The sequence below is a fragment of the Budorcas taxicolor genome, chromosome 5, assembly GCF_023091745.1.
Source record: "Budorcas taxicolor isolate Tak-1 chromosome 5, Takin1.1, whole genome shotgun sequence".
Lineage (NCBI taxonomy): Eukaryota > Metazoa > Chordata > Mammalia > Artiodactyla > Bovidae > Budorcas > Budorcas taxicolor.
Genome location: NC_068914.1, coordinates 72793036 through 73081393, shown reverse-complemented (window position 1 = coordinate 73081393; position 288358 = coordinate 72793036). Strand labels below are relative to the sequence as shown.

At 45.6% G+C, this 288358-nt stretch overlaps 5 protein-coding genes and 1 non-coding gene across 6 annotated transcripts; 3 read left to right on the top strand and 3 right to left on the bottom strand.

Moving 5' to 3' along the window:
• Positions 1-11202: 11202 nt before the first annotated feature.
• On the bottom strand, positions 11203-11275 carry TRNAE-UUC (transfer RNA glutamic acid (anticodon UUC)). Its single transcript has one exon. It is a non-coding gene; the product is annotated as a tRNA-Glu (tRNA).
• Positions 11276-58440: 47165 nt separating this feature from the next.
• On the top strand, positions 58441-181333 carry SCN8A (sodium voltage-gated channel alpha subunit 8). The gene is made up of 26 exons (XM_052640752.1): positions 58441-58716; positions 87872-87990; positions 89789-89878; positions 90726-90854; positions 92649-92740; positions 102134-102355; positions 103845-103908; positions 104999-105140; positions 106644-106850; positions 108107-108400; positions 120067-120462; positions 135911-136043; positions 141219-141457; positions 150761-150934; positions 152814-153170; positions 155961-156431; positions 157167-157284; positions 157808-157962; positions 158744-158917; positions 164344-164466; positions 170261-170545; positions 172324-172377; positions 172851-172988; positions 173986-174090; positions 176599-176869; positions 180186-181333. Exons 1-26 carry the CDS (start codon positions 58441-58443, stop codon positions 181331-181333), a joined length of 5976 nt encoding a protein of 1991 aa, XP_052496712.1.
• A 6221-nt stretch (positions 181334-187554) lies between these two features.
• On the bottom strand, positions 187555-188448 carry TMDD1 (transmembrane and death domain 1). The gene has a single exon (XM_052639340.1). It carries the CDS (start codon positions 188446-188448, stop codon positions 187555-187557), a length of 894 nt encoding a protein of 297 aa, XP_052495300.1.
• Positions 188449-193860: 5412 nt separating this feature from the next.
• On the bottom strand, positions 193861-196593 carry FIGNL2 (fidgetin like 2). Its single transcript, XM_052640989.1, has 2 exons — positions 196560-196593; positions 193861-195842 (listed from the first exon to the last, which is right to left on the bottom strand). Exons 1-2 carry the CDS (start codon positions 196591-196593, stop codon positions 193861-193863), a joined length of 2016 nt encoding a protein of 671 aa, XP_052496949.1.
• Positions 196594-257241: 60648 nt separating this feature from the next.
• On the top strand, positions 257242-260366 carry ANKRD33 (ankyrin repeat domain 33). The gene is made up of 5 exons (XM_052641333.1): positions 257242-257330; positions 257672-257923; positions 258132-258261; positions 258440-258580; positions 259651-260366. Exons 2-5 carry the CDS (start codon positions 257717-257719, stop codon positions 260364-260366), a joined length of 1194 nt encoding a protein of 397 aa, XP_052497293.1. The 5' UTR covers positions 257242-257330; positions 257672-257716.
• Positions 260367-273237: 12871 nt separating this feature from the next.
• On the top strand, positions 273238-287808 carry ACVRL1 (activin A receptor like type 1). Its single transcript, XM_052641411.1, has 11 exons — positions 273238-273268; positions 273753-273944; positions 278638-278706; positions 279253-279501; positions 279687-279898; positions 280151-280250; positions 280609-280755; positions 281039-281314; positions 282035-282232; positions 285001-285131; positions 286351-287808. The coding sequence occupies exons 3-11, from the start codon at positions 278643-278645 to the stop codon at positions 286483-286485; spliced, it is 1512 nt and encodes a 503-aa protein (XP_052497371.1). The 5' UTR covers positions 273238-273268; positions 273753-273944; positions 278638-278642; the 3' UTR covers positions 286486-287808.
• Positions 287809-288358: the final 550 nt, after the last annotated feature.

Below are 288358 nucleotides of genomic sequence, written 5' to 3'. Positions count from 1 at the left end.
AATATTACTAATATTTGAAAAGCTTTTGAAGTTCTAGCTTATGTTTGGCAAATATATATATTTTCCTTTTTAACATTTTTAACAGCTTTGGTTATTTTTTATTGTTGTTTTAAAAATTTACAAGAGGACAGTTGAAAAAAATTTTGAACTAGAGTTCTGAGTTTTAATACATGTATATATTTATGTAACCAGGACTACAGTCAGGATACAAAACAGATCCATCCCCTCAAAAAGCCCTCTGCTGCCCATTTGTAGTCAAGCTCTCTAATGTGTGATCTCCGCCAGCTCCCAGATGGCTTTCTGTTCTGTGGTTTTGTTTTTTTATAATGTCATTTAAATAGAATCATGCTATAGAATAGAATCTTTTGAAATTGCCTTCTTTCACTCAGCATGGTACCTTGGAGATTTATCTATGTTGTTATGTTTATCAATAGTTTGTTCTTTTTTGTGTGTAGTGCTGTCCCATTGAATGGTTATATATCAGTTTGTTTATCCATTCATTTGTTGAAGGATATTTGAGATATGTCCAGTTTCAAGTGATTATGAATACTGCTGCTATAAATGTATAGGTTTTGGTATGAATCTGAATTTACAGTATTCAAAGATATCTGTAAGGGTGAATTGCTGAGTAATAGAAACTATTAAACCATTTTTTTCAAAGTGATTATACCATTTTGCTTTTCCATCAATAGTGTGTGAGAGTTGTCGTTAATATCTTCATTTGCACTTGGTATTGTCAGAATTTTTGTTTATTTTTTAGTTGTATTGTGGTAAGAGCACCACAGAGATCTTTTCTCTTAACAAAATTTTAAGTGTACATTGTTATTGACTATAGGTCCAGTGTTTTACATGGATTTCTAGACCTTATTCATCTTGCTTAATTGAAACTTTCTGTCCAGTGATAAGCAACTTCCTATTTCCCTCTTCCCCCAGCCCTGGCAAACATCATTCTACTTGGATTCTATGAATGTGACGATTTTGTATGTCTCGTATAAGGGTAATTATGCAGTATTTCTCTTTCCATGACTGGCTTATTACACTTAGTATGATGTCCTCAAGGTTCATCCATGTTATAGAATATGTCAGAATTTCTTTCTTTTTAAAACAAGCTGAACAGTATTCCTGTGTCTGTGTATGCCGCATTTTCTTTGTGTGTTCATCTATAGATGGACATTTAGGTTGCCTCCCTATCTTGGTAACTATTGAACGGTGCTGCAGTGAACATGGTATAGATAATATTTCTTCAAGATCCTGATTTTAATTCTTTTGGAGAACTACCCAGAAGTGAGACTGCTGGATTGTATGGTAGGTCTGGTTTTCATTTTTTGAAGAATTTCCATACTGTCTTCCACAGCAGCTACCCCGTTTTGCATTCCCACCAACAGTGTGCCAGGGGCTCCAGTTTCTCTGCATCCTTTTTAGGGCTTGTTACCTTTTTTTTTTTAAATAATAACTGTCTGACAGCTGTGAGGTGATTGCTAACTGTAGTTTTTTTAATTTAATATTTCATTAGAAGATAATTGCTTTACAGTCCTGTGTTAGTTTCTGCCGTGCAACAGTGTCAGTCAGCTGTACGTATACATATATCCCCTTCCTCTTGCACCTCCCTCGCTCCCGTCCCCTCCCACACCTCTAGGTCATCACAGAGCACCAAGCTGTGTTCCCTGTGCTATACAGCAGCTCCATGCCAGCTGTCTGTTCTCACTGTAGTTTTGATTTCACATTCTCCTGATGGTTAGTGATGTTGAGCATTCAGATTTTTTATTTTGACTATTTTAACAGGCATGTAGTGGTATCTCATTGTGGTTTCAATTTGCTTTTCCCTAAGAGCTAATGATCTTGAGCATTTTTCACACATATATTGTCATCCATGTCTTTGGTTAAGTGTCTTAACCAAATCTTTTATTCAAATCTTTTGCCCATGTTTTAAAATGAGTTATTTGTTTTATTACTGTGAGTTTTGAGAGCCTTTTAAAAAAATCATGTAGCCTGGATATCAATCGTCAGGTAAATTACTTGAACATGTTTTGCCTTGGTGTGTAGCTTTTCTTTTTCTTCTCTTTACAGTGTCCTTTATAGAGCTAATGCTTAAATTTTAAGTAAGTTTAATTTGTCAGTTTCTTTCTTTGATGGGTCATGTTTTTGATGTAAGTAAGAATTCTTTATATAATCTAAGCTTGCAAATATGTTCTTTGCTTTCCTCTAAGAGTTTTGTGGTTTTGCATTTTACATTTAGATGTATAATTCATTTGAGTTAATTTTTGTATTGAATATGAAATTTAGGTAAAAGTTCATTTTTATGTATTTATTTTGCAGATAGATGTATGATTGTTCTAGCACCATTACTATTAAAAAGACTATCCTTTTCCCCTTGAATTGACTTTGCACTCTTGTCAAAACTCAATTGGCAATATTTGTTTTGGCCTTTTTCTAGATTATTCTATTTCATTGTCATATATATCTGTCCTGTCACCAGTACCACACTGATCTGATTATAGATATGTAACTTTACAGTAAGGCTTAAAATTATGTAGTGTGAGTCTTCCAATTTTATTTTCTTATTTCAAAATTGTTTGACTATTAATAGTTCTTTTGCTTCTCCATTGAATTTCATAGTCAGCTTGTCTATGTCTGCAAAAAACACTGGAGTGGTAAACCACTTTCATATTCTTGCCGCAAGAACCCCGTAAACAGTATGAAAAGATAAAAAGATAAGACACTGCAGGATGAGCCCTCCAGGTTACAAGGTGTCCAGTATGCTCCTGCTGAAGAGCAGAGGACAGTTACTAATAGCTTCAGAAAGAATGAAGTGATTAGGCCAAAGCAGAAATGAAACTCAGTCGTGAATGTGTCTGGTGGTGAAAATAAAGTCTGATGCTGTAAAGAACAGTATTGCATAGGAATCTGAATCAAGGTAAATTGGATGTGGTCCAGCAGGAGATGGCAAAAGTGAACATTGACATCTTAGCAATCAGTGAACTAAAATGGACCAGAATGGGTTAATTTAATTCAGATGACCATTATATCTACTACTATGGGCAGGAATCCCTTGGAAGAAATGGAGTAGCCCACATAGTCAACTGAAGAGTCCAAAATGGAGTACTTGGGTACAGTCTCAAAAAAGAATAATCTTGGTTCATTTCCAAGGCAAACCATTCAACATCACAGTAATTCAAGTTATGCCCCTACCACTGATGCTGAAGAAGGTGAAGTTGAACAGTTCTGTGAAGACCTACATGACCTTCTAGAACTAACACTAAAAAAAGATGTCCTTTACATCATAGGGGATTGGAATGCAAAAGGAGGAAGTCAAGAGACACCTGGAGTAACAAGCAAGTTTGGCCTTGGAGTACAGAATGAACCAGGGCAAAGGCTAACAGAGTTTTGTCAAGAGAACACATTGGTCCTACCAAATACCCTTTTCCAGCTACACAAGGGATGACTCTACACATGGACATCACCAAACGGTCAATCCAGAAATCAGATTGATTTTATTGTTTGTGACCAAAGATGGAGAAACTATACAGTCAGCAAAAACAAGACCTGGAGCTGACTGTGGCTCAGATCATCAGCTCCTTGTTGCAAAATTCAGGCTTAAATTGAATAAAGTAGGGAAAACCACTAGGCCATTCAGGTATGACCTAAATCAAATTCCTTATGATTATCACAGTGGAGGTGATGATTAGATTAAAGGGATTAGATCTGATACAGATTGAGTACCTGAGGAACTATGGATGGAAGTTCGTAACATTGTACAGGAGGCAGTGACCCAAACTATCCCCAAGAAAAATAAATACAAGAAGGCAAAATAGTTGTCTGAGTAGGTTTTACAAATAGCTGAGAAAGAAGAGAAATGAAAAGCAAGGGAGAAAGGGAATGATATACCCAACTGAATGCAGAGTTCCAGAGAATAGCAAGAAGTAAGAAGGCCTTCTTCAATGGACATTGCAGAGAAGTAAAGGAAAACAATAGAATGGGAAAGACTAGAGATCTCTTCAAGAAAATCAGAGATACCAAGGGAACATTTCGTGCAAAGATGGGCTCGATAAAGGACAGAAACAGTAAGGACCTAACAGAGGCAGAAGAAATTAAGAAGAGGTGGCAAGAATACACGAAGAACTACACAGAAAAGGTCTTAATGACCAGTATAACCACGATGGTGTGGTCACTCACCTAGAGCCGGACATCCTGGAGTGTGAAGTCAAATGGGCCTTAGGAGGCATTACTACAAATAAAACTAGTGGAGGTGATGGAATTCCAGCTGAGCTATTTCAAATCCTAAAAAATGATGCTGTTAAAGTGTGGCACCCAATGTGAGCAGCAAATTTGGAAAACCCAGCTGTGACCACAGGACTGGAAAAGATCAGTTTTCATTCCCAAAGAAGGGCAGTGCCAGAGAATGTTCAAACTAATATACAGTTGTGCTCATTTAGCATGTTCGTATGTTAGTAAGGTTATACTCAAAATCCTTCAAGTTAGGCTTCATCAGTACATGAACTGAAAACTTCCATATGTACAAGCTGGGTTTAGAAAAGGCAAAGGACCCAGAGATCAAACTGCCAACATTCACTGGATCATAGAGAAAGAAGAGAATTCCAGAAGAACCTCTTCTTCTCCTTCATTAACTACACGAAATCCTTTGTGTAGATCACAACAAACTGGAAAATTCTTAAAGAGATACCAGACCACCTTATGTGTCTCCTGAGAGACCTGTATGGGGGTCTAGAAGCAACAGTTAGAACCTTACATGGAACAACTGACTGCTTCCCAGGTGGGAAAGGAGTACAACAAGGCTGTATATTGTCACCCTGTTTATTTAACTTCTGTGTAGGGTACATCATGTGAAATGCTGGGCTGGATGAATCACAAGCTGGAATCAAGATTGCAGGGAGAAATACCAACTTCAGATATGCAGATAATACCACTCTAATGACACCGTGAAGAGGAACTAGAGAACCTCTTGATGAAGGTAAAAGAGGAGAGTGAAAAAGAAAACTCAGTATTGAAAAAACTGCTTATAACTCAGTATTAAAAAAATCTAAGGTCATGGCATCCGGTCCCATCACTTCATGGCAATTAGAAGGGGAAAAAATGGAAGCAGTGACAGATCTTATTTTCTTGGGCTCCAAAATCACTGCAGATGGTGGCTGCAGCCATGAAATTAAAAGATGCATAATCCTTGGAAGGAAAGCTATAACAAACCTAGACAGTGTATTAAAAAGCAAAGACATCACCTTGCCAACAAAGGTCCGTATAGTCAAAAGTTATGGTTTTTCCAGTAGTCATGTACAGACAGATGTGAGAGCTGGACCATAAAGAAGCCTGAGTGCCAAAGAATTGATGCTTTAGAACTGTGGTGTCGGAAAAGACTCTTGAGAGTCCCTGGGACAGCAAGGAGATCCAACCAGTCCATCCTAGAGGAAATCAACCCTGAATATTCATTGGAAGGACTGATGCTGAAGATGAAGCTCCAGTACTTTTGCCTCCTGATGCAAAGAGCCGACTCATTGGAAAAGACCCTGATGCTGGGAAAGGTTGAAGGCAAAAGAAGAGGGCAGCAGGGGATGAGATAGCATCACCGACTCAATGGACATGAATTTGAGCAAACCCTGGGAGATAGTGAAGGACACAGTAGCCTGGTGTGCTGTAGTCCATGGGGTTGCAAAGAGTCAGAAATGACTTAGCAACTGAACAGCATTATAGTTCTTTTGTCTTTCCACTGAATTTCCTAGTTTGCCTGTGTCTGTGTCTGCGAAACTCCCGCTAGCATCCTGCCTGTGTGTGTGCTTTGTCTCTCAGTCATGTCTGACTCTCTGCAGCTCCATGGACTGTAGCCCCCCAGGCTCCTCTGTCCATGGAATTTTCCAGGCAAGACTGCTTGAGTGGGATGCCATCTCCTATTCCAGGGGATCTTCCTGACTCAGGGATCGAATGTCTCCTGCATTGGCAGGCGGATTCTTTACCACTGAGCCTCCTGTGAAGCCCTGTTTTGCTTGGGACTGCATTAAATCTGGAGATCAGTTTGAGAATTGATAATTGTGTCTTCCAGTCAATGAATATGATAAATGTCTTCATCATTTATTTAGGTAGTATTTTATTTCTTTTATCGCTTCATATGGTTTTTCCATTAGTCGTGTACAGATGTGAGAGTTGAACCATAAAGAAGGCTGAATGCTGAAGAACTGATGATTGGACGTGACTTAGCGACAGAACAACAATCATTTTATAGTTTTCAGCATATAGGTTTTCATATATTGTTAGATTTATACCTAGTTTTAAGCTATTGTAAAATTTAAATATTAAGTTTCAGTTTCTAATTCATTCCCAGGATATAGAAATAGGATAGATTTTTTTCGTATTGAAGTTGTGTCTTACAGCCTTATTAAACTGTTTAATTCTAGGAGCTTTATTTATTTATTTATTTTTAATTTTTTTACCATGATGCTTGGTATGTAGGATTTCAAATTCCCCAACCAGGGTTAAACCTGTGCCCCCTGTAATGGAAGCATGGAGTCTTAACCACAGGACTGCCAGGGAAGTTATGTCGTCTGTAAAAAATGAGTTTTATATCTTTCTTTCTAGTCTTTGTCCTTTTTATTTCTTTACCTCCTCCACCGTTAATATAGCCTTCTAATAAGATATTGCATGAAAGTGTGAAAGTGGACCTTCTTGCTTCCTTCCTGATCTTCGGGAAAAAGCATGTAGTTTCTCCCCATTAAGTATGATGGCAGCTGTTAGTTTTTGTAGATGCTCTTTCTCAGGTTGAATAAATTCCCTTCTGTTCCCAATTTGTTGAGAGTTTTTTCAGGAATGGATGTTGAATTTTGTCAGATGCTTTTATGTATTAGTTGATAGAATTATGTGATTTTTTCAAATTATTTAATCTGTTAATATAATGAATTATACTGATTGATTTTCACATATTGACCTACCCTTACCTTCTTGGGGTAAACACCCAATTGGTTGTGATGTGTTCTTCTATATTGTTGGATATGATTTGCTAATATTTGTTGAGTTTTGCATCTGTGTTTATGAAGATATTAGTACTAGTTTTGTTATTTTTTTCGTGCCATCAAGTTTTGGTATCAGGATAATGCTGGTCTTATAAAATAAGTTTAAAAGTGTTCATTTTGGGGAAGAGAAAATGTAGAATTCCTTTTTAAAATATTTGGTAGAATTGTTCAATGAACTGTGCATAGGGTTTTCTTTGTGTGGGAGTTTTTAACTATAAATTAAATTTCTTTAATAGATACAGAACAATACAAGTTGTCTAATACTTTTTGGGTAAGTTCTGGTACTTCGTGGTTTTTAAGGAGTTGGCGCATTCATCTAAGTTGTCAACTTTATGTACATAGATTCATTCATGGTATTTTCTTAGTATCCTTTTAGTGTCTGCTACTGCTGCTGCCTTCTGCTAAGTTGCTTCAGTCGTCCCTGGGATTCTCCAGGCAAGAACACTGGAGTGGGTTGCCATTTCCTTCTCCAGTGCATGAAAGGGAAAAGTGAAAGTGAAGTCGCTTAGTCGTGTCTGACTCTTCACGACCCCATAGACTGCAGCCTACCAGGCTCCTCCATCCATGGGATTTTCCAGGCAAGAGTACTGGAGTGGGGTGCCATTGCCTTCTCTGCCTTTTAGTGTCTGGGTCTATATTAATATCCTTTCATTCTTAATATAGATAATTTGTATATTCATTCTTTTCTTTTTGTTTTGCTAGAAGTTTATCAATTTTATTCATCTTTTCAAAGAACCTATTTCTGATTTTATTGATTTTTCCTCTATTTTTTTCTGTTTTCAATATAATTGATTTCTATTCTTCTTATTTTTTCCCTTCTGCTTACTTTGAATTAATTTACTCTTTTTTTAAGGTGAAAAACTATGTTTTTTTAGATCATTGATTTGAAACCTTTCCTTTTTTAAAATACAAGCTTTTAATACTATGATTTTCCCTATAAGCACTGCTGTGGTTGCATTTGTACAAATTTTGATATGTTGAAACTTCTTCTTTGACCAACGAATTCTTTAGAAGTGTGTTGCTTTGAGTGTTTGGAGTATTGGGAGATTTTCCAAAGTCTTTTGTTTTATTGATTTCTAGTTTAATTCCATTATGGTCGAAGAACATACTTTGTATGATTTCAACATGTTTAAATTTGTTGAGGTTTGTTTTATAACCCAAGATATGCTCTATCTTGGTGAATGTCCTAGGTGCACATGAGTAGAATGTATATTCTACTGTTAGGTGGAATGTTCTATAAATGTTCATTATAGGCAATTGGTTGTTCAGTTCCTTGGTATCCTTGATTTTTTTTCCTCCCAGTTTTACTCAGATATAATTGATGTGGAACACTGCCTAAGTTTAAGGTGTATAGTGTAATAATTTGACTTATATACATCATGAAATGATTATTGCAAAAAGTTTAGTGAGCATCTGTCATCTTCTGTAGGTATAAGATTAAAGAAATAGAAAAAATTGTTTTTGTTGTAATGAGAACTCTTAGGATTTACTTTCTTCATGGCTTTCATATATAATATATAGCACTGTTCATTATATTTATCATGTTGTACATTCTATCTCAAATAGTTAAGTTCTTTTATAACTGGAAGTTTCTTCCTTTTGATTGCCTTCATCCAGTTCCCCCTCCTTCCACCTGCTACCTCTGATAACCACCAATTGGATCTTTTTCTGTGTTTGTTTGTTTTTGAAGAATAATTGACCTACAACACTATGTTTCTGTTACACAACATAGTGGTATACTTCTGTACATTTCAAAATGATCATCACGGAAGTCTAGTTACAATATGTCACCATACAAAGATATTACGTAGTTATTGACTGTATTCCCTACATATACATTTCATATCCATGACTCATTTATATAGCAACTGAAAGTGTGTATTTCTTAATCTCTTTTACTTCTTACTTTCCTCCCCTCACTCTCCTATAGCCTTGATTTTTTTCCTTCTCCTTCTTAAAAAAATTAAAATGTGATTTATTTATTATTCAATTGCAACATTATATCATACCTCTTCTTTATTTTTTCAGACTTATTGAGGTATTATTGACAAATAGGAATTATATATATTTAACATGTCCATGTTTTGATATCCTTGACAATTTTCTGTTTACTTGTTCTATTGAGGACTGAGAAAGGAAGACTGAAGCCTCTAAAATTGTAGATTTGTCCGTTTCTTCCCTTAGTTCCATCAGTTGTTGCTTCATATATTTTGAAGCTCTTTTCTTAGATACATACACATTTAAGATTGTTTTTTATTTTAGTGAATTGACCCTTTTATCATTATTTACTATCCTTTTTATCCCTGATAATTTTCCTTGTTTTGAAGTCTGCTTTATCTGATATTAATATAGCCTATTAACATACAGTTAATATAGTTCTGATAGCTCTCATTTTCATAGTACATTCTTACCTCTTTCTTTTACTTACATTTTTTATAATAATTTCACATTTATAAATGAGTTGCAAAAATAATACATAGAGTTTCTATATGCCCTTTACTTAGCTTTCCCTAATGTTAACATACTATATAAAACCATACTACATTTATCAAAACTAAGAAATTAACATTGGTATATTACTCTATTAAGTAAGCTACAGAATTTCATAGATTTCACCAGTTTGTCTACTAATTTTTTTTTCCTTTTCTATAATTCAGTCCAGGCAGCCATAATAGCATTTAGTACCCTTTCATTTTTTAACCTGTGTATATCATTGTATTGAGCAGGTTTCTGGTAGACTACACACAGTGTGTCTTTTTTTGCAAATCCATCCTGATAACATCTCTTTTAATTGATGTGTTTAGACCATTTACATTTAATCTAATTATTGATATTTTAGATCTAGGTCTGCCGTTTTGTTATATTTTTCTGTTCTTTGTATTTTGTGTTTCTTTGTCTCCCTTTATGTCCTTCTTTTGGATTATTTGAACTATTTTAGTATTCTGCTTAGAGGGCTTCCCTGATGGCTTAAAGCGTCTGCCTGCAATGCGGGAGACCCGGGTTCGATCCCTGGGTTGGGAAGATCCCCTGGAGAAGGAAATGGCACCCCACTCCAGTACTCTTGCCTGGAGAATCCCATTGACGGAGGAGCCTGGTAGGCTACAGTCCATGGGGTCACAAAGAGTCGGACACGACCGAGCGACTTCACTTTTACTTTAGATTTCTCTGTTGAGTTTTTGGTTTCCCTGGTGGCTCAGATTGTAAAGAGTCTGCCTGCAATGTGGGATACCTGGGCTTGATTCCTGGGTCGGGAAGATCCCCTGGAGAAGGGAATGGCAATCCACTCCAGTATTCTTGCCTGGAGAATTCCATGGAGAGAGGAGCCTGGTGGGCTACAGTCCATGGGGTTGCAAAGAGTCAGACATAACTGAGCGACTGACACACACACACACACATTGAATTTTTACTGCTTTTTTATTTCAGTGTTGACTAGGAATTACAGTACACATATTCAAGTATTATACTTAAAACTAATATTTATCACTTCAAGTAGAATATAGAAACTTTAGTACCATAAAGATTGGTTTGCCCTCTTCCTTTTTGTCTTGTAGTGGTCATATGTGTAACATCTATAGTCATTGAAAACCCCATCAGACATTGTTATAATTTTTGCTTTCAATCATCTTTCATCTTTTAAAGAACTTAGAAGTAAAATAGGCTGTATCATTTACTCAGATATTTATCATTTCTAGTGCTCTTCCTTCTTTCCTGAAATTTTGTTCCCATGTTGTATCATTTCCTTCCATCCAAAGAACTTTCTTTAGCATCTTCGGCAAGTCTGCTAGTGATGGCTTCTCTTGGTTTTCTTTGAGAATTTATTTCATCATTTTTGAAAGCTATTTCACTGGATATGCAGAATTCTGGGTTTGGCCATTGTTTTCCAGCACTTAAAATTCTTTTCCCACTGTCATCTGTTCTCTATGGTTTCTGATAGGACGTTCACAGTCATTTGAATTATTTTTTCCCCATATGTAATGCATTATTTTTCTCTGACTGCTTTCAAGATTTTTTTTTTCCTTTGCTTTAGATTTTACTTGGCAAGAATTTCTTTGAGGTTATCCTGATTGATATTCACTGAATTTCTTGAATCTATAAGTTTATGTCTTTTACTAAAGTTGGGAAGTATTGAGCTATTATTTCTTGAAATATTTTTCTTTTTGACCACACCACACATCTTTTGGGATCTTAGTTCCCCAACCAGGGGTTGAACCTGGGCTCATGGCAGTGAAAGTGCCAAGTCCTGACCACTGGACCACCAGGGAATTCCCTCAAATATTATTTCTGTGCCATACTCTTTGTCCTTTACTAAGCGGCCTTTGATGATACAAATGTTAGGCCTTTTGATATTGTCCAGTGGGTCCTCAAGGCTCTTCATTTTTGTTTTCCAGTCTTTTTTCTCAGTTGTTCAGCTTGGATAATTCTGTTAATCCATTTTCAAGTTCACTGACCTGTCATTTCAGTTACACTGTAGAGTCCAACTAGTGAATTTTTAAATTTCTGTCATTATATTTTCTAGTTTAGATTTTTAAATTTGGTTCTTCTCCTTCTTCTTCATCTATTCTTTGTCAAGACTGTCTACTTTTCCTTTTACTTCAAGATCATTTGTCTTTATTTCTTTGAGCATGATTATAATATGTGCTTTTAGGTCAGTTCAGTTGCTCAGTCATGTCCGACTCTTTGAGATCCATGGACTGTAGCACGCCAGGGTTCCCTATCCATCACCAGCTCCCAGAGCTTGCTCAAACTCATGTCTCTTGAGTCAGTGATGCCATCCAACCATCTCATCCTCTTTTGTCCTCTTCTCCTCCTGCCTTCAATCTTTCCCATCATCAGGGCCTTTTCTAGTGAGTCAGTTCTTCACATCAGGTGGCCAAAGTATTGGAGCTTCAGCTTTAATATCAGTTCTTCCAATGAATATTCAGGACTGATTTCTGTTAGGATTGACTGGTTTGAACTCCTTTGGTTCAGTTCAGTTGAGTCACTCAGTAGTGTCTGACGCTTTGTGACCGCATGGACTGCAGCACGCCAGGCCCACCTGTCCATCACCAACTCCTGGAGTTTACTCAAACTCATGTCCATTGAGTCGGTGATGCCATCCAACCATCTCATCCTCTGTCGTCCCGTTCTCCTACAGCTTTCAATCTTTCCCAGCATCAGGGTCTTTTCAAATGAGTCAGTTCTTCATATCAGGTGGCCAAAGGATTAGAGTTTCAGCTTCAGCGTCAGTCCTTCCAATGAATATTCAGGACTAATTTCCTTTAGGAGGGACTGGTTGTATCTCCATGCTGTGCAAGGAACTCTCAAGAGTCTTCTCCAACATCACAGTTCAGAAACATCAATTCTTTGGTGCTCAGCTTTCTTAATAGTTCAACTCTCACATCCATACATGACTGCTGGAAAAACCATAGCTTTGACTAGATGGACCTTTGTTGGCAACATAATGTCTCTGCTTTTTAATATGCTGTCTAGGTTTGTCATAGCTTTTCTTCTAAGGAGCAAGCATCTTTTAATTTCATGGCTGCAGTCACCATCTGCAATGATTTTGGAGCCCCCCAAAATAACTGTTTCCATTGTTTCCTCATCTATTTGTCATGAAGTGATGGGACCGTGTTCCATGACCTTAGTTTTTTGAATGTTGAGTTTTAAGCCAGCTTTTTCCACTCTCTTCTTTCACATTCATCAAGAGGCTGTTCACCTCCTCTTTGCTTTCTGCCATAAGGGTGCTGTCATCTGAGGTTATATAATTCTAACATCTTGAAGTTGGTATCTGTTGATTATCTTTTCCCATGTGAGATGTTGAAATTTTCAAGTCTTTTTGTACAGGTTGACCCTTGAACAGTGTAAAGGTTATGGACACCAGCCCCCACGCAGTCAAAAATCCACATTTAACTTTGTCATTTGCCCTCCATATCAGCAGTGCCATATCTGTGGGTTCAGCCAGCTGGAGATTGTGTAGTATTATTGAAAACAATTTGTGTATAATTGGAGCCACACAGTTCAAACACATGTTGTTGAAGTGAAGAAGTAAAAGTTGCTTGGTCATGTCTGACTCTTTGTGACCCCATGGACTGTAGCCTTCCAGGCTCCCCTGGCCATGGACTTGTCCAGGCAAGAATAGTGGAGTGGTTGCCATTCCCTTCTCCAGGGATCTTTCTAACCCAGGGATGGAACCTGCATTGCAGGCAGATTTTTACCATCTGAGCCACAAGGGAAGCATGTTAAAGAGTCATCTGTATATCAGTTTGGATTCATATTCTGACATTTAAAAAATTATATGAGACTTTGGATCTTGTTCAAATCCTATAGATTTGTTTGTTTATGCGATCAGGCAGTCAGTCTAGTTAGGTTCAGGCTGCAAATACCTGTTTGCCTTCTTTGGGCTGGAGTTCAATATCAGTTTAGTTTTCAAAGTGCTGTTTGCTGTGTTATTTGTATCTGTTCCATGTACATACCAGCCAGTGGCTAGTCTCCGACTTGGGCAGTGGTATACCTCATAGATCAATTGTCAAAATCTTCAGTGTGTTGTTTAGGGTCAGATACTTTCATGTGCAGCCTGGGGGTGATTCCTGAAGTTCACATACAGCTTCATTGAGCTCCCTCTTCTTTCTGTTGTTAACCCAGACTTTCCAGTTCCAAAGGCTTCTCCTTCTTGCTTCACTTGCTAGAAAGCTGAGACTTGAATTTCTCTGCTCTGCCTTGCACATCCTGTGATTACCTTTCCCTCGAGAAGCAAGTGACAGGAGGCTCAGGAAAGTAAACAAAGCAACGGAGTTTCCTTCAAGGCTCCTGGGATCACAGTTCCTCTGGTCAGCGAAAAGGTTTTCCTTTCTCACTGCTGTTGTCATTGCAACTGCTGCCTAGTTGCCTTGAAGGTAGGGCAAGAGGACAGAAGGGAAACAGACAAAATCGGGGGTTGCCTCTACTCCCTTTGACCTTTAGGGAATCCCTTTACTGTTTCTGGGGCCAAAAATGGAGGTCTACTTGGAACTTTTTCTTTCTGTACCTGGTGCACAGTTCTGAGTTTGGGCTGCCCTTGAGTCCAGGCCAGGAGATACTCAGGTCAGTTCAGTTCAATTTAGTTGTGTCCGACTCTTTGTGACCCCATGGACCGCAGCACGCCAAGCCTCCCTGTCCATCACCACCTCCCGGAGTCCACCCAAACCCATGTCTATTGAGTCAGTGATGCCATCCAACCATCTCGTCCTCTGTCATCCCCTTTCCCTCCTGTCTTCAATCCCTCTCAGCATCAGGGTCTTTTCCAATGAGTCAGCTCTTTGCATCAGGTGGCCAAAGTATTGGAGTTTCAGCTTCAACATCAGTCCTTCCAATGAGCACCCAGGACTGATCTCCCTTAGAATGGACTGGTTGGATCTCCTGCAGTCCAAGGGACTCTCAAGAGTCTTCTCCAACACCACAGTTCAAAAGCATCAATTCTTCGGCGCTCAGCTTTCTTTATAGTCCAACTCTCACATCCATACATGAACACTGGAAAAACCATAGCCTTGACTAGATGGACTTTTGTTGGCAAAGTAATGTCTCTGCTTTTTAATATGCTATCTAGATTGGTCATAGCTTTCCTTCCAAGGAGCAAGCGTCTTTTAATTTCATGCTGCAATCACCATCTGCAGTGATTTTGGAGCCCAGGGGATACTAGAAGAAGCAGAAAGGGAAACTCCATAGGTTTTATGATATTTTGAGCCATGATTTTTTCTCTGTCCACCAGCTATCAGTTACTTTTTAATCTTGAGGTAATGTATGGAGCAGCTCTGGAGTTTAGCTGAATTCCCTGGGAGGAATACTGTGGAATGTACTTACTCCATCTTAATTGGAACCAGAACCTTTGGCTATTTATTAGACACATTTTAAGAGAGGACCAAGATAGACCGGGGCAAAAAAGGTGGTGGCTTCAAGGCAGGTTATCAGTCTTGAAAGATCAAGTGACTGGACTAACAGGGCTTAGGGTCCCTAATGGAGAAGACACCCCAAGGAAGGACTAGAGTGTTTTTGGTTCAGGGTGCTCTTTCTTCCTTCTTTTTAATTTTTGAATTTAAATTAAAATTTAAAAAGAGATTGTATTTGTACTTAGTATAAAATCTGGAAGTTATAAAGGGAATACAGTTAGAGGTACTCTACTTACTTATCCACTAGCCACCCAGTTCCTTCCCCTGGAGGCACCCATGTACTAGTTTCTTCTGTGTCCTTACAGAGATATTCCACACAATACCATATATAAAATGGGAATAAGTGTGCATATAGCAACAAAAACAGTCGTGTGCTATGCACACTGCTCTATGCTTTGCTTTCTCACTTAATTTGTCCTGGAGACTTTCCATAGCAGTGTCTACAGAAGGCCTCATTCTTCTTAGCAGCTGTGTAGAATGCCATTTAAAGAATATATTATGATTCATTTAATGAGTCCTTTATTGATAGACTTTATTCCACCAATAAATGTTTATTCAGCCCTTTGTTATTACAGGAAAGTTGCATTGCATATCCTTGCCTACCTATTTGACACATGTGGGGCAGTATCTATAGAATAAATACCTGGAAGTGACATTGCTGGGCAGGAAAGGATGTGTGTTCACTGAAAGTTACCAAGTTGTTAATAGCATATTGATATCTTATTTCATACAACTGCAGTTTTTTAAATCTCAGTAAGGAGAGGACTATTAGATGACGAAATAGAAACCTTCATATAATCTTAAGTCTTTCTCTATCTCTGGCTGATATCTAACTCTGATTGTGCCTGGATTTTTACCAACATGATGTGGAAGAAAAGGAAAATGTGTGAATTGGCATTTTTCTTCCTTCTCGTCCTTGTTATTCTAGTAAGAGACATGCCAACAAGCTGTGGGAAAAAAAAATATTGTAAAATTACTAAATGGGAAACATCCAAAAGGAAGGCTGTGACAATCCGGAGGATGTGGGTGACCGACTGATGGGCAGTCAGTTCCAAATCCTCAGATGTTGGTTTGCGTTAAAGCCTTTCTTCTGAGGAACATTTTGTCCATCGTGTGTGCTTACGTATATAACCATGTCTGTATAGGTAGGTAGAGAGGGCAGGAGAAAGCTGTTATCATTCACTGTACTGATGGTGAAACAGAGGCCCTACAAATATAATGATTGTTTTCTGACCCCTGGATCACCACATTTGATGTGAAAAAGTTGAATGTGAGGCAGTCTTGGAGACATATTTAATATAGATACCAAAGAGTTGTCACTTCAGGGTTTTTTGATGGTTTATGGTGTTTATTTCCAATAAAGCAAGGCTTTATTGGAAAATCTGTATGTCAGCTTTTCCAGTATGATGGAGCATTTTGCTAGTAACCTTCCTTTTGATCCTTTTGACGTGACACCTGAGACTAGAAATCAGATCAGTGGGGTGCTCAAAAATCTTCATAATTACTTGGCTTTGACTGTGTCATTATCTGCTTCAATTAATTTTAATAAAATAAAATTAGCTATAAAATTGATTTTAAAAAAAGACTTAAAAAAATCTTTTTGGGGTTTTTTTGGTTTGGCATCTGGACAGGGACTTGAAAAGACTATTTTTAAAGTGAATGATGTGTGGCTTTCCAAGAGAGAACTCTAATTGGGTAGATTATTAAGTGATGAAACTGGTTTGGGTGGCTCTTCAGATAATCATCTTGTTTTTAATTTTTATACCTTTAAACCTAGATTGTTTGAAATTTTTGGATGGGCATGTATAACTTTTTTAAAGAAATGTAATATACTAGAAAACAAAGGAAAGCAGCTATCTTGGAAGGCTGTGTGTTTAATACAGTGAAACAGTTGTTCCAGAAAACATTATTGGTATTTCTTGTTTGAAATTGCCCTTCAGACCTATTCTACATCAGTCAGAAAAAAAGGATGGGGGCTGTAGAATCAGATAGCACTGTGGGGCAAACTGGGAAAGTAAAGTGTGACCCTTCTTTACAATGACTTGAGTAGAGCGGGCTTACTGGAAGATGCTGAGGATGGCTCATGGCATATCCTTGGTCTTTCCTCAGATTGTAGCTTTCTGGAGCAATGCAGTAGAGGAAAGACTCAAGAAACTTTTGATTGTTTAAATGCTTTATCTTTTACTTTTTATCATCATAAAGTTTTGTGACCTTCTCTGCTTATCATATAAAAAGTTTATCAAGAGTGCTTATCACAAACTCGCCATGTCTGTTTGGGTCTAGAAATTCTCTTTTGAACATTACAAAATTTGGATTTAGAGATCAGAGTCAGTATGCATCTTTCTGAGAAGTCAGCCTGTGCATTCTCTGAATTCTAAATCATTATCCTAAATACTGCGGATTTTCACTTCACTTCAGTTCAGTTCAGTCACTCAGTCGTGTCCAACTCTTTGCAACCCCATGAGTTGCAGCACGCCAGCCCTCCCTGTCCATCACCAACTCCCGGAGTCCACCCAAACCCATGTCCATCGAGTCGATGATGCCATCCAGCCATCTCATCCTCGGTTGTCCCCTTCTCTTCCTGCCCTCAGTCTTTCCCAGCATCAGGGTCTTTTCCAATGAGTCAGCTCTTCACATCAGGTGGCCAAAGTATTGGAGTTTCAGCTTCAACATCAGTCCTTCCAATGAGCACCCAGGACTGATCTCCCTTAGGATGGACTGGTTGGATCTCCTTGCAGTCCAAGGGACTCTCAAGAGTCTTCTCCAACACCACAGTTCAAAAACATCAATTCTTTGGCACTCAGCTTGCTTTATACTCCAACTCTAACATCCATACATGACCACTGGAAAAACCATAGCCTTGACTAGACGGACCTTTGTTTGCAAAGTAATGTCTCCCCTTTTTATGCTGTCTAGGTTGCTCATAACTTTCCTTCCAAGGGGTAAGCATCTTTTAATTTCATGGCTGCAGTCACCATCTGCGGTGATTTTGGAGCCCAGAAAAATAAAGTCAGCCACTGTTTCCCCATCTATCTGCCATGAAGTGATGAGACTGGTTGCCATGATCTTAGTTTTCTGAATGTGGAACTTTAAGCCAACTTTTTCACTCTCCTCTTTCACTTTCATCAAGAGGCTCTTTAGTTCTTCTTCACTTTCTGCCATAAGGGTGGTGTCATCTTCATATCTGAGGTTATTGATATTTCTCCCGGCAGTCTTGATTCCAGTTTGTGCTTCCTCCAGCCCAGTGTTTCTCATGATGTACTCTGCATATAAGTTAAATAAGCAGGGTGATAATATACAGCCCTGACGTACTCCTTTACCTATTTGGAACCAGTCTGTTGTTCCATGTCCAGTTCTAACTGTTGCTTTCTGACCTGCATACAGGTTTCTCAGGAGACAGGTCAGGTGATCTGGTATTCCCATCTCTTTCAGAATTTTCCACAGTTGATTGTGATCCACACAGTCAAAGGCTTTGGCATAGTCAATAAAGCAGAAATAGATATTTTTCTGGAACTCTCTTGCTTTTTTGATGATCCAGCGGATGTTGGCAATTTGATCCCTGGTTCCTCTGCCTTTTCTAAAACCAGCTTGAACATCTGTAAGTTCACGGTTCACATATTGCTGAAGCCTGGCTTGGAGAATTTTAAGCATTACTTTATTAGCGTGTGGGATGAGTGCAATTGTGCAGTAGTTTGAGCATTCTTTGGCATTGCCTTTCTTTGGGATTGGAATGAAAACTGACCTTTTCCAGTCCTGTGGCCACTGCTGAGTTTTCCAAATTTGCTGGCATATTGAGTGCAGCACTTTCACAGAGTTATCATTCAGGATTTGAAAGAGCTCAACTGGAATTCCATCACCTCCACTAGCTTTGTTTGTAGTGATGCTTCTAAGGCCCACTTGACTTCATATTTCAGGATGTCAGGCTCTAGATGAGTGATCACACCATTGTGATTATCTGGGTCGTGAAGATCTTTTTTGTACAGTTCTTCTGTGTATTCTTGCCACCTCTTCTTAATATCTTCTGCTTCTGTTAGGTCCATACCATTTCTGTCCTTTATCGTGCCCATCTTTGCATGAAATGTTTTGTTGGTATCTCTAATTTTCTTGAAGAGATCTCTAGTCTTTCCCATACTATTGTTTTCCTCTATTTCTTTGCATTGATCACTGAGGCTTTCTTATCTCTCCTTGCTATTCTTTGGAACTCCACATTCAAATGGGTATATCTTTCTTTTTCTCCATTGTTTTTCGCTTCTCTTCTTTTCACAGCTATTTGTAAGGCCTCCTCAGATAGCCATTTTGCTTTTTTGCATTTCTTTTCTATGGGGATGGTCTTGATCCCTGTCTCCTGTACAATGTCATGAACCTCCATCCATAGTTTATCAGGCACTCTTTCTATCAGATCTAGTCCCTTAAATCTATTTCTCACTTCCACTGTATAGTCATAAGAGATTTGATTTAGGTCATACCTGAATGGTCTAGTGGTTTTCTCCACTTTCTTCGATTTCAGTCTGAATTTGGCAATAAGGAGTTCATGATCCAAGCCACAGTCAGTTCCCAGTCTTGTTCACTTAGGAATGCAAAATACATTGTAATGATGACCTGGTAGATAGTGAGTTGTCAAAATTGTGATAGTAATGGTGGATGCCAGGTGTTGCTCATCAGTTCAGGTACTTTATGCAGAACCTATGCAGTTATTTGACTGCAGACTAGGACATTGCTACTATCAGTTTATGTACACAGTGATGCTTCTGGGAATCATTTAATCTGGACACAGAAAAACTGGGATAGTTCAGCTTTCTTTAGTCCTGTGTCAGAGGCAGTAGTGAACAAGAAGGAAGGGGCGGAGTCTTAGTCACAGCTCTAGGCCTTTTATAGCAGGCCGGGGTCCAGACCAGACAAGTAAGAGTCCCAAAAGAGGCCAGAGTTCTGCTACATGGGCAGAAATGGCCAGGGAAACCTACTTACTCTCACCGGACGTATGGGAGAGAAGGAAGGCGTTCTTAATCAAAGATAGAACTTGTAGCCCTATGTGTGCTGTGCTTAGTCGCTCAGTCGTGTCCGACTCTTTGTGACCCCGTGGACTGCAGCCTGCCAGACTCTTCTGCCCATGGGGGTTCTCCAGGCAAGAATACTGGAGTGGGTTGCCATGCCCTCTTCCAAAGGATCTTCCCAACCCAGGGACTGAACCGAGGTCTCCTGCATTGCTGGCGGATTCTTTATATACTGAGCTACCAGGGAAGCTCGTGTAGTCCTGTACCTGGAGGATTATTTCTACCTCTGGTAGAGAAGCACCAAACCATGAATGTGCTATGGGAAAGCATTTTCTTCATTAACAGAACCATCATTACAGTAGATTCAGTTTATAAGATAACATGTCAGGGGCACTTCATTTCCTCTCTGTAAAAAGATACACCCAACAATGTGACCCTGTATTTCTGTTATATGGAACTCTTGCAAATAAAAATTTAATTAGTAAATTTTTCCTCGCTAATTTGACCCTACATTAGCGCTGCCGTTATTTAGTTGCTCAGTCATGTCTGCGTCTTTGCGACCCCATGCACTGTAGCTGCCAGGCTTCTCTGTCCGTGGAATTTCCCAGGCAAGAATACTGAAAGGGGTTGGCATTTCTTTCTCAAGGGGATCTTCCCAACCCAAGGATTGAACCCAAGTCTTCTGCACTGGCAGCAAATTCTTTACCACTGAGCTACTAGGGAAGCCCTATTAGATTATTTTTAAAAATCAACTTTTAATTTTGGAATAACTTTGGATTTACAGAAAAGCTGCAAAGATAATTCAGAGAGTTCTTGCATGCATCACTCACATTTCCCGCAGTGTTCACGTCTAACATCACTGTCATGTATTTGTCAAAACTAAGAAACCAAAATTGGTGCATTTACTGTTAAATTCAACACTTTGGATTTTACCCGATCTTTCACTAATCTTCTTCTTCTGTTCCAAGGTTCAGTTCAGTGTACCTCATTGCATTTAGTCGTCGGGTCTCTGTCCTTGGGCTCCTCTGGTCTGTGACAATTTCTCAGACTTTCCACGATTTTTATGACTTTGGCAATTTTGAGGAGCACTGGTGACTAATTTTGTAGACTGCCTGTCTGTTGGAGTTTCCTGAAGTCTTTCTCAGGATTAGACTCGGGTTGTGGGTTTTGAGGAAGAACACCTTAGAGATGAAATGCCCTCTTCAGCATATCCTGTCTGGGGATATGACACTAACATGACCTATCACTGGTGGTGTTAACCTTGATCACTTGGTTAAGGTGGTATTTGCCAGGTTTCTCCACCATAAAGTGTTTCCTTTCCATATTCTTTGGAAATGAGTCAGTTAAGTCCAGCTCACTCTTGGGGGAGGAGGAGTGAGGATTAAGCTCCACTTTCTGGAGGAAGTAATATCTGCACATATTATTTGAAATTTTTCTGTAAAGGAAGACTTACTCTTTTTAGCCGTATGTTTATTAATTGTCATTAGTTTATATCAGTATGAACTCGTATACTTTAGGTTATCATTCAGTATCATGCAGTTTATTTTATTGCTCAAATTGTTGCAGTTTTAGCTACTGGGAACTATTCCAGGTTGGGTCCTCTATCCCTTTGACATGCCCACGTCCTTTTGCCACTTGAGCACGTCCTTACTTTCTGAAACTAGGAGATGTTCCAAGCTCCTCTTGTATTTTCCCTGCCCTTGCTCTTGAATCAGCATTTTCTTCAGGAGCCTTGGTTTTTTTCTTTGGAGAAACCAGGATCTGAGCATTGGGTGTAGACATTGCTAGAAAGCCCTCAGCAGAGAGAGCTAGGAAATACACATATGTGGACTAACCCATGTGTATATACATATGTAAATTACTCCTATATATCCACCTGCATACACACTGAAGTAAACACGGATCCATACTCTCGTCTCTGATGCAGTACCACAGAGTTTATTCTAGCTTTCCCCTCTTAATATCTGAAATTCCTTCTCTGACAGCGAGAAACCTGCCTGTCACCATCCACCATAATAGATGGTGGGTTTCCTTACTTATTTAATTCTGTATGCATGTGAGACAGGTTCAGAATTGTTAACCCGTATTTCTCTGAGCAACAGATTTGCTAACCAGGGTGCAGTGTTTATGTATAGTTCCTTTTGTCTTTAGCCTTATAGTTTCCTGTTGAAACATTTTCCAGGGTTACTTTGGTTTCACCTCACTTCCTTCAGTGAGTTTTTTAATTATATTATTACTTAATTATTATATTTATTTAATAAATATAGTTTTATATTTATATTTATAGTTTTTTATTATAGTATTACTTAATTTATATTAAGTTCATTTGTGACAGTCTACGTTCTATCTTGGGATCCCTTGACATTCTTTTTGATTTAAAAAAAAATTATGTATATTAAGGTTCACTCTTGGTAAGGTATGTTCAGATGGTAAAGAATCTGCCTGCAATTCAGGAGACCTGGGTTCAATTCCTGGGTCAGGAAGATCCCCTGGAGAAGGGAATAGCAACCCACTCCAGTATTCTTGCCTGGAGAATCCCATGGATAGAGGAGCCTGGTGGGCTACAGTCCATGGGGGTCACAAAGAGTCAGGCACAACTGAGCAACTAACACACACAAGATACAGTTTTTAGGTTTTGTCAAATACAGAAGTCATATGTTTACCACCCTTGTACCATGTAGAACAGTTCCATCTCCCTAAAAATTTCCACGTGCCTTCCCTTGTAGTCAGTCACCTCCCGTCACTTTGGTTAATCTGTTTAATGCCACTTGTCTGTTTTCTACACCTGGAGTTTTGCCTTTTCCAGAATGTCACATGAATGGAATCTTACAATTTATAGTTGTTCACTTAGCCAAAATGCATTTAAGATTCATCCATATTGTTTCATGATCAGTAGCTTGTTCCTTTTTGTCACTGAATAATACTCCATTCTGTAGGTACATCAGAATTGGTTTATCCATTCACCTGTTGAAAGACATCTTGGTTGCTTCCAGTTTAAAGTCGCTGGACCTTTATAGATAAAGCTGCTGTAAACACTTAAGGAAATTGCCACGCTGTGCAGCATTAGAGAATGGTCACCCATTTGAGATCAGAGGGGATCATTAATAATTGATAAAGATTCGGACTGAAAAAAGTCAACTAATTACTGACTTATCTTTGTAACATTCACCTTACAATGTGGCTGCCGTGTTTATAGCGTTAAATTTGGTGAGTATGTAATATAAGAGACAATCTTGTTTAAAAGGAGTTTGCCGTCTAATAGGGAAAGTAAGATTTTTGTGAGCCGGCCTATAGGTATAATCTGGGTTAGGTTCTGGTTTGTTGTGTCTGGTGGGATGGTAATAATAGTATTCAACTGATTAGTGCCTAAGTCTTAATAAAGTCTTTATAAAGGCATGGAGAGGTCAATGCCATTAAAAGAATTTATCATTTACATTTCCGAAGAGAAGGGGACATGCCCCCATCACATGGGGCCCCAGGGAGAAGCACCAGGTTTGGTCAGGAGAGCAGAGCAAGGAGGAAGCATGGCCAAGAGCCTTTATGGTTTTCCTTTGCTCTACTCTGGGAAAGGCACGGCAGGGCAGGGGAAGCGGCTTAGGATTGGCTAGTTTGAATAACTGCTTGGGTCTTCGGGCGTGGGGATTGTTCCTTGTGGTCTTGTACAGACGTCTGTCATCTGTCGATTAATTTAGGGCCTGGGAAACACTAGCCTTGTGTGTAAGAGTTAAAGGAGACAGTCTAGAACATGGGGTCTTGCTGGCAGGGGAGGCATAAACAGTGCTGGCTGTTAGTCTGGTCCTGTGATTAATGAATGCCAAATAGACAAATACAAGCTCTGAGAGATCACAGTACTAACACAGCCTTCCTACATGGCGCTCTCTCTGCCCACCAGTCGAATAATCTAATTCAGTGTGTTGCTGACTGATGACTTTGAAACAGGAATACAGAAGCGTATGAGATGAAGTCTTTGCCCACAAGGAGCTCATGATATATCAAGAAAAACAGATGCATGCAGTCACACTGCTGTGTGCCAGGCACTTGCTAGTCTCTGAAGACACAGGGCTTAATCTAAGAGATGGAAAACTCATAACCAGATAGAGTGCATTTCTCTCCTTTATCAACATTAATATCTCATACAAAAATACATCCTCTCATTTTGCTCTGTGTCTCCAAACTCCTCCTACTACCCCCCATACTCCACTTGTTTTCTGAATATCCTTTAGAGGAGCTTATTTTATGGATTTGAGTTTTCACTTTCATGACAACTATAAGGAAAGGCGTATGACTGACAGATTTTCTTTTAAGGATCTGGAGCAGATATTTTAAAAACTGAAAGCTATGTTTAGGTAGTTGTCTTTTTACCATTGCATCTAAAAAGCAGTGATGGGGGAAGGAGTATAGTTATATATGTGTGGCTGGATTGGAAGAAAAGTTATGACCAACCTAGATAATATATTCAAAAGCAGAGACATTACTTTGCCAACTAAAGTCCGTCTAGTCAAGGCTGTGGTTTTTCCTGTGGTCATGTATGGATGTGAGAGTTGGACTGTGAAGAAGGCTGAGTGCTGAAGAATTGATGCTTTTGAACTGTGGTGTTGGAGAAGACTCTTGAGAGTCCCTTGGACTGCAAAGAGATCCAACCAGTCCATTCTGAAGGAGATCAGCCCTGGGATTTCTTTGGAAGGAATGATGCTGAAGCTGAAACTCCAGTACTTTGGCCACCTCATGCGAAGAGTTGACTCATTGGAAAAGACTCTGATGCTGGGAGGGATTGGGGGCAGGAGGAGAAGGGGACGACAGAGGATGAGATGGCTGGATGGCATCACTGACTCGATGGACGTGAGTCTGAGTGAACTCTGGGAGATGGTGACGGACAGGGAGGCCTGGCATGCTGCGATCCATGGGGTCGCAAAGAGTCAGACACGACTGAGCGACTGAACCGAACTGAACCGGATCAGGGAAGGAGGGGCTGTGGGGTGCTGTTTGGGACTGTGAGGACTAGGGTTCAGGAGACTTGTTCCACCTTTGGTTTTGTTGTTAACATGAGCACCGGGATTATAGAATGGGGTTGATGATTACCACTTTGTCTACCTATTTTTTATTCTTGTTAAGGATGAAATGAGATAATAAGTATAAGACTTGAAGTACAGTATAAATGTTAGGTATATTATAATGTCTTGTACATAAAAAGCCTCAGAAAATATTGAGGAAATGAATGAATATATTTCTTTTTCCTTTTGTTTCTGACGTTAGCTCCAAGGAATGAGAACTGAGCAACCTTGATCTTATTTTCTGAACTTCAGTAGTATTTATCATCAATAGCTGTAATTTAGTAATTACGTTCTTTCTTATATTTAGTCATTGTTTTGAGTGAGTTCCGGCACTTTAATGAGAGTACGTAAAGAGTATAGGTATATATTTCCTATCTCCTATGGAACCTAGAGTGAAAAGTTCATTGTAGGTACTTAATAAATATTTGTTGATTCGTTGATACTGGTTCAGTGTTTAGGGTATCTATTATAAGTAAACCCTTTGGGGACTAATTCTAGAGCAGAATATACACACGTGAAGGACAAGTTGGTGTACAGCCTGGGAGGCATCATCATGGAAACAATTTAATAAAACAAACTTGGTAGAAGGTCTGAGGGAGATCCTGATATAGAACTTAAAGACATTGTAGGTTAAATTTGGGAAACAAAAGAAGAAGGGCATGCCTGGTGGAGGTTAGAGGTCAGAATGAGAATGGTGTACCAGTAGGTGCATGCACCCGTAGAGCAGCTGTTGAGATTTCGAGAGTCGTTTTAAAATTGCAGTTATTCACTGTAGCTGTACCTCTGTCTCAGTCAAACAAGCAACCTTCAAACTTGGTTCAGAGGTGAGTCCTTGCCATTGTATAGAGTAGCTCTTCAAGGTTGAGACTTAATGCTTACGAAGCCTCTTGCTTCTGCAGAGCCAATCTCTTAGACTGCTGATGTCATTAATAATATAATCCATGTAGAGTGTCAGAGGTTTTTAGCAGTTTTGTAGCTCAGCTAAACAGATAGGCCATGAATTAGCAGCCTTTTATGGAGATTTTGGTTCACTTTCCTTCTGGAGGGTGAAGAGGATTCCTGCTGTGTAGGGATTCTCACAGGCTGGGGGATGTGTGTGTGTGTGTCTTGCTGGCCTGAATGGTAGAGACTGTTTCAAGTGGAAAGAAGAGTCAGGTATTGGTATCAATAGGCCTGTTCTAGTAATGGCATGTCTCCCCTAAAATAGGGTACCTGTCTGATCCAGAGGGCTTCCCAGGTGGTGCTAGTGGTAAAGAACCCACCTGCCAATGCAGGAGATGCCATAGACTCAGGTTCGATCCCTGGGTTGGAAAGATCTCCTGGAGAAGGAAATGACAACCCACTCCAGTATTCTTGCCTGGAGAATCCCATGGACAGAGGAGCCTGGTGAGCTACAGTCCTTAGGGTCGCGGAGTCAGACACGACTGAAGTAATTTAGCACGCAGCACGTCTGATCCAGGAATTATATCTGGCTGGCATGTTTCCTTCCTGTTTACCATGTTTACTAAACCTTCATCTTTAGTTAGTGAGTACTAGTTATATACTATTAAGTACTGGTTTGGATATTTTTACTGGCAAGCTGAGCAACACAATGCAGGTATGTTACCTGCTCTTGAGAATTTCAGTGCAGGACTCTTATACCTAACTAAGCATAAAAGCAGGTCTAGACAATTATATAAATGTCCATCGACTGTGTTTATAAGATGTGGTAACTGTCTTCTGACTCTGAAGGGGTGTCATGTAAATCAGAGGCCTGACTACTCAAGAAGTAGTTAAGGTTGATAGGTGAAAGGTGGCAGGGCCAAATTCTGATGGAATGTGTGGAATGTGCTTATTTGTTCACAGATGAACTGCCTCGGGTCAAAACTCTTCCTGTGAACAGCAGAGCTGCTTTTGTCTCTTGGCAGTTTGTAAAGGCAGTGCCTGCGGCATAGAGTGGCCGGGCCGTCAGCGCATCTCCACCTTGGCGCTTTCATTGGGAAAATTGGGAGAATTCTCTGTTTTACTGGTGGGCTGTTCTGTGCTTTGTAGGATGGTTAACTGCAACCCCAGCCTACTGCTAGGTGCCGGTAGCACCCACTTCGGCCCCAGTTGTGGCACTCAAGAACGTGTGCGCGCGCGCGCTTAGTTGCTCAGTCGTGTCTGACTCTTTGCAACCCCAAAGATGAGCCCACCCGTCCATGGGATTTTCCAGGCAAGAGTACTAGAGTGTGTAGCCATTCCCTTCTCCAGGGGAATCATCCCGACCCAGGGATGGAACCTGGGTCTACCGCATTGCAGGCAGATTCTTTACCGCTGAGCCACAGGGAAGCCTCCCAAAATGTCTCTAGACAATGCCAAAATTTCTGTGAAAGGCAAAACCTCCCCAGTGTAGAACTTCTGGGTCAGGTAAACAAGTTAAGGTGCTTCAGAACTCTAGCAGTTTAAACTTTCTTTTGCTTTGCAAGTGAATTCTGCACTATAATTTTTTCAGCAAGTAAGAACTGGTTAGAGGACCTACATACCTGGAGTTGTGATATTCAGTTCCTTTCCAATTCAGGGAGTCTTTTTGGGTTGGAAGGTTGTCAGAATCTGCTGGGTGGTGATGGTGAGCTTGGAATATACAGGATGTTCCCTAAGCAGGGTGTACTCCTGCGAGAAGGCTATGAGATGAGAGAAGATTAGACAAGGTTGTAGTAAAGACACCTGAATGAGAGACCAGCAAGTGGGAAGGGAGTGATGTGGATTAGCCATCATAGCTTGGTCAGCTGTGGTCAAGCAAGGTTCTCTTCCTGACCCTTTTCCTTCCCTCTGAGAGCCTGGACTGTTCTGTGGTGGAGGAGAGGCAGGCGTGCCCGTGCAACTTATAAGCTTGAATCTTGGTTCCTCCGTTTACTAGTTTTGATCTGACATGTTTCTTAACTGTGTTTCCTATTACATGTTTATTTCATTTTTAAAAAATTGTGGTAAAATATGCATAACATAAAGTTTACCACTTTAACCAATTTTCCCCCTGCTACTTATTTATCTTATAACTGGGAGTTTGAACCTTTTGACGGCCTTCATCCAGCTTCCCCCTCCTCCCACCCTTTCACCTGTGATAACCACAGATCTGATCTCTTTCTATGAGTTTGTCTGTTTTTGGAGTATAATTGACCTGCAACCCTAGGTTAGTTCTTGTTACATGACACAGTGGTTCAGTATCTCTATAGATTTCAAAATGATCACTGTGTGAAGTCTAGTTGAGATATGTCACCATACAAAGATATCAGTTATTCACCATACAAAGATATCACACGGTTATCGACTCTGTTCCCCACATTGTACATTTCATATCCATGACCCCTCTATTTTGCAACTGGAAATTTGTACTTCTTAATCTCCCTCACTGATTTCTCTCCTCCCTGACCCCCACCCCTCTGGCAATAAAATGTTTGTGCTCTGTGACTCTCTTTCTTTTTTATGATGTTAATTCTTTTTAGTGTTTTTTAGATTCCACATTTAAGTGAAGTCATACAAATTTGTCGTTCTCTGTCTGATTTATTTCATTTGGGGCAACAGCCTCTAGGTGCATCTGTCTTATTGCAACTGGCAAGAGTTCGTTCTCTTTAATGACTGAATGTATTCCACTGTATACATGTGCCACACCTTCACTCATTCATATTACTCATTCATCTACTGTTGGACACCTAAGTTGCCATTTTAGCTGTTTTCAAGCGTGCAGTTCGGTGGCATTAAGTGCATTCACGTTGTTGTACAGCCATCGCCACCATTCACCTCCAGAACTTTTTCATCTGGCAGGACTGAAACTCTACCCATTGAAAAATGGCTCCCCTTTTCCCCTCCCCCTTATCCCCTGGTAACCACCATTCTGCTTTCTGTCTGTTAGCTTGACTACTCTTGGTACCTTGTATAAGAGAAATCACATAGTATTTGTTCTTCTGTGATGAGCCTGTTTCACTCAGCGTATTTTCAAGCTTCCTCCATGTTGTAGCGTGTGTCAGATTTTCCATTTTAAGGCTTAACAATATTCCATTGTATGTGTATGCCACAGTTTCTTTATCCATTCATCTGTCAGTAGACGTTTAGGTTGCTTCCACTTTTCTGCTACTGTGAATAATACTGGCTTTTTTTTTTTTTTTTTTTTCATTTAAAAATGGCAACAAATAATGCTGCTTTCGTACTGTGTGTAAAGGCTCCTTGTGGAGTGCTGGGCATTGGCACCTGATAAGTGACACTTCCTTTTTTTCACCTATTTTTATGCCAGCTTCTCTACTTTTGTTTCTTTTAGGTCTCCCTCCTAGTACTGGTAATCCAACCAAAGCAGGGGCTAATGGATTTTTTTTCCTGCAAGTTAAAGTCCCTTGCAAGACTGACATCTGCAATCACTGTCCTCTGAACTCTCTGTGTTATTTCAAGACTAGTCAGTCTCTGAAAACTGGAGTCGATTTTGAGGTTGCCTTAAGTGCTCAGGTTCTCTTTAATGGCTCTAAGAGTCCTTCACTAAGCTCATTGTCACATTTTTTTCCCCAAGATAATTTGTTCTAAAACCTTGCTAGTGGCAGCTTGTTGTACCCAGGGTCCTGAGGTCCCTTCATCAAAGGTTTTGATTCATTTGTCATTCAAAAGACTACTGATAGCCTGAGGGTGAGTTTTAGATACACTTGGTGAATTTCATTGCTTTGTTCCTTTGACTCCTTTCTTTAAACACCCAGGCTCCCTCCCTGTGTGGGAAGAAATATTTTTGGCTGGCCCTTTTCTGTCTGTACTATGCCATCTGTCGCAGGGGTCATTGCTCAGAGGCTCACTTCTTCCCTGCTGGGAGCAGGTGGTCAAAACCAACGGCTATTGACAGGGTCGGGTTGGAGCAGCTTACCGGTGTGCCCTCAAAGCTGTGTGTGTAGTTGTTATCTTCAGAGGAATACGAGAAGGCCTTACTTTGGGGTGTTTTTTGGATTAAAGAGGAAGAAAGGCAGATATGATCCTAAATTGTTAGTAATTCCTATAGTCCAGCCGCTTATCCACTGTCCTCTCTTGTGCTCCTGCCTCTCTCCACCTCAACTGATCCTGAGTTCTAAGACTGCTACCTGAGTCAACCTACAGAGTGCAGAGAAAGTACATCCATGAAAATTGTGGACAATATAATTAAACTGATTCACACCTCAAATGTAAGAGGTGACATCCTGATCTATGTTCAGCCAAAATGAAATACCCCTGAAATCTTCCAGTGCTCCTGGGTGGTGAAGACCTTAGTTTTAAAGTCTTATTTAAAGAGTGTGTGCTTCCAGCCACTCAGGATTCTGGGCCTGACTCACGGGAGAGCCAGCCCAGCGCTGAGTCACTTAGCCAACTTCATTCATTGATCATGTGCTTATGCACAGCTTGGCTGCAAGGTGGGAGAGAACTACTATTTTCAAATGTTCCTTCCTGAGGTAGCATGGTCCAGAAGTGAACCGAGAGACAGGATGCTAGGGTTCTATTCTTGGCTCAGCTCTGCACCTTCAGCAAGAGACAGCCCTGTCCCCACCCCTACCCCACTGTGTTAATGTGGGAAGATCAGGGAAATAGGTAAAACCAGCAAGACAGATAAGGGGGAAGACTTTTTTATATATAAAATGATTTTCCCAGCAAGATTATGAGGCAGTATGGCCCCCTGCCCCGTAACTCCTGGTTCACCAGGCTTTGCTCAAGTTACTTACCGTAGCCTCCACTTTTAAGATAAGGAGGAATTTCTCCTCCAAGATAAACCCCAGCATTCTTAGTCTCCGTTCTTTTTCCGCCAGTCATGCTTCTTTCCCACAGGACTCACTGGATTGTGCTTCGGTGCATTCAGCTGTTTTAAAAGGCACAAACAATTTTTTCTGTTAAGTGGGGGAAATTCAGAAGAGTTTGCGGAGTAAGTTTGTCCTGGGTGTGTGGGCTCAGGCTGCTGGAATCTCCCTAAACCAGTGTAACGTATTGCCAGCTTCTTTGGAGACTCCCTGGTTCCCCTCTAGGCCTGCTGCTTGCATAACTATGCTCTCTAGCTTGTGTCCCCTTATGTCAGTTTCAATCCTATACTTGGTTATATCTTTCGCCTCTTCTGATCCCTGGAAAAGTAAGACCTTTTCTACCTCGGCCTTAGATACTATGTACTCCTTGTCATCCTAAGTGAAGGTGAAGGTGAAGTCGCTCAGTCATGTCTGACTCTTTGCAACCCCGTGGACTGTAACCTACTAGGCTTCCCCGTCCATGGGATTCTCCAGGCAAGAATACTGGAGTGGATTGCCATTTCCTTCTCCAGGGGATCTTCCTGACCCAGGGATCGAACCCGGCTCTCCCGCATTGGAGGCAGACGCTTTAACCTCTGAGTCACCAGGGACCTCGATATAATAGTATGTCAATGTATGGCAAAACCAATACAGTATTGTAAAGTAAAATAAAGTAAAAATAAAAATTAAAAAAAATAAAAATAAATAAACTTTGCCCACAGAATTCTTTCATTTTTAATATGAAATTGTTTAAGAATACAGAAAAGCGTAGAAAATAATTTAATATTTGCTTTAAGTCTTTTTGCTTCCCTGGTGGTGCAGAGGTTAAAGCGTCTGCCTGCAATGTGAGAGACCTGGGTTCGATCCCTGGGTCGGGAAGATCCCCCGGAGAAGGAAATGGCAACCCACTCCAGTACTCTTGCCTGGAGAATCCCATGGACGGAGGAGCTTGGTGGGCTACAGTCCACGGGTTGCAAAGAGTCGGACACGACTTCACTTTCACGTTCACTTTCACTTGTCTTTTTTTGAATGTAAGAAATCCTGGGTTCATTTGAAGCCCAGAATCACTGTGTGCAGCCCCCAGCCCTTTTGAACAGACTTTGCAGAGTGTCCTCCCTGCGGGTTTGCCTTCCATGACCTGTGTTCATTATTCTGTTTCCTCAAGCACTTTCACAGCTCGCTCCCCATCCCTTGCTGTGACCTTGGGCAAATTACTTTACCTCTCTGAGCTTTATCTTTCTCTTCTGTAAAATGAGAATAGCAGCAGCACCAACCTTTGCCAAGTTATTTTGAGAATCAAATGCAGTAATATATGTGGAAGTAGTGTGTATAGCTCTGTGTTACGTGTTGCATCAGTCATCATTATAGAGAACCACAGCAATGGTTTCCAAGGCTGTGGGTGAGGGAGCCATGGGAAGGGAGATGCCGAAGGAAATGGTGTATCAGAATCCCCAGGGGCTTTTTCATACTGTAACCTATCTACCTTACCCTTGGATGTGTTTACATGCATATATACATATACATAGATAATAGTTAGAAATACGTTGAAGGTACAGGCCAAGGGGAAATCATCTCTATATTCCCTATCATTTTCAAGGTTCTCAGCTATTTTCTAACCTGTTGTTTTGCCGTGGAATGTCTGTTTAAGAAAATCAATTTCTTAGTCTCTTTTCTCTTTTAAAAATCTTTTAAAAAAGGGAGTCTCTCTTTTAAAAATCATATTTTCAATAAGAATCTTCATCAACTGTTTGGCTAAGGAGGTTTGCTTTTACCAATATGCTTTGCAAAATTTCTGTTACCTATTCTTTATGACCCCAGAATACATCCTTCTCTCCTTTGTTTTTTTATATCTCCTGCTGAATGTAGTCTGAAGAGAGTTCTGGTAAGAGTTAAGGATGCCTCAGCAGTTCCTTACTGGAGAAGGAAATGGCAACCCACTCCAGTGTTCTTGCCTGGAGAATCCCAGAGACAGGGGAGCCTGGTGGGTTGCCATCTATGAGGTCGCACAGAGTCGGACACGACTGAAGCGACCTAGCAACAGCAGCAGCAGCAGCAGCAGTTCCTTGATAGTGCATTATTTGAAGATAGTCAGGTGTAATTACTGTTTAATCATTTCTGTAACACTGTGTAGATTCTCTGTGTAGATCCTGGTTGCTGCTCACTGTCTCTTAGCCGTCCACGTTTACTCATTTGATTTTATTTAATTATGGTACCGTAACCAGGAGATCCAACCTGGGTGTTCAGATCAGTAAAGATCAGTGTAAAGGTGTAAAGGTGTAAAGATCAGTCCTGGGTGTTCTTTGGAAGGACTGATGCTAAAGCTGAAACTCCAATACTTTGGCCACCTCATGCAAAGAGTTGACTGATTGGAAAAGACCCTGATGCTGGGAGGGATTGGGGGCAGGAGGAGGAGGGGACGACAGAGGATGAGATGGCTGGATGGCATCACCAACTCTATGGACATGAGTTTGGGTGAACTCTGGGAGTTGGTGATGGACAGGGAGGGCTGGCGTGCTGTGGTTCATGGGGTTGCAAAGAGTCAGACACGACTGAGCGACTGGACTGAACTGAACTGAACCCTGACCCAAACTAGAGAAGGGATATTTGGATGAAGATATTCCTTATAATTGCTTTGAAGAACTATTCAGTTTTATTATTTAAAATATTTAATGTTCAAGTATAGAAATTAAAAATGCTTATACTCTAGAACCTAGTATTTGAACTCCTAAGTATATATACCCAAGAGACTTTCTCATATGAGTGCATGGCAGCCGGGACAAGAATGTTTATGGTTGTTGATAATAGTATGACATTTTTGGAAACAAAGTTTCATCAATAGAAGAGTAGATAAATTGTGGTGTAGTCAACAATGAACCACTACTATGAAACTGAGAATATGCATGAATTAGAGGAAAATATGTCAAAGGTAGGGCTTCCCTGGTGGCTCAGTGATAAAGAATGCACCTGCAATGTAGGAGAGGCAGGTTCTTTCCTTGGGTCGGGAAGATCCCCTGAGGAAGGAAATGGCAACCCATTCCAGTATACTTGCCTGGAAAATCCCATGGACAGAGGAGCCTGGCTGGCTACAGTCCAGGGGGTTGCAAAAGACTCAGAGATGACTTAGCAACTAAGCAACAATGTCAAAAGGAATAAATGTCAGCTTTAATAGGAAATGGGATAAGGCAAGTTTCAGATTATGGTCAATATTTTGCATTTATACAAAGTTTCAGAACATACACAACAATCCTTTATGTTATATTGGATATATGTTACATTGGATACTTTGTGGTAATAGTACAAAAATAATAAAAAATAATAAATTTTAGAACAGTGCAGAACAGTCCTTTATAATGGGTACATTGTTTATGTGGTAATAATATAAAATAATATAAAGTGCAAGAATTTGAGAAACACCTAATTCAAGATAGTGGTTGCCTTTGAGAAGGAAAGAGAGGAATTATATAGGAAAAATTACACATGGAGCTTCTGTTGTATCTGTAAAGTTCTATTACCGTCTGTGTGGTTTTTTAAAAAATACTTACTTATTTATTTACGGCTGTGCTGGGTCTTTGTTGCTGCTTGAGGGCTTGCTTTAGTCGCGGTGGCCAGGGGCTTCTCTCCAGTTGTGCCGTGCGGCCTGCTCCTTCCTGGTGGTGACTTCTCCTGTTGCAGAACATGAACTCTTGAGTGTGGGCTCAGTGGTTGCGGCACATGGGCTTAGCTGCCCTGCGGCATGTGGAATCTTCCTGGACCAGGGATCAAACCTGTGTCTCAAGGGTTCTTAACTGTACCATCAGGGAAGTCCATATCTGTTTGTTTGTTTGTTTTAATACCTGAAATAAGTCAACTGTAACAAGAATTCAAAATGTACGTCTTAGTTTGTTTAGGTTGCTGAAACAAAAATATCTTTCTCTAGGTGACTTGTAAACAACCAATACTTATTTCTCAGTTCTGGAGTCTAGGAAGTACCGGGTCAGGTTGCTCGCAGATTGAAGTCTGCCCTTGCCTCCTGGTTCATGGAAGGTTGTCTTTTTCACTGTGACCTCACATGGCAGGGGGCAAGGGAGCTCTCTGGGGTTTCTTTAATAAGGCACTCTATCTTCTATAATTCAACATACAAATTTTGGGAGGACACAGATATTCTATAGAAATGTATATAGACTGTGACCCCCAGCTTTGTAAAATTATGGACAAAGGAAAGAACATTTAAGGATTTAACAGTCATTCATATCTAGATGATTTTCATTTTTAATATTTTTCTGTACTTTTCAAGTTTTCCAGCTGGAAATGTGATAATAAATACCATTTATTTAATATTTATTTATGAGATCACAGAATATCAAAATAAGACAGTAAGATAGTATTGACAGCCCCTCACAGTTTTTTCTCCAGTCGACCTGAGAGTATTTTTCAGTTACCTTAACTAGCTATAATTTTCAAACACTTCAATTTGATGAGTGCTTTACCGTTCTCTTTGCTTTATATTTTTCTTTACAATAAAAATTAAATTTACAGAAAAAAACCTGGGATTTTTAAAGACAAAGGATGTTATTTAGTATTATGTAAAATCATGTTAAGGCAAATAATGATTTTCAAAGACTGACAGCATAATTAACAAATTGACTGCTCCCTAGTTAGAAGAAATTCTCATGGGATTGAACATGGTCTGGATCAGACTACAGAGAAATAAACTTAATTTTAATTTTTTATTCTTCTTTTCTCTTTGTCTTGTCCCTAGGACTTCATATTTCACATTCATAGAACAAACTTCCTTTTCTTCTCAGCTTAGATATTACTTTTATAGGAAATCCTGCATCTACCCCACCCACACCCATCTGCCCCTCATGCTGGGTTAGATGGATCCCTAGTACTTTATCCTTAATACTGTTGCCACTGCATTGTAATTGGAGGATAATCTGTCTCTACTGGAATTTAAACTCCATAAGGATAGGATACAGATATTTTGTTCATTATTCAACTAATCCCTAGTATTTAGCACAATGTCCAGCACATAGAAAGCACTGGTAATTCTTGAATTAAAGAGTAAACGGAATGAACCAGTTAATGCAAAGGTCACAGCTGAAGGGAACATTCTGGAAACTGAACCATTTGATAAACTATATTTTCTGCTCATAGGTACAAGAGAAGTCATTAGATTGAGTAATAAGAATTCCAGAATTTTCTCTGGAACTTTTAAGTGGAGAAGTGAAAAGCTAGAGTTTTAAATGCTGGTGCCTTACTTGAATTAATGAATGAGGAAGTACTGAAATGAAGAAAGTATACCTGGGATTGAAATAAATAAATGAGTTTTTAAAGTTTTAATTCATTCCTCCTTCATCTTATCTGATTTTCAATGTTATTTTCAGACCTCGCTTTAAGCGGTATGCTTTTTAATATTAGTTAAGTTCTTTAGTCATCATTCATTTTATAAAAAGTTCTTACTGCAGTATAGCATGCATATAGAAAATGGCAGAAACCGTGACTACATACTTGATAAGTTTTCAGCGAACATGCCTGTAAAACTAGCAAGTCAAGTCTCCGCCTGCCTCCACCTTTCCGCAGTGGAGCTACTGTCCTGAGTATTCATCTCTTTAAGAATCCAGTTTCTATAGACTGCCTCAACCTATCATATTTCTATTACTTTCAGGAATCAGTCAGCCTGTTGGGCCCAATGATTCAGAGCTGCTACCATCTTCCACCTTGTAGTCTGAATGAAGGCCACTTCAGCCCAAAGGCGATGTTTCATTTTATTAACAAGTGCCACATTCCCAAACCATCACTTCCTTTTATCACAGAACTCTTGGACTATGGGTATGTGGAAAGATAGTTAATGGAAAAGTTAGTTATATAGTTGGTTTGAGCCCTAGATCTCTTGAATATTGACAATCTCAAGACATATGGGTGCATTATCTTAAAGGTATTAGAGTCACTTTGCTTCGCAGCATGGCCATTGTCTTACTTAAGACAAAAAAACTGGAGGTTATAAATGCCATAATTATCTGATGTCCTACTGCATTCCTCTCCATGGGCAAAGCGCAAGGCGAAGCGTTTGGAGGATGCAGTGATTAGTAAGTGTGATCTTTGCGCTTGCCGTGCTTATGATCAAGTAGGGGGAAAGAAGCAGAAACGGAGAACTTGACATTGTACTTTAGGAGCGATATGCTGAGGGGAGAGTGGACTGTTTTTGACTAGAGGGAATGTGCCTGGCAGAAGGAGTGGCACAGCCACAGGTGTGGGAGTGGAAAAATACAGGAGTGAGCAGTGGTTTATGAAGCATAGGATGCCAGCAGAGAATGTCTATTAATAGGCTGTAAAGGGCCCTGAGTGCTCATTTAGGGATTTGAAATTTTAATCAAAAGCAGTAGAGAGTCTGAAGAGCAGTGGAGAACGAGAGTCTGAAGGTTTCTGAGCAGAAGACCATCAAACCTAAACTTCATACCACTTTCAGAGTATATCCACCAGTTTAGAATTACCATACTGTCCAGAGGTTGTATGGGTTGTGCCTTAAGGCTTAGTCAGATTCATTTATCCTCAGTGAGGTGGTTGACAAGACTTAAGGCACCATAACAGCCATGAACAATTTTTTCCTTTAATTTTTCTACAGGATTTTTGCTAATCTCATCATCTCTGCGTAGATAAGAGAGAGAACTTTGAACATCTTAGGGAAAAGCATAAGATTAATTTTTGTTAATGCATTACAAATGAGATTAGAAATACAGTTCTTATCTTGTTGTCACTGTGCTTGTCCCATTATAACGTTTTTTTCCTGAACAAGAAGCATCAACCTACAGAAAAGCACACTGAATGAAGAGTTAAGTCCTGGCTCTGCTCCCTGCTCTCTTTGTGACACTGAAGGCGTCCTTTAACTTCTGTGAGCCCATCTTGGGGTGTAGTTGTAGGATTTCATTTGAAAAAATAGCATTACGAAAGCATTACTAACAGTGTTGAGATACATGTTGCTGTGCCATATATTCGGAGATGATATTTACAAATACTTCTGAAAAGACTGTCCACATCAAGTCCATAGTGCTTAAACGCAGTGTGTTGTCATAGAGAAGCACTGGGGTAGAAAGCAGAAGCACGGAGTCCCAGCCCACACCCTGCCACTTGCTGTTGTAATTCAGATGTAACTGCTTTTGTAAGCTACCCTGCTTTTGTCTTAAGGCACCATCAAAACAGAACAGCAGCAAAGCCTCCGAGAACAAAACACACTTAACTCCAAGAGACTTAAGTGAGTAACTGTCTTCACTGCATGCTTCTCGAAGAGGTTATCAAAGTGTGTGTTGGCCATTAAACCGCTAGACTTCCTGAAGAGTATTCTTTAGCCACTCCATATAGTAGGTCCTGTCTCCTCTTTTTCTTTCTGTCCCCAAACTTCCCATCTGCACGGACAGCTGTCTCCAGTTCAGTTGCTCAGTTGTGTCCAACTCTTTGCAACCCCATGAACCACAGCACACCAGCCCTCCCTGTCCATCACCAACTCCCGGAGTCTACCCAAACCCATACCCATTGAGTTGGTGATGCCATCCAATCGTCTCATCCTCTGTCGTCCCCTTCTTTTCCTGCCTTCAATCCCTCCCAGCATCAGGGTCTTTTCAAATGAGTCAGCTCTTCACATCAGGTGGCCAAAGTATTGGAGTTTCAGCTTTAGCATCAGTCCTTCCAATAAAAGCCCAGGACTGATCTCCTTTAGGATGGACTAGTTGGGTCTCCTTGCAGTCCAAGGGACTCTCAAGAGTCTTCTCCAACACCACAGTTCAAAAGCATCAGTTCTTTGGCGCTCAGCTTTCTCTATAGTCTAACTCTCACATCCATACATGACCACTGGAAAAACCATAACCTTGACTAGACGGAACTTTGTTGGCAAAGTAATGTCTCTGCTTTTTAATATGCTGTCTAGGTTGGTCATAACTTTCCTTCCAAGGAGCAAGCGTCTTTTAATTTCATGGCTGCAATCACCATCTGCAGTGATTTTAGATCCCAGAAAAATAAAGTCAGCCACTGTTTCCACTGTTTCCCCATCTATCTGCCATGAAGTGATGGGACTGGATGCCATGATCTTAGTTTTCTGAATGTTGAGCTTTAAGCCAACTTTTTCATTCCTCTTTCACTTTCATCAAGAGGCTCTTTAGTTCTTCACTTTCTGCCATAAGGGTGGTGTCATCTGCATATCTGAGGTTATTGATATTTCTCTCAGCAATCTTGATTCCAGCCTGTGCTTCCTCCAGCCCACCGTTTCTCATGATGTACTCTGCACAGAAGTTAAATAAGCAGGGTGACAATATACAGCCTTGACGTACTCCTTTACCTATTTGGAACCAGTCTGTTGTTCCATGTCCAGTTCTAACTGTTGCTTCCTCTCCAGTAGCAGCCACGTTCTCAGGGTTTTCCTTCGTGACCTCTTTACCATCACCATCATTATTATTTAAAGAGTTTTCCCTTTTCCCTTCTTATGTTCTCTTTGGCATACAGAAGATAGCTAGTTTTAACAGGTAAGGAGTTCTCCCTCTTTTGAAAATGGAAAAGTGTGTGTGTGTGCACGCATGTGCGCACACGTGCATGTGTGTGCTGTCGTGTCTGACTCCTTTGTGACCCCCATGGACTATAGCCCACCAGGCTCCTCTGTCCATGGAATTTTCCAAGCAAGAATACGGAGTGGGTTGCCATTTCCTCCTCCAGAGGATCTTCTCATCCCAGGGATCGAATCTGCATCTCCTCCATCTCCTCCATTGGCAAGCAGATTCTTTAATACCTTCTCCCTGTGACACTGGCATTTTGAATCAAGGCAAGTCAGTTGGTCTCTCTAACCTCAAGTACCTTTTCTGTGAAATTTGATCTAGCAGTATTTGCTCCTTTTACCTCACTAGTGAGGCTGAGATGAGGTAAAGGAAAGAAAATGCTCTGTAAATGTTACAGCCCATACAAATATGAGGTTGCATTAATTTGTAGTCTCCGCAACTGTTTGCAGAGATTGTCCCTCTGTCAGCTCAGTCTCCTAGGATTCTTGACAAGTCTAAAATCTTGTTCAGGAAAGATCTACCCTGGTTTTAATTGTGGCTGACCACGCTGGATTGTTTGCTGCAGTGACCTCCTAGCAGTTCACAGGCAGGTGACTGTGTACTGGTGTATTGACATTTGTATAACACTTCTAGAGCTCTCGGCAGATACCCTCCCTTCTGCTCTTCATGGTAACCCTGTGAGGTGGGTTTCGTTACCCCGTGGTTGAAGCTGTGTCTCAGACCCTTCTGTTGTGTGTGTGTCTCCCTGCTTGTAGTCACTGTGTCTGAGAGCCACAGCAGATACTTGGGTGACCTGTCTTCCCTTCCCCCGTAGAACCTCACGGAAGTGTGAGCCTTGCTTCTGAGTTAGGTAAGTAGGTGATATTCTAGTAACCATGTAATGGATCTGCCTGGGTATTATTGATTTTTTTTAAATTTATGTTTTATTTTTAAGTGTAGGATAATTACAATATTGCGATGGTTTTTTTTTTTTTAACATATATTAACATGAATTAGCCATCAGCATACATATGTCTCCCTCTTGAACCTCTCTCCCAGCCTCCTCCTCCTCCCACCCCTCTAGGTTGTCACAGAGCACCGGCTTTGGGTTCCCTATGTCGTGCAGCAAGCTCCCACTGGCTTTCTATTTCACATGTGGTAATGTGTATGTTAGTGATTGATTCTGCAAGTGAAGAGCAAAAACCATAGGTGGTGCCCATGTTCCAACCTCTTAGCAAGGCTTTGGTGTTCAGTGTTGCTTGAATGCCCTAGGCCTGACCCAGTTGAGGTGCTAACCTTTTTTTTGACCAGTGAAGCAGCATGTGAGTTGCCTGCGTAGCTGTCTGTTCTTGTGTTGCCACTGAAAGTCTTCCTCCTGTTTGCAGAACTTCTTTGGAGTAGACAAGTACTTGACCTTAGTCTATAGGGGGAACCCTGTGGGCTTTGGAAGGGGGCTCTTCCCATATGACCTTGGGAATTCATATTTTTTATATAAGTCTTACTTTCTTCACTTGTGAAGTGAAACTGTTAATACCTGCTTAATTTGGTGCTGTGAGAATTACAGGTAATGTTTATAAAATGCCTGACAGTGTTACACTGCTGCTGCTGCTGCTGCTGCTGCTGCTGCTAACTCGCTTCAGTCGTGTCCAACCCTGTGCGACCCCAGAGATGGCAGCCCACCAGGCTCTGCCATCCCTGGGATTCTCCAGGCAAGAACACTGGAGTGGGTTGTCATTTCCTTCTCCAGTGCATGAAAGTGAAAAGTGAAAGAAGTTGCTCAGTCGTGTCCGACTCTTCGTGACCCCGTGGACTGCAGCCCACCAGGCTCCTCCATCCATGGGATTTTCCAGGCAAGAGTACTGGAGTGGGGCACCATTATAGTAATCTCTATAGACATTGCACCAACCTTGCATACAGGCATATAACCACGTTCGTATATTTCTGCATGTCCATGTCAAGTGAACTTTATTAGGAAACAATCACTGTCCGTTGCTGTTAGAGATATCCACTGAATTCTGGAGTTGCTAGAGACTCACTGTTGTGGTTAATAGCTCTAGAGCCATCTTGACACTCTGCAGACATGTCTTTACGGTGGCATGGGTGGAGCGAGGGTGGGCTCCAGGCTCAGTGCATTCTTCAACCAGAACAGAGATGCTTTTGTCTGTATTATATATTGACATTTCATCTAAGATTGCATTTGAGAAAGACCTCTACTGCCTGAAAACAAAACATGCTTTAAAGTTTTCATCCAGCTTTCTACCATCCAGTGTGGAAATGTACTTTGCAATATGGCTGCCAGATAATGACTTAGGAGAATGTGTTCTGATGTCAGTTTTCTAAGCTGTAAGCTTTCCAGTGCTTGCCATATAGTAGATACCCAAGAAGTGCTTATTGAATGAATGAATTCCTGGTCATGGTTCTGGTGAGGATCAGCCAAATAGTACTTGACCTCTTTTTAGCCTCTGTGTTCATTCCTTTATTCAACACATAATTATTTGATGATAGGTATTGAATCAGGACGCAGTTCTTTCTGATTGAAGCCTCCATACATTTAGAATTTTCGTAATTCTCTCAGAGAAGCCAACTTTGCTTAGCCTGTCAGAGTCCAGGGTAGCTAATTAGTCTATTTTTATGAAAGCAGAGCTGAAAGGGATCTCAGAAGAGGTGCAGAGAAGGGGGAAAAGTGCTGATAACAAGAAGTAGTATAGTGAAATGATTTAAGAACACAGACCCTGAAGCCAGACAGCTTGGGTTTGAAAACCATTCTGTGATCTTGGGCAAATTACTTAATCTCTGTGCTTCATTAATATGGGATAGTAATAGTACTACCTCACAGGATTGTAGGAAGCGTCAAAAGAATTATTATAAAAGCTCTTAGAGCTGTGCCTAGAGCATGTAGTATATACTCCATATTAACTATTATTATTGTTAATATTATGATTATCATATATTTATTGAGACCTACTTCACATTTATCATCTCATTTAACCCTCAAATGAGGAAATGGAGGCTCCGTAATATTGTGTAATTTTCCCAAGGTCAGTTAGCTGGCAAATTGCAGAGCCAGCTCTAGAAATCATTTCATGCATTTCCCTTCTTTTATAAATAAGACCAAAGCTTGGATTGATTTATTAAAGGCCATACAGCTGGTCAGTGACAATGTCTGAATTATAATATCAGTTTCTTAATCTTGGCCTCAAATTGTATCTCCTTTGTGGTGTAGTAGAGATCTTGATCTGATGTCTTAACTTTAAAAAAACTATGGCAACGGTGATGTCAGCTGTCTACAGCTGACACAACCATGTGCACAGCTATTGTTTTGACTGTAAATCATCAGGCTTTACAGAAGCATATGGGCGAGGGTCTTACCAGTGGAAAACAGAAACCTCATAATAATCATTATAGCCAAATGCTATATTTTGAAGATGGAAAAGTCAAAGCTAGCTGTAACATCTCATGACTTAATTTCTGAATTCTGAATGCAGTGAAAAAAGGTATATGCAGATGAAAGTAATATAACCCTGTGATGTTTTGTTATCATAGTCCGTATCTTAATCCTCAGTTGTGAAAGGTAAGTCCAGTAAGCGTTTCCACCGTCTCTTCCTCTGGTAAGAGTGAAACCGTCTTCATTCCTCACTTAAACTTAGCAAACCTGCCCCTGGCTGTGTGTAGTCTGTGGTGTAGTAGAGAGTACGTACAACTTGCCTAAATTGTGCACAGCACATTTGGATTTTTTTGTATCAGCTGAAAAATGAACATTTTTAGGTTAGGTTTCATATCATAGATTACCCACCAAAAATGAATATCTACAGTGATGGCATCTTGGTTCAGCAGCATTTATGCAATGATTTGCTAAAATTGTTTTTAATTTTTACTTATTTTATGAAGCTTGTGTGGAAAAAATTAAACTGGTGATACAGATCATATCGAGAGCTAGTATTTACTGTACCCATTTGCATGTCAGGCGCTGTATTAGCCCCTGTGTTCTCTTTGTCACAGTCGTAGGTCTCACAGTCATTATGTAGCAGAGGCAGAGTTTAAAGCTATTGGATTTTTGGTCGGAAGCAGTGAATCTCTACCCCAAATCGTATATTCAGTGGACTTAAGCTGATTAACTGTATCTATTAATAATAGTAAAGGGAGAAAACAACATTAAGTATGAGATTTGTGGGCTTCCCAGGTGGTGCTAGTGGTAAAGAACCTGCTTGCCAATGCAGGAGGTGTAAGAGATGCAGGTTCAATGCCTGGGTTGGGAGGATCCCCTAGAGAAGGGCATGGCATCCCACTCCAGTATTCTTGCCTGGAGAATCTCATGGACAGAGGAGCCTGGCAGGCTGCAGTCCGTAGGGTCACAAAGAGCTGGACACGACTGAAGCAGCTGAGCGCACACATGAGATTTGTTGATTTCCTCAGTTATAATTAAGAATTTTATAATGTTTGTGTGTGTACAGCTACTTCCTTGCTCCACTGCCAACCATGTTCCTTCATATGGAGGGGTTTTCCTGTCTCCACCACTCCCAGCAGATCTTTATGGGAGATGGTATAAAGCGAACATTTCTCATCCAAGCACTGGAGTTGTACTGAGGAGCCTGCCTTAGATACTTGAGATAAAATATGGCTGCTTAAACACTTTGGTCTTCCCTTGGAGTAGGAACGCCTGTTAATTGAGATTTCTTTCCTCAGTGTTAAACATATGTCAGTCATTTAGTTCTCTAGAATACGTGGAGACAATCTAGTGGAAAATAAGACAACATCTGCTCTCTTTAAACAACTGCATGGGGACGGGAGATAGGGACCACATAGGTGAGAGGGCAGTCTCAATATTACTGCGAAAAAGATTCATAGGATACTGAGGGTAAAATCTAATGTGCGTGTTGGAACTGAGGCAAAAAGAAGTAGAGAACCACAGATCACCAAAACCCTTTTCGGTTATAAAGCAATAGGCAAGAAAAATTGTTTGCCTTGAACAACTTGAATCAGGAGACTTGTGAAGAGGATGACAATAGATGAGAGGGCGACAACCACAGTCTACAAAGGGATGGAAAGGCGAAGGCTCCTGTACCTTGTGGAATGAACTGGACGAACAGGGAAGGACAGTTAAATTTGTGAAAAAGAAAGCTGGTGTTGGGGAATAGGTGATAAAATTGAGGAAAAATGTGACTTGTAGTGTCAGTAGAGCCAGGGAGATGGAAGTCTAATGACCTCTTGCTTGGGCTGTTTATTGAGAAGCAGATGGAAGGCTAGGCTTGATAGTTGTATGGCTACATAGACGAGGAGATCTGACTTCATTTTGGGCTGATGGGACCTGCTCAGAGGAACTTTTGGTTCCATTTAAGATCATTGTAATCATTGATTTCGACTTCATTTAAAAGCATTTTTAGATCAAAATATTCAAGTACTCAAGTCTGTGCTTCACATGTACCTCCTGATAGAGTTACTTACTTATGATGGTTAATCTTAAGTTTATATCCATATCAGGCCTCTTTCAAAATATTCTGTAAACAAGATCTTGGGTGTCTGCAGGAAGACAGATGTAAATCAGCCATGAGTGACTCTCCTACAAGGATTAGGAAGAGACCACTTATTGAGAATCATAGTCAAATAGCTCAGCTTTGGGAAAGTTGGGTGGGTGTGAGGCTTAAGAAGAACAAACTTTGAAGTGGCTTCACAAGGTAGAAAACCTGTGAGGCAGAAGAATGCACAGGGCAGCTATCAGTTAGCATGGGTGCTGACATTCACTGGGGGTAGGGATGGGTCAGAAGGTATTTTAGGAGGGAAAACCAGATTTTGATGTTATCAAGAAAGGCCTTAGGACTGTAATGTTATCTGTTTCAAATGAGTAAAATTAAGATTTGACAAAATTGCTTTTATTTCAATGTCTAGAATTGTTACAGGATTTTCCAAAATGAAATCTGTACGTGACAAAGGAGAAAATTGGCCGCCTAGCATCTAGTTGTCATTGGAGGAAGGGGGTCCAGGGAGTGGGGACAGTGTAAACTCTATCCATCTGGCTGCTTTTCTCTCTTCTCCTGTGATAAGAGCCGCCCACCTTCCTCCCAGTGCAGAGCTGCTCCTCTGGCTCATTCCAAGTGAGCTATATATCAACTTGCAAAGACTGGCTGGCAGTCCTCAGAGTCTAGCTATAGTTCTGTCCCAAGCTGCTTCTCTCCTTTCAGCTCTTGTCCCTAAGTCTTTCCCTTGAACTTCAGAACCACATATCTCCTGGCTCTTCAGAGCTTCCATGTGAATGTACCAAAGCAACTGAAACTCCCCATGTTATAAGTGAAGTCATAATCTTAAGCCCAGAGCTGTGCATCACATCTTACTCCCTGTCTCTGAATTTTACTACCTTGCATTGCCCTTGGCAAATATCTGGGCCTCTTAATTTTCCTTCTGCCTTACCTCCCACTTCAGTTAGTTGACCTTCCATTCTGTGCATAACCCCTATTGCTGCTGCCTGGTTCAGGCCTTCGTTTTCTCTCAGCTGAACTGCTTCAGCAGTCTTCTACCTGGTCGTCTTCACTCTGATCTTGCCCCACCTCCACCTCTTCTCCCCCTGCCTGCCTCATTCTTTGCACTGTAGCTGGAATAATCTTCCTAAAGTGTAACTTTGATCAAGTCATTTAACCTTCAGGATCTTCATATTGCCTTTGGGATAAAATCAAAACCATTTCACATGATCATGATTTTGCCTCCCTGATAGACACCCGTTTACCTGCTGTTAGTTTTCTAAAGGCCAGTTACGCTGAACGCTTACGCAGCACCTAAGGGGCCCGATCTCCCTTGTCTGTGGTCTGCGTATGCTCTTTTTCTTCCTGCAAAGCTGTAACCATTTTCCTGCCATCTTCTACTTCACCAGCCTTGGGCTTTAGCTAAGATGTCACTCATTGCCGGAAACGTACCCTGATCTCTCTGAACTAGATTAGATGTCTTGCTTGTCTTTGGAAGCCTGTTGGATTTATCTTATTGTACTTTGCTGTTTACTTGTCTTCTGCCTCTGAAGACTTTAAAGGTCCCTGAAGACAAGGATCTATATTGATGAGCAGTACAGTTTCTGGCATATAATAGGGGTATAGGAAATGTTTCAGGTTTTTTCTCTTTAAAAATGGTAAAATATACAAAATGCAAAACTTTCCTTTTTAACCGTTTAAGTGTACAACTCAGTAGACTTGAGTGTATTCACTTTGTTGTGCAACTATCACTTCTATCCGTCTTCAGAACTTTTTTGTCATCCCAAACTGAAACTCTGTACTCATTACACAATAACCCCCTTGCTTCCTCCCCCCAGCTCCTCGTAACCACTATTCTACTTTTTGTCTCTATGCATTTGATTATAGGTACCAAATATTAAGTGGAATCATACAATATTTGTCCTTTCATGTCTAGTTTATTTTACTTAGCATACTGGCGTCAAGGTTCATTCTTGTTGTAGCATATGTCAGAATTTCCTTCCTTTTTTAAGGCTGAATAATATGCCATTGTACATCTGTAGCCCATTTTGTTTATCCATTCATCTGCCTATTGATATTTGTGTTGATTCCACCTTTTGGCTATTGTGAATACTGCTGCTGTTAACACGAGCCTATAAATATTTGTTTGAATCCCTGCTTCCAGTTCTTTTGGATATGTACCTAAAAGTGGGATTGCTGAATCTTATGGCAATTCTGTTTAATTTTTTGAGGATGCATCATACTGTTTCCATTAACAGCACACGGGTTCCAGTTTCTCCACATTTTCTAACGCTTGTTATTTTCATAATATCCATCTTAATGAGTTTGAAGTGGTATCTCATTGGGGTTTTGATTTGCATTTGCCTAATGATAAGCGATGTTGAGCATCTTTTCATGTGGTTATTGTCCATTTGTATGTCTTTTTTGGAGAAATGTCTATTCAAGTCATCGGTCCCCATTTTTTAATTAGTTTGGTTTTTCGTTGTTTTTGAGTTATAGGAACTCTTTACGTATCCTGAGTATTAATCCCTTATGAAATACATGATTTGCAGATATTTTCTCTCATTCCATGTGTTGCCTTTTCACTCTTGCGTCCTTTGATTCAGAAAGGTTTTTAATTTCGATGATACACAATAAATCCATTTTTTCTTTTGTTGCTCTGCTTTTGGTGTCATATGCAAGAAATCATTGACAAATTCAACTTTATGAAGCTTTCCCCCTGTGTTTTCTTCTGAAGAGTTTTATATTTTTAGCTCTTACATTTTGATATTTGATCCATTTTGAGTTAATGTTTGTATATGGTATAATAAGGTGAGAGTCCAACTTTATTCTTTTGCATTGGGTATTGGATTTTCCCAGCACCATTTGTTGACTGTCCTTTCCCCCATTGCGTGGTCTTGGCACTCTTTTTGAACATCATTTGACCATATGTGTGAGGATTTGGTTCTAGGCTGTCTAATGTATTACATTGGTTTATATGTCTGTCTTTATGCCAGCACCACACTGCTTTGGTTCTGTAACTTTGTAATAATTTTTGATATCAAAAAGTATGAGCCCTCCGATTTGTCCTTTCTTAGGTCTGAGAAGGTTTTTTTAAGATTTTTTTTGGCTGTTCTGTGTCTTCGTTGCTCCACCTGGGCTTTCTCTAGCTGCTGCAGGGGGAGGGGGTGGGCAGGCTTCTCATTGCAGTGGCTTCCCTTGTTGGGGAGCACAGGCTCTAGGCACGTGGGCTTTGGTAGTGGGCTTCGGTAGTTGCGGTGCATGGGCTTAGTTGCCCCACTGCATGTGGGATCTTCCCTGACCAGGGATCAAACCCACGTCCCCTGGGTTGGCAGGTGGATTCTTGACTGCTACACCACCAGGAGGCCCTGGGACAAGTGTTTAATACTCCTTGCTGTTTGATCCTTGTTGTGTACCCATGCCTGTAGTGTTTCTCTTAGCAACTCCTCCTTGGTGACTTCTTTTCCTTCATCTATGTCATAGCCTAACTCCAGGGCCAGTTTTCTTTTCCTTTTCTGCCCCCTTTTCTTCAGAGTCACCTTTATTTGTGTGTTTTCAGCCTACAACTGATGTTTTAAGGTCTCCGTACTCCTGGATGACCAACAGAAGGGAGCCCTAATCACCGATCTCTACCAACTTTGAGTCTGGTTCAGTCTCTCTCAGAGCTCTCGGGGCTAAAACTTGCACTTATTTTTATGATGGGTGAGGTGCATTGCCTCAGAGACGGTGTGGCATAGTGAAGAGAGCCTTATACTGGAGGCCAGACCTGTGCCCTCGCTCTGCATCTGTCACCAATTGATGAGCAGTTCCATAACTTACTGTTAAGTTTTTTTATCTGTGAAGTTAAGGAAAGTTGGGCTAAATGGTCTCCAATTACCTTCTAAATCTAAAAAGTTCATTTTTACTTTTATTCCTCAGAAGGAGGAGGAATTTAAGCTGGTTTTATAGATGAACAGAATTTAGATGAGAAGGAAAGAAAGAGTTTAGGAGATTTAAAATAAGAAAATGAAAGTGTGTTTAGGAGTCAATGAAAACAACAGTAATCAGACAATTAAGTGATGCTGAGTCAGTTGAATATCCATGTAGGGAAAAAAAAATGAACCTTGACCTCTATCTCACACAATATACAAAAATCAATTCCAAATTATATGAAGTCTGAGTAAGAAGGTAAAACAATAAAGCTTCTAGAAGAAATTGTAAGCTTGTTGATGCATGACCTTGGGATTAAAAAAAAGATTTCTTATAACAACAGTAGCATCAAAAACACACACACATGAAAGGGAAGATTGATAGATTGAATTTCAATAAAATTAAGAACTACTTTTTATCAAAAGACACCATTAAGAAAGTTAAAACAAGAAAAATATTTGAAATATATCTGACAAGAGACCTGTATGCAGGATGTACAGAGAACTCCCACAAATAAATAAAAAATGAAATAAATAGAAAAGTGCTGATGACTCAGTAGAAGAAACTGGGCAAACACTTAAACTGTTATTCCACAAGGGAGATTATCTAAGTGGTCAATAAACATATGAAAAGGTGTTCAGTATGATCATAGAAAAGCAAGTTAAAACTCCAGTGAGCTAACAAACACACAAAGAACTGCTCAACATCATTAGTCATTAGGAAAATGCAAATCAAAACCACAATGAGCTACCACTTCATATCCACTAAGATGGCTGTTAAGAAAAAAAAAGAAAAGGAAAATATGTGTTGGCTAAGATGTAAAGAAATTGGAACCTTGCTGGGTGAGAATGCAGAATGGTTTTGCCTCTGTAGAAAAACGGTTTGGTGTTTCCTCAAAAAGTAAAATACAGAGTTACCATATGACCCTGCACTTCTACTCCTAAAGGTATATACTTGAAAGAACTAAAAATAGGGACTAAAATAAGTACATGTGCATGTTCTATTCACAGTAATCAAGAAGTGGAAAGAACCCCTCCTGGCTCTTCCTCAGTGGATGCATGAATGAGTAAATTATGATACATACATGTAATGAAACATTATTCATCCGTAGAAAGGAGTGAAGTACTGGCACATGCTAAGTGTGAATGAAAGAAGCCAGACATGAAAGGTTACATATTGTATGATTCCATTTATATGAATTTCCAGAGTAGATCAATCAGTAGATTATAGAAACCATGCTTGCCAAAAGCTGAGGAGGATGGGGTTGGGTGGGTATAGGGAAGAGGGATGGAGGAAAATTGATTAACGAGTAAATGGTTTTACTTTGAAGTGATGGAAATGTTTGCTAGTGGTAAAGAACCCACCTGCCAGTGGTGCTGGGAAAACTGGTCAAAAGTTTTCACGTGTAAAAGAATGAAACTAGAACACTTTCTAACATCATACACAAAAATAAATTCAAAATGGATTAAAGATCTAAATGTAAGACCAGAAACTATTAAACTCCTAGAGGAAAACATACGCAGAACACTCTCTGACATAAGTCACAGCAAGATCCTCTATGACCCACGTCCCAGAGTAATGAAAATTAAAACAAAAATAAACAGATGGGACCTAATTTAACTTAAAAGCTTTTGCACAATGAAGGAAACTATAAGCAAGGTGAACAGGCACCCTTCAGAATGGGAGAAAATAATAACAAGTAAAACAGCTGACAAAGAATTAATCTTCAAAATATATAAGCACTTCATATAACTCAATACTAGAAAAACGAACAACTCAAACAAAAAGTGGACAAAACAGACATTTCTCCAAAGTAAACAAAAGAAAAGATGCTCAACATCACTCATTATTAGAGAAATGCAAATCAAAATCACAATAGGTAGTAACTTAATGCTGGTCAGAACAACCACCGCCATTGCCTTCTCCAATCAAAAAGTCTACAAACAATAAATGCTGGAGAGAGTGTGGAGAAAAGGGAACCCTCTTACACTGTTGATGGGAATGCAGACTGGTACAGCCACTATGGAGAACAGTGTGGAGATTCCTAAAAAATCTAAAAATAGAATTGCCGTACAGTCTAGCAATCCTACTGCTAGGCGTACACACCAAGGAAACCAGAATTAAAAGAGACACATGTACCCCAGTGTTTGTTGGCAGCCTGTTTGTGATAGCTAGGACATGGAAACAACCGAGATGTCCATCAGCAGACCAAGAGATAAGCAAGTGGTGGTACGTATACACAATGGAATATTACTCAGCCATTAAAAGGAACGCATTTGAGTCAGTTCTAATGAGGGGGATGAAACTGGAGCCTATTATACAGAGTGAAGTAAGCCAGAGAAACACCAGTACTGTATATTAATGCATATATATGGAATTTAGAAGGACGATAATGACAATCCTATATGCAAGGCAGCAAAAGAGACACAAATGTCTTGAGAAAGAAGAATGGAGCTGGAGGAATCAACCTTCCTGACTCCAGATTATACTACAAAGCTGCAGTCATCAGGACAGTATGGTACTGGCACAAAAACAGAAATATAGACCAATGGAACAAGATAGAAAGCCCAGAAATAAACCCATGCACCTATGGGTACCTTATTTTTGACAAAGGAGGCGAGAATATACAATGGGACAAAGACAGCCTCTTCAATAAATGGTGCTGGGAAAACTGGACAGCTGCATGTGAAAGCATGAAGTTAGAACACTTCCTCACACCATACACAAAGATAAACTCAAAATAGATTAAAGCCCTAAATGTGAGACCAGAGACTATAAGACTCGTAGAGGAAAACATAGGCAGAACACTCGATGACATGAATCAAAGCAAGATCCTCTATGACCCACCTCCTAGAGTAACAGAAATAAAAACAAAAGTAAACAAGTGGGACCTGATTAAACTTAAAAGCTTTTGCACAGCAAAGGAAACTATAAGCAAAGTGAAAAGACAACCCTCAGAACGGGAGAAAATAATAGCAAATGAAACAACTGACAAAGAATTAATTTCCAAAATATACAAGCAGCTCATACAACTCAATGCCAGAAAAACAACCTAATCAAAAAGTGAGGGAAAGACCTAAACAGACATTTCTCCAAAGAAGACATACAGATGGCTAACAAAGACATGAAAGATGCTCAAGATCACTCATTATTAGAGAAATGCAAATCAAAACCACAATGAGATATCACCTCACACTGGTCAGAATGGCCATCATCAAAAAGTCTACAAACAGTAAATGGTGGAGAGGGTGTGGAGAAAAAGGAACACTCTTGCACTGTTGGTGGGAATGTAAACTGACACAGCCACTATGGAAGATGGTACAGAGATTCCTTATAAAACTAGGAATAAAACCACCATAGGACCCAGCAATCCCACTCCTAGGCATATACCCTGAGGAAACCAAAATTGAAAAAGACACATGTATCCCATTGTTCATTGCAGCACTATTTACAACAGCTAGAACATGGAAGCAACCTAGATGTCCAAAGACAGATGAATGGATAAAGAAGTTGTGGTACATGTACACAATGGAATATTACTCAGCCATAAAAAGGAACACATTTGAGTCAGTTCTAATGAGGTGGATGAACCTATTACACAGAGTGAAGTGAATCAGAACGAGAAAGATAAATATTGTGTTCTAATGCACATATATGGAATCTAGAAAAATGGTACTGAAAAATTTATTTACAAGGCAGCAACAGACATACAGAATAGACTTATGGACATGGGGAGAGGGGAGGAGAGGGTGAGATGTATGGAAAGAGTAACATGGGAACTTATATTGCCATGTGTAAAGTAGATTGGCAATAGGAATTTGCTGTATGACTCAGGAAACTCAAACAGGGGGCTCTGTATCAACCTAGAGGGGTGGGATGGGGAGGGAGATGGGAAGGAGCTTCAAAAGGGAGGGGATATGTGTATACCTGTGGCTGACTCATGTTGAGGTTTGACAGAAAACAACAAAATTCTGTAAAGCAGTTATCCTTCAATAAAAAATTAAAAAGAAAAAAAGACACAGATGTAAAGAACAGACTTTTGGACCACGTGGGAGAAAGCGAGGGTGGGATAATTTGAGAGAATAGCCTTGAAACATGTGTATTACCATATGTAAAATAGATGACCAGTGCAAGTTCAGTGCATGAAGCAGGGTACTCAAAGCTGGTGCTTTGGGACAACCCAGAGGAATGGGGTGGGGAGGGAGGTGGGTGGAGGGTTCAGGATGGGGGGACATATGTGCACCTGTAGCTGATTCATGTCGATGTATGGCAAAAACCATCACAATATTGTAAAGCAATTATCCTCCAATTAAAATAATTGAAAAAAAAAAAAGAACCCTCCTGCCAATGCAGGAGACATAAGAGACGCAGGTTCGATCCCTGGGTCAGGAAGATCCTTTGGAAAGGGGGCATGGCAACCCACTCTAGTATTCTTGCCTGGAGAATCCCATGGACAGAGGAGCCTGGTGGGCTACAGTCCATAAGGTCACAAAGAGTCGGATACGACTGAAGTGGCCTAGCACACATGCAGAGGCGGTGGTTGTGCGTGTATTAACTGCCACTGAGTTGTTCCCTTTAAAGTGGTTAATTTCACCTCATCAAGTTTTTTTTAAAAAAAAACAAACGAAAAACCGTGAGATATCATTATATATATGTTCACTAGAACTGGATAAAATTAAGGGGACTGTCATTTCTCAGTGTTAGTGAGGATGTGCAGCAACTGGAACCCTCTTGTCTTGCTGGTTGAAGTGTCACTAAAGCTGAATAAACACATGCCCTCTTCTGAGCCCAGTATTCCACTCCCTCCTGTATGCTGGAAAGAGAGGAGCACGTGTAGCTCCCAAGAGGCATGCCCAGAAAGGCTCTGAGCAGTTTTTACTTACGATGGACTGAAACTGTAAACAGCCCAAATGTCTACCAGAGTAGAATAGATGAATAAATTGTGCTGCATTCTTAGGTGGAATACTATGGAGCAATAAAAAGAATGAACACTGCTACACCACACAAAGGTAAATTTCACAGAAAGAAACCTGAGGTTTGAAGAGTATATTATATTCTACTAAAGTCAAGCTAATCTATGATGATGTATGTCAGAATAGCTGCTGCTGGGCAGGGATGGTCACGGTGGTTATTGATAGGGGAGCACAAGAGAGCCATTTAGGGAGCTGGGAATAAATCTTCTGTATTTTAATCTGAGTGGTGGTTACACAGATATTATATTATTATGTGGTGTACACATATTAATACCTAATATACATGTTACAAAATAACCAATCTGTGCACTTAAGATTTGTATACTTTATTGTCCTACCTTAAAAAAGAAAAACAACTAGAAAATTAAAACAAAAATGAGTCACCAGAGTAGGGAAGCAGTATAAAAGGGTGTTTGAGAAGTATAAAGTTGTAGGTGAGTATTTGAGAAGTGTAAGTTTGCAGAAACCTTGAATGACAGTGAAATGGCAGGAGTTTGGATTCTGTTCTATAACTCCACTAGATTCAAGGGAGGGAAATGACGTAATGGAAGCAGAGTTTTAGGGAAACAGATCTTTGGAGATGTGCCTAGTGGACTGAGGACTGGTCCACAGGTGGGACGGTATTGCAATAGGACCTGAATTAGGTTGAAAATGAAAACTCTGAAGGAAGAAGAAAGACTTAGTGAGGCTGATGACTGATTGGTCAAAGTAAAGATGACGGGGCAAAGAGGACCGAGGTTCCACACTAGATGGCTGGAGAAATGATGGTCCAGTAACAGAATTAGGAAAGCCAGGTTTTGGGAGTAAAAGGATGAGTGGTTTCAAATGCTTTAATTGTGAAGTGGTGACAGGCAGTTGTGGGGCCCAGAAGAGCAATCAGGGCTGGTGACAGAAATCTGAAAATCAGATTTCACTCAGAAATCTGAAAAGAGACTATTTTGAGTAGATGAGATCCCTAAAAGGAGGAGAGATGCAGAGAGATTGTAGAAAGCCAGCCCTTAGAGAAGAAAAATGTGGTAGAGGAAGAAGAGACTGCAGTTATGGATAGAACCAGGGTATCAGAAGAGGACCAGGATCACGTAAGCCAAATGAAAGGGGTGGGGGATGTGAAGATATAAGGGGAGAACGCACAGAAGTAGGAGAGGAGAAGCAGAGATTGAGACTGTGATGGAGAGCGGGGATCATTGAGGGAACCTGGTCTTGGAGAAGGCAGGGGTAAACAAAGGCAAAGGCAGAGGACTTCTTGTAGGATGGCATTACCTGGGAAGAACCCAGGTGTGTGCAGTCAGGTCACAAGAATTTGTCAGCATCTGCAGTGACTTCCTTTTGCAGTATGCCTTGCCGTCTAAGAGAAACCGAGGGTGACCCAAGGTTGAGAATGAGTGTGGCTATGGAAGCCGAGGAGTCCCAGGTATTGGACCAATTATGGGTTCCAGGCATAATCTTATTCTCTGTGAAAAGGATACAAAAGAAGTGTAAGATACCCCTCAAGCCCTCTGAGGATTTCTGTAGTGCAAGTGATTAATAACGGAGAGCCGAAACAAATGTGAATAGGATGTCTTGAACCCTGACTTTGTTGTTTTTCAGCTGTGTAGCTTTGGACGAGCTATGTTACTTAGGTCTCTGCCTCTTTTTCCTCATCTGTTAAATGGGGACAATAATAATATCTACCTTAGAGTTTTTCCTGGAGATTAAATGACTTAATACAAGCAAGGTGCTTGGAACAATACCTGAACATAGCAAACATGTGATGAATGTTAGCTGAGATCATGACAAAGCTGTAGGAGTTCACACATGGAAAAAAATTAGTAAAGCCTGGAGCTGATGGGAAGGTTCTCTGGAGGAGTAAGGCAATTCGGGGACTGATAAGAGGAAAGGAATTTTAAGTTTGGGGAAAACAGTATGAGTAAAGTCTTAGATCAGTAGAACCATTGGCATTAGCCTGTGATTTGCTTGAACCAGATTATTCCTGTTGAGGAATAGTGGGAGTCAGAGTAGGATCAGAAGATGGGCAACTGATACTTGTCATAATAAAAGAAGTATGAGTAGGAAGAGTCAGAGTTCTTTGTGATTTTTTTTTCCCCTGGCCGTGTGACTTTGGGCAAATTGTTTCATCTCTTTTGACTGCAAGTTTCCTAATTCTTGAAATGGTCTGGATATATAAAATCCCTCGCAGCTCTAAAATCCCATGCCTCATACATGAAATGATTTCTTTGATCCCACCATCTGTGGGACAGCGTTTTGTGTGCGTGCAGTGGGAGCAAACTTGTGGTTCTGGCCTCCCTGGTGCCAGTCTGTAGCCCAGTGAGCTGATCAGCCTGCATGGATACTATGCACTGCCTTTGGAAAATGTCACCACCACCTCACCACCACTGGAGAATTGGGGCTCTCTGCGGAGAAGGCAGTGGCACCCCACTCCAGTACTCTTGCCTGGAAAATCCCATGGATGGAGGAGCCTGGTGGGCTGCGGTCCATGGGATCACAAAGAGTTGGACACGACTGAGCGATTTCACTTTGACTTTTCACTTTCATGCACTGGAGAAGGAAATGGCAACCCACTCCAGTGTTTTTGCCTCAAGAATCCCAGGGACGAGGGAGCTTGATGGGCTGCCATCTATGGGGTCGCAGAGTCGGACACGACTTAGCAGCAGCAGCAGGTGTATTTGTAATATGAAAAGAGCCCTTGGGTATTTCACTGCCAAATTATTTAGAGATAACTCTACTACTGTTCTCTTGAGGAGCCTCAAGTTTTATGGATACTTACCTTGAAGAGGACCCTAAGGGCTAAGCAGGAGGAAAGGAACAGTCTTTGGCCTTTCAAGACAGTTTCCTGGATAGTCTGTAGAGCTCACAGGATGAAAGGGAGAAGCAGCAACACCGCACCACTAGAGCTTTCACCGGGAGACTCACCTGCCTGTGGCCTTTGTAACACTGTGGCTTTGACAGTAGGGAGCCCTTGTTCCCAGATGTGTATTTCAGTAACCTAGGACTCTGTATAAACATACACGAAAATGGGCTTTTCAGATCCCTTGCCCAGAAATCGTTGGCTCGAGTATGGCACTCCTTCAGGTTCTCTGTTGAGAAGGGAATTTGCATTGTGATTCAGTTCTCACTTCCTGCCCTTCTGGCGTGAGCCCAGCTCAGGGGCCTTTCTGCTGTCGTTCACCCTGCAAGGCTGTTGCCGCAGAGGAAAGTGTCTTAAGATTCCGCCTCCACTTGCTTTCCTGTTGCTGAGTGGGAGGTGCATGGAGCAATGTCTGCCCTCTCCTTGAAGAAAATTGCTTTGTGATTTTTCTCTGGCATGAGCTTGGCCATCAGCTTGGTCTGGACTTCTATCCCAGACCGACTTTTACAAAACTGTGTGAATTGAAAAAGAGCTAGAAACAAAAGAGCCGAAGCCCATGGCAGTGCTTTTATGCTGTATGTTGTGCCTCCAAAGTTTTGAAGGGTTCAGTGTTTTCAGAAGCTGAAATGTGGAAAGAGTGACAGTTTGCCCTTGTGTGGTCCTTGGAAGAAGGAGTTGGTCTTTAGGGAGTAGAGTTCTAGGAGAGGAAGATGACTTGAGCGCAGATTTCCGGAGTGGATGTGCACCTCTGGGTGGTGTTAAATATCCTCATTTACTTAGAATAGACGTTCCTTGAGAGTATGGAATAGATCTTTATTTTTTTTAAATGTTGTCTATAAGAAAAATCTCTGTTATGTTTTTTATTAAAGTATAGTTGCTGTACAATATTATATAAGTTACAGGTATATAATTTTGTGATTCACAGTTTTTAAAGGTTATACTCCATTTATAGTTATTATAAAATATTGGCTACATTCCCTGTGTTGTCCTTTATATCCTTGTAGCTTATTTTACACCTAATAGTTTGTACCTCTTCATCCCTAGATTACCCCCCTCTCCTCCCCTTTCCTCACTGGTAACCACTAGTTTGGGCTTCCCTGGAGGCTCTGGTGAAGAATCCACTTGCCGATACAGGAGGCATGGGTTCAATCCGTGGGTCGGGAAGGTTCCCTGGAGAAGGAAATGACAACCCCCTCCAGTATTCTTGCCTGGGAAATCCCATGGACAGAGGTGCCTGGCAGGCTACATTCCATGGGGTCGCAAAAGAGTTGGACACGAATTAGCACCTAAACCACAGACCAGTGACTTCTCTATATCTTGAGTCTGCTTCTCTTTCGTTATATTCTCTCGTCTCTTGTCATTTTTAGATTCCACATATAGTGATAGCATACAGTACTTGTATTTGTCTGACTTTTTTCACTTAAACATGGAGGGTATGGAATGTATCTTTGGAGTTGGTCCCTGATGGTGAGTTGTGTCTAAGTCAGTAATAAAAACTAGCAATCCAGAAGACTCCCATGTTTTGATCTCCTTGGCTGCTCATTCCCCTGCTGCTACTGCTGCTAAGTCACTTCAGTCATATCCGACTCTGTGTGATCCCAGAGACAGCAGCCCACCAGGCTCCCCCGTCCCTGGGATTCCCCTGGCAAGAACCCTGGAGTGGGTTGCCATTTCCTTCTCCAATGCATGAAAGTGAAAAGTGAAAGTGAAGTTGCTCAGTCGTGTCCGACTCTTAGCAACCCCATGGACTGCAGCCTCCCAGGCTCCTCTGTCCATGGGATTTTCCAGGCAAGAGAACTGGAGTGGGGTGCCATTGCCTTTTCCGGCTCATTCCCCTGAGGGGGTGGTTATGAACATCGCCTTGTCCGTTCATGCCACAGATTTTCTGAAGAGAAAAATAACCGTGTCATGGAAGAAACTACATGTTGCGAAGACTGTGAATGGAGGTTGAGCGTGAGATGGTTTGGTCTGGCCTCCTTTTAGAGTAGTGATTGATTAATGCTGTCTGTGTTGCTGTTTCTTCCAGAGCTGACCTGTCCTGGACGCAGCATAACTAACGAAGCTGCTGCAGGATGAGAAGATGGCAGCGCGGCTGCTCGCACCACCAGGCCCTGATAGTTTCAAGCCTTTCACCCCTGAGTCACTGGCAAACATCGAGAGGCGCATTGCCGAGAGCAAGCTCAAGAAACCGCCCAAGGCCGACGGCAGTCATCGGGAGGACGATGAGGACAGCAAGCCCAAGCCAAACAGTGACCTGGAGGCAGGGAAGAGTTTGCCTTTCATCTACGGGGACATCCCACAAGGCTTGGTCGCGGTTCCCCTGGAGGACTTTGACCCATACTATTTGACGCAGAAAGTGAGTTGGAGGAGAAGGAGCAGCAGCGTCAGATGCCCCTTTCCTAACAGGCTTAGGGGAGAGGGGGAGAAAGAGTTGTGTCTCTTTGCCAGAGTTTGGATAAGTAGTTAAACTTTTGTTTCAGTTCTGGTTTATGGGGGTTCTTTTTTGGTTTAATTGCTACCAAGAGTCATTTGTGGGTCTTGGCACTTCTCAGTCTGTTAATAAGACTTCTGTTTTTGGCTCCATGTCAAATCAGAAAAAGATTTATTTAAAAAAAGGGAGGGGTTACATAAATGAAATGGGGACTGTTTGATATAGTGCAAGAAAAAATGGCATAGTGAGAGATGGTACAGCCCTGTAGAATCTTGGCTCACACACACATTGAGAATCCTATCTTTAAATATAAAAATGATATTGCAGTATCGACAGAGCCTATTGTTAACGTAACAGAGATGAATTTGTACTCTAACCTAGCCTCCTTTGTGACATTAGACCATAACCACTGGGGACAGCAATAGAACAGAGTAAACCAAACTGGGCCAGTGAGAAGACCAGGTCTTTGGCCTTGTTACACAGTTGTCTGAGTTCCGCCAGCACTGACTCTTAACATGAGAATCAGTTCTGTTATTCCTGCTGGTAGGGAGTGTGAGTGAAAGAAATACTAATCTCCATTTGGCCAAGAATTACAAATTTCCCTAGCATATTTGACTAAAACTTTGGGTTTCTTTCTCATGATTATCTTTTGAAGCTAAGCAACAAGTGAAGAAGCAAAGCCCCCAGTTAATCCAAAAGCCAAGTAGTTAGCCATAAATGCTAAAGGCTGACATCAGACAGCATTTTAGAGATCCCTCATTTGACAGGTGTCATTGAAAGAATTAAATCCATAGGTGTTTCCAGATGAAGGGGGAAAGGAGTTTGTGTAATTACATATTTACAAATATAAAGCTTAACTGCCTTTATTAACCGAAGTGCCTTCTAAACTGACCTTAACTAAAATTGCCTTTCAGTCTAAGTTTGGGAAGAAATTTGTTTTTTTGTCTTAACAACTGGCCAGAAGTAAGACTTGAGGTGAACAGATCTCTTGATTAAGCTATAGTTGTGGAGGCATCTTAGTTCTGAGTGGCAAAAACAGTTGAGTAATTTTCTACACAAAATGGCCCTTTACCTGCATACTTCTCTTGCAGCTCAGAACAGCTATCTACTGGGAACAAAGCAGAATCAGTAGCCTATAACTTCTACTGGGAAATTTAGAAAGTTTAAGGAACAAAACATCATATGATATAAAAAGTACTAGATTAGAAGAAATCTTTGCTCTATCATAATTCACCATGTTTATTATTTATAGTTATCTTTTTAGTATGTGTTTTTTTTAAATTTTTTTTTAATTTTATTTTTTTTAATTTTAAAATCTTTAATTCTTACATGTGTTTAGTATGTGTTTTTTAAGCTGCCACAAATAGTTCATGGCAGGGGAAAGTAGTAAATAAAGAAAAAATCTTCTCAAAACTAGTTCATGTCCTTTAGTAAGCCACTTCACCTCTCTGTGCCTAAATGTCTCATCTAGGAACTGAGCAGTTGAACAAGGCTTCTAAGGACTTTGTCACGTGTCAAATTCTGGGACTAAGTTTTCATAAACTGTCTTCGATTTCCTTGTTTCCTCATCCCTCTTTTAAAATCTAAATTTTTAATCTGGGTCTTTGCTGAATAGGGGTAGGTGGATGAGGAAGGAGACAAAGTTTAAATATCTGGGTTAGTGAATAAGGAAACGTGGAATCTTAGGCTGTTTTTAGAAGAATATTCATTGATTGTAAAATTTTGAAATATTTTAAGATATATTTCCCTCCTCTTTCCTGCTCTGGCATTCATAGTCTTAGTAGAACTTTTTCAGAAAATACTCCTATGGCAATAAAGTGGAAGTCCGACTCTTTGCAACCCCATGGACTGTAGACTACCAGACTCCCCTGACCGGGATTTTCCAGGCAGGAGTACTGGAATGGGTTGCCATTTCCTTCTCCAGGGGATCTTGCCAACCCAGGGACTGAACCTAGGCCTCCCGCATTGCAGGCAGACTCTTTACCCTCTGAGCCACCAGGGAAGCCTTATGGCAATAAACCGATAGGTAAGGCCCTGTGGACGCTGGCCTTTCAGGTGGCTAAAACCGCTTTGCTTTTATTTGAACTATTTGTTTTTCCAACTCAGATACAAATTAAATTTCGTTTTCTTAAAACTAGAGAACTAGGGTCATTGTCAGAACCTAGTTTTCCTTTGCATGCCTTTTCCCCTGGTTCCTGCCCTGTAGACAGCCCCTTTTCATTCCCAATGCCTTAGACTTCAGTGGTGCTAACTTGGAAGTGAGGCCCCAAAGACAGTGGGTCTCTGGCCCTAATGGCTACCCCTTTTTGGGTAGGCCAGATGTTAATGGCACTCCAGTAGGGGACTGACTCTTCATGATAGGAAATCTGATTTTGGTCTTTGGCCTCACCACAGGGTAAATAGTTTATGGAAAGGATAACTTTAATTGTGTTTTTAAAAGTCTTAAAAAAAAAACAAAACTGAAATACACCACCATGCAGAAAAATTCTTAAAATATAAGTGCTTTTATATATATATAAAATATAAATGCTTAGTTTAGTGATTATTATAAAGCAAATAAACACCTATGACAAGAGAGGGAATTAGTAGCACTTGAGAGATATTGATTTTATTTTTAAATAAAGACTTCTTCAGTTGATTAAAGAAATAGGCTTGCTCAAATTCACTTGCATATCTTCACCAGCATTACTAATACTTCTTACTAAATAGGCCTTTCACTGGGCCGAATTAGCAACGTCTCCCCTACGAGGAAGCACACTGGGAATCAACCCACAAACCAAAACATCCTGAGAGGAGAAATGACTTTAAGAGGACATTCTTTCTGTTTGTTTCTCAAGGGCTGCCTTAAGTAATTCCTGCAAAGTAAAAATCTCTTCTCTTTGCTTAATGCTACAAATGGATTTCTTAATTTTTTCTTTTTGGTTCTCGTTTTCTGCCTCATTGATCATTTTTGGGACTCATGGAAACTGGTTTCTCATTTCCTTCTCTCTTTATTTTAGAGGATGAAAGAAAGCTAGTTCCCTATTAGTAAAGTTCTGGTTTCATCCCACTGTAGACTTGACAGTGTCCAGGGACACAGGGCCATAAGATATGTGTGTCCCATTTTCAAGGTACTGCTGTACAAGCTGGTACTGGTGCGAGTTGTCGTGAGTTGCTTGGGGCCCTGAGCAGTGGTGTTCCTTTAACTTTCCACCTGACCTCCCCAGACGGTCCTCCACCGTCCAGATCGTCCTCTCTCTGAGTTGTCTCCGCCCTCCCAGTGCCACATGCTCTTCTCCTCTTGGTGCTTCCTTTGGATGTCTCCAAACAAAGTGTTTCTTTCTTGTTTTTCAAGTGCTACCTGCAAATAATTGAATTTAAAGGTCATTAAACTTTTAAGTGTATTTAATATTAAAAATAGGTGATACAAGGACTTTCCGGGTGATCCAGTGGTTAAGGCTCCGTGCTTCCACTGCAGGGGGTGCGGGTTTGATCCTTGGCTGGGGAACTGAGATCCCATAAGCCATGTGGTGTAGCCGAAAAATAAAATAGGTAATATGTTTCCATGGTTAAAAATGCAGTAAAAGCTCTTCAGTAAAGAAGACCTCAGTAAAAAGTCTCCCCTTTATACCTGTCTCTCATCTGTCATGTCCTGCCTCTCTGAACAGGTAAGCACTGTTAGTAGTATCTTCCAGAGTTTCTTTACACAGTATGGTGGTGGTGGTTTAGTCACTAAATCGTGTCCGACTCTTGTGACCCCATGGACTGTATGTAGCCTGCTGGGCTCCTCTGTCCATGGGATTCTCCAGGCAAGAATCTGGAATGGGTAGCCATTTCCTTCTCCAGGGGATCTTACTGACCCAGGAATTGAACCCAGGTCTCCTGCATTGCAGGCAGATCTTTACTGACTGAGCTATAGGGGAAACTATTTATACAGTATATATACAAGCAAAAACAAACAAGTATTTTTAGGAACTTGAACTGACCTTGAATGCCTTTGTTCTTGGTTTTCTTTCTGTTATTTTTTAAAGTCAATTAAAGTCTTAATTTTGTTATTTGTTTTCCCTTCTTTCATACTGTAGAATCTTAAGTTTTATCAAGGTAAAATTCCAGTTCATTTCGCCCCTTCCACACTTTCTTTAGTGAATCAAACCAAGGGCTTTTTCTCTGTTGCTCAGAGTCTTCTGTCTTCACTACAAACTGTACTCTCCAATTCTTAATAATAACTTGTTGAATTTTTAAAAATTATTTATTTTCTGTATAGTGAGTGGTTAAATGATTCTTGATTTGTTTATTTTATGAAATACTATGCAAAGTTAAAAAGAATGGGCCATGTTTGCTTATAGCAATTTGTTGGATTTTAAATGGCCATGTATATTTCTAAGAGCTTTCTTAAGTTGGCAGCAAGAAAATCTATGGATTAAGTTGAAAGAAGGCCTTCAGAGTTAGCTTCTACTCTTTCTCCTGTTCCTGAAAACCAATGACTGTTATGTGTATCCTTTTTGTTCAGTGGATATGCTCTCTTGTAAGAAAGTCCTATAAACAAAAATCCAAATTATAGGATTGATTATGTGCTTTTAAATAGGGTACATACCTATTGCATTAAAAAATTACATATGGTTTCCCAAAGTTCAGTTTACCTTCAAGTTTTCATGTCTTGTCTTTTCCTGCAAATTGGAGTCAACCTAGAATCATAGAAAATTAGAATATGGTGGCCTTAGACATCATCTAGTTCAGCCTCCTCATTTTATAAGTTTAATAATGTAAAATAACTTTGTCAAAAGCCAGTGCCTCCTGTCAGTTTGTTACAACATGTTTCTAGTTTTCCACTTTTCTAATTTTTCATTAACTGACCTTCTGTCTCAGTTGGTTCAGTTCTTCTGAAACTAGATGTGCAAATATGGAGATGGGCTGGCGGGGGGAACCTGCTTTTTCATTCACATCCCTGATAATTCCTGTGGTGTAATAACCCTTCTTAGCGTGGGTCCTAAGAAATGCCATGCATCTCAGGGAAAGGAAGGTCTTTGTGTTAGCTCCATTATTTTACCTTCTCAAGTGAAGGAGCTCTAAGTAGTCTGGTAGCCGTGGACAATTTGTTCAAGAGACTTGGGCTCAGTATCAGTATTGCTACCACCGTACAGCTATACCTGTCATTTGGAGGGAATTTATTTAACCAGAGCTTCCCTGGTAGCTCAGACCATAAAGAATCTGCCTGCAATGCAGGAGACTCCGGTTCAGTCCCTGGGTCAGGAAGATCCCCTGGAGAAGGGAATGGCTACCCACTCCTGTATTCTTGCCTGGAGAACTCCCTGGACAGAGGAGCCTGGCGGGCTACAGTCCGTAGAGTCAGACAAGACTGAGCGACTAACACACGACGCTTTTACTTAACCTACGTCTTCACATTTTTTTACTTTTAAAGGAAAATTATCTTTCCTTTCAATCATCAACCCCCGAGCTTACCAGCAGAATGGTACAGTGAAAAAAGGACCTACTGGGAATATAAAAACCTTCATTTTAGTTCTGCCTTTGCCCCTTGTCTGCCCTTGGCCAAATCGCTTAAATTCTCTGGGCTTCAATTTCCTTGTCTAGAATATCTGCAGGGTAAGAGTTGGGCTTATATCTAGTTGTATTTTACATGTGTGCCTGTCATATATGCTTAGCTGAAGCAAGCTATTCTGTCTGTTTCCCTGGTGTCCTCCCTGCCTTCTGGTCTTCATTCTCTCCTGTTGTAATATCCTCTGTCCTTTAACTTCACCTTGTGACACTCTTCCGATTCATCCAGGCCTAGCCCTGAAGCCTCTTCTTCCTTATAGCCTAACTTGATTCTTTATGTTGGAACTGATTTCTCCTCCTGAATTTCTTTAACACATTAAGATCTCAGCCCTACCTTTGATAAGAAGTGGTTTTTAGGTTTAACCTCTAATACTTCGGCCACCTGATGCGAAGAGCCAGCTCACTGAAAAAGACCCTGATGCTGGGAAAGATTGAGGGCAGGAGGCGAAGGGGACAACAGAGGATGGTTGGATGGTATCACTGACTCAGTGGACATGAGTTTGAGCAAACTCTGGGAGATAGTGAAGGACAGGGAAGCCTGGTTTGCTGTAGTCCATGGAGTCCCAAAGAATCAGACATGACTGAGTGACTGAACAGCAACAGGTTAGGTATGGCAGGCCCCCCGTTCCCAGCAACGTTGACAGTTTTCTCCTTACCTCACTAGTATTAGAGCCATCAGCTTCCTCCAATGAAGAACTGTTAAGGCTCTCACACACACACAGACCCGTGAGCTCCTGGCAGAAAATCCTTGCTGAATCTAGTTTCATACACTTTCAACAGATGTGCAGAGCAGAGACAGTTAAAGGAAAGTATGTTCATTAGGTGTGATTTGAAATATTGCTAATGTGCTATTACATTGCCTGTTTTTGCATAATAAGCCTAGATGCTGCTTTCCGTTTTAAATAAAAATTAGATGTTTTAAAACTTTGCTTTAAAAAACTGTTTTGCAACAATATAAAAAAAACAAAATGTTTCCATTATTTAATTCACCAAATCAAATTGAGGCAAATGCTTGTGAGCCAGTAGCTGGAAGGCCATTATAAGGGTGATGGGTTAATGACATTCATATATAGGGTTCTTTTCTATTCCATGAGCATGATTATCAAGATGGAAAGGAGCTTAAGCATTCTTAAATCACATTCCTCTTTTATAGCTTTAGTAACAGACCAAAAGTTGGGAAACCTTATTTCTAAGCCCATTTCCACCTTATTCTGGAGCATCTCTGGCATGTCACTGTCTCAGTCTCCCTAATCTGGAAAATTAAAATTATGCTAATAACTAAGCTCCCAGGAATGCTATAGTGCTGTGGTGAAGAATATTTCTTGCCTACCCAATACGAAACAAAGCAGCCTGTTGTACCAGCCCTCCTTCATTTTTCTCCACTATACACCTAGCATATGATATGTTTGTTTGTTTGTTCATCCTCTTGTAAGCTCATTAGCCAGAGCAGTGTGTTCATGCCCTGTAATAAGTGTTCAAGCCATATCTGTTAAATGAATGAGTTAGTCTTATGAGATGATGCATATGAAAACACAATGTACTTTTCTAAGTGCTTTGACCATGAAAGGGTACATCATGGGTTTTTTTTCCCCAAAATGAAAAGTTTTCCCATCTCCCAAACTGAATGGAACTCTCTGGGGGAAAAGACTGATTACCAGTGTATCTTTTCCTTTCCTGAAGAATTAGTTTCCTTTAGGGGCTGAACAAGTAGACCAGGAAATAGGTTTCCTGATATTTTAGAGATTTTGGAGGGCTGAACTACTGTTAAGTGCCACCAGTCCGACCTCTCCTCTTGCAGAGCCTTAGAATTAGGAGCGACGCCATCAAAAGACCCCCACCTAGTGCTCTTCTTGGTTTATTGGTCTCAAGTCTTTATTATACAAAGGATGTCGTTTCCTGAATGTTCTAAGTTGTTCTGTCGTGTCTTCTTTTATTGTTTGGCTGCTTTCTTGGCTGTGGGAGTTGTGTTACCCTCCCAGTATTAACTGACTCTAACGGAAATGAGAGAAACTGACATGGAATATATATTAGTTTGGGTTGTCTCATATAAAATATGATCTGTTTATGCAATCTTTACTTATTGAGTATTTCCTCTGTGTGAGGCCCTGGGGGTATTGGGTTCGCTTGTGGGAAACAAAGATTAATAAAGTCAGTTTTTTACCCTTATGTAGCTTATAACATAATAGTGTGGAGTGTGATATCACTTTTGATAGGGGGCCTCAGAACAGGCCTTATTTACTTCATAAAGTAAGTAAAGTCACTCAGTCGTGTCCGACTCTTTGTGACCCCGTGGACTGCAGCCCACCAGGCTCCTCAGTCCATGGGAGTCTCCAGGCAAGGATACTGGAGTGGGTTGCCATTTCCTTCTCCAGGGGATCTTCCCGACCCGGGGATCTTCCCGACCCAGGGATCAAACCCGGGTCTCCCGCATTGGAGGCAGACGCTTTCACCTCTGAGCCACCAGGGAATTGATAGTAGGAGTAATGTTTGGATTAGGGTTTGGATTTTAGAAATGAGGGATAGGCTGTAACATTATAGGCAGAGAGAAGAATATGAACAAAGACTTAGAAACCAGGGCATAGGACAGTGTAAGAGAGAGCCGAATCGTCTCATTTGATTGGAATTTGGAGAGTGGGCAGTGAGTCTGGGAAGGGAGTGCTGGAGCCAAGACATGGAGAACTTGCAGTGTTAGACTGAGAAGTCTGGGCGTCACCTGTTAAGTAAGAGAGAACTGCTGGAGAGTTTTGAGTGGGAGTAAGGATACGTGATTAAAGTTGTACCTTCAGGAGGTGAATGTGACAGTGATGTGTGGTATGGACCAGAGGGAACGAGAACTTGGACCGAGCGGCTGGCTATGACGTAGTGATGGTGGGGGTCTAAACAAACAGTAGTGGTGAAAGTGAAAAGTGAGGGGACTTGGTGACATCAAAAGTGAGTATAAATTGATAGGACTTTGTGATTGATTGTAGAGGCTTAAGGACATTCAGTCCTTTATCTGACAATCTGATAAATTGTTACTGAGCAGTTTCTACATACCTAGGTTCTGTTCCATGCCCTTGGGAACAAAGCAGGCAAGTTCTATATACTATGCTTGGAAGTTAGTTTTTGTTGTTGGGGAGACAGATAATAAACTATTAAAGAAATAAAAATTATTGCAGGTAGTGATAGGTACATTAATAAAGTTGATAAAGTCCAGATACTTTAAAGATTGTGGTCATCTTACCTTGGTACAGAGACCTAAACTTGGAGAATCCAGAAGCATCAAGGGCTACAATGCTGTCTTAAATAGACTTTTAGCAAGTACTAAATTATAATCTTTGAAAGGACCCATACCATCTGAACCACCAGGGAAGTCAAATTATAATCTTTCAAAGGACCCATACCACAGATATTCTGAGTTGTGTAAAAGCCAGTGTTGTCACCCCGTTGAGTTTGCCGATTTCAGAGTTTTACATAGGTAGGAGTTCAGTAGGTTTCAGCATTCATGTGAGCTATAGGGGCACATATAGATAAACCTAGCATTTTTCCCAGAAAAGAACCTCAGGTCTTCTGGACCTTGTACAAGTTCTGAGTTGCAGCTCCAAAGTTCTGAGGCACATTGTGGTGTAACAACTTTTACCTGAATTTTTGGATGTGTATTATTTTTATTAGCAAATCACCTGAACCATAAAATCCCACTGACTGGTAATTTTAGGAATTGGTCTCTGATAGTTCCTACAGAGTATAGGTCATGAAATAATTTTATTCGATTAAGAATTAACCTGTTGAATGGGGTATTTAATAATGACCATTTAAATGTTGAAGGATGTCTCAAGATTGCAGTGATATTGATCATCTTCTCTAATGTATTAGATCTATAATTTACCAGATTTTAAATCCCTTCTAAGTCAAGGAGAGTAATACTGTGATATCATTATACAGAGGGATGCTTCTCTTACTAATTGATTCCAAATTCACATGAGCTGTAAATTCTTTACGTATAACTCTGTTTGACAGAATTCAAGATTAAGATTTCCCCATGAAATGAAATTTCTGGGGGATTTCTGGCAACTTGAGATCAGAGTTGCTAGAATCAGTCAACTCTGATTCTAGCAATATGTTTGATACCTGCCCTGAAGAAGCAGTCATATTCCAGACACTGTGAGTCTACACAGTTTGGCCTGTGGAATTAAGTTTGAATAAAAGAGTCCCCCAATTTCAGAGGATAAGGTACCCAACCCATCTACTTCTCAAGGTCAATCCTTCTTGTGCCTGTGACCCTGCCTGTCAACCTTCTCTGGCACTTGAGTCTCTCAGTTATCCCCTCTCTTTTCTGTACTTTCACTCTTTCCCTTTCAGAGTGGTTCTTCCCCTCAGCCTATAAACATACTCAAAGCCTTCCCATCTTCATCAACCCATGCTTGACCCCATGCCCCCATGAGGCGTAATCTGTCTTTCCACGCCACTGAAGCTTTTAAAGAGTCACCTTTTACTTGCCCTCAACCACCCACGCATCTCCCACCCACTCCTCCATCCTGACTCTCATCCTCCCGTCTTGACCACATTCTCAGTATAAGATCCTCCATGATCTCAAATTGCCAAATCTAATGGATACTTTCTCAGTTCTTATCTCACTGAACCTCTTTGCTGTATTTGGCACTATTTGTGACTCCCCGATTCTTGCAGCTCTTTACTTCCTTGGCCTAATTCACCTTACATTTCGGACTATTCTTTCTTTTCTTTCTCCTTCATTTCTCTCTCCTTTCCCTTAAGTGTTGACATTCCCGTGGGTTCAGTCCTTGGCCCGTGTGCCTCTCACTTGGCACACTCTTCCTGACTGATCTCATCCATTCTCTCACTACTCTTGAATCTATATCTCCAGCCCAGAACACTCCTTAAATATTCAGTGTTTTGCCAGGCATCTCTATCTGGGCTTCCCGTAGGCAACTCAGTGTATTCCAAATTGAACTAATTTTCTTCCCTCAAACCTACTTATCTTATTTCATCTGCTGTTTTAGTTGATGATACCACCCAAATTCTAGGTATTATTAATGCCTCTCTAATTTTCTGTATTCCTGAGGATCACCAATATTAGGGAACTGTCAGTAGAATGTTGCACATTATTACAAGTGAGAAAAAATTTTGGCTCAGAAACGTTAATTTACTGCTGAAATTCCCTCACCTAGTGTGTGGAATCACCCAGGTTTCGGTTCCTGGGATCTGTGAATTTAGTACTTGTCTTTCTACCATGCTATGCTGTCTCTAGAGAGTGTATTGTGAGTTTTGTTTCCTACTGTCATTTTTAGATAATTTCTGTCATTTTGCACTGCCTCAGTATGAGGCCTTGCACTGCCTCAATCTAAGACATAGAAAACATAAGAAAACTTTTCAAACTAAAATTAATGAATTTTTATGACTGGATGAGCTACAGCGTGGAAAAGGTCAATTAGACACCTTGCATAAAGTTGGATATAGTAATAAGTTAGTTGATTTTAGCTATATCATATATCATTTCCTCATGACTAAGAGGTTCATTCCATGTATGGATGTGAGAGTTGGACTTTGAAGAAAGCTGAGCGCCGAAGAATTGATGCTTTTGAACTGTGGTGTTGGAGAAGACTCTTGAGAGTCCCTTGGACTGCAAGGAGATCCAACCAGTCCATTCTGAAGGAGATCAGCCCTGGGATTTCTTTGGAGGGAAGGATGCTGAAGCTGAAACTCCAGTGCTTTGGCCACCTCATGCGAAGAGTTGACTCATTGGAAAAGACTCTGATGCTGGGAGGGATTGAGGGCAGGAGGAGAAGGGGATGACAGAGGATGAGATGGCTGGATGGCATCACCGACTCAATGGACATGAGTCTGAGTGAACTCTGGGAGTTGGTGATGGACAGGGAGGCCTGGCGTGCTGCAACTCATGGGGTCGCAAAGAGTCAGACACGACTGAGCGACTGAAATGAACTGAACTGAACTGAAGAGGTTCATTCATTCAGTCAGCAAATATGTATGAACTGTCTGCCTTGCCCCAGACAGGTATTATATGACATCTTCTGCTTGCTAAGCCAAGAAAGTCACAGTTGTTGTTGTTGTTCAGTCGCTCAGTCGTGTCTGACTCTTTGTGACCTCATGGAATGCAACACGCCAGGATTCCCTGTCCTTCACCATCTCCTGGAGCCTGCTCAAACTCATGTCCGTTGAGTCAGTGATGCCCTCCAACCATCTCGTCCTCTGTCGTCCACTTCTTCTCCCGCCTTCAATCTTTCCCAGCATCAGTCTTTTCTAACGAGTTGGCTCTTCGTATCAGGGGGCCAAAGTATTGGAGCTTTAGCTTTAGCATCAGTCCTTCTAATGAATATTCAGGATTGATTTCCTTTAGAATTGACTGGTTTGATCTCCTTGCAGTCCAAGGGACTCTCAAGAGTCTTCTCCGACACCACAGCTAAAAAGCATTAATTCTTTGGCATTCAGCCTTCTTTATGGTCCAACTGTCACATGCGTACATGACTACTGGAAAAACCATAGCTTTGACTAGACAGACCTTTGTCAGCTAAGTAGTGTTTCTGCTTTTTAATATGCTGTCTAGGTTTGTCATAGCTTTCCTTCCAAGGGGCAGGTGTCTTAATTTTGTGGCTGCAGCCATCATCTGCAGTGATTTTGGAGCCCAAGAAAATAAAGTCTCTCACTGTTTCCATTGTTTCCCCATCTATTTGCCATAAAGTGATGCAACCGGATGCCATGATCTTCGTTTTTTTGAATGTTAAGTTTTAAGCCAGCTTTTTCACTCTCCTCTTTCACCTTCATCAAGAGGCATTTTATGTTCTTCTTCGCTTTCTGCCGTAAGGGTGCTATCATCCGCATGTCTGAGGTCGTTGATATTTCTCCCAGCAATCTTGATTCCAGTTTGTGATTCAGCCTGGCATTTCACATGATGTAATCTGTGAAATAAACAGGGTGACAATCTATAGCCTTGACGTACTCCTTTCCCAGTTTGGAACCAGTCTATTGTTTCATGTTTGATTCTAACTGTTGCGTCTTGACCTGCATACAGATTTCTCAGGAGGCAGGTAAGGTGGTCTGGTATTACCATGTCTTTAACAATTTTCCAGTTTGTTGTGATCCACACAGTCAAAGGCTTTAGTGCAGTCAGTGAAACAGAAGTAGATTTTTTCTGGAATTCCCTTGCTTTTTCTGTGATCCAGCTGATGTTGGCAATTTGATCTCTGGTTCCTCTGCCTTTTTTAAGTCCAGCTTGAACATCTGGAAGTTCTCGGTTCATGTACTGTTGAAGCCTGGCTTGGAGAATTTTGAGCATTACTGTGCTGGCATGTGAAATGAGTGTAGTTGTGCATAGTTTGAGCATTCTTTGGCATTGCCTTTCTTTGGGATTGGAATGAAAACGGACCTTTTCCAGTCCTGTGACCACTGCTGAGTTTTCCATATTTGCTGGCATACTGAGTGCAGCACTTTAACAGCCTGTAAGGATCTCAGTGTCCAATGAGGGAGATCAGTGTGTAAACAAAATGACAATACTATATTAAGTGCTGGAACAGAAGTAAGTACAAAGTGTAGCGGGAACACACCAGCAGGAAGGGTAATTCTGTGTGAGAAAGTTGAATGTTGAAAAGGTGATATTTGAACTGTACCTTGAAGTATTAAAGTATGTTTAATAAACATTTCACTCATTGGAGAAGAGAAGAAAGAGTAGTTTGGGTCTAAAGAACAGTGCATGAAAAGACAGAGAGGCGTGAACGACATTAAAGTGTTTAGAACCTTGAGTTCACCGTGACTGGAGCATGAGGTGTGGTCTGGTGAGACAGGAGATAAAGGAGTGAGGCAGGTTGGACCCCACTGTGTACATACTCAGCAGTTTTTATTTTCTCCTGCTTCTGGAGTTCTCAGTGTGAGATGACCTCTGGGGCCCATTTTGAACCAGTGCAGTGTCCTGTGACTTTGGCCCTAGTAACTGTAGACTCAGTCTAGCTTATGCACAAGGGTCCTACTGGCTTGTGCCACGTGTGTGAATGCTAAATATGTTGAATATTAGCCCTGAGAGTCTCCTCCTGCCACCCTGCCAAGGAACAGAGGGAGCAGCAATGGTCTGTATGATAGCAAAAGCATCATCGTAATTCCATTTGTTTTGAGTCCTTATTCTGGGCCAGGCACTGTAGTCAGGACTTTTTGTGAATTTTCATTAACCCTCATAATCTGATAAAATAGGTTACTGTCAGTCATTATCCATATTTCATCCATAAGAAAATGGAGCTTTGGCAACCTGAGTTAGTTGCCTAAAATCATAACAACTAATAAGTAACAGCTGGATCTTGAATCCAGGCAGCCTCAAAGCCTCCTAACCATTCTACTCTGCTGCTTTCTAAGAGGAGAGTGAGAAGAAATTCTAGAGTACGAGCACAGTGCAATGAAGAGAGGCATTGGTATGCTTTACATACTAAATCCACCTTCCTCTTTACCTTAGAGCAGCTGCAGGCTGGGGACCCCAAGAGCGTAAGGGAGAAGGAAATCAACGGCAAATCTGATTGAAGGATGGTGAGGAAGGGAGGCCAGGTAGGAGGTTCCAAGCCGCCCTGCCTCAGGGAGCAGGAACATGCTGGCTCAGTGCTGAAGCAGCTGCTGTTCTGCCAGTGTGTCTTCCTGTGATCAGGATGTAGGCAGGAATCAGTGTCACCTGCTCCAGATGTGGGCTGGAGGACATAGGGGTCACAAGGTCAAAGCAAATGAGAAAGTATATGCAGAAGCACTGGGAACCAGCAAAGCCGCAGAGAGGCCGGATGCTGGCATCATCTTCATCGAGCTTAACTTGGGAAAATACCATACACAGCTGCTGTGATGTCTCTGGCATATGCAGGGGGCTTTCTTTTTTGTCAGAGTTAAAAAGGATTTAGTAAAAATGATTTCTTCATTGGTCTGAGGGTTGGATCAGATGACTCAGCTTGAGCAGAGCACACTCTGTTTGATTTCTTCTCTCTTTTTTTTAATTTTTAATTTTTAAAAAATTTATTTTTGCCTGAGCTGGGTCTTCATTGCTGCATGCAGGCTTTCTCAAGTTGCAGTGCAAGGGCTTCTCATTGCAGTGGCTCCTCTTGTTTCAGAGCATGGCTTCTAGACACATGAGCTCAGTGGTTGTGGCTCACGGGCTTAGTTGCTCCGCAGCGTGTGGGATCTTCCCAGACCAGGGGTAGAACTGGTGTCTCCTGCATTGGCAGGTGGGTTCTTAACCACTGGACCACCAGGGAAATCCTTGTGCTTGGTTTCTTGTCTATAAAGTGAGGAGTTAGAGTTGATAAGTAGTTTTGAAGTTTTTAAAAAATTGCAGTATGACGTGATAATTAAGAGAATAGACTTTGGCGTTAGATTGCCTTGGTTCAGTTCTAAGTTTTACCACTAAATAACGGTGGTTTTGGGCAAGTTGACCTTTTTGTTGCAATTTCATTGTTAGTAAAATATACCTTCTTTATCAAGTGGTTGCTGTGAGACAGGTATTGTAAAAGGCATCTCAGTAGGGTTCCTTCTGCATAGTAAATGCTTAATACATGCTAAATGTTATTTCTTCAAATAGACACACAGGTGCAGTTATTAATAAGTAAGGGAAATTAAAATATAAACATGGGATTTAAAGGCCTCTCACTCTGTTCTCAGTATAGTGAAATAGAGCCTTGGAAGAGGAGCACTACAAACATTCATGTAGTTCAAACAGAAGTATAAGCCTAAAGGGAAAAAAACTGCCCGTGTCCTAATGTCCTGCTTTTCGGTTCAGTGTTTCTAAGCTGGGTGCCAGGGCTCAGGCGCTCTGTAAATTCAGGCCAGTTGCGCCTCTGCTGGAGCCTTTCTTAGGACACGTTGGGACTATAATTGTCATTTTACTTGAGGGAGCCACTGAGCAGATTAGCATTAAGAAAGGCATCAGGGGAGTTCTCTGGTGGCCTAGTGGTTAGGATTTGGTGCTTTAACTGTGGAAGCCTTGGTTCAGTCACTGGTTGAGCAACTTAGATTCTGCAAGCCATGTGGTGCAGCCCACCCCTACCCCCCCAAAAAAGTACAGTGTATAATTTGGGACTTCCTGGCAGTTCAGTGGTTATAACTCCATGCTTCCACTGCAGGGGACATGGGTTCGATTCCTGGCTGGGGAACTAGATCACATAGGCCATGTGGTGTGGCCAAAAAAATTTCCAAAATATAATAAGTATATAAGTAAATAAAAGGCATCAGGACCCCCTGTAACATGGTATAGTCATTTTGACAGTATAGGTCATTTATGTTTGAACAGCTTCCTAGTCTGAGGTAGAATCTGTTTAGATTTAGCATCATGCTTTTCTTTATTAAAACAGGGAAATTTTGAAAGGACGTTTATTTGTTGCCTGCTATATTGGCTGTGTAATTACTCAGAAGTGAATGCCAAATAGCTGTTGATTAGTGGACAATTGGGGAAGGCAATGGCACCTCACTCCAGTACTCTTGCCTGGAAAATCCCATGGATGGAGGAGCGTGGTAGGCTGCAGTCCATGGGGTCGCTAGGAGTCAGACACAACTGAGCGACTTCACTTTCACTTTTCACTTTCATGCATTGGAGAACGAAATGGCAACCCACTCCAGTGTTCTTGCCTGGAGAATCCCAGGGACGGCGGAGCCTGGTGGGGTCGCACAGAGTCAGACACGACTGAAGCGACTTAGCAGCAGCAGCAGCAGTAGACAATTGGCTACTACTGCTCACTACTGCTCTTACCACTGTTATAGCTGTTTTTCCAATCAGCTGTATTTGTATTATTGGTAGAAGAGTACCTCTCTGTGAGTGCACACTCTGAAACCATTAGGCAGAGAGGATTTGCTGTTAAAAGTTGCCAGAACAAAAAATTTATACTTAGGCAGGAAAGAACTAACAACTTCTAGAAGTCTAATCAGCTAGTTACCTGGTTCAGAAGAGGTGCATAGATCTGGGAGAATAAAGTGTATATATATATTAGGTTAGCAGGCAAGAATTTAAGGCTAGAGACGTCATTTAAAGATGAGAGAATTAGGCAGCTCCAGAAGTCAAAACAGTTAGGATCTAGGGTCCAAACTCTGGCAGACTGTCGTAAAGCAGTGTGGATAACAGTTATAGCAGATGGAGCCAGAGGGTATTGATTCCCACCTCCCCCTCTATAGATTAGCTCAATCCCTGGCCCCTAGGTGTGCATTAGACCCAGAAGGCCCTGAGGTGCCTACAGGTCCCCTTTGCCCTGGTGGAAATGATGACCTCTCAGGGGAGGAAGAATCTGGTTGGGTGGGGAACTGCTCTCCTGGGCCTTGTGACCCACAGCAAAGCCAGGACTGGGTGATAAACTTCTCTCTAAGAAACTTTCTGTTTGCGATGGACTGCACCCATATGCTGAGTTCTCTGCAATGTCCTTTGCAATTTATGCACCCTTTATTATTTTAATGTGTCCATTTTGAATGGCTGAAGAATTAACCCAGTCCCGGGGTGAGGGTGGGGGCTGCTCACGAGTTGGCTGCATGCAGTACTTTGGTGACTGTGTGCATTTATTGCAGTGTTTGCCGTGTGCTAGGATTTGTTTGGCATGAATATGAATGAGCTCGTGCTTGGCCTTGCACAATGTCGCTGTTCCTTATGTAGACCCTGAAGGGAATGCCTCTTACCTGGCGTTAGCAGTGGCAAAGCTCCTCCAACGTGTGCTTCCAGCCCCACGTAGCTAATTAGAAATGAAAAGCCTGTGCTTTTCAGGAGGCTCATCTTATGCCGGCATGACACATTTATTAATACTCCATGCCATAACTCGATAAGAGTTGTTCTACCACTGCTAATGGGCCTTGTACTCACACACATTCAGTGGCTATCGTTATAAACTGATATTTTCCCCTGGGCCATAAACCACAACTCAATATCAATTTCCGTTTTAAGTCATTTACTTCACAGAGATCTAATTTAAGACAGATTAGGTAAAATATTGGACTTCATGGGTACCAAGTGACTGTTGCTTAAGAAGTATTCTTGTAAGAATCCAAAACTAGCTGTCCTTTGCTCTCCTGCTGGGCTTTAAAGGATCTGGTGTTGGAGCACAGGACTGAACAAAGGGTAACTCTCCTTTTCTGGGTTCTTACCAGCAGTTTAATGATGATTCAGTTCAGTTCAGTTCAGTCGCTCAGTCGTGTCTGACTCTTTGCGACCCCATGTACTGCAGCACACCAGGCCTCCCTGTCTATCACCAGCTCCTGGAGTTTACTCAAACTCATGTCCACTGAGTCGGTGATGCCATCCAACCAGCTCATCCTCTGTCATCCCCTACTGAGATTTAAATCATATGACTTTAAAATGCTTTTGTGTATATATATATTTTAAATTCAGCCCAGCACCAATCCTCCTTATTCATTCTCTTTTGCATCGTCGCTGTTCCGCCCAGAAAAGGTGATAAAAGCAGGGGATCTAGAGGGTGGAAAAGCAGCCCGTGGTACGACACTGCCATGGGACCGTGCTGCCCATTTCTCACGTAAGTACCATTGTCAGGATAGTATTAAGCACCGTTGACCCCGGCCTTGACAGTTTCACTCAAAAAAGCAAAATAACTAACTCGGGAGAGTTCCACCAAGGTGGAATGTGAAGGAATGAATAGAATAGTAAGTAGGCTTTCTCCTCAAAACTATGGTTTGCCCTTTGTTGCACTTGATTTTGGAAGTGAAAATCGCTCAGTCGTATCTGACTCTTTGTGACCTCACGGACTTTATATAGTCCCTGAAATTCTCCAGGCCAGAATAATGGAGTGGGCAGCCTTTCCCTTCTGCAGGGAATCTTCCCAACCCAGGGATCGAACCCAGGGATCTCCCGCATTACAGGCGGATTTTTTATCAGCTGAGCCACAAGGGACACCCAGGAATACTGGAGTGGGTAGCCTGTCCCTTCTCCAGGGGATCTTCCCGACCCAGGAATGGAACCAGGGTCTCCCGCATCGCAGGAGATTATTTACCGACTGAGCTACTAGGGAAGCCCTTTTCCAATATTGGCTGCGTCTATATGTTTTCTAAACGTAGGCTCATAGGTGTCAGAGCTGGAAAGGACCTGGGCACACCCATCAGGCAGCCCCTTCTCTTAAGGTAGAGATGAGGAAAACGAGATCCAGAGAGCTGTAGGGGCTTCCCCAGGTCGCACTGCCACGTGGAGACAGGTGGAAAAGGACAGCCTGTGTGTTTTAATACCTGAGAGGTGATGTGGCGCTTCTCAAATCCTGATGAACACAGGTTCCTCTGCAGCTTGTTTATCAGAATCTCTTAGGTGGGGCTTGTGAATCTGTGGGTTTGTTTGTTTTTTTAAAGATGATCAGATTATTCTTAAGCAACCAGTCTGTCTTATGTCAGAACTGGTATTCATACAAAACAGGGATTTACCAGCCTTGACCCCCGGCCCAGATCAGCTCTGCCATTTGCTTTGTATGGCCGATGAGTTAAGATGGGTTTTCACAGGACTTCCAGAGTGGTCCAGTGGTTAGGAGGTTAGGACTCTGCATTTCCACTGCAGGAGGCACAGGTTCAATCCCTGGTTGGGGAACTAAGATCCCGCAAGAAGCATGGCACAGCCAAAGAATAACAGAGAAGGCTTTTCACATTTTTAAGTGATTGTGCTTAGTCTGTGCTTGGTCTCTCAGTTGTGTGCTACTCTTTGTGACCCCAGGGGGTATAGCCTATCAGGCTCCTCTGTCCACGGGGACTCTCCAGGCATGAATAATGGAGTGGGTTGCCATTCCCTTCTCCAGGGGATCTTCCCAACCCAGGGATCGAACCCAGGTCTCCCACATTGCAGGCAGATTCTTTACCATCTGAGCCACCAGGGAAGCCCTGTAAGTAATTGGGGAAAAGTAAAAAAAAACAAAAAACAAAAAACACAATATTCTGTGATATATGAAAATTTTAGGAAATTAAAACTTCCTTGTCCATAAATAAAGTTTTATTGAAGCATGGTCCCTCTTATTTGTTTACATATCGTCCATGGTTACTTTTGCGACTGCAGTGGCAGGGTTGAGTTGCTGCACCAGGGACCGTGTGGTCCATAGAGCCTGTGATATTTGCTCTCTGACCCTTTACAAAAAAAGATTTGCTGACCCCTGATAGATATTATTCTCTCAGATAAGCACTACAAGTGTAAGAGGAGATTCTTAAGCTTTGAGACCTTGTATTGGTCCAAACACCATCTTGCCTTTTGCAAAAGATGATATTTGAAAACCTGCATATAAGTTAAGCATATGTAAAATAATTATTTAATAATAAAGTATGCTTCATTGTAATGCAGCTTGCTACTTTGAAGTATGAAGGATTCACCTTCATTTCTGGACATTTAGTGTAAACTAGAGGTTTTTTTCTCTTTGATCAAAAAAAAGATCTGTTTTTATACTTGATAGAGGATATAAATACTTGGAAAGGAGTGATGATTAAGCTATTCTGTATGCAGTATTCAGTATCCAAATTAATTATGAAATTTCTACTTCACACATAAAATGTCCTTAAGGAAACCTTTATTCCTACAAAACCGTCTTTTGTTTATTTATTTTTTTAATCTTTTAAAAATTCACTGTAGAAACCTAGTTTCCCTCAGGATCATCAGGATCATCCTTGCCAATGCATCACTGTACTCATTTAGAATCCTAGCTACCTCCTGGTTTTTCTTCAACTGACAACGTCGGTTTCCTAATGCCTTCCTTTTCTTTTCCCTCACCTCAGCCATGCAAACATTTGTTCAGTCCTCAAGAAGCATTCAAAGAAGGCAATGGCACCCCGCTCCAGTACTCTTGCCTGGAAAATTCCATGGACGGAGGAGCCTGGTGGGCTGCAGTCCATGGGGTCGCTAAGAGTCGGACATGACTGAGCAACTTCACTTTCACTTTTCACTTTCATGCATTGGAGAAGGAAATGGCAACCCACTCTAGTGTTCTTGCCTGGGGAATCCCAGGGATGGTGGAGCCTGATGGGCTGCAGTCTATGGGATCGCATAGAGTTGGACATGACTGAAGCGACTTAGCAGCAGCAGCAGCAGCAAGTAGCATTTATTGAGCACCTGTTTTGTGCTGCTGTGCAGGCTCTGATCCTGAGATAGGAAATACCCTCAGTGGTTCCTCTAGACCTGTCTTTCCATCATGGCCAGGCTAAAAGATAAGAAATTGGGAGGTGCAGAGTTTGTTACTTTAAGAAACTCTGATGCTTATCTCCTTCTGAGGCAATTAGATTTTATACAGACCCGGCCTGGTGGTTTTGGATCCTGGGACCTGGGCCAGCACTTCTTTCGTTGTTGCTGAGGCTTTCATGGGGGCTCAGGTTTCTCATCCACCAGAGACTCCATCCCCTCACCAGGTCCATTCCCTGTCACTGAATTACTTCTCCGTCTGGCAAACAGAAGCTGTAAAGAGACTCTAAACTTGGCATCATATGTTGCTTCTTGCAGCCTAACCTTTATAGGTGGTGTCCCTCTCCTGAGCTTTTGTGAAATGCACAGAGGATAATAATCCCTCCTTCACACATACTTCATGGGAATATTATGAGGTTGAATGAGGAGGTTATTTAAAAGGTTTGACATTTTCTTGGAGGGGGTTGCTATAGAAACGCAGAGGCATACAAGTACTTCAGAGAAGAGATTTCAGGAAAGTTCAGGGCTCTTTAGTTTTTTTTTTTTTGAATTATGAAGTATGATAACACATTTACAGGAGACTTGGAAAATACAGAACAAAGTTACATACAATTATTTTTTAAGTAGGTAAAGCAAGGTTTTTTTTTTTTTTTTTTGTAAAGTAAGGTTTTAAGTTGGAGTTTCAATATCAAACTCTCAAAAATTAATGGAATGAATATACAGAGAAGTAGAAAGACATAGTAGACCTGAAAAGCACTGTGAACCAAGTCAATATAATTAAGATTTATATAATTTTCACTCAACAGTAAGATACAAATTCTATTCAAGCTCCCATAGACTGTAAACTAGGAGACACTGGAATATATTCAGGGACATAAGGTGCAAAAACTTCATGGTCTAAAGGTTTTGAAATTGCATAGTCTGTTCTCTTATCATTGTAGATTATGTTAGAAATCAATATCAAAAGAAATTTGAAAATAACCCACATACTTTCCAGTGCAGTGTGACATTTACCAAGAGAGATCTTCGACTTAGCCATCAGAAGTCTCAATAAAGTTGACTGAAAAAAACAGTGATTGCAGAGAAGGAAGCATTTAAGTGAGAAATTAGTATCAAAATGAGAAATTAATATTAAAGATACTTTAAACAAAATCCCCTGTATTTGGAAATTAAATGTCCACTTTTAAATGATGGTGTAGCTAAGAAGCCATAATAAGGAAAATTAGGGGGAAAATTGTAATAGAATAAAAATGGAAAGAGAATTTACCAGAATTTGTTGTGTGCTGCGGAAGCTGCTCAATGCAATTAAATACGACGTGGAGTCTTCAATAGGTATGAAAACAAATAATGGACAGTAGCATAAAATTTTGTGAAGTTAGAACAAAATTTGTCCTATCGTTAATAATGCTGTATCACTTGTTAATTTCATGTGTGTTTGTGTGTGTTTTACAACATAGTATTTATTTATATTCTCAGAATTGGATTAGAAGTTTCAAGCAGGGCTCTTTGTTCCTTTGAGAGGCCAAAATATGGAAGAGCCCGAGCTTGGCCCTTGACCTCTTTCAGCCTAACCCCAAGCCTACTACTTCCTCTTGCTCTTAGGGTTAAGTTTTGCCTGCAGTTATCGCCACCCGCCCCCCACCCCGCCCCAACCCCCCACCGCTGCCTGGGGCCAGTACCTTCTAGTACAGGAAGAATATGATCTCAGTGCATTCTCTCCACTGGGGCTGCTTCATCGAACATTTACAGAATGCATATGGCTCAACACCAGCACTGCTTTTATTGTGGAGAAAATGGCGTGACTGCCAGGAACGGAAAGAATAGAAGATGAAAGGACGGGAACTTTAAAAAAATCTGCCAGCCACCGTGTATTGGGAGTACTTGGGTTGAGCATTATATTGAAACTGTGGGAGGAAGTGTGAAGTTGTTTCCTGCTGTCCAAGAGCATGAAAACTAGTAGGGGTGAAGAGTGGAGGGGAGGGTACAAAAAAGAACTTGGAGAATAAGGAAAGACACAAACTCTGAGTGTAACAAGAGTTCAGCAAAGGGGGAAGTCAGAATAATTATCATAAAAAAGTGGGACCTTGGGCTTCCCTGGTGGTCTAGTGATTAAGAATCTGCCTGCCAGTGCAAGGGACATGGGCTCAATCCCTGGTCTGGGAAGATCCCACATGCCCGTGTGCCACAAGCATTGAGCCTGTGAGCTGCAATTACTGAAGCCTGTGTGCTGTGTGCTCCACAACGAGCAGTGAGAAGCCTGCTCGCCACAACGAAGACTAGCCCCTACTTGCCACACCTGGAGAGCACCTGTGTGCAGCAAAGAAGACCCAGCGCAGCCAAAAATAAACAAGTCTTTTTTTAAAAAAAGCAGTGGGACCTCAGTACCAAAGTCAAAGTAACACTGACCTCTGTGGGAAGGAGGGGTATGGAGTTGGAAAGGACTGCGGAAAGAAACTGTATTAATAAAGTGTTATTTCCTAGGCTAGCTGATGGGTATAGAGATGTTTGTGGTGTCATTCTGTAGACTTTTTAATATGTCTTACGCCTCTCATATGGTTCATTTTTGCGGTATTTTTGTTTTCATTGAGATAACAGTTCACATGCTAGAAAATCCACCATTTTAATGTGTACAATTCATTGGGTGTGTTTTTTTTTCAATTCATTGGGTTTTTATTCGGTAGTTTGTGAAGCCATCATCACTTTCTAATTTCAGAACATTTTCATCACCTTAAAGAGACCCACTGGCTTCCCTGGTGGCTCAGTGGTAAAGAACCCACCTGCCAATGCAGGTGACATGGGTTTGATCCTGAGTCACAAGATCCCCTGGAGAAGGAAATGCCAGCCCACTCCAGTATTCCTGCCTGGAGAATCCCATGGACAAGAGGCGCCGTGGGCTGTACGGTCCATAGGGTCACAGCAAGTCAGACATGACTTGTCTACTAAACAACCACAACAGAGAGACCCATTAGCAAGGAGCTCCTAATCCCGTCTCCATCCAATCCTAGGCTGACCAGCTTTCTATCCGAATTTGCCTATTCTAGACATTCCGTGTAAATGGAATCCTACAGTATGTGGCCTGTTGTGTTTGAACTCTTCTCAAGGAAATGGCAAGCTACTCCAATGTTCTTGCCTGGAGAATCCCAGGGACAGCGGAGCCTGATAGGCTGTCGTCTGTGGGGTCGCACAGAGTCGGACATGACTGAAGTGACTTAGCAGCAGCAAGGTTTTTCAAGTTTCACTCATGTTGTAGCATGTATAAATACTTAACTTCTCTTCCTTTCTTTTTTTCTTGGGCCAGATGTCTTTATTTTTCAAAAAGGTCCTTAAATCTTTCTGAAGTTCCAAACGGGTTGGGAAACACTTTTAGCTATTGCTATTCTTAAGTCTATTATTTGGTTTGGAATAAAACTGATTTTTAAAAATTTATCCATAACACATTACTGGTCACTTTTCAGGTAATAATATACAGTTGACCCTTGAACGACACAGGCGTGAAGACCCAGTCGAAGATCCACCTATAGCTGTAGGCAGCCCTCAGCATGCGTGGTGCCCTCACGCCTCGGTCCCTTAGAGCTTCTGATTCGTTTGTATCTGTGCTTCCACAGCAGCAGATCCCACTGACTGGATTATGTAGTCCTGCAGGATTTCCTGTTGAAAAAAAAAGCCATGTACAGGTGGACCTGTGCCATTCAAACCCATGTTGTTCAAGGGTCAACTGTATATATATTTTTTTGTGGTACACTATATATAACACAAAATTTACCATGTTAACCTTTCTTAAGGGCACAATTCAATGGTATTAAATATATCCACCATGTTGTACAACCTTTGCCACCATCCATTTCCACTTTTTCATCTCAAACAGAAACTTACACCCATTAAAAAATAACTCTCCATTCCTCCTGCCTAAAGCCCCTTATAAACTCTCTTCTACTTTCTGTCTCTATGTATTTGCTAATTCTAGGTACCTCATATAAGTGGAATCATATAATATTTGTCCTTTTGTGTCTGGCTTATTTCACTTAGCCTAATGTCTTCTAGCGGAGAAGGCAATAGCACCCCACTCCAATACTCTTGCCTGGAAAATCCCATGGACAGAGGAGCCTGGTAGGCTGCAGTCCACGGGGTCGCTAAGAGTGGGTCACGGCTGAGCGACTTCACTTTCACTTTTCACTTTCATGCATTGGAGAAGGAAATGGCAACCCACTCCAGTACTCTTGCCTGGAGAATCCCAGGGACGGGGGAGCCTGGTTGGCTTCCATCTATGGGGTCACACAGAGTCGGACGCGACTGAAGAGACTTAGCAGCAGCAGCAGTGTCTTCTAGGTTCATGCATGTTTAGCACATGTCAGAATTTCAACCCTTTTAAGACTGGATACTATCCATCATATGGATATGTACCACATTTTGTTTATGTTTTTGTCCGTTGATGGGTTGTTTCCACTTTTGCAGTATTTTGATGCTTTTATGAACATCCATGTGTACGTTTTTGTGTGAACCTGTTTTCAGTTCTCCTGGGTGTGTATAGCTAGGAGTGGAATTGCTAGGTCGTATGGTATCTCAGTGTTTAACTTTTGAGGAACTGTCAGCTGTTTTCCAAAGTGGCTGAACCATTTTCCATTCCTACCAATAATATATGAGAGTTCCAGTTTCTTTATATTCTTGCCAACATTTGTTATTTTCCATGTTCTTTTAAAAAAGTATTACCATTCTAATGGGTGTAAAGTCGTATCTCATTGTGGTTTTATTTGCATTTCTCTAATGACTAATAATATTGAGTGTCTTTTCATGTGCTTATTAGCTGTTTGTATGTCTGCTTTGTAGAAATGTCTGTTCAGATCCTTGCCCATTTTTAACTTGAATTGTTTGTCTCTTTACTGAGTTGTAGGTGTTTTTGTAATCTAGTCTGGCTGCAAAACCCTTACTAGATACACGATTTGCAAATATTTTCACCCATTCTTTGGGGTGTCTTCTCACTTTCTGAGTAGTGTCATTTGTTGCACAGAAATTTTCAATTTTGATGAAGTTCAATTTAATCTGTGTTTGCCTTGGTTGCTTGTGCTTTCGGTGTCCCATCTATGACACTGTTGCCTAATCCAAAGGTAAAAAGATTTACACCTATGTTTTCTTCACTGAGTTTTATAGTTTTAACCTTTTACATTTAGGTTTTTTATCCATTTTGAGTTAATTTTCACATCAGGTGTGAAACAGAGGTTCAGATTCATTCTTTTGCATCTGTTTGTCCCACCACCATTTATTGAAGACTGTTCTTGCCCCTTTGGGTTGTCTTGGCACGCTTGTCAAAAATCAGTTGACTGTAGATGTGTGGGTTTATTTCTGGACTCTCAATTCTATCCTACTGATGTGTTTGGCTAATCTTATGTTAGCACCAGTTTTGATTATTATAGCTTTGTTGTAAGATTTAAAATGCACAAGTGTGAGTCCTCAACTTTGTTCTTATTTTGCAAGATTGTAATTTGGTTCCCTTAAATTTCTATACAGATCTTAGGATCATCTTGTTAATTTCCACCAAAAAAGGCAGTTGAAATTTTGAGAGATTGCACTGAACCATAGCAATATTAAGCCTTGCAGTCCATGAGCATCAGATGTCTTTCCATTTATTTACTTTTTTCCCCCTTTCTTTTACTAGTGTTTTATAGTTTTCAGTGTATAACTCTTACACTTCTTCTGTTAAATTTATTCCTGTGTGGTTTTTTTTTGATACTCTTATAAATGGCATATTAATTTCATTTGCAGATTGTTTTCTGCTGGTGTATAGAAATGTAACCATATTTATATGTTGCTTTTATGTCTTAGAACCTTGCTGAACTTGTTAATGAGCTCTGTTTTGTGTTTATGGTTTCCTCGGGGTTTTCCATAGAAGAACTTATTTCATCTGCAATTAGAAATAGTTTTACTTGCTTAATTGCCTTGTCTATAACATCTAGTACAGTGCTGAATGAAAGAGATAATAGTGGACTCTTCGTCTTATTCCTGGTCTTAAGGAGAAAGTTTTTAGTCTTTTAACATTAAATATGATGTTAGCTGTGGATTTTTCATAGATGCCCTTTATCAGGTTAGGGACGTTCTGTTCTATTACTAGTTTGCTGTGTATTTTACTATGAAAGAATTTTGGATTTTGTCAAGTGCTTTTTATGCATCTTTTGTGATGATCATGCAGTAATTGTCCTTCATTTTATTAATATGTTGTATTACATTGATTGGCTTTCATGTGTTAAATTACCTATGTATTTCTGGGATAAATCCCATTTGGTGGTGTGTAATCCTTTTTTTATATGCTGCCAGATACTGTTTGCTGGTATTTTGTTGAGGTTTTTGTGTCTATATTCATAAAGGATATTAGTCTATAGTTTTCTTTTCTTTAAATGTCTCTCTCTGGTTTTGTATCAAGGCAATACTGGCCTTACAGAATGAGTTGGGAAGTGTGCCCTTTTCTCCTATTTTTTGGAAGAATTTATGAAGGACTGATATTAATTCTTTAAACGTTTGGTGGAACTCATCAGAGAAGCCATCTGGCCCTGGGTTTTTCTTTGTGGGGGTTCACTTTTTTAATGCAGGGTGCAGAAGAGTATTTATAGTATAGTTGAAGGGAGGGTAAGGGAGGGAGAGAAGAGTCTTTTTAAGGCTTTATCTGTGTGTTTATATTAATACAGAAAAGTTTTAAAAAGATACATAAGAAAAGATGATACACAAGCAATGGTCATCATTGAGTAATGAGGTGGAACTTATCTTCTGTTCCTTTTTTTATGATTGTGAACATGTACTACTTTAAATTAACCAACAAAGCGAAAACAAAAGCCTACTTAAAGGGGCCAGCATTTGACCACGCGCTTCTTCACCTGCTCGGTTAGATGCCAGGGCTGTGTGCTGGCCACTGACCTGTGTCCGCAGGACCTCAGTCTAGCAGACCCTGAATCTCCAGCTCCGCCGTTTGCTGCTTGCCCTCTCTTTAAACCTCCAGCAACACTGAATTACTTATCAATTCCCAGGAAGCACTCCCAGTTCTGTGCTACTGTGCCTTTGTAATCCTACACTGTTCCCTTTCCTTGCTAACCCTTCCCCCTTTATCTGCCCAATTAATCTCTGCTAATTGGCACTTATCCTTTAAAACCCCTTCCAAATGTTTAGTAACCTGTCTTTGTGAACACCTCCCCGCTCACTCCCCTCCCTTGAATTGCCCATCCAATGGGAAAGTAAAAATCTCTCTCTTCTGCTGCCTCTCATACATTACGTATATTTTTGTTATTGAATTTTATGTTTATTATTACTAGTTCACATATATGTCTTCCCTAAAAGTACAATTTTATTCAGTCTTGTATCCAAGAAGCTTAGCACAATGCTTGGCACAAAACAGGTGCTCCAAAATATTTGAATTGAATTCATGCAATAGGAAGAGGCATCTGAGTAGGATGGGCAATGAGAGCCAAGGCCAAGGTTTGAATTACTATAACCTGTTCTGGTTTTGCACGAAAGGAGGATTCATGCTAGGAATGTAGTTGAATGAATTTGGCAAGGCTGATAATGGAGGTTCTTAAAAGCTAAATAGAGTAGACTCTGTAGGTAAATATCGACAAGGTGAATAACTCCTCTCACCTCCTTGAGCCTTTGCTCAAATCTCTCCCCTCAGTAGGCTTACCCTGATCACCTGAGAGGGATGGACCGAGAGGTTGGGGTTGGTAGGTGCAACTGCTACATTTAGAATGGACGAACAACAAGGTCCTGATGTATAGCACAGGGAGCAACATTGAGTCTCCTGGGATAAACCACACTGGAAAAGAATGTGTATATGTGTATAAGTGAGTCACCTTGCTGCTACAGCAGAGGCTGGCATAACATTTCAATTAAAAAACAAAACATTCACCCATCCTCTGACCCCTGCACTCTCGAGTTGCCTTTCCCTAATCTTCCTCCTTTTCCCACAGCACCTAACACATTTGATATAATTTACTTACTCATTAGGTTTTTTATTTATTGTCTGTCTCCCGTCTTAGAACATAAGCTCCTCTCACTAGGGTGGCCTTGTCCACCGATCCTTCCCAAGCACCTGGAACATTGCCTGGCACATAGTTGGCACTCAGTAATTCTTTGTTGAGTGAATGAATCCTAAATTAATAAACTTCAGAATCTTGTCCAGAGCAGGCACAGATAGCTTAGGTATAGTTGACACGGCTTGTTTCTGAAAGAAAAGTCTGATATTTAAAACTGCCAAGATAGTGTCATCTGTTTGTAATGTAATCTGGAGCAGTGCAGGGGAGGGAGGTAAGGGAAAGCGGCTTCTCTTGCCTTAGTATATTGCCTTAAGGTTTCTGGCCTTAGACACCAAGTTGGGAAGTAAAACATGGGTCCATTTGAGTTAATTTCTTGCCTAGAAAAATGTTATTTCATGTGGTGATTAATTGCTGTGCTTTAATAATTTTTCTCTTTCTTTCTCCACAGACCTTTGTAGTATTAAACAGAGGGAAAACTCTCTTCAGATTTAGTGCCACGCCTGCCTTGTACATTTTAAGTCCTTTTAACCTGATAAGAAGAATAGCTATTAAAATTTTGATACATTCATATCCTTTTCTGCAAATGTGGAGTGAGTGCAGCCGTTGTGTGGTCGCTGGTATGTGTTTCTGAATGTCCACCACCTAATTGTATATTAACTATTTTATCAGTGGTGTAGCTGACTATTCCTCCAGTCAGAACTTCTGCTAAAGCCTTAGCTGAGCTTCAGCAGATTCTTTTTTCTTAGGATGATATCATGGGAATCTGGAATTTTGTGAGTATCATTAAGAGGGACAAGTTAAGATGGTAGCTTTACTGATGTCTTAATTTTTAAAGCACTCAGACTTTAGTAATTTCATAACAAGTTATATTATTCAGCTTTTTTATATATTAAAGCCCAATTAGAATTTTTGAAAAGCTACTATAAATAATTGAGCAAGTATTTTAGAGATCTGCTTTGATTTCTTAAACCACAAGTTTAGGAAGTAAGATAATCTCTAAGATTAAATGGCCTCTTTGGTGCACAGGTTTGTATCTAGATTGCAGGATTGATATGAATTTTTTATGTATATTTTTGCTCCCCTTAAAAGAAAATGCCAATTTACTCATGTGGCTTGACTTTGTATCTCATTAATATAGGAGAGCATATGACAGATGAAAAATTACGTGATGGGTTTAGCAACTTCACTTAGTAACTTTAAACCTTCATGGTTGGTATTTAATTTGACGGTACTTAGTCCCATGCTTCAGAGTTTTGTATCCTCCAAGTAGGATGAAGAAACTAGCAGTTGCTGCTTCATAAACAGGTTTGTTAATCTTTTGCACCTTTTATTTCTGTTAAGAATTTAGCAGCCTGATCTGGAATTTGTGAGTTTTACAAGCAACATAGTTCTGAAACCTAAAGGTTTATAAGAAAATAAATAATTCGCAATGGACTCTTTCCTTTTCTTGTTGGATCAGAGGATGATGTTTTTTTCTATTCTAACCAGAACATGTTATTATTCCCTGAAGAAAAATCCAGCTGTGGGAAGAAAAAATCCAGCTGTAAGAAGTGTTCTTCCTTTTTAAAACTCCACTAATAGAATGAAGGTAGTGAATGCCACTAGCAAGAGAGAGTGAATTAGTGACAAATGAGATATGACTTCTGTGCAGTTTAAGTAACTCATATTGATCTAAAGCAGTTTAGTTCTTCTCAGTAAACAAGAACATGGAGAAGGAAATGGCAACCCACTCCAGAATTCTTGCGTGGAAAATTCCATGGACAGAGGAGCCTGGTGGGCTACAGTCCATGGGGTCATAAGAATTGGTTTCCCAAACTTGACAGATTCTGCAGACATTAACCGTTGCCTTGCCCTGCAAGGACACAGCCCTGTGAAGGGCTATGGAAAAAAAGTAAGCTGTTAAATACATGAACATTTCCAAATAATTGGTAATACAAGATAATTAACAATAAATGACTCTTCAATAACATAGATAAGATTTAATTTGTTTTTCTCATCCGATGACTTTGGCATCTGGCAGACTGCAAGATTTCTGGTTGTTGGGCAAAAAGGTATTTAGAGGCATAAAAGGTAAGAAGGAGAAATATTTATCCAAAAGGAGAACAGTGACAGCCCTTTGGAAAAAGCGGGGCCACCCTGCTGCACCCACTCCCGTTCTCTGGCCGGGTGTGGGTACATGCGCTGGCGCTCATACGGTTTATAGTGGCAGCCAGTTTTCATTATCACCTTGCCGTCTCCTCCTCTGTGCTCTGTCTCCTCTCAGGTCACTGATTTTAATTCTCATGATACTTAATGTGAAATGTATTTGCTTCCTGAGGATGGAAGCAGGCCGGAGTTTGCATATTCTCCCTTGACTCTTTTCTACAGTGTTTAGCATGATCATTATGTGCACTATTTTGACCAACTGTGTGTTCATGACTTTTAGTAACCCTCCCGACTGGTCGAAGAATGTGGAGTAAGTAGTCATGTATTTATTTTTCTGCTCGCTTGTTTTAAATATCTCTACTTACTGCATCTTGCACCGCACAGCTTATCCATCAAGGAAGAAAATCATTTGCCTACTTTTCATGTGACAGAGATGGATGAGGATACATGTGGAATTTAGGAAATATCAGACATCAACTCTGGAAATTATTATTTCTAGGTTATTACCCATTTTTTTATTTCACTGAGTGGGTGAGGATACATCTGCAATTTAAGAAGTAAGTATCCTTAGAAATCAACTCTGGAAATTATTGTTTCCGGATTATTGCCCATGTTTTATTTCACGGAGTGGGTGAGGATACATGTGGAATTGAAGAAATATCCTTAGAAATCAACTCTACGAAGGGAAAGGCTGCCGTGGAAGTGACGACTCACCACCTCTGCCCTTTCCTGTGGTAGCCTGTGTTAGCCAAAGCTTTGACTGGCCCATCACCATCTTCTACTCTCAATTCCTGAGGATACTGCCTTTTTCTCCAGCTTTAGCTTTCCTTTTCTTGTTGACTTGTTTCAAGTGAAAATTAGCTCTGGGGCCTCCTTTCCTGGTTCAGAATGATCGCGTGGTAGGTGGCCATACAGAGCTATCCCTTTGTGATGCCCTTCAGGACCCAGTGCCACATTGCAGCTTTCTTGGTTTGTACATTTCAGTAATTGTCATTAGATGCCTCCCTTTCTCTTCCTCGCTTCCTTTCTGCTGCATCAGTTGTGTCCTTCCTGTTTTGTCTCTGTTAGTGAGGCTGCATGTCGGCAACTGCTCTCTTAGAAGGCTCATTTAAAGTTCCTGTTAAGAAATTGCCTCAAGCTATCCATTTCTTTGACAGGTACACGTTCACAGGGATTTATACATTTGAATCACTAGTGAAAATCATTGCAAGAGGTTTCTGCATAGATGGCTTTACCTTTTTACGGGATCCATGGAACTGGTTAGATTTCAGTGTCATCATGATGGCGTAAGTTCTCTGCTTACTTTATTGGTGTTCTGGGTGTGTGTGGTTGTACTCTTGGGTGTGTCTGTATGACAGTGTAAGTGTGAGTTTATGGGCTTAGTTGTGTGAGGAATTAAAGGATAACCATGTAAAGTGGTATGCCATGTGTCTGATTCTTTCTTATGAAGGCCTCTTGGGGTTCAGGCAGTGACAGTGTGTGCATATGGGAGAGGATGAGCAGATGGGAGCAAAAGTAAGAAGTGATTTTCTCTTGCAACTCCCTTATATTTTGTTTCCCCCATAACACTAACCAGGGTGTACACAGTTATCACTAGGAGGCCTTGGTGAATACTTCATATTTTTTAGGTGTAAACCTTAGGCTGGAACTCAGTTTCCTGGGTATATTATGCTACATGTAATTTCTTGAGGCTGTCCAGATGTTGCAGAATTCAGAGCACATTTTAGAGTCAAAACATAAGCCAAGTATCCAGTCTGCTCACTTCCTAAAGAATTGCTGACCAGAGCTTCAAACTATTATTACTTGGGAGCAGTGTAACCCCACATTGGCATGCTAGCTGCTCTATGTAATTAGTGTTGTTTTAACAATGAAAATGTGTCTCTTCAGGAAACTTAGATGGTGACAGAAGAAGTGTAGCAGACTTTATTTGTATTTTCATGTTGGGGAAAGTGTTTCGTGGGTTGGTAGGGGGTGAAGGTATAGTGTAGATTGTGTGTGTGTTTGTATGTGTGCACGCAGATACGTGAGAGATTGAGTGCATTTGTATATGTTTGGGTCTGAGCATCTGATACAAAGATGTATTTCAACTATAAAGTCTGAATGGATGATATACACTGAACATTTGAAACTGGAACTTTGACTTTCTGTTATATTAAGAAAATTTCTAGCTTTCCAGCGTTATGAATACACACTGGTGTTTATTTAAAATGTAAGTGTCCTTGCTAGGCACAGAGCTGGTGATTAAATGAACACTTAACAGAATATTGGCTCTGATCCCATGATCTGGTTTTTCCTGTATGTCACAAGCTAAAACTTCATATGTAGGCATGACTGCAATGATATGCAGACAACTCTTGGATAAGTCATATATGCAGAGATTTAGGCATTTTTTCCACTGTCAACTAGGAAGTTATTTTAATGTAGATTTATTTATATGGGGCTCCTGCTGCAGAAATCTGTCTCCTTTTCCTAAGAAATTGTTCACAAAACTTGGAGACATAAGCCTTTGAATACCTCCTGGCCTTCCTTTTAACTGGAAAAAGAGAATGGACTAAGAGTAGTCATTCTGATTGGGATCTGCACATCGTGATGCTGCGTGAGAAAGCCCCAGGAGCCTTCTGGTGGTATCACTTCTTTCAAATACACTTTGGATTTCTCCTTGCCCAACTGAAAAAAAATAAAATGTGTTCCTTAAATGCTTGTATTTGAAACTTTTCTTTTTCAAGGAAAAAAATGAAATCATATCTTACTTATAAGACCCTTTCTTACCCCTATTCTCAAACCCTCGCCCAGTGGTACCATTACAAGTTAACTTTGGTTTGATTCTGCAGGTATATAACAGAGTTTGTAAACCTAGGCAATGTTTCAGCTCTGCGCACTTTCAGGGTTCTGAGGGCTTTGAAAACTATTTCGGTAATCCCAGGTAAGATGGCCCGGGGTTGGTGTTAGGTGTTGGGTTAGGGCCCTGACGTGACGTATTGTACTTTTTGTTTTGTTGTGGTTTCGTTTTTTTTCCTTTGGTGTTTGTGTTTGTGTCCGTGTTTGTCATTTGTGTCTGTGCGTGACCTCCCTTACTACAGATATGTGACAGAGTTTGTGGACCTGGGCAATGTCTCAGCGCTGAGAACATTCAGGGTTCTCCGAGCTTTGAAAACTATCTCTGTAATTCCAGGTGAGAAAATTTAAACACCAGACTGACTTTGCCTCATCTCCTCTTCTCTCCTCCATTGGCTCTGTCCACCACATCCTGAAGCAGCGTCAGCACAGCTGAGATGGCCTTGCATTTCGCATGCTTTTCCCAGGAGATGTTCTCTGGAATGGCTCTTTGGTCCTTAAGCCAAAGTTGCTCTGACAGTGCTTGCCAGGCATGCAACCCCCATTCCATCCATGCTCTGAAAAAGCACGTGCTTAAGAGTCACTTGGATCTTAAGATACCTGAAAAAATTGTCACGGAGCTAGCTGTCTGTTTGAATATGAATCGTTTGGTTCCTGGCCTCGTGGAATTACAGTAATTTTAACATTCACCATCATTCCATTGCTTGTGATTTCTAGGCTTCCTGTCGCATGGTTTGCTGATGGGATGTTATTCAAAGAATTGCACTTGTACTGTTACTGTGTTAATGGAATTATTTAATCACAGAGGAGCCCTTACCCCATTGACTAGTCCAGTGTTCCAGACAAATTTAAGAGCCTTGGTGTTAGTGACCTGAACTTTAATAATCACTGTATATCACATACTGTTACTGTCTAATTCACTAGAATAAGAACCAGTAGATATCTATTACATATATATTCAGAGACCATTCTCAGACATAAATCCCAATGAAAGCTTATTTGGGTGCCATTAAAAAAAAAAAGTCAAAGGTAAGATAAGATACATCTAAGCACATGGGCAAACAAACATGTACAGAAACTTTACAAGGAAAAAAAAAGTAATCGGGCTAGTTGAGAGGTAGTTGATTGACAGTCTTTACATTTTTTGCCTCTTTCTTGATTCTGATTGAGAATGGTTCTTAACCTTTTGAAGGTTTTGTATCCTTTTGAGAACCAGGTGAAATTTCACAGGCTCCGCCTTCCCAGCAAAGCCCATTGATGCCCCCCACCCCAAGGTTGAGATCTATTAATTTAATTCAAATCCTTGCTGCCCAGTAATAACTGTTTTTCAGAAGACCAGTCTTGAAATCTGGAAGGAAAGATATTTTAGTTAGTAGACTAGCTAACATGGCAGAAACATGGCAGAAGTCTAGACTGTGTTGTCGCTGGTTGGACTTCGGTTGTATTCGGGAGTTTTTAGGGAAGGAAGACTCCCAAGAGGCCAGGCTTTCCACTGCAGTTTCGTGGAAACAAACATGAAGAACAGAGGCATCCTGTTCCAGGCATCGCATGGCTCTTCTTGTGGCTGCACCAAAAATACTCCTGTTTTCTCCTTTTCAGCGTTGTCTAGATAGCAAATGCAGAGAGAGGGAAGTACAGAGGTAGGATTCTGCTGACTGAAAACCTCAGGGAGGTTAATCTCAGTTTCTCCATTTACAGACTTGGGCCATGAAGTGGGCCCGTAAAGTACGGCCCTGTTGAGAATGGATTACTTTAGTTTTAGCAATGGTAGCTTACTTCTTGTCAACCAGAGGCTAGATGTCAGTGGAGTATATTCTTTCTTTTTTTTTTTAAGATTTTTTTTCATATGAACCATCTTCAAGGTCTTTATTGTGTTTGTTCCAGTGTTGCCTCTGTTTTATGGGTTGGTTTTTTTGGCAGCCAGGCATGTATGATCTTAGCTCCTCGACCAGGGATCGAACTCACACCCCACACACGGGAAGGCAAAGTCCCAAGCACTGGATCATCAGGGAAGTCCCCTAGAGTATATTCTTATTGGCAAAAAACTATAACCGAGACTTATCAAAGTTTAGTTCTTAGCCATTTTATTAATAAATCCATTTAACAGAAAATCCAGCTCCGTCTCTAGGCACCTTTATGAAGCTTGTTGATGGCAGCCTAACCTTTAAGCAGTCCTTGACTTTTTTTTTCCTGTTTGTAAGACATCTATGCCACTAAGTCTTCACTGTCATTTCCTTTGGTCTCTTTCCTCCTCTGGCCTCTTTTAAATATGATGCCGAGTTTTCTGCTCACTTCCCCCAGTGTACTCCACAAGGCATCTGTCCCTTTATGTTCTTGTGATCTCAAAACTTCTCTTCCAGAACTAAATTGGAAAGCTGTGCTCTCCTCACTAACTAGGGCAGCAGATGCTATCTCTGCTCCAGCTCTTAGCCTCTGTCTCTGCTGTGTGATTAACTTCTGACCACAGCATTTCTGCAAGATAACTCTGACTGATGTCACGTTATTATCCTTAATGTTCTAGTTTTATAGGTATATATTAATGTCTAGTTTTACACTCTGTATTATAAATATATATCTATAAACACAGTGCCTGGCCTGTAATAGCCCTCTCTAAATGATTTTAGCAGTAGCAATTAAAAAAGAAGAAACCTACACCCAAAGAAAGAGTTTGTGTGAAGATTTAGATACCAACTTCACAGTTTAAAATAAAGTATTGGATTCCTATTTCTAGAAGCACCTCCTAGTTGAGCTGGCTTTGGGAGGTTTTTGACAATAACTTTAAGGGATAATAAAGTCAATGATATTGTCAATTCTTAAAGTGTGACTTTTATCCCAAGTTCTTTTACTCTTGATTCTACTTGTGGAGAGCTGTTGCCCTGTGCCTACCTGCCTGTTACCAGGTCTCCTTCTGCGGTGGGAATACCAGTCTGAGTCAGTGGACCTGAGCCATCTCTTGATTGGAAATCTGAGTCATTTTGACTCTGCTGTCACAGAGTAGGGCCATAGCTCCCTCTGAATAAAAGCCACTGCTTTGCGTACCAAGTTTTCTCATAGGCCACTTCAGTGGAATTGTTACTTTCTTTGCCTACTCCTGCTCCCACTTTGACTGTATGTAGGCTTTTGCCGAAGCTGCCAAAAACAGAAGGGAGATCTACCGCAGAACTGACAGGGGCCTGTAAGATCTCGCGGAGTTCTCAACTCCCTTTCTGAGCGTTTTCCTCTCCTAGAGCACTTACCCTGCTCACCTGGGCTGATGTTGGTAGATGGTCTGGGTGTGTCACGGCAGCCAGGACTTCCTGAAGATTGGAGAGTCCAGCCTTTTATACAGGATGCTTCAGTGTAGACCCTTCTTGTGGCTTAGAAAAGATTAAACTCGCATTCTGATCCTCTTTATTTGCTAACTCAAGACTTGGATACCTATCATTCATGATTTCCCTTTGCTTCAGAGGACTCGACTTGAAGAATGGTGCCACGCAAACTGTGCTAAAGGGATCAGTTACAGGAAAAGACCCTTTAAATTTTTCTTTTGGTCTGGAACTTGCCAGATTCAACTTGACATTGAAGTATTCTGTATAGAAAGCTGTATGTCTTAAACCTTTGTTTTTACTTTGTATTTATCTGGGTACAAAAAGGAACTTCTGAGTGACTGTCAGAAGTTTCATCCTCTGTGTGCTTTGGCCACGTGCCACGGGACTGACATGCCCCTAAGATAGGGTGGACATCTTAAAGCAGCTGTCTTGGAGTTTCCTTAGAGAATAGCACTTAACTGGCGTAAATAAAACTGGTTGGGAGGGCCTCGCTGTTGGTCCATTTTCATTTCCATCATCATTGAAATGGCTTCTGAAAGCACTCCTTCTGTTCGCCATTTTGCTCTCTTTAGAGCTAGAATTTCTAGATTATTTTTCTCTTGGGTTTGATGTTTCTCTGCTTTCATTTCTTTTACCTTCTCTGTCTCTTTACCTGTGGTATCAGATACAAAGCAGGGGAAATGAGAGGTCCTTCTCCCTCCCACCCCAGTATTCGCAAAGAAAGCATTTTTTTAAAATGTCCCCATTATGAATGTAGCAATTTCTACTGCATAGTGAAGGGGGATAGAATGCATTTTAAGACTGCATTGGGACTCGTTGTTTCTTTTAAAATACTCTGGTTATCAATCCAGTAGCTTTTTTATGTTTCTCCTTTTTCCACATTGTTTCTCCGGGTAGACAGCTGAAGTGTACCGCCATCGTCCTGAGCGGAACACCAAGGGTTCATGGCATCTCCCTGCCCCACCACTGGGCGCTAGTTTCATTGTGGTCAGACTGTGTGATATGAATCTATCTGGTCTTGAGTAAAGAAATCTAGGGCCCCCAAGTCTCTCGCACGTTACTCTTGATCTAAAGAACCTCTAATAGCTATCATTGGGAGGACAGAATCTGCAGCAGAGAAGCTGACTGGGCGCAACTGTACCCCAGGACTTGTCTGGACGAGCCAGACTGTGGGACTGAGGAGCCATTCCTTCACTATTGTGAGGGCTGCATGCTAACGGCTGTTGAGGCCTGTTCCGATGTTCATTTTGTAGGAGGCATAGCTCATGTGGCTTCAAACCCGTAAGATTTCTCAACCTGAGTCACAAACCAGGAGAGATAAATTGACTATTTATAATCTGGCATCAGCCTGGTGGAAAATCTTGATCCCAGTATGCACAGCTGATTTCTCTGGATTCAGCACGTAAGCAGGCTTTGTTCATTTATTCAAGGGATCGCTGGGCATCAGGAAATGAGACAGGAGTTTCAGAGGTGCCTTTGGACATAGGGTGGAATAAAATTCTGTGGTAGCAGCTTCCCTTGCTTCTCAGAGTTCTTTAAGTGTCCCACTTCCTGTGTGGTAGCTGACCTTTCTGTACACTAGGTCCAGCTGCCTTTCCTTGTTCTGTAGTAAATATATTAACTGTTTCTGCTCAGACACATCCCAGTGCTAGTTAATGTTAGCCTTTTCCAAGAGTTCTCACTGTCCAGCTTGCCCCCTGTGGCTTCTGTTGCACACTCTGTTGTGTAGGAGTCACATGAAGGAGCATTCTGCCCTGTTTTGGATAGTCGGTTTTCTTGCTTGCTCTGGTATGTGGTATTGTGAACCAGCAGAGGAAGTAGACAGCTTATCCTTAAAGCCAGAGCAGTGGTATTCTCCAGTCCTTCATGCATTGGGTCAAGAATTCTGCCAGCAACTTCTTACCTTTTGTGGCCTGTGTTGCTGGTTGCAGGGGTAGCACTTTTGCTTGGCTGCATTAACTAGTATGTGGCAGCCACTGCTAGCCAGACTATGAAGGTTAAGCTTAAGAAAAGCATTGAGGGCGTCCTCTCCTTAAATTGGCCTTGATGTCTGCAGATATGGTCGTTTGCAGTTATCAACTCTTATGGAAGGAAGACGAGTCTTGGCTGATGCCTGAGTGAATACAGCGACTGTTTACATTGAATGTTGCTGAGTCATTGTGTGCTTACCTTCACTACAGACATCAAGCTAATCACCTTTCTTCTTCCTCTGCCTCCCTCTGGTTTTCTCCTAACAATCTGGATGAGAATCTTAGAGAATAAACTTTTTGGATGGCCATTCTGTTATTTAGTGATCAGTTTTGTTTAAGTAAGATTTGTTCCTTTGTGGCCCTGTGAATACCATTTCCAACTTAAGTTTTTATTTTAAACTTCTTGAAAGCTGAAAGAACTTCGCCAAGTTGTTGATCAGACCTCAAAGCAGAACACTTGAAAAATATTTTTTAGCCTTCTGGACTCATGTTTACAGATTTCGTCAGCAGTGGCCTCTGGTTTATGGAGAACAGATGTTGAACCAGCTGATTGTGAGTGTTCAGGTCCATCCCCAGAAAAGGAGTTCCATGTAGGGTTGGTGTCTTAGTTGAACATCTCTGGTTGAAAGTAGAAAGATACAAGCATCCTTCAAGGACATCCTTCATGGAATGTTTGGGGGCTTCTGGAAGCCAGTGAGACCAGAACACAGAGCCAGCAAGCCCCAGACACCAAGGACTACCTTGTCTTCATATTTCTCTTCTTGCATCTGTTTCCTTTTTCTGTGTATAGGCATACTGCCTTTACTTCTCAGACATATCCTAATATAACAATAGAATATGGCTACCACCTAGCTCCCACATTTATTTATTATCATTCCCACCACTTGAAAGGCTACTGGACTCTCTCTTGCCCCATTCCAAATTCCTGGAATTCAGGATCTAGATTTAGGTCAGATGTCCACCCTGACATCTAACTTCTAAGAGAAGGTCACTTCCTGCAAACAAAGCTGCTGGGAGCCTGGCCTTATGGAATAGAAGATGGTTTGAGCTCACTGCCTGGAATTTCCTGTTGTATGGGGCTTGGAACTGTCCAGAAAGTTCCCAGCCAAGGAAAATCAGATTAGACTTATGCTCAAATTATATGTTTTTAAAAGTGAATTAATGTCACAGATGCATTGGTTTGACTGTTTTAAAGTTTTATCCTCTTGTTACTGATACAGATGACAGCTAACAACTCAGTTCATGAAAATAGAAGTAAAAAGTGGCTTGAAACCGTCATCAAATGTTTAGATAGGTGATTGAGCCATTCAAGAGAGATTGCTGTATGAGCTCTTCATAAAGAAGGCAAGAGAAGAAACTTTACAGCCATTCTTCAGTAACCTATTAACTACTCTTTTTTTATTATTTTTTATTGATGTAGAGTTGAATTACAATGTTGTGTTAATTACTGATGTAAAGCAAAAGTGACTCAGGTATACATATATATACATTCTTTTTATGTTCTTTTCCATTCCGATTTGTCAACTACTCTTTAAAAAAAAAAAATCACTCTTTTTGAAAACATAACTGTGTCATTTTAAGGACCTAGAATTGAGTTATTGACCCAATATACACCTGCTTCAACTCAACCAAATGTAGCGAAGGACTTCTCTGTTCCTTAGCAACTTACTGAAATAAGTTCCATAACACGGGGACAATTTTTCCTTCTCTATAGCTGCCTCTTATTTTATACCACCAAAACCTTCTTAACTAACTGCTTGATAGTGATACACGGTTTCCCAGAACTTTAGGAATAAAAGATTGAAACTCCAACCACTTCAAATCGCAAACAAATATCTCTACCCTACTTTTAAAGGCTTTTAGCTCCTCCACTGCCCACTGCCAGGTGGTCTTATGTTTATCCATGTCCGGTGTATGAGAAAATGAGACTGGGAGGTGACCTTAAGTTTGTTCCAAAACACAGTGCATCTTACATAGAGGCTGAGCCAGGACCAGAATTCCTGCTTTCTGATTCCTGCCTTGTGCTCTTTCTGCTCAGTCCTGTGAGCAGAAGGAATCAGGCTTGAAATGCGTTATGTGCTGGAGCCCAGGCCAGCTCTCCCTGATCCCTTTGGTGGCCACAGCCTCCAGGAGAGGCCCACTCTGTGAGAAAGCACAGGCCTTTGCACACTGTCAGCTCTCTACAGTCTAACTCTTGGCTCTTTTTACTTTAATTTATCTTCCGTGTCTTTCAGGATATCTGTGTAAGATAAAGGAAAACTTCATATTCATTTACTCTTCCAACAAAGAACTTAAAAATAGATTAGTTGTATGGCCAAGACCACCACAACATTGTAAAGCGATTATCCTCCAATTAAATACACACACGCGCGTAGTAAGTGCCTGCTTTGTGCCAGGTCTTGTGCTAAGCACAGCATCCATTACCACTCTCAGGCTTAACTTTGACAATTCTAGGTGGTTACTTGCAAAATACAGCAAAAGAAGAGTCATGTCCACACCTCCCATGAGATCACCATCATACAAGGTTAGCCACTCAGTGATATTATCGCAGTCATATCTCTTGGAGGAGGGCAACATATGAATAACAGTGACAGCTAACAAGATATAAGTACCTGGGGGCGTACTTGGGATTTAATATTCATTACCTTATTCAAGCCTCACAACAAGCCAACGAGATCGGTACTGTCAATACCTTTTTACAGATAGGTAAACTGAGGTTCAAACAAAAGTGGTTAACATTTGAGTTATTTACTGTGTGCCAGGTACTGTGCTAAGGGTTTATATTAGTCACACTTATTTAAGCCTCACAACAGCCCTATGATACTTCACTATAAGTATCCCCATTTTAGGGATGAAAACACAGATCCCAAAAGGTTAGGTATATTGCTCAGGTCACACAAGTAAGTGGTATAATTTGATTAAGATTAGTAATTATCTACCCAGACTCATACTTTAGAGCCAGGATTAGGATTTCTGTAGAATTTCACTGGATATTCTTGCTTTCAGAAGTAACTTAGGGAAAGCCCCCTCTTGAGACCTGTGCGTCAAGGCTCTGTGTCTGCCTCTGTCCGTCCTGGTGTTTCGGCACCCGGGAGTCCTCAGTGCTCCCCTTGGCCACGTCTTACAGGTCGCTGGTGTGTGGACATGCCCAGGAGAGCCACGTGTAGACTCAGTCTCGACCCAAACGTCATGAACCCACAACCATACTTTGCTTTGTCTCCCGTCACTGATCTCTCCCGTGCAGTTAAGAAATCTGCCTGCAGATTTACATTTGAAACAGTGGCTTGCCTTTAAGCCGCCAATTCGAGTGGGTTATATGTTTGTTTTTTTTTAATCTAGGACAGAAAAAAGGTCAGGACATATAGGGAACAGGACATATGTGATGCAGAAAACGTGTAATTTTTAGTGAAAAGACAAACCACAAATACTGAATTGATAATAATTAACCTTTTCAATCGGAGAAGGCAATGGCACCCCACTCCAGTACTCTTGCCTGGAAAATCCCACGGATGGAGGAGCCTGGTGGGCTGCAGGCCATGGGATCACTAGAGTCGGGCACGACTGAGCAACTTCACTTTCACTTTTCACTTTCATGCATTGGAGAAGGAAATGGCAACCCACTCCAGTGTTCTTGCCTGGAGAATCCCAGGGACAGCGGAGCCTGGTGGGCTGCCGTCTATGGGGTCGCACAGAGTTGGACGCGACTGAAGGGACTTAACAGCAGCAGCAACCTTTTCAATACATTGGCATTTCCAGAGCTCTTGGGAAACTTTATGGTACCTTCTCACTTATTGTTGGCTTTGAAACTTCCCCGTAGTTCTCTTTCCAACCTGGACACCTCCTCTATTCCTGGTTTTCCATTTGTTGGTTCAGCTAATATTTTCTGAGTGCCTGCTGTGGGCTAAGCCATACAAATACAGCTGTGAACAAGACAGACCTAATTAATTATGCCCATGATAAGTGCCACAGAGGAAACTAATAGGTGCTATTAAAATAGTAATAGTAGGGGAGGGAGAAGAGTTGAGACGTCCGAGAAGGCTTTCTGGGGGAGTTGCTGTTTAGCTGAGAGTGGAGGATGAGTAGGATACAGGCAGGAGGGACAAGAGAATGGAGGAAGCATTCCAGGCAAAGAGAGCAGCAATTATGGAGACACCCGGGCAAGTAAGAGCTTGACTTATTTGAGTCAGAGACAAGAAAGTACTTCCAGGAAGAAGAGAGCCACATACTGGAGAAGGGACTTTCTTTTCCAGAAGTATTGGCTTAAAAATGGATGCCCCTGGGAAAAGTGATAATATTGCTGAGCCATTGTTATTCCTGTGGTATAAAAGATGAAGTGGCCATGTTTCAAGGGTGGTGCTGGGGGGAGGAGTGGGAGCCAGGGCTGAGGGGGAGGCTGGGGGAGGTGGGGAGGGCTGTGGGGCGACTCTCACTCTGGGGGCTCTCTCCCCTCAGGCCTGAAGACCATCGTGGGCGCCCTGATTCAGTCCGTGAAGAAGCTGTCAGACGTGATGATCCTGACAGTGTTTTGCCTGAGCGTCTTTGCCTTGATCGGACTGCAGCTCTTCATGGGGAACCTGCGCAACAAGTGTGTGGTGTGGCCCATCAACTTCAATGAGAGCTATCTCGAAAACGGCACCAAGGGCTTTGACTGGGAAGAGTACATCAACAATAAAAGTAGGTAGCCCTTTCTCTGCAAGAGTGGGGAGAACGTCCGTCTCCAGTGCGAATGACGGAGCCACCCCTGGGCTGTACAAAAGTGCCTGGGCCAGAAAGAAAGGCCAGGACTGCTGGGAGGAGCTTTGTGAACTTTCTCCCATTCCTTGAGGTCACATTATCTTCAGAAGCTTGCAGATATCAGCCCTCTCACCCCTTCTTTCTTTTCTCTCCCTTTAAAAGGATAAGTACAACTTTATATTTTGCTCACATGTACCCCTAAACTTTTGCTTTGGAAAATAGAGCTTAGAAGCTTGATGAAAAATCCTTTTTTTCCCCTGAGATATTTAAACATCTAGAGTATACTTGGGCTTCCCTGGTAGCTCAGATGGTAAAGAATCCACCTACAATGCAGGAGACCTGGGATTGATCCCAGGGTTGGAAAGATCCCCTGGAGAACGGAAAGGCTACCCACTCCAATATTCTTGCCTGGAGAATTCCATGGACAGAGGAGCCTAATGGTGTACAGTCCATAGGGTCACAAAGAGTAGGACAAGACTGAGCAACGTTCACTTAGGTTTCTTAATATTACTAAGACTTAGCAATCAGTCTGGTCTAGGGAGTCGAGTAATCTCCAAAAAATAACTGTTTAATCCTATCACAGTTGAGGAGTTTTAACAAGTTCATTTCAGGAACCAGAGCATTTGGGTGTTACTCTTAAGAATATTTGGTGTAGTAGTGTACATGTGTGCAAAGTCGCTTCAGTCACGTCCGACTCTTTGTGATCCTATAGGCCGTAGCCCACCAGGCTCCTCTGTCCATGGGATTCTCCGGGCAAGAGTAATGGAGTGGATTGCCACACCCTCCCCCAGGGGATCTTCCTGATCTTTCTGACGGAACCCAGGTCTCTTAAAGACGCATTGGCAGAGGGGTTCGTTACCACTAGCGCCACCTGTACTTGTATGAAACTAGGGAGGAAAGTTAGCAGTATCCCTCTTAGTCACTCTTGAGGAAATCAAGGCAGGTAGGTATCCACAAGAAAGTGTTCAAAGGGGATTTCAGGGACACAAACAGGAAAGGGAAAGGTCTTCTAATTTAAAATAGGACATGGTTACTAGTGATCAGTTTATTTTTGGTAAAGAGAAGTTATAAGGATAGAAGGGTAGAGTTGTATAAAGGGGTAAAGGACTCAGAAACCTCTCTTTTAGACCCTTTGATTCGAGTACTAGAACGTGGCAGATAGATCTGAAGTATTAATAGAAGTAGAAATCGGGTGTCTGAAAAGAACGTTGCATTAAAGCCCACATGGCAGCACTTTTCATTGTTAAATATATATAGGAAAATAGTTAATGGGAAGGAATTCTTATCAGGTTTCACTGCTGTCAGAAAAGATTTATATGAGCTAAAATCAATAACTGTTTCTGCTGGGCTAGTTAGGAACAGTGTAACCTTATTCTCTCATTCACTTAAGTCTGCCTTATTCATTTCCTGCCTCTTCAAACTTTTCTAGCAAATTTCTACATAGTTCCTGGTATGCTGGAACCTTTGCTCTGTGGGAACAGTTCTGATGCTGGGTAAGCAGCTCACTTAATTTTAGTCTCCTCCCCCAAAAAATATTGTGTCACACAAAAATGAACAATATTTTCACTTTCTTTGTGCTCGTGTAGTGGGTCCAGTAAATTGGTTGACTCAGATTTTCTTTCTGTTTTATATTTGTCCATCCAAAGTTGACATTTCACTAGTAGGTGAAGGTGGCTATTAGTCTTAAATCAATCAAAGATATAAAAGGCTAAGGATAGGGTCTATAACACCAGATATCTTGCCTGTCTCTTGTAGACTCCCCTCATTTTGTCTTAATATAAAAAGTTATCGAGTACGGGCACTGTTTTCATGATAGGTTAGCACCCAAGGTTGACCGCAAATATGCCAGGCCTGACAGAATGTGGGAGGGAAAAGAGTTGCAATGTATTATCTTCCCCCCCACCCCGCCTTTTTTTCATTGTGGCAAAATATACCTAACATAAAATTTGGTCTCTTAACCATTTTTACATATATAGTTCAGTGATATTAACTAGAAGTCCATTCAATTTCTATACTGAAATATTGATAGATACTAGAAATTAGATTGGAATAAATATCAGGTGAGTCTTAAAGCAGAAGAACTATTATAACTGAGATCACTGAAATCCTAGTATGATACAGTTTGTCACAGTGAGTGTTAAGAGAATAGAGATGATTAAGAGGAATGTCTAGGCATTTGTCATTTAGGTTAGTAGCTGAGTTAAATTTGGTTGAATTGCACATTGATATGAATCTAGAACAGTGATTCTCAAATTTTGGCATTGGTAAGAGTCATCTGACATGCCCCTTAAAAATGCAAATTCATGTATCCCATATGCAGAGTTTTTATTCCTAGGTCTTGTCTAGGACATAGGTATCCGCATTTTTAAGGTGATTCTGATCCTAGACTGTCCCCAGGACGTCATTTTTGAAAAACTCACCTGGCTACTTCGTTTCTTTCCTCTTCTTTTTTAAAAATTCCTGTTTGTTGGCATAGCCTCTGTAGATGGCTGTTTATTATCTGCAAGGTCATAGAGATGACTTCCAGCTGACGACCGGGTAGGATTACGCTGAAAAGCCCGGTGCTTCCTTTTCTTTCCTCAGGCAATGTCCAGAGGGATACCAATGTATGAAGGCAGGAAGGAACCCCAACTATGGTTACACGAGCTTTGACACTTTCAGCTGGGCCTTCTTGGCATTATTTCGCCTTATGACCCAGGACTACTGGGAAAACTTGTATCAATTAGTAAGTAATACCATGTTTTTTGGTGGTGGAGTTTACAGTATGTGGGGTTGGGGACGTTGTGTGTAAGAGACCTTTGGTGAAGACATTATACAGAATCTTTGGGTGGTATTTCTCAGAGTCAGCTGGTTTACAAAATTAAGTGAATTCTCCCAGCTTTTGGCCCAGTTTCTTTAATGCTCATCATGTATAGCTGTAGATGCTCACAGACTTGAGAGCCTCTTGCCTGGCCTGGGAATCTGCTATCTCTGTCCTTGCTATTTCGGCAGACCATCTTCAGTATTTCTCCTTTTGGATGTTTGGGCTTAGGGCCTCTTTAAACGTGTTGTGTAAGGCACTTTGCTAGACATTATAAAGAAGAGATTTTATCCACAAGGATCTTGGAGCCTAAATATGTCAACCTTTTGAGATTTATAACACAGTTGTATTTGTTCAAGAACATTGTGACAATTTTTTTTTTAACGGTCACTGCCATTCTGTTGGCCTGCTTTGGTGACTCTGGATAAGTCATTTAATTTTGCTGGGTGTGATGGAGAAGTTAGTCTAGATGACTGCTGAGGGTCTTCCAACTTAGAAATTCTCTGATAATCCATTGTTATACATTTGACTCACAGCCTTTGATAATGCTAGTTAGTTTGATAATAAGAATTGTGAACCCCTCAGGCATGAAGGAAACCCTTTAAGTGAACTTTTTTTTTCCAATGAAAGTTTCTTATTAGGAGTTCCTAGAATACTTCTTTTCTGTTGTACAGCCTAGTATTCCCATGAAATATTTGTAACTGATGCTAAGTTCCATGAAGTATTTGTGGTTGAGAAGAATAAAAATGAGAACTAAGTGATAATGGGTCCTGTGTATATGCATATAACCTAAAACCCAGTTGTTCTTTGATGTCTGTTTGTTTGGTGCTAGTGAGAGGAATACTCTTAGGATCCTCTTTCCTTTTTCTCCCCTACCCCACCCCCACATCCTTCACATTATATCTCTCTTTAAAAACTCATCCTATTGCAAATGGCTAAGGAAGGATGTCACTCAAGATAGGGACTTCTTATGAGTTGGGCCTGATTCCAAAGATGAGATTTCTGTAAATGCTCTTTGAAGACCAGTGTATAAATTACCTGAGGTCTTTGTTTTCATTTCTTCACACTTGTTTTAAAACCAGCTGACAAAGTCAAACGTAATTCTTCGCTCAGAGCAATTTTTCCTTTTAAAAAAGGAAGCATTTTTCTATGGAAGGAGTGTATTAGGAGTATTTGGAATGGAAGAGGATTTTTTTTTTTGCCACAGTGAATAGGAGGTACTACTGACGTTTCCTGTGAGTCTGGGGTAGGGGAGGCCATTTGGCAGCTGGGGATGCTGAGTGTCTGCAGTACAGAAGTTCCGCACAGGAAAGGCTGGTCCTGTTCCAAGTGCAGTACTGCCTCTGCAGAGGAACCTCAGCCCATGAGTTGTTTTCAGCCTGATTCGTCTGATGCAAGCAACTTAAGAAGTGGTTTTTGTCTTTCCAGACTTTACGAGCAGCTGGGAAGACGTACATGATCTTCTTCGTCTTGGTCATCTTTGTGGGTTCTTTCTATCTGGTGAACTTGATCCTGGCTGTGGTGGCCATGGCTTATGAAGAGCAGAATCAGGCAACACTGGAGGAGGCAGAGCAGAAAGAGGCCGAGTTCAAAGCAATGTTAGAGCAGCTTAAGAAGCAACAGGAAGAGGCACAGGTTGGTGATCAACTCTTTGCCATAGTCCTTCCTGCAAGATCGTGGTGACTAAGGCCCCCTCTGATTGCCACTCCAGTTGATCTTTCTAGGCACACTGTCTAACAGAAGTCATTGATCTGATTGAAATAACCCAAATAACAACTGCAGATGGTCAGTCCAATTGTTACATTTGTCTTAATGGCCAAATTGTTTGTGAATATGATCTTCTGTTGAATCTCTCAACCGTTCAGTGCACAACTGCTGTGATAGCTGGAGAGAGGAAAAAAAAAAGTGACCAGAGCAGTTTATATAATGCATCATGTAAGCATAGGTGTTTTTGCTGGGGGAAACATTAGGATCTCCTCCAGAGATTGTCTGTGTTCATAACAAGTCTTGAAAAGAAGATACAAGTAAAGTATTGAAGTAAAATTTAAAAAACAAACTTGTGATTCCACTAACACCCTAACATCTTACTTTTTTATGGAAAAAATTATGAAAGTATGGTGATATTTATAGGAGACTTGGAAAATACCGAACAAAGTTACATATAGTACCACTGTACATTACAGTTATTTTTAAATAGGTAAATTAAGATTTTTAGTTAGAGTTTCAGTATCAAACTTTCAAAAATTAATAGAACAAACAGATAAGAAAGTAGAAAGATACAGTAGACCTGGAAAGCACTATGAACTAATTCAACCAAATTAAGGTTTATATAATTTTCACTCAACAGCAGGATGCAAATTCTATTCACGTTCCCATGGACTATAAACTGGGAGACATGGGACTGTATCCTGGGTCACAAAACAAAGTGCAAAAACTTCATGGTCTAAAGGTATTGAAATCATACAGAGTCTGTTTTCTTATCACTGATAACACTTTACTTTTTAATTTTTATCCAAATATACATGTATTTTTTACATTGTTGGGGCCATAATATATAGTATTGATTTTCAGAGTTGCCCCAAAAAAGATCATTTGGTATCAAGGTGGCAGCCAAGTTCTTGTCTGAGATACTAAACAGAGAAAGTCCCAAAACTCTCACCATGAAGTTCCGCTCTGATTATGCACGGCTGTGTGCCACCATACAAATTTAGCTAGGAAATGGAGATACCAGGCCCCCACCACAATGTCCTCTGACAGACTTGTTTTCCTTCCTCCTTTTTCCCCTGTCTTTGGGAAAGGAAGGAAGTGATCTCCACCACTTGCTTAGCTTTGTGTGGCTCTAGTTAATTGCTTCCGATCTGGTCTGTTGCTGTGAAATTTTACTTTCCTAGGCGGCGGCGATGGCCACTTCAGCAGGAACTGTCTCAGAAGATGCCATAGAGGAAGAAGGTGAAGAAGGGGCAGGCTCTCCCCGTAGCTCATCTGAAATCTCTAAACTGAGTTCCAAGAGTGCCAAAGAGAGACGGAACCGGAGAAAGAAGAGGAAACAAAAGGAGCTCTCTGAAGGAGAGGAGAAAGGGGATCCTGAGAAGGTGTTCAAGTCGGAATCAGAAGATGGTATGAGGAGGAAGGGTTTTCGGCTCCCAGACAACAGAATAGGGAGGAAGTTTTCCATCATGAATCAGGTAAAGTGTTGGTGCTGGGTCACAGAAGCCTAAGAAATTCCAGGTTTCCTAATCTTACTTGATTCTCATATTCCCCTTTGGGTTTACATTTTCCAGTCCCATCCCTGCATCCTCAGGCCACCTCCACACTCCACTTTGTTTTCCTCTAGGAAGAAGTGCTATTTGCATATAAAGGTGCCTTCTCTGCTCTAAATCTCACCCAGGACAACCTGGTCACCTTCGGCAAACTTAACTGCAGCAGGAAAATCTGTGTCACTCCAGCAGGCCTTGTATTCTAAAACATAGGTCCCCAACTCTGGGACCTGATGCCTGATGATCTGAGGTGGAGCTGATGTAATAACAGTAGAAATAAAGTACACAATAAATATAAAATGCTTGAATCATCCTAAAACCCACCCCTACCCCGATCTGTGGAAAATTGTCTTGCATGAAACTGGTCCCTGGTGCCAAGAAGGTTGGAGACCACTGCTCTAAAACATCATGAAGAACTTTTCTTAGCATCTGAACTTCAGAATTTAGATCAAATACCTTGTTTAAGAGTTGTATGTAATTTTAGGTAAAAAAAGAAAAGTCACGAAACTCTTTAGGTCACCTTATTTGAGTGTGGCAAGTTCTGATAATTAATTATTCTAGATTTATAATGTCATGCTGATAAATTAGCCTATGGTAGATTAAAAGCCTCTAATTTTACCTAACTTTGTTAAATTGGGCAGTTAAGAGAGAGAGAAGGGAGAGGACTTATGGGTAATTATTGAGCATTGTATTACTATACATTTCATGATATGATAGATATTTTTGGACTTCAGAGAACACCACCAAAATCCAATTCTTAAGCTACTTAATGCCCCCTTTTAAAGAAAGTTTGTAAGGTGTAGGATAGATTGCAGTTCTGATTATGGCAGTGCAGCCAGAGTCTTTTCTTGTTTCTCTAGAGATGATTCAGGGTGCCTCTCCGTTACCTCCCTCACCCCCGGGTTCAGTCCTTTCCTAGTCCAGTTCGTTTTATCACAGCAAAATCTCTCATGTCCACCCTCTTCTTTTTGTTCCTGTTAATGCTACTTTAGTTCAGACTTCATATTACTTTGTTCTACTGCAGTTATCCAGTACAGCTTCGTTCCCTCTGGTATGTCTCTCTCTCTCATGTTTTATATATTGTCAGCCAATCACTTCCTAAAACATATCTCTGGTTATTCATTACCAAGTGTTTATAGAGTACCTACCATGTGTCAAGGATTGTGCTAGGTTCTAGAGATTGAAAGGTGGTTAGAACACCATGTTTGCCCTAGGGAGCTTACAGTACAGTGGGGTAGCCAGATACACCAAAAAAATTATTTTTGTAATTAGTGTAATAGCACTGATGGTATTGTTCTATAGTTGAAATACACAGACGTGATTTAGAAGGCACAGATCTATCCCAGCCTGGAGCTTCAGCAAAGATTTTCTGGGGAAGGTCAATAAAGGATAAATAGGAGTTAGTCGGGTAATGAGCGTGTGTGTTGGTGAGGGAGCAGGACAGAAGAAAGAACATTCCAGGTTTGGAAGAAAAGTGTGTTCCAGTTTGGACATCCCAAATATGAATTATTTGTTGGGAAACCAGTTTGGACACATGGATAGTCAAATGATAGCTCAGGGAAGAGGTCCTGAGCTAAGAGATAATGGCTGAAACCGAGAGACTGGCTGAGACGACTTGGAGAGATTGTGTCAGGGGAAGGGACAGTGACATGCAGTAAGACACTGGTGTTCATGGGCTTCGGAGATGGACCTCATAGAGGAAAACAGGTGACTATTGGTCATGAGGGCTGCTACAAGAACCAAGAGAGCAGTGAGGACAGGCGAGCACAAGGGTAGGAGAGGGAGGGGAGCGATCAGTGGGTTGAAGCTTAACAGAGAAGCATCGTGAGATCAGAACTGGAAATGCCTGTTAGATTTGGCACTAGAAGTCCTTGAGAACTTGAAAGACAGATTTCAGTCCAGGGAAAGGGTGGATTCCATACTGAATGGGAAGAGACTTTCCATTCAAACTTTTTTAAAGAATGTGGGTGAAAGTAAGCATTTTTATAATCTGTTATGGGGGGGGAGACCCAGAAGAAGGGGAGACAGAAGTAGAAAATGGAGTAGAGTAGAATAGAAAAGAAAATAGAACAGTCTTGGGAGATGTGAGAATAGGTGTGGTCTTGAACAGGAAAAGGGCACCTTGTCCTCCCCCACCAAAAACACATAAGGCAATGGGGGTGGGGTGGGGGGGGTGTGTTTGTGTGTGTGTGTGTGTGTGTGTAAGTTTGTAGATGGGGAGTAGGAAATGGAGAAAGGGGGGGGTGGGGGTGGGGTGTGTGTGTGTGTGTGTGTGTGTGTGTAAGTTTGTAGATGGGGAGTAGGAAATGGAGAAAGATGACCCCTGACAGTCTCATTTTCAATAATGTATGAAATTTAAAATCTTATCGAAGGGAATGAGAAGTTGAATCAGGAGGGTGAAGAAAATAGTGACAGCTTTAAACAGTTATTAAGAAGATTGGGAGAGGGAATTCCCCCCAATCAGGTTCAGCCTGTTTGCTAAAGAAGTCCCAACCCTTCAGCACTGAAAACACAGCACCCTGCTTCCCGGGACGCAGCTTCCCTTTTATGGTCTCCAGTCCCTGTGCCCCGTCAAGCACTCTGTACTCACACCAGAGAGAACTATTAGATGCTTCTCATACAGGATGCTGCTTTTCTACCGAAACAGCCTCTCTAAGAAGCCCTGTTTTTTCCATTTCTGAATGTGCACATTATACTTACTCTTCACATCCTTCTCCCAAGAAACCTTCCCTGACCTGCCCCCATCCTACCTCCAGTGAGAAATTATCATTTCATCTTTCCATTATGTTTTACATGTCCCTCTTTGGGTGTTGCTTTTTTACTCTGTGTGGTTTTATATTTACTAATCTTCATATCCTCTCCTCTCTCACATAAAGTCCTGAAATTAAGGCCTACTTCTGTGTACCTGCAGAGATTTGTTGGAAACTGATTTAACCCCTTCTGGAACTTCTTTATGGCCTTCTTTATGGAACCATCTCTGTCTCACCTTCACCTCACCTTTCCCCTAGTTCAGCCTCTTTTGAAGGAAAGTGTGATTGTAGCTTTGTTGTAATCCAATGCTTGCCTTGAGAGCCATCCTAAGCTTGTTAATAGATACCTTAGTGCCCTTAACACTTTGCTATTGAATGGGCTCTGATTAATAAATAGGCTTCAGCACAGAGTTGCACTGATTGCTCCCTGGCTCAAAAAATAAAGCTGGGCTTCTGAGATGTCCTGCTTTGCATGAAAATAGTCACTTCTTCTCATTTCCCCATCAGAAAAAACTGTGGATTCCTTGAGGCCCTTGAGGCCACGGCTGAGTGCCAAGACTTCCTTAGAAACTGTACGGCAGTGATATTCTTTGTCCTAGGACTCTCCTGCAGTTTCTCTGATTTTATCTGGAAAAATGATCGAGGCCTAGAGAGATTAACTCTTTTATCTAAGGTTATATAGCTAGTAGGTGTTGGAGTCAAGATTTGAACCAGGTTCTTCTGACTGTAAGCCTTGTACTGCGGTCTCTATCCCCTCCCCACTTACCTCCACACATACGTGGTCATCTGTTGGGTTGGGTTAACAGTGAAGGTGACTTTGGTTTTCCCACCACACAGTTCAAGTGAACATCAGTGGCCTGTACTGCAGATCTGCTGAGAACCGCTTTTTTTTTTTTTTAATTAATTTTGCTGGAGTACAGTTGATTTCCAGTGTTAGTTTAAGATCCTCTTGAGACATAAAATTATTGCTGTGTTTTTAGGCTTTAGGTGAGTTTATAAAGTCCCTTTTTGCAAAGTATTTTTTTTATTCTGCTGCAGCAGTTCTCAGACATTTTGATCTTCATATCTTTAAAAATTATTGAGGACCCAAAAGAGATTTTTTAAATTTATTGTATTAGAAATAATAATTAAGAAATTTTATAATGTTCATTTACTGATTTATTGAAAAAAATGGTAATGATAAACCTGTGTTTAACACAAATCATACATATTTTTTTTTTAATTAACTGTTTTCCAGATCAAAAAAGTTTAACAGAAAAAAATGGTACTGTTTACATCTTTGCAAATCTCTTTAATCTGTGGTTTAATGGAAGATGGCTGGAATAGCATACCTTCATTCAGTCTGTTGCAATATTCCTTTTGGTTGAAGTATTTAAAGAAAATCTGTTTTCATACAGATATAGTTGGAAAAGGGAGGAATATTTTAACAACCTTTTCAGATAATTGTGAATATTCTTCTTTGATGCTATTCCAAAATTGGATAACAGTAGGTTTTTAAATGGTTAGTTGCAATGTGGAAGCTGAAACTGTATCAGTAACTTGGTACTGTTATATTAAAATCTTTTGTTGTATTTTACACCATAGATATTTAATTCTTGAATGATTTGTAGCATCCTACATTGATCCTTTGGGAAATACTGCTTCACTGAATTATGCAGCTCTTCCAAGTACTAACATAGAATATTAAAACATCACATACGTTCCCGCTCAAGCTCATAAGAAAAGTCTTTAAATTCTGGGAAACTGTCAGGCTTGCAGTCTGTACCTCTGAGAAATGAGAGTGAGAAAGGCAGACATCTTCTTAATATTATTATGAAGTAGTTTAATCTTGTGACCCACCCCCCGTAAAAAGGGCACAAGGACCTAGGAGTTCCCAGACCGCATGTTAAGAACCACTGTTGTATTGGAAAGAAAAAGTGACGTGAAGAAAAGATGAACTATGGCATGGAAATAGGACATTTAAATCATCAATTTCTGACATTCCAAACATCCTAGTCATTGTTAAACTTCATTCCAGTAGACAGCTGACATGTATGCCCTGAAATTCCCGGTTAATTTTTCTGTGTAATCTGAGGCCATGCCCTCAGATCAAAAACATCCCAGAGCTGTTCTGCCAAGCAGACACCTAGATCTAAAGTAGTATTTTTAGTTAGCTGTGATGTGACTGCCTGAAAAGGACCGGATGCTTCTTCCTGGTTTCTTGATAGCAAACATTTTGAAAACAGGACCCATCTCATAAACTAGCTGAATCACAGGAGTTAATAGAGCCACAGGTCCTGAGTCATCAGTGAAACCCTTCAATCCAGGAAAATTAAGATTGGGGAGGGGCCAGGGTGGCTACTCTCAGGATGTGTCTCCTTAGGGAATTGGCCAGATCAGGGCTAGATACAAGAGGTACAAGGCGAAATGGGTCAAGTTTGTCTTTTCCCTTCTGTGTTGATTGCAGTGGACTCTTTGGCCAGGAATGGAACAAAGAATTAAAGAATAATAGATACACTGTTTACTTTTAGTTTGTTTTTTTTTCAGGATCCTGATTCCTGAGTGTCCCTGGATCACGGAATTTATCATTATCTTTCCATCACTTCCTATCACTTTCCTATCAGTTAAGAATTGCTATTGCTAAGTCAATTCAGTCGTGTCTGACTCTGTGCGACCCCGTAGACGGCAGCCCACCAGGCTCCCCCGTCCCTGAGATTCTCCAGGCAAGAACACTGGAGTGGGTTGCCATTTCCTTCTCCAGTGCATGAAAGTGAAAGGTGAAAGTGAAGTCACTCAGTCATGTCCGACTTAGCGACCCCATGGACTGCAGCCTACCAGGCTCCTCCGTCCATGGGATTTTCCAATTAAGAACAGTCAGGTATTATTATATACTATATGAGGTCTAATATAATATATAATATTTCCTCATACAGTCTGTAATATTTTCTAGTAGGCTGTAGCTTTTGAGAGGGCAGGGACCATGTTATATGTCTTGTTCACCACTGTATCCATATCACTTAGCACACAACAAGTATTTGATGATCTTTTGTCAAATAAAAATCAGACCTCTTTCCTACTATGTAGACCTAATATACTAGGCAGTGTCAGCACCTAACATTTTGCTAATAAAAATCACGGATCCAGTCCACGGAAGCTTGCTGTGAGAAGGGAGGCAGATTTTATTTTCTGTATTTTATGATGCTTTGACATGCTAGGAGCCTTGCTGGCTGGAGAGAGCTGCCCCTTCCAGTACTAGTTTAATTCCTGGAGATAGTGAACAACTTGCCCTTTCATGTGCAGATCAACCAATCAAAGACCTTTATCCCCAGCCTCCTTTCATCTAATTTACACACCAGCCAATATTTCCCCAGCCCTAGTGTGGATCACAATAAACTGTGGAAAATTCTGAAAGAGATGGGAATACCAGACCACCTGACCTGCCTCTTGAGAAATCTGTATGCAGGTCAGGAAGCAACAGTTAGAACTGGACATGGAACAACAGACTGGTTCCAAATAGGAAAAGGAGTACGTCAAGGCTGTATATTGTCACCCTGCTTATTTAACTTATATGCAGAGTACATCATGCAAAATGCCGGGCTGGATGAAGCACAAGCTGGAATCAAGATTGCTGGGAGAAATATCAACAACCTCAGATATGCAGATGACGCCACCCATATGGCAGAAAGTGAAGAGGAACTAAAGAGCCTCTTGATGAAAGTGAAAGAGAAGAGTGAAAAAGTTGGCTTAAAACTAGACATTCAAAAAACTAAGATCATGGCATCTGGTCCCATCACTTCATGGCAAATAGATGGGGAAACAATGGAAACAGTGTCAGACTTTATTTTTGGGGGCTCCAAAATCATTGCAGATGGTGACCACAGCCATGAAATTAAAAGACACTTGCTCCTTGGAAGAAAAGCTATGACCAACCTAGACAGCATATTAAAAAGCAGAGACATTATTTTGCCAACAAAAGTATGTCTAGTCAAAGCTATGGTTTTTCCAGTAGTCATGGATGGATGTGAGATTTGGACTATAAAGCTGAGCACTGAAGAATTGATGCTTTTGAACTGTGGTGTTGGAGAAGACTCTTGAGAGTCCCCTGGACTGCAAGGAGACCCAACCAATCCATCCTAAAGGAAATCAACCTTGAATATTCATTGGAAGGACTGATGTTGAAGCTGAAACTCCAATACTTTGGCCACCTGAAGAACTGACTCATTGGGAAAGACCCTGATGCTGGAAAAGATTGAAGGCGGGAGGAGAAGGGGATGACAGAGGATGATAGATGGTTGGATGGCATCACCAACTTCATGGACATGAGTTTGAGTAAGCTCGGGGAGTTGGTGATGGACAGGGAGGCCTGGCTTGCTGCAGTCCATGGGGTCACAAGGAGTTGGACACGACTGAGCAACTGAACTGAAATCACTCCAGAGCCAGGACTTATAGGACCATTTCTATAGCCCAAAGCCTGTGTGAAATTATTCAAACTGTCCAATTTTAAACTTGTTCCAGTGTGCCTGCTCTGCTTCACCATCCCCATCTGAGGAAACCACAGCAAAGGCTCTGGGCCCAGCTTACCATACCTGGTTAAAACAAAATCATAGGTACATTCCAAGACACTTGTAAGTCTTCTGGCCAGCCACATTGTTTAGAGAAGTGCTTCTTAAACTATCTGTAGTGAAGAATCAGTTTCTATTTTTCCCAATTCTTCATGAACTGATAGATACTCTTATAAAATATAATAACAGTAAATTTCTAGAGAAAAGTATCCCATTCTTGGATGTTGTGAAAATGCCTAATTGCTATTAAAATTTCTAAATGCTTCTCTCAGCTTTTTACTGTCTCATTGCAAACCAGTAATGGATCATATACTAGCAGTGATCTGTAAATCGCACTTTGAGAACTGGTTGAGGAGAATGAATCAGTGAGGGTGCCCAAACATACATGTGAGATGAGGAATAGCAAGCGATAAGCTAGAGGAGGCACTGATCCCCTCTGCCAACCCAACAGCATGAAGAAGGAAGTAAAAGAGTTGGCCGTGTATGTTCCTTATTAAAAATATGTCATGTATTTATTTTGGGTCGTTTTGGGTCTTCAACACTACATGTGGGCTTGCTCTAGTTGCGATGAGCAGGGACTACTCTTCCTTGCAGTGGGCAGGCTTCTCATTGTGGTGGCTTCTCTTGTTGCAGAGCCCAGGCTCTAGGGTGCACAGGCTCAGTAGTTGTGGCACTCAGGCTGAGCTGGCCACAAAGAACTTTCACAGTGGAATCATTTTAAAAGAAGGTTAAGGCCTAAACTCTAAGGCAAACATCTTATATAGTTAAAAGTTACTTTGAAATTTCTTTAGAGTCATAATTGGGCAAACTGATTATCTCAGGGTAGCAAGGAGGGCTGTCTGAGGCCAGTTGTTTGACAGGTTTTGTTCTCTTAGAGCACTGGTCCTCAAACTGGGATTGTATCCTTTCAGGGTACTGGAAGACTTTTCAAGCACAGTTTTAAGGAACTTGATTTTCAGATCTTTAAGTTACATATTCCTATACCTAGGGTGAACCCTGTGGTCTAAAGTCACACCATTTCTCCTTTTCCATTTTTCTTTTCACAGTCAGCCTTCTCCCACTTAACAAAAGGAAGGCATACCTCTCTATCATCCCAAATCCTGAAGATCTCTGGGGTGCCAGACAAAGGGACGGTTCAAAATATTAGCATATACAGAGTTTTCTTTAAACTGTTGTTGTTCAGTTACTTAGTCATGTCCCACTCTTTGCAACACCATGGACTGCAGCATGCCAGGCTTCCCTGTCCTTCACTATTTCCCAGAGTTTGCTCAGATTCATGTCCATTGAGTCGATGATTCTGTCTAACAATCTCATCCTCTGCCACCCCTTCTCCTGTTGCCTTCAACCTTTCCCAGCATCAGAAACTTCCAGTGAGTCAGCTTTTCGCATCAGGTAACCAAAATATTGAAGCTTCAGCTTTAGCATCAGTCCTTCCAATGAATATTCAGGGTTGATTTCCTTTAGGATTGATTGGTTTGATCTTGCAGTCCAAGGGCCTCTCAAGTGTCTTCTCCAGCACCACAATTTGAAAGCATCAATTCTTTGGTGCTCAGCCTTTATGGTCCAGCTCTCATATCCCTACATGACTACTGGAAAAAAAAACATAGCTCTGGCTATATGAACCTTTATCAGCGAAGTCATGTCTCTGGTTTTTAATACGCTGTCTGGTTTGTCATAGCTTTCCTTCCAAGGAGCAAGAGTCTTTTAATATCATGGCTACAGTCACCGTCAGTAGTGGTTTTAGAGCCCAAGAAAATATAATCTGTCACTGTTTCCACTTTTTCCCCTTCTCTTTGCCATAAAGTGATGGGGCTGGATACCACGATCTTAGTTTTTTTAATGTTAAGTTTTAAGCTAGCCTTTTCACCCTTCTCTTTTCATGCTCATCAAGAGACTCTTTAGTTCCTCTTCGTTTCTGCCATTAGAGTGGTATTATCTGCATATCTGAGGTTGTTGATATTTTCCTGGGAATCTTAATTCTAGCTTGTGATACATCCAGCCCAGCATTTTGTATGATATACCCTGCATAGAAGTTAAATAACCAGAGTAACAGTATACATCCATGTCAGTATACAGCCTTGACAATATACTCCTTTCCCAATTTTGAAGTAGTCCGTTGTTCCATGTCTGGTTCCAACTGTTGCTTCTTGACCTGCGTACAAGTTTGTCAGGAGACAGGTAAGGTGGTCTGATTCTCATCTCTTTAAGAATTTTCCAGTTTTTTGTGCTCCACACAGTCAAAGGCTTTAGCATAGTCTCTTAGTAAAGCAGAAGTAGATGTTTTCTGGAATTCTCTTGCTTTCTGTATGATCCAACAAACGTTGGCAATTTGACCTCTGGTTCCTCTGCCTTTTCTAAACCCAGCTTGTACATCTGGAAGTTCTTGGCTCACATACTGTTGCAAGTCTAGCTTGAAGGATTTTGTGCATAACCTTGCTAGCATGTGAAATAAGCACACTTGTATGGTAGTTTGAACATTGTTTGGCATTTCTTTAATCTGGGAAACAAATCCATTGTAAGGCTTTCTGAATTTACCTCTCTTACATACTTCTAATAAGAATGAAATATAGAATTATAATCAGGGGCATTCAGATGTTTTAAGTTCAGGAGCAGGATGGATGTCACTGGGATACATAGTCATACATTTATTTAAAATGAAAAATGAGGTCATACTTTTTCCAATGAAAATAAGTCTGATTTGGCCAATTGTTTTGATAGTGGGGAGTGGCTTTGCTAATTAGATCATATGGTGGGCATTTTTTAAATTAAATGATCTAAATCTGTGACTTGAAAGATTTAATGAAAACATCTCTAAAGCATGTGGTAAGATCATTTTATTAAAAAATTAATGTTGGTATTGATATATAGAAATTGACAATGCTTTGCTTATTCCAACCTTTTCTGTTAGGTCAAGTAAAGTTCCTTTAAAAGAATAGCCCCTGTAAGAGGTACTGATATAATTATTAGTAAATAATAATTAAAGCCTTTTTGATACCATCAGAAATCAGGAAATGGAATATTCTAACAAGTGGGTAACAAGTCCTTTGGCAGGTTGGATGATTTTTCAGTTCTTTGCTCTCAACAATATTGAAAGAGGACTTGATTTAATTGTCAGCTCATTAAAATAAATTTTGCTGATAGCTTACTGTGTAATTTTGGCATATAACTTGGAAGGAGTTCAAAGAATTGAGTGATATTACTGTAACAGTGTTCTTCTGTTCCAAGATACCATTTATATGAATAAAGTTTCTCAGCACTTAAAATCTAATCTTAGAAAGGGGAGGGGGGGCTTCTGTTGAGCCATGTATGATACTAATAAAAAGTTATACTATCTACAAATATTTAAACATCGAAACACCAGTTGGGGGAAAGAAAAGCTTATTCATCTCATTGAGAGACATTTTAATAAAATTTTAAGCTTAGTAATTACTTATAAAACATAGAATATTTGTGATCAGTTATATTAATGAGAACTGTAATAAAAGCACAATCCAGGAGAATTTTTTAAATTTCTTGGAGGCTCATGGTCACGGGAAATTGGTTTTAAGTACAGTTCATACTTGCTGCAGAAAAGTATTGAAAGGGGGTCCATACAGTGCACTAAAGCATAAAGATACACATTAGCACAAAATTCTCTAGGGAATGTGGAATGGCATTATGAGCTGAAAAAGAAAAATGAAAGTTTTCTACGTGATAAAGATGAGTTTGACTTGAAAATGTCAATTCTGGGAACTTACGAATAGTTAAACTTGGGATTAAAAAAAAAGTTGAAAAAAAAAATGGAGTAGAAGGGGACATATACCATTTTCAGCAGAACGGAAAAACCACTATTAGCATAGTTCTTAACCTGCATTGAAAGTAGTAAGTGACTGGGCACTTCTAAATCTCTCCTTTTGCCAAATGTGGCATAGAAGCTAACCTGGTAGATTAAAAGCACACTCCACGTGAGCTCATAGTAATGAAAAATTGTGTCTATTTTCCCAGTGGATTTGCTACACAAAGCATGAGATAAAAACATTGTTTCAGTGCGTAGGTGAACTGCTCATGGAACTTGTGAATGGTTAACAGTCAAAGACAGGTGTACCTCAAGGTTATGGGGCAAGGAGGAGTGGTGATGGGTGTTGAACGGCAGTAGAAATTCAGCATCCGAAAGTGCTTTCTGGAAACACCTGTGTTCTGATTAGCAGGAACGCACGGACGGGGCCAGACTGGGGAAGCTAACAGCCTTTGTTCAGCTTCTGTGGGGTTCCTTCCTGTCTCACGCCTGCCTCTCTTGTCTCTCTCTCTCCTCCTGCCCTTACAGTCACTGCTCAGCATTCCGGGCTCCCCATTCCTCTCCCGCCACAACAGCAAGAGCAGCATCTTCAGCTTCAGAGGGCCCGGGCGGTTCCGGGACCCGGGCTCGGAGAATGAGTTTGCGGACGACGAGCACAGCACGGTGGAGGAGAGCGAGGGCCGCAGGGACTCGCTCTTCATCCCCATCCGGGCGCGCGAGCGCCGCAGCAGCTACAGTGGCTACAGCGGCTACAGCCAGGGCAGCCGCTCGTCGCGCATCTTCCCCAGCCTGCGGCGCAGCGTCAAGCGCAACAGCACAGTGGACTGCAACGGCGTGGTGTCCCTCATCGGCGGCCCCGGCTCCCACATCAGCGGGCGTCTCCTGCCAGAGGTGAAAATAGATAAGGCAGCTACTGATGACAGTGTAAGGAAGTAAAACCGGTAGACCGCGGCTAGGCATGGCAGTCTCTCCCGCTCCCTTCCTCTCTTCTCTCCTTTGCTCCGCCCATCCCACTCGACCCCACTTGCTCCGGTCTGGACTCACGTCTCTACCGCCTACAGCTTCTGTTTTCTCCCTCCTGATTTGTTTCTATTTCTTTCTTCAGCCCTCCTCCTTCGCTCACCCTCTTTTCCCTTGTTTATTCCTTGCTCCATTTCCCCATCCCCACCCCCATCTTCCTTTCTTGTTTCTGACTCTTGCCCTTCCCCCATCAGCCCTTAATTTTATCGATGTTTCTTTCTCTCCATCTTTTGCACTTCTCTCTCTGCCTCTCTCCCCCACCCTACCCCCACCTGCTTTGACTGAATGCCTCTGGCCAGCGGATCCTGCCCAGATGGAATGAGAAGGGCCTTTGCCATCACCAATGACCAAGTCTAAGCGGGTTTGAAACTACCATTGCTTCTCTCCCCCTATGTCCTGCCTCCTCATAGGGAAACAGCTTGGACTTTAAAGCTCTTTTATTTCTATTAAAAAAAAAAAAGTTCAAATATACCTTTGAACAATTTTCTTAGTTTCCTCTACAAGAATGAGATGTGATTTTTCCAAAGAGGCATGCGCGTGTGTGATGCTGAGGGTAGGAAGTGGGCACTGGGAGAGCCAGGCAAAGAGGTGAAGGAAACTGGTGGGGAGCTGGACATTTAATAAAGGGATTGAGATAAATCAAAGGAGGGGAAGGTAGGTGGTTGGGGCAAGAACACATGGTACATGGGGGAGGAAGGAACAGGGAAGTGAAAGATGAATTTTAAATGTAATCAAATGTCAGGCTCTGGAGAAGTGGCATATAATAGCTTCACTTCACAAAATCACTTGGCTAGGGGTTAGGATAATGGCACCCCTCTTTGGGAAAAGCCATCTCTTTAACATTTCTTTAGATTCTAAGCTGTTTATACCTTTTTTATAGCTTTAAATTCTTATAACCTTAATGATCCTGATCCTTTCTACCTCTGATTCCTTAGCTTTCCTCAGTCGCTCCTTAGCTGGTCTGAGCTTCTTAAGATAGCATGTCGGTCCGTTTTGTTCTAACACTTCAATTTCCTCTAACACAGCATGAAGATAGCCAACCCTTTAATTAGCATGATGCATGTGTGGAGGAAAACTGGACGATCAAGGATGGAATTACTCAGAATGACTTGTTATTTAGCACTTTGGGACAGTTGTTTGACTATCCTAGGACAGTTGTTGACTGTCCTAAATTCAAAAGACAGGATGTTTGATGTTGTCTTTCTCTTCCTACTCTTTTATTTAAAAGCAAAATATTTTCCCCCTTACATTTAGATGGTTCTTTACAAGCTACAATTTACTTTTACATGCCTTATTTGTTCTAAGTAAAAATTCCATAAGGCTGATAAAGTGGAGCTGATATTCCTGTTTCTGAGATGGGGAACAGGCTTAGTGAATTTGTACTCCTTGGGGTTACAGAACTCATCACTGAAAAACCTTTCAGAAACCCGAGTCTTTGATTTCTCAGTTAATTTTAATGTCTTCTCTACCTAGTCACATGACCATTGCTCTTCTTGAGAACTGTTTGTTTCAGATCAGGTATAATAAGAACAATAATAATAACATAGTAGTTCCCAAATCCCCCACTAAACCAGACGGTTGGCCAAAATATATGTTACGAATGACTATCTTTACTTTAAATATAACTTTTGACTTTCACTAATTCTGTGTCTAGATATAAATTTTGGGCTCCACAATTAGATAGAAAATTATATTCTCTGAATAAATAAGAGACGAAATCAGTGGAGAATGACAGGTAGATCACCATGGACAATACAGGTGGGACAGTTTAAATGTTGAGAACCACAGTAACATTTGATACCCTACCAGTTTTAAAAAATATTTAAGTCAAATAATATATCTTGCTTTTTCTTTGAAGAGAAAGTATTAGAAAAGGTGTCCAGGAAGAAGGAGCTTGAACTTCAGCTTAAAGGCAGATAAGCAGGTTTGCAGGTTTTGTTTTTGTTTTTTTAGCAGCTTCTGTTATATTGTGTGGGAGAAAAATGTGAGAGGCAGTTGAGCAGATGGCTGTGGCGTGTACGGCTGTCTGCACTGCCTTACCCTGTGGCCGATGGAATGCTACCTTTGGGATTTTGGGGGGTCCTGCACACTCAGCACCCTGTAAGCACTTAGGAGAATTCTTTGCAGTGGTCCTGAGTGATGATGCTAACAGACTTGAGCATTCCCAAGGTCAGGAGATCAGATCCCAAAGTGGCAGGAAGATGAGGAAGGCAGGACTAAATTATTCTCAAGGGCTTCATAACTAGGAAAAACTGTTTTGTTGAAAGCCATAAGGAGGCACCTCCTAGTAGTTAATGGTGTGGAAAAATACCTAAGTTATATGAATAAACCAAAAAGACAGACCCAAACAAAAACAGAATGCATATTGATTGTGTGGTATATCATCTATGTAAAGACAAACTGCATAGGGAAAAGGATGACTGACTACAAGTTAACAGCATTGGGAGGGGAAATAACTAGTGTTTTTTTTTCCTTTCTTATACTTTGTTGTTCTTTCCAGTTTGCTACAGTGGGCCTAATCCTTACAGCTACCGTATATTGAGTTCTAACTACACTATTCTCAGCAGTTTACACATATGTTCTCATTTAACCTCCTCACTCAGTAGGTGGTTTTATCCAGTTAACAGAGATTTGGTAACTTGTGGAAATGATACCAAGGTCTTTCTGATGCCGAGAGAACTTCCTGACTGCTTATTTTGGAAGTAGGAAAACAGTCATTTATCTTAGAAGGAATTAATATATTCATGATGTTACATGCAGCCTGGGCCAAATGAGCAATTATTATACCCCTTTCGGCTAGAAGATAGTGATTCTCACTGTCAAAACATTTTGGATGTGTCTGCAGCTACGGATTAACTTGTCTTCGCCTGAACCATCAGAATGCTTCCAGTTACGTACTCATGCTTTATGGACTGGTATGGGAGCCGCTGATGGTCCACGGTTGGTCTCACACAGCATGAATGCTTGAGCTATGCCACATATGTAGTTTTTATTTAGGCTTAAATGAAGAAATACAGTATTCTTAATGAAAAAAAAGACACCCAGACATCACCTCATTAGAATCTCATCAAAGATATTTCACATCTTCATTCACTATTCAGTTGTGGTTGAGTGGTGATGATTTCTTGATGGTTTGAGAATTTTTGCTTTTGCTTTTTGCTGAAACACAGGATAAGGGGAGTTTTCCCATGTCTTCAGCTCTGAACTGGAAAATCATTGCTCTTCACTTGTAAAGGAAGCGGGTGCTCCTGACTATCCAAAACACACATGACTCAGAAGCCATGTTGCAGATGTAGAAGTATTATCTCATTTCATGCTCACAGCACCTGCCCTCTGAGTTAGATCCTACTACTGTGTGCATTTTAAGGGGAGGAAACCAAGGCTTAGAGAAGTAAAGTCACTTGTCCACGGTTGCACAGTAAGCAGTATAGTTAGGCTTTGAATCCAGACAATCTAACTGCACGGCATTAACCACTAACTATTATGCTATGCTGACTATGAAGCCTGGGTTCTTCATGATCCTGAAAAATTAGCATCTCTAAGCCCATATCCTTATCTGTAAAAAAAAAAAAAAAAACTGAGATAAAAGGACCTTTGTTAGACAGCTATTTGAATTAAATATAATAATAATAACATTTATAAAATGTGAAGCATATTACTTGGCCCATTCTTGGTATTCAGAAATTCAATTTCTATTCCTTTCCATGTGCATTTTTGGTCTTTTTAACTGGAAAAGTAGACAGTGGGATTTCTGCTGAATTGCTTGACTCGGAGAGAGTCAGATTTCTTCTAAGATTCTAAAGATCCTTTGAGAAGGAGAAATTTTTGTACAGTTGTTTTGAAGCAAAATACATACCACAAAAATTTTAGCAAGGCTTGAGCTAGAGATAAATGACTAGGTTCTAAAATGCTCTAAATTTTAGTCCCAAGAAAGGTGACTGGCTGATAAATTTCCAGTTATGTATTTCCATGTGAAATCAGTTTAGAATCAATAACAAGTTGAGATTCCTTGGGTAGATCTGTGGAAATGTAGTCAAAACCTGACATCGGCAGATATGGTAGAATATCTCTTTGAGAAGGGCAGCTACAGTTTAGGAGGTTGGAAGTCAGTGGCTAAATGCTTAATAAACTTTGCATTTGAGTTAAGAGAAATGGAACAAATTTGTCCTGGGTTTAAATTGCTTCCTCTATTACTCCTTAGGGGCTGAATTTTTAAAAGGCAGAGGCTCCTGACTTTTTACTTTTCCTTCTCTCTCCCCAACAAAATGAAACAAAAATACACACCTTCATCTGCCTCCCACCCCAAAATGACCTAAAAAAAATCAGGCAGGGGAGAAAATGAGTATGTGATCTTTCCTCTGGTCCCTGGGTCTCAGCATGCTTGGAGGAAGACGCGTTCGCCGCATGTCCCAGGTGATGAGAATTGGGCAGCTGAGCCAATAACAGAGACATATCTCACTGAATCCTACGCAGATTCTAGATGGAAGGTGATGATGAAGCTGCTGTACCTGGGGAAAAGTCTGCTCCAGGTTTTCTTCCCTTCAGTTGGCCGTAGTCTAACACAAGAAATGACAGCCAACATTACTGTTAGGGAAATAAAATGGTGCAGATACTTAGACAGTTTGACAGCTCTTCCAAAAGATAAACAGTTACCATATGACCCAGGAATTCTATTCCTAGGTATATTACCCAGGGAAATTTCAAATGTGTTCACACGAAAATTTATACATAAGTATTCTTAAAATCTTTATTCATAATAGCCAAAAAGTAGAAACAATTCAAGTACCTACCAGCTGATGAATGGAGAAACAAAATGTGATACAATGGAATCCCTATAATGGACTCTCATTCAGCCAACATGAATTGATACATTCTACAGTATGAATAAACCTTGAAAAATTATGCTAGGTGAGAGGAGCTAGGCACATACCATATTATTGCATTTATGTGAAATGTCTGGAAAAGGCAGATCCATACAGACAGAAAGCAGATTGTTGGTTCCTAGAGGCTGGGTAGAGGCAGGGGTTGGGAGTGACTGCTGACAGGTGGTGGTGTTTGGTATGATGAAAATGTCCTGGCATTAAACAGTAGTAACAGCCTTGTGAGTCCACCCGTGTGCACTGAGTCTCCTCAGCAGTGTTCGACTCTGCGACCCTGTGAACTGTAGCCCACTAGGCTCCCCTATCCATGAGGTTCTCCAGGCAATAATACTGGAGTGAGTTGCCGTGCCCTCCTCCAGGGAATCTTCCCAACCCAGGGACTGAACCCATATCTCTTATGTCTCCTGCATTGGCAGGCGGATTCTTTACCCTAGCACCACCTGGGAAGCCCATCTGCATTGTAAATATACTAAAAGCTACTGAGTCATATACTTTATAATGGTTCAAATGGTGAGTTTTATGTTATATACATTTTATCTCAATTTTTTCTAATTGGAAAAAACAAACAAAAAAACAGAAACACTGGCCCAGTACCTGGACTTTCAGTCCCAGCTTTCACAACCTCGCCTGGGGAGGAGGGACTGCCACAGGGACCCACCCATCTTGGTGTATCCTATGTGCCCTGATTTCAGTGGAGTGAATTTTCTTAGTAGCAGAGATGCATTTTTCTCTGGATACCGTCTTAGCTCCCAACTGGTGCTTCGCACTCTTAAGGAGTGTTCCTCAGAGGCTTTTTTAGATTATATCATTTTAGGCAGTTAACTGTGATGAATATGCTTGCTCTGTCTCTCCTTTAATCAGTGTGATCTGCTGAGTACTAAGAAATGCATACACAAAGGGACAATGAACAGACTATATATGAACATAGAATTTTCACCTGCAGCCTGCCCAAGGTCTGTTTACCTACAATAATTAATCGATTTGTCTACAATAAACAGGGGCTTCCCAGGTGGCACAGTGGTGAAGAATCTGCCTGCCAGTGCAGGGGATGCAGGAGACACCGGTAGGATCCCTGGGTCAGGAAGATCCCCTGGAGGAGGAAATGGCCTGGAGAGTTCCATGGACAAAGGAATTGGAGGGCCACAGTCCACGAAGTCTCAAAGAGGCATACACGACACACACAATAATAACACAACACATACAATAAATAACCAAGAAACCAGCCTGCTGTAAACCAAACTTTGAGAAAACCAGATTGCTATCTCTAGTGACGGTCCAGGGAGCTAAACAGTAACTTCTGTAACAATCAGCCCAAAGCAGCCAGGGCTTGATTACTAGATTAATAACTGACAACTTCCCTAATTTTTGTCCCTGTTTCCAGTTTAGGACTGCCCAGAGAAAGCCAAATAGGCACCCCTAGCCAATCATGTAGGCTGCCCTGCTGCTTCTTAGCTTGCCTGCAGCTTCCCACCAGCAGCCTTGAATCAGGCACACCTAAAGCCTTTTGGTTTTTTCCTATTCCTATTCAAGACTTTGCTACTCTGCCTGCCTTTCAACTTCTGCCAAAAACGTGCATGATGTGACTTAATTCCCTCACTACATCAAACTCAGAATAAATAGCCTTTGATTTTCTTATTTAGTTGATCTTTGTTTATTTCCGCCATACAGATAACATCTTATACACATTTATGCAGTCTGCATTCCTTCTTCCTTCTCAAAGGAATTCCACTGCATAATCAGTATTTCTGTAGCACATTGGGTAATTGGCACCCAAGAATCACCAAAGATGCAGGTGAAAGGGAGGTGGAGGAGGCACTCTCTGATCAGTTGAGAATTGTTCCAGAAACTCCTCTTTACTATTAAGACGTCCCAAAAAGTACCCTCAATCCTCTTTCTAGTCAAGCTCTCTTCCCCCAAACCACCATTTCTGGTTTGTATCATCGTAAGTTAGCTTTCTTGCATTTTTGCAGGCCCATATGCAAATAAAATATGTAGCTTTTATTTGGCTTGTTTCATTCATCAGAGTGTTTGGATGTACCTTCATGTTGTTTTGTGTATCAGTGAGTGAGTGAGTGAGGGAAGTCGCTCAGTCGTGTCCGACTCTTTGCGACCCGTGGACTGTAGCCCACCAAGCTCCTCCATCCATGGGATTGTCCAGGCAAGAATACTGGAGTGGGTTGCCAGTTTCTTCTCCAGGGGATCTTCCCGACCCAGGGATCGAACCCAGGTCTACCACATTGCAGGCAGACGCTTTAACCTCTGTTCATTGTTTGGTATTGATGAGTAGTATTTTATTGTATAAATATACCCCAATTTGTTTATCCGTTTTCCTGTTGTTGGACATTCACATTATTTCCAGTTTGTGGTAGTATGGTTTGCTGAGAGCATTTTTATACAGCTCTCTTTGTAGATAAGTGTTTTTGTCTATATTGAATAAATACCTCAGAATGAAATTCCTGGGTCATATGGTACATATATGTTTAACTTTATTTACATAAGAAACTACCAAACAAGTGTTCCGAAACAGTTATACCATTTTTTGTACTCCCACCAACAATGTGTTATTTAGAGTTCCAGTTGCTCTGTATTCCTAGCACATAGTTAATGTTGACTTTAGAATTTTAGTGGACATAAAATGTTGTTATGGTTTTTCAATTGTTTGTTTAGTTTTGGCTGTGCTGGGTCTCTGTCACTGTGCGCAGGCTTTCTCTGGTTGTGACGAGCGGTGGCTTCTCCTGTCGCAGCACGTGGGCTCTAGGCGCGCACCCAGTAGCCGTGCCACATGGCCTCAGTAGTTACACCTCGTAGGCTTAGCTGTTGTGCAGCATGTGGGATCTTCCCGGACCAGGCATCGAACCCATGTTCCCTGCATTCGTAGGCAGATTCTTACTCACTGGACCACCAGGGAAGTCCCTTTTAAAAATTTTGTTTATTTATTTATTATGATTTTAATTTACATTTCTTTGTTGAAAATGATGCTTTTATCTCTTCATATGCTTATTGGCTTCACAGTTATCTTTTCTTGTTAATTGTTTATTCACATCTTTTGCCCATTTTCAATTGTACTGTTCATCTTTTGTGGATTTTTTTTAGTTTTTTGTATGTTGGGGATGCAAGTGCTTTATTAGGTAGGTAAATTTTTAATTTTAATGAAGTGCAGTGTATCAGTTAGTTTTCTTCCACGATGTTTTTTTTGCATCCTATCCAAGAAATCTTTGCTGATCCCCAAGAACATGAAGATGTTTTTCTTCTATAAGCTTTATAGTTCTGAGTTTTACATTTAGGTCTTCGATTCAACTCAAATTAATTAATTTCAAATTACTATTGATACTATTGTAAAAGGTATAATTAAAATTTTTATTTTCAATTATTTGTTTCCAGAATATAGAAATACAGTTGATTTTTGCATATTGACCTTATAGCTCATTAACTTGATAAATTAGTGTATTGGTTGTGTTAGCCTTGGAGGGTTTTTTCTTTTAGGGTTTTGGTTTTGGGGTTTGTTTGTTTGTTAAATTCCATAGTTTTTCCTACATGTACAATATTTTCTGTGAATAGCAGCAACTGCAGTCTTTATGCTTTCAACTTATTTTTCTTGCTTTATTACACTAGCTAAGACTTTAGGTACAAAATTGAATAGAATTGATAAAAGTATACATCCTTCCCTGTCTCCAGTATTAGAGGAAAAGGATTTAATGTTTCACTGAGAAGTGTAATGTTGGCTATAGATTTCATAAATGTTCTTTGTCAGATTGGAACTGCTACATTGTTATTCATGGCTTGCTAAGAAATTTTATTTTTATGCAGAAGTGTTGAATTTTGTTAAGTGTTCTTTTTTCTGCATCAGTAAGATGATCATGGTTTTTCTCCTTTATTCTGTTAATGTGATGAATAACACTGACTTTTCCCCTAGTATTAAATTAACTTTGCTTTCCTAGAATAAGCCCTGATGGGCATTATATAGTATCCTTTGTATATATTGTTGGATTCTATTTATTCATATTTGTTAAGAATTTCACATTTCTGTTTATGGGAGATTTTGGTCTCTAATTGTCTTTTCTTATAATATTCTTGTCAGATTTAATATCAGGGTTATGTTAGCTTTATAAAACAAGTTGACAAGCATTCTCTTAAACTTTGTTTTCTGAAAGAATTTGTGTTGAATTGGTATTATTTCTTCCATCTGTAACATTTGATGGAATTCACTTGTGGAGGCCTATCTGGGTCTAGAGTTCTCTTAGTGATAAGGTGTTTTATTATTATTTTGTAAATTAACATGGGCTATTTAGATTTTTTATTTCTTCTATGTCAGTTTTTATAAGTTGTGTTTGGATATGTTTGTCCATTTCATTTAAGATGAAACAGCATAAAATTGTTCATAATGTATCCTTTTTATTTTAATAATTCCTATAGTAAAGTAATACTCACAATTCTCCAAGCCAGGCTTTAGCAATACGTGAACCATGAACTTTCTGATGTTCAAGCTGGTTTTAGAAAAGGCAGAGGAACCAGAGATCAAATTGCCAACATCCGCTGGATCGTGGAAAAAGCAAGAGAGTTCCAGAAAAACACCTATTTCTGCTTTATTGACTATGCCAAAGCCTTTGACTGTGTGGATCACAATCAACTGTGGAAAATTCTGAAAGAGATGGGAATACCAGACCACCTGACCTGCCTCTTGAGAAATCTGTATGCAGGTCAGGAAGCAACAGTTAGAACTGGACATGGAACAACAGACTGGTTCCAAATAGGAAAAGGAGTACGTCAAGGCTGTATATTGTCACCCTGCTTATTTAACTTATATGCAGAATACATCATGAGAAACGCTGGACTGGAAGAAACACAAGCTGGAATCAAGATTGCCGGGAGAAATAGCAATAACCTCAGATATGCAGATGACATGACCCTTATGGCAGAAAGTGAAGAGGAACTAAAAAGCCTCTTGATGAAAGTGAAAGAGGAGAGCGAAAAAGTTGGCTAAAACTCAACATTCAGAAAACGAAGATCATGGCATCCGGTCCCATCACTTCATGGGAAATAGATGGGGAAACAGTGGAAACAGTGTCAGACTTTATTTTGGGGGGCTCCAAAATCACTGCAGATGGTGACTGCAGCCATGAAATCAAAAGACGCTTATTCCTTGGAAGAAAAGCTATGACCAACCTAGATAGCATATTCAAAAGCAGAAACATTACTTTGCCGACTAAGATCCGTCTAGTCAAGGCTATGGTTTTTCCAGTAGTCATGTATGGATGTGAGAGTTGGACTGTGAAGAAGGCTGAGTGCTGAAGAATTGATGCTTTTGAACTGTGGTGTTGGAGAAGACTCTTGAGAGTCCCTTGGACTGCAAAGAGATCCAACCAGTCCATTCTGAAGGAGATCAGCCCTGGGATTTCTTTGGAAGGAATGATGCTGAAGCTGAAACTCCAGTACTTTGGCCACCTCATGCGAAGAGTTGACTCATTGGAAAAGACTCTGATGCTGGGAGGGATTGTGGGCAGAAGGAGAAGGGGATGACAGAGGATGAGATGGCTGCATGGCATCACCAACTCCGGGAGTTGGTGATGGACAAGGAGGCCTGGTGTGCTGCGATTCATGGGGTTGCAAAAAGTTGGACATGACTGAGCGACTGAACTGAACTGAACTGATAGGATTTGTAGTTAATATCTGCTTTTTTCATTCCTAAAAATTATAATTTGCATTTTCTCTATTTTTTCTTGATCAGTCTTGCCAGGGGAATTATCAGTTTTATTAATCTTTTTAAAGAACCAATATTTGACCCTTTTAAAAATTGTATGTTGTTTATCTATTTACTAATTCATTGATTTCCATTCTTACTGTTATTTCCTTTCATCTACTAACCTAGGTGAAAGGTAAATAAGATGAAACCCTGCTTACCTAGGGTTTAATTTGATCTTTTACTAGTTTCTTAAGGTGGAAGCTTAGATAATTGATTTTATATCTTTTTTATTTGTTAATATAAACATTTAAGGCTGAAAATTTTTCTCTTAACAGTTTCATTAGCTTTATCCCATAAACCTTGATGTATTATGTTTTCATTATCATCAGTTAAAATATTTTTTAGTTTCCCTGTGATCATCTTTTTGATTCATGGATCTTTAGAAGACTTGTTTAATTTGCAAATATGTGGGAATTTTCTGGATATCTTATTGTTACCAAGATTTTTGGTGGAGCCATTTATTTGGATCTATGCTAAATACTTATGATTATACAGTGGAAGTGAGAAATAGATTTAAGGGCCTAGATCTGATAGAAAGAATACCTGATGAACTATGGACTGAGGTTCTTGACATTGTACAGGAGACAGGGATCAAGACCATCCCCATGGAAAAGAAATGCAAAAAAGCAAAATGGCTGTCTGAGGAGGGCTTACAAATAGCTGTGAAAAGAAGAGAGGTGAAAAGCAAAGGAGAAAAGGAAAGACAGAAGCATCTGAATGCAGAGTTCCAAAGAATAGCAAGAAGAGATAAGAAAGCCTTCTTCAGCGATCAATGCAAAGAAATAGAGGAAAAGAACAGAATGGGAAAGACTAGAGATCTCTTCAAGAAAATTAGAGATACCAAGGGAACATTTCATGCAAAGATGGGCTCGATAAAGGACAGAAATGGTCTGGACCTAACAGAAGCAGAAGATATTAAGAAGAGGTGGCAAGAATACACGGAAGAACTGTACAAAAAAGATCTTCATGACCCAGATAATCATGATGATGTGATCACTAATCTAGAGCGAGACATCCTGGAATGTGAAGTCAAGTGGGCCTTAGAAAGCATCACTACGAACAAAGCTAGTGGAGGTGATGGAATTCCAGTTGAGCTGTTTCAAATCCTGAAAGATGATGCTGTGAAAGTGCTGCACTCAATATGCCAGCAAATTTGGAAAACTCAGCAGTGGCCACAGGACTGGAAAAGGTCAGTTTTCATTCCAATCCCAAAGAAAGGCAATGCAAAAGAATGCTCAAACTACTGCACAATTGCACTCATCTCACATGCTGGTAAAGTAATGCTTAAAATTCTCCAAGCCAGGGTTTAGCAGTACGTGAACTGTGAACTCCCTGATGTTCAAGCTGGTTTTAGAAAAGGCAGAGGAACCAGAGATCAAATTGCCAACATCCGCTGGATCATGGAAAAAGCAAGAGAGTTCCAGAAAAACATCTATTTCTACTTTATTGACTATGCCAAAGCCTTTGACTGTGTGGATCACAATCAACTGTGGAAAATTCTGAAAGAGATGGGAATACCAGACCACCTGACCTGCCTCTTGAGAAATCTGTATGCAGGTCAGGAAGCAACAGTTAGAACTGGACATGGAACAACAGACTGGTTCCAAATAGGAAAAGGAGTACGTCAAGGCTGTATATTGTCACCCTGCTTATTTAACTTATATGCAGAGTACATCGTGAGAAATGCTGGACTGGAAGAAACACAAGCTGGAATCAAGATTGCTGGGAGAAACATCAATAACCTCAGATATGCAGATGACATGACCCTTATGGCAGAAAGTGAAGAGGAACTAAAAAGCCTCTTGATGAAAGTGAAAGAGGAGAGCGAAAAAGTTGGCTTAAAGCTGAACATTCAGAAAACGAAGATCATGGCATCCGGTCCCATCACTTCATGGGAAATAGGTGGGGAAACAGTGGAAACAGTGGCTGACTTTATTTTTCTGGGCTCCAAAATCACTGCAGATGGTGACTGCAGCCATGAAATTAAAAGACGCTTACTCCTTGGAAGAAAAGGTATGACCAACCTAGATAGCATATTCAAAAGCAGAAACATTACTTTGCCGACTGAGGTCCGTCTAGTCAGGGCTATGGTTTTTCCAGTAGTCATGTATGGATGTGAGAGTTGGACTGTGAAGAAGGCTGAGCGCTGAAGAATTGATGCTTTTGAACTGTGGTGTTGGAGAAGACTCTTGAGAGTCCCTTAGACTGCAAGGAGATCCAACCAGTCCATTCTGAAGATCAGCCCTGGGATTTCTTTGGAAGGAATGATGCTGAAGCTGAAACTCCAGTACTTTGGCCACCTCATGCAAAGAGTTGACTCATTGGAAAAGACTCTGATGCTGGGAGGGATTGTGGGCAGGAGGAGAAGGGGATGACAGAGGATGAGATGGCTGGATGGCATCACTGACTCGATGGACGTGAGTCTGAGTGAACTCCGGGAGATGGTGATGGACAGGGAGGCCTGGTGTGCTGCAATTCATGGGGTCGCAAAGAGTCGGACACGACTGAGCAACTGAACTGAACTGAACTGATGCTAAATACTCTTGCCTTTGTAAAAAGATAATTAATGAATTTTTCTTTTGGCCCTCTTAAGTTTCCTAAATATGGGCTTTGAGATATTCATTTCTTGGCATCTTCTTTCATTTGTTTCTTTTTTGAAACTTAAACGATGTACAATGTGTATTATAGTTCTATAACACATTATGGATTATGGGACAAATTTTAATATTTCAAAGTTGTCTCCACATAGTCCTGCTATAGTTTACTTTTATTTTACATAGAAAGATATAAATAATACTTGTCCCGTCTTAATATTAAGTTTAGAGGTTAATTTTTCTTTAATTTTTGTGGATATTTTTAACCCAAGCTCAAAATTGTTTTCTCTTGGATAGGTATCAACAAATGATAACCTAATAATTTGACCAGGTCTTTTTAGATAGCATTTTTACTAAGTTTGTTTTTTAGAGTTGTTGTTATTAAAGTCTGAAGAATTTATGTATGCTGATATCCAGTGTGCCCAGAAAACAGCAAGCGACATTAGTACCAAAGCCGTACTAAGCGCAGCTGCATCATCTTTGATGAACCAGGCAGTCCACTAGGTATTACAGTACCGTGGAGGTCAGCATTATAGAAATCTGTCTACTGTAGATTTGCACAAGGGCAGTTCAGTAAAAATCTAGAGTCAATAGGTGTTAGAAATAAGAATGTCCATTGTATTGGGACTTTCTGTGTTCATTTTTAGATGATTGTCACTCTTAAAATGTAGTAGTTTAATCGCATTTATCAAGTGTCATGAATATCAGGCTGGGAATTGTAGCAAAAAGTGATTTCTCCAAGAAACATCCATTATCATGAACTGAGGTAATCGTTAAGAAGTCATTCTTACAAATGCAGATGTTGCTATAGTATTGCATATAGGAATTCCCAAGGAAACCGGTTTTTTTTCTCTTCCATTTCTTCTGTAGCTCTGCCAAACAAACAAAATAGAATAAATAAGACCCTAAGGTGAACCACATCTCTGAATCTGAAACTGTCTGATAACATACTACAATGGGATAAAGATATAGTCTGCCAGGAGCTTTGTTCAGTATGGTTCTTAAAATCTAAATCTATATAAGAATAAAAAGACTTTCTGATGTAGCTCTCCAAAGACCCTTGTTTTCTTTTCAGAACACTCTGGCACTGATTAGACAAATACTTCTCTAGCTTCATACAAACATATGTCTTCCCTGTCCTGTGAGGGACGGTGACTGTCTCTGCCCTCTTCCTTGCACATGGAAGGAGCCCCCAAGTTTATATGGATGACGTGTTACAGTGGACAACATGGTTACTAGAAAGTTGGGTTTTAAGCCACCCTATTAAGCCTAATCTGATGTAGAATATTCAGGTTGGCACAAAGAATACAAGTGAGAGACATTAAGAAACCCTTTGCTATAATCTACCATACCAGCATTGCCCAGGGTGGACTGTGTGGAAAATACTTTAACAATCTGATGGTATTTTCTGCCCTTTTTATTTGGTTGGGAATTTGAACATTGCAGGTTAACTCATAAAATAAAAATGTAAAAAGGGAAGGTACCCCTATATGAGGCAATGTCTTTTATTAAGATAGCAAAACCTAACATACTTGTTTATCGTGGCTTGGAGGATATTTGGGGTAGACCTTCAACTTGCTAATGTTCAGTGAGGCCCAGGTTTGACATTTGAAAGTGACAGTCTGGTAGAGTGATGGTGTTCCTATACATGGAGGAGACAGCATCGGTAATATTCAGTGTGCTCAGGGACTTGGCCCTTGATGAAATTTCAAGTACAGGTGAGTTTGACTTTTTTTCATCATATGGTCCAATTCTATCCAAATGCTGTGGAGAAGAGACGAGGACAGGAAAACCTCAGGGTCTGCTTCTGATGGCATTGCCCCAGGGAATCTGGTCTTTCTACTCCGTGCTTAGATTGACCAGGTGAAGTATGTGGGTCCCAGCCAGGCTCTTGGGTTCATTGTAGATTTTATACACACCTAAACAACTTGGTCTTGTCATCTCTGGAACTAAGGATGACCCATGGCCAATTTGTTTCATTCTACCTCTTGAAGTAAATAGGACTGTAGGATTAGAATAAAAAGATCTAATGAAGAGCATATGTTCTTGTTCCTCTGGACTATGTCCAGTAAGGTATATCCTTAACATTTATAAGACATCACTCACCCAACTTCCTGTTTGTTTTCTCTTTCTTTAAGGCTACAACTGAGGTGGAAATTAAGAAGAAAGGCCCTGGATCTCTGTTAGTTTCTATGGACCAACTGGCTTCCTATGGACGAAAGGACAGGATCAACAGTATATTGAGCGTTGTTACGAATACACTGGTAGAAGGTATGTGCCCTGTGATGTTGGTCCAAGCTGCTGGGATATAAATATGTAGTGTGTGTAATATGAATATAATCCCTTGGTCTGAGTTTTGCTTGCAAAAACTGCCTCTGAGCTTTAGGAATAGAGTCTGTTGGTTGTAGAAACCAGCATCCCAAATCTGCATGCGGAGAATCCAGTAAGGACTTCAAAGCTGCTGCCAGCACTGTGCACAGATAGGTAAGAAGTACAAAGGAACAACATAAGAGTGAGCCAGAGGATCTTGGGAAGGCTCTGTAATCATCACAGGTGAGGAACAGATGAGCTGATGTGAAACAGAGAGGAGCGTAGACTGAAGAACTGTCATGACATAAGATGACGGAAGACCCTCATGCCCCCGACCACCAGGCGTGCCTTCCCCGTTTCCTTTTTAGCTGCTTACAAAGCTTTTGGTTTTCCCTTAAGGACAAATGCACTGTGCGTTTTGATTATACCTAATTCTGCCTCTTTTTAAACACCCCCACATATCCATAAATACACTGGGCATGTGAACAGGTAAGCCGAAACCCCCCTTACGTTGGCACTCGGTGCCCCGGGGAAGAGTGGCCACTGTTGAACCATAGCATGTCTGCAGCAGCATAGCTGTCAGAGCCTGGACTCCACGTCAGGGGCTCCTCCACACCACAGCCTGACTTGCTGAGAGGCAGCTGAGCATTTCCCATTACCCCGAAGTCCCCCAGCACAGGTCCGCTTTCGGTCCGGTCATGTCTGTATGCCAGGCTCTTCTGGATTTCTTTGGTAGTAGATTCAGTGACTAGATTTGTTTTCTCACAGGATTCTGGTTGACTGCAAATGCTGCTTCTTCATTTGATGCATGTTATTTTAGCTGGTTGGTCACATGATGGACCCACACTGTTCCTGACTGCAGTTCTCCAGAGTCCACACTCCCAGGCTACCCCATAATACTTAGAGTCAAGTACTGGAGTGGATTGCCGTTTCCTTCTCCAGAGATAAGGAGACTCAAATTATTCTGGTGTTCCTGGAACAGTTTTTTTTTTTGAATCATTTAAGCAAAATACCACTTCTGGTCTGTGCGTGTTTGGGGGAGGGTGTGTGTGTGGGTGTGTTGGGCAGAGGCAGGCATCTGTGGTGCAAGGAGAATCCCTAGAAATGAACCTCAAGCTCCCCTGGACTGATCACATCTGCACATGTAGGCAAGGAGTTAGACTAAACCTAGACTGGTCTTGAGAGTGTATCAAGTAAAAGGAACACTGAACTAACTGCTTTCAGCTCCTGATTTCTTTAATTCTCATTGAGGTCATTGTCTGATAGAACACCTTTAAACTTTATACTTTGAGATAACATGTAAATAATTGCAAATCATAAGAATTCCAAGAAAAGATATATTATTAATAGCTTAAAAACCTTGGCTAATTTTATTCTTCACTTGGAGAGCAAGACAAGGTTTCTCTGACTATCTATGGCAGTTGAGAAAGAAAAGCTAACAACCTCCACCAGGCATATTTTATTCCTGGTAAAAACATCAGAGCAGGAGAACTATCCATGCAGTACAACAGTGATTTATTGATTACCTCAGGGGCCTGGCACAGGGTGTGGCAAAAGCTGATGCTCAAAAGATGTGTACTGAGCTGAATTTTGTTGTGCTTGAAGCTGGGGAGGAGCACTGGGGCTGCAGGAGTCCTTTGGGGGCCTTAGCGCCTGTGCCGCCCTTCCCTCCGATCCCCTCTCCTAATATTTGATTTTCTTTGCTAAAGGTGATGAGACAGAGCTGCTGTGAGCAAAGAACAGTGGTTGGCTGCAGCTGAATGATGTGAGAAAGAATTAATGGACATTGAGAAAGATCTATTCCTATTTAACCACCGCTCCCTCTGTATTTCATGATTGCTGCAGCAAGGAAAGTCATCATTGAATGAATAATCGTTTCTTCTTTTCAGGCCTTCAGTTAGGAAACTGGCATCATTTTAGTCCAAAGAAGCAGACCTCTTATCTAATGGTTTAGAAACCACAATGGAGAATTCCAGAATACTGTAAATAATGGGATAATCCTGCCTGCTCTGACTCCCCCCCCCCCCCCCCCCATCCTATTGCAAACATGCTCACCAGGATCCAGTAAACTCAGTGGAATTCACTGTCAGCAGAGCCATAACTTTGGGGGATATTTCAGACGACAAGGCATGGGATAGCGGCAGAGAGTGATGCAGTCTTACTTCTCAAACAGTAGAGCTGCGGGAGAGAGTTGAAGTAAGAATGAGGAAGTGATGGTGCTTAGCATTATTGATTCTCAGGTTAAGCAGCTTCAAAAGTGTCAGTGCAATTGCTTACCAGGTATCTTCCTTTGCAGCTGTGGCTGTCAGCTCTGTGAGGGTGGCGAATCTTGTTCACCAGATGTATTCCCAGTGCCTGGCCCATTGTTGAACTGAGCTGGGAGAGGCCCTTGCCTCCAGAAGCCTCCTGGTCTACTGAGGCTGCCTTCTTGGAGGAATCCTGAGGCCTCTCTCTGCAAGCAGTCCCCAGTGCCCTCGAGGCTGGGAAGACTACAGTCACCTCTCTGAAAATGTTCAGGAACAAACTAAGAGAAGCTCCACAAACTTTTGGACATCTCTCCCCATAGGTTAACACGTTTCCCAAGACCACGTTCTTCCACCGTTCCAGGCATGTGGGGCCAATAACAGTTTGCAGAGTTGCGAGTCACTTCATAAACCTCCTTATTCCCCTAGTCAATCTTTTCTAGCTCCTAGAGCTCCACAGCTTTACTTAGTCTCTGTGAAACGGAAAAGATTATCCCAACAATCTTCTCGTCTCTGTAAATGAGGGGAGGAGATGCCTAGTATCCCTTCCTGGTGCCCTATAGGGTGGGGAAACCCACCCCGCCCTTTGCTGTCTGGGGAGGACTGGGAGCCTAGATCATTGTGAAACATTACAATTGTATCACCGGTTAGAAACGTGAACAGTCACCGCTTCAACCTCCACCTGCCGGTAAACAGCAGACATTTGGAGAAAGGAGGAGATTAAAAAAGGAACGGAACCAAATTTCCAAATATGTACTATAAGAATTTATGGAAATAAGAGAACCTTTTCAATTTTCTTTTTTAGGAGAAAACTAAATTTACCTTGGGAAGGGAGGGAGTTCTGTGAGGAAGAAGCCAAAGCAAATTTTCTTCACAGACTTCCTTTCCCACGCAGACTCCCACGTGGCGCTTACTGTGGCCCTTAAATCTGAAAAACCAAGGCAACCTATTTTCTTAGCAACCAGGGAGCCAATCAGAAGCCCAACCAAAGCACCCCATCTAAAATAAAGCCATCACCATGGGCACCTTCCAGCTGGTTGGAAATGGGGGAAGTAGACTGATACAAAGCAGCCATCTTGTTCTTGGTGAAATGTTGGAAAATTTTTTTCTATTCCTGAATGATTTGATTTCATTAGTGGATTTGAGTAGGGCTAGGGCAGTAGGAGACACAGTTGTATCCAACCCCACAAAACCAAGACCTGGCCTCTAAGGACTGTCATGCTGCCAAGTTTTCAGAGTTATACCTCTTAAAGAACATCCTTCCAGATCAAGGTTCTTGAACCTTAGTGATGCTATCTATTATATTTTATAAACATAAAATACATAAACATAAAATTTGAAGGGATCTCACACCTAGATTCGGAGAAGGCAGTGGCAACCCACGCCAGTACTCTTGCCTGGAAAATCCCATGGACGGAGGAGCCTGGTAGGCTGCAGGCCATGGCGTTGTGAAGAGTTGGACATGACTGAGCGACTTCACTTTCACTTTTCACTTTCATGCATTGGAGAAGGAAATGGCAACCCACTCCAGTGTTCTTGCCTGGAGAATCCCAGGGACGTCGGAGCCTGGTGGGCTGCCGTCTCTGGGGTCGCACAGAGTCAGACACGACTGAAGTGACTTAGCAGCAGCAGCAGGAAACCTAGATTGTTGTAGCAGAATAGCTCTCTGTGTTTGATCATCCTTTCCCATCTTCGCATTGTAAAACTGCCTTCGAGCTTTCATTGCGTCCAGTGATTCTCAGTCTGATTTTATTAGAGTCCTAGGACCCTGAGGCAGCACCTCAGGGAAGGAAGACTTGGATTACACTGGACTCCAAGCTCCTCTTCCTGCCTCAGCTAGAGCAGCTCCTGGTTTGTCTGTTTTATGTATTGGAGGTCAAATAAGAACTTGTTTGAAGACAGCGGGTTCTGCTTTTAAAAGAGTAACGAACTAAAGAGACAGAGAGGAGAAGACAAGAGAATAAGAAAAAGGAAAAAAGAAAGCGGTCAAGGGAAGGGAAGAGGAAGAAGATAGAGAAGGGAAGGGTGAGAGTGGGAATGGGTAAAAGCAAGAGAAGGAGAGAGAGAGGAGAGATGACAGAGAGGAAGGAAGGAGCAGAGAGGAATGGACGCGGTTTCTGCTCCTGACAGCGCTGCGAACTCCCACATCCTCAAGAGCAGAAGAGAGTCCACATGGTGGCTTGACTGACGATGCAGATTCTGCTGTAAAGAAAATGTATAACAGCAGCAAATACTTCCATAGCACCACTTGCTACACACTAGGGTGTTCTGAGGCACTTCATATGTATTTTAGCTCATTTAATTCCCACAGAAAATTGAAGTAATTTACTCAAGGCCCACCGTTAGCAATTGTCAGAGCTGATTGCACCCACATATGTCTGGCTTCAGAGTGTTCTGCTTCTCTGATAATAGTTTAATGATACAATGTGTATCCACCGTTTATTGAGGAGTTACCTTATGCCAGGCCCGGTGCTATCTGTTGTCAACCACTTAGTGCGTAAGTGATGGAGAATTGAGGACTCCTTTAGTCCTGTAGCTTAGAAGTCAGTGCCCTTTCAGATGACGCAACAGGGGCGTAGAGAAGTCAGCACTACCTTGCCTGAGATCGTACAGTTGTGCATGTTAAAGCCAGCTGATCCAGGGCTGCCATGCTCCCCAAACGGGTGTGTTGAGTTTTGTTTATAACTAGATCATTGTTAACAGGGATGGGACCTGGGGCTGATCAGCCTCCTTTTTGCCTTCAGGAGAAGGAAAACTGACGGAAACTCTCAGGAGAGTTTGCACTCCCCAGCCACCTTCCTTCTCGTGTCGATAACAGTGAGACCCACCAAGCCTAACCCTTTCATTTCCTTCCCAAGACTGAGGGGCTCCCTTTGTTCTTGACCCACTACAGAGCTGGAAGAGTCTCAGAGGAAGTGCCCGCCATGCTGGTATAAATTTGCCAACACTTTCCTCATCTGGGAGTGTCACCCTTACTGGATAAAGCTGAAGGAGATTGTGAACTTGATTGTTATGGACCCTTTCGTGGACCTGGCCATCACCATCTGCATCGTCCTGAACACCCTGTTTATGGCAATGGAGCACCATCCTATGACGCCACAGTTTGAACACGTCTTGGCTGTAGGAAATCTGGTAAGATGGAGCACTGCCTCCGGATTTCACCATCTGAACAGGTTTTGCCTGTGGGTAATATTTTTTTTCTGATACTGAGAGCTGGAGTTTAGTCAAAAAGAAAGTAATAGTTAATTGGAAGACAAATGCTCCCACATATGCTGCAGCCCCAGCCGCTTCTGCTAGCTGTTGTGATCCCTTGGCTGTTTTCTCTTTCTGCAGAACTTTGAAGACGTCATTTAGGAGCTCTTGGCAGGCATGCAACCCTGGTGGCAGAATGGGAGGCCTGGTGCAGTGGGTGGGTTTCAGCAACCTCAGCCAAGGACTTGCGGATGTCTCTCTCTTCTGTTTCTCACTTTTTAATTCTGTATGACTCCAGCAAATCACTACCCCTCTCACCTTCAGTAACAACCGCCGCAAAATAGGGGAGGTCTTTTAGTATGTTACACGTAATGATAAATTTTCCCACACTGTCATATCTTCATTATTCATATGGGGACTATCTACAGGAAATTTTAAATTCTACGCTGGTCTCCCCCCCAAGTCCAACTTCTGAGCTATCATCCGGTTTCTAACCAGTAGTTGATCTGTGCCAAATTTATTTTAATGTTGGCTCAAGTCATAAATTTCATTATATTATTTAGACAGTAAGTATGCAGTTTTTTTAAAAAAGTAGATTATACAGTATATTCAGAAGTCAAATAGTTGTGATTTAGGGATTATCTTCTTTAATATGAAAATCAGGAGTTGATTAAATTTTGATAGTAAAAAATTAATTGGAAAGAATCCTCTAGGTCATGTGGCCTCATTATCCCTTAGAAATTGCACCATGGGCCTACCATTCTAGGTGTTAGCATGTAATTTGTGCATGATCACTGCTTGGTAATTGTTTCTCTCTCTCCCTCTCTCTTTCATACACAGTTTCTACCTTAAGTCTTAATACTCTATCAGTGCGTTATAATAGTGATATCATTTTGACTTCTAATTCTGGAATACATACATGGCAAAAGGGATCCCTTATCTGGCTAGTTGTCACAGCTGATTGTATTCCCTAGTACATATCCATATGCTGCTGTAATCTTCCCGATGTCCATGACTGAGTTAGTGACGCACTTCCAGCCCACCGCTGTGGTGGGCAGTTCAGTGAAATACCTGTAGTCTTGAAGCAGGACACCCCCATAGACTATCCGGGAAATCTGTTAACCTGCTCTGAAAGGTGCCTGAGGGTCAGCTCACTGTGTGATTGACTGATTTCTGGGGCTTGGCATCAAGCAGCATTTTTGAGCCAATCAACAGTATCATACAGATATACTCTTTATGTTATTGCCCAATGGTTATGTAATGAGAAATGTTACTTGATCAACTTTGTTATTGATAGTGGTGGTATATTTTCTATAGTTTTGTTTTTTTTTTTTTCCTAAAGTCTTTGCTTTTACTTGCTTTTGGCAGAATCGGCCCTTGATTTTCAAGGGATTTTGAGAGGCCTTTTCACATACTACCAACAGAATTGCCTCAGACTGGGCCAGGAAATAACATCATTTTTTCCTTCTTGAAAACTTAGAGATTTAGGGTCACACCGAAATTAGAGTTGTGAGCATTCAGACAACTTTGCTCAGAATCATCAATGAAGGAAAAAGAGAAAGGAGAAGGTCAACAGCTGATGTTCAGGGAGCCAAGCCAACCAGTCCAAGCTCTAAAATGGGAAAGCACTCCAAGGGCAGAGTCTTCAAGGGAGAAGTAATGTACGAGGAGCAGTGGGGGCAGAGAGCAGTGAATGGTCCAGGATACTTCGGACTCAGGGGGAGGGAGAGATATCAGGAAGGGTATCTAGACTGGGGCCATTGGGTAACCAGGGGGGAAATGGGGGTGACTGAGCAAGGAACAGGGTGGAGTTTAAAATCAGGAGCTCTGTTTTGGATATATTCAGTCAGTTCAGTCGCTCAGTCGTGTCCAACTCTTTGCGACCCTATGAACCACAGCACGCCAGGCCTCCCTGTCCATCACCAACTCCCAAAGTCTACCCAAACTCATGTCCATTGAGTCGGTAATGCCATCCAACCATCTCATCCTCTGTCGTACCTTTCTTCTCCTGCCTTCAATCTTTCCCAACATCAGGGTCTTTTCAAATGAGTCAGCTCTTCACATCAGGTGGCCAAAGTACTGGAGTTTCAGCTTCAACCTCAGTACTTCCAATGAGCACCCAGGACTGATCTCTTTTAGGCTGGACTGGTTGGATCTCCTTGCAGTCCAAGGGACTCCCAAGAGTCTTCTCCAACACCACAGTTCAAAAGCATCAATTCTTTGGCACTCAGCTTTCTTTATAGTCCATCTCTCACATCCATACATGACTACTGGAAAAACCATAGCCTTGACTAGACAGACATTTGTTGACAAAGGAAGGTCTCTGCTTTTTAATATGCTGTCTAGGTTGGTCATAACTTTTCTTCCAAGGAGTAAGCGTCTTTTAATTTCATGGCTGCAGTCACCATCTGCAGTGATTTTGGAGCCCAAAAAAATAAGGTCAGCCACTGTTTCTGCTGTTTCCCCATCTATCTGCCATGAAGTGATGGGACCGTCCGGATGCCATGATGTTAATTTTCTGAATGTTGTGCTTTAAGCCAACTTTTTCACTCTCCTCTTTCACTTTCATCAGGAGGCTCTTTCGTTCTTCTTCACTTTCTGCCATAAGGGTGGTGTCATCTGCATATCTGTGGTTATTGATATTTCTCCCGAAAGTCTTGATTCCAGCTTGTACTTCTTCCAGCCCACTGTTTCTCATGATGTACTCTGCACAGAAGTTAAATAAGCAGGGTGACAATATACAGCCTTGACATACTCCTTTTCGTATTTGGCCCCAGTCTGTTGTTCCATGTCCAGTTCTAACTGTTGCTTCCTGACCTGCATACAGGTTTCTCAAGAGGCAGGTTAGGTGGTCTGGTATTCCCATCTCTTTCAGAATTTTCCAGTTTATTGTGATCCACACAATCAAGGGCTTTGGCATAGTCAATAAAGCAGAAATAGATGTTTTTCTGGAACTCTTTTGCTTTTTCTATGATCCAGCAGATGTTGGCAATTTGATCTCTGATTCCTCTGCCTTTTCTAAAACGAGCTTGAACATCTGGAATTTCACAGTTCACGTATTGCTGAAGCCTGGCTTGGAGAATTTTGAGCATTGCTTTACTAGTGTGGACATACTAGCTGTGAATAAGCCATTGATTTCTGTCCAGAAATGTTTTGGATCTATAAAATGAGAGTAATACCATGTCATCAGTATTTGAGAGGATAAAATGAGAATCCGTACAGAAGTTTTGAAAATAGTGAAAAGTACTCTCCACACCTAGGAACTGTGTAAGTGTAGTTCAATAGGAGAATTTTCAAAGACTTGGAGATGTGGATACAGCCTTTGACGGAACCTGAGAGTAAGAGGACAACAACAAAGAAAGACGGATGGACGAGCTCATGAGATAGACTAGGACCTGCTCTTGTGCTTGGACAGAGAGGCTTTCTCCGCAGCTGGGACAGTGAATTGGGTTGTGTTTGTACACAGATGTACACTGTTGTGTTTGTCCTTGGATGTTTTTGAGGGAAGATAAGAACAGCATTCTATAAATTAGCAATCCCTGTCTCTTCCAGTCTCTCCCTAAGAAAAACTGTTCGTAGTAGGAGGAAGCATAAAGATAGTTCCATCCAGCCCCCGTGTTTATAGAGGGAATTGAAGCCAGGGAGGCTACGTGACTTTTGTATTGTTTGGTAGGTAAATGTAATCGTTCTTTTCCTGCCTTTTTGTTGTTGTTGTTTTGGTAACCATTTGAACACAATAGTGAGTTTATAAGGTAGTTTTTTAAACAGTCTCAGTCTTCCAGAAAAGTTTCAAGTGCAGTGTAAAAAAACTACCTTTTGAGAGTAAGTTGCTGATGTAGCCTGTCACCCCTGAATACTGTAATGTGTGGGGTTTTTTAATTTATTTATTTTTATTTATTTATCTGTTGTGTATTTGGCTGGGCCAGATCTTAGTTGCAGCGCCCAAGATCGTCAGTCTGTGTTGCAGCATGCAGGATCTTTTTTTTGTTTCTTCAGTTGAGGGGTCTAGTTCCCTGATCAGGGGTCAGACCTGGGGCCCCTGCACTGGGAGCAAGAGTCTCAGCCCCTGGACTCCTGGGGAAGTCCCTGTAGAGAACATTTTTATAAACAAGTACGTTCTCCTACAGAACCAAGATATAACTGGCAACATCAGGAAATCACCATGTACATTACCATCAAATTCTCAGGCCCATTCAAATTTTGCTGGTAAGCCCAATAATGTCTTTATACCCAAAAAAATGACATTCCAGAATTACTCTTGAGTTATCATATCTCTTTAACCTTCTTCACCCTGAGAGAGCTCCTCAGTCTTTCTTTGACTTCTGTGACCTTGATACTTGTGAAGACGACTGTCCAGTTATTTTGTAGAGTTCCCTCAATCTGGCTTTGTCTGATGCCTCCTCTGGATTAGACTCAGGTCATGCATTTGGCAAGACTGTCGCCCAGGTGAGGCTGTTGTTTTCTCATTACGTCTACCAGGTGGCACGTGATTTCCATGTGTCCCGTTTCTGCCCTTGGTCCCTTGGTCACTTGATTGAGGAGGTTCTGCCAGGCTTCTCCCATGTGCAGTTACTCTTTTTCTGTTTATAATTAATAAGTGTTCATGAGAAAGACACTTTGAAACTATCTAAATTTCCTTTTCACTAAACTTTTGATTTATTCCTTTATTGTATCTGTATGGACTCCCGGTTTTCAGTTTTATTCAGTGGGTTTTAATCCATTATTATCGTGTGTGCAGATGTTTAAGCCATTTCTGATTTGGCAGTGGGAGTCCCTTCAAGGTAGCTTTCATGTCCTTTCAACATGTCCTCATTGCCTCCTTGTTTTCTCAGAAATATTCCAGGCTAATTTTATTTTTTTCCTGTCTCAGACTTGGAATCTGCCATTTTTCAAGCAACTCTTGATTGTTCCATTGGAAATTGACATTTACAAGTCAACATCTCTTGGAGCAATATGCACAGCTGGGCCCTCTCTGTACAGGGCTCACCACTTACTCTAACCTAGCATTACAGGATTCATTCTGTTTTTCTTCTTTCTATGTTTATAACTTCTTCACCAACAAAAAGAAACCTGGTTGCCACTATCCTTAGTATATTATTTCATTTAAAAAAAGAAAAAGCCCCTGTTACCTCTTGCAACATGGGGGTCCCCTCCCCCTGGTCAGACCCTGAGTCCCCGTGTCCTCTGCTTGGACCCCTCCTCACACCTCTCAGGCCCCATCCTCCCTGACCGGGTGGCCCACAGACAGCCTTAATTCTCCTGTCCCACTTGAACTGACACACCTCAGAGTGGGCCTTCCCCTGCAAGGACTCCTCCTGACCCCATCCCAGGATTCCCCGCCCAGAAGCTGTCTACATCCTGCTTGGGCTTGGACACCCCACGCCAGGGCATCATTCCTGGCCCTGCTCAGGCGCTGACTCTCCAGTCTGTGCTGCCCGTCTACAGGGCCACTTCTCAACCCCACACCCCCCCCACAACACACATACACACTCACTCTTAGGCTGTCCTTCCACCCAGAAGTTCTCCTTGCCCAGCTCTGTAGCTGGCTCCAGGCACACACACGCACACACACACACACAATCACGCACGCACACACACGATTACACACACACATGATCTCACACACACACCATCACACACACACACACACCATCACACACACACAATCACACACGCGCGCGCACACGCTGTCCTTCCTCCCCAGAAGTTCTTCTCACTCAGCACTCATGCACACACACTCACACACTCACACACCTCTGTAGCTGGCTCTAGATCCTAGGCCACATCCCCCTCAGCCTGCTTGGCCCTGACACCCTTCACTGGGCCACCTCTCTGAACCGCTGGATGCCATCTTCAAGCCACTCGGGCTCTGACACCCCTCACCAGGCTGGCCTCCCCCTTGGGATGCCATGTCCACCTGCTTAAGCTCTGACTCTCTGCCAGGTCTCCCACCCTCTCCAGGGGGGACGCCCTCCCATCCCCCTTAGGTTTCAACACCCTGTGCTGGGCAGCCATGCAACACAAATACTCTCCTTATCCTGCTCAGACATGGGACTGTCCCCCCGGAGTGGACGCCCTCCTTGGCTTGCATCGGCTCTGACAGCCCACACCAAGCTGGCCTCCTGCACAGATGTCCTGCTTGGGCCCCGGCACCTGACACCAAATGCCCCTCCATGTGGACAGGGCTTTAGAACTGGTTCTTTTGAGGGGAAGGAGTATGGAAGGAAGGGCAAAAGGTTCACCTGACACCTAAGTTTAATTTCTGAAATTCTGAGCAAAATAGGAAAAACAAGAAGTTGTTTTTTCCTCCTTCACCAAATACACATGAATGTTATAGTTTCTTAACTGCAGCTTAAACTAAGTTTTCAGCTGAAAGGAATCCCTTTCATATTGTCATTTTTCTTCCTCTCTGTCCCTGTAGTCTCTTATGTATACCTCTTTCTAAAGGGAGAGAGGACTCCATGCCCCTTGAAAGGGTCTTGGGGACCCCAGGGATCCCTGGCTATACCGATAGCAGCTGCACTAGAAGGTAAATTCTGAGGTGAATATTGGATGACATTCACAAGAGTGACATTTATATACAGTTGTTGATGGCATCAAAAGGATAACCTTGAATCTGCTCTTCTCCATTTTTCAAAAAAGTAATTCCTTCATACAGCCAACAGCTACAAATTTATACTTACCCAAACTCCAAACAAGGGCAGCCCACTATGTGGACTGAAGGCATGAAGCAACATGCCTCTGTCACAGGCATTTCTCTTTTTTTCTCTTTTAATGTTTATTTATTTATTTGGCTGTGCCAGGTCTTAGTTGCAGCATGCAGGGTATCTTTTTTGTTTTTGTTTTTTTAGTTGTGGCATGCAGAATCTAGTTCACTGCCTGACTAAAGAATTGTACCAGGGCTCCCTGCATTGGGAGTGTGAACTCTTAGCCATGGCACCACCGGGGAAGTCCCTATCACAGGTGTTTTTGCCAGGCCTCTGGAGGCCCCGCCTCCCATTAAAAGGCAGCACCGCAGAACTGCATTTTCTCTCAGGAACCAGAATTCCCACAGGATGGCTGTTCTGAGGTTCATCACCCTGTGCAGTTACTGGTCACTTTCTGTGGGTTCACCAAGAACCAACAGGACAGCAGATTCCGTTTCTACTTAGTGTGCTTTAAGTGGGTTGATGTTTCTGAGTAGAGAAACCTTTGTTGGGCTGAACCTAAGGGCAAAATGTGTGTCAAGAGTTGATTTGATTAGCCGCCCCTACTTGACTGACCTCATAAAGAGTAATATTCCATCTGTACACGCTTAGCTTGCACTATGAACTGTTGATTTAGGTTAACCAGACCTCTTCAGGGAGTATTTTCTTCCAATTTTAGAATACTGCATCTTCAGTTTAAAACAGTGCATGCGAGTGTGCTCAGTCATTCAACTGTGTCCAACTCTTTGCAACCCTGTGGACTGTAGCCCACCAGGCTCCTCTGACCATGGGATTCTCCAGGCAAGAATACTAGAATGGGTTGCCATTTCCTTCTCCAGGGGATTTTCCCGACCCAGGGATCGAACCTGCGTCTCCTGCATTGGCAGGCAGGTTCTTTACCACTGAGCCACCTGGGAAGTGAAAGTCACTTAGTCGTGACTCTTTGCCACCCCATGGACTATACAGTCCATGGAATTCTCTAGGCCAAAATACTGGAGTGAATAGCCTTTCCCTTCTGCAGGGGATCTTCCCAACCCAGAGATCAAACCCAGGTCTCCCATATTGCAGGTGGATTCTTTACCAGCTGAGCCATAAGGGAAGCCCAAGAATACTGGAGTGGGTAGCCTATCCCTTCTCTAGCGGATCTTCCTGACCCAGGATGGGGGAAGCTTAGAAATGTATATGGAAACCAAAAATTTCCAAACCACTTAACCGTTTTGTTTTATTTTCATCAAGTCATTCTGGTTTGTTTGTTTGTTTGTTTGGTAAACATTAATTCAGTGTATTTCCAAACCACAAGTATAATCTAAGTATTTTTCACTATTTTAAATTCTGACCTCAGACCATATCTCTGAAGTTTTTCTCAAGCCCCTTCATATGTAAACTTGGTAACCAAGTGGTTACAATTATTAACTTATTATGAATTTTAAATCTGATGCATATAAAGTCCTCTCCTCTAAAAACAGGATATTCAGTAATAGTCAGATATTACGTGGTTAGCCTAGAATGAGAGTATTCATCTTGTCAAAACTGGTGTTCATGGGATTTTGCTTTCTGCCTACATGTTTTGCTACTAAGGCCCTCAGGATACAGAAGGCATTGGGGAAACACACGGTGCTCTGAAAGGCAGAAAAGTGGGAGTGAGTCAGGTAATAGAGAGGGGAAATCAGTCTCATACCCAATAAGCTCCAAATCTAGAACAATGATTACATCCTTGATTATCCTATTGAAAAAATCAAAAGGAAGCACCAACAGAGTCTCCAACAATGGGACAATTCTTTGAGGATGTATTTACCCAATAGAATATTGTACAAGCAGTGAAAGTGGGAACTAGGAAGACTGTTGCAACATGAATGGAGTCATGATAGTGAAAAGTGTGTCAAGTGAAATGAGTCACGATAAATCAAGATAAGTGAAAAGCCAAGATATTATGTAGTCTGTGGTTTTAAACTCTGGCAAAATATTTTTATGCATTTGAAAAAAGAGGAGTACATTAAAATAATAATTGTATGCAAGACAGTGAGACTGACTATTTCTCTAATATTTTGCACACTTTAAGCAATGTTCTGTTGCTTTTACCATTTAAAAGAAGAAGCTCTGCAGTATATGTCTACAGTCAAGGAGACACATAATGTTAAATCAGGAATAATGCTGTATTTTTCTAATATAATTAGAACACAGTGAGTGATTTTTTTTTTTTTGGTCAATATCCCAAATGTGGCATACACATTCAAATGACTGCTGACCCTTTAAGAATCACTTGTGTGATATTCCTGATTGCTTAGAATAATTTTTTAACTGCCATCTTGAACAATATGAATTGGGTAGTTCTAGCAACAAAGATGGGGACATTTCCTCTTCATTCAAGAGGAAATAAGACTTTGCTGCATCGGGTGGAGTTGTCAGGGGACATCCAGGTATTGATGTCCTCAGAGGCAGAATTTAGTGAAGGCTGATGATGCTTGTGGCTTCTTGGACTTGCCGTATTCAAAGATAATGATAGAGGCATTTTCTTTCTATTATTTCTTTTTCTTACCCCTGCCTTCCCCCTCTTTAGGTTTTCACTGGAATTTTCACAGCGGAAATGTTCCTGAAGCTCATAGCCATGGATCCCTACTATTATTTCCAAGAAGGTTGGAACATTTTTGATGGATTTATTGTCTCCCTCAGTTTAATGGAACTGAGTCTAGCAGACGTGGAGGGGCTTTCGGTGCTGCGATCTTTCCGATTGGTATTCCATATTTCTCCAATTTCTTTTTTACATTTCCTGTCTTGTAGCTACTAGGAAGAATTTTATATAAGTTAATCTGACGATTTTACAAAATTCTTAGCTGTATCCTGCTCCCAGTTTCAGTTGACTGTTTATTGGTTTGTCAACTAAAATATTGAAAAACTTTTCTGCTAATTACCTAATATAGAAAGTAGATTTTTTTAATCAGTCAACAAACATAAATCAATTTTATGAAGTTCCTCAGAAAATAATGGTTAATCTAAAAGATGAAGAAGGATTCACAAGAGCTATTCTGAGGTCTGATTTGAATTTGCTGGTGAGCCCATTTCTTTATCTGAACATCTCCCTGAAATGGCAAATATTTCTCTCTTTTCCAAAGATGGCTCATTTCTTCTATCATGGTGACCTCTTCTAGAAAATGAGAATAAAATAATGTTTTTTAAAGTTATATTGAAATTAGTTGTTGAACACAGATCTTTAGCTAAGAAGGATTTTTTTAATGTATTTGAAGAAATTAGTGTTCAAATTACTAAATCCCTCTGAACGTATTAATAGTTAACAATATCCTCAGAATAGCTTCCTATGAAACATAGGCATGAGTAATGTCCTGATTGAGTCCCTTGAGAAGCTGAGTTACCTTGAGGGTATCCCACTCAGACAGAGCATCAGAAATGGCTTAGATTTGTTTCTCTTATTGGGAAAATACCTAAGCACTCACAACTGAAAGGATTTAAGGATATTCAGCTTATCTAAGAAAGAGAATTGGATTAGAATGAAACTGTTTATAAAACAAATCTCATTAAATCCAAGTCACAAATAATATCTGTCACATTTCTGGAACCTCTGCTTACTGGTCTTTGGTTAGGATCCAGCCAAAAGTAGACTTTTTGAGAGTAGTTCTTGTTATTTAGAAGATAAGATGAAGAATTAAGTGATAGAAGCATTATCACTAATACTCTGAATAAATTAACAGCCAGTCAGAATGCTGGAAAACTGTGAGAGACCCAGATTACATACAGAGCATCACCTGGTAAATCTTGAACTCTCAGATAAAACTCAGATTTTCAGTGGGGGAAAAAAATGTCCAAATCAACATGGTTGCCTTCTACGAGAATTCCTGTTAGATCCTGTTACACATACTACTACATGTGTAGTTATTAACTTAAGACATATGGTGATCTCTGTTCATGGGCTTTATTCATTATAATTCTCAGCTGGTTAGCCAAGACCTTATAATCATTCATCACAGAATACAGAAATTTTCTGATTAACAGATACCAAAAGTTCTGTCCTCTGAATTAATATCAGAGTAGTCCCTTTTCATAAGGCTTTTGGTGTGTTAGAACTGCCCCTTGGAAGCTGTGCTTTTCCTCCCAGTTAGTCCAAGCATGTCACAAAGTTTCATATCGGCCATTACCTATTTATTGGTAGGCAAAAAGAGAGATATGTAGAATTTTTAAATGCTTGCCTTTTTAAAGAGACAGATGATCTATTCTCACAGTCCTTACCAAGCCAATCTTTTGGTTCACTACAAATCACTTTCCTTAACATGACTGCTGAGAAGTCAAGGGAAAATCAGTAGGAAAAGGATATGTTCATGTATGGATTTTTAGAAGGTGGATTGACCTAGAGACTAATTCAGGGACTAGAAGCAGTATTCTTAGTTCTAAATCTTTCACTTATTTTGCAGTTAGTTTTCCTTCATCTGTGCCTCAGTTTCTCTCAGTTTTAAGATACTGTTAGAAAACCCTGAGAATTTCCCAAGGGTGCTCAGTAAATGTAATGATCTTGCTAATTTTGTATGTTTTTATTGTAGCCATGTGATAAGAATAAATTAATTGAATTTCATTTGGGTTTTGTTTGGGTTTCTTTTCCGTAGCTCCGAGTCTTCAAATTGGCCAAATCCTGGCCCACCCTGAACATGCTGATCAAGATTATTGGAAATTCAGTGGGTGCCCTGGGCAACCTGACCCTTGTGCTGGCCATTATTGTCTTCATCTTTGCCGTGGTGGGGATGCAGCTCTTTGGAAAGAGCTACAAAGAATGTGTCTGCAAGATCAACCAGGACTGTGAACTCCCGCGCTGGCACATGCACGACTTTTTCCACTCTTTCCTCATCGTCTTTCGAGTGCTGTGCGGGGAGTGGATCGAGACCATGTGGGACTGCATGGAGGTGGCTGGCCAGGCCATGTGCCTCATTGTCTTCATGATGGTCATGGTTATTGGCAACTTGGTGGTTAGTACTGACTTGTGCATCTTTTTGTTCTTTGCTCTGAGCATTCTACCCTTGACCCAGAAGCCCAGTCTACTTAGTCCTTCCCTGTCTGTGGTGGTCTTTATTCTTTCTCGGCCCAAGAACCCTGAGGTACAAAGGAAAAGAGACTGCTGTTTTCAGAGGCCTACTGGGTCATGAGCCTCACAACGTGTCAACCTTTTCATAATTGTCAAAACAAAATTCAGCAAAGTTAAGGCACTTTTCCAAAGTCCCGCAGCTAATAAACGTCAGGGCTTGTATTAGATCCTTGACGTCAAAGTCTGTGGTCTTTCTACTATTAAAAAACACTCAGAGCTTCTCAGCCTGATCTTTTGGGCTGGATAATTATTTGTTGTGGAAATGTCCTGTGTACTGTAAGGTATTTGCAGTTTCCCTGGCATCTACTCTTTACTGGCCAGTAGTGACCCCTGGCCCAAGTTGTAAAAACCAAAGATGTCTCCAGACATGACCAACTGCCCTCAGAGGGCAAAATTGCCCTCCTTTGAGAACCATGGATCTAAGCCATCCTAGGATTTTATCTGAGGTTTATAAATTTCAAATCACTTCCTTGCTTCACTCTGTCCACCTGCTGTCACTTGCCTCTGTAAATAGAATGCTCACCAACAGAAATTAACACCTTGTTTCTCAAAGTGTCATCTGAGGACTAGCAGCAATGAGAACGTTCAAGGCTATACTAGAGATTCAGAATCTAAGGCCACTCCCCACAATCAGTATCTGCATTTTTAACATGATTCCCAGGTGATCCACATACACGTTGTAGTTTAAGAACCACTCATCTTTCAAATCAGGCCAGAGCCTGCCTGCAAGTGTACAAGAAGGAGGACTGGAAGAAGACACACTCAGATGACCCCTTATAAGCTCTTCGAGAGTGGTTCTCTTCCTTTTTCTGCCATAGAGAAGCATATGCCAGTAGGGCATTCCTACTCATCAACCTCTGAACCAGCCTTGCCCACCCTAGTCTTTCACTGGACCTATAAAAACAGGCAATGTAATGTTTCTTAGTCACTCCCATTCTCCATTCCCAGCCATCTTCCCCTCAGTCCTGACCCCCAGTCTTCCCACTCCTTCATTGAGGACAGCTGCTGCCTACAGCTACTGTCCATTGCAGAGTCAGCATCACCAGCCCTGACCTCCCATTTCTCTAGTCTCCCGTCCTCAGTAGTCTCAGGGACACCTTCCCACGACTGGCTACAGACACCTGAGCACACGGCAAAATCCACTGGTACTTCTGTCTGGGATGGCACTTTTCCTGGTTCCCCCGTGGCGCAGTCCTTCTGCCCATGTCGTCTCCAGGAATCTGTCAGTCTCTTCTGACGTTTCTCTCCATTCCAGGTAGACATCTGATGTCTCTCATCTCTTTCTTCTTAGCATTTATATATATGCACCTTTCTTTGTAGTATTTCTGAGATCTGCCCCTTCCTTTCCATTTCTGCAACCCATCTGGTATTTCTAAAAGTCCAAGGAAGACCACCTTCGTTACAGTCACCTTGAGCTTCACTCATTAAAAAAGGCCAAGTCCCAGGACCTACCCCAGATCTACTGAATCAGAATCTTTCTGGTGAGACCAAGGAGATGCTCGTTTTTAACAAGCATGCCACTCCAGGAGATTCTTCTGCTTGCTAAGGTTTGAGATTGCTATAGCCTGATCCAGACCCTTATCAACTCATGCAAGGAACAGCCTCCTAACTCCTAACCCCTCCTCCCAGCCTACCACATGTGTACCTAGTAGGAATGGCTTTCTCAAATCTCTGTCATCATCTGTGACTCGTTTACTTAAGGACCAATAGTGGATCCAATTAAGATTCAAATATTTCAGCCTGGCCTTCAAAGCCCTTATTAGCTGACCCCCGTTTAACTGACTGTCTTCCTCGGTAATGCTGCAAATGCCCACTGGAATCCGGATGCGCAGAGTTCATACATTGTTTCTGTTTCTCCCACCTTGTGCATATGATTATTTCCACCTAAAATGTGTGCCTTACTCTTCTTCAGAAGTATGACAAAGTAAGGGCCAAGTGTAAATCAAGGAGTGAACATCCCTCCCACTTTTCAAAAGTAAGTCTTAATAAAAATAAATAATCTTAATGCCCAATGTGGTTAAGAAAAGAAAAGAAAAATAAATGAAACTTGTTTCTAATGGCCCTGACACTTGGATATAGAACCCAAAAGTCACCATCACTTCTTGCTCGAGCTACTTAATTTTGATAAATGTTAGGAAAACAAAATCGATTTTTAAAATAGGATAACATGGAAGATATTTCAGTTCCACCTTCTAGATTTGTTATTTGAAAGTCTGGTTCTCCAAGCCTAATTTTTTTCTAACCTGGGTCCTCCAGGACACCTGCTGCTCAGGAACACATGGCATCTAGGCATTCTTTGATCCTTCTCAATAATCCATGCCCACCTTTTTGTTTGTATTTTTGGAGAATTTCCTCCCAAAATGGATACAACCTTTGCTTTTTCTGATTATAAGAAAAGGAGTATGTTTTGAAGTACATATATATGTGAATAGCACTACAAAAGAACCCAAAAAAGGAGTGCTGAACTCCTTGTATTACAACCAAAACCAAACAAAATGTGCACGTAGTGACATGAGCACTGAAAACACCACGTGAGTCAGAGAGAGCACAGTAGAAACTCTCGAGTCTTTTCCATAAGACTGTGAGCCTGCAGTTTACAGCCCTAGTTTAGTGGATAGCTGTACCCAACACCCTTCTCCATTCACTCGCCGTTTTCCTAATGCTTCCGGTGCAGGTGCTGAACCTGTTTCTGGCCTTGCTTCTGAGCTCATTCAGTGCTGACAACCTGGCGGCCACAGACGACGATGGAGAAATGAACAACCTGCAAATCTCTGTGATCCGGATCAAGAAGGGCGTGGCGTGGATCAAGCTGAAAGTGCATGCCTTCATGCAGGCCCATTTCAAGCAGCGCGAGGCCGACGAAGTGAAACCTCTGGACGAGCTGTACGAGAAGAAAGCCAATTGCATCGCCAACCACACCGGCGCCGACATCCACCGGAACGGTGACTTCCAGAAGAACGGCAATGGCACCACCAGTGGCATCGGCAGCAGTGTGGAGAAGTACATCATCGACGAGGACCACATGTCCTTCATCAACAATCCCAACCTGACCGTGCGAGTGCCCATCGCCGTCGGCGAGTCCGACTTTGAGAACCTAAACACCGAGGACGTCAGCAGCGAGTCGGATCCTGAAGGCAGCAAAGATGTAAGGTCCCAGCCAAGAAACGTGTCTTGATCCTGTGTAAGAACAAATGATCAGTCTTGAGACTGGTCCAGCCATGGGCCTGGCAGAGAGATTTTGGAATAGCCAACTCTCAACTTTGAACTTTTGGGCTTCCCTGATGGCTCAGACAGTAAAGAATCCGCCTGCAATGCAGGAGAACTGGATTCAATCCCTGGGTCGGGAAGATCCCCTGGAGAAGGGACTGGCCACCCACTCCAGTATTCTGGCCTGGAGAATTCTGTGGACAGAGGAGCCTGGCAGGCTACGGTCCATGGGGTCGCAAAGAGTTGGACAAGACTGAGGGACTTTCACTTCACTTTCAACTTTGAGAACCAATTCTACCCACCCCCAGACGAGCTAGATTCCTGAGATGTTCCCAGATCTGCCTCTCTTGCTTCTGAGTCATCTGGATCAGAGGCTGGAGGAAACCCTCGGGTACTTCACTGCCATCAGTCTGTCTGAGCTGTACCACTGAGACCAGCTATAGTCCCCTTCTGCCTAGGGCAGACCCTGTCCTCCGCGAGCAGGCTGTGATGTTGTGCCCGCTCCTGACAGGTTCTGCAGGCCCTATCGTAATTGTCAGCCCATGGTGAATTGCATGAAGAGTTTCTAGCCTGAAAGGTAGCTCTGCATCATCAGCACCAAAGGCAGTGTGGTCAGCATGGAGCGGACGTGCTGCTGTAGCACTGCTTCTCTCCTTTCTCCTTACGTATCTAGAAACTGGACGACACCAGCTCCTCTGAAGGAAGCACCATTGACATCAAACCAGAAGTAGAAGAAGTCCCCGTGGAGCAGCCTGAGGAGTACTTGGACCCAGATGCCTGCTTCACGGAAGGTGGAAGGGGGCCAGGGGAGCGGGCGGCATGTAGCCCTTGCATGGCTTGCAGACAGTGTTTATGCCAGGGTCCGTGGTTGGCCGGGGAGAGGGGGGCTCTGTGGGTATCTGCAGGAACTTTGTTCCTCACCTCATCAATTTCAGGGAGGCTGATAACCTTTTTCCCCATTTGATTCTCAGCTGTAACAAGTTTTTATTCTCAAAACTTTCCTTTGTCCATTTTTCTCAACATCAGCCCCAAGACTTCCACCGTGTCTGCCTCCTGACTACCCTTCTCCTCCCGCTCACTGCTTCTTTATAGGGTATCTTCCCATCACCAGAGGGCCTTGCCCTGGCTGCCTGGCAGCGTAGCTTCAGCCCCACCACCCTCTCCACTTCTGAGTCAGAGGTTCTGAGTCAGCCGCTGAACTCCTGTCGTGCTGTGCAGTGGGGCAGCACCTGGGGGGCCCTGGAAGAGGAAGGGGAGGGCGCATCTGGGTGGGGTGCATCCCACAGCCTGATCTGCCTCTCCCACCGGTGCCAGGTTGTGTCCAGAGATTTAAGTGCTGCCAGGTCAACACTGAGGAAGGGCTGGGCAAGTCTTGGTGGATCCTGCGGAAAACCTGCTTCCTCATCGTGGAGCACAACTGGTTTGAGACCTTCATCATCTTCATGATTCTGCTCAGCAGTGGCGCCCTGGTGAGGTCCAGGGAGATCTGCTGGGGGACCGACTCCGCAGGGGTGTAGGGGCCGGCAGCAGAGACTGGATGGCTGAGCCCAGTTTCTCTAACGACACAGCCTGGCTGCAGACCAAGAGTAACGATCCACTCCAGTGCTTTGGGCTGGTGTTTTGAACCCTGGGGATTAGAATGCACACTTGCCTGTATCTTCATCCTAGACCTCAGCATGATCCCTCTTGAGCCCAAGGCCCCCTTTTCATCAGGATAAGAATACAAATGACCAAGTATCTTCACTGCTTAGCTTGCCTCATTAAAAGCAACTTCCCTTACTTCCCTAATACCCCTAATTCACAAAGGACCGCATTTATATGATTCAGTTTATACAAAATGTCCAGAAGGAGCAGATCTGTGGAGACAGAAAGCAGATTGGTGGTTGCCAGGATTAGGAGGAGATCAGGAGACTAGAGGGTGACAGCTGGAGGGTGTGGGGTTTCTTTGGAGGGTAATGAAAATACTCTAAAGTTGACTGTGGTGATGAATATATGACTCTGAATGCATTAAGAGCTATTGTGCTGTAAACTTTAAATAGCTGAATTATGAGGTATGAAAATTACATCTCAAGAAAACTTTTTTACAAAGAAAAGCCATGTGTAGCAAGGGATAGAGTGAAGGAAGATGGGGAGCTGATGACCCGCCAGCACAGGTGGGAAGGCTGCTGGGGGTTGCGGGGGTGGGGGGTGGGACGTCCGTGTTGCTTGTTTCCCTGTAGGCACTATAGGCAGCTGCTGCCTCTCTTCCAGGCCTTTGAGGACATCTACATCGAGCAGAGGAAGACCATCCGTACCATCCTGGAGTACGCTGATAAAGTCTTCACCTACATCTTCATCCTGGAGATGTTGCTCAAGTGGACAGCCTACGGCTTCGTCAAGTTCTTCACCAATGCCTGGTGCTGGCTGGACTTCCTCATCGTGGCTGTACGTGTCCTGCTTTTACTTCCCTCCGCTGCCAGCAGGAAAACAAAAGCAGGGACTGCCCTTCCTCTACTGGCTGGAGTTGCCTGGGGCCCAGGAGGTTTGGGTCAAGTTCCCTTCGGAGCGCTCAGGTGGTGACTTGGGAAGCGATTGTGAAGTCCCCGCATTTGCTCCAGGCCCTAAGTCACCAGTTCATTAGTGGTTTGACCTAGAAGTTTCTGAGATTAGGAATGGGAAGAGGAATCATTGGTGTCCAGGCTTTGTTATTAGACTGGGAACAGGAAGGTTCTGGCCCCAGACCAGCAGTGTTGTCGTCCTGCTGCTGCCAGAAGAGGGCTGAGAGGACGGGGCGGGTGGGGTGGGATCAAAGTAGACGCTCCTGCTGACCATCCCCAGGTACACTCCCATCCATCTCAAGTCTTCATACCAGACTCACCCGAACAAATCTGTCAAGGAGAGGAAAGAACCCAACAGAAACCCTCCCCCGACTCCCACTCCTTCCCACACATGGCTATTTCCACAGTGGTGATCAAACTTAAAAAATCCTTTTTTTCTCCAGGTTTCGAGACCATCTCCACGGCTCAGTGGTCTTTACCTGCTGTGTTATTTTTCAGGGTGAAGCCACGTCACCTATAACTATTTCTCACTCCACCAGGAACTGTTCCTTATTGGGCTTTCTAACCATGATGAGTGCTTCTTATTCTGTCTGATCACTGAAGCTTTTTTCTTCTAGTCAAATCAGCATTTGAATGAGAATGAATGGGTATTTCAGGAGCAGGGCCAAAGGTGACTTCACTTCCTTCTGAGAGTGGAGAAGGGGAGTGTTTGGTGGCTGGGTTGGTCCTTTTAAAATAGGTTTCAAAAAAAAAAGAAAAATAAAATAGTTTCATTGGTGAACTGCCTATGGAGCCCCTCTGGGCTGGCACGAAGCAGCACAGAAGTCAGAAGCACCTGGCAGTCTGCACCAGGGCGGTCTCTGTTGGGTTAATGCACTCCTTTCCCAAAGCAGCATCCTCGACTCCTTCCGAGAGCTGTCACTGTGCTCCAGTGAGGTGAGGAGGTCACTGCTCTTAGAGTGAACCAGGGAGGTCTTGCCCCAGGGTGGCCAGCATGAGCGCCTCTAGCCAGAGGTGGCAGCGGAAGGGCCTCTGCCTCCTCCCACAGATGGGAAGTATAAGTTCTAGGAGGTAAGGAATGGGTTTGGGATCAGACCCAGAGACCTGAGGTGACACAGGCCAGTTCTCTTTCTACAGAACAGTGGAAGTACCCTGGAGCCTCGATTTCACTGTGACTCCTCAGGACCGCTTAGAGTCAGGTGGACACCTGCGGGAGACCTAGGGGCCCCTTGTCTTCTAGACGTTCCAGAAACTCAGATAGGTATGTCCACTCCCACACTTCCAGAAGCCCTAGGGAAGCTGTGATTCAGCACAAACCTTCCCCACCTTGACCTGCCTCCCATTCACCCTAACCTGTGCCGCTCTCCTCTTCCCTCTGGGTGGGCAATCAAGTTCCCCACATTCTGCTGCTGTTATAGAAGAATTAACAGTTCTGCAGGTCAGTGTGCATTTAGTAAATACTTTTAGCACTCTTTATACTAAGTGACAGGGAAGCAAAAGACATGAGAAAGACATGGAGCCTGCAGACAGTAATCCTTAAATCCTCTAACTTTGGGGGGTTGCTGGATTCTTCCATTGCCATGAGACCTGACTCTGGCTCCTGAAACACTTCTGGACCAGTAACTAGTAAACAGAAATAAACAAAACACCATTCTCTGTGTAGAATTGTCCCAGGAGCCATGGGGAGTCAGAGGGGACAGGGAGGGATGGCCCTGGCCCTTGGGAAGCTCACCTTAGCTGTCCAGGCCACTCTTACCTGATTCCAGGCTTGTGGAAATCCCGCATTCCGGGAACAGGTCTCTCCCAGGACTCTCAGTTTTCTCTCAGGCAGAGCAGTGCATTTATTCTTCATATATCAAATGTTCATTCAACACCCACAGCACAAAACCTCCTGCCAGGTGTTGGGGGGAAGCAGAGAGTAGAAGACAAGATGGACGGAGGAGCCTGGTGGGCTGCAGTCCATGGGGTCGCAAAGAGTCAGACACGACTGAAGCGACTTAGCAGCAGCAGCAGAGGACAAGATTACTTCTCTCAAAGAGCTGAAAAGATCAGACACACATAACCAGTGTGAAGCAGAGTGTGCCAGGGTGGGGCGAGGGGCAGCAGCTCCAGCCCGTGCCCTGGCTGCACTGTGTGTGTTATGGATGGAGAATAAGGCTTCGACTGACACCTGGACAGCTGGAACCATCAGAGGATTTGCTGTCCTTTTAAATAAAAAGTCTGGTCCCTTCAGTATTTTAGAACATCAAGCAGGTGTAAATTTTCGGTCCTAATTTAGCAGCCTCTCTGAAAAGCTCTCTTTCCTCCCATTTCATCCACCAGTGACTCGATGCCGGAACCTGTTATTCATCACCATGTTTGTACCTCTAATGGGTTTTCATTCTTCCTCATTGCCTCTTAGAGCCACCAGGGTACTTTTTAGAATCATGGAGATGATCTAGACGGGTTCCAAGATTAACTTTCTTTGTTTATAAGCCACATGAGTTCCCAGAGACAACATTTTCTTCTGCCCAGGTCCTTGGCTGCCCTGGAGATTGTGTCCTGGAAAAGAATTTCATCATCTTCTCCCAGGGAAATTTACCCCCAGCATATCCAGAGATTAGCCAGCATATCTGTTCCAGGGATGGGAACTTGCAGAGACCATTCACCTCATCCTGAATTCACTACTGAAAACACTCTCCATTTGGGAATGTTCATGTCATTTTTAAAAAGTCACACAGTGTCTCTCTTTTCTTCTATGCCTGCAGCCACAGATAGCCTGGATTTTTACTTGCCCTCAGTTCCTTTTCTTTTTCAGGTTTTATTCTTTCCTTAATTCTTTTAAGCAATGTTATGATTATGTCCAGTGAGTGTTTAACATGGAGACTCAGCAGATTATAAAATTACCACTAACTACCCAGATAGGACGCTTGCTGATGCTGTCTTGGGAGGAGATCTTGGTTCGATTGGTCAGTTGAATAGCAGACTGTCTCAGCAGCATTTAAAGCCAGCCTCTGAATTGGCATCTGTACCTCCTCCACCCTTCTCCCCACTTTGGGCCTATTTATTATCAGATAAATCACCGCCCACCCCCACCCCCCTGCACCAAGAACCAGAATCTTCTTGCCTTGTATGAAGCTTAGTTTTCTGTAATCTTTACCTGGCATAGTTATGCAGAATTGATTTGGGTATTTTGACCTCGAGTATTTGGTTGAAGTAGCTTACCTTCAGACGTACCCATTCAGGTCTCACTTAAGAATATGACAGTGTTAGATGCTTCAGGGTTGAGACTTGGCCGCGCCTGGCAGTCGTAGACAAAAGACACCTCCATGTGGATTCTTACTGTCAGTGATGGATGGAGGGGAAATGATTGGTTGGTACTGCTGTGTTCTAGATAAAGCTTTTGAGCCTGCTGTTTTGGAACAGAAATTATACTCTGAGCCATCTACCCTTCAAAGAACCTGAGTAGCCGAATAAGGCAGCCGTTCATTCCAGATTTGCTCTGGCTACTGCCTGGCCTTCAGGGAAGAGATCTCCACTCATGGACTATTAGGACAGGCATAGCCAAAGGTTCACACTGCTTTAAACTCTGAAACCTCTGAGGCTGCTCATCCCTGACCCTCATAGGCCATTGACCTGCTACTTCTACCCCTGCCAGCCTGCTGCTTAATTATAAATATCTTTGTTTTTTTAAAAAAAACTTTTTGTACAGTTCAGAGATACAGAATCTTGAGAAATAAATCCCTCAGCTAGAGTTTAAAAGCATCAAATGAAACCAAGAACCAAGTTGTGGATTGTTTCTCTTTTTTTTGCCTCTAAATTTGCTTTCAAATATCATCAGTTTAGGCTAAGCCAACCTATAATCATTACTTCCGAGTATAGGGAATTTAAGAATTGTTGATGAGAGCATCTTAACCTATCCTAGACTTGTGGTGCAGTATAAGGGAAATACTTCTCTAAGAAACCCAGAGCCCAAACAGTCTAACTAAAGGTATTTCTGGTCTTCTTCCCATGAAGAGCTCTGTGCCTCTCAGGTTAGGCCCAGGCAGCCCTCCGTGTAGTTAAGGGATCTGTGGGCTAGCCACTCTGCGAGCTCTGGTAGAATAAGGTGGGTCTGCCTCTGTAAAAGCAAGAAAGCATTTGGCTGACTCCAGGCCTAGACACCAGACTGCTTCTCCCCAGTATGGCAATATACACAGCTCCAAATTGTGCAGATACCATAATCCTTTATTGGGATTTTTGTCATCCAGCCAGGGGGGTGTTGACCTGTCTGTGGAAGAAAGAGTTTTGCCTGGGAATCAGGAGTTTGGGCCTTTAATCCTGGCTGCAGAACCACCAGTGTTGACACTGGGCAAATTCTTGTGTGTGGGCCTCAGTTTCCTTATCTGTAAATAAAAAATTCATCCAAGAAGCCTTCCAGCCATTGTCCTGATGATAAGAATAAGAGAAGATTTTCCTAGAAAGGTTAGACCTGAGGCCAGTTCTTTCGGGGCTTTGTGGAGAGAAAGCATGGGAATTATAAGGGAAAATATGGATTCAGTTGTCCAGACCTACCCAAGTTCTCATGACCATGAGGGAGCCGTGATTCTAGTTAAAAAGATGGAAGGATTGTTGCAGTTAAAAGTGAGAGAGTCACTTGAGTTCCCATGGAGCCAAAGTTCTGTCAAGAAGTTTCTCCATTTGGTCCTTTTCTTGTTGGAAACTGCGAAGTCTACTGTGGTGCTTATTGAATCCGTTTCCTTGTTGATGTAGTAACTGATCCAATTCTCAAACAAACGGTTTCTCGTCAACCAGGAGTAAGAGAGCTTGTCCTTGTTGGAAGTCCGTGGTGAATGAGCTGAGGAGGGGGCAGCCTGTGTGGAGTGTGTGTATTTATCTGTATTCTTTTCCATAGGTACCATTAAATTTGTCTGGCTTAATTTAATGGGAACTTCTGGGACCTGCAGAGACTGTAAAGGGCGAGGGTAAGGCTTTTGTCATCTGTTCAGGCTCCTCTCCTTCCAATGGGACTTCCTCATTCTCCCTATCCCGTCAGCCTCTTCCCTTTGCCAGTTTGTATGTCCGTTCTTCTGCCCTCTCTCGACGTTCTCTTCCCTTTGTGTTTTTCTCTTCTGCCTCAACCACCTTTCCTTCCAGGTCGTTTGAGCCCAAGTTGACGTAGGCAGCTGGTGTAACACACTTCCTCTTCCGGGAGGGCGGGGCCCAGTCTGTGTCATCAGGGCTAGGGGTTTTATTCTAACTCTCTGGATCCTCTGTTTCTTTTCTGTTGTTGTTGCTGTTTTATCTTTTGTTTCCTTTTTTTTGTTTTTGTTTTTCTCTTCTGTTTCCGTGTAGGTCTCTTTAGTCAGCCTTATAGCTAATGCCCTGGGCTACTCGGAACTAGGTGCCATAAAGTCCCTTAGGACCCTAAGAGCTTTGAGACCCTTAAGAGCCTTATCACGATTTGAAGGGATGAGGGTAAGATACTAAGAGCAGCTGATCCTTCTGCATGCCAGTGGACACTGTTTAAGCATGCTAGAACTGATCACACGGTGGGAAGGTCATTCAAACACGAATTCTGTGATGCAGCTGCTGTCTTGATCCTCCACTCTCTCTCCCCCGCACCTGCCCTGTGCGAAGGGGACTCACATTAAGCTGCCTCATCATATTAATACTGGCCCCACCCCCAACAACATGCCATCGCAGACCATTTTAACATTGGCTATTCTCATTTGGCCTGGCTTACCTGTAGCACTTGGGGCGGCTTTCTGGGCTGTTGATTTAATAGGGAGAATCACCAGGTGCAAAGAAGGGGAATTGTGACCCACAGACTCCCTGAAAAGCAGAGGCCACAGACAGGCAGAGTGCTGGATAGGGGCGTGAGCCAGGTGGGGACCGTGGCCTTGGAGTCGCTGAGAAAGCACCTGAGAAGGGGCTAGAAGCTTGGGACGGTAGGCCTGGAAATGGGGACAGAACAGAATTTGGCATGACCCTGGGAAAAGAAATGCTTTTCTTTCTATTCTGATTCCTCTTATTGCACCTTGTTGTTCTCAGCCCAGTCCCATAAGGACTGGCAGCCTCCGTCTGATAGCAGAGCTTTCCTCCTCATCCCCTACCCCTCTGCCCACGCTCTCTGGCCCCCTATTGTAACACTGCTAAAATAACAACCAGGTACAATGATAGATGCCTATCAGCTAATTCTTCTGAAATTTCTCAACCCCTGCTGTTACCTGCTTGGGCAATACTCCACCCAAATCCAAACAGGGCAAGGTGCTGTCACCCTGCCAACTGAGAAATAAGGCTCCCTCTTTTGGTGCCTTTTTGCTGTCTCTCTTGGTTTAAAAAAATTCTGTGTGTGGGCACATGTATGTGCATGAGCACACACATAGTCAGTTTCCTAAAATCAAATGGACAACTGGCTTCTGATGGTAATAGTTGTCCCAGGGTAATCAGAGAGGTCTGTTATACTTAACGAGACCAAGAAAACTCACTTTAATTCAGATGTTGAATACATGCAGGAGAGCAAACCAGAGGATATTTTTTAAACGTGCAGAGATCAAACATTAAACTGTTGCAATGGCCCACACAGAGCCAGACTGCTCAGGGAAACTAGGTACCAGAACGGTACTGCCTCACTCCTTTCTCATCTGTGGGTTCCTGGCCACTGTTCCATGAAGCCACCCACATCTGCCCAGGAAGATGAACATCTCCCTTGGCCTTGGGGATTTTATTATTTTAGTTTATCCAGACAAATGCTTTCTGTAAGACATTTGCATTTCTGCTGTAGCACAGTCACAGTTTGGTTTACTAAATAGAGCCTTTCTGCAGCCCACCTGAAACCATCTGTAGGAAGGTCCATTCCACAGCAACATACATTTATTTGAATTAAGGGGAAAAAGTTGGGATTCTAAGTCTTTCTCGCACAGATAAGAGATTTCAGAATGTGTGCTATTAGGTCCTTGTTATGCTCAGGCTAAATGTAAGTGGGGAGAGAGTCTGTTGAAGAGGGCTTAGCATTTTAGGGGGCTCTGGTGTCACTGGAGATAGGGTTAAAATGCTCTTCCCTTCTCCCCAACCTTCCTACTATTTTCAGAAGTTAGATAAATGTTTTAAATAAGTTGTACTAGTTTTGTTATAGAGCTGATCATCCATTTTGTTGACTGAAGGCAATAATTGCAACATTGTGGCTCAACTCAGTAGCCTGTGATCCTCCAACATGCCCCAGGATGGGTCCCAGATCTCCTAAAGTGAAACCAGTAATACCCAAAGAAAGCCTGAAAAGGAGATGCCCAGTTGACACTTGCTACAACCTTTCTCTATTTGGGTGCCCGTTACCGCCAGTCCCACCCTGTGGCAGAGGTAGCCCTCATTGATCAGCTGTGGCCAGTTGACTCACAAGGACCTTGTGTGAATAGTCTGAACGCCAGGGCCCTTCTGGTGGCCACACCCCTTCCCTTTAGCTCCTCCTCCTTTCCTCTCCTTTCGGGGACTACCAGTTTCATTCCCTCAAAACTTGTCAACTTTCAGGTTGTTTAGGAACCCAGAGATCTGGAATGGGTGACCTTCGAATAGAAAGTTTTATTTGAAAAGCATTAACAAAGGTTTTTTTGAGATGAGATAATCAGGGCAGGCACAAGTTTGAACCCAAAATCAGGCTTTCAAACAATAAGACAGTAAGGAAAGTTCTGGTAACGGGTGAGCCCGCCTTTGGTTGACTCCAGTCATCGACAGCATGGCCATTTCTGGTTGGGTCGGAGGTGAGGGCTCATGACCCATTCCTGGGCAGCAGTCCCCCCGCCCTTTTGTGCAAGAACTGCAAGAAGGGAAGAGTGAATTTGCCTGAGCTTATCGTAAGTCCCCCAGTAATAAGCAGAATTAGGGATTGACGTTTCGTTTGAACGTTGCCCTTCCACAGGGATGTGTTTCCCACTTCTTGGTTTGGGTCCTTGGGTGTGCCACCACTTGAGAGACTGCCCTTAGAAAATGTTAAACAAGAACTAAATACCATCAACGCGGATGGACTCAACTGTCACTGTGCTGCTCCAGTGAGAGGCTCAGACCTTCACTTGAGGGGGAACATAAGGCCCTAGCTTGTCCTGGGACCCTGACTTCAGTCTCTTCCTAAAGCCAAAGACCAGAACACTGAAATACTCCTGCTATTGGCAAAGGAATACTTAATATAGTTCTTTGCTTTTCTCTCCTCCATAGTAATCTTCATTTAAGGATTTTGCTGTGCTGTTAAATTTTTTGAGGGTACACAATAGTAATGCTGTGAGACATGCATGCATTTTTGTTGATTGTCAGTACATAGTTTTCCATTAAAGCCATGTTCCCTCTGCCATGTATTCAAAGCTATTTGACAGGTTTTATAGTATTTAATGAGCAATAATGTTCCAGGCATTATAGAGAAGACAGAAATGCTGAAAGAATTAGTACACGTTGGAATTTTTCATCAATTAAATGAGATTTGTATCAATTGCTAAATATAAACTTCTATTGAAAAAAGTAGCTTTATAGATTGCTAGATCGTAGCTTTAAGTAATATTTGTATACCTGATCTTTAAAAACAATGAATTTCATCATAATTAAAAACAATATAAGCCAATACAGTATTGTGAAGTAAAGTAAAAATTAAAATAAAAAAAAACACAATATAGAGTAATTTGAGCTATTAGAGGGCAGAAGAGGAGATCCAATTTATTATGAAACTATCCTTGGAAACTTAAGTTGTCATTTATATATATTATATATATATATATATATATATATCTGTAGTGTAAGAGTTAAAATAAGAAAGCATACTTTCTTGCTCTTTGGTTGCTGAAAATATTAGCTAATGTTCACAAGGAAGAATTATTAGAAATGTCATCAATTCTCTTTACTGTTTTATTCATGAAATGAAGCTAAGTTCTTCTTTGGTTATAATGAAAGTACATTTCATTATAAGTGAAAGCACATTTACATCTTTAAGTACACATTAGACTTTAAGGGATTTCTACATCCTATGTATCACAGAACACCCAGTAAATACTTCTGTGTATCGATTCCTTTGTGCAAATCCATGAGTATAAAAGTGAAAGTAGCTGCTGATTCTTCCCTGCTGTAAATATTACCCCATACTTGACTATAAGACACAGACACCATGCAGGACAGGTTAGACTAGGTTAAGGTGGCCAGAAGAGTTCCTGGAGTAGGTATATTCTGAATTGATATAAAAAGCAAGATTTCTAGGCTTCAGATCTTTGGGGACCAGCTTCCGTATTGCAGACCTGTGATGGTCTAATGGAAGGTCATCATCTCTCATCCAAGCTCTGCTGAAAAATGCTGTCACGTAGACTGGAGCTTCTGAAACTTTACGTAACCTACTCTCCTACTTTAGAGAAATAGTCATTTCATTTGTAGGTCATCCTCCTTTTGCATGTTCTTTTGCACATTTCATTGCCTCGTAGTGCTCCCATCAAAGGGTGAACAGCTATAGCAAGAGGAGATTAAATTCAAGTCTGATCACCTGACAGATTTGGTAACATAAGTAAATATGAGTATCATTCTCAAAAATAACCTTGGGGAGTTTCCAGATTTCAGATATCCTGGCTCTCCTTGTTCAAAGTGATGAAGAATGGAAGTATAGTTATTTTATTCTAAGGACAAAACTATTAGATCTAAGAGAGATTTCTTGGTCTAAGAATTAAGAAATAACTGCCTCTCAGTCTAAAGGCCTTCATACATGAATTGGAGAAACACAAACCTAATTTTTTTAATTTAAGGTAGAGTGACTCCTTAGCAGAGTATCATTGCCTTTCTGATAGAGGACAGAAGAGACAGCTCTTCTCAGCCACAGGTTCCAATGAGTGGCATTACGATCTAAGGCACAACAGAAGAGGAAAATCGGATCCTGATCAGGCTCAAACTAGAGCCCAGAGCTGCCCCCTGGTGTTCTTTGTACAGCACGGCCCTTTTAGCCCTTCTGGTCCTGTGCTGGTTGGCAGTGGATCCTATCTGCTTCCCTACACTGAAAAACGGATGCAGGAGCGTGGTGATTCTTGTCACCTTCTTCTAACAAAACATGAGTAGAGTTTGTTTATATCCAGGATCTCTATTTTAACTCCACTTACCCTCCGAGGATGCTAGAAAAGAAAAGAAACATGCTTCCCATTTCAGGGTCACCTTTCTGGGCCTTAGCAGTCCTTCTTAAGACAACAGCAAGTAAGAATCAGGGCAGGAATGATCACCAGCATTGTTTTCTGTCTCACTACCTGAAATGCTATTTTTGTAAGCCCTTTGAACTCCTCTACTGAAAACTGCTACAACAGTGGAAGTACTGTCTAGCTCTTCTCATCTGAGGTATGAAGCAAAGTTAAAAACAACCCAGAAACTTAGATTCCTAATGGGACTTCTTTTCCTTTTTTTTTCATTCCTGAGTCTACTGTAGTCAGTGATTTTTGACAAAAGCCAGTTTGGGGGCTTTGAAGAGCAGTGATCTAACCCGAAACTCTCCAAAAACCCGTTTTCCAGTAGTACATTGTGAAGAGTCAAGTCAAACTTGACCAGAGAGATATCAGGATTAGCCAAGCAGGGGCCAACTCAGACTGAGAAGCCTGCAAAGTCAGAAAAATAAAAAGGCTAAAGAAGAATAATGAACCTTGCGTGAAAAACACAACTGTTCAGATTTTATTTTATACTGTTTGGTAGAGGGAATATAGCTTTTTTTTTTTTTTTCTTGAGCCTGCAAAATGATGCATGCTCAGCTCTTGCCTGAAATAAGATAACTGGCCTTGCATAGTCATAAAAGAGACTTCATGTACTGTCGAGTGATTCACTGCTAACCCCTCAGGGTAGTTCTCTGTGATTTTGAACAGTCTCACCTTGATTTGCAGAGGGGGAATGCCTGTGGAAAGGCAGCTGGCGAGCTTGAAATCACTCAGATTGTCCTGTGAGGGCCATATTTCATGAGTTGGTAAGAAGGAAGACTAGACAATGAAATGATTTTTTCGGTCCCAGATTGGTGCTTAGGTGAGAGACCTAGGTCAACTTGGGCAGGGGAATTTGTGTTCAATAAAATAAGTAATTTTTAGAATTCCCCAAAGTATATTTCAGAGAAATACAAACTTTTGGTCCTGTTTATGGATCTGTCTGATTACCCTAATTCCAAAGGGAACATAATGTTTCCATAGTCATAACAAGCCACACAGTGTCATTCCCCTCCTGGAAATCAAAAGAGTGTGCGTGCCTGTACTTCTTGCCGACACTCAGCAACCTCCCCCTTCCAATGCAGGTGGTGGTGAATGCCTTGGTGGGCGCCATCCCCTCCATCATGAATGTGCTGCTGGTGTGTCTCATCTTCTGGCTGATTTTCAGCATCATGGGAGTTAACCTGTTTGCGGGGAAGTACCACTATTGCTTTAATGAGTCTTCTGAGATCCGATTTGAAATTGAAGATGTCAACAATAAAACAGAGTGTGAAAAGCTCATGGAGGGGAACAACACAGAAATCAGATGGAAGAACGTGAAGATCAACTTTGACAATGTTGGGGCAGGATATCTGGCGCTTCTTCAAGTGGTAAGGTTGTTTTCAGTCCTGTGAGAATTGGATGGCCAGCAGAAATCTCATTTCGTTCTTTCTCAACCCTATGTCCAGAATCAGGGTTGCTCTTAAGTTGGGGGTCACTGTCATTTCCCAAAGCAGTTCCAGGGAGACACCTCTCCTGAGTACTGTGAGGTCTCTAAGACCTCAGTCAAGGGAATCTGTCATTGTGCTCAGAATTTGAGTTCTGCTTAGCCACAAATAAGGGTTTTTGCAACACAGTAAGGTTGCAGAGAGATCACCTTCTTTCTCTAGAAGTATGTAGTTAAAGAGAAAGTAGGTAAGTCACAGACCAAAAAGAGAAAAAGGGGGCAATTTTGATGGAGCAGAACAATTCCATATTACTGCTATGCTAGAGTTAATTGAAGAATATGACAATATGACGGTGCTATGATGCTGCCACTGTATCATCTCAACCGCAGATAAAGTTCTCAGTGTATCACAGCAAGAAATGAAGCATCTCATCACGTCTAGTTTTCTCTCTGGCCAGTTTTTTGGAGTGTTTGACAAGACAGTATGATGCAATGAAAACTCCTGGGCTTTGAAATCAGATGTAGGTTTGAGCGACACTCTGATGTTTATTGGATATGTAACCTTGGACAAATTACTCAACCTCCCTGAGTCTTTTTCTTCATCTGTTAAATTTGGATAGTAATACCTCGCATGGTGGTTAAGAGGATTCACGGTGATTTATTAACGTTCCCTAGCACAATGCCCGGCACACAGCAAGCACATGCTTAATTAATAGTTTTGCTATTATGTTTCTGTGATACTATTACAACTGTTTCTGCACCATATAGTTTCTGGGAGTATTAAATGTGATAGTCCAGGTGAAGCACTCAACTCAGCCTTGAGTATAGTAAACTCTTCACTGTTAGCTAGTAGAAAGAGGCAGAGTTAATGGGATGAGCAGTGGTTTATCCCATTCCACAGCTCTTTAGTTGTTCTGTCCCAGTTCAAATAATTGGACCCACAAATTGAACCAGAATTAGAGCAGCTTCAAGAAACCAGTGCCCATTAGCTGGCCAAACTTTTTATTGAGTCCCCACCATATGCCAGGCCCTGTGCTTGGGCATTACCAGGGCCATCAGATGAATAAAGAACTGCCCAGGCCCTGAGAAAACTTAGAATCTGGTTGAGTTAATAAAATATAAAATAAATGGTAAACTTGGAGGCTGTTAAATTGGTTACCCATACTAGTTTCCAAAATCAGGTTAGGCACAATGGGAGAATTGAGTAGGGGCTGCCCAGGATAAAGCCAGTACTGCGACTACAGTAGGTAAATGTGTTACTTAAGAGGGAAAAGTTCTGATTGAGGTTTTTTCTTAGTGCAACTATGAATTTTTCAACCCCCCCATTACTTGTTTAACACATTGTAAAAAATGACTCCTTCATGGAAGAGGGGTAAGTTCTAAGTAACATCAGTAGATCCCTGCCACTCATAAATATGAGTTTGCCCGTGCTTTAGGCAACCTTCTTAGACTCATTCTGAAGACCTTTTGTAAAAGTATGGACTCAACTACCATTGTCAACACATTTCTTTGCCAGACTTTGATGTTATACTCAGGGACTTAGACGAAGCTCCCATGGGATCTGTATTAACAAACAGAAAAACTCTGTGTGCACATGAGGCTGCACCCAAACTCCCTGACTTGTGTTCTCACAGAACCTAAGCATGCCTTTTCGACCCTACCTAGACTCCCACCCACCCACCCGCTAACAGGCACAGTCTAATGGCTGACTCTGTTTGCCAGGCAACCTTCAAAGGCTGGATGGACATCATGTATGCAGCTGTAGATTCGCGAAAGGTAAGGATATACCTGGTGAGATCACAACCTTCTTAAATGATTAGAAAGCTCATGGCATGGTGAAGCTCAGTCAAGAGAGAGAGAGAGGGTTAGAACAGTTACTGCTTGTCTTATTGATTATAGATCACTTTCCTCCTCTCAGTGAGTTATCAACCACTCTCTTCCAGTGGCTCCAGATGGTTAGGCTGTTGGCTTTCACCTGAGCCTCATGGAGCTGTCTCCTCCTCCGTGCAGACAGCCCTCCCTTCTCCTTCCCCTACCAGTCTGCATGTTTTCCACCTATGTCCTGGCAGGAATAACACCGTCTCAGGGCACGACCTGCCAGTGTGGAAAAGCAGACAGAGTCTAGGGCTCCCACCCCAGCTTGCTCAGTGGCTCAAGTGGTTGATGTAGCTGATGGCCTTGCCGTGTCAAAATCTATCTGATCCCCCAAGCTCGGAGCTGACTCTCTCTTCTCTCCTGTCCTTTGACAGCCTGATGAGCAGCCTAAGTATGAGGACAACATCTACATGTACATCTACTTTGTCATCTTCATCATCTTCGGCTCCTTCTTCACCCTGAACCTGTTCATTGGTGTCATCATTGATAACTTCAATCAACAAAAGAAAAAGATAGGTCTCCTCCCCGCATGGCCAGCGGCCAGAGGTCCACCCAGACGAGAGGCGCTTCTGTCCCTCTGTCTGGAGAAAAACTCCTCTTTGTTTAGAATCCACATCATGACATCACTGTGGCACAGCCCCACAGTACATTAGCCCCAGCCAGCTCGTTGACTTCTGCTGGATTTTGCAGTGTGAGGTTTTCCACACTTGTTACACCAAACCAACAATTTACTGGTACCAAATTTACTAGCAATTATTGAGGCTCTTTACTGGGTTTGACCTCCCACCAGAGGGAGGTTGGGTCCCAGAGGGTCTAGCAACAGCTGAAAAGGAAAGCAGCAGATGAACAGCTTTAGTTAGAAGTAGAAACTGTCTCGTTTTGTCATTATCTTTGTTCCTCCCTGGACCACCAGCACATTGGGATTTGAGAGATCAACCTTGGAAAGCTCACTTCCTCACTTGTCCCAGATGGTTAACACTTTTTCTAAAGCAAATTGAAAAGATTACTCTGGTTCGTTTTCCAAATCAAGTCTGTCCCAACAAACTCCAAAGAACTTCTCAAATTGCTCCCACCAAGATTTCTAAATTTTTGCTGTTGTCGGAAATGGGCCACTAGCTAGGACTTGAAAATCTTTTCATTTTAAAATGTCTTTTTCAAGAATTGTGTTAGGAAAGCAGGCCCCCCTAAAATTTATGAAGATGTGTTTAGAATCATGGCTCTCAAATGTACCCTTTCCTGAGGGTCTGTCAGTCTGTTTTCTTCCTTCCTTCCTTCCGATCTCCTAGCAGGTCTCAGAAATCCCAAAGACAGGTATATTTTTGAGTTAGAAAAGTTGTCAGGCCTTCCTCACTCTGGGACAGCCATTAGCTAAACTGACCTCTGGCTTACAGTGAAGAGGGTGATCCCTGGTTTACAGTGAAGGGCGTAGGGCCTTCCGGGTTCTCAGGGCTGCACCTACAGCAAGTAAGAGCCAGTTGTAATTGCGCATTCTCTTTTTCCCCCCTTTACTTTGGAGGTCAGGACATCTTCATGACCGAAGAACAGAAGAAGTACTACAATGCCATGAAAAAGCTGGGCTCAAAGAAGCCACAGAAGCCCATCCCCCGCCCTCTGGTGAGTTCGTTGTGCCGGCCCAGGGCAGGTGGGACTCCATATGAAGACACGGCAGAGTTACTGCAAAGAAAGGAGGGGGCCGATGAGGGGCAGCCTGTGCCCCCCAGTCTGCCCCTCGCTGTCCATCCACAAGATGTGAGGAAGGGAATTTCCTGGCGGTCCAGTGGTTAGGACTCTGTGCTTTCACCATCAGGGGCTCGGGTTCAGCCCCTGGTCAGGGAACTAAGACCCTGTGAATCATGCGGAGCGGCCAAAAATGAAAAGATCTGAGGAAAAGGGAGGACGGGTTACGGTACGGGGTGGCCTTTGTGTTTGCACCCAGCCTTTTCTCAGAGCCTTCCTCTGGTGGCAACAGAATCAGCATGTTGACCACGTTGGCTCTCACTCTGGTAGAGAGATGTTTGTTTTAAGAGAACACCTAAAAACTAACAGCAGAATGTGAAGTGAAAGCTGGTCTCTCCTATAAGTACAGGACAGGATTTGGTCATTGTTTTCTCCATGCTTTCCTTAACAAGTAAGTCTTTCCAGGCATGTGCCTGAAAGTGAAAGAAATGCTCCTGTGAGAGCAGGAGAGGGTGAAACTAGGGAAGTTTGTAAAACAGACTTGGGGAGAGGGATTCTGCATGGCCCTTGTGTTGGAGATTGTCCTCTTGCTTCAGAGAAGGAGATGCTGTGTTCCTGAAGTCATACACCCTGCTAGGTGGGATATGACCCCCAAAAGCCAGGCTCAAAGTTCCATCTTCTGTAACTTTTATTTAAAATAAAATTTTAAAAACCTACAGCAGAACTCTTAAAAGCGTACCTGACAACCTAATTTGTAAAAGTAAAAGTGGAAGTATTTTGTTGAGTCAAGAATGGGAGTCCCAGGTTCAGGCCAGCTTTCTGAGAAGAGCAAAAAACAAGAATGGGTGTCTGAGAGCCTTTTCCTGACTTAGCCCCACAAACCCTGTTCCTGACGACCTCCTCTCCCCAGTTTCTGAGGGCGAGGGAAGCCCTTCCTCATTGCAGAACAATGTGAAAACCACCAAGTGAAGTAATCCTAAAAACAAGCATATGCTTAAGTGCCTAGGTACCCAAAAAAATCAGGGAGCTCTTAAGAAAGAGAATGTTTTTTATATTTCTTCGATGTTAGTTTCCACAGTGTGATAGAAGTGTGGCCAAAGGGAATGGAAGAGGGCCGACGTTTCTAAAGCTCTGTTCAGTTCTTTGTACATGGGACCCTGTGTGTGTTTTCTCCCCCACTAACATAGAAATGCTCAGTGTGGTAGGAAGTGTTAATAGTTATTCCACAAATAGTTACAGATCTCCTACTGTGTACCAAGCACTAGGCAAAAAGTGATAAAATTTAGACACCACCATCATGGAGCTTACAGTATAGTGGGGCTGTAGATAATAAATAAGTAACCAACTAATTATAAAATGTGGAATGTTGTGAGAAAAAAAAATGCACTGAAGGGCCATGTTAGAAAATAATGGAAGCCTGGCGTGGAGGATCTCTTCCAACAGAGTTGGGTCTATTTGAGCAGATGAAAAGGAGTCAGAATGCCGGGGAATGAGATCCTGGAAAAGCAAATGAGGCCTTAAAGATGGGAAATACTAGTGTGGCCAGGTGGTGATGGACTAGAGGAGGGGGTGTGAGGTGAGCAAGACCAGACTGTGGAAGGCACTTTTAAACCAGGTTAACCACAGGAATGCGGTTGCAAGCCTGATGGGAAACCGGTGAGAAGTTTTAAGTAGGAGAGGGATGTAATCCATTTGTAAGTAATCAATACTTGCCACTGTGTGGAGACTGTGTTGTATAAGGGCAAGAGAATAAGCAGGAAGACCAGTCAGGAGACCCTTCTAGAGGTCCAGAGGGAAGACTGTGGTGGCTTAGGCTAGTGTAGGGCAACAGAAATGGAAGGAAGTGGGTGAATTCAAGGAAGAATCAACAGGGCCTGCAGTGCATCGAATGAGGGATGAGGGAAATGGAAGAGCAAGAATGACCCTTAGATTTCTGGTTTAGATACTGGATGAATAATCGCAGTGAGAAAGGAGCACGTTGCGGGATGGTGAGAGAAAGGACTTGTTGAGCTCAAGATGCTTACGCAGTGCCGAGCAGACAGCCCAGGAGTTCGGAGGAAAGATACAAGCGGGACGAGAAAACACTTGGGAAACTAAGCATAGAGGTAATGGGTGAGCAGTAGGGAAAGAGGGCACATGAGCTCTCCAGGGAAGAAAGGAGAGATGGAGGGAGAGCACAAATGGCCAGCAAATGAGACCAAAAAGGGACAGCTGGAGAGGCAGGAAGGCAGACAGAAGCGTGTGATGGCATAAAGAAAAGAGTGGTGATTTCAAAGAGCTCTTGATGAGGAAACGTTGACGGTGCTCTGTGTCCGTCTCCTGCTGCTGGCCAGCACTGCACCCGAGAAAGCAGAGAGAACTTGGATTCACAGGGTGGCAGCTTCCACAGTCTGCTGGGGAAGGTTTTCAAGAAGCCTTTTCTGTCTTTCCTCCCTCCCCACCCAGAACAAAATCCAAGGGATCATCTTTGATTTTGTCACTCAACAAGCCTTCGACATTGTTATCATGATGCTCATTTGCCTTAACATGGTGACGATGATGGTGGAGACAGATACTCAGAGCAAGCAGATGGAGAACATTCTCTACTGGATCAACCTGGTCTTCGTCATTTTCTTCACCTGTGAGTGTGTGCTCAAAATGTTTGCCTTGCGGCACTACTACTTCACCATTGGCTGGAACATCTTCGACTTCGTGGTGGTCATCCTCTCCATTGTGGGTGAGTGGGGCAGGAGGGGCGGGGGAAGGGACCCGGCTGACCCTGAGAATGGGATTCCTGGGAGTGCAGCGAACGACACGGGGCCGAGGGGCCCACAGGGTTACATCCATGGTGCCCTGAGTCATCTTGTGGGTCTGCCCCACATTGCTGACATGGGTCAGCGAGTTTCTGCAAGTGTTCACGGAAGTCTTGGATTCTAAATTCTGTGGTTGAAGAGGGGGAAAAGATTAGATTCGGTTCTTGCTTTCAAAGAGTTTACATTCTAACAGGGAAGGTGTAAAAAGAAAAAATTGTATTTTAAAATCTATCAGTAGCAGTATATCGTGAAAAAAGTCCTGGTAAGACATTGTTACATTGGATGTTAATGAGAATTCTGGTGATGATGGCTGTGTTAACACTTACCGCTGTTGCCAATACTCACGAACTACAATTTTATGGTGACAAGTAGTTTGAGAGTTTCTTCACTTGTGTTATCTCATTATGACAGCCCAGGAATCAAGGTATTTTATTATCTTTGCTGTGAAGATGTCCAGAGTCACTCAACTCAGAGGTGGCTGAGACAGAACTCAAGCTGGTTTTTAACAGTGACTTTGTGGCATTTGTTTAACCAACAAAGGGCCTGGAAGGGCTGGTGTCCTGGCAGGCAGCGGAAATGCTGTCCTACTGACCACCCTCCTCAAAATTTCCCTGCCTTCCTCACAGTCTTCTCGAATGATGCCACGGTGCCTTGGTCCCAGGTGGGTGTGACTCGAGCCAGAGTGCCCGAGACAGGGAACCAGTCCCAGAGCTGAGGTGGTGACTGTGGGCACCAGAAGGCAACTCTCCTCCCACTGTCTAGTTCTGTCCTCCAGAGCACCATGTCCAAAAATGTGTTGTGTAATCTCACATATTTCTCCTCAAGGAAAGAATCCCATAATGAAACTACTTTGGGCAACACTGTACATTGCATTTCCCTTCAGAGGGTCACAGGGCACATTAGCTCACAGGAGGCGCTTGGAAGTCTTAGAGTAAAGAATTCTGTTTAAAACGCCATCCCACCTTTATCCAATCACAACACCCTGTTTTCAAGTAATAATAATGTTTCTCAGACTTCAGTGGAATATACTCTGTGCCAGTCATCATTCTAAGTGCTTTACATGTTTTAATTCATGTAGTCATCACAACAGCCCTGTAAATATCCTGGGGAACCAAGGCACAGAGCAATTACTAAGACATGCAGCTGATGAGCGAGCAAGCCCAGCCCCTGGCCTCAGCTCCACACTCGAAACCTCCCACCAAACACACTTTGGATAATGCTGCCCTTGACCACTGTTCTTGAACTTTTTCTGCCCACCCATCACTGAGTGGGATGGAAAACCCACAGATCAAACCATGCCCCCTATTTTCAGATGGTACTTGAAAATAAGTAGGAAGAAGTGTTTCTCTTAATGCTTGGGATTTTTTTTTAATATCATTAATTTGTTCAGAAACAAAAGTGTAGGAAAAAATCTTTTTAAATTAAGAGGCGTTGGGGTAAAACTTACCCTGGCACCTCCTAGAAAGTGAAAAATGAAAGGGTTAGTCACTCAATTGTGTCCAACTCTTTGCAACCCATGGACTGTAGCCTGCCAGGCTCCTCTGTCCATGGAATTCTCCAGGCAGGAATACTGGAGTTGGTAGTCATTCCATTCTCCAGGGGATCTTTGCAACCCAGGGATTGAACCAGGTCTCCTGTGTTACAGGCAGATTCTTTACCGTCTGATCCACCAGGGAAGCCCAGCACTGGGTCTTGTAGGCACCTCCTAGAGAACCTCTTAAAAGTTGACTCCACTGCCTAGATAGCTGCCTGCTTATCTCTCGCCACTTTTCTCTGGCACAATAAAACATTCGCCTTACAAAACCTTACTCGGGCATCGTCTCCTCTCTGAAGCCTCCTCTCCATCATATATGGAGTGCAAACATCACCTGCATTACCTGACTTCTTAAGGTAGCTGGTTATGACTTAATTGAGAGGTAAAATGAGGAGAGCTGCGAAAGTCCTCTTGGGTCCCAGCTGAGGTAGATTTTCTTGAAAGTTCAAATGCCTCCCGAGATTCCAGCTCCAGACGAGACCCTAACACGTCTGTCTCCTCTGCACTTCCTGCACCTTGTCCCTTCCTGAGCGTTAAGATTCTTTCCTAGCATAAAACCTTCAACTAAGTCTTCTGCAGTTCACTGCCCCTGTGTTTACGAGTCCCCAGGATTGGGGGAATATTTCTTTATTTAAATGAAGTCTCTTGTGGGCTGAAGCTCACACTTGCTCATGGGGGGGCTCCACAGCAGGAGAGGACACTGAAGGAAGAGCATGTGGTGTCACTGCGCCCTTCAGTTGTCATTTCCCAGCCATTTCATTGCCTCTTCCTTCCGTGACCCTCCCATTTTCACTCTGTAGTTTTAAAGGCAAGTTGTCTGGTGGAGGTGGACCCCTGAAGGAATGTGAACAGAAACAGGCCCTTTGATGTGTGTGTTTCGCCCCCTACTTTCATATCCTATTAATGCCTTGACATTTTTATCTGCTGATACTGGTTTCTTATTTATGACTTTAAACACCAAATCTAGAAGCTGTGAATTAAAAACCACTCCTGAGAAGTCCCTTTAGTTTGCAGGCTAGTTTGGTGGGGTAAGGACATGGGGCCATGAGAAACTGAAAATGTCTTTCCAGAGCTAGGAAGAAAATGCCCTGAGAATTGGTGACCTTAGCAGACTAAGATTTTGCAACCACAGGATGGAGCCAGGACTTCTCATTCACTGTTTGTGAATGTGACAATTTGACAGCATTTTGGAGAAGAATCCATCACATCTCAGGAAGTCATGCACAGACAAATCTGAAAAAAAACAAAACCATTTAATACCAAAGATCAATCTCACAAACATAATGTTAGGTTTCAAAAGCAAATTAGAAATCTAGAAGAAAAAAAAATTAAGGCAAATTAGAGATCTAGAAAGATAGATATGGAATAATTCCTTAAACCGTGTAGGGTGCTACCTGTATATTTCACACACAGCAAAATTATGAAGACACTGAGACGATGCGTGCCACCTGCAGGATAGTGGTTGCTTCTGGGGGTGATGAGTGGAAGCAGACATGGTCTCTGTTGTTTTCTCTGCTTTTCTATATGTTTGAAACGTGCGACTTTCTTTTGAGAAAATTTTTTTTATTATGAGAGTTCAGATTGACTGGTAAGGCACTCACTCTATAAAGTCCTTTGAAGTTAAGGGTTCCATAGTGCCAGGTGACATAAGTAAAGAGAAAGGGCATCTCCAATCTCAGTAACATATCTCCCGTTCCCCTTCTTAGGAATGTTCCTGGCTGATATCATTGAGAAATACTTTGTCTCCCCGACCCTCTTCCGAGTCATCCGATTGGCCCGTATTGGGCGCATCCTGCGTCTGATCAAAGGCGCCAAGGGAATTCGTACCCTGCTCTTTGCCTTAATGATGTCCTTGCCTGCTCTGTTCAACATCGGCCTTCTGCTCTTCCTGGTCATGTTCATCTTCTCCATCTTTGGGATGTCTAATTTTGCATACGTGAAGCACGAGGCTGGCATTGATGACATGTTCAACTTTGAGACCTTCGGCAACAGCATGATCTGCCTCTTTCAGATCACCACGTCGGCTGGTTGGGACGGCCTCCTGCTGCCCATCCTAAACCGCCCCCCTGACTGCAATTTGGATAAGGAGCACCCAGGGAGTGGCTTTAAAGGAGACTGCGGGAACCCTTCAGTGGGCATCTTCTTCTTTGTGAGCTACATCATCATCTCCTTCCTGATTGTGGTGAACATGTACATTGCCATCATCTTGGAAAACTTCAGCGTGGCCACAGAGGAAAGCGCAGACCCTCTGAGCGAGGACGACTTTGAGACCTTCTATGAGATCTGGGAGAAGTTCGACCCCGATGCCACCCAGTTCATCGAGTACTGTAAGCTGGCAGACTTTGCAGATGCCCTGGAGCATCCTCTCCGCGTGCCCAAGCCCAACACCATTGAGCTCATCGCCATGGATCTGCCAATGGTCAGCGGGGATCGCATCCACTGCTTGGACATCCTTTTTGCCTTCACCAAGCGGGTCCTGGGAGATAGCGGGGAGTTGGACATCCTTCGGCAACAGATGGAGGAGAGGTTCGTGGCGTCCAATCCTTCCAAAGTGTCTTATGAGCCAATCACGACCACGCTGCGGCGCAAGCAGGAAGAGGTATCAGCAGTGGTCTTGCAGCGCGCCTACCGGGGACATTTAGCCAGGCGGGGCTTCATCTGCAAAAAGACAACTTCCAATAAGCTGGAGAATGGAGGCACCCACCGGGAGAAAAAAGAGAGCACCCCATCCACAGCCTCCCTCCCCTCCTATGACAGTGTGACTAAACCCGAGAAGGAGAAACAGCAACGGGTGGAGGAAGGACGAAGGGAAAGAGCCAAAAGACAAAAAGAGGTCAGAGAATCCAAGTGTTAGAGGAAAGCAAAAATTCAACATTGTACAGACTTAAAACTTGCAAGTGAAAGATTGTTTACAAACTTCCTGAATATTATCAATGCAGAACAGCTGTGGAGACACTTTATCCTGAAGATCTATACCAAACGTAGTCTGCTTACCACGTACCATGGTTGCATCTTGAGCAGTGACCTGCCAAGGGCAAAGGACCCTGCTCCCTGGACTCACAGATTTTCTAATGCTTGGGCAGGTGGTTACTGCATGTTCCACATCAGTCAATGCAACTTAGGACAAAACTAACAGGATACATAAAACAGAGGTGAGGCTGCCGGGACCAGTGTATTTCCGTTGCAGCCAGATGGATTTTTTTGTTTGTTTTTCATTTTGTTGATTCTCAGAAGCAGAAAGCATCACTTTAAAAGTTTGTTTGTTCATGCAAACTCTATTTGCATTCTTACATTAGTTAAGCTAAGCAGCAAAAAGAAAAAACACACACACTCATATTTAGCCCATGTCATTTACTTGTCAGTTTCTTTGACATAAAGCCGCATCTTCTCCACATGGGCTTCACGTGGTTTGGAGATGGGTGGGGGAAAACAATCAGGTTTCTTCAGGCTGAGGAGGACTTGCTCAGGCCGATTCCAAACATTGTGTTCGTTCAATGCGTAGAAATGATTTGCATGATGGCATGCCGTGATCAGGAGTCATGCATGAGAACCATACACCACAGGACACTACTAACCCTGTCCCCTGCACTGGGTCAGCCTTTGGACAGGACCCAGCCCTGCACCGTTCACTGTATTTGGAGAAAAAATGGTAAGCATTCCATGCCCGCTGCAATTCTTTCTGAATTCTTAGAAGTCTTTCGTACACCTTCTGGGTAGGGAAACATAACCAACCAATTGACCACCACCAACAACAACAACAAAAAAAACAAACCCAGTCCAACAAGCAGATGGATCCGTTGTGTGTATATGTTTAACAGACATCTCTAACATACAGCCATTGTTGCACATTTTGAAAGATGAACTCTTTAATGCTGCTCTGTGTCCCGTACGTGGGGAAACTTTGATCTCGAATGGCTTGTTTTAATGTCACTGTAAAACCAAATCTTAGGGCTAAAAACAAAAATCAAAAAATTTTTTTTCATTTTTATCTTGCAATATTTATGATGATTGTTTAACCTTCAAACTGGAGAACTGACACTTTTTGGGGGTAGAGATAAAAGTGCTATTCAGAGTAACATGTTATCTCTAGAAGGTCATTTGGGGAACTTAAAACCACCTTTCGTTGGGGGTAAAGGGGTGCTCACTTCATCAGTGTCATGTCCTTCTGCATTGTGGCTTTCTCCGGGCTGGGGTCCACATGGAGAGGGGTTTAGATATTCCGAACGGGCCTCTCTCTTCCATGGAGTGGTTGTCACAAGCTCAGTCGCTGCACAGTTCCTCTTGCCTGCATCACATTCTTGCACCATGCAGGGCTTCCTTTGCCCACAGAGGTGGGTGCGGGCAGCAGCCCTGAGCTATGGCTGTGGTTTCTTTCATTTCTTCTTAGAATAGATGGTCACTGGTGGGACCTCAGGAGAGATGGAGCCGCCTCTGAACCCAGCCCACTTGATTTCTTTATTGCACTGGTTCTCATGAGAAAGCAATTTAATATGAATCCTTAAGAACTTTCAGCTTCCCCCAGCACATTCCCTTTCAGCCAGTTTCGCCATCTGCTTAGCGACCTGCACATTGTCATTGGAGGGTGGCTTTGGCGGGGAGCGTCATAGCTTCTGTTCTATCTCCCACTTCCGGGAAGAGAGTTCTTAGTCCAGGGGTTTCTCATCCGATGACTAGATTTCAGAGCTAAGATGCTGCAGGTGAATGTGTCAGGAAGTCGATTCAAAGAATGAGGAGAGACTTCAGCATGCAAACCAAATCAAAATGAATTCTTCCTCAACCATACGGTAGAGGGGAAAAAACAACCCATAGTCAGACACACCAATCGGCCTTGCAGTAGGAGCACTTTGGATGTAATTTCACAGTCCACCTGACTAGTTTTGCATAGAACAAACCACAGCCAGTCAGTAAGCAGAGCTTCTATCTTGCTGGACCACTAGAAACTCTGTCCAGTTCTCAGAAGCCTGCTTCTGCAACATCATCTGTAGAACTTTTTGTACTACACCCGATTCCAGGTTGGAAAGGCATTTTCTTCAGTGACCCTGCTAACTGCTAGGATGAATGTATAGTAACATGTACAGGCTATATCGTAAACAGCACAAAACAGAAGCTGACGTGTGGTTATTCTTTTTAAGAGAATTATAAATACTGTAATATATCATTTTATTTTATTGGCATGCCTTTTTGTAAATACAAAGTACTAACTTATTAAATAGGAAATGGCTTCTGGCTTATGCCATTGTCATGTTTATTTTTATTTTTTATACTTTTCTTTCTTCTTAGAATTTAGATGCTGTCAGCCAATGTACATCCCCAAACCAGACAGACAGACAAAAAATTTTTTATCGCTAATGGTCTTTTCCAAAACAACAAAAAAATATATATATTTTTGTTCCAATGTGCAATAAATTCTAACCACTTCTATGCAAGATTTGGCTAAACTTCATAATTGTTCTTGTTCTTAGGTCTTGAGATGGGCCACAGAGCTATAAGATCCCGCTCTGTCCTCCAAGTGCTCGTGCTAGTGATGTCATTAAGCTACTAGAGCATATTAATGAGATTTTTTGAGCTCTGACCTTTTTTCCTTCCCCCAGGCCCTGGTCTCCCCACCCAGCAGGCTATCTCCTCAGTGACACACACAGGCCTTGGTATCTGACACCCATCAGCCAGCTTCATAGGGAAGAAGCCACCTCCACTCTATTTGAAGTTTCACTTTTTTTGTTTGTTTCTAAAAACTCTTCCCACCTTCTTTCTCCTCACCTGATGGCCCTCCACCCACCCACTCGTTCACGCACTCTCGCACTCACCCGCCCTCCTCCACACTTCTTTGGTAGTAAGTGACACCATCACCAGCAGTTTACACCCGCAGTTAACAGGCATTGAACTGAAAGAGTCAGTGAAGGCGTTCTCGCACGTCTTCACCCAGTGGATAAGTGGCAACGCTTTGCCAAATACTAACGAAGCCAATCAAAAAGCAGCAGCAGCCACAGTATCACTGCACATATATATATAGATATATAAATACGATATAAATATTTATTTTTTGTAGCCAGGTCCTTGGTGCAGTATTTATACTCCAGAATCCACCTGTAAAAAAAGGACAAAAAGCAAAAAGACATGTGTGATGCTGTTAATTTAAAACGCAGAGCCAAAGCCACCGAGCAGCAGCTGACATGGTTGCTGGTTTGTGTGTGAAAAACACTTTCCCCTCTTCTTTAAGCTCCTCGTTGCTTAGGATGAGGAGACTCCGTCACTTAAAGCCGAGGGCGAGAGCAGCAGGCACTTCCCAGGGCGGCTGCCTTGCACCCACCCCTCTGAATGAGCCCTTCTTGGCATCAGAAGTTGACTGAGGAGAGGTTAACAGAGACTCCCGGTCAAAGCCCCTGGAACAGCAACGCCCAGAGTTCTCTCATTTTTTGCTGCAACCAACGTAAGCTTGTAAAAGACCAATAGTAAAGACTAGTGTATTAGTGAATGCATGGAGGCCAGCACTGCTCTAACCAAGACGTGATGAAAAGTACATCACTTCTATAAGCCAAAAGGAAACAAAATAAAAACAACCCTTTTTACTGTACAAGGGAAGCCTGTCTTGGTGTGCGTTTGTTGCTTGACCCTCCCGATATTGTTTATACCTGGGAAGTGGGACTTTAGCACATTTGGGGAAAGGAGGGGAACGAAAGGGAGAGAAATGAGGATTTCTCACTAAGTTCTGGCTAAAAAGCCAAGATTGGAGAGAAAAGCAAAGTCCTGATCTCCCCGGGTCCCCACCCACCCACTGTGTGTGGCATTCCTCCCCTGCTGGGCCGCTGCTTCCAGCCCCATGATACCTGTTCCTCACCACCCCCGTCAGATCCCCCAGAGTTGATGCCAGCCAACCCAGCTAGGCTGGCCTTATTCCTGCCTTTTTCACCAGTACTTTTAAGAAGAAAACCATTCCAACGCCCCACAGCTCGGGCGAGCACAATGCCCAGCAGCCTCCACTCTGCTAGCTACTGCTGGGCCCTGCCCTCCATCTCCCCCACCCACAAACCAGCAGACTTGGCTGGTCTCATTGGCACCACCCCTGCCCCGCTTTGGGGACACCCCTCTCTAGGCCACGTCTCCCAGTCCAGGAACACTCAGGAGGATTTTGAAGTGCCCACTCTAGTCCGCTCCAGGAGCTCCGCTCTGGAGAGAGATGGCTGGTAGGTCAGTCCCCATCCTCCCCTCTCGGCCCCCAGCCTCCAGGCCTGCTGTGGAGGTTAGATGGCCACGGTTGTGACTTAGTGACTGAGTCCTGGGCATCTTCTGTAATGATGCCTCTTCTTTTCTCAGATGTTGCCCAAAGTTTTGCAAAAAGCTTCGTTCATTTTCAGGTACCCCCACCCCCTAAAGAATTGGCTGCAGCTAGCCAGCCAGGGGGGACATCAGGAGAGAAGAGGGAGTCTGGGTGGGGAGGGGCCCAAGTTTTGCCATCTGGGCTGTGGCTCAGCATTCTGCTTTCTTGGATTCCCCTTCCAAGAGCACCAAGATTTCCTGTCAAAACACTCCTGAGGCACCCCCTGCCCCTGCCCCCCACTGCTGTTTGCTGTACATAGAGGCTAAGTGGGGTGGGGTGGGCAGGTGTGCATGTGTGGTGTGTGTGTGTGTGAAGAATGTATATAGGTAAAGGGGAGCGCGGTCCAGTGGTTCCAGAAAAGGGACAGAACTGTGTTCCATCCCTAGCTCGACCACTGACTCGCTGTGTGGCCTTGGGCAAGTCACTTAACCTCTCTGTGCCTCAGTTTCCCCGTCTGTAAAATGGGGATAATAATACTGACCTACCTCACAGGGGTGTTGTGAGGCTTTAACTAAATGTTTTGTAAAGTGTTTTTTGAGATACAGAGGCAAAGGCACTAGGGAAGGGCAAAGTATTTATTTGGACTTGCGGAAGATGAAATGGTACCATAAATGCTGCTATTCTGAGAGCCATTTTAAACTGCACTGCTCCAACCACCCCCGCTTCTCATCACCAGGACAGCAGGTCGAGAAAATGTCTTTCCTTTCACTTGCTTCTGGGGTTTGTGATTGTTCTAGACACAATTCTTTTACCCTTGCTGTATCTCCTTCCCTCACCCACTCGACTTGTTCCCTGTTCCGTTTATGCGGAAATGGCAGAAATGCTTGAGAAATGAGAATGTATAAGTGGATTGGAAGTTTATAGTCTGAAATTTCAATTTTACTTTGTACTGTACATCTTTTTACTTTAGAATTTGCAATAAAGGGTTACGTCAATCTTGTTTTCAACTCTCCTCTTGGACTGGCCTGTCATTCTGTCATTACTCTCGCACCAGAGCCCCTCGGCCCAGGGATGCCCACCCAGCAGGACCCCAGGGCATCTGCTGTCCTTCCCCGTGGTGGGAGCACAGTCTGAGTGAAGTCAGTGTGGGGGCTCACCCAGGCTCAGCTCCCTCAGTGGGGCTGGCAGTGCCTCACCCACTCAGGTGGGTAGGGAGAGTTTGGGACTCCAGGGAGAGCTTCAGGAGGCCTTGCCTGAGTGGGGAAAGCAGCTTGGGGACAGCAACCCCTGGAAGTGGGCACAGCTCCAGCAGGGCCTCAGAGTAAACTGAAGCTCTGCATCTCATTGTGTCCTCCTCCTTTTTCCCCAGCTCCATTGCTGCTCACAAATCATTCCCTCTGTGCTCAAACTTTTGGTTCAAAGGAGCTCTGCATTCAAACACCTGACTATGCCACTATCTAGTTGTGACCAGTTTCCTTATGTGTAATGTAGATAATATCTTCCTTCTTGGGTTTCTAAAGAGGGTAACAAATTATGTAACTGCTTAGCCTAGGGCCTGGCACACAGTGCTCAATAGTAGCTCTTAGTCGAAGAGTAAGCGCAAGATGACGGAACTAAAGCTGACACGAACTGGGAGGGCCTGCCTCTCCTACCCTAACGGGCAGACTGGCACCTGAGCCCCTCCTCTTCCACTGGCAGCCCCACTGGCTATGCAGTCATTTCCAACCAACTGATAAACTGTCATTCCCACCTTTACGTATTTTGTAACTTTTATATGTCAAAAGCGCCACCAGGTCTGTGCTGCCATTGCACAGCTGGGGTCACAGAGGCAAGGAGGTATGGGCCCCCCCTGCAGCCCAGGCCGCCGGGGACGCCAGCGGCTCTGCAGTCAAGAGTGGTTCCGCTTCCCCACAGCCAGGAGCCCTGGCTGACCGAAGCAGGGGCGGGGTCGGCGGCCGGGGGCTGCCCAGCCGCACCCAGTCGCCATCGCCGCCGGTGATCCACGGAATGAGTAGGATGAGCAGCGCCCCGACGCCCAGCGCCCCCCCGAAGCCGGTGAGGAAGCCGAGAGCCAGCGGCCCGGCCCAGCCCGCGGGGCTCCGCTGATACGGCCCCTGGGGCAGTCGCTCCACGATCAGCTCCAGCTTGTCCCAGTCGGGCTCGGGAACCGAGGAGCGGCGGGAACGCAGGGCCGGGGCGGGGACAGCGGGGGCGTCGGCTGTGGGCATGTAGCGCTGCCCGAACTTGCGCAGCTGTAGCGTTGCCTGCTGGTGGAGGTTCTTGCCCAGCTCCCGGGCCACGTCTGGGCGGCCGCTGCGCCGCAGGGCCCGGGCCACGCGGTCCCACGACAAGGACGGGGCCTCGGCAGCCAGCCAGGCCGCCAGACCCTCCCGGCAGCCGTCGGACACGTCGGCAGCCTCGGCCGCCGGCTTCCCCGCTGCCTCGCGCCTCCGCCGCCGTTGGCCTGGCATCGCCGACGTGGGCACAGGCTCGGGCTGAGCCAGCTGGTCCTCCGAAAGCCTGGCCAGCTCAGCCTCGACGTCCGGCTCCGGCGCCTTCAGCAGCGATTGGAAGTGGCCGCACTCCTCCGGGGTTAGCAGCTGGGCCAGGCGGACGGCCGCGTGAGGGCCCATGGCGTCCACGGCCCCCGCCGGAGCCAAAGCCCAGCCCCAGAACGCCAGCGCCAGGGCCCCCGCCGGAGCCCGTGCCGCCATCGCCGGGCGGTGACTGCGATCCACCGCCAGTGGGGAGAGGAGCTCCGAATGCCCGCGGGCGGGGGAGGGGCGCCAGCATCCAGGGACGGGTGGCAGGAAGGAGGTTCCCACATCCAGGGACTAGGGGCGGGGGAAGCATCCAGGGATGAGAAGGGGATCCTCCAACACAACTTGTAGGAGGATCTCCTAATACCCAGAAACAGGACTTCAGAGGGGAGGATCTCACAAAACCCCGGGGGCTGAAGTGAGTTTTCAATACCCAGGGATCGGTAAGGGGACTGGAGGCTAGGATCCCGGGCCCTTCTTTTGAAATGCCCGCTGGAGGCCTCCTGGCTGGCCTATTTCTGTCAAACTTAGCAGGTCTCCAACATCTCTTGATTCCCATTTACCGCCCCTCACCCTCCACCTTAGACCCCTTACTCTCCTTATTTCCTATATCCAGTCAATTCCCAAGTTTTCTTATTACCTGCTTGCTGTTGCTTCAGTGGTGTCTGACTCTGCAGCTCCATGGACTGTAACCCACCAGGCTCCTCTGTCCATGGTATTCTCCAAGCAAAAATACTGGAGTGGTTGTCTTCCCAACCCAGGGGTTGAACCCAAGTCTCTTACGTCTACTTTGGCAGGCGGGTTCTTTACCACTAGCCAACATGGGAAGCCTTATTACCTACTGAATATGGATAGACTCTACCCTTTCCTGTCTTCCCGCAGGTGCATCCAAACCCTCATGCTCTGTTTGGATACGGTAAGTGGTCCTCAAGTCCCCATGCCGCCTCCACACACGGGGACTGAACTCGCTTCCTTTCCCCAAGTAAGCTCAGCTCAGGTGCTTCTTTAGGTCTTGGACTGCACTCCCCGCTCTCCCTGTCACTCCTCAGCTGACAAGTCCTTTCTGGGATGCCCTCCCTGCTTCCCACCCACACCCTTGGCCCTATGTCTTCTCTAGGCACCCCCATCTGCTCCCACAGCACCCTACAGCTCCGTCTTCATACTGTCTCCCCCATTTGACTGTGTGTGTGTGTGCTGAGTCATGTCTGACTCCTTGTGACCCCACAGACTGTAGCCCACCAGACTTCTCTGTCCATGGGATCCTCCAGGAAATACTGGAGTGGGTTGACATTTCCTCCTCCACAGGATCGTCCTGACCCACAGATCGAACCCACCTGTCTTGTGTCCCCTGCATTGGCAGGTGGATTCTTTACCACTGTGCCTGGGAAGCGACCCCATTTGACTATAAGGGCTACCTGTTGTCCCCGTAGCAACTAGTGCATAACAGGTGTTCAGTTTAAGATTTGTTGAATTGGTGTGTGAATTCTTCACTTGCAAATCAGTCCCTGTCCACCAGTGACTAACCCCCCTCCCCACCCCACCCCTCCACAGGCTTCATGGAGGAGCCTCAGCTCTTCAGGGGCTTGGAAGAGCCTCCTCGTGCAGCCTTGCGACCCCATTGTTCCTCTCCCTTCCCCTCACTCTTGCCCTCACTCTGTGCTCCTGTAACTACAGTCACAGGTATGGTACAGTTTCCAGCTTCCATAGCTTTGTCAAGCTGAACCCACCCAAACCCGTCCAGGAAGTTGTTCTGATCCAGTGCCAATACCACCACCACCACCACCACCACCACCACCACCACGAGTTAGGGTCTTTTCTGCGCATTCTCGAAATAACCTGTGCATCCTCCATCAGGACACTTCCTAGAAGTGAATTCGAGGATTTAGTCAACATTTATTCAGGGTCTCCTATATGCACCAAACACTGTGCCAGATGCGAGAATATAAAAATTTTGATAAGGTCTCTCCTTGAGCAGCTTTATCTAGCTGTATTTTCAAATGATCCATTGTTGACCTTTTCCCATCCTGTAACGTGGGCTCTCCAGAACTGAGGCTGTACTTAACCACTTCTGTATCCTGAGTGCTGTCTACACAGAGTAGGTGTGCAATAAACCAACTAGAGAGCAAGGGGGATCTGGACCTCCAAGGGCCGAGGGTTGGGTTCACTGAGCCGTAGTTCATTGTGCTGGAGCCCTCATACCCAGGCACACCAGTTGTTTCTCTCCGAGCGGAAACTGCTTTATAGAGTCTGGCCATGGGCGGGCTTTGGCTCCTGAAAGCCCTGGATAGGCTCTAAGCCTGGGCCAGCGGAAGCCAGGGGGCCTGCTTCCCTGTCCCTTCCATGCATTTTTGATCATTTTGCTGAGCACACTCAAGTCCTCAGGCAGTTGTGAGTCCAAACCTCTCATGGGTATCTCCATAGAGCCTTTTTAACAAGATGTTCCTCCCCAGTTTTTCGTGTCCCAGTTTATGCTGACTTGTCAGTGTGGGGATTGGCAGATCGTGGTGGACGAAGGATCCCAAGTGGCCTAAAAGACTAGAACACACTGTGTCCCCACCCTGCCCTCTGCCCCCTTTCCCTCCATCCAAGGATGATCCTAGCTCTGGCCAAGGGCTGCTGGCCAGGTTCTAAGTGAAACTTCCTCTTCAGCACTCATCTATTCATTCACCCACTCACTCACTCGGCAAACACACAAGCCCTTCATCCCTAATGCTTCAGAGGCTAAGTCGGCCCCAACACTGAGCCTCTGGGAGCTCAGAATTGCAGGCAGGCCTTCCCTATCGAGGGGTTTTCCCCCCTGGTAGTCTCACTTACGTGGTAGGCACTCAACAGTGCCGGAGTAACAGGAATGGTCATGTTTTGCTGAAGAAACAAACACACCCACAGAGCCACATCCGTGGCACCAGCAGACCTGGAAGCCCAGGCATTTCCCAGAGGGCTCCCCACATCCTGCTGCCCCCAAGAAATCCTCTGGAAACCACGTGTCATCGCTTTAATACTGTGTCATACTTTTTCTTTTAAAATACAGTCTCTTCTGAGGTAGACAGACCGAACTGCAGAGCGTCGTCAGACAGGAGATAAATATACCCATGTACAACACGCATCAACATGAGGTAGAAATGGTTACAGCTGGAGGGGAGGACCCCAACCCCAACGTGGGTCAAGGAAGAAGAGAGCCAGCCTGCCCTCCCCCCATCCCTGCCCCTGGATTCTTTGGTATGCCCCCCCCCCAACATTGCCAGAGCTGGACCTGCCCTTCTCCCACTCGCCCCAGTGCCCATGAGGTAGGTGCTAGTAGACTGGGGGCTGTCTCCTTGTGCAAAGCTCCCCAAGGCCAGTAGAGGAGGCGGTGGGGGCCCTGGGTCTCGGTCAGTGAGCTCCTCCCCCCAACCCCCAGAGCTGTCTGCCTCTTGAAGGGATGGCTGAGATCCCAAACCCCCTCCCCAATGCCCTCCATCCCCCCCACCCCCCCATACATACACACACCTGAGAGAACCTGCTCACTCGCTGCTCCCCCCATGGGCTTCTCACAGCCAAGACCCTGCACCCACCGCTTTTGAGGCACCGTAGCCCTTCAGTCAGCCAGCTCCAAGGAGCACAAGGAAGGTCAGGGACCAAGGCAGGGAGGAAGAGAAAACAGAGCAGCTTTCCTGTTAGCACTCCTAGGCCAGCACAGACCCTCAGCACCTTGGCACCTGAAACAGCCCCTTGGACTTCCTTCCAGCTGGGAGTGGGAGGTGGGAGACACTCCAGGAGCTGTCAAGGTGGTGGGAAACAAGGCAGGCTAGGGTGGTGAGAGAGAGAAGTGGGGTGGTGGCTTGTCCCCCCACCTCTGGACCAAAGGTCAGAGTTGTGAAATGGGCTCCCCAACAGAGAGCCGGTACAAAATACTCCAAAGCCCCATCACAGGAAAGTTGGTGGGAAGAAGAATACAGTTCTCACAAGGAAGGGTGCCTAAGCCTGGGCTTCTGGTGGAGTATGGGTGGGACTGAGAATAAAAGTCCAATGTTTATTCAGGGGAACACAGCTGCCCATCTCCCCCACCCTCTCATAGCCCTGGAGCCCTAGGCCTAGGGCACTAAGAGAACAGGAGAGGCAAGAGTCCCCACAGAACCTTCTCCTGCAATGCTCGGCCACTCACTCACCCCTCCTCAAAGCCTCCCAGCAGACCACGGAGGCTGAGTCGGCAATGAACTCTGTGCCCAATCAGACCTGTAGCCAGACTACTTTCCCTCCGGAGAAAATCTTCTTAGCAGAAGGTACAGGAGACCTCTGCCTAGACAGGGACCAGGTGGGATGACCTCTCTGGGGACTTTCGACCCAGGTCATCTTCCCATTTGGGCCCTCTCAGCCTACCTGCTAGCTCTGGGGCAAGCAGTGGGCAAGGGCATCCCAACTCTGGATAACCAACCCTGCACACAAAACACGCTACTCAGCTGAGGGGTGGCGCCTACAGGAAGAGCAGCAGGAAGGGAGCAAGACCTACCTCCTTCCAAATGCCACAACTCAGTCCTCATCACCTCTGCCTACAACCTTGGCCCTGAGGAGGAGGCCCCTGCAATACATTCTGCTTCTGTCCCAAGAAGCGCAGGGGTTGGAGTGTGGCCTCTCGGTCTTCCTCCCCCCTTCCCCTCAAGTCTCACTTTCTGAGTCTTCTGAGAGAATCTGCTTCCCTAGGGCTGAAGGGGTTGATGGGCTGGGGGCAGGGGGAACACACATAGGAAAGCAGCCAAAATCTAACATTCTTTCTGAGGTCAGTTTCTTCCTGAGTCATCAAAAGAAAAACAGCAAATTCTACACATCTTACAAAAATAAGAGGCCTAAAATATTAAACAAGCTACATTTCTGGAATTTTCCTCCTCAAAAACAACAAAAACCCCTTCATTGGGTGTTTTTCTTTTTTGCTTGACTCCCACAGACCTAAGGTTTCAGCTGGATGAGGGATGAGGGGTGAAGGGAACCTCCTCTTCCTCAGCCCCTTAACCTCCAGATCTTCTGCAAAGGGACACTGCAGTCTTTGAATGTGAGGGACAGAAGGCAGGGAGAGGGACCAAGACACAGAGAGGCTGGAGAGCAAGGGATAGAAACAGAAGCACTGAAGGTGATAGATGAGACACAGGGCGGGGAAGAGCAAAAGGGAATCAGGGCCGGAGCCGGGGAGCGAGAGAACGGTGTATGGTCAGTGACAAAGCGACGGAGAAAGAAAACCACCAGAAGCAGAGAAAGGGAGACGAGGAGAACGGGGAGGGAGCCATTCAGACAGCGAGGAGACAAAAGGATTGTGGCGAGAGAGCAGGAGTTCCTTAGGCCCCGGGGCCAGTCTTCCGCGGGGCAGAGATGGCGAGCTTCCCGTCCACAATAAATAGGTAAAAACCTGAGTACACAGCTCATATGGCATCTCTCTGCCTAGCACAAGCATTTTCCTTCCCACGGGAAAAAAAAAATCCACCGGCAGCCCCCTCCGCTCCCTTACCCCACACCCCTCACTCCGGCACGCCCCAGCCCAGCCCGGTGGGGTTAAAGAAGACCCTTCACAACCGAGGGGCCGGTAGTGGGCGGCAGCTCCCTCGGCCTCCTGGTGCGCCATCAGTGTCCGAAACCGTACATTTTGTCCCACTCCACGAACGAGTCCAGGTCCTTGGGTGAGGCCCTAGGGCCCACCTTGGCCAGCGCTGCCTCCATGTCCTTATAGGAGATGGGGCGCTGCAAACCCGGGAGGCCTGCCCCGGCCGCCGCCTGCTGGCACAGCTGCCCCAGCTCGGCCCCAGAGAAGCCCTGGGTGCCCTGCACCAAGGCGGCCAGCTCCCGCTCGCTCAGCGCGCAGCCCTGCTGGGCCAGCGCCCGCTGCAGGATCTGCCCGCGGGCCGGGCCGTCGGGCAGCGTCACGTAGAAGCGGAGAGCGAAGCGCCGGCGGGTTGCCTCGTCCAGGGCCGCGGGCCGCGAAGTGGTGCCCACGACCAGCACGCCGTCGGCTCCCGCACCGCAGCCGCCGTCCAGACAGGCCAGGAGCGGCGCCTGCAGCGCGCCTGCGGCGGCCGCGCCGTCGTCCCGGGCGGACAGCAGCGCGTCCAGCTCGCTGATGAGGAGTACCGCGGGCGGGCGGCAGCGCGCAGCCGCGAAGGCGGCCTGAAGGAGGCGCGCGCCTTCGGCAGCGCCCGGCGCGACCAGCGTGCCTCCGCGCAGGCGCAGTAGCGTGGCGCCCAGTTGCGTCGCCAGGCAGCGGCCCAGCAGCGCTTTGCCAGCGCCCCGCGGTCCGAAGAGCAGCACCGTCCGCGGCGGGCGCGGGCTGCCGGGGTAGGCGGGCGGCCTCAGCAATGGCCACACCAGCTCCTCCTCCAGCGCCGCCTTGAGCGCGCCCTGGCCCGCCACGTCCGCCCACTGCACCGGCGGTCCGCAGTCCACCATCTTGCTGGTCGCCAGCTCCAGAGCCCCCTGGTCCACACCTTTAGGAGGCTCTCCTGACGGCACCGCGAAGCCCCCGCGGGGAGCCGGCGCCGGGGCCCGCTCCGGGAACTTCTCAAAGGGCTCAAGTTGCGGGCCGTAGACGGGGGAGCCCAGGACTTTGAGGGGGACGCCACCAGCGTACTTGCCTGCCGCCTCCTCCGCCGCTCCTGGCGGCTTCGCCCGGAACCCGTTGCCCCGACACTCGCCGTTGTCCGCGGCGGGGTAGGAGGCGCCGTCGGCCGCCGGGGCTTTGGCGGGCTCGAAGGCGTACTTGCGGTAGCGGCCTTCGGCTCCCTCGTCTGTAGCCTTGCGCTTCAGCGACACCCCGGCCTCCGCTACCCCCTGGAAACCGTAGGAGGCGGGTGACGGCCGGGGCGGGGCCGGCGTGGGCAGGGGCGTGGGCGCCGCCAGACCGGAGGTCAGGTAGGGGGCCGGGGGCGGAGCGGGCGGCGGCGGGAGGGCCCCGTAACCCGTCTGCGCGGCGTAGCCCCCCGCGGGGTAGTTGTACAGAGACCCCGAGGGGCCGTAGCCCGGCGGGGGCGGGGGCTGCAGGAGCGCGGCCGGGGGCGGCGGGGGCAGCGCGGCGCCTGTCTGCGCGCAGTAACCCGGCGCCAGGTACCCCCCGCCGTAGCCCGCCGCGTACTCCGGCGCCGCCGACGGGCCTCCGCACGCGTTGCCGGCGTAGAGGGGTTCAGGCAGGTTCCCGGCTAAAACCGGGGAACCGCCGAGACCCCCAGAGCCGCCCCCACTGCCCGACTTGGTTCCCGGGAGCCCCTCGTGGAGCGAGGCCAAGGGGTAAGGAGTCTCTGGCCCCGGCCAGGGTTCGGGGTCCCCCTTGGCGCCGTTGAGGAAGGCGGCGTCGCCGTAGCCGCCCAGGGTGGGGCGCTCGTAGGGCGAGTCCAGGACCCCCGAGTACTTCTCGGCGTAGCGCTTGAGGAGGTTGGAGGCAGTGAGGGCAGAGATGTCGTCGTGTGCCCAAGCATAGTGGCAGCGCTGGCGACCCCCAGGGGGCAACTCCAACTTGTGGGCCGGCGACGGGGTGGTGGAGGAGACGTCCAGGTGCTGCTCTGGCCACTGGTTGAGGGGCTGGGCGTGTTCCGGTGTCCAGTGCATCTTCGACAGAGCTGCAGGCAAGAGAAGCGGCTAGTGAGATCCTGAAGAGCCTCTAAGGCCCCACCGACTGCCAGCCGCAGGCGGACCATCTTAAACCATAGCTTGGGACAGGCTGGTTTTCCCGCATCCACTCTCAGCGTTCCACCCTACCCGGGCCATCTTCAGGCACCAAAATCACCGTATTTGTCTTGTCCCACTATTAAAGTTGTCTGAAAATACTTTCTCAGAACCAAGATGCATCTGAAAATGATGGTTTTTTGAGTCCTAACCTCACCTAGGCAATGACTATTTTGTCCTGGTGCCTCCAGCCATCTACTCTAGAGGACACATGGTCCTCACTTTCAGACCTACTGTAGTGAAGGATGGTGTCTGTGGCAGAGTCTCACTGTCCCTGGGAAACCCGAGGCTGACCCAGAAGCATCACTTCCTTTCCACGTGGTTTCTTGTATCTGCCTGATGGAGTCAGAGCACCTGGGTTCCAGACCCAACTCTGCCTGAGATGGTTGCATACCCAGAGCAGGTGCTGCCACCGGCCTCATTCCCAGAATGTTTCACCACAATACAAAAAGGTTGTTTCGAATAAACATAAATGTCTTCTGGAGAAGATGGGACAAAGTTAGTGCCCATCATAGAAATGGGATTTCCCTGGTGGTATAGTGGCTAAGACTCGCAATGCAGGGGGCCTGAGTTCAGTCCCTGGTCAGGGAACTAGGTCCCACATATCTCACCTAAGAGATCGCATGCTTCAACAAAAGGTCCCATTTGTGGCAACGAAGATCCTGTGTGTCATAACTAAGACCCAGCACAGCCGAATGAATAAAAATGAATGTTACAAAACAGAAAGTTGGTCACAAGTTTATCTGCACTTCCTGGGAACCAAATAACTCTGCTAAATAAAACACACTATCATACTCAAAACAAGCAAAAATATTCCTGGCATAGAGATCATAGAACTTTTTTTCATGGACCTCAGGAAACGGCCTCTTAGGTAGTCATGATGTAAACACTGCAGAAGTATTTATTTCATACACTGTCCCTCAGCACCAGTCCAGACGTGGGCCAAACTGGTAAAAGGTATTCAAGGCCTGGGGAACAGCACTCTCCAACTGTATGGCTCCAATTTGTTTGCTTGATCTGAAAATAACTGCTCAAAGACTAACTGGGCCCATGACGTTCCAGACAGTTTTTGCTAATGATTATTTCTCAGTCCTAAGCTTTTGATAAGTTAAGCTTACAGGTCAATATTCTTGCTTCAACAGAATTTTACTGCTGCTCAGTCACTTCAGTCGTGTCCAACTCTGTGCAACCCCATAGACGGCAGCCCACCAGGCTCCCTCGTCCCTGGGATTCTCCAGGCAAGAACACGAGTGGGTTGCCATTTCCTTCTCCAATGCATGAAAGTGAAAAGTGAAAGGGAAGTCGCTCAGTCGTATCCGACTCTTAGCAACCCTATGGACTGCAGCCTACCAGGCTCCTCCATCCATGGGATTTCCAGGCAAGAGTACTAGAGTGGGGTGCCATTGCTTTCTCCGGAATTTTACTGAGCACATACTAAAAGCTGTGCCAGGCATGGGAGCAGATTGAAAAGTGAATATGATGTTTCAGCCAGAAGAGACGACATCCTTTATGAGGTGGGAAATCAGAGGTGTGCGTCCAGAGTTCTGGGGCTCCGGGGAGCATACTGTGCCTAGTCAAGAAGGCCTCGCCAGGGAGGAACTTGAAGGGTGAGAGGCCAAGTTGACCTGACAGGCTAGAGGATTCCAGCAATTCAAAGACTCGGAGCACAGTGCACTGAGAAAGCTAGGGCTGGAATAGCTCATATGCCCTCTTCCCCACCTCAAGATGCCTTACCGCCACCTTCTGAGAAACTGATAAATCTGTGTCTATGATGTGACCTGTGCCCCTTTAGAAGTAGGACTTATGTGCAGTGCACAACCTATATAACCATACACTGCAAGCCTCGGGGGAGTACCAAGAACTGCTGGGGCACCAGAACCCTGGAAGTGGGTATATGTGGGGGCAGTGGTACAAGGAGAGTTTGAAAATTATCAGATTGCTTCTCAGCAATTGCCCTTACTTGTAGTAGCTTGACTGCACCACTTCTTATGACTGACCTGACGTCAGTGAGGTGAGGTCAGTCTTTGAAAATAAAACTGTTTACCCTCATCCCCACGCCCTAGGGAAGGCGTGAGCCATAGATAGTAGAGCTTTAAAAGAGGTTTTTTTGTTTGTTTTGGCTGCACTGCATAGCATGTGGGATCTTAGTTCCCCAGTCAGGGATCCAGCCCACGTCCCTTGCATTGGAAGTGCCCAGTCTTAACCACTGGACCACCAGGGATGTCCCCAAAGGGGGGGTTCTTAAGAGTTGTTTCACCTCCATCTGAGAGGTGCTCCTGGCCACCAGTGGCAAGAGAGCAAGCAGAGACCGCAGAACTGAGGGGTGGGGGGGGCGGGCGGCGTGTGAGGGAGGCACGTGTGCAGCTCCTGCTGCGGGGTCGCCAAAGAACAGAGGCTTCACCTGTTGTCAAGGGAGATAATTTCCTGGGACATCAGAAATCTCAAGTGGTTCCCGTTGCAGGGTCATATGTGGTAACGTCAGAATTGTACAGATTGTGTTACGACATGGCCCGAAACCTGCTTTTTGTTGTTGTTGTTTTGTTCATTATTACGTATGCTTTGGCTCCTTAACATAGAGAAAAGAGATTTGACCTGACAGAGCACTTTCCCTGAACCTTATTAACCGGGCATGCTGGAAGGAAAGGTGGTCCCTCCCAGAAGGACAGACACAGATACAGCAAAGAAGACTCTGGGTCTGGGCTTGTTCACACGCATTTCCTTCACCTGCCAGATCTGCTGCTGCTCCTCGGCGTCATGGGGTATCTTCCCAGCCCCTCTCACCAGCTCCTGCCCTGGCTGGCAGTGGTCTTCACTCAGGTCCGCACTCTCCAGACCGTGGTCCGCACTGAATCACTCCCACCTCAGTCCTTGTGGACTCCAGAAACCCACTACCTCTGGCCCTCTAAACCTGTCCTGCCAGTTCCACACCCATCTATCTCATCTGCTCTGCACTCAGCCCCTTCTGAGGTTTCCCAGCCCCTGCAGCTCATCCTACCCACTTGATCTCTACCCTCAATCTGCTTAGACACAGGCCTTCTGCTCCAGGCAGTTCCCTTCCGTTGTAGCTGGGGGCACATCTCCATCACCTCTGGCCTTCTGTTTTCACCTTTATCTACATCAGCATCCATTTTAGAGACTAGGAGGCCTGAGGGTCTCAAGCTCAACCTCTCCAGCCTAGGCTGGGACCTTGCTCCATAATTGACTATCCTTCCCCACTACCATCCCCCGGCTCTGCCCCCACAGCAAGCTTAATTCTTTCCCAGCTTCAGAAAGACTTCCTGACCCTAAGCCCTCCACTGACTACCAGCCCATCTCTCCTGTCCTCCTCCTCCATTCTTCCCAGAAGCATCACCATCTACCTGCATGAGATCATCTGCAGTGAGACCAGGCGGAGCATGCTGTCTCCCTGTCCCTGCCCTCAGGCCAGTTACAGCCCTCTCCTCTCACAGAGAGGCGGGGGCCTTTCTGTGGTCTGCTTCCCACAGGAGCAGGAGGGATCTTCTCTGAAGAGGCACCCCACCTCCTCCCCAGGTTCATAGGGCATACTCTGGTCCCTATATCAGCTGAGCTAGACATTAAGACATGCCCCAGGGACTTGAAGGAAAATGTGGGTTTTGAATCAGAGAACTGGATTTGAATCAAGGCTCTGACCCTTACAGTGTTAGGCTGGGCTGACTGCCGGACGTCACTGAAGCTCAATTTCTCCATCTGTTAAAAAACAATAGACCATTTGCCCTGCACAGTGGCCATAAGGATTTAAAAAGATAAATACGGATTTCTCTGATGGGCCAATGGTTAAAGAATCTGCCTAGCAATGCAGGGGACAAGGGTTCGATCCCTGGTCAGGGAACTAAGATCCCACATCCCTTGGGGCAAATAAGCCCACACAGTGCAACTATTGAGCCCAAGCACCACAACTGGAGAGCCCAGATCTGACGTGGCCAAATAAATAAATACAGAATCCTGAGTCTGGTACAAAGGAGTATGATAAATATTACAGTTAGAAACCTGAGCAGGGGCCCAACCTTGCTGAGTGAACCTGAACAAGTCACTTCTCCTTGAGGTTGGGGGAATGTGGAGAGTGCTCTGTGAGGGAGGTTCCTTCCAGCTCTAATTTAACAGACTGGTCCCTATGCTGGTTCCCCACTGTCCCCACTGGGGGAGAGCCAGCCCCCACTCTGCTTTTTGTGCTGTCTGGTGTAGCCCTCATAAGAGCCTCATGAGAAACACTATTGTCTCAATCCCCATTTGGCAGGTGAAGTGACTGAGGTACAGAGAAATTGATACATCCTAAGGTCACCCAGCTTGTACCAAGGGGAGCATGATTCAGACCCCAGCAGTGTTAAGTACAGGCCCCAGGCCCATACCTCTTGGTTGCACTGGCTCCCTGGTCCAGTCCTTGGTACTTACAGCCAGGGAAGAGCCTGAGGCCGTGACATGGCCCAGCCTCCAAGGCCCATTCCCTTGGCCCTATGGAAACATTTCTGTGTTTGCTCGGAAATGTGGCTACACCTCAAAGAGCTGCTCATTTACACTTCAAACCTGCAATCTTCCCCTGGGGAGCCCCAGTCACCCCACCCCCACAGGCAGGAGAATGTGCGTCCTCTCACTGCAAAGCAGCCCAAGGAGAGCTGTCCTTTCCCAGCACACTCGTCATCTGATAAGCATCCACGCCCCTAGGCTGGCCAGACAGTTCCTTATTTGAGGCTGTGGCCTTCACTGGGGGTGGCTGGGGCTCTGTTGAGAAAATGTCACTTAAGCTTTTTGTCTGTGGACTCTTGAAGGCTGGAACTCTGCATGACTCCACACAGCGTCCAGTCCTTCTAACTCATAGGTGATCAATAAATAGTAACAGGATTGTTGGATGAAAGAGGAGAAAAGAATTCTATAAATCCTCCTCCTCATTTGCAAGAAGTCTTCCAGGATCAAAGAGGGAGTGTCTGGGCCTTCACAAATGGCCAAGGCACTCAGTGCACTGATCTCAGCCCTCATGGGCCTCTCCCATCCCTGTGGACCAGGCCCAGGACACAGCATCCGGCCTGACACAGGCTGTGGTAGTGGGATTCACAGTAAGAAATACATATGTAGGGTTTCCCTGGTGGCTCAGTGGTAAAGAATCCACCTGCCAATGCAAGGGACACGGGTTCAATCCCTGATCCAGGAGGATCCCACATGCCGCGGAGCACCTAGGCCCGAGTGTCACAACTATCGGGCCTGGGCTCTGGAGCCCTCGAGCCACAACTACTGAGCCTGCGTGCTGCAACTGCTGAAGCCTGCAAGCTCTAGGGCCTTTGCTCTGCAACGAGAGCAGCCACCAAAGTGAGAGGCCCATGCCCTGCAGCTAGAAGGCGGCCCCTGCTCGCTGAACTAGAGGAAAGCCCGTGCAACAGTAAAGGCCCAGCAGAGCCAAAACCAAATCTTTTTTGAAAGGAAATGTATTATTTAGTCTTTATCCACTCCTGGCTCACAGCTCCCCAAACCCCTGGAATCTCCTAAGCATAAGCGCGACAGGAGCATCCTTCATAATATCTGGTCTCTTGTCCTCAGTTCCTGAAATAGCTTCAGAGCAATAAAGATGAAATGAGTGTCTTGTTATGTATAACAAGCCCCCTTCAACCACACTTGAGTTTGTATTAATGAGGGGTTTTGGAAAGCTCCTAGGAAACCTAAGGATGAAGGCTGGTGGCAAGAGGAACCGGCCATGATTAGAGGGTTGGACCCTTCAGCACCCCCCACACATACACTACCCCCCACCTCCTAGGAAAAGGAGAGGGGCTGGAGATTGAGCTCAATCACCAGTGGCCAATGGTTTAGTCATTAGATGGGGTTGGGAGAGCTTCTGGGGAGGAGTGGTTGGGGGACTGCTGGGAGAGGGCATAGAAGCTCTGGGCATCTTCCCACATGCCTGCCCTGTGCATCTCTTCCATCTGGCTGCTTCTGACTTACATCCTTTTATAATAAGCTGATAATCTAGTAAGTAAACTGGTTTTGTGAGATCTGAGCCCTTCTAGCAAATTCATCAATCCGAGAAGAGGGTAGGAACCTCTTGATTTACGCCCATCAGTCAGAAGCACTGGTAACAGCCTGGATGTGTGGCTGGCGCCTAAAGGGGGCAGTCTTGTGGGGCCACCCTTACCCCTTGGGATCTGCCGCTACCACCAGGCCGGTTGTGTCAGGACTGAGTCAAATGTGTAGGACACCCCGCTGGTGTCCCAGAACGGGTTGGTGTGTGGAAAACCCTCACATCTGGTGTCAGAAGGGGAGCACCGAGGTAGAGGTGTGTGAGAGAAAGGGGGCACCTGCAGGAGGAGTGTGTTTCTCCCTCACGCAGGCCTCTGACGCTCCTCCGCCCCCACTGTGGCATCAAGAGGCAGCAGATACCCTGAGGGGTCCCTGTGTGTCCACCGGCAAGACACCTAACCTCTCCAAGCCTCACTTTCTTCAGCAGTCAAGTGAGACCGTATAGATGGTAGACAGCAAACTTTCTCTCACTAGGAACTTTTATACAGGCTGAGATGGAAGGGACGCCAATACACCCCTCCAACTCCCTCAGAAGGCCTGTAACACCCCTTCCCTACTCATAGAGTTTCTCTGGTTCAGAGTTCCTTCAGCCGTGGGGCTGGGGGCAGGGCCGGAAGGAGGAGCAGCTGTGCTAGAGCTCCAGGCGTGTGAGGACAAGGGCCCGTGTGGATGTCGCCTTCCTGGGGCAGCTCCTCGGGCTCCATTACCGCAGCCTGGGACAAAGGGGCTGGAGTGGAGAATCCTATTGTCGGCCTCGTATGGAAATCTCATTAATCTATCCGCCACGGCTCCCACAGGCCTTTTGTGCCGGCTTTTTGTCTCCTGCTCACAACTGGTGCCCTGGGTGGTGGTGGTTGGGGGGCTGGGGGGGGGTGCAGTGGTTCTCTAGCTGCCTGGCAGAGCTTGAAGGGGACTGTTCTCCCATCCACTGGGCCCTGACCCTACCTCGTGCCAACCCCCAGTTACTGCAAGAGGAGAGGACAGGGAGGACACGCAGGGGACTCTGGAGGACAGGACGGGTCGCCTGCCTCGGCTCTTGTGCCCACCTCAGGAAGCTGTTCCCCCAGTCTGGTCAGAGAGCAGCCCCAGCGCAGCTGGGACCCCAGCACCCTGCCTTAGACACAAGGTAGGGCTCAACAAGTGCTTAGGGGATGAACCAAAGGAGGCCTGAAAGGCAGCTACAGAGCTCTGCGGTCCAGGGGCTGGAGCCCATTTTCTGCAGGTTCACTGTCTTGCTCTCATCCAGCCAGAAAACACTTCCATATATTAATACCCTCAGAGTGCTGGCCACTGAGCAGCAGCTGTCAGAGGGGAAAAATGGATCAGATTGTGACCCTTCCTCATGACTCTATCATCTAACAGGGAAGATAAGGTGAGAGTGATCATGTCCATAGAAAGGAAGAAGGAAAGAAAGAGGGATGAAGAGAAAGGAAAAGAAAGAAGGAAGGAAGGAAAGAGGGAAGGAAGAGAGAGAAAGAAGGAGAGGGATTTCCCAGTAGTTAAGACTCTGCTTTCAATGCAGCGGGTGTGCGTTCCATCCCTTTTGGGGAACTAAGATCCCACATGCCTCGGGGCCAAAAAAGCAAAACAGAAAACAGAAACAATACTGTAACAAATTCAATGAAGACGGTTCACATACAAAAAAAAAAAAAAAACAACCTTAAAAGGAAAAAAAGAGAGGGAAAAGTCTAAAGAGCCAGAGAGAAAAGAATCAGTTCTGGAAGCAGTGGAGCCTATTTTCGGCAGTGGCGGGGGGTTAAAGCAGCACCTAAAATGGGTCCCTGCAGGCAGAGAGCACTGGGGTGTGTCCTCAGCACGGCGCGGGGCTGAGCAGGGAGTGCTGGCCAGTCCCTGTCATCACTCGCTGCACAAACACCCCACCCACTGTGCTTAGTCACTCAGTCGTGTCCGACTCTTTGTAACCGCATGGACTGTAGCCCCCCAGGCTCCTCTGTCCATGGGATTCTCCAGGCCAAGAACACTGGAGTAGGTAGCCATGCCCTCCTCCAGGGGATCTTCCCAACCCAGGCATCAAACCCAGGTCTCCCGCACTGCAGGCCGAGCTACCAGGGAAGCCCAACACCCAACCCAAGAAAATATCATAAAACTGAGTCTCAGGGTTTGGTCCCACTTGCCCAAGCTCAGAAAGAGGGCCTCCTCCTTCTGGCCATTGGTTTCCACTCCCAGAGGCTGTGGGAAGGCAAGGATATCAGTTGAGGAGCAGATCCCAGGGGAGCAGGCGTCCAGTCAGCAGACTTGAACACTCTCCTTGCCTCAGGGGCCTGCGTGAGGGAGAAACACTCTCCTCCTGCAGGTGCCCCCTTTCTCTCACACACCTCTACCTCGGTGCTCCCCTTCTGACACCAGATGTGAGCGTTTTCCACACACCAACCCGTGCTGGGACACCAGCGGGGTGTCCTACACATTTGACTCAGTCCTGACACAACCGGCCTGGTGGTAGCAGCAGATCCCAAGGGGTAAGGGTCCCTAAATTTGCTTCTTGGCTGGAGAATGGTGGAGAACTTGGAGCTGGGGAAGGGAGACAGGACGGCCTAGGGAAATGAGGAAGGGGATGCATGCCAGGAGGTTGCAATGGTTGGAGCCAAAAGAAACCTGGAAAACAGCCCTGCTTGCTCATTCTGGCCTATAGGGCCTTGCTTGTCCAGGGCCACCCACTGGAAAGCCTCCCGCTGCCAACCGTCGCTTTCCCATCTTTCAGGGCCCACGGCAGTCCCTTCCTCCTTCACGCATCCTCCTTGGCCACTCCAGTCCTAATGACCCCTTGCCTTTTGGGGGAGCCAGAGAAAGTCCCTCCTGGCAACAAGAACAGAGATTGTTCTTCCTCTTGCTCCTGGATCCCATCCCCTTTCAAAGTTCGGACTGTGTTCCCTCAAGTCTCCCCTCTTCTGCGTGATCAATCTCCCCCTCTACCGCTCATCCTCTTCAGCCCACAAACAGGCTGCTCCTTCTCCCATCTCAGGGTCAAGGGAGCTCAAAAGAATCTCTTGATCCTCTTCCAACTACATCCTATTGCTCTCTGCTTGCTTTTTACCAAAATAAAAAACAAAAAAAGAATTTAAAAGATGCCTATACTACAGTTTCTGATTCCTCCCCTCCCATTCTTACTTGAACCCCCTCCAACCAGGTTTTCACACCCAGCACTCCAGCTGCCTGCGTGCATGTTGTTAAATCTGACAGTCAGTCTGAGGGCCAGTCCTCAGCTCAGCGGCACTGGACTCGGCTGATCACCCTTCCTTCCTGAAGCTTCTTCACTGGGTGCCCCACCCCCTCTCCTCCTTTCTTTCTTTCATGCCCTCCTTTCACCTCCTCCCTTTTGAGCCTTGCTGAGCCCAGGGTTGTCTTGGATCCTTCTCTCCACATTAATGTCTTGGAGACCCCATCCAGGCTCATGGCCTTGACCGCTGGCTGTACACTGAGGATTCTCCAGCCTGGTTTCCCCTCACACACACCCAACTGACATAGTCAAACTTCTCCCTGACCCTCCCACTTAAATGGGCACAACTGATATGTCCCAGTCAAACTTCTGAGTTTCTCACTCCCTCACCCCAAGTCTTCCCCACCTCAGAAAACGGCAGCCTCCTCATTTCTAAGTGCTCAGGCCAGACACGGTGGGGTTGTCTCTAACCACTCTCTTTTCACACCTCAGACCAGCAGATCAGACTGGCCCTGGCTTCCAGATCTCTCCAAACCGCAACTACCTCTCACCCAGAGGACGGCAGCATCCTGCCATCTCCCCTCCCACGCCCACCCCTGTCCCCCACTCTCCAGTCTCAACACGCAGCCAGAGGACCTTTGAAAATATGTCTGAGCATGTCATTCCTCCACCTGGAAACTTCCAGAGTCTCCTATGTCACAGAGAATAAAAGTCAGAGTCCTCCCAGGGGCCAGCCTTGCCCTTCCGATCCGCTTCCCTTCACCTGCAGTCCTCCCCTCCCGCCACTCTCCCTGGGGCACCCCCTCCAAACACAGCGGCTTCCTTACTGCTCCCTCCACACTGGCTTCGCTCCCAGTCAGAGGCCCTGGCCTTGCTGCGCTTGGTGCTCTTGATACTATTTCCCCAGATCTCCACACGACTCACCCTCCCTCACTCCAGGCCTCTGCTTAGCTGTCATTGCAGCAGACCCAGACCCCCTAACTTGTTCTCTGTAGTACTCATCATAATCTGACCTACTTGTTGCTTTATTGTCTTTTACCCACTGGAAAGTTGCATGAAAGCAGGTACTTGGTTTTGTTCACTTCATTTCCCAAGAACCTAGGTCAGTGCCAAGCACACAGTAAGTTCTTAATAGACTCTGTAGAGTGGATGAATGGATCCCTGGATGGATGAATGCCTGGATAAATGAATTAATGGATACCTGGATAAATAGATGGATGGATGGGTAGATGGATAAATGACCAAAGAGGCTTGAAAGTACCTGTGTCCAAATAAAGAAAAAAAAAAAAAAATCCAGGTGACTAAATGTGAGCCCACACCAGCTATTCAGAGTGGCAAGAGGCAAAGCCAGGGAACTTCTTCAGGAGTGGACACGGGAGTTCGTGTCTGTGAACACCAGAGGAAATACCCAGCCCTGATCTGACTGGAGCTGAAGGGCACTCAACCCAGCCCCCAGGGACCCCACCTGGCTCCCCCCCCCCCAAAAAAAATCCTCCTCCTCTCTTTCCCCAGCCAGGCCTGAGAGGGGACAAAAGGGGCAATGGAATTCCCATCAAAGGCCACTGGACACATGGTAAAGAGATCAGGGCCCTTGGGATCCTGCTTCCTTGAGGTAGTAAGGCCTCCCCGCCAGTCTGGCTCCTCTCTGGGATGGGGGTGGCTGGGGTGGAGGGTGTGCTCTGGCCCTGGACTCCTCATATGTCAAATGCCAAACAGCAGGAGGCCAGCCAAGTGGCCCCCATCTGGGCTGTGTGTGTGCACATGCGCTGGGGGGAGGGGAGAGTGCAGAAATCCCTGCCTGTGTCCGCGGTCAGGGCCACAGACAAGCTATGACCATCTGTTGTGATCTTGAGAGGCCAGGCCAGGGGCCCAGCACCCTTGAGGGTAAACCTTCCTTCTCCACCAGCCTTTTAGTGTTTGCAAAGAATTTTTAATAACTGCCATTCACTTTTATCCTCACAGCTTCCCTGCTAGATAGGCACATTCTCCCCATTTTACAGAAGACAAAATGAAGGCTCAGAGAAAGAAGAGTGATTCTCCCAAGGTCATGACAGCTAGTAAGTAGGGAAGCTGGGACTCTCAGCCTATGCTGCCAGCCCCTCCCTCTCCCAGCCTTGGCCAAGGTGTCTGGGCACCAAACACACGGCTAGGCTCTGAGGCACAACCCCCAGCCTGCTCCCCACTCCCTCTTCCAGGAAGCCTTCTAGGACTGACACCCCCAAGGAAGTTCTAAGATGCCTCAAAGTCTAGAGCTCTAGAAGCCACTCCTTCCCCACTCTGGGCTGTCGGTCTGTCCCTGGGTACTGGGCCCTCTCATTGGCCAGGACCTCCTAAGAGCCACTCAGCTACCCACAGGAGCACATGATCTGCCCTGGGGCTGAGGTCTCCGACAGACTGGGGAGAGGGCACTGCACACTCTCAAGAACCCCGCCTAAGGTACACACCGGCAGGAAGGGCTCTGCACCCGGAGCCTGGCTTCCATCTCTGAAAACAGCCTCTAATCGCGTGCAGTCCACATCACAGCTGTTAGCCATGGGGAACTATTTAAAGGTAAATTCATTAAAATATATTAATTATTTTAAATGAAATCATGTATTCTTACTATTATTTTAAAATAAAAATATATTACTAAAATGAAATTCAATTAAAAATTCGGTTCCTCAATAGCGCTCACCACACCCCAAGCACTCACTAGTCACATGGGGTGGTGTACCCACAAGCGTTCAGAAAGTTCCTTGGGACAGCACTGCTTTCATTCCAGCCAGGATCGATTCTGGTGAATGCTTCCCGCGATAGCTAGAGCCTCCGCCGGCTTCTCTTGAACTTGAATGGAGTCTCATTTCTTAGGGTCTCCAGGTAAGACATCCCTAGGACTTGGGACTCTGTTGCTCAGGACTCCAGCCTCCCCAGGAGCCAGGGAGGAAGGGCAGACAACTGACTAGGCCAAGCACTCCCCACCAGCTCAGCCTGTCCCGCCTGCCACCCCGAGAGGAGGGGCAGGCTGAAGAGGAGGAGAGGACAGGACAGGGCAGTTTGTCATCTGGCCCTTCGGGCTGTGCCGCCTTCCTTCCCCCATCAGCGGCTCAACACCCCTCCCCCCTCCCCCACCATCCTCATCCTCATCAAATGCCATGGACAGATGGGGGCCGGCAGGGGAAAACCTGGCCACAGCGAAAGCACTCTCCAGCGGCAATAGAGTCTGGGGGTCACAGCTGTGTCCCCCGAGGCCTGGTCAGTCCTTCAGGCCCGGCCTTGTGTCAGCAAGTGAGAGGAAGGGGGGATACTTAGGAATCCTAGGGGGAGATTTAGGAATCTGTAGATGCTGAATTATTCGAGCACACACAACCCCAGTTAAAAATGCAGTCCATCTTGTGGTCACTCATCCATCCACCCATTCAGTGCACACTGAGTAAGTCCCACCACGTCAAGATGAAATAAGAGGATGTAAAGACAGACAGGTGGGCTCCCTAACCAGCTTGACCAGGTAGGCATGTGGCTTGTTCTGGACTTAATCCTTGTTGCAGGTTAGATGAAGATCCTTTGTCTCTGCCCAGTGGTCTGAGCAGGATGGACACCCCCCCAAACCCCTCCCCTCAAACAGGCGCACAGCAAACACGTGTGAGTGCACACACACACACACACACACACACTCCCAGCTGCTGCCATGAACCTCCAATCACAGCACTGAAGGGTAAGTCCCACTGTCCAGCGACCCCCAGGGAGTGTATTAGCACATTTGAACCGCTCTACCTGCAATGACAAAGCCTGGGGCCTTGGGAGGAGACACAGCAGGAGGGGAGGGGGCCTGTGGAGAGCTGTCCTCTGTCCTCTCCCAGGGGAAAGCTCAGGACTAAATTAAGCATTCTGGGACACAGAGGAATTTGGGGGCCCCAGCTCCAGCAGTGAATAAGCGAGCCATAAAATCCCAATTTACACACTCACTGATCAAACAGCCCATCTACTCCCCGAGAAGGTTGGGCATGGCTCCCAGGCTTGCCTCACTGCTGCAGAAGGTCCTGGGGTGCAGGACCAGGACAGGGGGCAGCCAGTGCTTTATATGAGTAGCAGACTGAATCCTACTCCCAGCTCCAATGAAGGGCATCTGTCCCCAGGGCTTGGGGACCACCCTGTACTCCCTGGGACCTGGCTGCCTTTGGGGGAGCTCCTCGGGTCTGCCCTCCATGAATGACAGCTCTTTTTCTCTCCTGAGTGGCCCTGGGGCCACCGGGGCTAATTTCAGCCTCATCACAGAGCTGCTGATCGCTTTTCCAGCTCTACTCTGCTGCCACCCCTTTCTTTCCGACAGCGCCTCTATCATGTTTTCTCTTACCCTTCTGGCGGCTGGAGCTGCTGGGAGATGCTCAGAGCCCTTTCCTTCCAGCCACATAATCTCACCCCTTCCCCGGGCTGGGAGATATCCAGAAACATGGGGCAGGGGATACTGGTTTCCTGTCCCCAGTTCATCTCCCTGGAGACACCAGGTAGGGAGAACTGGCCCAGTTATCACCCTTGCCCCTTCCTCTAAAGAAAACCCAGTTTGTCTCTACCTGCCTCAATTTTGTTTGCTTCACTTAGGCTGCCTGAAACTTCAGCAACAGAAAATCGTTCTGGTTAGTAGGCATCCTCTTTTAAACCACCTACAGCTCTGGGAGGTCCCAGGGTATCAGTTGCTCGCCCCTCAGTGAAGGTCAGCAAAGCCGATGGGCTTCTTCCCAGGTCGGTGTGAGGCACCGTATTGAGCAAATAGAGTTTTCATGGAAACCAAAGAAAGCGAATCTTTGGGGCTGATAGCTGCTTTCAGGACAGCACAGTCCACCCACCACATGCTCTTCTCACTACCTGAGCTGCTCTGAAGCAGATCAAGGTGGACCTCAACTCCTGGGCCCTGGGGCAGGACAGAAAGGGAAGGAGGACCCACCCTATGTCTGTGTTTTCCAAGGCTGGAGGGTCAGGCTGTTATCTTCCAGAGGTCATTGCATCCTGGGCCAGGGTCTTGGTCTTCATGACGTCATTCAGTACCCCCAACAGACTGCTAGGAGGGGATTATGGTGCAAGCCCCCTGGACTGCAGAACACACTCCTTCCCTTCTTTCTCCTTTCTCATCTTCAGTGGCTGCTTCCAGGGACCCTCAAATGCGGCCTGGTTGCACTAGTGACTTGAATTATTCAGGTATCTGGACTGACCTGGGACTAGGGGAGGTCTCTGAGCCCAGGGGTCCATCTGTAGGTCACAGTCCCACCTCCTTCAGGGCTCAGATGATGCGAGGAGTGGGTCAGCCTCTGAGATGGGGGGTAGGTGTCTAAACCTCTCTGTTTCCTCCAGTGAGGACCCAGCATGTCCCAGCATGCCCCCAGGCCGGTGTGAAGGCAATGGAAGAAGAGTGGAGCTTTCAAGACTGCCCGTAAGAGGACCAGGGATGGGGGCGACACACCAGGCACTCCTCAGACATGGATCCCAAGGGGGCTGGCCAAGCACTTCAGCCTGGGAAAGGCGGGGCTGGGGAGGACCTCTGGCACCGAAAGGAGTGGAACAAGGGACCCCTTGGAGAGAAGTGCAGCCTCCCAGCTGGGCTTCCCCAGGCAGGCGGTTCTGCCCTGCGGTGTGAGGCCCCTCCACTCTTGGGTATGACTGTGGGGGCAGGAGGACTGAGTCCCAGACCAGAGCTTCCCTGGATGTCCTAGCGTTACCCCTGGCCCTGCTGCCCTGTGTCCTGGGGCACCTCTCACCTGCTCCTCCTCTGCCAATAAAGGGGGGAACCCCAGGGCCCTGCCCTCTCTTCTGCCCTTTGTAGAAACTGCCTAGATAAGCCACATGCCCCTTCAGGTCCCTCTTGAGAGCCCTCCATGCCAGACCCAACTTCATCCTGAGCCATACTTTTCCTGTCCCTAGGCAGCCCTCTTGACCAGTTTTCAGTCATAGGCCCCTTGTGCAGCCTAGTAAACCCATGGCCTATTCTCAAAATTACTTGTCAATGCATAAGATAAAAACATACAAGAGAGAAAAAGGTGTAACGACGTATGGTAATAGATGTTAGCTAGACTTATTGTGGTGACCATTTCTTCATATACACAAACATCAAATTATTATGCTGTATACCTGAAACTAATACAGTGATCTATGTTGATTATAGTTCAATTTTTAGAAAATGATACACCGGGACTACTTTGTCAATTACACCTTAATAAAGCTGTAGGGGGTAGAACTTTCAAAAACATGAAGCTACAAAGGGAACTAATAACATTGGAATACAGCTCCATTCATGAACTTCTCAAGGATCGTGGACCACGGGTCTCAGCCTAGCAGACAAAGGGCCCCATCTCAAACCCCACCTCCTCCCCACAGCCTGGTTTAGGATCCAAAGTTGACTTGAGTGGCACATGATCTCCAAAAAGCTTAAGCTTTAAAGTCTGGGTGACCCCACCTTCTGGGGCCCCATATATAGCCTCCCCACTCCTGCATAGGGGTCGGTGAGAGCAGATGCCCCCACCGCCTGGCCAGCAGTGGTAAGGGGGCAGGCCCAGGCAGCCCACCCTGGATTCCCCAGTGGCTGCCTCTGCCTGCTCCTTCTCCCTTCCCAGCCCTGGGGGAGCCAAGCTGAGTAACTCCAGCTATGCAGCCTGGCCGGTCTACCTGGGTGTGAGTGGGCAGGGCTGTCCTCAAGGGGGTGGCCCTGACATCTGCAGGGCCACAGGAACAGAGAGAGAAAGAGGAGTTGGGGTTGGGCGAACGGTGCCAGGCAAAGACCAGACAACCATGGCAACTCCTGTCTGTGCCAGTTTGAGATCCCAACACAAGAGCCAAGCACTGCTGGAAGAACACGACCTGGTGTAATCCTCACAACAATTCCCAGAGGAGGAAACTGAGGCACAGTTAACTTGTCGAGGTCACCAAGCTAGGACTTGGTGCCACCCTCCAGGGCAGTATGGCTGCAGAGGCTGTTCTGCCTCTCACTTGAGCAGCCGATGTTATTCCCATCTAACAGCTAAGGAAACAGTATGTTGATTCCCACCACCCTCATCAGCCTCCCCCGCCCCTCTTTATCTCCTCTTCTCTTGATTCCGCCCCCCCCCCCCGCCCCACCGATTCAGCCACAAACCCACACTTTATCCATACTTTACTTTGGCACCTCGCTCCTTGCAGGTCTGAGACCCCAGACCCTGGTTACAGCCCTAGGGAGAGGGATCAGAGAGGTAGGCAGCGAGCCGCAGCAGACCATGACTAGGGAATGGGGAGTGTTTACTTGGAGGAAGAGAGACTTCTGGGGATCAAATATTTCTGAATACCTAAGCCACCGCTGAGTGGCAGCTCTATGCAGCCCCTCCCCTCCTGTCCCCCTTCCCACCATCCTCAAATGAGTTGAATTTGCCGTGAAAGATTTGGGGCTTAATGTTAGCTGTCTGATAACATGTGGATTCTCTAAAAGTGATGAGCTCCCCATCAGTAGAGGCATTCAGCATGAGAGACTGTCTATTGGGAGGGGCACTTCCAGGCAGGTTGATGGGCTCCTTTGTAGTTTTTCTGGGTCATCCCCACTTACATGTCTAATAGACACGGCAAACCTAGCAAGTCCAAAAACTGAACTCCTGGCCACCCTACCCCTATGAGACAGTTTCTACTCTCCCAACAGGGGTTCAGGCCCCAAGACTCTGGCCTAAAGAGGGCTACAGTGTGGAAGACAGAGACAGGAGAACAGCCATCACACATAAGACAAAGTCCACTTGGAAGAGGAGCCCCTTCCTAGAGGGATGAGTGCACTGGCCACCAGTGGCTACTGTCTCTCTGAGGAGATGGATGGGAGCGGTGATACCCTCTGATGGCCAGAGTTCCCTGGAGACCCTCTGCCCTGACAGAAACTTTCGGGCAGACCGGCTAGGTGTGGAAGAACATGATGAGGTGGGGAGGTGTCATTTTTCAGTATAACCCAAATCTCACTAGTTTTTTTCCCCTGCTGGCCTGAAAGAAGAACAAACACCTCAGACTCTCAAGCATCCAAGGGCCCAGTAGGCCAGTCAGCAGGTGGACTCTCCCAGTTTGTTGCTGCTGCTGCTAAGTCGCTTCAGTCATGTCCGACTCTGTGCGACCCCACAGATGGCAGCCCACCAGGCTCCACCATCCCTGGGATTCTCCAGGCAAGAACACTGGAGTGGGTTGCCATTTTAATTCCCACTAAATTAGCACCTCTGTCACCTATGAAAGGTCCCCTTGGGGGAAAGAAGTCTCTTCAGGAGTCTGCTGATGATGCAAGGCCCTGGTGTGAAGGAACCGGTCTCTTGCCCAAGTCTCCCCTCAGCCCATCCTGAGGCCCGTCCACCGCTCCCAGGTCAACCACCCTCAGCGGCTCCCTTCTATGCGGGGAAAACCAGGAGTGTGGCTCTCAAAGCTCAGCCTGTCCTTTGGCCTGTCCACTGGTCCCTGACTGTCTTGTAACCTCCTTGAAAGTGGGACCACATTAGAAATAACCCTCACTGGATGAAAGACTGAGTGAGCGAGTGACAGTCACTCAGTCGTGTCCAACTCTTTGCAACCCCATGGACCGACCATAGCCCACCAGGATCCTCTGTCCATGGAATTCTCCAGGCAAGAACACTGGAGTGGGTTAACATTCCCTTCTCCAGGGGATCTTCCCGACCCAGGGATTGAACATGAGTCTCCCGCATGGCGGGCAGATTCTTTACCATCTGAGCCACCAGGGAAGCCTTGGATGAATGGCTACCCGGATAAAGTATTCAGGCCTGGCTCAGGGCCCTGCAGAGTGTATGGCGAGTGTGGCTGGCCTGTAGCAAAGCGAACAGGGTCAGGGCTGCCTGCAGATGTGCTCTGCTCCTCCCAGGCCACACAGGAAGCGGAGGGTGGCTCCGGGAGATGTGAGGCATGATAGCCCCACTCAAGTGCACGGCGAGTGTGGGGGGACCATCAGGGGCCCAGGAATCCTGGCCGTGGCTGGGCACCCTTGGGAGCCTGGCGGAGATACAACCAGGACCTGGCAAAGTGCCAGGACCCAGCAGGTGTTTGACACAGGTTTGTTAGAGTAAAAGTAGTCTCTTTGTCACATTTTCCCCTCCATCCCTGATTGATTAATCCCAGCAACGGGCTGGGGTCAGGTGGCCTGGGTCTCCCAGACAGCGAGGGGAGCTGAAGGGACTCCAGAGGTAGCAGCCAAGCCGCTTCTCCTCTCACCCACTCCTGAGCCCCCTACTGCCTGGACTCGGCTTTGGAGAGGACTTCAAAGATATCCAGGGCAAGTCCTGCCCTGGGCCAGAACTTTCACATACATGTCCTCTTTTTCTCCTTCCTCCTACCCTGGGAGGAGGTTCCCTGCATGGGTTCCGAGTCACTGAAAAGGTCACCAGAGGTAGGCATGTACTTCAGAGCCAAAGAACACACTATGTGAAACCAAGGCCTCTGTTACCTACAAACTCACTCACCAGTGTTCTTCTTCCCCTTCTGCAGATGAAGATGTTGAGACACGGAGTATGTGACTTGTCCAAGCAATTAGACCTGTCTAGTGGCAGGGTTTGGTCAAAGCTATAGTTTTGCCAATAGCCACGTGTGGATGTGAGAGTTGGGCCATAAAGAAGGCTGAGCACTGAAGAACTGATGCTTTTGAACTGTGGTGTTGGAGAAGACTCTTGAGAGTCCCTTGGACAGCAAGGAGATCAAACCAGTCAATCCTAAGGGAAATCAGTCCTGAATATTCATTGGAAGGACTGATGCTGAAGCTGAAACTCCAATACTTTGGCCACCTGAAGAACTGACTCATTGGGAAAGACCCTGATGCTGGGAAAGGTTGAAGGCAGGAGGAGAAGGGGACAACAGAGGATGAGATAGTTGGATGGCATCACTGACTCGATGGACATGAGTTTGAGCAAGCTCTGGGAGCTGGTGATGGACAGGGAAGCCTGGTGTGCTGCAGTCCATGGGGTCACAAAGAGTCGGACATGACTGGCAGGATCACTGCAGCCCAGGGGTTGGGCCCTTGGGTGGGAGGCAAGAATTATCATCATAAATTGGGGATGGGGCCTATGGAGGCTGGATTGAAACCACTGACTAATGCTCTCATTCACTGAGAACTGTCCACCCCACCACCAGTCCCCAAGGTGAACTGCAAAGGCTGACTGTCCATGCCTCCTCAGTACTAAAGGAAAAGAGAGCAAGGTACCTGGGTGGCTCCACTGCAGTCTCTTCTTGACTGGCTCAAGCAGGAAAATGTCAACATCAGTAGAAATCAAAGACAGTCCCAACCCATGATGGTTTGACTTAAAACTTTTTGACTTTACAATGCTGTGATATTCATCCAGTAGAAACTATACTTCAAATTGTGGATGTTGATATTTTCCCAGACTAGTAATACACAGTAGGATCCTCTCCTGTGATGCCAGACAGTGGCAATGAGGTGCAGCTCCCAGTCAGTGATGCCATCACAAGGGTAAACAAGTGATACACTCACAACCATTTTGCACCCATTAAGCCATTCTGTTTTTCGCTTTCAGTACAGTCTTCAATAACTAACATGAGATACTGAACACTATTATAAAATACGTTTGTCTTAGATGATCTTGCCCAACTTTAGGCTAACGTAAGTATTCCTGATCACCTGTAAGGTAGGCAAGGCTAAGCTATGATGTTCAGTAGGTTGTGCTGTGCTGTGCTGTGGCTCAGGCATGTCCAACTCTTTGCAACATCATAGACTGTAGCCCACCAGGCTCCTCTGTCCATGGGATTCTCCAGGAAAGCAGGGTTGTCATGCCCTCCTCCAAAGGATCTTCCAAACCCAGGGATCGAATCCATGTCTCCCATGTTGCAGGTAGATTCTTTACCATCTGAGCTACCAGGGAAGCCTGTTCAGTAGGTTAGGTGTATTAAATGTGTTTTTGACCTAAAAATATTTTCAACTTACAATGCATTTATCAGGACATAACCCTATCATAAGTCAAGGAAGATCTGTATAGTCCTGAGCACTGTCCACTGCATTTCTGACCAGACCCTCACAGGCCCATAGTCCTTCAAGAATGGAGCTCAAGGCTTGTGGCTCCTGCCTCATTTAACTGTCACAAAAATGCTTACAAGGAGGGTGCCATGCTGCTAAGTCACTTCGGTCGTGTCCGACTCTGTGCGACCCCATAGATGGCAGCCCATCAGGCTCCCCCATCCCTCGGATCCTCCAGGCAAGAACATTGGAGTAGGTTGCCATTTCCTTCTCCAATGCATGAAAGTGAAAAGTGAAAGTGAAGTTGCTCAGTCGTGTCCGACTCTCTGTGATAGTTGCAATTCACAGATGAGATATTTAGAATAAGATATACACATAAGTTCTATGTGCTAGCTATGATTCATCAAGACACTTAAGAGAATGCTCAGAGAAGAGCTAGACTCTCTTGTCACTCATCCTTGGGATGAGTGGGTTCTGAAACAAAATAACCCCTGGACCTCCTCACTCCAGGTGACACATTCAGAGATGAGATGACTGGCCCATAGCCTGACCCAGGCAGGGTGAACCTTTCCCACTCAAAGTTGGGCCCAGCAGTTCTATCCGATACCCCTGGTCTCTTGGCTTATCCTGTCCTCCTGCCATGGAGAAAGCACAGAGTGAAGGGCAAGAATGCTGGGCTCTAGGCCTCACTCTGCTCTCAGCCCTTCAGGGGGATCTGGACTAGGGCAAGGGGTTCTTGACGCACAGACTCCATGGGGTTCAGGGGGTCCAAGAGCCCTTTAAAGCAGAATACAAAGTCTAGTGTCAACTGATAAACGTGGATTTTTCTGGGGATGGCTTTTGTCGGTCCTTCTGAGGGGGTCTGTAAATCAAAAAAAGTTATGAACCCAGGCCTGGTTGGGGTGAGGCCTGGTAATCTTGAAGATCCCTTCCATTCCTTCTTGGGCTATATGCATTTAAACAGAAACTCCACTCCTCATCCTTCAAGGCTAACTCAGCAGCCACTCTTGAATTTCTTGATTCTTCAACTGAAACACAAAGTGGGGACCCAAACGGTCTCGCAGGGTCTTTCCTGCCTTCATCTTCCTTGCTAGCCTGCCAGCTCCCAAAAGGGAGCGGGGCCAGCCCAGGGCTGAGATGGCAGAATACACCAGTATACCCCATGGTCAGTTCTGTGTTCTGCAGTACTGCAGCCCACAGCCTCTGTTCACTGGAAGGCAGAAGCTCTCGGTGTTTTGGACCACAGGTGTATCTGAACTGAGGTCCACCCCTCTCCTCAGCAACCCTGGAACTTCACTGAGCCATGCTCCCATGGGGAAACTAATTTTCATTAAATCGGGTAGAAGAGCCAGCCAAGTCAAGAAGAAGCAAATTAAATAGAATGCACATGGAGGGTAAGGGAGATCAGCCTGTCCCCTGCAATCCCTGGCTGACCAATGGTGGGGGAGGGGGAAGCTGGGTTCCTAAGGGTCCAGCAACTGCAGCAGTAGGAGCTGGGGGTGGAGAGTGGGGGCAGTCCTGGCCCAGATAATAAGCAATTGTTAATGTGATCCATATGGATCCTGACTGGCCTCTCTGTTTAACAGGATGATAATGGCAGAGAAAGAATGCTGGTCTGTGGGGAAAGGAAGGGGCAAAGTCCTCCCGGACTTGGGGGGTGGGGGAGGGTTGGCCAGGAGGAGGAGGAGGAAGAGACCCACCCAGGGACCTCCACCCACCCAGGAGCACGGAGCTATTTGCCTGGAAGGCCATGGTTTGCAGGCTGCCCTTACGAAAACCCTTTTATTCAACCAACAAATATTTATGGAGCACCTACAAAGTGCCAAGCCCAGTGGGGATGGGGTGCAGGGAAGTATACGCCCCACCCCTGGCCTCCTGGAGGCAAAGCCTTGTGCCAGTACAGCCTCCGAGGCTGAGGGGAGGCACAGGTGCAGGGCTAGAACATGCAGAGAGGAGTGAGTGCCTAGAGCTGGGGGCTCTGGGGGAGGCTACATGGGGGAAGTGTGGCATCCGAGTCGGGCCTTGAAGAATGAGGAGGCTGTGGAGGGACAGGGACAATGGGAAGGCATTTGGCTGAGGGAACAGCAAGAGCAAAGGCAGAGAGGCGTGAAATTGCGTGGAGAGTCTGAGGTCTCTTCAATAAAGCGGGAGCCCAGGCAGGGGAGGGGAGGGGATCCTTGCTCCATAAAAAGCTGCGGCCATGGACGACGGAAAGCAAGGCTCTGAGAACACCTCACTCGGGTCGGGCGCCCCTCCTGCCCCGTTCCAGGCGGAGCACTGGACTTCTCCACTCACCCCATCCTCAGCCCCGCCCACCCTTACGCCGTGGCCAGGCCCTCGGCGACCAAACGTATCCATGTGTCTCTCAGCCCTCCTCTTCCCGAGGGGATGGGGGTCCCCTTGAAAGGTGGAGGTCACTGGGCCTCCCCCAGGAGCCACTCCACTGTCCCCACAGAGCTAATTCCCTTTGGCCCAAGAGGACTTTCCTCAAGGAGACATTACAGGGAGGGCACAAGGGTCGCTCCTTAACAGCGGTGGTTGCTGCGGACTCCCAAGGAATCGAGTGGAAATAAATGAAATGGCGTTAAATATGGGAGAGGGGGATTTACGAGGCCTGTCACCCGGCGGAGCGAGGCCGGCAGGCAAGCCCCGCCCCTTTGTCGCCCACCCCAGGAAGTCCGCCCCGCCCCCTGCCCCGCGGCTCGGGCGGCCGCCGGGTACCCGCGCGCGCCTAGGTCCCGCCGCGCTCTACCTCGAGCCGCCCAGCGCGTCCGTCCTCCCCGCCTACGGAGCAGCGGAGGACGGTGTTTGCTCCCGGCTAGGAGCTCCGGGAGGGGGGCTCTGAGGAACCCCCGCCCGGCCTTTCCCAGGAGGATGCACAGGGGTTCAGGTTGGACTCGGGGAGGGTCTGGGGTTCCCTGTGCACGGTCAGAGTTCTTTGGACCACCGCACCGCCTGGCCCACTACAGCAACTCCTCAGGGAAGGCTCTGGGCCCCCAGACAGAAAAGTTCTCCCGCCCTGCGCAGCCCAGAGTGGGGTTCGAACCGGGTCCCCATTCCTTGCTGCCAGGACGAGGGCTGGAGTCCGCTTAGCCTCTGCAGCCCTGGCGGACGACAACGCAAACATTCTTCCGTCCTCTATTCTCCTCCAAATTAGGTATCCATGGAGACAGGGCCTGGCAGCCTGACAGCCCCACGGCCTAATCCTGATTTAGTGACCGTCCCTTTAACAGCCCACCCACCCCTCCGCTCTGGGCTCCTGGCTGCCGCGGGGCGCAGGCTCCAGGCCGCTTACACTCGCCCCCGCGCAGACCCCTTCCCAGGCCTCCTCCGCCCAAGAGGCCACCGGGACTGGAGGGGCCCGAGGAGGAGGCCTACATTTCCTGCGCACCTACTGTGTGCCCAACCCTAGCGGAGGACCCTCTACAGAGCGGGGTCCTTAGTAAGGGAATCTCTGTGTAGATCAAGAGAGGGCTCTCGGAGTGGGGAAGTTTAAAGGGCTCTAGAGAGAGCCGGGAGCTTAGAGGGTCTCCCAAGCAGCCTGTAGCCCAGGGGTAAAGGTAAGTGCGGCTTCCCTTACTCGGAGATGGGGGCTACGCTCTCCCGGGCCAGAAGAGAAGAAAGGCAGCGGGTGGGCGTGAGACGTGGGGCCCCAAGTGGCCTCGGCCTCCTGTCACTGCCCCGTCACGATGCTGGGGAATCTCCGGGCCTGGAGCCCAGCCCCCACCCCCCTCCCTCACACACAGGGGCCTCTGGACAAAGACCTGACGGAGTGGGAGGGGCCTCGGGCCGGTCCTCGGGCTCCGGACACTGGATCCTTCTGGGACCCGAACCTGCAAATTCTGGGTCCCCACCCCCGAATCCCGCAGGCTCCCCCCAGAGCCTGCCGCTCGCTACTGCTGCAGCCTCCACACCAAAGGGGGCGGCGAAGAGGGTGCCCGTCGGCGGCGAGAGGAGAGCCCCTTCCCTGCCCGCCCCCTCCCCCCGGGAAGTGACCCGCAGCTCCCACGCACCCGCCTGGGTCTCTCGCTGGCCTTGCCCTTCGACCCCCGCCTCGTCGAACCCCGCGGCCAGCAGCCCCCGCCCTCTCCGGCCCTCGCACTGCCCCGCGCCCGCGGACAAAGCTCCGGACACCCCGACCGAACGGTCACCACCCCCTGACCTCGGCCCGCCCGCGCGCTCCCGTGCCTGCCCCCGCCGGGCCCGCGGCCTCGTACCTCGGCATCCCGGCCGGGTCCTAGGTGAGTGTGCGCGGCCTGAGGGGGCGTCCGGCCCCAGGGCCGGGGCGCGGGCCGGGGGCGACTGGCCGGGGCTGGGGGGCAGCGGCGCTCACCATCCTGGAGCCGCTACTGCTGCGGCTGCTGCGGCCGCCGCGGGCGGGAGCAGGACTGGGCAGTGGGGGTGGCCGGACAAGGGGCCGCCCCGGCTCCCCCCGCAGGCAGGACCCCCACCCCCACCCCCTCCTCCCCTCGCCCGCCCCCAGCGCCCTCCCTCGCAGGCCTTTGCTCCCCTCCCCTTTCCCTGCTCCTCCCCTCCCCTAGTGCCCCTCCCTTCCCCCAACTCCCGCCCCTTCCCCGGCCCTCTCCACCCCCGGCCACTTCCCCGCCCTCCCCTCCTCGCCCCCGCCCCGCCCCCATCTCCCCTAGGCTCGCCGGGCCCCTCCCCTCCACCAGCCGGCCTGGCCCCGCCCCTCTCCTCCCCTAGCTCTAAAATAAATTAGCCACAGAGGGGGAAAAAAGAGCAAATGACCCTTGGTGTGGAGTGTCCTTGCGCCACTCTCAGGCCCGCCCCCGCCTCTCCTGGGCCTCTGGAGCGGGAAGTTGGGGTGGGGATGGAGGCCGGGCCGGGTGGGGAGCGGTCCCCGAAGGGGGAGGCCGGGACTGAGCAGTAGGGCGGCCGAGCGTGGCCGCCGGGTGTGCCGGCTTCCTGGGTCGAAGGGCAAAGGGGAAAACAGCAGGCCCGGCCCGCCCCGTCCGCTAGCTGCCTTCGACCCCCACTCCCTGGACTGCCTCGGCCTCTCGGCCAAAGCCTGGTGGACTCACTCTTTCATTCCCACCCTCCCACCTGCCCCAGGTGAACTGTTGGCTTTGCCAGCCCGGATGCACAGAGTGGGTGGGATACACGCAGCTCAGCAAGTCCACTGCTCTGCGCGGACTCCAAGTGGGGTGGGTTCGGGGGGAAAACCGAGGGCCCAGGAGGTGAGCAATGGAGGGTGGGATGTGATGTCTAAACTGTGAGCTTCACTGGAGGGCTTTCCCCAAGAAGACGGCAGCCACACTGAGCCAAGCAGGATGAATCCCGCACCTGTGATCTGCTTAAGAGTTGTCCAAAGGCGTTCATTGATGAGTGCATTCATTCAAACATTGCGAGCGTCCACTCTGTGCTGGGAACACCTAGCGTCCCAAAGGCACATCCTTCTCCCGGGGCAGCACCTCCGAGGGTAGAATTCTGTCAGACACAGTGACTCAAGGCTTCAGCAGCGATCCAGACAGGAAAGGAAACCTGCAGAGCGAGCAGCCCCCAGAACCCACTTTGCCCCAGGAAGTTGTAGGAGAGAGATCCAAGCTTAGGTTGGAAATTCCAGATACATTTCCTCCTTAGGAGATGCTGAGCACCACGGGTCCCAAGATCGCCTGTGCTCCCACGCAAGGGCAGTGCTTGTGGGTGTGTCTTCTGAGATGTTTTTTGTTTCCTTCCGGCACTGCTCACCCTCTCTGAGCACTACCTGGACAAGGTTACCCTTGTGCTCTCACTCCAGCTGCCCGGTAGTGTTCTGTCCTCAGTGTTTTGTAGAATTCTAAACTCTCCGCTTCCCTTCTGCTAGTAGTGGTTCCTCTGGGGTCTCACCACCCCTCTCTGGTAGCTCTGGGTTTTGATCTCCCAAAGTAAGTACCCTTAAGGGAAACCAGGAGGCTCCTATATTTTCCCCAATCCACAGAAGAAAGCAAGACTAGAACCCAGGCAGTTTCTGGAATTCACCAAAGTCAGGATCTTCTCGGACCCCAGAACTCTCTCTTCCTCTCTACTCTACATCCCTAGGACCACACCTTGGCACAGGGTCAGAATGGTGGGGCATTTGAAAACTCTGGCTTCAAAATTGGAAAGGCAGAAGAAATGGAGCCATAGCTGCTGTCAGAAAACTGAACCCCAAGTTGAAGGGACAAACCCGAGACAACGGAGGGAGAAGGAATTTGTTGAGAATTTCTTTACTGATGGGGTATCTGAGGACCAGAGAAGAGACACGCTTGGGGTCACACAGCAAAGTTGAATCTAGAATCGACTGTACTCTTTCCACCCTATCTGTCAGGGTCCCCAAGGGTCAGGGGCAGGAATAAGGGGAATGTCCACATGAGCTGAGTGACCCCAGCCAGCAGCACTGGTGCCTGGAGGCCAAGACTGGCATTGCTAGGGCAGTGTGGCTAGGTGTCAGTGGAGGCCATGCTCCTCCAGGCTCCAGGGTGGGGTGGATGACAGGAGTGCGGGTGGAGGAAGGAGTTGATAAGGTGCTCCCTTGGAGCAGCGATGGGGTTCTCCTTCACACACACCCCTCCCCCATTCCTCCAGAGCTGGTATGAAAGATGAGGTTAGACCTCAGTAAGGCCTTCCCTAAGATAGCATACTGAGAGGCCTTTACCAGACTTCACGAGGGAAAGGGCTGGAACTTGGAGGCACTGAATTGTTTCTGATGGGCAAACAGGCATAGGTTGACTTATGTTAGTAGATGGAGGTGAGGTTGATCTGGTCACTCCTCTGCCAACCAGGCTCAGGCAGTGAAGTGTGGCTCCTCCTCCCCAAGCTCATTAAAGTCCTGTTAATACATCATCCAGCCTCCTGGGCTGACAAATACTCAATCCTGGCAAATGGCCCTTCATCATGTCTGCCCTCCTGGGTGGGGTCTGTTCTCTGAGGACTCCTGACTGTCCCCAGTCGAGGGCGAGGGATCTGTGCCCTAAGAGCCCCCTGCTGAGGACAGATTCTGGCTGGTCTTGTGATCATCCCGGGGTAGGTCAAGTGCCTGGCGATGGATTGGATAATGATAGTGGTAGTGTTGACGGTAATGCTCTGCTTGGCCTCTGCAGAGAGCCCTCCATTCTTTCCCAGCCCTTTTGCTCATGTGACATCCAAGGAGGAGGCAGACACTATGCTTGGGCGTGCTGAAAAGGCGTGCACGTGTGTGTGTGGGTGTGAGACATGGGTTTGTGTGCAGAGGTGTGTCTGTGTGATCTTCCTGGCCCAGAGACTTGCTTGCAGCAAGGCCTTTCTGAAAACATCAAGGAAAATAACCCCTGCCGGCCCAGGGAGAATCAGCATGAAGGGTTTTGAAGGGAGAAAGAAGAAAGTTAGGGAAGATGCAGAAGCCAGAGAGGGAGGGAGGAGCAGGTGGGGTGAGAAGGAAGGAAAGAAAAGGGCCTGGGGAAGGATGGGGGTAGGGGGAGGAAGGGAGAAAGAAATGGAAGAGAGGAAGAGGAAAGGGCAGGGCGGAGAGACCTCTCTTTGTAGTCCTCTGGATCAGCCACTCAGGAGTCATTAAGAAGCAAGAAAGGAAGGAAGTGTGTCCAGGCTGGGGGACTAGGGTGTGTGCCCAGAGCACACCACACCCACTGGCTACCACACCCCCCACTCACCCTGGGCTCAGGCTACTCCCCTGCAAGTGGAGCCTTAGCCCTTCTCTTACTGGCTCTTTGGACTTAAGGCCCAGTTCCCAGTGGCTCCCCAACCTGCTCATGCCCTCACTTACTCTTTGTGTGCTTATACCAACTTTGCCTTCCTAGTGAGCTACAGTCTGGGTCTGGGTCCAATCCCCACCTCACAGCTAGCCAAGGGCTCTTAAGAGCTTCCATGAGAATAAAAAAAGCACCCTTTCCTCTGGGCAGACACAGCTCTGTGCCAGACCACTTAAGACTTGGGGGAGGAGCTGGGGCTGGCTCTCAGTCCCCTCCTTTCCTCCAGAGGCCCAACACTTGGGGACCCACTTCCAAAATCCTCATACCTCCTCTGGCTCTGCCATTTGGTCTGTGAGCAATAGCATACCCATCCCACCCCCATCCTGGCCTTTGGGACAGCACCCCATACGGAACTGTCATCCCACCACGTACCCCTATGATATACCCCCACAGAACCTCTCGCTAAGCACCCACACCATTTTAAAACCACAGAGTCTTCCACCCTGGAGTATCATTTCCCCTATTCTGCTTGGGCAACTCCTATTCATCCTGCAGAACCCCAACTTAGATACGTCCTCTTCTGTAAAGTTTCCCTAGCTATCCCCTACTCCCAGCAGAGCTGGTAACTCCTACCCCAGGGCTCTCCTAATCCTTTTTTCTAGGTTACAAGGATTGAGCCCAATAAATATCCTGCTTCCTGGAAGAACCCTTCCCTTCCTATACCCTATCCAAAGGCAGAAGACTCCACCCAAGCCTGCCTGGCTCACTCTCTCACATGCCAGCTCCTCTGGAACTCCACTGGCTTCTCCCTTCCTTAAAGCTTACAGATCCAGGGCAGAATGGGGAACTGGAAATCCAAGTGGCCCAGAGATCTCCCCCACCCCCACGCTGCCCTCACTGGGGCTGGGCCTGACAGGAGATTCCCAGCACATCTGGTTGTACTTAAATCATCCAGCGCCCAACTGCTCAGGCATGTTCCCTGCTTTTCTCCCCTCTGCCCTGGCCTCTCCCCTTCCTAAATCAGCCTCCCAGGTCTCTCCTCCAGGATGCCTTCCCTGATTGGCCCAGCCTCTGTAACCACAGCCCTCTCTCCAACGAAGGAACGTCCACCATTCTGGGTCTGGGGTCTGGAAGGGTCTGTACTCAAAGTGAGGAGCCCCATCCCTTCCAAGCACTGGTCCTGGATAGAAACCCTCCCCCCAGGCAGGGAGAGCTCACCTAGGGCTTCGCCTCTGTGCCCTTGGCCTGTAGGGTGGCTGCCTCCAGTTACTGTTGCCTAGTGGGTAGTGGGAGCCTTTTTAAAGCTTTGGTTCAGATCCAGACGAAGAGCTGTTCCCACACACTCTCTGTCAGCCATTTTCCAAAAGGCTTTGCAAGTATTAAAGACCAAAAAGGAAATAAATACAGAACAGCAAATATAAAGAGACATGGGCTACAAAGAACTGGTTTGGGAACTACTAAAACTTACTTCACCAGGGCTCTAGGTTTGAATGTTTGTTTGTTCATTCATTGTTCATTCAATAGCATGTACTGATGCCTACCATGTATTAAGTCCTGGGAACAGAGACTTGAATAACACTGTTAAGTGCACCAGAGGAACTCACAGTCAGAGGAGGAGGGGGACAGGTGCAGGGACAATGCAGATGCTGAAGTGGGCATGCGTGGGGAGGCAGTGGGATGCGGTGATTGGAGATCTGAGACCCTGGATTCAATCCTAGCTCCCCTACTTGCCTGTCGCTGGCAGCGGCAGAGGAGGAGCTCTTAGCGGCGGGAGCCTGGCTCCTCACCTGTAAAAGGTGAAGGATGTGTCCTGAGAGGGTTGTGGTAGCATTCAAATAAGATTGTGTGTGTGGAAGCACTGTGTGAAGTGCTAAGCAAGTTGTTGCTATTATTACTGGGCTCAGACACATTGCCTGTCTGATGCTCACTTCATTTTTTCTGATGCTTGAACAGCTGTCCCTGCCTACCGTTGAGAACTGGAGAAACTTCTCCTGTGGGGGGAACCCAGCCTAAGCAGCAGGCAGTTATCACACACACACACAAACATACACACACACACTACTTTAGTTACACAAAACATCTTTTTACAGTATCTTCTAGAATCAGAAAATACAAGCACAAAACAAAAATTTGTTTTCAAAATCAAACACTCTTTAATCCTACCACTCAGAGAAAACCACTAGTAAGATTTTGGAGTAAGATAGACTATTTTTCTAGATATGTATGTATATAGAGAGATTGACACTATTTTATAAGCTGCTTTTCTCAATAAACAAGTATTTTGAGTATCTTTTCCTATCTATACATATATTTATATCACATAATTTTTTATTGAAGTATAGTTGATTTACAATATTGTGATAGTTTCAGGTGTACTGCAAAGTGACTCTGTAATACATATATATGTATATATCTATATTCTTGTTTCTGATTCTCTTCCATTATAGTTTATTACAAAATACTGAATATAGTTCCCTGTGCTATATGATTAATCCTTATTGTTTATATCACATAATTTTAATGACAGTTTAATATTCCATCATCTGGACATGCAAGAATTAATTTAACAATTTCCTTTGTTGTCAATTCCCCCCCCCCCCGAAATAAAAGCGTGATGAACTGACTTGTAACACTCACCTTTGTGCGTGTGTCCGATTAGGATCAAATTCTAGTAATAAGATGCTGGGAATGCAAATTTTTAGCTTTGAGGAGCCACTACCCCCAGGTCTCTGGGTGATACCCTCACATCTCCTCCAGGCAGCCCTCCTAGACTTGCGTTTCAGGGCCCAGTGCCTCTCCCAAGGCCCAGGCATTTTCCAACAGCTTCCTCCTTTAGCGACCCGTCCTGGAAGCCCTGAAAAATAGTGGGAAGGCCAGGAGGGGCCCTGAGTGGAGAGCACAAAGCAGGCTTGTCTAGGGCACGCAGAGAGGCCCCGCCCCCTCGGGGCTGCCGCCGAACATTCCTCCTGGACAATGGCTCCCTCAGGGAATCCCGGGAATGAAGGAGGCCGGTGGCTTTCCGAGGCCACCCCCACCCCTCCTCCCACCAAGTAAAACCCGTTCTCAAGATGGAAAGATGGGGCGCTTTGCACTGGGGGCGAGGTGGGGAGGGGCAGTGCTTCCGGGTGCCTACAGCCCCCTCCTCCGCCCCCTTCATTTACCAGCTCTAATCCAGAGCGCCCCAGCTCGGGTCCCGCCCAGCCACGCTTCAGTGTAGATCTTGGGCAAGGCTTGCACCCTCTGTGAAACCGCTGCTTCCTCAACTGTAAAATCAAGGGTTTGGATCAGCGATTGCTAAATTTCCCGCAGATCTAAACTGTCCTAAGGCAATGACTGAGACAGGCACAGGCTCTGGAGCTAGACTGCCTGAATTAAAATCTTGGTGTGTCCTTCACCGTGTAAATTAACCCTCTCCCCTCAGCTTTCCAATCTGTAAAGTGGGTTGATGATAGATGCCCAGTCCTCACGCGGCTTTCCCAAGGAAGGATGAGATGTTCATGAAACAAACGATTGAGTCGTCAAGGATGTAGGAATCGCGATTCACACCTAACTCTAAAGCTATCTGGATCACTAGCCCCAGTCCCCTTTCTTGCCTGGTTGAGATTCTGGCCCCTGGACATTTTCCCAACAACTGGCCGCTGCTCTGGGAGATGAGGGGCAACCTATGTCCCAGGGAAGCCTCTGTCTGGCATGTTTCCACTTGCCCTTGTATGAGCCCTAAAGCTGTAAAACTAAAAGCATGGCTTTGGGTGGGGGAGGGGGGGTACGGGTGGGTTAAAAAAAGTTTAAATATAGGAAAATTACTGTGTCAGGTCACATGTCTTTACTTTTTTTGGGAAATGCAAGTATTTCCAACATAGCCAGCAATTGCTAGGACCTTAATAACACACTGGAGGCTTAGGACTAATACACTTAAAATAGTGAGCAACATGGTTTCCCGTAAATACTTTAGAGCTGTTGACTACAGACCCCTGCCCGACCTCCTCCTAGTCTCCCTCACACACTGTTCTCTCCTCCTCCTCACTCACTTCCTCCTCAACCCTCTCCTATACAGCTGAGTTAGAATCTTCAACTGCAAATCCCAGAAAACTGGCCTCACAATGGTTTGTACAGTAAGCAAAACACATCATCATATTTCATCCAATTTAGATGCCACTGATATTAAGAAGCACTGTTACTTTATGTACCATTAGAAAGAAAAAGCACTGCCAATTAAACTGACATAATGATTTCTTAGGGCTTCCCGGGTTGCTCCATAGTAGCTCAGCTGGTAAAGAATCCTCCGCCTGCAATGTGGGAGACCTGGGTTCGATCCCCTAGAGAAGGGAAAGGCTACCCACTCCAAAGTCCATGGAGTGGCAAAGAGTCAGGCACGACTGAGCCACTTTCACTCCCAGGTTGCTCAGACGGTGAAGAATCTGCCTGTGGTATGGGAGACCCAGGTTAAATCCCTGAGATAGGAACATCTCCTGAGGAGGGGAATGGCTACCCACTCCAGTACTCTTGCCTGGAGAATTCCATGGATGGACAGAGGAGCCTGGTGAGCTACAGTCCATGGGGTCACAAAGAGTCGGACACGACTGAGCGACTAACACACACATACTCACACACAATGATTTCTTATCACTTAGATTTTTATTTTACATTTACTTAAAATGTCCTTTTGAACTTATGTGGAAATACACTTTTTTTTTCCTTTGACTTTTTTTTATTCTTTGCTGCTGTGCATGAGATTTCTCTAGATGTGATGCTCGGGCTTGCCCCATGACGTGTGGGATCTTAGTTCCCTGACCAGCGATCAAACCTGCATCCCCTATATTAGAAGGCACATTCTTAACAACTGGACCACCAGGGAAGTCCCTACTTTTAAACATAAATTACTTTTGCACCTATTGAACAAGGAAGACATGGGTGAAATAAATTACTTACGAATTTCTTTCAGTTTATTACATCCAGAGTCTGATTCTTGGAATCACTTTTCAACTCTGAGCTGCCAATGTTTTTCTTCATGGACTCCTCATCAGGGTAGATTTAAGGACTGGTGAGACAATATTTCTTAAATGACTGCTCCACTGAATTAAGTGTTCGTTGCTCTATTAAAAAAAAAAAAGTACCCCAAATCTCAGCAGTTAAAAGAGACAAACATTTATTATGTTATCATTTTTATTGGTTAGGAATCTGGGAGTGGTTTAGCTGGATGTTTCTGGGGCAGAGTCTTACGAGCTGGCCCTCAAGCTGTGGGCAGCAGAATCTACTTCCCACTCAGTCAGTCATCCGAGACAGAAGCCACAGCCTTTTTATATCCTAATACTGAAAGTGACATAGTGTCCTGATTTCTGCCCTATGCTAACCGATCACAAAGACCAAACCAGAACGTTGTGGGAAGGGGCTACACAGGGGTGTGACTAGCAGGAGGTGATGACCACTGGGGACTATTCTGCAGGTTGTCTACCATATTCGCTGTTAACCTTGAGGCTTCCTTTTAAGCCCCCAATATTCATTCTGGAAGCCTTGATGCTGGCAGATGATCTTGACAGATAGTTGATAAAAATTTCTAGATATCAGTCAGAACCCAGAGAGTCCTTATATGGTTTATTGACTGAAACATCACTGGGCTGCGACTGTCCAATCATGACAGCAGGAAAGTCCCCAAAATGTGTACACGTGCAGCAAGGACACATGTCCAGCTGTAAAGCACACCTGCTACCTGGCTGACAGCGGGTTAAGGCACTGCTCATAGTCAGATGCATACTGATTTCAGAAACGCCACAATGTGACCTAATGTGCGTTTCTGAATTGATCAAACACAATACTTTACATAAGAATGAGAAATGGTAACTCCACAGTTGATTAATTCAGAGACTCAGCACCTTCTTCAGGGACCCAGGTTCCTTCCATCTTCACATCCAGCACCCTCACCATCTCTGTTGTGTCCCTAGATGGTTCCCCTCAAGTCACAAAATGCCTGAATGTAGTTCTAATCATCCCTCATGGGCCCAACTATTCCTCTCTGGTACCTCCTTTTGAGAAAAAAGAAACTTCTCCCAGAGACGTCCAGAAGATTTTCCCTCTCGTCTCTTTGACCAGAAATCGTTTTTGCCTATGTTCATCAGTTGTAGATGTTGGCAAAATTCAGAGTGATTCAAACAATATTGAAGTGTATTCTTTCTCATATAAAAGAAGTCTGGCCGCACTCACCCTACGACGACGGCCCATGCTCTGTCTATGAGTGTGCTTCTCTCTGAATAAATCCACTTCTCACCTAAAATAAATAAATTTAAAAAGTCTGAAAATGGATGGTGCTGGTGTGCTGGCTCTAAAGTTTCAGTGTCACTGGAGGCCCAGTATATCTCACATGATTTCATTCTCAAATTCACTTCATGTTCCAAAATAGCTGCTGGAGTTCCATGTTGTAGACCGTGTTGGATCCATGTTGTAGACCAAAAGTAGCAAAAATGAAGGGCCGGAGGTTGTTCCTCAGTAGAATCAGCTCTCGTAAGCAACCTTCTCGGATGTTCCACCAGCGTTTCTATTTACATCGTTTTGGTCCGAACTTGGTCACAGGGCCATATGTAGCTACAAGAAAAACTGAATACATTTTTTCAGCAGAGCACTGTGTCACCCTAAATAAAACGCAGCTCTTTACTGTTAAGGAATAAGACAGAAGAATGGGTGTTAGGTGCCTACAATCAGTGTCTTCCACAGTTCTCATATTTAAACCAACCTCTGGTTGGGTTGGGGTGGGGGGTGGGCAGGATTACTAGGACTGACATAGACATATCAGGATTCACTCCATCTGGGTTTACCCCTTTGTTGGAAATGGGTTACATTTCTTGAGAGGTGGATCCCTGAACAAAACCTGAGTTGTTAACATTGAAGAATCAGATAAAGCAGAGACTACTGATTATTGACCGACAATCATTGCCCCCCAGTTCTTGCTAACAGAGCCTTGGTTTATTTCAGGGACCAGGCTGCCAGGTTCTTTAGGGGAGGCCAAGCCCCTCCCCAGCCCCAGGGGTGACTCTGGATTAGTCTGAGAAACCTGTGGGAATTCTATTCTCTGGCAGTGTTTGGTTTAAGAACGGACATGTAAGGAATTCCCTGGTGATTTAATGGTTAAGAATCCACCTTCTGGGCTTCCCTGCTGGCTCAGTGGTAAGAATCTGCCTGCCAATGCAGGAGACACAGGTTCAATCCCGGGTCAAGGAAGATCCCACATGCCAGAGAGCGACCAATCCTGTGTACCACAACTACTAGCCTGTGTGCCTCGAGCCTGTGCTCCATAACCAAAGAGGCTACAGCAGTTGGAAGCCCGAGCACTGCCACTGCAGAGTAGCCCCCACTCACCACAGCTAGAAGAAAGCCCATGCAGCATCAAAGACCCAGCACAGGCAAAACACATATATAAGTAAAATAAAATAAAAAAGGAATCCACCTTCCAGTGCAGGGGACATGGGTTCACACCTTGGTTGAGGAACTAGATCGCACATGCCCTGGGGCAACTCAGTTACCCTTGCACCACAATGAAAGATCCCATGTGCTGCCATTAAGACCCGAAGCAGCCAAACAAATTAATTAGTTTTTAAAAAGAGTGGACATGTAATATGACTTACATGATTTGGGCCTATAATGCATGAGAGGAGGTTCTTTGGGAGAACTCTGGAAAGACTTCTCAGAAGCCAAAGGAGAAACAGCTTTTCTTGTACCCTGAATATTGTTGTCTGTACGTGGTATCTAGTATTGCAGAGCCATCTTGTGATTTTAAGAAAAGTTAGGGTACAAGGATGTAAACCAACATGATAAAAATGGCAGAGAAAAAAGAATGCAATACAGTAGAGTATTCAGAGAATGGAATCCTGCTCAGCAATAAAAATGAACTAGTGATGCTGCTAAGCTACGTCACTTCAGTCGTGTCCGACTCTGGGCGACCCCATAGAGGGCAGCCCACCAGGCTCCGCCGTCACTGGGATTCTCCAGGCAAGAACACTGGAGTGGGTTGCCATTTCCTTCTCCAGTGCATGAAAGTGAAAAGTGAAAGGGAGGTCACTCAGTCGTGTCCGACTCTCACATGCAACTAAATGGATGAGTCTCAAAAACACTGTCTGAAGCAAAACAGTCAGACACACAAGAGTATATATAGTATGATTCCATTCATAGGAAGGTCTAGAACATACAAGACTGATCTATGAAGGTAGAAATCAGATCAAGGGTTACCTGTGAGGATGAGGGAGGAAGGGACTTCATGTAGACACAAGAGAGCTTCCTGGCATGACACCAATGTTCTATATCTTGTTTGGAATGGTGGCTACCAGGTATATATTTGTCAAAACTCATCAAACTGTATTTTTAAAATGTGAATTCTACTGCATGTAATTTCAGTAGAGTTAATAAAAGAAGTGAAGAATGAAAAAAGTAACAAGAAAGGAAGGAAACGGAGCTCCTTGACAACATTGCTGTGTCGCTGAATTAGCCAACAGCCCCATATATTACGTCTTGCTTTGCAACAAAATAAACAGACATCCTACTGGTTAGGGCATATTTAAGTGGGGTCTTCTGTCACTTGAAGCCCAATTCCTCCGTCAAAGCCGGGAGAAGCACCCTGAAGTCAGGACACAGAGCCAGTCGAGGAAACTGTGAACTTTTATGAACAGCTGAAAAGGGCAAGAGATTTTGGAGCTCTGTGTCATCTGGTAGGGTCTCCTCCCCACCCCAACATCATAGTGAGCCCAGTACCACTAGGGGTTTCTTCGGACCATTTCTTGACTTTCTTCACCTTGTTTGAAACATGATGACCTACCAATCAAAGGACCCACTCTTGAACTTCTCAGTTCAGTTGCTCAGTCATCTCCAACTCTTTGTGGCCCCATGAATCGCAGCACTCCAGGCCTCCCTGTCCATCACCAGCTCCCAGAGTTCACTCAAACTCATGTTCATTTAGTCAGTGATGCCATCCAACCATCTCATCCTCTGTCATTCCCTTTTCCTCCTGCCCCCAATCCCTCCCAGCATCAAAGTCTTTTCCAGTGAGTCAACTCTTCGCATGACATGGCCAAAGTACGGGAGCTTCAGCTTTAGCATCATTCCCTCCAAAGAACACCCAGGACTGATCTCCCTTAGAATGGACTGGTTGGGTCTCCTTGCAGTCCAAGGGACTCTCAAGAGTCTTCTCCAACACCACAGTTCAAAAGCATCAATTCTTCGGCACTCAGCCTTCTTCACAGTCCAACTCTCACATCCATACATGACTACTGGAAAAACCATAGCCTTGACTAGATGGACCTTTGTTGGCAAAGTAATGTCTCTGCTTTTCAATATGCTATCTAGGTTGGCCATAACTTTTCTTCCAAGGAGTAAGCGTCTTTTAATTTCATGGCTGCAGTCACCATCTGCAGTGATTTTGGAGCCCAAAAATATAAAGTCTGACACTGTTTCCACTGTTTCCCCATCTATTTGCCATGAAGTGATGGGACCGGATGCCATGACCTTCATTTTCTGAATGTTGAGCTCTAAGCCAACCTTTTCACTCTCCTCTTTCACTTTCATCAAGAGGCTTTTTAGTTCTTCTTCACTTTCTGCCATAAGGGTGGTGTCATCTGCATATCTGAGGTTATTGATATTTCTCCCAGCAACCTTGATTCCAGCTTGTGCTTCTTCCAGTCCAGCATTTCTCATGATGTACTCTGCACAGAAGTTAAATAAGCAGGGTGACAATATACAGCCTTGACGTACTCCTTTTCCTATTTGGAACCAGTCTGTTGTTCCATGTCCAGTTCTAACTGTTGCTTTCTGACCTGCATACAGGTTTCTCAAGAGGCAGGTCAGGTGGTCTGGTATTCCCATCTCTTTCAGAATTTTCCACAGTTTATTGTGATCCACACAGTCAAAGGCTTTGGCATAGTCAATAAAGTAGAAATAGATGTTTTTCTGGAACTCTCTTGCTTTTTCCATGATCCAGCGGATGTTGGCAGTTTGATCTCTGGTTCCTCTGCCTTTTCTAAAACCAGCTTGAACATCTGGAAGTTCACGGTTCACGTACTGCTGAACCCTGGCTTGGAGAATTTTGAGCATTACTTTACTAGCGTATGAGATGAGTGCAATTGTGTGGTAGTTTGAGCATTCTTTGGCATTGCCTTTCTTTGGGATTGGAATGAAAACTGACCTTTTCCAGTCCTGTGGCCACTGCTGAGTTTTCCAAATTTGCTGGCATATTGAGTGCAGCACTTTCACAGCATCATCTTTCAGGATTTGAAATAGCTCCACTGGACTTTCATCGCCTCCACTAGTTTTGTTCATAGTGATCTTGGACTTCTGGTGAGGATTAATTAAGAGAAAATGCAGGAATGCTCTTAGCACAGGGCCTGGCACATAGTAAGGGCTCCTGTCTTACCTCACCTGGCCTGAGAACTACCTGGGATGAACCAAGGGGAAGAGGTGGGAACAGAATTCAGAAATCTTTAGGAAGTAGTTCCCAGAATTGTAAATCATTGATTACACCAAGGACTCAGGCTTGGGTAACAGTGTAGACGGGATTGTTTCTCAGGATTTTGGCAAAGATTACCTGCAGTATCTGTTTTTATCACCAGTTAGAGGGAAGCTGGTAGAGGGAAGTTAAGAAACATGGGAGAGGACTTTCCTGGCAGTCCAGTGATTCAGAGTCTGTGCTTCCACTGCAGGGGGCCCGGGTTCTATCCATTGTCGGGGAACTAGGATCCTGTGCAGCACAGCCAAAAAAAATGGGATAAGAAGTAGATTTGGAAAGCATAAAAAAGAGTTATAAGTTGAATTTGAGATGCCTCTGAGCAGGATGGAGCGGTGGACAAGAGCAAAGACTCTGCCAACAAGTAGCTATGTGATCATGGGCAAGTTACCCCTTCTCTTGGAGCTTCAGAGTCCTCATCTGTAAATTGGGAGTTCTAAGAAAATTTGTTCAGCCCTTAAGTTGTGTCTGACTCTTTGGGACACCAGTGACTGCAGTGAGACAGGCTCCTCTGTCCTCCACTATCTCCTGGAGTTTGCTCAAATTCATGTCCATTGAGTCGGTGATGCTATGTAACCATCATTCATCCTCTGCCACCCCCTTCTCCTTATGCCTTCAATCTTTCCTAGCATCAGGATCTTTTCCAGTGAATTGGCTCTTCGCATCAGGTGGCCAAAATATTGGAACTTCAGCTTTAGCATCAGTCCTTCCAATGAATATTCAGGGTTGATTTCCTGTAGGACTGACTGGTTTGATCTTGCAGTCCAAGGGACTCTCGAGAATCTTCTGAGGCACCACAATTGGAAAGCATCAGTTCTTCGGCACTCAGCCTTCTTTATGGGCCAACTCTCATATCTGCACACAACTCCTGGAAAAATCGTAGCTTCAACTAGACAGACCTTTGTCAGCAACGTGATGTCTGTTTTTTAACACGCTGTCTAGGTTTGTCATAGCTTTCCTTCCAGGAGTGTCTTTTAATTTCATGGCTGTCCACAGTGATTTTGGAGCCCAGGAAAATAAAATGTTACTGCTTCCACTTTTTCCCCTTCTATTTGCCCTAAAGTGATGGGATTGGATGCCATAATCTTAGTTTTTTTTTTTAAAGGTTGAGTTTCAAGCCAGTTTTTTCACCCTCCTACTGAGAATGCTATAAAGATTAGATAAAACAATATATTTAAAGTGCTCAGCATAGTGCCTGGCACACAGTAGTGATAGGAATTTTCATTTTCTCTTCACACTCCACCTCACCTGCCTAAGCAGGCAGGCTCCTACTGCGCTACTGCTGACAGGGACGGACAGTTTTGAGCTTACATTTCACCTTCTCCTGATTCCAACAGGGTGCTCCCCTGCAGTAGATTTCCTCTCCTTTTCTTTTTCTCTGGCCCGTCCCTCCCTTCCTCCCAGGCACTACTCTGCCCTCCCTCTTCCAGGAAGCCATCCTTGACTAATGATCCTCCCTCTCCCTGCCAGCCTCTCTACAAGCCTCCCTGTAGGGACTGGCTTCTCAGCGCGGAGCTCTTTCCATTCCTTTCCATTGCCCCTCCCTCAGTAAAGATCACTCCAGCTCAGATAAGGCCTGGACCCCAGGAGATGGATTCCGCTCTCCACCACATCCTCAGTGGTTGAAGGCTCAGACAGGCGTGGGGGCTGGTGAGGAGGAGGCCACCTGCCAGAGTGGCAGCCGACAGGCCAGCTAAATCCTTGACCTGCGATTTAAGGGGTCGGGCATAGTTCAATAGAGCACTCCAGGCTGAGTCCCAGCTCATTCACACAGGTCAGGGGGATGAGGGGTAGTAAGGGAGGAGGGTCATCTCCCCCAAGAGCCCCTTGAATTCATTCCCAGGCCAGGAGGCATAATTCAGTCCTATGAAAACCCACAACTCTCATCCGCATCAGTGCAGAACCTCCTTCTGAGAAGCAAAGGAGGTACCTAGCACCGGCAGGGGCGGTGACTCAGGGAGGTGGGAGAGCCATGGAATGCACAGAGTCACAGTTAGTTCTCCTGTCTGTTTTAACCCAGAGTCCTCTGTTAGGTCCCCAGGCCCCTCAGCTTTGCCCAGGGTGCCCAGGTCAATCCTGCTCTCTACCCCTCTGCTTCTCCTTTGGAATTTTCCCCCAGAACTGGGTCTTACCTAGATATGAGTGTGTGGGGAAGAGGTCCTTTGAATAATGAAATTCCACGTGCAAAACACAGCGTGGTTTTCCTTGACATAAATGCCAGTGAGGCCTCAGGAAGAGGGCCAAGCCTGGGTCCAGCTCTCAGACAGATGCCCCTACCCTTGGGTTTCCTAACCACCCAGATTTGCCTAGTGGGAGTGTTATGCAAATGAGATGCAAACCAAGCCAAGACAGCCGTAGGGATTGGCTGACCCTAGAGATTTTGTCGCCCTATCGGGGCCTCCTCGCAGCTTGGGCTCCCCCACCACCCACCACCAGTCCCGCCCATAAATCAGCTCCGTCAGTAGTTAATGGCTCCTGACTAATTGCCTGAACTCGGCTGGAGCTCTCGGGTCGCCAGCATTAAAATTCAATCAGGCCCAGCGCTGAGCTATTAAATATTCATTGGGAGAGCTTCCCGAAACCTGGCTGGAGGATGGGGGTGGATTGGGTTGGAGGGACTACCAGAACCTACAGTTCCGGAGGAGGTTCCTTGTTCCTCCCCAGCACTCTTTATCATCTCCTACAACTGCTGTCTGGCCATCATTCTGCTGGGCCTGATTTCTCTCTACAAGTCCCTAAGATCTTGCGCCCTGGAGATGGAACTTCCTTGCAGGAGTGTGGTGCTAAGTTATACCAAAGAGTTGCCCTGTCCCTCTGCCCTGCATTCCTGCCGTCTCACCCCATGGGCCTCTTACCCAGTGCCCCCTGTGGGTCATTATAATGCTGGAAAACCTTAGGTTCCCTCAGGGATGGAATAGCTCCAAGTACAGGTGGCTTACTCCTCAGCAGAGCCCAGGAGAAGCTCCTAGGTTCCTGGCATTGCTGCCTTTGCCAGGAGCTTTGCTGGCACTGCTCCAGCCATCTTCAGCAGGCTGGAGAAGAGAGCTCCAGGCTGGGCAGCCTGGGGTCTGTGTTGGAAGGGAGGAGGGGGTTCTGTGCAGTCCTGCTCTCCTCTCCCCTTCCTCCAGGAATGCAGCCTGTCCAAGCTCCTGGGCCCCTGGCCTGATGCTGAGCAGGCTGCCTGGAACTTCTCAAGGAGGAGACCCAGGAGGAAGGGGGCTGGGCCTGTAGGGGACCACTGAGCGGGTCCTGCAGTTGAGCAGGAAGTGAACCCCTCACGCCCACCCCCACACACACACCATTGGTAGAGGGTTATGAAAAGGGGTTAGCAGGTATGATGGCAGCCACGGCCATAAGGCTGGAGCGACCCACTTGAATAAGGACTAGGAGTTTCCTACACCTGCTGTGTTGTGTTAAGACAGCTTGTGACGCAGTTCCAGTCCCTGGGCCAGGAGGTGTTTGAGTTAGGGGGAAGAGAGAGCACAAGGAAGTATGCTAGGAGACACCTGTTCCCCTAACCTGCTTTTACAGGGACTCCTTGGGAGCAAACCACCTGTTCACAAGGCTCTTGCCCTGCCCTTTGGACTGCTCCCTGCCCCGGGTGTCTGAGGTCCTGCAGGAAATTATCCCTGTGGGAGCCACAGAGAGCCTCATGGATGCTACAGGGGCAAGATGAAGGCTGAGAGCACCAGTTTCTACAAGGCCGGTAGCAGCTCAGGGCTCCAGGAGGGGTGTGAAGTTCGGGACGCATTGTTTTGGGGGACAATGTAAAGGACTTCTGATTCTGATATTCTGAGAGCATCAACCCTTGGCCCAGCAGGAAACCTAGGATTCTGATCTGAGAATCCATACTTCTCCAGAGCTTAGGTTCTCTCCCAGCAGGAAATTGGGGAGGGGGGAGGTACTGGGAAGCACCTCCTCTCCAGGACCCAGGCAGGCCCCAGAGCTGGGTGCAGGGCAGAATGTGTCTGGCAGCGATTAGGAAGGGAGCCAGGGAGGCCTCAGACTTGAGCAGGTCAGGAGTGACCTGAGCCAAGTGTCCGATTCCAAAGCCAGACGTCACAGGCAATCCAGGATTTCAGCTCACCCCACGTGTGGTTCCCATTAGGACTGGCTGGGGTCTTCCTGAAGGCCAGGCGGATTCCTGAGCCCCTCCCCCAACACAGCCCCTCCCTCATGGGGCTGTTTGGAATGTCTTACCCAGTTCTGCCAAGTGGCCTGTCTACCCAAGTGCAACCTTGGGGATTTTCTGTGGCATCCCACTCCAGAGAGGCCTCCCCACCCACTATATGATGTTTTATAATGTCTTAAAGGGGAGGCTAATTCCTGAAGACCCATATGGTATGCCCAGAACCTTCCCTCCTTTCCAGGTCAGCTGCTTGTGTTCAGGCCTCAGCTCTTCCAGTTCTAACACTTGCAATTGCCCTCACTGGCCAGGACTTTCTTCCATAATGCCCCTGAGTGGGCCTAAAACTCAGGCCTGTTATAAAGATCATTTCCCTTTTATAAAACTTCCAACAGCTTTCCAGCATCTCCATAGCTGTCACTGTTTGCATCCTCAGATATATCTGTGCTACGTGTTTTAGACACACACACCATTTTAAAGTTTTAAAAGAGTTGTCAACATTTATAAACCAGGAAGCAACCCATAAAGCTCTACATTTCTAATTTTTCTTGAAAATAGCTGACAACACTAAACTCAGAAGCTGGCATGGCAACAACTAGCCAGAGGTGAGTAGCAACTATGGTCTTCAGAAGGGAATCCCTGGGGCTGACATGAGAGCCACAGTCCCACTAGTCCCTATTGTCTTCTAGGTCTGGGGCCCAGATGAATGAATGGCCTTTTTAATCACGGGGCTAGTACCCACCTTTTAATCTTGAAAAAAAGTGAAAGTGTTAGTCACTCAGTCCTGTCTGACTCTTTGTGATCCCCATGGACTGTAGCCCTCCAGGCTCCTCTGTCCGTGGAATTCTTCAGGCAAGAATACTGGAGTTGGTAGACATTCCCTTCTCCAGAGGATTTTCCTCACCCAGGGATCAAACCCAGGTCTCCTGCACTGCAGGCAGATTCTTTACCGTATGAACCATCAGCAAGCCCACCTTTTAATCTTACTTTCTGTCAGTTTCACTTCTTCTAGCCTCTTATGTTCCTGTCTGTCCCTCCCTGTGCTGACACGTCAAATTGCTACAACAAACCCAAGTCTAAGGTATATGCCTCTTCAGCCTCCTTTCACACACCTCTCTGCTCCTTATCCCAGTCAGTTCCTCCCCTCCAACACTCCTGCTACATCACTACCTCCACACTCCCGAGTCTTAGCACATGCTGTTCTTCCTGCCCCATGAAGTTTTATTTTTCCTTCCAGCCCCAACCCAGAAGTCATCCTCCTGACACCTCTAAGCAGGCAAGACCGTCGGGTTGTCCAATGCTCCTGAGGATGCTGGAACATCTCACATTGCATCCCCGCTCTGCAGTGGGAGCCTCCTGAGGGCTGGGAGCAGGCCTGCTGGGCATCCCCAGGACTCACCTGCGTTGAGGAATCAGGCCATCAGGCCAGAGGTAGAGATGGTTGAGGGGAGGAAGTTGCAACTCCACCCCTGTGGAGCTGGCCTCAGTGGCAAACACAAGTTTGTTGGACATGGCAAGGTTGCAGGAGGGGAGGTAGCAGGGATTCTGTGCTGAATTTGTGTGTCGTGGCAGTCTGAGCACAGGATGAAAAACAATTTCCAAACACAGAGCATTTCAGAAAGGAGTGAGTTTATTAACAACAAAGAGCAGAGATGATGTGGTCATAGAAAACACAACAGGCTGATCTCCCGACAGAACAGAGAGAGCCGACTAGACACTCCTAGAACAGTGGGCCGGCTCAAGGGAGAGGCAACACTTTTCCTGAGTTAGTAGCCAGTTTGTTTAGCCTCAAGACAAAAAAATTTCTGCTGGAAGGGTGGCATTAGGAGAGTGATTAGGATGCTATAGGGTGAATACCAAGGTGGCCATTTTTGTCGAATATGGAGTCAGGAAGCTTGCTGGTGAGGACTGGGGGGCTTTTGGTAATGGTTACAAAGGGGCTCAGTCAATTCTGGAGGTGACCTTGGTTCTGGGCTCCATGTCTGTGGCCTTGGTACAAGGATAGGACTCCACAGTGAGGTCCTAGGTTCTCAGCAGGAAGGATACCTGTGCCATCTGGGGACCTTGACAAGAGGAGGTGGGTGTGGGCTTGGTGTAGCTAGAAGCCTAATCTCACCAAAACCATCCCCCCAAAAAAGAAATGCAAGAAGGCAAAATGGTTGTCTGAGGAAGTCTTACAAATAGCTAAGAGAAGAAGAGAAGCGAAAGGCAAAGGGGAAATGGAAAGATATACCCAACTGAATGCAGAGTTCCAGAGAATAGCAAAGAGAGATAAGAAAGCCTTCCTAAGTGAACAATGCAAAGAAATAGAGGAAAACAATAGAATGGGAAAGACTAGAGATGTCTTCAAGAAAATTAGAGATACCAAGGGAACATTTCATGCAAAGATGGACACATAAAGGTCAGAAATAGTATGGACTTAACAGAAGCAGAAAAGATTAAGAAGAGGTGGCAAGAATACATAGAAGAACTACACAAAAAATGTCTTAATGACCCGGATAACCACGATGGGGTGGTCACTCACCTAGAGCCAGACATCCTGGAGTGCCAAGTCAAGTGGGCCTTACTATGAACAAAGCTAGTGGAAGGGATGGAATTCCAACTTAGCTATTTCAAAAGATGATGCTGTGAGAGTGCTCCATTCAATACACCAGCAAATTTGGAAAGCTCAGCAGTGGCCACAGGACTGGAAACTCAGTTTTCATCCCACTCCCAAAGAAAGGCAATGCCAAAGAATGTTTAAACTACCCTACAGTTGTGCTCATTTCATATACTAGCTAGGTAATGCTCAAAATCCTTCAGGCTAGGCTTCAACAGTATATGAACAGAGAACTTCCAGATGTACAAGCTGGGTTTAGAAGGCAGAAGAACCAGAGATCAAACTGCCAACATCTGTTGGGTCCATAGAAAAAGCAAAAGAATGCCAGAAAAACCTCTACCTCTGCTTCATCGACTACACGAAAGCCTTTGACTGTGTGGATCACAACAAACTGTGGAAAATTCTTAAAGAAATGGAAATACCAGACCACCTTGCCTCCCTCCTGAGAAACCTATATGCAGGTCAAGAAGCAACAGTTGGAACTGGACATGGAACATGGGAAAGGAGTATGTCAAGGCTGTATATTGTCACCCTGCTTATTTAACTTCTATGCAGAGTACATCATGTGAAATGCCAGGCTGAATCACAAACTGGAATCAAGATTGCTGGGAGAAATGTCAACAACCTCAGATATGCAGATAATACCACTCTAATGGTAGAAAATGAAGAGGGACTAAAGAGTTTCTTGATGAGGGCAAAAGAGGAGAGTGAGAGAGCTGGCTTAAAACCCAACATTCAAAAAACTAAGATCATGTCATCTGGTCTCATCATTTTAGGGCAAATAGATAGGGAAAAAATGGAAACAGTGACAGATTTTTTTTCTTGGGCTCCAAAATCACTGTGGACGGTGACCATAGCCATGAAATTAAGACCTTTGCTCCTTAGAAGAAAAGCTATGACAAACTTAGCATATTAAAAAGCAGAGACATTACTTTGCCAACAAAGGTCCGTCTAGTCAAAGCTATGGTTTTTCCAGTAGTCATGTACAGATGTGAGAGTTGGACTATAAAGAAGGCTAAGCACTGAAGAACTGATGCTTTGAACTGTGGTGCTGGAGAGGACTCTTAACAATACCTTGGACAGCAAGGAAATCAACCCAGTCAATCCTAAAGGAAATCAACCCTGAGTATTCATTGGAAGGACTGATGCTGAAGCTGAAACTCCAATACTTTGGCCACCTGATGTGAAGAACTGACTCATTTGCAAAGGCCCTGATGCTGGGAAAGACTGAAGGCAGGAGGTGAAGGGGATGACAGAGGATGAGATGGCTGGATGGCATCAGTGACTCAATAGACATGAGTTAGAGCAAACTCCAGGAGATAATGATGGACAGGGAAACCTGGTGTGCTGCAGTCCATGGGGTCTCAAAGCATCGGACATGACTTATTGACTGAACAAATCTCACTCAGGACCATTACCTGGGCTTCTGCACCTGTGTGGTTGTTTAGACCCTGCAGGTAGGTGTGAAGAAGTGTAAGCATTTGGGCAGTGGCTCCCTGTGCCAGGGCAGTGGGGGTACTCTGCCCTGTGAGCATCCCCAGTGCTCAGAGCTGTCATCAGTACAGGGATAGAGGTCAGGTGAACAATATCTAAACGACCTGAAGTTGCAGAGACCCCAGGTGATGGGTGTGAAACCAGTAAGGCTGCTCCCAAAATCTGTTCCCCGGCCTCCAGTCCCTAGCCCACCCTCCCTCTTCCCCAGCAGAGTCCCTACCTCCTCAGGGTCCCCAGCACCTCCCCCGAGTCCCCTCCCCAGGGTCACAGCACCTTCCACAGGGTCACACACCTTCCCCTGTCATCACTCCCCTGCTCAGGGCCTCCCCATGCCCAGGGGCAGGCCTGATGCTCCTGGTCTAGCAAGCAGCCCTCGGTGGAATCACCCAAGAAGTAGATCCTGGGGTATCCTCATTTCACAGAGGAGGAACCTATTCAGGATGAGCCACCCTTGAGAAGCAACCCTTCGAGAATTTGAGCCCAGCCGGAGGGAGGAGTCTGAGAGCCAAGTTCGGTCTCCAGCCGCCTTTCTTCCAGATCCAGCCTAGAGTTCCACACCCTCCCCTCCCCCCAACACCAGTCACAGCCCTGCAGCTGAGAGATGGACGCGTCAGTATCCCAAAACAAGCCTCAACCACGGACCAGAGCCTGCGATAGTGAGTTGAGGTAGGACAGCTCCCAGGATGCTTCCTAAGTCCCTATCCCAGAGGAGCAGAACCTGAACTCTGGGGGATTCCAGGAGGGCATCCCTCGTCCGCTGCCAGAGAGGAGGGTGGGGGCGCTCTCGTGGGGCCCCTGCATTCGCCCGAAGGCGCGTTCGCCGGTCACCCCTGAACTCCCGCCTGCCGAGGGTGCGCGTAAGAGGGGGTTGTTGGGACGCCTCAGCCCCTCCCCCAGGCTTGGGGGCAGGGGAGGGGAGGAGGGAGCAGATGGCAGCAATTACCGCTCGGACCCTCCCCCGCCCGTAGCCCGAGGCCGGAAGATCGGCTTCTGGAGCTTTCGCGGGCGGGAGGGGCAGCGGCCTCCGCGGCAGGGAGCGGGGTCGGGGGCGCAGGTCCGGGAAGGGACTTCCTTCCCCCGGGAGCGGGGCCGGGAGATTCCCTTAGGAAAGGCCAAGCCCTCCCTTCCCGCTCCTGCCCTGAGTCGTCTCAGGCCGGTGTTCTTACAAGCCCGTCGCCTGTAGGTCTGAGATCCGAGGATGTTTCAGGCCGGGCCAGTGGTCCAGGCTGGGGAGAGGGGAGCTGTGCGCTTGTGCGGGTTGTGGTCTCAACAATGGCCGGGAGTGAATGGTCTGAAATCCAAGCTTCACTTTGGCAGGTGTTGACTCTGGAGGAAGGCAAGGGGCACCTTTTCTCACCGAGGGATGGAAACAACGATCCTGGACTGCCCCTGCTTTAGGGCAGCCGACTGTGTGAAGGAATGCAAATGACCTCTGTGGGGCAGGGCCAGAGAGAGCAAAAGGGCTCTCAAGATCCAGGGCCCAGACAGCTTTGCAAACCTGGGTTCTGGGCTCTTTGTCTCCTCCCCGAATTTCTCTCCCGTCCTTCCGTTGTCCAGTCCACTAGCAAATGTTTTTCTACCTCCAAGATAGTATCTTGCCACACTGCTGGGTTTGTGGGATTTTAGTTCTCCAAGCAGGAGCTGAACCAGGCCATTGGCAGTGAGAGCACGGAGCCCTAACCACTAGACCAGCAGGGAATTCTCTCCAAGATGTATCTTGGATCAGCCCCTGCTTGGCACTCTCTCCAGGGTGCAAGCCCCTATTACTCCTACTTCCTTGCACAACTGCAGAAGCTCCCTCTTGGCTCAAGAGTCAGCTCACCCAGCTGCCAGGGGCCCGTTAAAAATACAAATCAGACAACAAATCAGAGCATGTCACTCCTGTTAAACAACCTCCATGGCTTCCCCTGGAGGAGAGCCCCAACTTCTCACCCTGGCCCCTGCCTGTGCCGACCTCTCTTCCATCATTCCCTGTTCTGCTTGGGCTCTGCTCCCACTGGCTGCCTTTCTGCTCCTTGAACTTGACAAGCTTTCCCCCGTCTCTGGCCTTGGCCATGAGGATCCCTTTGCCCGGAACGCTCTGCCCAGGTTTTTCACAGGGATGTCACCTCCTCATCAGCCCTGACCTCAATACTGAAGCAGCCCCACGCGCCATCTGCCGATGTACTGTGTCACTTAGCCTTATCTGTATCTTCCGCAGGACGTAGCACTTTCTGTAACTGTCTTCTTCATTCACTTGGTTTGTGGTCTGTTTCATCTGCCAGAAGGCCAGCTCCATGAATTTGGGGATGTTTCCTGTTTGCTAGCCTGACATCCAGCACAAACCTAGAAAGTGCTCAACATCTCCATTCATTTCAGGAATGCGGGAGTCCCTGGGAAATGAACTGGACTGTGGGCCATCTGCTCACCTCTCAGGGGCTACTCTTTGAGAGGGACCTGCTGCAAACCCCTGTGTTCACCCATATGCCTCATTCATGTGGACCAGCCTGTGGTTTCCAGTAAGAGAAATCTTAGCAACCACATTTACTGAACACTTACTATGTGCCAGGCATTAAGTGCTTCACACGGCTTGATTAATTTGTATGACGAAGTATGTACAAATATCCCCAGTTTACAAGTAGACACACAACAGGACACACAGGATGTGTGATTGTTCAGCAAACATACACATGCATCATAAGCATTGGATTCATTAATTATTATCATACAATGGGAGGGTGAGGTGAGTAAATACACGGTTGAGCATGGGGCATTTAGTACTGCATTAAGGTGGAACAGAACAGAAGAACAGAAAACTGAGGAAGGGTCAGTATGATGGCCCAGGGCTAGTTTGGGCAAGTGAGTAGAAGAGGACATTTAGGCCACAGCCCATGCCCTTGCTCTGGGTCCCTGCAGCACCCAGAGGTGCAGCTATGATGCAGAGGTAAGGGCCTGGGTCCTGGTGGGCTGTTCCCTGCCAGAGGGCAACCACTTACCTTCTCAGCGCCATATTAGCAAAGTGTCCGGGGACACTTACATAATCCCTAACTCCCAGAGCCCTTGGCAGGTACATTAAAAATGCTCTAACCTATAAGGGAAAAGAATCTGAAAAAAATAAAGATACGTGTGTAACTGAATTGCTTTGCCGTATACCTGAAACTAACACAACATTGTAAATCAACTAGGCTTCTATATATAAAAAAAAAAATGCCAATGGAAGGACATCACCTGCAGAGGACCTGCTGAGGAAAAAGAGGAGGGTGAAGGTTGCCAGCCTGAAAGACTAAGGTTAGAGCTCCACTTTGGCCCCTCTGAGCCACAGCTGTCTGCTGTGTGCTCCTCCAGGGCCAGCCGAGGTCTGCCCATTGTGTCCCCCACCCTTGACCTGGACACTTAGTACTCAGTGAGTGTTTGTTGAGTGAATAATGCCCGGGTGAGGGAATGACTAGGGGATGAGGAAGAGAGGGAGAATAAATAAATACAGTGGTGTATTGACACCCAAACCCAAAGACGGAGTGAACGAAGCAGGGCCTAGAGACACCCTTCGCCTGGGAGGCTCAGCTTGTTGTCTGTCAAAGGCAGTGGTAAGGCTTGGCCCCACCGTTCTCTCTGGGCCTGTGTGGAACAGTTGAGACGCGGCAGGTCCGTGAAGGCCCCCCCTTTGCTGTCTACGCTGAGCCGAAGTGACCAGTGCTCTCCTCCCCCACGTCCATGTCCCCCGGAATTTATAGATTCCTCATTGTCCTGCACAAAAGCCTTCTTGGGGAGGAGGCGGGCTGGGTGAGGAGGCTGGGGAATTAAAAAGTCAGAGGCTGAGTAACAGCCGGCCACACCCGAGGCCCCATAAATCTGCCTCAGCTCCCTGTAAGATGGACTTACGTCTTAGCTCTGGTTGCTGTGGTCAACTCACCCTCCCCACAGTTCCAGAGCCTCACCAAGGTGAAGGTGTGAGGGGTCTGAAGACAAGCCCCTGAAGAGGAGGGGGCGGGGGACTGCTATTGTTGTGTCCCTCTGATGTCAGAAAATCCTTTCTCCCCTCTCGCTCCACTCCCTGACACGCCCTGTAATTCTAGGCCACTGCTGTTGGTTCTGAGCAGAAAAATGAGTTTTCTGTGGGTGTTCTGAGTCCAGACCCCAGGAAAACGCCTCCTCCCCCACTCCAGCCACTCAGAGAGAGCGGGTCGGGGCTGAGAGTAGATTTGGCAGATGGTGCAGGGTTAACAGATGACATGGAAAACAGAATTACTCAGCTGTTCTGGCCCTCCATCTTCCCCTTGGAAGAGATGGCCTTCAAACTGGAAAGAGACAAAGATATCAATGGGGAGGGTTGAGGAGGGGCGCCACAGTGTGTGAGGACCACAAACCCACCCTGCCCAGGGGAAACTGTCTTGGAAGGCTGTCTCTGTCACTCACCAGCTGGGTGATCCCAAGCAGGTCCATGAACCTCTCAGAGTCTGTGTCTCTTCATCTATAAAATGGGTCAATGAGAGAACCCTTCCTGACGACCTCACCAGCTTTTATGAAGATGATTCGGATTTTCCCGTTTGTAAAATGGGCGTTAACAGCTTGTGAAGCTGTAAAAAATGTAAGAAGTTACTTATAAACTGTCAGCCCCTTAGTGGTTCATAAAAGTATTTTTTTTAATGTTTCTTAAAATAAAATGGAGTAGAAAACATCACAGTGCCAAACACAGTTTTATTACACTTTGCTTTTATTTATTTAATTGTTTATGTATTGATGGGTGCACTGGGTGGTCACTGCTGCGCCCAGGCTTCCTTTAGTTTTCAGAGAGTGAGGGGCTCCCTACTCGCAGGGGAACAGGCGTCTCATTTCGGTGGTTTCTCTTGTCGTGGAACATGGGCTCTAGAGCACACAGACTTCAGGAGCTGTGGCTCACAGACTTAGTTGCTCCACAGCATGGGGGATCTTTCTGGGCCAGGGATTGAACTCGTGTCCCCTGCTTTGGCAGCCGCCTGGACCTAACCACTGGACCGCCAGGGAAGGCCCACACTTTGCTTTTAGCTGTATGCATATTCATGTGTCCTAGGGCCAGAGGTAGATGTATTTACTGTGTGTTAGTTGCTCAGTCGTGTCTCTTTGCGACCCCATAGACTGTAGCCCACCAAGCTCTTCTTGTCCATGGGATTCTCCAAGCAAGAATACTGGAGTGGGTTGCCATTTCCTTCTCCAGGGGATCTTCCCGACCCAGGTCTCCTGCATTGGCAGGCAGATTTTTTACCGTCTGAGTCACCAGGGAAGCCCATATTTACTGTGGATGATGCTCAAAAAACTTGGCAACATTCCAAGTGGAGGAGATTCTTAGTGATTATCTCCAGAAATGTATAGTGGATGGATGGAAACTAACAACATGAAATGCACCAGGTGAAACACACATGTAATTGAAGGTGGACTGTGGAACCCTAGCCTGGGAAGATTCACCCTGAGCCCAGCAGTATACATGAGGTTTGTGGTGATGGGTGGAGGGGCTTATTTAGGACTCAGCTACCTAATCCCTTGGTGGGTGAGAATGCTCTCTTTGCTTTGTAAGATGCCAGGGACCTGAATCCTGAGGACGCTGACCCTGCAAGCCTAATAAGCCATGGACACTGCTCCCTCAGTATGGCCCTGGGCTGAGCCAGCGCGGATGGGCTGGTGGGTGAGAAACTTGAGTTCCTATGCCTGGATCCCTCCCCCCACAAATCCACTAAGAGTGCCACAGGTATGATGTAGTCCTGGGCCAGGATACCCCTGCCTGAACTTCACCCATGACCCTCATCCCCACCCCACCCCCAGGGGCCACAGTCTAGTGAGGGTGAACTGATCAGAGGGGGCCCTAAATCAATCCCAGACTTCCCTGGTTGGCAGTGAGTTACGAGCTGTGGGTTTTGTGATGTAGATTGTCGTTGGGGAGGAGGGGCCATGACCTATGGCAGGTCACACAGGACCCCCAGAAGGGGCCAGAGCTGGGGTCAGAGGCCACCTCCTCCATTCTCCGCCCCAGCCTGCTGAGTCCCATTCCATGTCTAGTCCTTAAGCGGGGTTGGCCCATTTCCCTACTGACCTCTGGCCCTAGCTGTACCTGCCACTAAGCATGTAGGGTGGGAGTAGAGGGGCTCATGCTGGAGAAAGATTCTGGAAAAAAGGAAGAGGAGCTGACAAGACATTTGACTCCCAACAGGTGACTGATCCGTGTTCTAGATTGCACCCAAGACTTTGCTGAGCTCTTTCTCTGCAAATTTGCGACTGTGCTCTCCCTAACCCGCCCCCCCCCCCCCCCCCCCCCGCTTTTTTTTCCCTGATTGAATTCTACAAGTCAAGACTCCTGAAAACCCCAGCCCAGAGGATTAGATGGCTGGAGATATGGCATGACAGTCAGAGAGCGAGATAGAGAATCAAGCTTGTGTTCTAAACAATGTATATTATCAGGACTTAAGAGAGAGAGTTAGAAGGATAAAAAGAAGGATCCAGACAATAAGATGAGAAAGATCAAAAGCTGAACGGATGGATAAAAAGTGAAGCCAGACAGAAAGGAGACAGACAGACAGAAGGCAGTGAAGAGAGCCAGGCGGAAGAGAAACCGGAGTGGCAAGAAAAGAGCATTCTGGAGAACTTTTGTCAGACCTCAGCAGCTCAGAGATAATAGCAGGATAACCTGGACAGTTCCTTCACTGTTAATCCTTGAGTCTGCCACATGAGACTCCAGAAGGAAATGTACCTGACACAGGGTCCCTGTATCACCCAAGATGTTATCCTTATTCTACACATTAACCAGCAACCTCCATTCTCCCACTGCCATAATCATCTCTATCAGCAAAGACATATACAGGCAGGAAGAGTCAAGACCCAGGCTGGGGTGCTGAACAGGGGCTGGGGAGGAACAGAGAGTCCTCTTGAGGACAAAGCCTGGAGAAGACGCCTCCAAAGGGGGCACTGCTGCAGATGGAAGGGGAAAGAAACCTCACAAACCTGGGCACCCAGACCAGTTGGTTAATGTTGACCTACAAAAATAACTCTCTTGTCCTTTGCACTTCGTGCCAAAAATGGAACCCCACCCCTTTCCCTCTGTGCACCTGTCCTGCCAAGACCTGACCCTGCGCCTGACCCCAGAACCCTCCGTTCTTTTGGGCTGGGTGTGCTCTCCCAATTCCTGCACAGGGCTGCCACCTGTTGGCTGCGAGTGGCCTTGCAGAAACAGGACCCTTGAAGAGGCTGGGGGTGGAGTGTAGTGGACTGCTTAGACTTTCTCTAGAAAGGAAGAGAATTGAAAAAGCAAAACGTGAAAGCCCCTTTCACCTAGCTAGATGTTTTAGCTATGGGACTCTCAGAACAGGTTAAAGGCTCCTAGCCCTCCACAGTCACTCCTGAGGGGTGCTGAGGGGTTGAGATCAAAGGAGAGACTCAGGAAATTCACATGAATGTGGTGAATGAATTTTCGGAGTGGTGGACACTGTCCCACGTGCAGGAGACAGAGGGGATCCAGGTGCGGGAAACAGCCAAGTACAAGATTAACGATAACTAGTGTGATAACTAGTGTGAAAAGCACCAGAGCCAGAATGTGTGCCTGACACAAAGCAGGGTTCAATGAATAGTTATTGAATGAATGAATGACTCATGAGTGAATGAAGAACAGAGCACTCAGGAATGATGAACTCTGTACAGGAAAGGCTGGGGAAGAAGAGGAGGAACTATTTCTGCTTCTTTTCTTTCCCCTTTTTGTCATCAAGAAATAATTATCCTGGTGGAAGATTCAAACATTAAAAAACAAAATATGAAGGTTCCCTTTCACTTCATTCCTATCCCCCTCCTTAAGTTAATTATTGCCAACATTTTGTGTGTGTCTGTGTGTGGCATGTTCCCTGATGGGGATCAAACCCACCCTCCCTGCATTCGAAGCGTGGAGTCTTAACCACTGGACCACCAGGGATGTTCCTTACCGCCAACATTTTAATGAGCTTCATTCTTTACAGCAGTTCTCAACTTTGCCTGCACACTAGGATCACATGGGGAGATTTTTAAAATCCCATTGCCCAAGTTGTGCCCCAGACCAATTACCTCAGAATCTCTGGGGTGGTTCCAGGTACCACTATTTTTAAAATATACTGTGCAGCCGATGTTGAGAACTACTGTTTCAGGCCTTTACATACATGTAAGCAGCCAACTGTGTGTGTGCATGCACACACATACCACATATATGTTACCTTGGGTTTTTCTTCTTAACACATCTAAGAGCTGTTTCCACAGCAGTCCATAGGGATGTACGCTATTATTTTTTAATGAAGGCAAAATTTGCATGTGCATATTTTTTCAAGACCTTCTTCTACTGATGAACATTTAAAAGTTGTTTCTAAAATTTAAAAAATTAATATGAATAATCTGCCTGAAATGTAAGAGACCCGGGTCAGGAAGATCTGGAGAAGGGAATGGCTACCCACTCCAGTTTTCTTTCCTGGGAAACCCCATGGACAGAGGAACCTGGCAAGCTTCAGTTCATGGGGTCACATAGAGTTGGACATGACTGAGTGACATTTTCAATTCAAATAATGCTGCAAAGTATATCCCGTATATCTTTGTTCACATATGCAAGTGCTGTTTTGGGAAGGCACTTTCCCAAAGTGCTGGGTTAATGTGTACGTACATTTGTTATTTTGATAGACACTGTCAAAATAATTTCCAAAAATACTCTGCTAATTTACATTCTTCCAACAGTGTAAGCATTTAAAATTATTAATGTTTAATTTTTGCTGAAATAATGGTCCAAAGTAATATTTCATTATTGTTTTAATCTGCCTTTTCCTGCTTACTTGTGAAATGAAGCATCTTTTCATATATTTATTTTGGCCATTTGTATTTATTCTATGAATTAATTACCATGTCTTTTGCCCATTTTCCTATTAGACTGATTTTTTAATTAGGATTAGAGGAAATGCTATTTCCAATAGTATGACTGGCTGGACTTGGAGCTAATCTTTCTGAGTAAAACAGTAAAAATGCTAGTTAAAATACAAGTGCAAATTATTTAAAAGCCAGAAGAATTGGCTAGAGAGCAAGAATTTATTAGGTTGAAATCTAAGGGAAGGTAGAAACTCAGGGAAACAGAGCAAGGAATGTACTTTAGTCTGAGGACAGTTGTTGAGTTAGGCAAACTCAAGCACAATTTATAGTAGCAGAAACTTGGAAACACCCCCATATCCATCTATAAGGCAGTAGGATAGCTGTGGTATATTCAGACAGTAGAGTATTACATAGCAACCAAGATGAATGGACTGTAGCACCACGCAACAGTATGAGTGACTCTTAGCAAATGTTATTCAATGATAAAAGCAGACAGCAAATGACTACCACAGCATTTACATCCTGCAAACTAAAATACCTGAATTATACATGTATAAGATACATAATGTATATACTTTGAAGGAATATCTAAAGATGCAATAAAACACTATATCAAGGAAAGCAACAAAATAATGGATATGAAATTCAGGATTATAGCTGCCTTGAGTGGGGAGAGACAGAGGGTAATTGAAGAAATCATGTTGTGTGATGTCAGATTCTAGCTTTTGCATGGAGATTTTGCTTGTTATTCTGGGTGCTTATTGCCTTATTAAAAATAATTAACTAACTGTGGTGTTGGTGAAGACTTTTGAGAGTCCCTTGGACTGCAAGGAGATCCAACCAGTCCATTCTAAAGGAGATCAGCCCTGGGTGTTCTTTGGAAGGACTGATGCTAAAGCTGAAACTCCAATACTTTGGCCACCTCATGCGAAGAGTTGACTTACTGGAAAAGACCCTGATGCTGGGAGGGATTGGGGACAGGAGGAGAAGGGGATGACAGAAGATGAGATGGCTGGATGGCATCACCAACTCGATGCACATGAGTTTGGGTATACTCCAGGAATTGGTGATGGACAGGGAGGCCTGGCGTGCTGCGATTCATGGGGTTGCAAAGAGTCGGACACGACTGAGCGACTGAACTGAACTGAACTGAATAAAATAAAAGCAGATTATACAGGCATCAATAAGGAGAATATGTCATTAACTGGGGATTGTGCTTAATCTGATTCAACATACATGAAGGCTAAGAAAAAGTTGCATCTACATCAACAATAAGCAAAACAAAAACATGAGACTTCAATTATGGTAGCAAGAAAAACTAGAAAGAATCTAGGAATCCACCTACCAGTGAATGTATAAGACTGTCCTGGAGAAGACGAAAAGTTAACAGTATTGAAGGACATAAAGGAAAATCTGGAAAATGAATAAATATGCCCTGTTCTGTGGAAGAGAAAATTTAACATTGTGAAGCAGTCAACTGTCTTCAAATTAATCTATAAATTCAGTGCAATTCCTATCAAAATGCTGGCAAATTCTTTTCTAAAGAATTCAGCAAACCGATTTGTAATTTTATATGAAAAGATAAAAATCAATTTTGAAAAAGAAATGAAAGATGGAGAGCTCACCCCGTTAGATAGTCAAACACGCTGCAAAACTGATGTAGTAAAATCAGTGTTGCATGAGCAGAGGAAGGCTCTAATATAATGATAAAAGAGAACTTAAACACAACATGAAACTTTAAAGAGAACTCAAAGTTTATAGATGGTAAAGATGATGCTACAAATCAGGGGAAAGACAATTGCTTAATAGATGGGGTTATTCACTAGTTGGAGAAAAGGCTGGATTTTATATTAGTCTGTTTGAACTGCCATGACAAGGGACCAGAGAATAGGAGGCTTAAACCATAGAAATGAATTTTCTCACAGTTCTGGAGGCTGGAAGTCCAAGATCAAGATGTCAGCAGGGTTGGTTTCCTGTAAGAGGTCTCTCCTGTAGACGGCTTGTAGATGGCTGTCTTCTCACTGTATCTTCTCATGGCCTTTCCACTGTCCTTACACAGGGGCTGGCATGGCAGGGGGAGGAAGAAGGAGACAGAGAAAGAGGGAGCGTGCTCCGACGTCGCTTCCTTTCTTCCTCTTCTTTTTTTCTTCCTTTTCTTAAAAGGATAGCAGTCCCAGGGCCTCCCTGGTGGTCCAGTGGTTGAGAACCCGCCTTCCCATGCAGGGGACGTGGATTTGATCCTTGGTTGGGGAACCAAGATTGCACATGCCACAGGGCAACTAAGCCTGCGCACAGCAAGGAGAAACCCCTGTGGGGCGACAGAAGGCCACAAGCGCCACAACTAGAGAAACCCCGTGCACCACAACAAAGACCCAGCGCAGCCAAAAATTTTTATTAATTAAAGAAATAAAAGGACAGCAGACCCTATTGGATTGGGGCCTTACCCTATGACCTCATTTAATCCTAATTACCTCCATTATGTCCCTATCTTCAAATATAGTCACAGTAAGGGGTCAAGGCTTCAACATATGAATTTTAGGGGGACCCAATTCAGTTCATAACAGAGTCTTCCTCATACCATATATAAAAGTAAATTCCAAAAAAAAAAAAAAAGTAAATTCCAGATGGATTAAAGATTAAATACTGAAAAAACCTGCAAGATTAATAAAAGAAATGAAGATTCTTATGATCTTGGAATGGGAAATTCTTCTCAAGCAAGACTAGAAAGCACCAAGTATAAGGAGAAATTTTTATGAATTTAACCACATCAAAATTTAGGATTTCTATCAATAAAGTTCACAACAGATAAAGCTGACAGAAAGTTTTATATAGTTGCCACACCCAAAACCCATCTAACTATGTGTTAATTATCTAGAATATTAAAAGGAATTCTTGAAAATTTAATAAGAAAAAGACAGGAAAATCCAATAGAACACTGGACCAATACTATCAACAGGTGATTCCCAGGAGGGGAAACAAGAATGACTGTCAGGTATGTAGAGATGCTCAACTTGTTAATAATCAGAAAAATCCAATGCAAAATAGCCGTATCCCTTTATAGTTCTGTACTATCAGATTGACAAAAATTAGAAATCGAAGGGGACTTCCCTGGTGGTCCAATGGCTAAGACTCTGTGCTCCCAATGAAAGGGGTCCGGGTTTGATCCCTGGGCGGGGAATATGTGGCAACTAAGAGTTTGCATGCCGCAGGTAAAGATCCTGTGTGCCACAACTAAGACCTGGTGCAGCCAAATACATAAATATATATATGTTTTTAAATTAAAAGGCCAAATAAGTACAAGGGTTGGTACGGATTTGGGATACTTCAGTGCACTGTTGGTGGGTACACTGCAAGATAGGGAGCAATCTGACAGGACCTGGTCAATAAGTATGTGTATGTCCTATGACCTAGCAGTCTCAGAGAAGCTCTTTCTCAGCTCTACAACTAGAGATGTACAAGGATGCTCGCTGCAGCATTATTTGCAGTGGCATGAAGTTGGAGACAACATATGTATCCAACACTGGAAGAGGAGATAAGTAAAATGCAATGGATGCACTCTGTAGAATTCTATGCAGCAGGAATAGGGAAGAAAGACAGGTTAAAAGGTACACTGCAGATATTTTAGCAAGAGAAGAAAGATTTTTCCAGGATCCTCACCCATCAGAGTGCTGCTTGCATTTCATTGGCTGAAATTGTGTTACTTTGCCTTACCTAACTAAAAGGTGACTAGAGAGAATGGGGGGCTGTGGATAGGAACTGCATTATCTATCAGTGATGTCTAACAAATAATCTAGTCGATTTCTTCCAGCTGCTGCACAAAATCCATAGTGTGCATTCACCACATTTTGCTGTGATGGCTATGGGTACAGCAGCCATCTTGTGACCATGAGGGAAAGCCAAGAGACTCCTAGAGAAGACCTTGGCATCTTTATACATATATATCATTTTCTTTCTTTCCTTACTGGCTATGCCGGGTCTTTGTTACTACGCAGACTTTGTCTCTCGCTGCGGCACACAGAGGCTGCTCTCCAGCTGTGGTTTTCAGGCTTCTCACTGTGGTACACTGTCTTGTTGCAGAGCTCAGACTCCAGGCACATGGGTTCAGTAGCTGTATTTCCTAGGCTGGAGAGCATAGGCTCAATAGTTGTGGCACACCTCAGCATGTGCGATCCTCCTGGATCAGGGATCGAACCTGTGTCTCCTGCATTGGTAGGCGTATTCTTTACCACTGAGCTACCAGGGGATCCCAGACCTTGACATCTTAACTTACTAAATCAACACCAACAGTTTTTTATCCCTGAACTTTTTATCTTGTACGAAGAATAAATCTCTCTTTGTTTAAGCCACATGTGTCAGAGTGTCTGTTCAATTACAGACAATAGAAATAAATCTGGCTAGTTTAAATGGAGAAGCAGGCTTTAGGTCCAGGAACAACTCCCAGCTTCGAGAGGCACATGACCTCTGCCTGTGATGGGGAAAACAACAGTCATTACTACAGGAAGCCGATGAATCAGGAAGCTACTCACCAGAATCCCCCTGCATCTATCATGATCTGTGACAGCAAAACGGATGTCCCATGCTACTTAGCTGTATTCCAAATTTATGTCTCGCACAAGAGCAGAACATAAATCATAGATTCCTAGCTCACAAGAATCTGGGAGGTGTCATTTTAGCTTTTCAGCATCTGTAGTTTTGGATGGATGTTGAACAGTCTGTGGCAGACACCACACTGCTGAGGTCAGTTTTTGACTTACAACCAAAGGCACTCCTGACCGATACACTGCAAGGAATGCAACAAGGACAGAAGCTGAAAACAGAGCTGTGAGTGAAAAGAAGAAACACAATGAGCTTAGCACAATCCAGGGTGTCAGTTAACGTGAAACTGAAAGTCCCTCAGTCGTGTGGGACTCTTTGCGACCCCATGGACTATACAGTCCATGGAATTCTCCAGGCCAGAATATTGGCGTGGGTAGCCTTTCCCTTCTCCAGGGGATCTTCCCAACCTAGGGATCAAACCCAGGTCTCCTGCATTGCAGGCAGATTCTTTACCAGCTGAGCCACAAGGGAAGCAAGGTGCTAGTTAAAACGTACACAAATCAACACTACCTTTCTCAATGAAATGTACATTTTCAAGGATATTTGTGTCAATTGGTAAAGGAAAGGAGAATGGGCTCTGGAGATCAGGGATGAAAGAGATAAACCAAATAAAGTAAAGTAAAACAAGAGAGAGGGCTCATACAGTCTTATAATTGGACTGATATAAGCAGAGGAATATGGCTTTCTCCATTTTCTACACCCGAGGCCCAAAACCAATTCATTAAACTTGATATTTAATAGTAATTTAACTTAAAGAATGGTTTAACAATATTTCATTATTAATTTAATAAATAACTATAAATAAACGGCTTACATAATCAAATGAATTCATTTCGATATCAACAGTTTAAATATTTCATATTTAATTTACCACAACAAACTAATCCAGTAAAATTTCTATATCATAATTTTCGTACCCTTAATTAGCAATTCTTTATATTTTAATTTCTCCAGAACCTCAAAAAATAGATCCGGGTGACCCCTGGAACCCCCATCTCTGCTCCAGCCCCTGTTTAGTGAGATGTCATCACTAGCACCCTCTTCCACCACCACCCCCTCACCAAGACCCCGCTCCACCAAGGAAGAAGGGACTTTTTGAGAGTGAGTTTGGGGACGTCATAGCCCTTCCACCATCGAAGGATCGGATTCTGAGACAGCCAGTCCCCCCTTAAGGCGCAAGGTGAGTGCGTCGGAGGAGACGGGGTGCTTACTCCCAGAACCGCCTCCGCGGGGGCGGAGCTGCCCTGACTCGGGCCCCGCCCACTCTGGGCAGGCTTTGGGGGCGGGTCTCTGTCATCTTGGACAGGAGAGCGCCGGCCCCGCCCTGCTCCCCCCCCCGCCCCGCCCCGCCACCGCCTCCCCCCAACTAACCCGGCTTGATCCAGCTCAGCTCCGAGGTGTTACAGGCAGCTTTTTCCGTTAAGTCGAGCCATCTGTTACCAGCGTTGCTTCCTGGGGCGGATAGTCCACCTCGAGACACTCCAGAGACTCGGTAAGTGTGCTCCAGGAGTCTGGGGGCTGCTGTGGGCTCCAGGCTGGGCCCCAGCAGTGACTGCCTGCTGGGGACCCTGCGAACCCCAGGTAAGGTCCCATGGGAAAGAGAAGACCGCCCCCCTCCTTGAATCTTACTAGGATCCTCATTTAATAGTGAAGGACTCCTGTCCTCTTAAGACTCTTGCAACTCTCTGCCAGGGGTTTGTCCTCTCTCCAAGAAGAATGGGACGGGAGACTCCAGCAAGAAAAAGCTCTCCCCAGGGCCAGGTGGGCAGTCACAACTGCTGGGATCCCTCCTGGGGTCCAGGGAGACACTGTTCCCCTCATCTTGTGTTATAGATGCAAACTGCGTGAGAAGGAGCCAATCACCTCCTTGGCTCCAAGATGGAAGACCAGGAGCCGACCTGGCAGAAGGGAGGGCTGGACGCGTCTGAGGCCCCGTCCTGCCTGGGCAGTGAGGCCTCTACCCCAAGCTGCACACTGGGGGCCCTGTACTGGGCCTGTGTCCGCAATGACCCTGCCCAGCTGCAAGCCATGCTGGATGATGGGGTCTCCCCAGAGGAAGCCACCCAGGTGGATGGCAACGGGAGGGTGAGCCACCCCAGGGGGCTTTGCAGGGCAGCAAGGGCGCTGTGAGCTTCAGGGTCAGCACCCATCACCTGGGTTCTCAGGAGGGAGTGGGTAAGAGTGGGTCTTCCCAGGGCCTGGGACATCTCTGAGACAGTTGTGGGTTAGAGGACACAGGGCCCCCAAGGAGCTCCTGGAGGAAACCACAGGGGCTGAGCTGCCCCTCCTCCAGACAGGCCTCATGGTCGCCTGCTACCATGGTTTCCAAAGTGTGGTGGCCCTGCTCAGCCGCTGTCCTTTCCTGGATGTGAACCAGCAGGACAAAGAAGGGGACACAGCCCTCATGCTGGCTGCCCAAGCAGGTGAGAGGCTGCTAACCCCATCCTTAATCAGTACCTCTGCTCCAGACCCAACCATAGCCCCACACTGTCTGCAATGACGTTCTCACACCCCAGATGCTGCCTTGTTGGGTGGAGGGTGGGTTTGGGGCTTTGTCATCCCTTTCTTGAGTAGCTAAGCTCAGCCCTTGGTGCCTTGTAGGCCACGTGTCTCTGGTGAGTCACCTGATCAACTACTATGCAGGCCTTGACCTGGAGCGCCGGGACCAGCGGGGACTGACCGCGCTGATGAAGGCCGCCATGCGGGATCGCTCGGAATGTGTCGCTGCCCTCCTCATGGCAGGTGCAGGATCAGTGGCCTCGAGTCCCTCCCCCATCCCTCCCCACCAGCACTGCCTGCTGTCATAGTTGCAAGGAGGAAAGAGATGGAGAAGGAAGATCAATCCAGGCTGACCTCCTGGAGTTGAGAGTGTGCTGGGGCTTCTGACAAAGGGTCCAGCTATTGAGAGCTCTATTTACACTGTGAATGATGGTCCCAGAAAAAAAAGCTTGGGAGGATAACTGGACCAGCTAGATAACCTAATACCAAAAAAAAGCTGGAGTCTGGAACCAGATTCTCAAGTTCTCATCCTGGCTCTGCCACCAGCTGAGTGACTGTGGGCAAACGGCTTCCCTCTGTGAGCCTACCCAGTGTAACAAGAATGATGGCCTTCTCTGGGCTGATTTCCAGCTCTGAGGAGCCAGAGTTCCAGGGATGCAGTGATGGACAGTTGAGACGTAGGGGCAGTGTAGAGTTGTCCTGGGGTGAAGTCCACATTGTCTGGGGATTCTCAGACCCTCATTACTCCATGATGTGGGTCTACCCTCTGTTGTTCACTTTGGGGACCCCCAGCCTCCAGCTTTTCCCTTCCCCATTGCATCAGACTGGGTTTGGGGTGAGAAGGGAGGAAGGTCTGCACCCCCTCCTTTGTTTCAAAGTGACAGCCACTCCCTGCTTCCCAGGATTAGGGGGGTGTGGTGGTGAAGGGAGGAACCAGGAGTGGGAACCAGCAGGATCCCCCCCACCTGCTCCAGGGGATGCAGCTTGACCCCCCCATCCTGGGCAACCTGCACACCATCCCTCTGGTCAGTGCCTTAGCTCAGGGGGTCTCTGTTCTACGCCTGGTTTGGAGATCCCCCCAGTAGGTCTCTCTGAAGTCTTTTCCCCTCGCTGGACTCCAATTTCTTCATCAGTCCTAAACCAGAAGTTGAATCTGGTGCTGGTACTGACCCTGGGCTGTAGCCACTGAGGATCCTCAGCTTCCAGCTGCAACAGGATGAGACACTAAGTCCTACAGCTGAAGAACCTGTCCTTCTGCAAGTCAGCAATTCCCTGTCCCACCCCATGACACTCCTGTGCCCCCCACCCCCCAGGTGCTGACCTGACAGCAGTGGATCCCGTCCGGGGCAAGACCGCCCTGGAGTGGGCATTTCTGACAGACAGCTTCGACACGGTGCAGAGGATCCGGCAGCTGCTGCGGCGGCCCCAAGTGGAGCAGCTCAGCCAGCATTATCAGCCTGAGTGGCCAGCCTTGCCCGGGCTCGTGGCCCAGGCTCAGGCCGCCCCATCTCTCCTGGAGCGACTGCAGGCCACCTTGACCCTCCCTTTTGTCCAGTCTCCTCAGGAAGGGGGTGTCCTGGACCACCTTGTGACCATCACGACCAGCCTGGCCAGTCCTTTCCTCACCACCGCCTGCCACACCCTGTGCCCTGACCAACCCCCTGCACTGGGAACCCGAAGGAAGTCTGTACCAGAGCTGCTAGGCACTGCCCCGCCCCCTCCCCCTGACCCCCAGCCCCCTCAGGAAGTCCCCGGGCCCCGGGTCTTCATCCCCTACCAGAGCCCTCAGGGTGTGTTAAGCATGTGCCCTCAGTGGCTCCAGCCCAGGGATAGTACCAGCCCCAGGCCCGGAGCCCCCAAGATCCTCCTCTCCAAGGCACCGTCCACTGGCATTCAGTGGAAGCCAGAGTTCAGGTCTTCAGGGAACCGAAGGCTGTCCCTTCCTGTCTGGAGATACCAGGAGCTCAGGATGGAGAGGAGGAGACAGGAGGAGGCTGGATTGGCACAGACCCAGGGGAAGACCGGCTAGGCTGGGCTGGGAGCAGGTAACCAGGCCCCTCCCTTAGGCTCCTTTGCCCTCTAGAGGCCCTTCAGCCTTCCCATCCGCTTCTGAGTGGCTCTGTCTCTGGCTGTGCACAGGGTTATTCATACAGCATTGTTTTCAACAATAAAAGAGTAGAAGCAACTTAAATGTTCATCAATAGGGGGCTGGCTAAATTGATTCTGAGTGTAAATACTGCATAACCATATGATGTATTCTATACAGTGGCAAAACAGGAGTAAGGAAGCTCTTTATATTCTGATGTGAAACTACCTTCAAGATGTATTAAGTGAAAAAAAACCAAAGGGTAGGACCGTGTATATGGCATGATACGATTTGTCAGAGTAAAATTTGCACCAAGGTAAACTTGACTAATACAGATATGTAGTGAGAACCAAGATTTTTTAACTGCTTAATGAGCAAACCAGCAGGATGGATCAAAGGAAGAAATGAGGACTTCCCTTGTGGTCCAGTGATTAAGAGTCTACATTCCCAATGTAAGAGGCCCAGGTTTGATCCCTGGTCAGGGAACAAGATTCCATGTGCTGGGAGAGCCAAATGAATAATACTAAAAAAAAAAATTTAGAAAAAAGGAAGAAATGAAAAATTATTATTGACAGGGGGAAAAGGAATGCTTGAATAAGATTGCAAAGTTAGATACAAAGAAATTAATTCCTACTTGGCAATAAAACCATAACATTTTTTTTCCTACCAGGCAAAAATAATTGCTATTCATCAATCTTCTACAAGTTAACCTCTTTATAGAGTCTGCACACTAATCAATCAATAGCAAATCATATAGCAGTTACTTCCCCCAGCTGACCCATAGGTGGGGTTATTAGCCAATGATCTAAAATAACTCTAAAAGGGCACTTAGTGATTTTTTGATGTGCCTTATTTGCAAGTTTTGGATATTTTTTATTAGCATATTTGTTGCATAAATATATTTGCTTACTTATATGCAATAATAAAAGCAAACACTTATAAGATGCTTATTAGATGCATTAATACATTTAACACTCCCAATAATTTTATGAGGATTTTAGCTTTGAGGGCACAAGGCACAGAGAGGGTAAGGAACTGCCAGGGTCACACAGCTAGAAACCAACAGAGATCAAGACTGAGGGCCAGTTATTCCAGTTGTGGGGGCCAGACTCTTAACACAAAACCATGCTGCCTCACTGGAACCCTCCTGGAAAGAGGCATGGTGGTTTGGAGGGGAAGAAAACTGAGCAGATGATCAAGGGTAGAAGGGAGACTTTTCACTGAGGTTTTTTTTTTTTTTTTTGAAACTTCAAGCTTCTTTAAAAAGTAAAGTTAATTTTTTCCTAGCAATTTTAGATTTACAGAAAAGTTGTGAAGGTTGTGCAGAAGGTTTCCATATTACCTCACACCCAGTATCATCTTTTATTGACATAAGTATAGTATATTTGTTAATTAACAGGTGAATATTAATACATTACTATTAGTAAAGTCCATTATGCAGGTAACACCACCCTTATGGCAGAAAGTGAAGAGGAACTAAAAAGCCTCTTGATCAAAGTTAAAGAGGAGAGTGAAAAAGTTGGCTTAAAGCTCAACATTCAGAAAACGAAGATCATGGCATCTGGTCCCATCACTTCATGGGAAATAGATGGGGAAACAGTGGAAACAGTGTCAGTTATTTTTTAGGGCTCCAAAATCACTGCAGATGGTGAATGCAGCCATGAAATTAAAAGACGCTTACTCCTTAGAAGAAAAGTTATGAGCAACCTAGATAGTATATTCAAAAGCAGAGACATTGCTTTGCCAACAAAGGTCCATCTAGTCAAGGCTGTGGTTTTTCCAGTGGTCATGTATGGATGTGAGAGTTGGACTGTGAAGAAAGCTGAGCGCCGAAGAATTGATGCTTTTGAACTGTGGTGTTGGAGAAGACTCTTGAGAGTCCCTTGGACTGCAAGGAGATCCAACCAGTCCATTCTGAAGGAGATCAGTCCTGGGTGTTCTTTGGAAGGATTGATGCTAAAGCTGAAACTCCAATACTCTGGCCACCTTACGCGAAGAGTTGACTCATTGGAAAAGACTCTGATGCTGGGAGGGATTGGGGGCAGGAGGAGAAGGGGACGACAGAGGATGAGATGGCTGGATGGCATCACCGACTCTATGGACGTGAGTCTGAGTGAATTCCGAGCGTTGGTGATGGACAGGGAGGCCTGGCATGCTGGGATTCATGGGGTCGCAAAGAGTCGGACACGACTGAGCGACTGAACTGAACTGAACTGAATTCTTAATTCAGGTTTCCTTAGTTTTTTCTGAACATCCTTTGTCTGTCTAGGATTCCTTCCATTTAGCTATAATGTTTCCAAAGATTCCTCTTGACTGTGACAGTTTCTCAGATTTTCCTTGTTTCCGATAACCTTGACAGTCTTGAGGATGCTTGGTGAGTATTTTGTAGGTGGTCCCTTACCTGGGATTTGTCTGATGTTTTTCGGAATAGACCGGGTTGTGGGTTTTGGGGAAGAAGACCACAGAGGTTATGTGCCATTCTCTTAACATTGTGTCCAGGATACATACCCTGTTAGAAACATGAGTCGATCACCTGGCTAAGGTGGTATTTGTTTCAGGTTCTCCACTGTACTGTTACTCTGCCCTGCCTTTCTATATTGTACTGTCATTATCTGAAGCCCACACTTAAGGAGTGGGGAAGTACACTGCATTCTCTTGGGGGTGGAATATCTACAAAAATTATTTGCAGTTCTTCCACACAAAATGTTTTGACTTTTTAGTCATGTATTACCAAATTTTGAAAGACTTAAAAATGAATCTGCTCTTGTGTCCATCAAAAGATGGATGAATAAAAATATGTTATGTATATATACATACGCACACAATGGAACACCACTATGAAAAAAGAATAAAATTTTGGCGTTTGCAACAACATGAATGGATTTGGAGGGTATTATGCTAAGTGAAATAAGTCAGAGGAAGACAAATGCTGTGTGAAAAATAAAAAAATAAAAAATTAGCGAGCATAACAAATAAGAAATAGACTCACAGATAAAGAGGATAAACTGGTGGTAACCCAAGGGGAGAGGGAAGTGGGAGGGGAAAGATAAGGTTAGGCAGTTAAGAGGTACAAACTACCATGTATAAAATAAAACTACAGGGAAATACTGTATAGCACAGGGAATATAGCCAATACTTTAAAATAACTATAAATGGAATATAACCTTTAACATTGTAAATCACTATTTATACAACTGAAATTTATGTAATATTGTAGTCAATTATACCTCAAGTTAGTTTTTAAAATTTATTTTAATTGGAGGCTAATTACTTTACAATATTGTAGTGGTTTTTGCCATACATTGACATAAATCAGCCATGGGTGTACATGTGTATACCTCAGTTTAAAATAAATAAAACACAGTTGTTCTTTAAACAGAGGAAAACACACACCCATGCTGAGGTGACACCAACTGCTAGGGTTAGATTGTGATTTCTCCTGGAAACTGTGGTGGACCAGAGTGGATTCAAGGCTAACTTTGCCATTCCCTACCTGCGTGATCCTGAATAAGACGCTTAAGTTTCTCTTACCTCTCTTTTTCTCATCTGTTAATTGGGGGCAAACAGGATCATTAGAAAGATGCATCAGCTAATAAAGGTAGAGAGGATCCATGTACTGTAAAGTGCTGCCGAGAGCTGAAGTGCTATGGAAGGGCCTTGGAGAGCTGAGTTTGATTGAGTTGCTTCCAAGCCTCCAGAATGGAGCTAGAGTTCTTTCCTCCTCGACCACTGCTGCAATCAAAGCCCAGGAAGCCAGCCCTGGCACTGGGCATTGCAGCCAGGAGAGGAACCACGTGACAGGCTTGGAACAGCATGGGGGTTACCTGCTTCAGCCTAGGAGCTTGCCTTTGGGCTCTGGTAAGTTATAGGAACTTTCTAAGCCTCAAGACGCTCATATGTAGAGTGGAGGTAACATTAGCACGTGGGGCTGTTGTGAGGATTAGATGAACAAATGCAGCTGTCTGCACCATGCGCCAAGTTGCTTTAGTCATGTCTGAGTCTTTGCAACCCCATGAACTGCAGCCCACCAGGTTCCTCTGTCCATGGGATTCTCGCGGCAAAAGCACTGGAATAGGTTGCAAAGTTTTCTCTCCTGGGATCTTCCTCACCCAGGAGTCTCTAATGGCACCTGCACCGGCAGGTAGGTTCTTTACCACTAGTGCAACCTGGAAAGCCTGTGCCTGGCCTAATTCTTGCAACCCTCCTCTTTTACAGTTGAGGAAATTGAGGCAAGGTGAAGGTTAAGCTACTTGCCCAAGGTCACCAGCTGGTGAGTGGCTAAGGGGTACTTGGAGTTCAAGTCTGTGGGCTCTGGATCCCATTTCCCTTCCATTGTAGCACACGCCCCCACCCACAGCCCAGGCTCCCCGGTTCTCTTGAGACTCTCTCCCCGGCTTCTAACCGGTTTGAGTTTTACGAATGTGCAGCAGTGACCGTGGCATCCTCAGGGCCAGAGAACTATCCCCTGTGGCTCTCCCTCGCAGCGGGCTGGCCTGGGGTACATCTGGGCTGGGAGGCTCCATGGGCAGGCACTCACACCTGGGCCACAGGTCATTCAACATTTTCCAGCAGAGGGAGCCTTTCCACCTTGAAGAATACCCACCTCTCCATCCCTGGCCATCTCCAGGGCAGCCAGAGTCCCAGGTCAAGCCATTTCTCTTTAATCCTCTAGCAGCTCCTGACAGCCCTTCAGGTCACCAGTGAGAAAAGCAGCCTAGTGGGTCATTCTACTTGTGCCACCCTGAGTCAACCCCTCCACTAGCATCCCAGCTTCTCCACACCCTAGCCTGGCTCCTGACGCTTCCCAACTGAGTCCCCGTCAGCAGAGGCCAAGGAGCCCAGGACAAGGCCCCTGGCGATAAAGAACACAGGCCACATCAGAGCCGCCCTGCTGCGACCCGCAGAACTGGGTTTGACTCCTGGCCTGGCCTCTTATCTCTGTGACCAGGTCCTCTCATCTCTGTGACCAGGTCCTCTCCAGCCTTGGTCTCCTCCTTTGTAACATCCAATGGTGATAATACCCAATTGCTACTTCCCAGGGCCGCTGTACAGCCTAAACAGTGGGAGGCACGCCAGGCATAGAGCATGCCCTGGCTCACAGTCAGCACCTGGTAAACAGCAGCTTTTGTCACTGCACTTGGCGGCAATGGGTAAGGAAGTGGCCGAGGGGGCAGTTCCGTGGAGGGGGCCAGTGGATGTGTCCTTGGAACCCCATGGCTTCCCCTGCGAGTCTTGGATACTATTCTGGTGGCCCTTGAATGAGAACACACACTTCTCCCAGATGACCTTCTCAGACCTGCTCTCCCACACACAGTTCTGCAGCCTAAGCCCATTCCCAACACTGCAACAGGCATGGCCCACCAGCCTGGCAGACTGGCTCCTCCAGAGAGGACTGCAGGTTGACTATCCTCACTGGAATGTCAGCCAGGCTGTGGGGACTCCTGGGAAACCCTCCCCTCACTCCTGCAAAGGCAGAAACCATGTCTGTCTTCCTCACCCCTGGCTCTGTGCCTGACCCATACAGGTTCAGTGAATGTGTATAGGTTCCACCAAGGCCTGGGATGCTTGTTCTGTTGCTAAGTTGTATCTGACCCTTCTCTGGGATGCTCAGAGGTGCCGTTATCATCTCCCTCTTCTTTTCAGGGGCTGCCCTGGTTCCAGGAGTGGCAGTGCCCCTGGTTATTCCAGGAAACAGCCTAGGAGACCCCTGTTAGGTCAAGAGAAGGCAAGGGAGTGCATATATGTGGGGAGGACAGAAAGACAAGTTGGGGCTCATTGGTTTCTGTCCCGCTTTTCCCCACCTGGGGCACCTGGACAGGATTCCCTCCTCTCCAGCTGTCTTATTTTCCAAATGGTTGAAAACATCTATGTATCATCCACCCCACGAGTCAACAGCCAGTCATGCTGTCTCTGCCTCAGAGGGCCCATGGCTTCCCATGTTTAAGGAAGATACCACACTGAAGGGAATGCAAGGCATGCAAGGCATGGGGTTGGATAGACTCTGCATCACTCGTAGTCGCACACGCAGCGTCACATGCGGACACACAGTCAGCCAGGGCCCACGGGGGCCTGTGGGCACACAGGCACAGAAATACACACAGGCCCATTGGTCCACAAACTCCTAGTCACACACAGAGAAGCCACCCACACAAGCACACATAAACACCCCTTCACACAGCTGCAAAACCCATCTGCTCACTGACAAAGGAAAAAATAAAGGCAGGGTCCCCCTACTCCCTGAGGTTCCTGGCCCACCCCTCCCCTTCTGATCCCCACTGCTCCCCAACACTGTGTGGTCCCCCAGCCACCTGGCTCCACACATGGCCTGTGTGACTGTGTTGGAGGCTGCAGAGTCTGTCTAACCATGGGGAGCGGGAGTTGGGGGGTCGAGGGAGGTCCCAGCCTGACCCTCGAGTTCTCCCCACACACCTAGGTACCTTCCTCAACTGTGAAATCCATGGTCCTCTCAGGGGAAGGAGAGAGGTGGGCAGATGAAGCCTAAATCCAGCTGTATGGTTATTTCCTCCACACCAGCCTTGGCTAGCCCCCTCCCCTTCGTCCTACATCTGGGATCTGCCCTGGGGAACAAGGGGCAGAGCCTGCGGATGAGGGAGTCTTGGAGACAAGAGGTCGCTGGGAACCCTCAGTGCCAGGGCCCCTGGCGCTGGGAAGGGCAGCGTCTGGGCACGGATGCTGGAAGGGGTAGGAAAGGGGCAGGATTTGTGGCATTTCCCCTCCAGCTGGAAACAAAGGCAGATTCCTGTGTCCCGATCCAACAATCCGGTCCCACCCACCCGAGTGGCGGGAGCTGAAGGAAATCCCGCTGGCCTCTGGCCTCACCCAGCCACTCGGCGTCTCTTTCAAACAATCTCTCTCCCAGCCTCCGTGTACAAGGAGGACTCCCCCTTCTCCTAGAGACCCCCCTCCTTGTACAAATACCAAGCCCTCCCCATTGGGAATGATTCCCTTAGCCCCTCAGACTCTCTCTTCCGGCAGCAAGGATCCCCTTAGTACCACTCAAGAGCCTGGCAGGCCCATTTCCCCTTGCTGGGCAACTCTGCCCACCCTCACTCCAGCAAACTCAGGCCCTGCTTCTGTTTAGAGTGGGCAAAAGCCTCAATGCCCTGGGAACTCCTGTGGCATACAAAACATTCAACCAGACCTGCAGGGCATCTTCATGTCCTGAGTTTCAAAGGAACATCCTCCCAAACCAAAATCAGTGGACTCATTTTCCCCTTTTTAGCTTTGCCATGCCATGTAGCATGTGAGATCACCAACTAGGGATCGACCCCACTTCCTCTGCGTTGGAAGCACAGAGTCTTAGCCACTGGACCCCACATCATCCTTTATTGTGGCAGAATCGTAGCTTCACTCTCCTGACGCACTGAAAAGTCAAGAGACACTGTGTGATACAAACAGAACAGGAACTAAAGGTATATTGGGCTTCCCCTGTGGCCCAGATGGTAAAAAATCCACCTCTAATGTGGGAGACTTAGGTTTGATCCCTGGAGGAGGGCATGGCAACCTCTCAGTATTCTTGCCTGGAGAATCTCCATGGACAGAGGAGTCTGGTGAGCTGCAGTCCATGGGGTTGCAAAGAGTCAGACACGACTGAGCGACTGAGCACAAAGGTATATTGTTAAATTTACAGAAAGAATGACATATGATCAATAATTAGAAGGGAGAGAACCTAAGTGACCTAATTCTGAAGCTTTAAAATCTAGAGATAGCAGAGAGACAAATACTGCATGGGATCCCTTACATGTGGAATCTAAAAGCAAGTCAAACTCATAACAACTGAGAGTGGAAAAGTGATTGCCAGAGGCAGAGGGGTGGAGAAATGGAGAGAGGTTGGTAAAGGATACATACTTTCAGCTCTAAGGTGAATAAGGTCTGAGGATCTAATGTATAACATGGCAACTGTGACACCGAGGCCCCCTAAAACAGAGTTCCCTTACCAAGTTTATGATCAATCTCTTTATCCAAAACTTGCTCCCTTTCTTGTTTCCTCTGACCTCAATCCTGTGCTAACTGAACACCAATCCATCAGTCAGATGACTAAAATTGCTGTTGCTGATAACATCATTCATGACTAAAATTGCTAATATAAATATCATCATTAATGTACAAACTCAGGTTGTTTCTCCAGGGCAAGATGAACTAACAGACCCCAAAGCCACGAACCACCTGGCCAGAGAATCATAAACCAGAGATATCCCGATTCTCAATACTACGATTAAGAAATGTCACAGAACTGTCACAAGACGATGATTAATCCCAGCCTCTTTGTTCTTCCCCTTAAAAAACCCTAACTCAAAGACCAAGTGGGAGGCTTGTCTTCCAGTCCCTCGCTTGGTGCCCTGCAATAATTCCTTACTTTGCTGCAAACTCCCACTGTCGGAGTTGGGTTTTCTGCACAGTGGGCACAGGAACCCTTCACTCAGTGACAACTGTCGTTCATAATACCGTGTTGGATAACTGAAATTAGCTGAGAGAATAGAACTTAAATTTTACTTACCCAAAAAGCTTCTCACCAAAAAAGAATAAATAAAAGATGAATATGTGAGGTGATGGATGTGTTGATTAACTAGATGGGAAGAATCCTTTCACAATGAATATGTACATCAAATCATCGTGAAGTACACTTTAAATATCTTTTTAAAAAATCTTGCATCTTTTAAAACATTGAAGTATAGTTGATTTACAGTGTTTATATTTTAAATATCTTACAACTATATTTGCCAGTTACGCCTCAATAAACTTGAAAAAAAATCTAGAGATACCAAGTGTATGCATATTATTTAGAGTGATCGAAGTAAATGTCAGAAAAATTAATAGCTTTGGGAAGGGATTGGCCCCAGCAGGAGGGTCTGGGGATGAGAGTCGCTTGTCACAGTAAACTCTTCTGCAGAATTAAAAATATATATATATTTACTTGGTGCCTATTTGGGATTTCCTGAGTTATTTTCAGAATGGCTGCCTCATCCCTCAAAGTCCTGTGCAGCGGCTCTACACTCTTCTCTACAACAACCCCTCAGAGTGCTATTCATAGACGAGGCAACATTTAGCCCTGGTATTTGAACAGGTAAGGAAATTCATCTCCCTGCCACACAGCCAAGCCTCCGCCCTCCTCATTCTCCGTTCATGCTGTTTATCTTGCCCCACAGCTCAGCCTCCCTCTCTCAAAACCAGGTGTCTGTGAGGGTTTTACATCTGGAAAAGGAAGCTTACAGGCCTTTAAAATAATAATAATAATAATGATTTGCCTGCACTGGATCTTAGTTGCACCATGTGGGATCTAGTTCCCTGACCAAGGGTTGAACCTAGGCCCCTCTCACTGGGAGAATGGAGTCTTAGCCACTGGACCACTAGGGGAGTCCTGGGTCTTTTGCTTTTATTTGGAGAATGTGGTAGAGACAGAGTTTGCATCCTCTTCATACAGATATGGAACCTGAGGCTCACACGCAGGGCCTCCAACTCTGAGGCTGGATGCTGCCCTCCAACACGGGCAGTTGGGTGGAGGAGAGTCATCCTCAAGGAGGCTCATGAGAAGGGGCAATCCACAGGTGGCTGGACTGCCAAGAGGTGGTGCGGGGGCAGCCTCTGAACAGAGCCCAGGTCCCCCCGGCATCGTGCGGGCACCATCTTGTCACAAACTCCTGCCCTGACGTGCTTTTGTTTCTTAAGAGATTCTCTCCTGAGATGAGTCATCTTTGGGGCTCTGGCTCTGAGTGGGCAAAGAGTGGACAAAGCCATCCTGGGGACATCCTGGAGGAGCTGGAGAGGAAGAGGAAGGTGACTCAGTGACGCAAATGTGGTCCCTGTCTGCCAGCTTCTTCCTGAGGTGCCGGGCAGAGCTCTGGCCGCCCCACCCTCATCAAACTTAGCACTGGCCAAACTGCCTTTTCACCTGAGCTGTGGTGTCAGATCCTGGGAGCAGGCGGTTTCCTGAATCTTAGAATCAAAGAAAACAGCACTCAGCTGGGAAGAGCCTTTGGGGGTATCCAGTCCAAGTCAGGCTGGCACTGAGGCCCCATTTCCCCAGGGTTACCTCTCTTACCAGAACTCCATGGTGCCTCTGGCCTCAGCAGAGGAGGCCCAGGGAGGGAATATCCTCTCCCTGAAGCCCACAGAGCTGAGACCCTCTCCTATGTGTTGAGTAGGTGCATAAATGGAATTCACAGGGATCCACCTGACTTCCGTGAAGAGACCCACAGTTCTTCCTTCTCTGGTACCCTGTTTTAATGTTTCCATGTCTCTCACATTTGAAAAATCCTTAGGTTGTCTGACTTTAATTTCCCACTCTACAATTAAAATGAAACCAAACCCACCTTACCCTCTGCTAACTCCCCACCCACCCACCCCTACCTCCTATGCCTGGCTTTTCTTTCCTACTCATCCTGTGCAGAACCGGCTACATAATTTGTAGGGCCCAGTACAAAATGAAAATGCTAGGCTTTCTGTTCAAACATGAGTAAGAATTCTAAGATGGCAACAGCAGAGCATTAAACCCAGTGTAGGGTGCTGTGGGTCTGCACAGGTTAGACACCCACAAAGTTGGCCCTGCCCTAGTGTCAGAAGCAATGCTTGAACTCAGTACTCAGCTGATCCTGAAAGGTCAGGTTGTTCAATCCCCTGCCTTCATGCCAGGCCCACATCTCCTGCATGGTGAGAATCTCCTTGAGAGGTCACCCCCACCTACCCTTCCTAGGATCTCTGGGCCTCAGCTTTACACACTGCTGGGAAATCCTTCTAAATGTCTAAATATAAGTCTTAGCCCTTCAGGCCTGTTTCCTTTTGTTCTGTCCTCACTGAATATAAGGAACAGCTGGTCCTTTTGAGTAATTAATTCTTGTAGACTTGGACACAGTCTGTAATTCCTTTTCCCTTTCCTCATTGGGCTGAGTCTCCAGCGCTTTTTCCAACTCTGCATCCCTCCTCTGATGTCTTCCCTAGGGAGGGGAAGCACAGAGTCCCCAAGAAGCCCCAAAGAACACAAAGTCCAGAAGATTCCATGCTCTGAAGAGGTGGGGAGACTCAGGCACTAAGGAACAGCCGTTCCCCCCACCCCACCCCCACCCCATCGGACCCTGACTTCCTCCTCCAAACCCTTCTCTCCTTTTATCTGTTTCATGAGCTCTTCCTAGATAAAGCCCCCCATCCCCCGACTCTCCCCAGCGGTGCTCAGTTCATCTCCATGTTTCTGTTCTCGGTGTGTGTTTCAGACTGAATGCTTCCCTTGGGGGAGCCCCCACTTCCATCTCCCAGGACAGACATCGCTGGGTTGGGATTGAGAAGGGTTTATCAGAAGCCATAGCAAGGTGAGAGTGGGTATGAAGGATGGACACCAGCCACACTCCCAGTTCTCTAGCTAATAGAGTGCCGAAGCAGCTGCTATAATCTGAAAGAGTAGATACTGTAATCCCATAGTACTTCCTATTGGCTGCAGGACACAGTTCTGCCCTGACACTGAAGTTTGGGTGTGCCTTGGTTCTGGAATTCACAGTGCTTGCAAGCTGTGAAGCTGCTGTGGGTGGGGGCTGGGGAGGGTTTCAGCGGAGGAAGTGAGGTCAGTCAACAATTGATGCCTGCCTGAGCCTTTAGTCATTGTCTCCCCCAGCCTCTATTCCTGTCAAAGGGTGTGTGTGTGGAGGGGGTGGCTGGAGATGTCCTGGCCCACCTTACAGAATCCCCATATTAGAGCAAGACACCTTAGAAGTCTGTTCTGCTTCTAACACCCATGTCTTTCCACCTAGCTCTGAGGCCATCTTCTCCCCAGCCTTTTCATTCATTAACTTAATTATACTCTCTGATGGAGGGCTTAGCCAGCCTGTGTGTCTCATTCAGCTAGTGCCTTTGCTATGAGCCAAGATAAGCATCACGTCCCTTCATTCTCCCAGCAACCATATGAGACCAGAACTGTTTATTATGCCCATTTAGCAGATGGGAGACTGAGGGTTAGAATTAGGAGAGGTGTCACGTGTCTAGGGTTACACAACTAGTCCGGATTCAGATTTCAGAGTCTTTGTGGATAATCTAGAGACTAGGGATAAAGTGGGCTTCCCTGGTAGCTCAGACACTAAAAAATCTGCCTGCAATACTGGAGACCTGGCTTCCATCCCCGGGTTGGGAAGATTCCCTGGAGGAGGGCATGGCAGCCCACTCCATTATTCTTTGCCTGGAGAATCCCCATGGACAGAGGAGGGTGCAGTCTAGGGGGTGGCAAAGAATCAGACATGACTGAGCAACTAGGCACAGCACAGGGATAAAGTGGAGTGCTGCCTTCAAGGTGCTCACAGCGGTTGGTCTGATCCCCGGGAAGGCCATTAGGAGGAAGGGTTTGCTTCTCTCTCTGGGAGAAGCCATTCTACTCCCCTCCCCAACGCATCTTTTCCACCTTGTCCCTGCAATGTCCCCAGGGAGCTGGGGCTCCCCACATCTAGAGGTCCATTTGGTGGGGTGAAGGGCCAGCCTAGAAGGGGGCAGTCCAAGGCCTCTCACTCCATTCTGGTCGCCCCTGGTGGGAAGAGGCGTCCCTGTCACTGAGCTGCGCTGCCGCCGAAAGGACTCAGACCCGTCACCACTGACCCACAGCTGCCGCTTCTGGGCCTGTTTGCCCTGCGCTGAGCGCTGCGCAGATAGAGGCTGCGGAAGAGGGGAGGGAATAAGAGGGGGTGAAGGGGCCCCGGGGAGGAGGCTGAAGGAGTTGGACGATGTAGGGAATCTCGGAGGGAGGGGGACAGAGGGCGGAGCCAAAATATTTCAGGCTGCTAGCCCCAAAGTCTGCCCTTGCTGCTGAGCCTCGTAGGCACGCCGAGGATCCGGAGTTGTGGGTGGGAAGACAGGTAACTTCTGTCCATCTGCCCTCCCCGCATGTCCTTCCCTCGGTGCCTCCTTCTCGTCAGGGGTTCGCCGGCATCCCTCAGCGGCTCCAGGCGGGAGGGGAGCCTCCAACTCCACCCCTCCCCAGGCCGGTCGACGGAGGGTGCCTCGCATCCAGGCTGTGGCCCGGATGGCTCTGGGCCTGGACCCCACGAGACCCCCTGCAGCCCAAGGCCAAGGCCCGCCCCCTCGGGGAGGCGGATGTGGGAGGCTGGAGGCGGGGGCGCGGCCTTGATCCCCCGGCAGGGGCAGCCGAGGGGGAGGCCGCCCTAGGGGTCTGCTGCTGCGCGCAAGGGAGGGTCCGGCTCTGAGCCCTGGCTAGGGGCGAGCGGGCGGCCGTCGGCTAGCTGGGCAATAGGAAACGGTTTATTAGGAGGGAGTGGTGGAGCCGGGCCAGGCAGGAAGACGCTGGAATAAGAAACATTTTTGCTCCGGCCCCTTTCCCAGTCCCCGGAGTCCGCTGCGCCAGCCGCGCCGAGCGAGCCCCTCCCCGGCCCCAGCCCCGCCTGGGGCCGCGCCCGGACCTCGGACCCCGGCCCGCTGTCCAGCGCCCGTCGTGTGACCGCGGCCGCCGCCGGGGAGGGGAGGAGGCCGCCCGCTGCACGTCCGCGCCCCGCCGACCGCAAGGCAGGCCCAGAGGTGAGTCGAAGTCCGGTGAGGGGGGCAGCTGACCCCCACCCCAATGGGCCCTTTGCCACGGCAGATCCCAGAGAGACCCTCAGAGAGGTGGCTGTAGGGTCAGTCCCAGCTCCTCGTAGGGCAAGCTGCCCCTCGCCCTCCGCGAACATCTGCCCATCACCCCACCTAAGACTACAGCGGATTGGATTGAACCTGAACTGGGATTCAGAAAACTTTGTTCCTGGGGCCCCTTAGCTTCGCTGTTTTCCCATCCTCATCCATAAAATGGGCAGAAGGATACCCACCCTGCTTCACTAATGGAGAAGGGGGTCACATGTCCTTCCAGGCTCCCGGCTTGACCTGGGGGTGGGTGTCCACTTCCAGCGCTGTCGAGCCCCTCCATGAGGCCCATCTTTCCCAGAGCAGCCCTTGCGGGTCTTGCTACAGGAATCTGACACTCTGGCCCCTTCCCTCAAACCTCACCTCCAGCCCTGTATGGTCACATAGCCCCCATGCCATGGACTTCTTTCAGGATCCAAGTCAAAGGGAATCCCACTCTTCCTCCAGTCTGGGGCCCCAGATTTTCAGTCTGCCCCCGGGCCCAGTGCTGTTATGACAACCTGTGAACTGGTCACTCACCCTCTCTTTTCTTTTCTAAGGACAGGGGGATAGTGGACAGTAGCTCTCACCCTCTCTATATGGGCAGCTTCTGGCTAAGTCAACGTCTGTCTGACATCCCTGACCTCTGACTGTTTATTTGTCCTTTCATCCTATCAGGTGGTTAAAAACAGCCTCTATTTATTGAGTACTTACTATGTGCACACTTAGGTATGATACATTTTTGTCAAGTAATCCTGGCCGCAACCTAGAACAAGAGGTGTTATTATGTCCATCCTATAGAAGAGGAAAGAGATTCAGATGTGAGTCATTTGTCCAAAGCTCCACGGATAGTTGGGTTTTTAGTAACTTTTGTTAAGTGCTTATGGTGTACCACTTAGTACACTTGTACCTATGAAATGAGCACTATTATAATTTTTTATGTTATTTATTTGCCTATGTTGGGTCTTAATTGTGGCACATGGGATCTTTTCACTGAGGCACGTGAACTCGTTGTCGTGGGCTCCAGAGCCCGTGGGCTCAGCAGCTGTGGTGAGCGGACTTAGTTGTTCAGAGGCATGTGGGATCTTAGTTCCCAGACCAGGGATTGAATCTGTGTCCCCTCCATTGCAAGGCAGATTCTTAAACGCTGGACCACCAGGAAAGTCTTGAATTGAGCACTGGTATTATTCTCATTTTTTATAGGGGATCTTAAGCTTCGGAAAGTTTAAGGAACTTGCCCTAACTCTCACAGCCCTAAGTGGTAGAAGCAGGATTTGAACCTGGGTCTATATGATCCAGAGACGACAACCTGACCCCTGTCCTACACTGTGCTGCCTTTGCATTCCGTCTGAGATCCTAAACTCCCTACCTGATGCTCCATCCCAGTCCAGTACTGTGAAGGGTTAATGAAGTGATGCAGAGGAAAGTGCTTTGTGATGGTAAGGGGCCACCCAGCATGAGCAGTTCAGTCTGGTCCTCTGCTGTGTGGGTAAGACCTGTTGATGTACAGAGAAAGGCCCTTGGAGCCCCAGGACAGTACTGCTGTGCTGAGAAACTGCTACTGATGGGAGCTCATTAAATCAATCCCTCAGGTGTGCTGGGAAGAAGGAAACTGACCTCCACTTTCTAAGCACACCCTTCCTCTGGTTCTCCCCACCTAAGACTAAGGCTATGGCACATAGATGATTTCTAGACAAACGCATGTTGGGTGCCAGGCGATGACAGTTGTAGTCTGTTAATACAACCCCCACTTGCTCTTTTTCCTCCTTTGAGGGACCGATCTAACACCAAGCAACTGCAGAAATTAAATGACCAAGTGAGGATGTATTACCAGCAATTTAAGTCGATCAAGACACACATGGTGATTCTGGGCAAGAAACCTAACATCCCCCAGCTTCCGTTTCCCTATTAGATTGTCGTGAGGATTAAATGAGATCATCCATCAAAGTTCAGTACTTAGCACATAAGCAGTACTCAGAGAAGGCTAACTCATTACTAAGAATTTCACAGTGGATAAGTTAATGTTTGAAGTTAGTCTAGCATTTGTGATTTCTGGCTAAAAACTGTGATGCTTCTGTCAGCAGGAGATCATTCAAGAAGTTTTGTTAGGTGGGAAAGGAGTCTACCAGTCCCCAGGAGTCTGTCTGTGCTGGAGTCAGGTGTCAGGGCACATTATGCCGGGTCAGCTCTGAGTTGGGACTGATCTGGACTCAGCACCCTCCTGTACTGAATCTTACTCTGAGCCCAGTAAAAAATTGGACAGTCACAGCTTTCCTTCACTGCATTCCCAGTTTTAGACCAGAGGCAGATTCTGCAAATGCTGCCAAGCCCTCCCTGCACTGTTCTTGGGCCCCAGAGGCTGGAGATGGCCTGAACAAAGCCCATACCCCACCCTCTCTCTGCAGCATCTCCAAGTCCTTGGCTCCAGTGTTTAGCCTTTTCTGTCCCTTCTCCCGTGGAAGCAGTTTGGGGAGAGGTCCCTGGATGGGAATTAGAATCCCTGCCCTCTGTACTCCACTCCAGCGTGGAGTTGAATAGGACCCAGTTCAAAGTGTGGTACCCACACAAACTGATCTGAATTCCCTGGGGAAATTTTTTTTTAATGCATGTTTCTTACTGGTCCCAGTGGACTGAACCAGAATCTGGAGCAGGAGTGAGACCAAAAAGAGTGCATTTCTAATGAAGCACTTGAGATGATTCTGCTGCTTAATAGTGTAGTGAGAGGATGCACCGGAGCACAGAGAAGAGAAAGCATGGGGAGAGGATTCTAGAAGGATGCAGGCTATCATCCTTATTGTTACCCACTTTTTCCTACTTGCTTCATCCCCTCTCCTTCAGCTGCTTTCTGAGCAAAGACTGCCAAGGATGGATTCCCGCCCTTACCCCAGTGAGCAAAGCCAGCTTGTCTGGGGTTCCTTCTCCGGCCACCAGTCCCACTGCAGAGTGTTTGCCAGAGTCCCCACTGTATTGTGGGAGGGGCATGAGACAGGAGGTCAGGCAGAGGCTGGGGACACAGCTGCAGCAGACCAGGGCTCCGTTTCCTCCCCCAGCCCTGGGCCTCTGGGGCAGAGGAAGCCCAGGCAGGAAGACCAGAGCTGCCACCAGCCAGCGAGGCCCACGAAGCACCCCCCACCCCCCAGTCATCCTGCCCTCAGAGTCTCAGCATCATGGATCTTCATTTGGCATCATTCTTAGACTAGGGGCCTTCTGCAGCCTATATGGCCCTATGTCCAGCCCTCCAGCCTTACCATGTTACACCAGAAGACAGTTCTCTTTCCTCATGTCTGCTACCCCTACCTGGGCATTCTGTCCCCAGGCACACATCTGCTACTCTCCACCATTCAGAAAGTTCTTCTTGCTGTCTGATCTCAGTCCTTTTTGCTGCAGCCTCAGCCCTAATCTTTTCATTCTAAGCCTTTGAGAGATGAAGATGGAGGTCACTTCTGAAGCACTAGCTGGTCTGGGACTTGAGATGGGACTGTCATAGACCAGAATTACTCCCCTAATAATCCCCACCAAACTTTTGGAAAAATTCAATCTTAACCAACAACAGAAGGTCAAACATTCAATGTCTAAGTATGTTTCACTTCCCTTCCACATCACTGGCCCTACCCCCACTCTTTCCCAGGACCTCAAGGACAGAGAGAAGCAGGGGAGTGGCTCAGAGAGGACATCGTTTAGTCTAATGAGGGTGCAGGGAGGTTCCTTAGAGACAGTGCGGCCTGGCACTGTCCAGGCTTGGTGTGGCTGATACAACCTCAGACATGGGCTGGCACCCCAGATTGGGAGAAGGAGTAGAAGCAGCACTGGACTGGGCATCTGGACACCTGGGTTGTACCCCTACCGCTGCCACTGAACCCCATTTGACCTTGGACAAGCCTCCTCTCCTGGCTGAGCCTTGACCCCCATCTTCTCTGAAATAAGGAACTGGGCTCTGTGATCCACAGGGTGTATGAGGATTCCGTCATGGGGGTGTCCCAGCCCCAGGTGGCTCCTGCAGACCCTGTAGCGACTCCAGCCTGCCCTGAGACCATGTCCTGAGCTCCCTGCTGTGCGTGACTCCTGCCTGTTCTATCCAGACCCCAATCTAAACAATCTTGATTCCTGTTCCCAGCTTGGCGGGACCCTGAATGGCAGGAAGTGAAGACAGGAGCCTGTTTATGTTTGAGGCAGCCAGGCCTGGGGTGGTGGGGGGGCACTGGGAAAGGGGTGGGCAGGGGTGGAGGCTGGGAAGGGGTGGGCAAGGGACAGGGACAGACGGGGTGGGGTACTGCTGAAGAGATGCTCCTTCCACCCCAGCCCCACGCTCTCTGCGCCCTCCAGTCTGCACTCAGCGGCAGGACAGCTGGGAGTCCCCCAAGCTCTCACTCACTTAAACATGGCTCCCCACCCTTTACCCCTAACAGGATGGTTTCCATGGGGAAGTGAACCAGGACTTCCCCTGCAGGCCCCGCCCCAAAGCCAGACGCAGGGAGGAGGCCTCCCTGCCTGCCCCCCCCACAAAAAAAAATCTCCCAGCAATTTCCTCTGGGTGGGAGGGACCCACAGTCAGTGGCTGAAAACACTGAGGGTAATCACATTTCATAGATGTTATTGCACCCCTTCTCCTCTCCAGGGATCATGACCTTGAACCTTCCCAGGAGAAGGCTTCTGATGCTACTGATGGCCTTGGGCCTGACCCAGGGTGAGTACTGGGGAAGCAGGTAGGGAACAGGGGCCTGAGGGGACAAATAAAGGGCTGTCTGGGCTCAGCTCTTGTTGGGCTGAGTCTGAGGAGCTGGGAGGAGAGGGACTGGGGAGACAGGGTTCAGTGAGACTGAGCTCTCAGCTACCCTAACCCTCCTGTGCTAGCTTCTTGATCCAAACCAACAGGCTGGAGCTCTTTCAGACTCCAGGGTGGGAACATGTGTATGGGGATTCAGACAGTGGGGCTGTTGGCAGAGGGGCCTGGTAGAGCTCTCAGCATTGGGGCTGGGGGCCTGCTGCTCCTGGAACTTGGAGGAGAGGTCCAAGGATCAAGGAAGGGAGAGAAGCCTGGTTCTCACGGTGGCAGCTGCCCCTGGTGGGGATATGTCACTAGAGGGAAGGCTGAGGATGGAACTAAAGGACTGGGACCTCAAAGGGCTGGTTTGAGAGCTCAGAAGGGAGGGGGCAGTTGGGCAGACTTAGGGGTTAGGCTCCTCCTGGAGAGCTGGGCCCAGAGTGGCTGAGCTTCTAGTGTGTCCCTCAGGTGACCCCTTGAAACCCTCTCGGGGCCCACTGGTGACCTGCACGTGTGAGAACCCACATTGCAAGGGGCCTACCTGCCAGGGGTCCTGGTGTACAGTTGTGCTGGTGTGGGAGGACGGACACCTCCGGGAATACCGGGGCTGCGGGAACATGCACCCAGAGGTCTGTAGGGCACGCCCCACGGAGTTCGTCAACCACTACTGCTGCTACAGCCCCCTCTGCAACCACAACGTGTCCCTGGTGCTAGAAGGTACGTCCGGCTGCCCAGGAAACCCCTCCTGGGCTTCTCTGACTCTGCCCTCCCTGCCCTGCTTGCCTCTCAGGCTCTGGCCTGGGGGGTGGGGGAGGCAGGGCCCCGGGGTCTGACTGGCAGAGCGGAAGGTGGGGGGCATCCGGCCTGGTGGAAGCTGGGCCTCAGTATCCCTCTTCCGCCAGCCACCCAGACTCCTCCGGAGCAGCCGCAAGGAGATGGCCAGCTGCCTCTGATCCTGGGCCCCGTGCTGGCCTTGCTAGTGCTTGTAGTCCTGGGTGCCCTGGGCCTGTGGCATGTCCGGCGGAGGAAGGAGAAGCAGCGGGGCGCGAACAGTGAGCTGGGCGAGTCCAGCCTCATCCTGAAGCCATCTGAGCAGGGGGACAGCATGTTGGGGGTGCGGGCCTGGGGGAACCTGGGACACCGGGTGGTGGGGGGTGGTAGACAGGAGCCACAGAGTCAGAGGGGGCACAGAGTGGCAGGTGGCTGAGAAAGGCACGAAGCGGGCACTCAGATTTGGCTGGCACTGGGCGGGAGGGGTTTGTGAGTGAGAAGTGTGGCAAGATGAGGCAGTGGGGCCCAGGCTGAGGACAGGGAAATGGGTTTGGTGGGTGGGGCCTGCCCCTCAGTGGCCTCTCGGTACTCCCAGGACCTCCTGGACAGTAGCTGTACCACGGGCAGTGGCTCAGGGCTCCCGTTCCTGGTGCAGAGGACAGTGGCTCGACAGGTCGCCCTGGTGGAGTGTGTGGGTGAGCAGTGGGTGAGCTCAGGGGATGGGGACCAAGTGCTCCCACTGAGCTTGGAGGGGTGAGGGAGTCATAGGTGGGCCCAGGCCTGGGTCAGAACAGGAATTCTGCCAGTCAGGGAGGGGGTTGGAGATGGGGCAGTGCCTGATCCTTGGCCAGGAGCTGGGGTGGAACAAGAGGCAAATGGAGGTGGCCTGCCAGAGGTGCGTGGGTCTGAATTCAGTTAAACAGAATCTTCAGAGATTCTGCAGTCGGAGCCAGGGCAGCAATCGGAGGGGGGCCTCTTCTGAGGGTGACTGTGCCCAAGGGCTCTGTGTGTTCAGTATGTGACCCCCTCCCTCCTCTCTGGTTGCTGGATCAGGAAAGGGCCGCTACGGCGAGGTGTGGCGGGGCCTGTGGCATGGTGAGAGCGTAGCCGTCAAGATCTTCTCTTCCAGAGATGAGCAGTCCTGGTTCCGGGAGACTGAGATCTACAATACAGTGCTGCTCAGACACGACAACGTCCTAGGCAAGCGGGCATGGGGCAGGGAGCGCTGGGCCCGGCCCGGGGTTCTCGTCGCCCTGCCCCATCACCCGGCCTCTGGACACCGACCTAACCTTGAAGGACTCCCAGCTGCGCTCGGCCCCAGCTTCTGACTCCAGCTTCCTCTCTGCCCTAAGCCAGACCAGCCTCCACCCCATTCCCAGCTTTGCCCTGACCTCTCCATCCTGTCTCCCCAGCCCCGACCCTGACCGGGCCAGCCTCCTTCATCCCTAGCCCCACGGTGAACCACCTGATCCTCCGCCCACAGGCTTTATTGCCTCGGACATGACTTCCCGCAACTCGAGCACGCAGCTGTGGCTCATCACGCACTACCACGAGCACGGCTCGCTCTACGACTTTCTGCAGAGGCAGACGCTGGAGCCTCAGCTGGCCCTGAAGCTAGCCGTGTCCGCAGCCTGCGGCCTGGCGCACCTGCACGTGGAGATCTTCGGCACTCAGGGCAAACCGGCCATCGCCCACCGCGACCTCAAGAGCCGCAACGTGCTGGTCAAGAGCAACCTGCAGTGCTGCATCGCCGACCTGGGTGAGCGCGGAGGGTGGGCCTCTGACAGGCGTGGAGTCCGAGCGCCTGCCCTCTCCACGGTTCTGCCTTTGCCTGTTTGGATGCCTGGCTTCAGTGGCCTGACTGGCGGAATTAAGACTCACAGGGGTCTGGGGGTGTGTGTATACACACTGGCGCTTTAAAGCTTACAGACGTGTGTATGTTCTCATCTCACCTCCTGTGTGTATGTGTGTGTGTGTACACTGATTGGCACTTTAAAACTTACAGGCGTGTGTGTCTGTGTGTTCTCGTCTCACCTCCACAAGAACCCCACACCCCACCAGCGGCCTTAACAGTATTTTCAAGCCCAGACTCCTTCCACCACTTCAGCCAGGCTCCAGGTGTGGGGAGAAAGGGGCAGGGAGCCAGCAACCTGGGTTCTCATCCCGGCTTTGCTGAGCACATTGCTCGCTGTCACTGTGCGCTGGGATTCAGTTCTGAAATATATGCCTGCCTTGCCTACTCGCATCTCACCGGATTCCTGCGCCTAGAGAGCGCCATGCAGGCCAAGTATGACAGGGACACTTATTCTCCCTGTGGCTGCTGGCTCCCAGCCCAGCTCAGGGCAGGCTCCAGTTGCTGGCCCCTCTGTGTCCTGCCGTCTGTCGCCCTCTCACCTCATGCCGGGATTCCAGCCTCCCCAGGGCCGCCCTGTCTGTGGGCCCGGGTGAGCAGCGGCAGTGACAGGCCCGGTGCCCACAGGCCTGGCTGTGATGCACTCCCAGGGTAGTGATTACCTGGACATTGGCAACAACCCGCGAGTGGGCACCAAGCGGTACATGGCCCCTGAGGTGCTGGAAGAGCAGATCCGAACCGACTGCTTCGAATCCTACAAGTGGACGGACATCTGGGCCTTTGGCCTGGTGCTGTGGGAGATCACCCGCCGGACCATTGTCAACGGTGAGCCTCCGGCACGCCCCTGCACAGGGTGGGACAGGGGAACAGGGCAGGAGGATACCCAGGCAGACAGGTGGGAGGCGGGGCTTCCTGTCTCCGGCGGGCCCGTGGCCTGAGGGGCTTGTGGTCAGGCCTTCCAAATTCCCTTTCCTGTCACTCACCAGCTGGCTCAGCTGAGCGACCTTTGCAGGTTCATCTGAGTCTGATTCTGGCTGCGAAATCTCGGGTAATTGGTAACAACAGAAATATTAATAGCAGCTAACATTTATTGAGTTTCAGTATGTGCCAGATGTCATGCTGTATACATGTATTATCCTACTGAATTGTCCTGTGTTGGCAGGGAGGTGGTATGCTTTAGTGGTTAAGAGCAACGGAGGGAAATCAGACTAAGTTCAGTGCCTGATTTTTGCCATGTGCGAAGTACTTTACTTTTCTGTGCCTCAGTTTCCTCATTTGTAAAACGAGAAGAAAAATAATTTCCAGCTGTTGAGATAATCCAAATAAGGTAATCAGGGCAGTATCTGGAACTGTTGTGGAGTTCAGTAAATATTGGTGGCAATTGTTGTAATGACAAATACGTGACAGAGCAGCACCCCCATTTTACAGGTGAGGGGACTGAGGCACAGAATCACAGCTGGCTAGCGGCAGCACTGGGGTCTGAAACCAGGCACTTTGACTCTCAGGACCAGTGCTCTTTATTACTGTGCTACTTCCACCTCTTTGGTCCTTGTTCCCACAGAAATGCAGGATGTAATAGTGCCTGCACTTCCTGCTTATTGATGCCTTACTGTTATTATTACTATTTTTCGCTGCACCGTGCGGCATGCAGTATCTTAGTTCCCTGACCAGAGATCGAACCAGTGCCCCCTGCACTGAGAGTGGAGTCTTAACCACTGAACCACCAAGGAAGTCCCTCCTGCCTCATTATTACCACGGGTGCTACAGAGAACCGAAGCTCGGAGAGGAGCAGGCACAGGGAGCTCATTCTTCACGGTCCCAGAGAGGGCCTGCCCTGTGGCTGGTGCCCTCCCAGTCCTGGGGTGGATGGGTGCTGGGTGGTGCTCTGGACCAGGTAGGGAGGCTGGTCAGTCTTTGTGGAGGCTGTCCACGGAGAGGGGCTGCCAGGAGTCTTGACAGGTTGAGGACCACCCTCTTGCTGGGCTCAGCTTCAGACACAAACTCCAGAGGCTGGGGCTGGTAAAGGGGGCACCTGGAAGCAAGCAAGGCCCCTTGGACCCAGCCACAGGCAGGAAAGGAAGGCTGGACCAGCCTGGGCTGAAGAGGAGGCTGATTGCAGACTCCTGGGGAGGAGGGAAGCTCTGTCAGCTCCACACAGATTCGCGGCACATTATAAACACTGTAATCTGGTGTCAGCCCCGGCGCTGATTAAAGGCCCATTAGACACGCTCAGGCCTCTGCGCAGCACTGATTAGGGCTCAAGCAGCACGGGGGCCGGCCTGGACGCCCGCCACGGGGAGCACAGCTGGCTCAGGCTCTCCTGAGGCTGTGGCTGTTGTGTGTGGCTGCAGCCCCCAGCCTCGGGCTGGAAGAAGGGTGGGGCCTAAGGTGCTTTTCTGGGGTCTGGCCTCTTCTGCCTCAGTGACTGCCGCTCCACCAGCATCATCTTCAGAAAGATCCTGCTCAGGATGGTACACTTGGGATGATGAGGGGAGGGGGTACTGCTGGCTGAGGGGGTCAGCAGAGGCCTGTGCCACCCCTGAGAGTGAGTGGATGTGATCTGGACCTGGGTAAATCTCCTTCCCTTCGAAGATGTGTTTTCTTCCCCTTCTCCTCATTCTACATCCTTACCCAGCAGTCTGCCCCCCTCCCTCAAGTGTAGCTTGGAGGTCAAGAGCATGGGCTTTGGTAAGACTTCCTGGGCTTAACTCCTAGCTCTGTCACTTACTATCTGTGTGATTTTAGACAAGCTTCTTAACCTCTCTGGCCTGAATCTGGCCTGAATTTCAGTGTGTGTGTGTGTGTGTGCTAAGTTGCTTCAGTCCTGTCCGGCTCTTTGCGACTCCATGGACTGTAGCCTGCCGGGCTCCTCTGTCCGTGGGGTTCTCCAGGCAAGAATACTGGAGTGGGTTCCCACGCCCTCCTCCAGGGGATCGTCCTGACCCAGGGACAGAACCCGAGTCTCTTTAGCCTCCTGCACTGGCAGATGTGTTCTTTACCACTAGTGTGACTTGGGAGCCCCCTCATTGCTTATAAAGTGGAGCTAATAGTCTTCCTCATCTGATAGGGTTGTTTTGTGAGGATCTAATGCCATACGGTTAGGACAGTGCCTGCCGCATAGTAATTGCTCAGTAAACATTAGCTATTTTGGGGCATCTCTGATAGCTGGGGCCTGGAAGCAGCACCCAGACCCTGGGTGAGAGGCAGCTGTGGAAAGACTGGAACAAGATCTGTCCTATGAATGCAATGTGTTTAAGTCTTGACTCTGCCATTACAAGCTGTGTAACCTTGGGCTCAACTTCTCTGAGCATCAGTTTCTTCATCTGTAAAATGGGTGGTCAGGTTGCTGTGAAGACTAACAGGATTGTGCATTTTATAGCACAATGCCTGGCATATTTGGTAAGTGTAAGATAAATGGTGGTAATTATTGTTTATAAATATATTTATTATATTATGGTGTCCCTCTCAGAGGTAGCATGGGCAGGCAGCTGGTTTCCTGGACCCTGGGACTGAGTGTGGGCAAGGCTCACTTCTGGGTGGTATGGGACGTGTTTGTGGTCCCAAGTGACTGTCCCACTGTCCTACATCCCCAGGCATCGTGGAGGACTACCGGCCACCCTTCTATGATGTGGTGCCCAATGACCCCAGCTTTGAGGACATGAAGAAGGTGGTGTGTGTTGACCAGCAGACCCCCACCATCCCCAACCGGCTGGCTGCAGACCCGGTGAGGCCCCTGGGGGTGCTGGGATGGTGTGGGGTGGTGGCTCAGCACTGGGGTTTCTAGGCTGAGGAACTCATGTCTGGCCTCTGCTTCCCCTGGGTAGGCTCTAGGGGAGAGATCCCGGGGGACCTCTCTGGGTACTCCCTCCCACATTCCTGCCTGTGGACCTCCAGAGACCCTCCAGTTATTCTGGGATTTTTTTAGAATGTTTCACCTTGCCTGCAAAGACAGAGGTTCTCTGCTATTTTTTGCTGTGAAGTTAGTTGTTCTTTTTTCTCAAAGCACTCCACATACTTTGTATAGAATGCACACATACATATATATAGGCAAATATAGGCATATGCACACTTCTGTACAAACACACACACACATGTACATACTCACAGGGACACGCACATGCACACACTCACAGGTACACACACATGTACACACAGGTACACACACATGCATATATATACCAGACTGTTGGCCCCATGAAGACAGAGAAAAAGACCTTTTGTCTCTCTTGGCACTTTTCTCCTTGTTCCCTGTCACAGTGCCTGGCACACACTAGGTACTCAACCAATGTTTATGGAATGAATGACTGAACACTGACATGTGTATACATGTATATATACACAGACCCAAGTACATTTACAGAGCCACAAAAAGCCACTCCTATGCACACACAGATACAGTCCCTGCCAGGAACTGGCTTCAGTTCCAAGGCAGAGGTGAGGCTGGCTCACTCTGCGACCACTGAGCTTCTTGGACACATGCATTTTGAGGGCAGCACCTACCACCCAATCTCCCAGTGTCCACTGGACCAGGCCAGGGTTGATGGAGGTACTGGGAGCCACTGCCTTCTGCAGTGGGGTCTGGCCTCAGAGGGGGGATTTGAGAGCTCCAAGGCCTGCAGGTCTCCCCTCTGTTGGGTCTGGGTGGAGTGAGAGTGGGGGTACTCACCGGAGGGTGTCCATGAAGGCCTGAGTTCATCTTCTTTCCATCCTGCCTACCTTTCTCCATTCCCTTCCTCTTCCATTTTTGTCTTTCTTTTCTCATCCTTGCCCTGTTCCCGGTATCTCCCTTTCACCACTGCTGTCTCTCCTCTCATTTTCGACACTCTCGTTTCCCTCTTCTTGACTTTTCTGTCCGCTTGGGCATCCTCCTTGCCTCTTCCTTTCCACGGTCCCTGACCCATATCTCTACTTCCTCTCCTCCCCTTCACTCTCCCTCCCCCCAGGTCCTCTCAGGCCTGGCTCAGATGATGCGGGAGTGCTGGTACCCCAACCCTTCTGCCCGCCTCACTGCGCTGCGGATCAAGAAGACCCTACAGAAACTCAGCAATGGTCTCCAGAAGCCCAAAGCTATTCCCTAGCCATGGGGCTGAAGCCTGACTCCTCTCTGCCTGCAGTGTCTGTGGGGTGGCTGGTGGATGGCAGCCTGCCTGAGTAGACGTTCTGTGAGTGTGTGTGCCGGAGAGGGGGTGCCCCTCTATGGGCAGCTGTGCCTGTCCAACTCGGCCCCCAGCCCATCCAGCCAAAAATACAGCTGGGCTGAAACCCGATCCCCCACTGTCTGGCCTGCTCCAGGCAGCAGGCTCTCTGCCGCCTGGCTCCCTCCCTACCCGCCATGCCCTGGACGCACCCCCTACCACCCTCAGGACAGGATGCAAGAGATCCCAGAGCCACAGTGGTCAAGCCAGGGAACCGTCCTGGGCCCAGAGCCTGGACCTGCACTTTACCCCCTGCCCTCTGTCAACCCCACTGCCCCACTGGAGCTGCCAGGGTGGCCCAGAGCCCCGTCCAGCCTTCAGCAGACACCCTGCCCTGCCAGGCTTCAGCCTCTGGCCCAAGCCCCAGACACCCAGGGCCCATCAGCTTTTCTCTGTGGGTTTGTATTTCAGCTCTAGGCCACCTTGGGCCCCTGTCTCCTAGACATGACCCCCCACACCCCCGCTGCCTCTGTCCTGCAGAGGTGGAGCCTGATCCTCGGCCCCTCCCCCACCCCTTCCTAGCTGAATTATTGTGATATGAAACCCAAGGAGTCTTACTGTGGGTGTGGCCAGTGGAGAAGTGGCAGGTCAGATGGGCAAGGCCCAAGACTTCCAGAATAAATGAGAGGATGTTGGGGCCAAGCGTGGCCTGGGAAAGGCCCATCTGGGAGTCAGGAGACCCAGAGTCTGGTCTGGGTGCTTGCTCTCTGTGACAAAAAGGAGGTCCTCCCTGTACCAGGACCTTTGTTTCTTCATCTCTATATCGAAAGGTTTCCTCCTGATGTCCTTAGAAGTTTTTTCAGCTCTAAAGTTCTTTGAAATATCAGCCTGTGTCAGAACTCTGTTCATCAGTGCCTTGTACTCCTTATGCCCCAGCCCCTGGCAATTTGCCTCAAGATGGAAATTTGAAAATAACTTTATCTGAGGCCAAGAGTATCTGAAATGTTTCCTGGTCTGATTCTGCAAGCCCCAGTTCCTGTCTTAACCCATGCCTCTGGCCGTCCTTGGACTCAGACAGCCCTGGGCCGTCGGCAGGCGAATCAGCCACTCACCTGCTCTGTGGCTTCACCTTCTCCCCCCAGGGCTGAGAGGGTCCGAGGGAGCTTCCTGCAGGGCATCCAAGGCTCAGAAGAAATCTGGCTGTAGCCAACAAACCTCCAGATTCTTCCCCCACGGGCCCCTGTGTGGCCTTCCTAGTCCAACATGTTTGGCCAGACCCCGAGTATATGTGTCTAGGAAGAACCTGATGGCTGTAGAGAAACACATGGAAAGTTCAGCATTTGGAAATGACAAATTTTGGGTGTTCCAGGGTGTATGTCCATGCGCTGAGGAGGTTACCCGAGCCCTCAGTGGGTGGACGGGTGGAGGGCAGTTGGGTTGGAGGTAGGGCCTGAGGGTTGGGGGGTGAGGCTCGGGGCTCAGGTTAGGGACCATGACAGCCCCAAACTTGGGAAGACCTGGTCTCGCATCCCTCGGCCACGGCACGGCATGGAGAAGGACCCTCAGTTCTCCACAGGAGGTGAAGGAAACAGCCTCCTCCCCTCCTGCTGGAAACGCCCCAGCACAGCCTCCCTGGTCAGCTTCTCGAGTGTTCTTCCACCATCAGAGCAGCACTTTCCCAGGCTGCCTCCCAGCATTGTGCAAGGCCCAGAGGAGAAGCAGGAAGTGAAACTGGGTGAAACAGAAAGCTGCACGAACCTGCCAGGCTCCCACAACATCGCAGGGCACTTTGCTTCCTGGCAGAGTCATGTCTTCT

Coding starts and splice junctions, on each gene's coding strand:
- FIGNL2 (XM_052640989.1), bottom strand. CDS start 196,593: ATGGGACCTTTTGTTGAAGCATGCGATCTCTTAG. Junction 195,843..196,559: donor TGAAGCATGCGATCTCTTAG/GTGAGATATGTG, acceptor TCTTGCCTGCAG/CTCTGTCGAAGATGCACTGG.
- SCN8A (XM_052640752.1), top strand. CDS start 58,441: ATGGCAGCGCGGCTGCTCGCACCACCAGGCCCTGATAGTTTCAAGCCT. Junction 103,909..104,998: donor GGGAACAGTTCTGATGCTGG/GTAAGCAGCTCA, acceptor TTCTTTCCTCAG/GCAATGTCCAGAGGGATACC. Junction 172,989..173,985: donor TCAATCAACAAAAGAAAAAG/ATAGGTCTCCTC, acceptor TCCCCCCTTTAC/TTTGGAGGTCAGGACATCTT.
- TMDD1 (XM_052639340.1), bottom strand. CDS start 188,448: ATGGCGGCACGGGCTCCGGCGGGGGCCCTGGCGCTGGCGTTCTGGGGC.
- ANKRD33 (XM_052641333.1), top strand. CDS start 257,717: ATGGAAGACCAGGAGCCGACCTGGCAGAAGGGAGGGCTGGACGCGTCT. Junction 257,924..258,131: donor AGGTGGATGGCAACGGGAGG/GTGAGCCACCCC, acceptor CCCCTCCTCCAG/ACAGGCCTCATGGTCGCCTG. Junction 258,581..259,650: donor CGCTGCCCTCCTCATGGCAG/GTGCAGGATCAG, acceptor CCCACCCCCCAG/GTGCTGACCTGACAGCAGTG.
- ACVRL1 (XM_052641411.1), top strand. CDS start 278,643: ATGACCTTGAACCTTCCCAGGAGAAGGCTTCTGATGCTACTGATGGCC. Junction 278,707..279,252: donor GGCCTTGGGCCTGACCCAGG/GTGAGTACTGGG, acceptor TGTGTCCCTCAG/GTGACCCCTTGAAACCCTCT. Junction 279,899..280,150: donor AGGGGGACAGCATGTTGGGG/GTGCGGGCCTGG, acceptor CGGTACTCCCAG/GACCTCCTGGACAGTAGCTG.